The 288,358-nt window shown below is 45.2% G+C and overlaps 3 protein-coding genes, 1 long non-coding RNA gene and 1 other non-coding gene across 8 annotated transcripts in view; 3 read left to right on the top strand and 2 right to left on the bottom strand.

Annotated features, from left to right (window-relative positions):
* Nucleotides 1-18,360: 18,360 nt before the first annotated feature.
* Nucleotides 18,361-47,975, bottom strand: LOC137538138 (uncharacterized). The gene is made up of 3 exons (XR_011024690.1): nt 47,852-47,975; nt 27,375-27,443; nt 18,361-18,473 (listed from the first exon to the last, which is right to left on the bottom strand). It is a non-coding gene; the product is annotated as an uncharacterized lncRNA (long non-coding RNA).
* Nucleotides 47,976-48,243: 268 nt separating this feature from the next.
* ZCCHC14 (zinc finger CCHC-type containing 14) lies at nt 48,244-161,111 on the top strand. Of its 2 annotated transcripts, XM_068261091.1 has the most exons (15): nt 48,244-48,350; nt 61,337-62,015; nt 79,353-79,476; nt 108,429-108,502; nt 116,419-116,490; nt 116,977-117,083; nt 120,346-120,437; nt 121,455-121,509; nt 123,953-124,214; nt 140,478-140,528; nt 142,030-142,121; nt 151,233-151,357; nt 153,766-153,909; nt 153,984-155,366; nt 160,784-161,111. In XM_068261091.1, the coding sequence occupies exons 2-15, from the start codon at nt 61,467-61,469 to the stop codon at nt 160,837-160,839; spliced, it is 3,186 nt and encodes a 1,061-aa protein (XP_068117192.1). In that variant the 5' UTR covers nt 48,244-48,350; nt 61,337-61,466; the 3' UTR covers nt 160,840-161,111. The 2 variants fall into 2 exon arrangements, with proteins under 2 accessions (XP_068117192.1, XP_068117193.1); XM_068261092.1 differs by lacking the exon at nt 140,478-140,528.
* Nucleotides 161,112-174,304: 13,193 nt separating this feature from the next.
* Nucleotides 174,305-218,190, bottom strand: MAP1LC3B (microtubule associated protein 1 light chain 3 beta). Its single transcript, XM_068261093.1, has 4 exons — nt 218,057-218,190; nt 186,566-186,621; nt 183,000-183,106; nt 174,305-178,076 (listed from the first exon to the last, which is right to left on the bottom strand). Exons 1-4 carry the CDS (start codon nt 218,094-218,096, stop codon nt 177,905-177,907), a joined length of 375 nt encoding a protein of 124 aa, XP_068117194.1. The 5' UTR covers nt 218,097-218,190; the 3' UTR covers nt 174,305-177,904.
* Nucleotides 218,191-246,264: 28,074 nt separating this feature from the next.
* On the top strand, nt 246,265-246,337 carry TRNAM-CAU (transfer RNA methionine (anticodon CAU)). Its single transcript has one exon. It is a non-coding gene; the product is annotated as a tRNA-Met (tRNA).
* A 465-nt stretch (nt 246,338-246,802) lies between these two features.
* The window catches only part of FBXO31 (F-box protein 31), an 85,182-nt gene continuing 43,626 nt past the window's right edge, over nt 246,803-288,358 (top strand). The window contains exons 1-3 of one of the 3 annotated variants that reach the window (XM_068261528.1): nt 246,803-247,067; nt 280,584-280,655; nt 282,487-282,573. In XM_068261528.1, coding sequence (XP_068117629.1) covers nt 246,815-247,067; nt 280,584-280,655; nt 282,487-282,573 — 412 coding nt within the window. In that variant the 5' untranslated portion in view covers nt 246,803-246,814. Of the gene's footprint in view, nt 247,068-262,086; nt 262,150-280,583; nt 280,656-282,486; nt 282,574-288,358 lie in introns of those variants that run through there. The other 2 variants (XM_068261530.1, XM_068261529.1) reach the window with 2 other exon arrangements.

The following is a 288,358-nucleotide window of genomic DNA, read 5'->3' on the forward strand; positions in this document are numbered from 1 at the left end:
TTCCCATCTTACTCTGTCAAATGCTTTCTCGGCGTCCGTGGAGAGGAAAAACCCCTCCACGGAACGCCGAGAGAGCCAGCTATGGATCCCTATTGCTTTTGTTGTGTTGTCCCTCCCCTCCCTTCCCGGGACAAATCCCACCTGGTCTGGGTGTATAATATTGGGCAACAGTGGCGAAATCCTGTTAGCCAGGATCTTTGCAAAAAATTTTGCGTCATTGTTTAGGAGAGATATAGGGCGATAGCTTGCACATGAGGTGGGGTCTTTACCCTCTTTATGAATAATGGTGATATGGGCTTCTAAAAATTGTTTGGAAGGGGTGGAGCTAGAGGTTATTCCGTTCATAGCTTTAACAAAGAAAGGAGCCAGTTCCTTTGCAAAAGCCTTGTAATAGGCTGTGATAAGGCCATCTGGGCCAGGGCTTTTACCTAGCTTGAGGTGTTTTACAGTCTGTAGGAATTCAGATATGCTTATGGGTAGTTCCAGGTCATCTATAGCTGATTTGTCTAGGGTTCTTAGGCCCCACTTTTCTAGATATTTAAGTATTTTATCCTTTCTAATTGTTTGCTCTTGTGGTGTGGTAGGTGAAGGCTGTAGGTTGTAAAGCTCCATATAGTATTGTCGAAATGTTTCTGCGATTTCCTGATTTGTATGATGCATCACACCTTTTTGGTCTTTTACCGCTGTTATTTGCTGTCTGGCCCTTCTTTTTTTAAGTCTTCTTGCAAGCTGTGTTCCTATCCTATTGCTCCATTCATAGAATGAGGCCTCTGAGTATAACAAGATGCTTTTTGCCTTTCTTTCAAGTAGTGCTTTTAGTTCTGATCTGAGAGAGGACAGTGCTTCCAAGGTTTTTGATTCCATAGAGTGTTTATGGACAGATTCGAGGGCTGCTATTTTTTGTGTAAGGGATTCCAGCTGGAAAAGGTGTTCCTTTTTTTTCCTTGCCCCTATTTTAATCAGTTCCCCCCGGATTACGGGTTTGTGGGCCTCCCAAACAGTCAGAGGTGAAGTTTCCCCAGTAGCATTAAATCTGAAGTAGTCAACTAAGGACTTTTTGATCATTTCCATAGTTTCTAAGTCTTTGAGTAGTTCTGGGTTGAGCCTCCAGTTAAACTGTCTGTCCCTATGTAGGGGGAAAGTTAGGGCAACATACACCATGGCATGATCTGAGAAGCCCATGGTTCCAATTCCAGCGTCCCGAACATAATGCAGATCTGGTTGTGAGATCAGGACATGATCTATGCGTGAGTACTTTTTATGTGGATTAGAGTAATATGTAAAATCCTTGTCTCTTGGGTTCAAGATTCTCCATACATCCATTAAGTTTAAGTCTTTGAATAGGCTTTTGATTTTTTTTAAGACACCGGAATGGAACCACAGACCTCCCATTAGATGTATCAAGTGAAGGGTTCAAGGGGATGTTGCTGTCTGCTCCCCAGATTATCATGCCTTTTGCGAAAGACAGGAGTTGTGAAACCACTTTGGCTAAAAAAACAGTCTGCTTCTCATTAGGGGTATAAACTGCCACTAGAGTAATGTCCCTATTGTCAAGTTTACCTAATAGAAAGATAAATCGTCTCTCTGGGTCTATTTGGGATTTGGTGATCTCAATCTCACATCCCTTGTGAAGTAGAATAGTTACTCCCTTGGTCTTTCCTGTCGGTGAGACCGCGTGATAGCTCCTGGTAAAGTTTCTGTCTCTGAGATGGGGGATGTGGTTTTTGGAGAAATGAGTCTCCTGGAGCATTGCAATGCTTACTTTCTCTTTTTGTAATAATTGCAGGAGCGCAGTTCTGCGTTCTGGGGTGTTTAGTCCCCTGACATTGTAAGACACGACCTTCCAGGAACCAGCACGCGGCATAGTTAGACTACCAAGGGGCGAGTAGTTACCTTCAAAGGTGTTTTGTATAGGGTTGATCCTTGGGAGCAATCCCGTTAGTAAGCTGACATATGCCAAAAATCTAACAGTCCACTCAGTTACTGTCATCTGAGCTGACTATCAATTCTCTATAGTCGTGATAGTCTGCTAGTGTATAATATACGGTTAGGTGAAGAATCTACTATGTAGATTACTTAAAGTGATACCGTAGGTAAGCTCAGCAATTATGTAATAATTGCTGTGTGGGGGTGGTATTCTAGGGCCAAGCGGCAGAGACGGCCGGTGAACAGAAAGAGAGAAAAAAAAAACCTCAATCTCAAACAGCCACCGTCTCCCCCCTCCCCCAACCTCTTAATTCTATATTTTGAAGCTAAATTAAAGATAAACTCCAACAACTGGCGTGAGCCAGGAACTATTAAACTAATATAATAGAAAGAACTCTTATAGGTCCTGAGTGTGTGTGCCCTGTATCGAGGGTATCATTTACTTTTCACTATATTATAGGGTGTCTTCAAGGTTGTCCCATTGCAAGTGTATGTGTATATACGCAAAAAACATTAGGTGTGGAACTTGCTTATGACCTGTAGGGGGAAATGGCTAGGTTAAAACAGCAGGTAGTGATATATAGATCATGCCAAATTAAACACTTCAATTTTTCTAGATGATGAATTCTAGGGCTTCTCATATACATAGATGCGTACATGGCAGTGAAAAACAGTACCCAGTTCCTTTGCTTTCACTCTGTACCTATAGAGGGAGGGTCTGTCAGCTGGGCCCTTGTTCGGTGCTGCGGTCATCTCACCATTCTCCGGATACCACTCAGGCAATCGGATTTTCGGAAGGCCTAGAATCTTGCAGAAGTGCGGCGTATCAGCAGGAGTACGAAGCATGGCGTTAATTGTGCCTTTGGTGGCGTGTAGGCAGAAGAGGAATCTCCACCTGTATATAATGCTTCTGTCTCGGAGCACTTGCAAGAGAGGTTTCAGTGCTCTTCTATTTTGGAGAGTAATAATGGACAGGTCCTGGAAGAGTTTTATATCTGCGTCATTAAATTTGATGCCGTCCTGCTCTCTCGCCCTTTTCATAACTTCTTCTTTGAGGGAGAAGCTTGCGAAGCAGCAAATAACGTCTCTCGGTGGGTCCTCCTCATTTCGTCTTGGTCTTAATGCTCTGTGAGCTCTTTCTAGGTCAATCTGTGCGTCTTTGGGTCTTTCCAGCAGCTCATTGAAAATTGCAGTGATGGCGGACCTGATTTGGTCATTCGCTACCGTTTCTGGCAGGCCTCTAACTCTTATGTTGTTGCGCCTACCTCGATTGTCCAGATCTTCCAGTCTGTGCTGGAAGTCTAGCATCTTTGAGTCCTGGTACGCTGCACGGTCCTGGATCTTACTGACCTGCTTTTTAGTTTCTTGCCCTTCCTGCTCCACCACCGAGAGACGTCTGTTGATCTGCGTAGCTTCTTCTCGTAAGTCCGCAATGGCGGCTGAGAGGGTGTCTTTGATATCAGAGGCAATAGCTTTTAGGAGTTCTGTCGTAGGCATATTATTTAAGCGATCTAGTACCCCAGTGTCTGTGGGCGGAGGTGACGATCGTGATGCACTCTGGACGGGCGCGCCGGCCTTAGGGGACGCCGGCGCCATATTGCCGCTGGTAGGCCCGTGTCCGCCTTTTTGCGTGCGGAATATCTCTGGGATGTGTTTTGGAGTTGATGCCTCCGGGTCCCCGGTGGTCCTGGGGTCCGGCTGGCTCTTTTTGGTGGCTTTGTTAGAGTTCATCTTGGTTTGCGGCTAGGGGAAGGAGCGGGTCAGCAGCGGAGCACTCTCCTCACGCAGCCATCTTCAAGCGGCGCCAAGCCACGCCCCCGTCTCTAATACTTTTAACCACAGCCCCTGAATAAGCATGCAGATCAGATGCTCTGACTGAAGTCAGAATGGATTAGCTGCATGCTTGTTTCAGGTGTGTGATTCAGCCACTCCTGCAGCCAAAGTGATCAGCAGGACTGACAAGCAACTGGTATTGTTTAAAAGGAAACATCCAGATCCCGCTCAGTTAAGCTGTCATTTAAGGATCCAGCAAGATGGATCCTTAACGACCCCCGACCACGATCTGTGGCCGTTGCAGATTTGAAGACCCTTGTAAGTGGCCATAGGACTATAACTTCATTTTCACGTCAATTCAGGACCCCCCATACCATACAATGGTACAGAGATGCTATGATAATGCAGGTAATTCCAGAGGACATTCAGCTAGCAGGCAGAGTGATGCAATGTAGAGCTGGGCCGATCCAAACGCTCTTCCCTCTGAGTTTGAATGATTCAATTCTGCAAGACTGAATGATTTGCATTGCACTGACCATCTTTTGTGTATGAGAATCTCGGGTCAGCCTGAATGCAAACTAAAAACAGCTAAGAGACACAGAGCACTTCATAAAAATGAAATATTCACTTACCTGGGGCTTCCTCCAGCCCACCATAGGCCGCAAGGTCCCCCGGCGTCCTCCCGGCTTCTCTCCCGGTCCTTGCCTGGCGGCTCCATTAGCAGACTACTTTGTCCTGAAGTCGTCCGGTCTGCTTCCCTCTTCCTGATGAGCGTACTCATGCCGGCCAGCGTGAGAGTCCTGCGCATGCGCGATTCGATATTAGAGAAGCCAGGAGGAAGCCGGGGGGGTCCTTGCGGCCTACGGTGGACTGGAGGAAGCCCCAGGTAAGTTTCATTTTTACGAAGTGCTTGGTGTCCCTTGAATGTCAGATGTTAAAGGGGGCTGTGAGATCCAAAAATAAAACATTCCCAAAATATATTTACTGCTCCAAAAATATATGTAAACCTGCTTTTTTCCCTCCAAAAATGGGTTCCTATATGTCCCCCATGGTTTTTCTTTTTACCTGGTCTGGGTGCCTTTGTTAACTGCAGGGTCTGTGCAGAGCCAGTGTGATTGTGTAAAGTTTTATTTTTTAGCTACAGTAATGCTGGGCATACACGGCTCGTTTCTTCTTATCAATTGAGCCGCTGAAGGCTCGATTGATAATTTCCGACAGCTCTGATTGCCCTTCCGGATTGATTTCATGCTCGATCCCGGCGGGCAGAACAATAGAAAAAACGAAGCGCTGATTGGAAAGCCGCAGCAGGGACAACCGGGAATCGATCTGCACGCATGGACGAGCGGTGACGCGCCAGCATCCAGCCGCTGGCTCGATACCGGCGCACTATCTAGCCGTGTATGCCCAGCATAACAAACTTATTGCAGCATGCAAAAAACAAGACTCCCTATATCTGATAAGATAAGGACACTATGACTAGAAGGTAAATGAATGCTCCCCTCTCTTTTGAAGAGTTTACAGGATGATGAAAGCCTGTTTGTTGCTGTGGGAGGGGCAGTAAGGTGTGGGGAGTGAAAATTAACACTGAGCTGTGTTGAAAAAAAAAAAAAGGCAGAAGTGATGTCACTTTTGGCATCACAGAGAAGCAGTAAAGATGGAGACCAGCAGAATATGTTTTTTTTATTTTTATATTACATTTCTCCTAAACCTAACACATGTTGTGAACACATTTTTTATTAGATTTTTTTCAGTTCTTATGAAGTATCATCTACCTTTAAACTGAAGTTGAACTGTAGTCCAAGATCCTTGTACACTATCCAATACTTTTCACCATATGTATTTGTTCTTATACCCTCCCCATTCACTAGGATTGTATTTCATGTCAGCATAGGCGGTGTAGGCAACCATGATTAAGTGATGTCAGCCTGTCCCAAGCAACAAGCATCTCCAGTCCAGGTCTCAAGGATTTACCAACATGCTGGAAAATGTCTACAACCAAGCATCAAAAGCCAGAGTACATGTGCACTTTATTATATGCATTCACAAAATGTTATGTAAAGTGATTGAATAAAGAGGTCTTGTAAATAAAATAAAAAAAATACTGTATTTAAAAAACAATAATAACCTGCTTCACCAGTTTATAGATCCAGAACGTCCCGATTGTTGCGAGGGCGTGAAAGGGGGAGGAGGGAGTGACTGCTTTGTGGGCTGAAGCCACGTCTTCCTGCTCACTAAAGGTGGCCCCATGGCCTGTGGCCGATCAATCATTTACGCCCGCCGCAGTAATCAATAAAAAACAATCGGTTGTGCTCGATACTGGCCGAATTCCCGCTAACCAATTTGATCAGATTAATGGAATTTATGTTTTTCAGATCAATCTCGTCAATCTGATTAGATTGGTTAGAGGGAATTCACCCATTAATAAGCATGCCCGATTGATTCTGATCAATTACTGCAGTGATAGGCAATGATCAATCGGTCACAGGATCGTATCAATAATGGCCACCTTAAAGGACTTTCGAGGCGAATAGGGTAAGGATCTGTTTCCACTAGCGCGGAAACTGGAGTTTCCCCACAGGCAAATCGTGCGGGGAAACTCTGCCATAGGAAGTAATAGCGCTGCTTGCCGAATCGCTTGCACTAGCGATTTGCTTGGCATTTCCATCCGAAGTTGTGCGGGAGAATGTGAATCCCATAGCTGTGCATGGCATGGCTGATTTGATTCGTCTGCGTACCCGCAGACCCGGAAGTGTCGCCGTGCGTCTCGCAGACGCGTGCGGCACAAGTGGAAACAGGCCCTAAAAGAGATTTTACTCACCTGGGACTTCTTCCAACCCATAGCAGTCATCTCATGTCCTCTGCATTGTCCCGCTGGCCGCCCCTGAACATCATGACTACGCCAGCGGGTCGGGTCTTCTGTGACTGCATTCTTTCCTTTCGCATCTACGTCATCTGGCGCGTACTGTCTCTGTGCACAAGTACTGAGCAGGCGCAGTACGTGGCAGATGATGTGCACGTGAGGGAAAGGAATGCCCGCGCAGGCGCAGATGACACAACCGCTAGCGTGGTGGCGATGTTCCTGGGAGGCCATCGTGGACAACGCGGAGGACAGGGGCTGCGGCGAGGACACGAGATGGCTGCTATGGGCTGCAAAAAGCCCCAGGTGAGTAAAATCTCTTTTCCTCTATTCGCCTCGGAAGTCCTTTAAGACTGCATACACACATCCAATTTCGATTTGGCCACTCACTGTTCAATTTTACATCCTGCTTGTAGTATTAGGGCCAACAGATTTTAAATACAATGAAAAAGATTGTGTAGGTAAAATCTCATACCACATGGAGGTGGTAAAATCGGTCAATGATTGTTCAATCAAAATTGGATGTGTTTACCAGACTTAAGGGTACTTTTACATTGTATTCGTTATGTTCTGTCGCAGCGGACAATATAATTGCATCCCAACGTGATGCTATTATATCGCAATGGTATAGTTGTGGCGTAGCATACTTCTACAAATTGTTTGCTTCATTATATGCCTAGCATTGCACTGGTAATGTGTGATGCGGCTTTTCAACACCACTGCGATTCTATTTACCAGGATGCGCAATGTATACAGTGTGAAAGTACCCAATAGCCTATCAGACATCATCTACCATTGAGTAGTGATGGTCATGTGTAGGAGATTCCATTTAGTAACTTTAGTGACTCTGGGTCACTATGAGCTATCTGGGTATCCCTTTGAGGAATTGAGTGAATGAAATTCAGCTAGAAGTCATGTTTTGTTCAGGCTTCCAGTAGAAGCTGCAACAGTGACACCTACAGGCTATTAATCAAACTGAAATGCTAGAATACAGTACAGAATTATGGATTCCAAAATTGCAATAGTCAATTAGATTTTAGGCAACAATACTGGGCAAAACTACCTTGTCCTGAGTCAATCCCGAGGACTCCATATCAACAGTAAAAAAAACAAAACCTATAAATAAAAAACACCTACAGTATAAGTAAGAAAAGTACAACTTGCTACACAGAGGAAAGAGGAAATACGACTGGCACCAGGTCTTTTTATGGAACACATCAAGTTTGGAATCTTTTGATTAATTACCTGAAAACTAACTAATAATAAAGTTTACAAATATATTTTGCTATTGTAAGTGCACTGCAAAAGAGTAGAATATTGGTCAGATTTCTTTTGGGGGTCTGCTGGTGGCAACGGTGGGGGTCCGGATGACGTAGGAAGCTTCTGCAGGATCCAGAGGCTTCACTTTACTATGTGGGTTTTTTGTGTAAGTTTCAGCTACAAAGATGTGGTATAAATCGGTGAAGATTATATGATGTGTCGACACCTTTATGGGAGTAATGAACCAATAAGACAGAGTGAGGATAATTCTGGATATCTTAAAGGGAAGGTTCAGGGAGGGGATTCAAAAAATAAAAATAAATTTCCACTTACCTGAGGCTTCCTCCAGCCCGTGGCAGGCAGGAGGTGCCCTCGCCGCCGCTCCACAGGCTCCCGGTGGTCTCCGGTGCCCGACCCGACCTGGCCAGGCCGGCTGCCAGGTCGGGCTCTTCTGCGCTCCATTTCCTGGGACTTCTGCGTCCCACGACGGCGCGCTGACGTCATCGGACGTCCGCCGGGCTGTACTGCGCATGCGCAGTAGTTCTGCGCATGCGCAGTACAGCCCGGCGGACGTCCGATGACGTCAGCGCGCCGTCGTGGGACGCAGAAGTCCCAGGAAATGGAGCGCAGAAGAGCCCGACCTGGCAGCCGGCCTGGCCAGGTCGGGTCGGGCACCGGAGACCACCGGGAGCCTGCGGAGCGGCGGCGAGGGCACCTCCTGCCTGCCACGGGCTGGAGGAAGCCCCAGGTAAGTGGAAATTTATTTTTATTTTTTGAATCCCCTCCCTGAACCTTCCCTTTAAAGAGAACCCGAGGTGGGTTTGAAGAATATTATCTGCATACAGAGGCTGGATCTGCCTATACAGCCCAGCCTCTGTTGCTATCCCAAACCCCCCTAAGGTCCCCCTGCACTCTGCAATCCCTCATAAATCACAGCCACGCTGCTGACAAACAGCTTGTCAGAGCTGGCTGTGTTTATCTCTATAGTGTCAGTCTGCTGCTCTCCCCGCCTCCTGCAGAACTCCAGTCCCCACCTGCATCCCTTCCCTCCCTGCAGATTGGAGGGAAGGGACGGGGGCAGGGACCGGAGCTATGCAGGAGGCGGGGGAGCAGCTGAGACTGACACTACAGATGTAAACACAGCCTCACAGCACGGCTGTGATTTATGAGGGATTGAAGAGTGCAGGGGGACCTTAGTGGGGTTTGGGATAGCAACAGAGGCTGGGCTGTATAGGCAGATCCAGCCTCTGTATGCAGATAACATTCTTTAAACACACCTCGGGTTCTCTTTAAAGGACTTACAAGGTGAAATGTCTAAAAAAAAAAAAAGTTTAGTAACTCTGTTTATTTAGTATCCGCTCCCTCCGTTTACTTGCGCCAGGTCCCCCACACTGATCCAGACCCCCGGTTGGCTACCGACCACACCGCCCTTCATTCCACATCTAAAATGGCCACTGGAGCTTGCCGCAGCTGCGCAGTCCGCATAGACGCGAGTGCGGCTGCACAGTTCTAGTGCTCCTCCCGCCGCGTCCTCGCTACAGGCTGACTCCTGTGCGTGGATCGGGGGTGGGGGTGGAGAGGCCCTAGAGCTGTGCAGCCGCACTCACATCTATGCGCGGCAAGCTCCGGCAGCCATTTTAGATGTGGAATGAGAGCCCAACCCGGGCAGTGGGGTCGGTAGCCAACCGGAGGTCTGATCAGAGTGAGGGACCTGCCGCAAGTAAACGGAGGGCACGGATGCCGTCCTCCGTGGATACTAAATAAACACAGTCACTGAATTTTTTTTTTAAACATTTCACCTCATAAGTCCTTTAATGCCAAGCTGTTGCCATGGTTTTCAGCAAGTTTCCTAAAAAAAGTTGTAGCAGTTGCAGATGAAGCTAAATGATCATATTGTGTATGGTGACAATAATTATTATATAAAGTGGAATAATCCCTTAACCACTTGTGCCTGCACTCTCCTCTGTCCATAACTGCAGCCAGTATCGTGCAGCTGCATGTACCAATTCCCGGGCTGAGTATGAGCCCTGGTCGCTAGAACAAGGTAGAGGTATGCTTCCTGCTGCATTGGGAGAAGGGTTAAAGTCCATTACAAAATCTTAGTGGTCCTGGTTTCCCCGTGACTTCACTTGGTACTCTGTTGAACTCTTATTTACAAGTCCAACCTAGATTACCATGCCAGTTGAAGCCTGACACAGCTGTTGGCCAGTGAAATTCAGTTAAATTAGTACAGTGCTATAAGATTAGAAGGCTACAGGTGGACTGTACACTAGCAGCTCTTTGTGTGAGCTTGTTTTTCAGAGATGTAGAGTAATGATTTATATGTTCATTCACTCAGCAGAAACAATGCAATGCAGGCAGTGGCATCGGGGTCACCATTGCAGCCATAGTGGGGCCCGTACCCACGGGGGGCCCTGGAGTGAGTGGCTAATATGGGGGTCCACAGCAGGACTCGTGGAGACTCATGGTGGCCTGTCACAAGAGCCCTCAGTGGCTGACCGCACTTAGCCTTCTAAACGGTGCCAGCGCACAGATCGTGCGAACTCTGGTCGCAGTCAATGCGCAGGAACCGTTAAGAATTAGCCGCAGACAACTCAGAAGGGAGCCTGTGAGACACGGGTAATTACAACGTCACCTACTGGTTCAGAGTAAACTGCCACCACCGCGGTTACTATGGGACCGTGGGGCCCACTAACTGACTGACTAATCCTGCGAATAAAACGGTTAAACACACGATATTCTGTCTAGCCAACAACAAACAAACAGTAGCGTATCTTCAGAGACCCGGGATCATTTCTGTGTGTGCTGATAAGCAGGGTAGCGAAACAGTGAATGACTTGGGGAAAGTCGTTTATTCACGCAATATAAATAATTAATATATACAGACAATTATGAAAAACCAACAATTATTAAAGCAGTAATAGCCAGTATGAAAAATAAAAGAAGGGAGAAAAATACTTAGTTCCTGGAAAGATGTCCTTATTGTGGGAAGAATCATAAAGTCCTTGGTTTCAAAGTCCAGAGTTCAGAGTTCAGACCAGGTGGATACCAGCATATCCTCAAGCTGGCATCTGATGAGTGCAAGATGGTTCAGTGTGGAGGACACTGAGTTTGGCTCCTCTGCCATTCTTATGCCCCTGATTCAGTAGGAGGAAGTGAGGGCGGGCCCACACACCCCCTTAGAACATGAGATGAGTCCTGCCCTTGTCCTGGAGACCAGAAATCATGCCTTAACCATATATGGGCTCTATCTCACAGAACCGTACAGGTCAGGGCAGATTTACTAATATTTTCAGGTCTGCCTCGATGTACCCAGCAGTCTGATACCAAACATGAGGGGTGGGACCCCTGTGGTACCATTAGGGCACTGTTGAACTGCCTAACGGGCAGTCTTTACCTCAGAAGGTTCTGAAATGTTCTCAGAACCAACGCCAGGCAGGGCCCTACCTGCTCTGTTAGTTTGGAGGGTCTGCCAGCCTGGCAACACAGAAAATATGATACATATAGCAGTTTATGGAATATGAGAGACCCCTGGGATTTATACCAGGTCATTCCCAGGCAAAGGTTCTTTGAAGTTGGCAGCAGCAAGCCACATGTCGGCTCCCTGCTGGGAAAAGGAGTCGGAGTGTCTGAGTTTCCTCACTCTAAATTGGTTCTGTCATGGTGTTTGTCACCTTATACCTGATGGATGGGCCATCAGCACAGCTTGAAGCCAGGGACTCTCTGGGCCCAGGTTCATTAGCATATCAAAAGGGCCAACCAGCATTTAGGCTGGGGCTCTCTCTCTGCTGAGAAAAGACTGCAGCTGCCCCTACACACTCAACCCGGATTGTATCGATTTGAAGCGCAATCGATGCAGGAATCGAGTGCGATCGTTCTTTTCTTCACGGGCGGTTCCAGGACGCGCCTGCGTCCCCGCAATCGTCCGTGACAGCCCTCCCCCTTGTCCGTGGCTTAGCCACTCATCCGCAAGATGTGTGGCGGCGCCGCTAACCTGGCTGACGGGCCTCGAGTTGCCGGTACGGCGGGAAAACCTATTGGAGCCTGTGGCTCGGTTCCCCTGGACCGGTCGCGGTCTGCTACCCGCAGGGTTGACCCAACATGGACCGTTCTGGACAGGGCGTTTGCGCCACTGCAGTCGGACGTGGTGTCTGCCGAGACTGCTGACAACGGGCAGTGGGTTGGTTAGGTCAACAGCCAGCCCACGCAGGGTTCCCCTGCTGAGTGGCTGTGGACCTAAGGGAACCCCGCGGGAATCCCTGGACCTTCCCAGCTCCTGACAGACGGCACATGCCCTGCAGTAGTTGGCTACATCCTTGTTCATCCGGGGCCAATAAAACTGTTTCCGAATACCGGCGAGTGTCTTGCGGACACCCGAGTGCCCTGTCAGAGGATTACCATGTGCGGATTTCAGCACATGTCCCCTGAACGCACTCGGGACCACAAGCCACTTGGGATCCGCGTGGGATCTACCTGTAGGGGGCTGTACAGACTCACTGTACAGTCTCCCACCTTCCCAGTACACCTTGAAAGCGGCCCCGTCTGCGAGGGGCTCAGCGGCTTGCTGCCTGAGCACCTCCAGGCTTGGGTCACTTTGTAGTGCGGCTGAGAATATGGCGCTGTCAGTTTCAGCCAACTGGCTCATGTCACACGAGGCCAGCGGCTGAAAGGTCTCATCCCTGCGGTCAGAGGAGGGGGAGGAGGCCGGAACCCCCTCCACCTGTTCTGAGCTCGGGTTCTGAGCAGTGCAGCTGCGCGGTACTGCTAGCACAGGTACACTGTCAGAATGGCACAGACGGGCATTACTCAAATCATCATTGCATGCAGTAATGACATTGACAGGTATAGACATTTTTTCATTACAGACAGGTTGTACAAGAAACTCAGGTACAGTTACAGCATCATCACAACAGACAGCCTGTACATCAAACTCAGGTGCCTTTGAAGCAGGCACTATTGAACCTGGTACCCTTGAACTGGGCACATTCAACCCACCTCCCCCTGGTGCTCCCCCAAGTGTATAAAGTACCTGGTGGTGGGTGGAGAGTCCATCTCCTTCCGTGAGCGACAAGGCGGTCGTGGCAGGTTCATAGTAGGACACAAGCTTGCCCAAATCAGTCCCCAGCAACACAGGGACTGGGAGATCCTTCATAACCCCAACAACCCTTTCGTGGACCCCTCCCACTCCCCAATCCAGCTTCACTCTTGCGTGGGCTATGTGGAAAAGGGTGCCCTCTACTCCAGTAAGGGCAAGGGATCGGCTGGAGCTGATGCTCTCCTTTGGCACAAGATGTGAGTGAACTAACGTGATGTCAGCTCCGGTGTCTCGAAATCCGGTGACAACTTTGCCGTTCACTCTAACAAGTTGCTGCTGGTCGGTTCGGTCGCGGATTTCCTGTCCGCGTGCAAACAGGACAAAATCTGATGATCCAGGCTGTGGTTCGCTGGCGGGTTGCCTCTGCTGTGGGTGAGGTGCAGGTGATGCAGATGATCCAGGTGCTGGTGGTGTCTGTCTCCGCTCCGGACAGTCGAATTTCATGTGTCCGGGCTGGCGGCAGTAGTGACAGGTGACCTCTCCAGGCGCTGCAGGCCTGGGTGCAGCAGCTGCGCTGGGTGGCCTCTGTGGCGGACGGCTCACAGGGGCAGGAGGGTCTGCCGAGGTATTGGGCTGACCTCCTCTCCAGCTGGATGGGACAGTTCTGCGGGTATCAGCCACCCGGGTAGTTGCAAAAGTCTCAGCAAGGTCTGCAGCGACAGTGGCTGAAGCCGGCCTGCGTTCTAACACAAACTGTCGTACATCAGCAGGGCAAATGTTCAGAAATTGTTCGAGGACTATCAAGTCCTCCAGGACGCCATAAGACCCTTTGGTGAGGCCTAGCGTCCACTGGCGGAGTGTGGTGAGCAAGCTGCTGGCCACATCTCGGTACGAATCAGAAGACTTTTTCTGCCAGGCCCTAAACTTTTTCCGATAGGCTTCTGGCGTCAGCTGGTACTTAGTAATGATAGCGTCTTTTATAGCAGCATAATCATTATCCTTCTCCGCAGGCAATTCTGCGAAGGCATCAAGCGCTTTGTAGCGCAGCAAAGGTGTCAGATGTCTGGCCCACTGGTCTTGGGACAGACGATACTGACGGCATGCTTTTTCAAAAGACCGCAAAAACAAGTCAATGTCTGTGTCTTTTTCAATATTAGCAAACTTAAATTTTGCACTTACGGGTGCTGCAGCTCCTTCAGCAGGGAGGCTGGGCGGTGAACTCCGGCTGGCCTGTTGAACCTTTGCCATGTTGAGCTCATGCGGTCGTTGGCGCTCCCGCTCAGCGGCATCCCTCTCCGCGTGGCGTTCTGCAGCAGCGGCCTCCCTCTCTGCGTGGCGTTCTGCAGCAGCAGCAGCATTGCGTTCCGCAGATTGGCGCTCCTCACGCATGTACTGCAGGTACTTGTCCAGGTCAGTGTCCATCAGCTTTTGTAATGCCTGCTGCATTAGCGGATCAGTACAAACGGACAGTCCAGTACTGGCCGGTTCCAGGCGAGTACTTTCAGAAACTCTGGGATTGGGGTCCACACTGACATTCTCCTGCGTAACTGTTGCAGCAGGGCCCGCAGGATGCTCAACCTCCGTATGCGCAGAATCTTCAGTCTCCGGTTCCCCTTGACTTGGGTCAGATGGGCTGGTATCCACTTCAGCGGACACCCCCGGCTCCCGCAGTTGCTGGGTATCCCATTGAAACAATTCCGTTACCAGGTCCCGTTGTGTCTTGCGGCCGACATCAATGCCTCTCTCTTGGCAAAGATTTTGCAGGTCCGCCAGGCACATTTTCTTGTAGTTCCCGGACATTTCCATGCCAAATAAAATAAAACTTTTGGGGAGGGGTACTGGCTACACAGTCTCTCTGTATATATAAAAAATATATTGCCTTCCAGCTACACCAACGAATTAGTTCGTTTCTCGATAGCGCTAGCGCTATCGTAGATACTTTCAGCACAACACAGGTCTCACCGCTGCCTACCACTGTCACAAGAGCCCTTGTGGCTGACCGCACTTAGCCTTCTAAACGATGCCAGCGCACAGATCGTGCGAACTCTGGTCGCCGTCAATGCGCAGGAACCGTTAAGAATTAGCCGCAGACAACTCAGAAGGGAGCCTGTGAGACACGGGTAATTACAACGTCACCTACTGGTTCAGAGTAAACTGCCACCACCGCGGTTACTATGGGACCGTGGGGCCCACTAACTGACTGACTAATCCTGCGAATAAAACGGTTAAACACACGATATTCTGTCTAGCCAACAACAAACAAACAGTAGCGTATCTTCAGAGACCCGGGATCATTTCTGTGTGTGCTGATAAGCAGGGTAGCGAAACAGTGAATGACTTGGGGAAAGTCGTTTATTCACGCAATATAAATAATTAATATATACAGACAATTATGAAAAACCAACAATTATTAAAGCAGTAATAGCCAGTATGAAAAATAAAAGAAGGGAGAAAAATACTTAGTTCCTGGAAAGATGTCCTTATTGTGGGAAGAATCATAAAGTCCTTGGTTTCAAAGTCCAGAGTTCAGAGTTCAGACCAGGTGGATACCAGCATATCCTCAAGCTGGCATCTGATGAGTGCAAGATGGTTCAGTGTGGAGGACACTGAGTTTGGCTCCTCTGCCATTCTTATGCCCCTGATTCAGTAGGAGGAAGTGAGGGCGGGCCCACACACCCCCTTAGAACATGAGATGAGTCCTGCCCTTGTCCTGGAGACCAGAAATCATGCCTTAACCATATATGGGCTCTATCTCACAGAACCGTACAGGTCAGGGCAGATTTACTAATATTTTCAGGTCTGCCTCGATGTACCCAGCAGTCTGATACCAAACATGAGGGGTGGGACCCCTGTGGTACCATTAGGGCACTGTTGAACTGCCTAACGGGCAGTCTTTACCTCAGAAGGTTCTGAAATGTTCTCAGAACCAACGCCAGGCAGGGCCCTACCTGCTCTGTTAGTTTGGAGGGTCTGCCAGCCTGGCAACACAGAAAATATGATACATATAGCAGTTTATGGCATATGAGAGACCCCTGGGATTTATACCAGGTCATTCCCAGGCAAAGGTTCTTTGAAGTTGGCAGCAGCAAGCCACATGTCGGCTCCCTGCTGGGAAAAGGAGTCGGAGTGTCTGAGTTTCCTCACTCTAAATTGGTTCTGTCATGGTGTTTGTCACCTTATACCTGATGGATGGGCCATCAGCACAGCTTGAAGCCAGGGACTCTCTGGGCCCAGGTTCATTAGCATATCAAAAGGGCCAACCAGCATTTAGGCTGGGGCTCTCTCTCTGCTGAGAAAAGACTGCAGCTGCCCCTACACACTCAACCCGGATTGTATCGATTTGAAGCGCAATCGATGCAGGAATCGAGTGCGATCGTTCTTTTCTTCACGGGCGGTTCCAGGACGCGCCTGCGTCCCCGCAATCGTCCGTGACATGGCCCCCCTGAAGTGCAGATTAGCAGCATAAGATAAGGGACTCCACCAGCCATCTACGGTCATTAGGCATTCCCCCTCTCCATGACTGCAGCGCCCTGTCCCGTCACATAATGAAAGAGGACATGCTAATCATAGAGATGGAGATGCCTGGAGAAGGTATGGAGCATGGAGAGAGGCGAGAGAAGTGAATGAGGTACCTATACTTGGGGAAGCTATTTCTGGCTTCCTATATGGGTGCCCCGGTAGATACCTATACTGAGGAGTGACCTATATTAGGAGGAGGGGTGCTACTTCTGGCTACTTATACTGGGGGGGGGGGGGGCTATATCTGAATATCTATATTGAGGTGCTCCTCTGGCTACCTATACTGAGGGGGGCTACCTCTGACTACCTTCATGAGGAGGGGTACCTATACTGGGGGGGCCTCTGGCTGCATACCTATTCTCAGTTGTTGGCCATTATAGCTTTAAAATAATACATGCTACCATAATTAAAACCCACACGTTTTATTTGCCCATTTGTCCCGGTTATTACACCATTTAAATTATGTCCGTCACAATGAATGGTGCCAATATTTTATTTAAAAATAACGGTGCATTTTCTCAGTTTTGAATCCATTACTATTTACAAGCTTATAATGTAAAAAATATTAGTAATAAACCCTCTTGACATGCACATTAAAAAAGTTCAGATCCTTAGTATTTATGTTTCTTTTTTTTTAAATTGTAATTATTATTTTTTTTTAGTTAATCTTAGGTATTTTTTGGGTGTGGGAGGTAAACAGTTAATTTTAAATCTAATGTATTGTTTTGTGTGAAAACAAATGTATGTACATGCAGTTTTACTGTTTGGCCACAAATATATAATATATAAATATTTTGTTTTTTTTTTGTTCAGAAAGACTGCGGCTTCTCATAAGAAGCTGTCGGTCTTTCTACCGGGGACTTAGATCAATGAATGAGAACTTTGTTCCCATTAATTGTTCTCTGGGCTAACGGGGGGTGGCACTGGAGTGCGCGGGAGCGTGCAGCAGCCTTTTGGACATGACAGTAACATCCAAAAGGCTAAAATGGCTAATTTCTCATTTCTAGCTCCGCCCCTGATCATGGGAGTTATTTCTTGCTCACATAAAGCTGAATAAATACAAATACTTTCTGTTTTAAGAAGGCTAATTTAAATTTTAGCATTTTCATACCATAAATAAGAGGAGTTACTTAAAATGTTGTGACAAATTATTTTTTTTTTTATTTATGAGTACAGAGATCTTTAAAATAAAACATACAAAAATCCAAACATACAAAAAACCAACTCTTCTTGAATGACAGGTTCTTCCTACCTTAGTTATGAATAAAGATAGAATGGTTATGATAATTGTAATTTAAAAAAAATTTGGCTTGCATTGGCCGGGAATCGAACCCGGGCCTCCCGCGTGGCAGGCGAGATTCTACCACTGAACCACCAATGCTAGAGCTGAGAACTTAAATTCCCCCAACTCTGAAATCCTGCAACAAAGGCCTCTGTCTCTGGCTGTTCCGTCTCAGGTTACACAGTTCAACAGTACAGGAAGTTACTGCTTTCCAACTTTTCGTCACACTATTTAAATAGCTTCCAGTTCTACAAGAATATATCAGGCATCGGAATTCACAATTTAGTTTTAAGTTTTCAGTACATACCAAACTTTATTTATGGTTTGTATAACCAACAAAACAGACAAAGTTATAGATATTGGGAAATCATATCATATGTAATGTGAAAATAATATATATGGAAAAGTGATAAAGTGTGTGTGTGTGTGTGTGTGTGTGTGTGTGTGTGTGTGTGTGTGTGTGTGTGTGTGTGTGTGTGTGTGTGTGTGTGTGTGTGTGTGTGTGTGTGTGTGTGTGTGTGTGTGTGTGTGTGTGTGTGTGTGTGTGTGTGTGTGTGTGTGTGTGTGTGTGTGTGTGTGTGTGTGTGTGTGTGTGTGTGTGTGTGTGTGTGTTAATTGCAATGCTAAACAGTGAATGATGAAGGCAGGAGATACTGATAGATGTACAGAGATGTCACAGCCACCTGTAGGTAGCAATGTGGTGTTCAGTGGTAACTGTAATGCTAAACGGAGAATGATGATGGCAGGAGATATTGATAGATGTACAGAGATGTTACACCCACCTTTAGGTAGCAATGTGGTGTTCAGTGGTAACTGTAATGCTAAACAGAGAATAATGGCAGGAGATATTAATAAGTAAATAATAACAATACATGTACAGAGGTGTTACATTTGAAATATCCAAATTAAAAAAGGTCTTCATATTTGTATTTATATTTAAAAAATCAAAAAGATCAAAAGTTGATTATTGAGTGAAATGATTTTCAATCCATCCAACTTTTTCATCATACACTTTTTTTTTTATGAAACTGAGGGAATCTGGAAAACACGTGTGTATACCTCAAACAACTTCCTTAGGACTTTCAAATAAAAAATTGCATTGGTTTCATCAAATCCAAAAATAAAATGTAAAACATTGTAACCTGTGTGGCCACCTTTAGGAACATTCTGGGAGACCAGGTACTTTTTGTACTGGCTTTGGAACTCTCCGTAGCCAAACATTCCACAGAGCTGCACCTGACAGGACTGTTATAAATTGTGTGACCTGTGATATATTACAGAATGTAATTTTACAATGGGCAAACACAAACTCATTTAAAAAATGAATATTGTAAAAAAAAATAAACAATTGTATTTAATATACAATTATTATATATGTTACAGTTCCCATTTAACAGAATAATCTGCAGAATGTAGGGACATGCCAGTCACAAGGAGAAGGCATGAAGCAACGTTCAGACGATCACTAAAAGGGACGGTCGCAAAATCAATCAATACAGAATTTGAATATGCCTCAGTCAAACCTTGATCAGCGTTCTGCAGATCTTATGAGGTCACACATGGGTTAATTGCCAAAACATATCAATATGTATCTTCTAGGACACAGCAATGCCCTGCCAATCTTCAGAGAGGATCCAATCAGGGATCTAATCTCATTTTCCTACCAGAAAAATAAGGTTTAATGAGGAAGCATACGAGTCGTAGCAATTGAGATGTGTTGGAACGCTTGGAATAGACTGTAGTATACATACAGCCAGTAGAGTCATGCCTCATCGTAAAACAGAGCAGGTGGGTCACCTAGTGGACGCAGGTAGGTACTGCATCCCACAGCTTCGGTTCAGAACACGTGTTCTTGCTTGTGACCAGAGTGGAAATCTTTGGTCATTAATCTGATGGAATGCTTATTCAAAAATTCCAGCCAGAAGACGGAATCTCAGAGAATTTAGGAGACGGACGCTTTCAGTACTAAGTGGATAATTTGCAACATAATCATATAGAAAGACTGTGCAGAAGATGTGACAATGGCATCAGTCGAATGCATTATGGACTCCCCACCCGGAAATAGCAAGAAAAAAATTGAAATAAAATAAGAGAACAACTCTTAAATAAATCAAAGGACTAAGAAAACAGCGCTCTCCAGCTATCATGATCTGCTATGCTGATACAGACTCTTGTAGTGTCTCTCTCTACATCATCTGGGGGATATTACTGTTATTAATATGTATTTATATAGCACTGACATCTTCAGCAGCACTTTAAAGAGTACATCGTCATGTCACTGACTGTCATCAGAGGAGCTCACAACCCTACCATAGTCATTGTCTAATGTCCTGCCATGTTATTATTATGTATTTTTATAGCACTGACATCTTCTGCAGCAGTTTACAGAGTACACGGTCATGTCACTGGCTCTCCTCAGAGAAGCTCAAAATCTAATCCTACCATAGTCATAGTCTAATGTCCTGCCATATTATTATGTATTTTTAAAGCGCTGACATCAGGGGCGTTTCTAGGTTCCTGGGAGATCCGTGGCACCCCCGGGCATCAAGAGAGAATGATTGTGCGGCGCGAGTAGCTTGTTCATGCCGTGGAAAGTGGGCGTGGTCATAGGTGGAGTAAAATGTACATGAACATAGGAGTGGCGTAACTTAAATATATTCAATAGGCAGTATTTCACATAAATAAGCCCCTCACCTGGCTTCTGTCTTGTCTTCGGCTGGCTGGCCTGTGTGCTATACTTGGCTGGCGGTTATGCTGGGCTTGCTGGTGGTGATGCTATGCTGTGCTGGCCTGGTGATGCTGTGCTGGCATTGCTGGCAGTGATGTTGTGCCGGCCTGGCTGACGGTGATGCTATGCCAGCTTGGCTGGCGGTGCTGTTGAGCCGGCCTGGCTTTGCTAGGTGACTTGCTGCGGGCATTTTGGGGGGCTTTGCTGGGCTGGGGGCTTTACTAGGTTTTGCTTGGCTGTACGCTTTGCTGGGCTGGGACCAGGAGGCTTTGCTAGCCTGGGGGTTTGCTTTGCTAGGGGCTGTGCTTTGCTGGGCTGGGGCCCTGATGCTTTGCTTGGCTGTAGATAGGTAGGTGCCCCCAGTATAGGTTAGATAGGTAGGTTCCTCCAGTATAGATTAGATAGGTAGGTTCCCCCAGTATACATTAGATAGGTAGGTTCCCCCAGTATAGATTAGATAGGTAGGTGCTTCCAGTATAGGTTAGATAGGTAGGTTCCTGCAATATAGGTTAGATAGGTAGGTGCCCCCAGTATAGGTTAGATAGGTAGGTGCCTACAGTGTAAGTTAGATAGGTAGGTTCCCCCCATAGGTAGATGCCCCCAGTATAGGTTAGATAGGTAGCTTCCTGCAATATAGGTTAGATAGGTAGGTGCCCCCAGTATAGGTTAGATAGGTAGGAGCCTCCAGTGTAGGTTAGATAGGTAGGTTCCCCCATAGGTAGGTTCCCCCAGTATAGGTTAGATAGGTAGGTGCCCCGAGTAAGGAGCTGGGCGGGGGAGTGGGCATAGTGTCGTTAAAAACTCCCCTTCCCATCCCCGCAGACACAGCCTCCATTTTCTTCCTACTTCCTGTCCTGGTGTCTCTCGCATTGGTAATAGCACCCCCTGTGATGACATTGGTCACGTCATCACAGGGGGCGCTGTAACCAAGGCGACGGACGCCAGGACAGGAAGTAGGAAGAAGATGGAAGCTGTGCTTGCGGGGATCGGAAGGTGAGTTTTTAACTACAATATGCCCGCTCCCTTGCTGCTCGGCACAGTGCCCCCTCCTGCCGCTTAGTCTGATCCGGGGCACCATGGCAACAGGTTCGGGGGCAGTGTCCCGGATCAAAGCCCCTAGCCACACCACTGACTAACATCTTCTGTAGAACTTTACAGTGTACAATACATAGTTTTTTGCTGAGATAGTCGATCTGGTAACAGCGTGCGCTGGCTGGCAACAGCGTGCAATATTGCAACCGACAAAACGTGACAGAATGGACCCCCTGGTTGCTGTCAGCCCAAATGTTCATTTGCCCCCACCCACATGTATTAAAGTATCTCACACACGCGCCACGAGCTAAATGTGGAAGTCACATGGGACAAGTATGAGGAAGTAGCAGCTGGACACTCAGTGGCCAGAAAGGGGATATATATATATATATATATGCACCAGGTGGGGGGCACATGAAGATTTGGGGGGGGGACAACGGCGGAGGTGGCGGATGGAGGCAGGGCCGGCCCTAGACTTTTTGCCACCTGAGGCAAATTTAGAAAAAATTGCCGCTCCCCCCCCCCCCCAGCGTTCGCTTCACTGACGTCACTTCCTGCAACGCCGCCCACTGTATTGTAAGTGGACGGCGTTGCAGGAAGTGACGTCAGTGGAGCGCACGCTGGAAAAGGTGAGTCCTCCCCGCCCGTGCCTCTTACTATTGGCTGCTTCCTAACAATTTACAGCTGGAGGGGAGCGCAGATCGGGGGACCCAGGCGAGGCAGGGGGGATTCCGACCCCCCTCCCCACCGCTAGGCCCAATACCCCCGTCCTGCCCGCTACCCCTCCGGCTCGGCGGCCGGCGCCCCGCACCCACAGACGGGCGGGTGCCGCCCCTAGAAGTGTGCCGCCTGAGGCAAAAGTTTCACCCCGCCTCATGAGCGGGCCGGCCCTGGATGGGGGCCACAATGAAGATTCCCAAGAGATTTCATCAAGAAATTGATAGGTAATCAGCCTGCGGTGTATGGGCAGCCAACAGATCTCTCTCTGATCAGATTCAATCAGAAAGAGATCTGTCTCTTGGTTGATCTGCCCATTGGAGATACCATTTAACTTATATGTATGTTTTTTTTGGGATGTGGAAAGCAATTCATATTTTACTGGCAAAGAAACTTCCAGTGTGCTCATCGGGTTGAATATTTCAGTAACATCTTCAAAGATTTCTTTTTTTAAAAAGGTGGCCATTTTCCATAGTCCTATAGCAGTTACTACAAGACTGCAAAAAATGGCCACTGGAGTCCACATTCACAGACATATTGCTATATTGTGTATACTGAGTTGACGGAGTATACACTATGAAAAATATGACCACGAATGTGGACTCCAGTGGCTGATTTTTGGTAGTCCCATGGTAATTACTATGGGAGCGCAGTGACACACACCTGGGGCTGTTGGTCGAGGCACACAGGTTGGAAATCCCAGCTCTATAGGATCATTAACTCAAAACTGTCACAATGTAAAGAGTACGTCCAGTGAAAAAGCCTACAGTGCTGTCCTAATGCTGCAAGGATCGGCAGTTTTCAGGGTTGATAAGTCCTCCGCTTGCTAATTCATCAATGTCAGAAATTCCGCCCCCCTCCTCAGCAAAGCCGCCATGGCATTTTTTCCCCAAAATCTTCGAAAGCTCTGGCCACCGTCACCTGCGGTGTCATGGCCGTGGCCTAGTTGGTGGCTGCCAAGCTGGGGCCGAATCGCTGCAACGCAGGTAATGGCCAGAACTTTGGAAGGCTTGGGAAAAAATGACTTGCGACTGTCTTGCCAAAGGAGGGGGTGGAGCTTCACCTGTCTAATGAGTGCGCCAGTGGGTGAGTTATTGACCCTGAGACCCCCTGATCTTGGCAGCATTAAGAGAAAGCTTGACATGATGGACTCTGTCTTTTTCAGTAGAAGTATTCTTTAAATCTAAGCTGATTTGACCCAATCACAGATCACTCATTTGTTTATACTGTTCCATATATGGCCACCATGGATCCAGAATCTGGCCATTTCATTCTGACGCATGCAGCTCTCACTGGCTGTTGTGAACTGAAATGATGCCCTCAGCTGGTTTAGCAGAACGAGGTTCTGGGTGTGCAGAAGAATGTGAATGTGAATCAGATAGTGGTCCTTAATGACAGACAATAGCTACTGGAACGTTCAGCTTCTCACTGGAGATAATTACATCGAATTACTTCTAATCCCAGAAAAGAGCAGCAAAATCTCCTTGTCTCTAAAAGAGAGCAAAATCTCTACTGTCATTTGTTTGACGATTTGAATGCTCCCAGGGAATGTAATAAATGGGTAATTAATATTGCTGTGTAGATACAGGAAGACTGAATCCTTCCATCAGGCCATGCATGGAACCCCTCATTAGGGTAAGGAGGAGGAGATAGACACACAAGGTTGCCTCATATTCTCATCTGGGGCTCAGACACAGGCTTTAACATACAGTATGTACACAAAACAGTGGCTGGGGAAGCTTTGGGTTCTTGGTGGGGGGAGTTTGGGGGGAAGGGGTGGGGATTTTTTTTTTTTGCAAGCAAGTATTTTGTACTAATATCCTCTTATGATTTTTCAAGGGTTATACATCTCAGTTTGTCGTTCATTCATTGTATTATGACAACCACTTTTGCTTGTAACTCTGTTGGGTGAAAATGTTTTCCAAAATCTCTGCATAAAACATTAAAAAAATGTACACAAGTGTAAAGAGGCACTTAAAGTGACACTGAAGCGGAAAAAAAAATATGATATAGTGAATTGGTTGTGTACTATGAATAATTACTAGAAGATTAGCAGCAAAGAAAATATTCTCATACTTTTATTTTCAGGTATATAGTGTTTTTTCTAACATTGCATCATTCTCTAATATGTGCAGATTACACAACACTCAGCATTCAAAATGATTCTTTCAGAGCAGTCTGTGAAGTAATGACCTCTCCTCTAGCAGAGAAAAAGTAAACAGTTCACTTACAGTTGAGATAATAAAAGTCAGATAACAGCCCTCTCCATGACTAACTTAGTCGGAGAGCTTAATGGCTTGTTTGCATATTGATAACAACTGGAGTTTCTCAACTCTTCCTGTACTGGAAACAATTAGACTGATGTATCTGATCTTAATGTTTTATTTCTTAGCTGTACTACACATACAAATCATAATATCATAATTTTTTTTTCGCTTCAGTGTCTCTTTAAGTGACATATAGCCAAATGCAGTAAATTATTTTTTTACTTAGTTTAATGTGAACCGAGCACCATAGCACCCCGGGAATCTCAATAGCACATTAAAAATGCAACAACAATATGTCTCATTACTAAAAAAAACCTTCCATTTTACTTTTTTTAACATTTAAAAGTTTTGTTTATTTAAAAGAAGTTTTATTAAGGGGCCCATACACCTAACGATTTTCCCGCCGATATATGGCCGATTCGATCACAGTGATCGAATCGGCTGTGAAATCGCCGCGCACACCGCTGACAGAACGATCGATTTTCGTCCGAAATCGATCGTTCCCGTCGATCCGTCCGTGCGTAAGATTTTTCTCGATCGCCGGCAGGTCGTGAGTGCATCGATAGCGGCGTTCGAATGCCCGACGACCGACGCAATACAGCAGGTATACATTACCTGTTCCGGCCGGCGCGAGTCCCCTGGTCCCGGCTGTCTTCTTTCCGTGCTGGGTTCCGGACCGGCTGCAGCTACACAGAACTTCCTGTGGAGTCCGGAGCAGAGAAGAAGACAGCCGGGACCAGAGGACTCGCGCCGGCCGGAACAGGTAATGTATGCAGGGGTTAGCAGCGGCAGCTCCACAGATTGTGATCGGTTTCAGACTGAAATCGATTCACAATCTATTTGCAGTAAAGGTGGCCATACGATCCCTCTCTGATCAGATTCGATCATAGAGGGATCTATCTGTTGGTCGAATCTGATGGCAAATCGACCAGTGTATGGCCACCTTTAGCCTACTTTTGTGGCCTGAAGGATCGCAGAAATTTCAGACAGTTAAGGACTAATGTATTTGTTTTATTGCGCACATTAGCAGAGAGTAAACGATACCTTTCATCAACAAAAGGGGGTTGGTAATTAGGACAACTGCTTCAAAGAGTTTACTGAAGTCATAGATACTATCTTCACACCTTCCCTATGGATAAATAAGGGCAGCTAGAAGGGGAGGGGGAAACATGGCAATTTCTACAACTATTAAAAACCAAGAGAAATTTCAGGGAAGAAAGGGAGCTTAGTTCCCTTTAAAAATCAGAAACACTTTAAGTATACCTGACCTGAAACGAAGTGAACACACAGGCAGCAGTGGTGGCACACTGGGGCCAGGGCCCAAGCACTACCTAATAATTATAAAGAAATAGAGTTGTGGTCACAAGGGTTACCTAATACTATAAGGGGAGGAGCTTGTAGGAGAAGGGAGGAGGTGGGAGGTCTTGGAGGAAGAGGTAGAAGGTGAGTGTGGACAAAGGCTACATAATACTGATATCTGTGTGGGGGGAGGCAATGGAGAAAGGCTGCGTAATACTGATGCTTAAGGGTAGAAGATGGTCAAGATAGCCCCTGATAAGCCATGAAAAGCATGCAGGCAACATGAGGACTGACCGCCTATGTTCTTTAGGAGCTTGTTCTTTTTTTTATTTACAGCATGTGAGTGCAAAACCTTCTTTTAAACCTTTTATTAAAGATTCATGCACTATCAGCGCTTTTATTGCATTTAAAAGGGGATCCGAGATGAAAAACTAACTATAACAAGTAACTTGTCTATATATCTTATCTAATGTTTAGACAGAAAATGATTATTTCTTCCTGTGATACAATGACAGCAGCCATGTTGTTTGTAAACATTACACAGAGGCAGGCTTATCTGTATCTTGATCACTAAGCCTGTGAAAAAACCTAATCCCCCCTCCTCCCTTCTGCCTCTGAAATCGATGGCTAGTAACACCTCCTCCTCCTCTTGCCCAGACTGAGCTCCCATGAGCCCTTGCTACTGCCAAGGCTCTCTGAAAACCTGTGGGCGTGGTTTATTTAGTTTATAGGGAATTAGAGTATTAAAACAAAAACAAAAAAGTATTTGGCTTGAAGAATGCCCTATAAACAATAGGAAAGGAACACAATTATGCAATGAGTAAAAGTTCACCTCGGATCCACTTTAAGTATTATGAAACTTAGCATGCTACAAGGAGGTGGTACAGCAGAAGGAAATGGCAGCGCTTCCAAACAGACGCTGCACCTGAAATTGACTACCTGCACAAGTATGCAGAGCTCGACTAACGGGCAGGTTACACACCTTGCATTCAAAACAGGTACAGTAAAGGGGGCGTTAGCTTCAGCATAAGTTGTGCACAAATTATCCCTAATAGACTCTCCTACGGCGGTGACGTGCCCCAACAGGAGAGAAACTAACCACTAATCTAGCAGTTTCTCTCCTGTTGGGGCACGTCACCGCCGTAGGAGAGTCTATTAGGGATAATTTGTGCACAACTTATGCTGAAGCTAACGCCCCCTTTACTGTACCTGTTTTGAATGCAAGGTGTGTAACCTGCCCGTTAGTCGAGCTCTGCATACTTGTGCAGGTAGTCAATTTCAGGTGCAGCGTCTGTTTGGAAGCGCTGTCATTTCCTTCTGCTGTACAAAATTTAAGTATACTTCAGGCTAGCTGCCTCCAGGGGTGTCAGCTTGCATTCAAATTTTAGAATTTAGATTAGTGTTAGCACATAATTTGCATCTGATTTGTATTCAAGGTGTGTATTTAGCCCCAAGGGGCTGGGCATATCTCTGGAGCTTTCACTTCACTTGCACCCTGTGAGCGCTGCCCATTGCTTGCTGTCTTTTGTACAAGGAGGTGGTATTTACTGAACTTAGTGCAAATAGTATGTGTAAAAACACTGTAATATGCATGTGTAATAAAGCACTTTAACAGTAGGAATGCACCTTTACAAGTAAATTTATCTTATTAAAATTATTAAGGCAAAAAAAATACTTACATTACCGCTTTCTCTTGCCATGATGCGATGCATTCCACACATTTTTGTCAAAATAATTTTTCTGCAGGCCTAGAATGTAAAACTGTGTCAATTCTTCAAAACTTACTGAAAAAACTACCATACTATACTACTATAGATGATCAATTTCTTATAACCACGTACGGTAAAACAGATCGTATGAAACCTCCACTTCTGTTAGGCCCTCTTCCTCTTTAAATCACGACGGCAAAGACACTGTGGTCAAAAGTAATTGACAAACGCATTTGGTGCATGCATTATGGTGTGATTTTTCACGCGATATTTGTCACCTATGGTGCAATTTCCTGAAGATAAGGGGCGCAGACTCATGCAACATAAGGAAATCTCAAGAAAACCGCATAGTGCTGCACATGGTAAGCGACTTGAGTGCATTCCCATAAACTTAAAGAGGAACTTCAGCCTAAACAAACATACTATCATTAAGTTACATTAGTTATGTTAATTAAAATAGATCGGTAATATAATCACTGTTTTAAAAGAACAGGCAAATGTTTGATTTCATGAAGGCAGCCATCTTTTTGGTTGAAAGGAGGTGACAGGGAGCATGAGACACAGTTCCAACTGTCCTGTGTGTTGATCACCCCTCCCAGTTGCTAGGCAACGTGAACAACAACATAGGAAATCCCATCATGCTTTGCACAGCATCAGGGAAAAAAGCCTGGGCAGTTTTCTTTGATGGGTGGAACTTAGCTAAAAATGCAGTTAAAATGATGCTTTGGTAAGAAAAACAAAGTTCTGATGCTGTGAAACTGTTAAAGAAACACCAAGCCTTTTCAGTGCTGCTGAGTAGATTTTTAGTCCGGAGGTTCACTTTAAAGCTAAACGCAAACACAAGAGAACGGCATGCACTACGTTTGCATTTAGTTTGTTAGTATGTTTGCATAAATCCGCATCAAATCGCCACAGTGGCAACGTAGCACCGCAGTCACATTCATAATCACTGTGCCCCTGCGACTTGCGCAGTGCAGTAAAATTGTGTCCAATCCTACTTTACAATTGGAACATGGCCAGTGGAAGACAGCTCTCAAGTTCCCATTATCGGTACAATATTTTCCTCAGAAGCAATCATTAGATCAGATTTGCGGGATCATAAGTAATGCAAAGATAATTATAGATTGAGCCCATAAACAGGTTGAATATGGCACTTCAGATTCAATCCTACAATACAACAATTCATTCAACAATATTCTGTATTCCAATCGACCATAGAACCACTTCATGTTGATTTCCTCCACATAATGCATGTTTTTCTGTACAATGCGATCATAAAATCTGATGGAATAATCGCATCTGAGGAAAATATTGTACTGTTAATGTGCAGCTTAATAATTTCACCTATAAATATAAGATGCAAACAATGTTCCCCCATCGTACTTTACTTTTATGGTACTTTGCGTTTTGTTCTGTGTTTAGGAGCTCACCAGACGTAAAAGTCCTGGTTTTGTGTGGGAGACAGTTTTCTTGCGCACAGCCGCCATCCTGTCCAGTACCATCATTATGGAACACAGAAGGCTCTCACTAATGAGCCTCGTTTAACCTGAAATGGTCAATAACAGAGGACAATAATCTGTATTTAGATGCCTTGCATCTTCTAATTCAAGAAAGATGAATGTGTCATTATGTACAGATAAGGGAACCTGTCACTGTGTGGAGGGGATTAATGCTCCTTAAAGCTATCTACACACTGCAAGATAAAATTGAACGACAGTTCTGCGATTAAATTCAGATGTTGACAGCAGAAGACTGCAACCAAAATGTCAATGAATTGTTAAAGGATACCTGAAGTGACGTGTGACATGATGAGATAGGCATGAGTATGTACAATATGTAATAACTATGCTGTGTTCTGTTTCTTTCTCTGCCTGAAAGAGTTAAATATCCGGCATGCAAGTCACTGACTCAGTCCTGACTCAGACAGGAAGTGACTACATTGTGACCCTCACTGATAAGAAATTCCAACAACAAAAAAACACACTTTCCTAGCAGAAAATGGCTTCTGAGAGCAGGAAAGAGATAAAAAGGGTCATTTCCTATCGGTGAGGGTCACACTGTAGTCACTGCCTGTCTGAGTCAGGACTGAGTCAGCTACTTGCATACCTGATATTTAACTCTTTCAGGCAGAGAAAGGAAAAAAGGAACACAGCATAGTTATTTGTGTCGTAGGCACTGTACATACCCATGTCTATCTTATCATGTCACATGTCACTTCGGGTATCCTTTAACCAATAGGACTGCTAAAAGGAACCTGAGGTGTGAGACCTATGAAAGCTGCCATTTTTATTTCTCTTTAAACAATACCAGGACAGCCAGGCAATCAGCATTATTTAGAAGGAAATAAACATGTCAGCCTCCATATCCCTCTCACTTTGGGTTCCCTTTAGGCTAGTTACACACCAAGACGTTGCGTTAGGTGCTACGTTAAAGGGACACTTAAGTCAAACAAAAAAAAAATGAGTTTTACTCACCTAGGGCTTCCAATAGCCCCCTGCAGCTGTCCGGTGCCCTCGCCGTCTCCCTCCAATCCTCCTGGCCCCGCTGGCAGCCACTTCCTGTTTCGGTGACAGGAGCTGACAGGCTGGGGAAGCGAGTGATTCTTCACGTTCCCAGACACATTAGCACCCTCTATGCTGCTATATGGTATATGATATATGCTATAGCAGCATAGATGGCGCTATTGTGGCCAGGAACGCGAAGAATCACTCGCGTCCCCAGCCTGTCCGCTCCTGTTACCGAAACAGGAAGTGGCTGCCGGGGGGGCCAGGAGGATCAGAGGGAGACGGCGAGGGCACCGGACAGCTACAGGGGGCTATTGGAAGTCCCAGGTGAGTAAAACTCATTTTTTGTTTGACTTAAGTGTCCCTTTAAGGTCGCATAACGTGCACCTAACGCAAGGCCTGGTGCACTTCGATGTGGACGTCAGAGTGAGCCGCGTTGTGCAGCTCACTCTGGCGTCCGTGATGTCGTGATGCGTACTCTTGGACGCATGCGGCATCACGTGGTCCCGCCGGCCAATCGCCGCATAGAACGCCCGCACCAGGAAGTAAACACTGTACGGCACAACATGCAGTGAATATTAATTAGCCATGTGCCTGGCCGCTCTCCCCAACCTGACTGAGCATGTACAAACAGTCTAACGCGGCTTAAGCCGCTGTAACGCCGTAGCATGCTGCACCTTCGGGAGAACGTGCAGCGTTACATGTAACTCAACGTGGGCTGTGTGAACAGCCCACTTGTGTTACATTGCTGTGCGTTGGGGGAGCGTTACAGGCTGCATTAACGTGCGCCTGTAACGTCTTAGTGTGTAAGCAGCCTAAAGCAATGCTGGAGGTAGGGGGCGAGGTGCCATAAACTTCACAGGCATGATTTAAAAATCGTTCACAGCTCTGCACACACTGTTGGTGACAAACGATTATCTGCTGAAGTCATGATGGTCATTCGGAATTCTGGAGCACCAATGTGCAAGACAGCATTTGTGCTTTGAATTGACATCAGAGGCTAGGTGCACACATAGCAGAAACGCTAGCGTTGCGGAAATTTTTTTTGCCACTAATGGAAGTCTTTGGGCCGCAGGTAAAATGCATATAAAAACCGCATATGCGTTTTCAAACCTGCACTTTTAAAAATGCAGGTTTTGTTGCATAATGAAAGTCAATGGGGACGCACTGGTTTGCATTTTTATATGCGGTTTTCCCCAAAATATTTTTTTATGCTGTAATACTGCTTCCTGTTGTCTTCCTAGTGATTTGCATAGATAGGAATATAAAAACGCAATATCGCAATGAATATGCGAAACGCAAACGCATTAAAACGCACGCAAAGCGCATTAAAGAAGGCATCGCAAATGCACCAAAAATGCACACAACATTAATAACATAAAACGCTGCCTTTCACGTTATGTTATGTGTTCACCCTGCCTGAAACATGAGTCGTTCATTGATCGTCCCTACCAGCAATTTTTCTCCCCATGTGACCCCGCCCTTACATGCAGGGGCATAACTGCTAAAATGATAGCATGGGGCCCCCTTGGTCCCCAAACCCCATGCAGGTGATGGTGATTTAAAGGTGGCAAATGGCAGCAGAGAGCGTTCTGCTGTTAAGCAGCATCTGGAAGCAGGAAAAAAAATTACACATGCTCCTGCACATGGTTTTTGTGAGCGAATAGGGAAGTTTTTTGTTAATTGGTCGCACTTGCGGTTAGGGAGGGTAGGGAGGAGGGCCCTCCAAAGCCTCTGGGCCCCCCTGTAACGGAAGGGGCCGCAGGTGTAATTGTTACGCCCATGCTTACATTCTGGTTTGCTTGGAGCAGGACACACAGATGCAGAACACCAGCCCCTGGGCACATAATCCACAGATGTCAGATCTGGCTGCAGCATGTGTATTTTCACAAATCAGCGGATTACACTAAATGAGGATTTTCTCCAATCCCATTTGGGCTGATTTAAAGTAGCTCTCTGCAATCCTGGCTGATCTTCCAGATACAGCCGCGTATGGAGAATAGCCGGCAATATCGGTGGGGCTGGTTCTGCTGCACCCCTAAAGAATGTTTATTCAGAGGCAGCTCTAAGCACCAGCTTCTCTCCACTCCTCTTCTCTCCCTTATTCACCTTTGTTTCCCCCCTTCCCCTAGTGCTGGCTGTCTTCTTGTCATAAAGGAAAGCTAAATAAAAGTGCTTTTCTTCCCTATCTCTGCATAGTATAATGGTTAAGGGCTCTGCCTCTGGCACAGGCAACCTGGGAGGAAATCTCAGCTCTTCCTGCTCAATAAGCCAGCAACTATTCAATAGGAGACCTTGGGCAAGATTCCCTAACACTGCTACTGCCTACCGAACGTGTCTCAGGGCCCTTTTCCACTAGCAGTCGCTAGCATTCACGCTGAACGCTAGCAATTGCTGAATCGCAAAAGTGCAGGAAACCTCCGGCGATTGCGTTCATGATTTTGCTATGCACTGTACCGCGGCGTGATCGCGTTTGACAAAAAAACGAATCGCGGTAGTGGAACTTGCCTACCGCGATTCCCATGTTAATATGCAAACCGTAGCGATTTAAAAAATCACTAGCGGTTTGTGATTTTGCTATTCAGCATCGCAAACGCCGCTAATGGAAAAGGGCCCTTAGTGGCTGCAGCTCAAGCGCTTTGAGTCCGCCAGGAGAAAAGCACAATATAAATGTTCCTTGTCACTCTCTACTTTGCCTTCCTTCATCTTACCCTCACAATTTAATCACCCCAATCTTGTTATTAGTAACCCTAGCCTATAGCTGTCAATATATTGATTCATTTTTACAGACAGATTATTTGACTATGATCTAATCTGTTGATTATCAACCACCCACATCAATCATAATTTACGATCAATCCGTGGCAAACATGTTTCAAAATTACAATCAAGCAGTACAGTTTTCAATTGGACAGTGGTATAGTGGCAGTAGTATCGCCGGCCTGTAGTATTGCACCGAAACACTGCTGCAATACGATTATTTTCTGGTGAAATGCTACCACATTACGATTATTTTTATGGGGGGGGGGGGTTGTTGGTTTGAGGTTAGGGGGGTGTGCATAGGTTTCCTCGCCTGGAGTGACAAAATAGCTAGAAGCGCCCCTGTGTTTATTAAAGTGGACAGTTTCCAAGGTTGTATGCACACCTGTGCTCTCACAACCTGCACAAGCTATATAGTTTAAATTTCAGGGCTGTGGAGTCGGAGTCACGGAGTCGGAGCAATTTTGGGTGCTTGAATTTAAACTGTAATTAAAATAAAAAATATGATAAAATGTTCTATTTCTCAGATAATAGTCATCATAAATAATTTATACATACAGTAATAGCTGTGCTTAGTCCACAAAAATGAAATAAACCAATCAAAATTAGTTACTTGTGCTGCTTCAATAAAGCAGTCACCGTATTTTTAAAGTCAGATATACACATCTGATTGTGACTGTATATATGATGTGTACACAGGAATCTCTTATATATACTAAATAACATCTACGCTGTAAGTATAAAGTCTGATGTGTAGCCATGTCACCAAGAGATGGTCAATGAGATGGAAATAATTCTGCGTTGATTCTGATTTATGCAAATGAAATCTGCTCATGAAATCAAATAATTTGATATGTTGTTAACATTTGGTTTGGTGACTACGAATTAAATGGTACCTGAGAAGGATGAAAAGAAAAGTTTTATACATACCTGGGGCTTCTTCCAGCCCCCTTCAGGCTTATCAGTCCCTCGCTGTCCACCTCCATCACCTGGATCTTCTGCTATGAGTCCTGGTAATTCAGCCAGTCAGGGCAGTCCGGCCGCATGCCGCTTCCACAGTCAGAAGCGTTCTGCATCTGCGCAATAGTGCTGCGCAGGTGTAGTACGCTCCCGGCGGCGGAGTGTGTGCATGCGCACTACGCCAGACTGGCTCAAGTACCTGCACTCATAGTCATAGCAGAAGATCCAGGTGGCGGAGGAGGACAGCGAGGGACTGATTAGCCTGAAGGGGGCTGGAGGAAGCCCCAGTTATGTATAAAACTTTAATTTCATCTGTCTCAGGTTTACTTTGTTACACAGAATCTTGTTCTCACTCACCCCACCTGCAGTATAACAAACCTCATGTGCCGCTTTGTCAGTATCCCTCCCCCCCCCCCCCCATTGTATAGTAACACAACATGTTGCTAGCCTCAGCTGTACTCACGCTAGATTTTCAGCAGAGTCTGTTGGCCCTGTACTGTTGCCTGAGGGATTGAGTCTGGAGTCCTGCTGGCCAACTTGACACGTACGTGTACAAGTCTTAAAGCAAACTGAAAGCTTCCCTGTCATCCTCCACAGACCCCCTTCCATTGCTGGGGACCCCCAAAGTGTGGCATGGACCTGATATGGCCTGGCTTTTGCATTAGAGGGCTGAGCGGGATGGAGCTAGCGCACATGCGTGGGGAGTAGACAAGGAGACTTTTGGGAGTCTCATCCTTGGAACGGGGAGCCTGGTTTCAGCGCCCGGCGATGAGCGCTGTGCGTCGAAACCACCTACTTTGTTGAAGCAGGTCATTAGCACTGATGCCATGTTACATGCCCTATGCAAGGGTAATGTGGGGATCTGGCGAACGCCCAACCCCGAATTACATATCCCTACGAATTGCTACAATTCAGAGGGGGTATTTAACGACACCGAGGATTTGAGCGGTAGCATGAAGAGCCATCATCTGGCTCACCCTGCGCCCAGCTCAACGGCAGCAGGACAATACATAGGTGAGTAACTCCCGCCACCCTTGCTTAAAGAGGAACTCCAGTGAAAATAATGTAATTAAAAAAAGTGCTTCATTTTTACAATAATTATGTACAAATGAATTAGTTAGTGTTTGCCCATTGTAAAATCTTTCCTCTCCCCCGATTTACATTCTGACATTTATCACATGGTGACATTTTTACTGCTGGCAGATGATGTCAGTGGAAGGAGATGCTGATTGCTTTTTTGGCAGTTGGAAACAGCTGTAAACAGCTGTTATTTCCCACAATGCAATAAGGCTCCCACTGTGTGATGCCAGAACCATGGTCCTGACATCACACTGTGGGAGGGGTTTCACCACAATATCAGCCCTACAGAGCCCCCTGATGATCAATTTGTGAAAAGGAAAAGATTTCTCATGGTAAAGGGGGCATCAGCTACTGATTGGAATTAACTCAAAATTCTTGATTACGGTTTCTCTTTAAAATATGCTTTGAAGTGTTACTAAAAATAGCATTTTTGCTACAAACTGAATTATGGAGTGAGACTGAGTGATGGATTACTTTCTCACCTCCTGTTGTGTTAAAACGTAAAACCTGTTTCTGTCAAGCATCCGTTTTCAGTGTAAAGATAAGTGTTGCATCCTTGCAGCTGCAATGCAAATAACCTGCTACTCCTATAAACCAGTAAGCTGGTAATTGGGCACCTAAGCTGTGATTTGGGTGGCCGGTGCTGCTAGTAGCTGATTGGGTACTACAAAGAAATCGGTTGTAGCTGATCATGGACCATCAGCTACAACTATTGGTCGCTTGGGTGCCGGAGTTATGGGGTTTTATGCCGGGAATACACAATTCATTTTTGAGGTGATTAGATGGTTAGATAGATCATTTCCAACATGTCCGCTCTCCCGTTTGAACCTTTTGCCGCTCAAATCCTGATAGAAGAAAATGGAAAAAGATAAGAAAAACGAGCGGAAGATAAGAGAATCGAGCGGAGAATCGATTGAGCAGAGAATCGAGCAGAAAAAACGAACCGTGTAAGCCCACTATTAGACACTTACTGGGGGGGGGGGGGGGGGGTCTACTGGGGGGAGGGGCTACAGTTAGGCATTAGGTGGCAGGGAGGTTTAGGCACTAGAAGGGAGGCGTCAAGTGAGAATGTGTCCCGGGTACTACAGAGTAAAATATCGATAATGTAAATTACCGATATTTTACTACTAGTGGCATCACCCAGCACCCAAATTATGCAGGGGCGCCGCATTATGTATTCCGGAACAATAGCCAGTATTTAGATCGATACAGCCAGTATTTAGAATGATATTTTCCAGCCTGTCCAATCTGCTTCTGATTGAGAAAGAGATTGATTTCGAAATGGAATCAGTCGCTGGCAATAAGTAGGCTGTAACATTTTTTTGCCCAATCCAATCTTTTTCTTGATGGGAAATAGTATCTGAATCAAAAATTGCATGGTGTGTACCCACCATTAGGGCTCAAACCCACTTGGTTTTTGCTAGCCTTTTAAAAATGTTTTCCTATTCACTTGAATTATAATCACTGTATAATTGCAGCAAAATCCCAGCGACTTGTCAAAACCACAGCAAAATCGTCTTAAACAATTTTACCACAATTTTGCTGCAATTTTCATTCAAGCAAATGGACGAGCATTTTCAAAATGCTGACAAAAAACTCTGCAAGTGCGTATGAGTCCTCAGGGTGCAGTCACACTCCATTTATTGCATTGCAGAATAATTCTGCATGTGCACTCACTGCTAATACAATTCTATGGGCCTGTTTATAGTACTTACATTTGTAAGGGATCTTGGCTCTGGCCACAGCGCTCCATGCCCCTCTAGATCCTCCTGGTCTCTGCCTCTGGCCACAGCGCTCTATGCCCCTCTACATCCTTCTGGTCGCCGCCTCTGGGCTGAGCTCCACGCCCTTCTACATCCCCCTGGTCGCCGCCTCAGGCCAAAGTGTTCCACGCCCCTCTACATCCTCCTAGTCGCCGCCTCTGGCCACAGCGCTCCACGCCCCTCTAGATCCTTCTGGTCTCCGCCTCTGGCCCCAGCGCTTCGCACCCCTCTGCATACTCCTGGTCGCTGCCTCTGGCCACAGTGCGCCACGCCCCTTTACATCCTGATGGTCTCTGCCTCTGGCCACAGTGCTCCGCACCCCTCTGCATCCTCCTGGTCTCTGCCTCTGGCCACAGCGCTCCACACCCCTCTGCATCCTCCTGGTCTCTGCCTCTGGCCACAGCACTCCTCACCCCTCTACATCCTCCTGGTCTCTGCCCCTGGCCACAGCACTCCTCACCCATCTACTTCCTCCTGGTCGCTGCCTCTGGCCACAGCACTCCACACCCTCCTGGTCTCTGTCTCTGGTCACAGTGCTCCACGCCCCTCTGCATCCTCCTAGTTGCTGCCTCTGGCCACAGAGCTCCACACCCCTCTACAGCTTACTGGTCGCCGCCTCTGGCCACAGCGCTCCACGCCCCTCTACATCCTCCTGGTCGCCGCCTCTGGCCACAGCGCTCCACGCCCCTCTACATCCTCCTGGTCGCCGCCTCTGGACACAGCGCTCCACGCCACTCTACATCCTCCTGGTCGCTGCCTCTGACCACAGCGCTCCACGCCACTCTACATCCTCCTGGTCGCCGCCTCTGGCCACAGCGCTCCATGCCCCTCTAGATCCTCCTGGTCGCTGCCCCTGGCCACAGCGCTCCATGCCCCTCTAGATCCTCCTGGTCGCTGCCTCTGGCCACAGCGCTCCACGCCACTCTACTTCCTCCTGATCACTGCTTCTGGCCACAGCGCTCCATGCCCCTCTACACCCTCCTGGTCGCTGACTCTGGCCACAGTGCTCCACACCCCTCTACACCCTTCTGGTCGCTCCCTCTGGCCACAGTGCTCCACAGCCCTCTACACCCTCCTCGCCGTCACCTCTGGGCACAGTGCTCCACACCCCTCTACATTCCCCTGATCGCTGCCTCTGGGTACAGTGCTCCACACCCCTCTACATCTTTCTGGTTGCGCAGGGAGCGCCCATAGGTCCCTTCAAGGAAAACTAGCACCAAAATTCCTGGGGCTAGGCTATCTTTTGAAAGACAAAAAACATTTAAACGGTTTACATTACATGTTGATGCTGGATATTTTAAATCAGGATACTACCATTTAAGGTGCCCATATATCAGGCAATGTATGGGCAGATCATTCAGGAGCCACATCTCTCTGTGATCAAATGTAATCAGAGAGAGATATGTTGCTTGCCCATACACAACAGATAGATTTCTGAAAGATTTCAGAATTAAATTTTATCAGGAATTGGCCTTGTGATGCCCCTTGCCTAGCTGTCCCTAAATGTTAAATATCCCCTTCCCTCATGCTCTGTAAATACTTACCCATCCGCTGGTGTGAGTCCTGGCCACCAGCACCGCTGTTACCGCGATTGCCTGTACCATATGGCGCTGTGTGGGGTCACACACATGCGCCTGGTGCTACAGTACAAGGTACAGCAGTAACAGGGATGTTGGCGGAGGAGACTGGAAGTCACCCCAGTGGATAGGTGAGAATCCAAAGAGCACAGGCGGGGACAACATGTAACACTGGGGTGTGGGACAGTAGCCAGGGGTCCACCGTATATGTCAGTTTTTCAGGATATCTCAAGATTTTCAAACTTGTCCGGTTGCTGTTTTCGACCAATTTTGACTCAAAATTTATCGCAACTTTGAGTGAACATGTTGCCACACCGATTTTCATCCAGTTCAATTAAATTATTGAATGGTATGGTCAATTGGCCCACAACCTTGCCTGATGTACGGACCAGGGCTGTGGAGTCAGAGTCGAGGAGTCGGAGCAATTTTTGGGTAACTGGAGTCGGAGTTATGACAAAATGCACTGACTCTGACTCCTAATGAATTTAAACTGTAATTAAAATAGAAAACATGATAAAATGTTCTATTTCTCAGATAATAGTCATCATAAATAATTTATATATACAGTAATAGCTGTGCTTAGTCCACAAAAATGAAATAAACCAATCAGAAAATAGTTACTTGTGCTGCTTCAATAAAGCAGTCCCCATATTTTTAAAGTCAGATATACATATATGATTGTGACTACATATGATGTGTACACAGGAATCTCATTATATATATATATATATATATATAAATATACATATGAGATTCCTGTGTACACATCATATGTATATATATATACTAAATAACATCTATGTTGTAAGAATAAAGCCTGATATGTAGCTGTGTCACTAATAGAGATAGTCAATGATATAGAAATAATTCTGTGTGGATGCTGGTTTATGCAAATGTATGCACTCCCTTTGCTCATGAAGCAAAAAACAAGAATTCCAGGTGTCTACAAAAAAAAAAGGCTTCCTTTATTCAAAAATTCCTAGAGTATGATATGATGGTACCAGCTCCTGACGTCAGCAAGGGTGTCGGGCAGCATCACCAGTTCAGCGCGCTGTGTAGCTATCATTTGTGCCAGCCTTCTGCTTAACATAGCATGAGGAAACAGCCCATAGCCGAGAATATCTACAGCCTGCATACCCATGTGGCATATGTGACTGTTGCACACTAAAGTGAGTCTGTATTGCAAAGCGGTAGACTTGTGCAAATAAATTGGAAGTGATCAGAGGATGGCCATCCGGGAACTTTTTTCTATGCATAGTTAGCACTGCTGCTCTCTATTGTGGCCACATAGATGTGTGATGGTGTGACTGACTGTGTGGATGCTTGGAACATCAGCTGATGTCATATCACGTCGTGATTTCACTTAGTTTTAAGGGGGGATAAGAGGGATTTTTATGGTTGTCATACTCAAGGAATTTTTGAATAAAGGAAGTCTTTTTTGTAGACACCTGGAATTCTTGTTTTTTGCTCAGTGTGCGGTTGTTCCCTAGGTGGCTCCCCCACACTGTGGGGTACTTAGACTTGACTATTGGTCACAGCACTCCTCATTTGATGGCATAGTGTCCTTTGCTCATGAAATAAAATAATTTGATAGGTTGTTAAAATTTGGTTTGATGACTACGAATTAAAGGGTACCTGAGACGGATGAAAAGAAAAGTTTAATACATACCTGGCGCTTCCTCCAGCCCCCTTCAGGCTAATCAGTCCCTCGCTGCATATGCACTCCCCACAGAGCTGCAGAGAATCCACTGAGGGCTCGTTTCCACTATCGCGAATCTGCATGCGTCCAACGCATGCAGATTCGCACATGTAATGCAAGTGAATGGACCTGTTTCCACTGTAGCGTTTGCGTGGTGCGTTTTTATGAGCGGTGAAAAAACGCACAAAAGAGCCAACGAATTCGCCTGCTAGTGGAATGCATGCGAATCGCTGCTAATGTATTTAATAGGGAAATCGCATGCGTTTTTTTACGCATTATTTTACGCGATTACGCATGCGATTCCGCATAGGAACCAATGTAAATTAACACAGGCAGTGACATGGTTAAAAACGCACATAGCCTAACCTATGCGAAATCGCATGCGTATTCGCGTAAAATAACGCGTAAAAAACGCACCTGCATGCGATTTCTTCTGCGGTGGAATCCAGGCGATTCCGCACCGCTACAGCGGAAACGAGCCCTTAGAAAGTTGTGCACATTGAACACAGAGGTGTTGTCTATCACCCATAAACCTGGTTCAGATTGTACATGAAGAATGTGTAATAGAGGAAGAATAGGCTCATTCCCCTGCAGAGCACTTGCACATCACTCTTACATATACCCACAGTTACATTGCCTAGGGCCTGATAGATGTTCTTTGTTCCTGTCTGTACCTTCTACGAGTCCTCTTACCAAGGACTAGTTTTAGTCCATGAATAAAGGTGCGTACACACGCACAACAGCAGCCAACAACGGGTTCGTCGGCACCTTCCGCTGGGCGGGTTTTCAGCAGACTGTAGTGCGTGTGTACGCACTGTCGGCGGACTGATAAGGCTGTTCCTGAACGATCCGCCCGGCCGACAGTGCGTACACACGCACTACAGTCTGCTGAAAACCCGCCCAGCGGGAGGTGCCGACGGACCCGTCGTTGGATGCTGTCGTGCGTGTACGCACCTTAAAAGTATTAAAGGCAGAAGATCCGCCTGATATCCAGGTAACTGGTATTGTTTAAAAGGGAATAAATATGGCAGCCTCCATATCCCTCTCACTTCAGTTGTCTTTTAAAATTCTTAAGCGTTGGCAGTTAAGAGGCGAATTTCATGTTACATACTTTCAATCAAGGTTGTAATATGCAAATTAGAGGAGTCGGTGTCGAGGAATTCTAACCTGAAGAGATGGAGTTGGTGGATTTTTGTACCGACTCCACAGCCCTGGTATGGACACCCATATCTCCCAACATTTTGAAATAAGTAAGAAGGACACATTAAGATACACCCTGAGACAAATGAGGAAGACAGAGGTTAAAGAGACACTGAAGCGAAAAAAAAATGATGATATTATGATTTATATGTGTAGTACAGCTAAGAAATAAAACATTAAGATCAGATACATCAGTCTAATTGTTTCCAGTACAGGAAGAGTTAAGAAACTCCAGTTGTTATCTCTATGTAAACAAGCCATTTAAGGTAGCCATACACTGATCGATTTGCCATTAGATCGACCAGCTGACAGATCCCTATCTGATCGAATCTGATCAGAGAGGGATCGTATGGCTGCCTTTACTGCAAACAGATTGTGAATCGATTTCAGCCTAAAACCGATCACAATCTGTGGAGCCGCCGCTGCCGCCTGTCCCCCCTCCCGCGCATACATTACCTGACGCTGGCTCCCGGGCATCTTCTCCGCGCTGCACCCGCTCCATCCCGGCGCTTCCTGTGTCACTCCGTGACCAGGAAGTTCAAATAGAGCGCCCTCTATTTGAACTTCCTGGTCATTGCAGTGACAGGAAGCGCCGGGATGGAGCGGGTGCAGCGCGGAGAAGATGCGGAGAAGATGCCCGGGAGCCAGCGTCAGGTAATGTATACCTGATCGGATCGGCCACCGCTAGCGACGCGCTCCCTACCCGCGGGCGATCGACGGTAATTTCCCGCACGTCGCGATCGACGGACCGATCCGATTTCGGGAGGAAATCGGATCGGCGGGTGCGTTTAGCGTGAACGAATGGCAGCAGATTCGATCCCAGGATCGAATCTGCTGTCGAAACGGCCGCGAATCGGGCCAGTGTATGGCCACCTTAACTCTCCGACTAAATTAGTCGTGGAGAGGGCTGTTATCTGACTTTTATTATCTCAACTGTAATTGAACTGTTTACTTTTTCTCTGGCAGAGGAGAGTTCATTACTTCACAGACTGCTCTGAAACAGGAAAATTGATACTCACCTTGTAATTTTCCTTTCCTGGTGCATCTCCATGTCGGCATACTGATGGGTTAGCTCCGCCCCTCTAACCCCTATAGGACCAATTAAAACTCTATATATATATATATATATATATATGGTCCCTACCCCTTCCACCGCATTCTTGTAAATAGCACTCAGACACGATGGACAAGGGTGGGACGTATGCCGACATGGAGATGCACCAGGAAAGGAAAATTACAAGGTGAGTATCAATTTTCCTGTTTCCCTGGTGCCTCCATGTCGGCATACTGATGGGATATGTATAGCAATGAGAGACCAATCGGGTGGGTACTGCTTAACAATTTATTTATGAGACGCAGATAATACGCTCTTTCCGAAACCGACAGATGTCAGCAATGCGGGGTTCACTCTATAATGATTTATAAAGGTATTGGGCGATGCCCAATTCGCTGCTTTGCATATATTCATCAAGGAAACTCCCGCCGATGCCGCCCAGGAAGAGGATATGCTCCTTGTCGAATGAGCTGAGGTATATGAAGGTGCTTCTGACCCTCTGGCTCTATATGCTTCCTTAATGAGACGGACTATCCAAGCCGCTATTGTTCTCGTCGTCACCTCTTTACCTTTCCTGGGTCCTGCTGGATTAACAAATAAGTGTTCCGAGTTCCTGAATGTACTTGTCACTTGCAGATATTGTCTCAGCCATCTAGCGATATCTAGAGGATGACCTTGCGGATAATTCTCGTCCACCGGAAAGGTTGGCAGTGTCCATTCTTGGTTTAGATGCTTCACTGACACCACTTTCGGCAAAAAGTGAGTCATTGGCCTCAATACCACTCTGTCCTGGAAGAAGGTTAAGAAAGGATCTTTGCAACCTAGCGCTCTAATCTCTGATACTCTTCTCCCTGATGATATTGCGATCAGAAACACCATTTTCCACGTCATATTCCAGATTGCACAATTCTCCGGAGGTTCAAATACCTCTGATGACAGGTATTCGAGCACTAAAGGCAGATCCCAACTTGGGCAGATCTTCTGGAATGGTGGTCTCATTTTCATTATGGCTTGAAAGTACTGTTGTACCGATCTCTGATTTGCCAACTGTGAACCGACCAATGCTGAAATGGCTGATACTTGAACTCTAAGTGTTCTTACCGTCAGACCAATATCGAATCCAGTTTGTAGGAACTCCAAGACATGTGGTACTGATGGTATCAAGTACTCCACCTTTTTCTGTAATGAAAAGTCTATGAACTTTTTCCATACTCTGTAATATGTGGCATTTGTGGAAGATTTTCTTGCTTTCAATAAGGTTTCCGTGACTGCTTCTGAGAAGCCTGCTTTCCTCAAGTTTTCCCTTTCAATCTCCAGGCAGTCAATGCCATTCTTTGTAGATGCTGATGCCTCAACTCCCCCTGGGACAGTAAATCTGGTATCAGAGGCAGCTTCCAATGTGGCTCTACTGACATTCTGAGAAGTAGAGGGAACCACGGCCTCTTCGGCCAGTACGGTGTAATCACTATTGCCTCTATCTCCTCTTGTTGCAGTCTGTTCAAGAACCTCAATATAAGTGGAGTTGGAGGAAAAGCATAGATCATTCTCACATTCCATGATTGTGTTAAGGCATCTACTCCCTCTGTCTTCCTGGATGGGAACCTGGAGAAGAATCTCGGTAACTGGCAGTTCCGCTCTGAGGCAAACAAGTCCATCTGTGGGAGTCCCCATCTCTGGACTAGCTTCTCGAAGATCTCCTTCTTCAACATCCACTCGTTGTTCTTTATAAGATTCCTGGACAGGAAATCTGCCCTTGAATTCTGGGTCCCTGGTATGTATATTGCCTTCAATGCTATCAGATTTCTCTCTGCCCAACACATCAATGGATATACTTCTCTCATCAGGGACTTGCTCCTTGTTCCTCCTTGCTTCTGCACATAGGCCACTGCTGCCTTGTTGTCCATCTGTAAGCATACAGCTTTCCCCTTCAACTGGTTGGCAAAGGCTTGTGTTGCCATAAACGTTCCCCTGAACTCCAGAATGTTGGACACCACATTCTTCTGAGGGCAATTTCACAGGCCCTGAGCCCATTTCTCCTCGCAATGTGCTCCCCAGCCCATCCTGCTGGCATCTGAAGTAACTGTGATCCAGCAGTATGGAGACAATTGATTGGCAGTACTCAGATTGTGTTGTTCTGTCCACCATAGTAGTGACCTTCTGACTTGTACTGGTACTTTGATGATTTGTGTCAATGACAGATGATTCCATTGTTCCAACAGTACACTCTGGAGAGGCCTCATGTGCCATCTGCTCCATTTTACCATTGCTATGGCTGATGACATCATCCCCAGTACATGTAGACACATTCTTGCTGATATCAGTCTTTGCTGGGACATCCAGCTTGTCTTTCGGATTATGTCCCGCACTTTTTCTTCCGGCAGGGACACAGTATCTTGCTCTGTGTTGAACACTGCTCCTAGATACGTTAGGACTCGGGTCGGCTCGAACTGACTTTTTTTGTGATTGATGACCCACCCCAGACTGGAAAGGAATTTTATCACCTTCTCTGAGTCTGTCAATAATTCTTCTCTGGACTTTGCCATAACCAGTATGTCGTCCAGGTAGTGATGGACCCTCACCCCTTGTGTCCTTAACTCTGCTACTGCAGAAATTAGGACCTTTGTAAAGGTTGGTGGTGAGGTGGAAAGTCCGAATGGCAGAGAAGAGAATTGTAGATGCGTGTCCCTTATGGAGAACCTCAGGAACCTCTGGAATTGTTGATAAATGGGTATGTGGAAGTAGGCGTCTTGGAGATGTATGGACATTAACCAATCGCCTGGAGATACTGCCAGTATTATGGACTGTAAAGACTCCATCTTGAATCTGGGTACAACTATTGAACGGTTCAGATATTTTAGGTCTATCACTGGTCTGTAGCCTCCTGATTTTTTCATGACCAGAAAAAGAGGCGAGTACACTCCTTTGAATCTTTCCGAAGTCGGTACTGTCTCTACCACTCCTTGAGTTATCAATGATTGAACATACTGTTGTAGGATCTGTCTTTTCCCTGTAATTGCTGGAATTCTTGTAGGTATTCATCTGTCTTTCGGAATCTGTCGAAAGGTCCATTTGTGCCCCTTGTTGATAACCGAGATGACCCATGGATCTTGAATCTCCTTCACCCAGACATTGCTGAACGCTCTTAATCTTGATCCAACCTTCAATATCTGGGTGGGCGTACCTTCAAAAAGGCTGCTTTTGTTGTCCTCCAGGTTTTGTTGATGTCTTCAGAGACCTTGCCAGATTTGCCTGTGTACTTCTCCAATTTTTTCTAAAAGATCTTCCTGGTTTGTAGCTCCTTGCTTCAGAAAATTTATTTGCTGTCTGCCTTTTTGGATTAGTATAATTTTTTCTGGTAGGCCTGTCTTGTGGCAGCAAGCCAGACTTTCCTCCGGTCACTCTAGTGATGGCCTTGTCCATCTCTTTCCCAAACAACGATGACCCGTCAAACGGTATCTTGACCCAGCTTTGTTTCGAACTTATGTCTGCGTTCCAGTGCTTCAGCCATAAGGCCCTTTTAGCTGTAACTGAGCTTAGCATTACTCTAGAGGCTGCTCTGAGTGTATCCATTGCCGCTTCACTGACGAAATCAGCTGTCAACTTTATACCGTCCAAGGCTGATATTATCTCCGCCCTATCCACGCCTTTTGATATAGCTTCTTCTATATTAGCTATCCATACAGCTAATGCTCTTCCCACTGAAGTCAAGGCGATGGCAGGCTTGCAGATCTGTCCTGTTGTTAGATATATCTTCTTTAAGTCATTATCTATTCTTCTATCTAATACGTCTTGAAATGTTACCGTATTCTCCATTGGCAGTGTAACGTGTTTCATCAGTCTAGACAGGGATGCATCTACTGTCGGCGGGGATGATAGAAAAGGGGCTTCCTCTGTTTTCACCGGATACATCTTTGTAAACTTATTGTGTAGAGATGTCTTGTTTTCTACCTTCTCCCATTCTTCCAATACTATGTTCTTTATTTCCTTCATTTAGGGAAAAGAGCACTGCTTTTTTGATAAGTGTGAATAATACTCTTTATTGTGAGCTTGTTCCTCTGGTGGATCCTTCCAGTCTAGAGCCTCCTTAACGGCTGCCACAAAGGGCGTTGTAAGAGCAAAATTGAAAAGTCCTGAAGAGAGTTCCTCATCTGACGCTTCTGGCTCTACCTGCTTATCTGGCACTGGCATGTCAGCTTGTGACGTACTTGGCACGTTCGAGAGGGTAGATACCTCCTCTCTCACCACTCTCCTGATTACTTCTATCAGATCTTCGGTTTTCGTCTCATTCTCTTTTGCTAGATGTCCTAGACATGAAGAGCATAATGTTTTTCCTCGCATAACCCTATTTGGGCATGCCCAGCATTGCCCCTTGTCCGGCATTGAACGTTTCCTTGGTGATCTTGATCTGGATCTAGACCTGGAACGTCTTGATGATCCATAATACTGTTTATTGTATGATGAAGATCTTTGATATGGTCTTGATTGACGATTCTGAGATGATCTTCCACTTCTGTGCACAGATGGTGTTCGAGGGCTATTAGCACCTCTTTGACCAGGTGGGATCGCATAAGAGCTGTAAGATATAATTTATATATGTATAAGCTCAATGCCCCAGAAAGCTTTTTTTTTTTTTTTTTTTCAAATAAATTTCTTACCCAGAGGGACTATCCTGTCCGCCAGCCTCAGCAGAGCCGTCCACTGCAAGATACAGAAAAAAAAAATTATTGTCATATAGATGAAAAGCCATCTAAGCTCCAGGCAGTCAGCTCCAGAGGTCTTTACTCACATCCTGAGAATCCAGAAGCTTCTCCTTCCTCAATATCAACCATGGCAGCTTTCACAGCCTCACACAACACAGCAGCAGCAACCACAGCCTACGAAGAGCAGCCCTGGACTGAACATCTCAGCCCTGTTTAAATAGGCCGCCCCTCCGCCGTCCTACTGCGTGCTGGCGTCATTTAAGGGATTCTTCCCTTAACCAAGATGGCCGCCTGCCTTCCGACCCCCAAATGACTACTTCCGGGAGGCCGCGCATGCGCATCCGCCACTTCCGCCTGCCGGCGAATCTCCGACAGCATCCGCGCTTACCTCTCTGAGCCCGCCGAGCTGCCCCACGGAAAGTACAGGAGATGCAATGGACGACTCTTCCAGCATTTAGCTGCCACCGCGCTGGCTCCCTCTCCTACAATCATGCAGGTGACCAGGGTAAATATAGGAGCGCATTTAGCTGCCCCGCAGTACAGGAAAGCTTAAACCTGAACTGCCCTGTATAAAGCAAAGGAAAGAAAGATTTAAAAAAAAAATAATAGACTGACAGAAAGCCAGAAAATAGCAAAAGGGTCCTATAGTGTCTGAGGACAAGCGAAAGAATGCGGTGGAAGGGGTAGGGACCATATATATATAGAGTTTTAATTGGTCCTATAGGGGTTAGAGGGGCGGAGCTAACCCATCAGTATGCCGACATGGAGGCACCAGGGAAAGACTCATTTTGAATGCTGAGTGTTGTGTAATCTGCACATAATATAGAATGATGCAATGTTAGAAAAAACACTATATACCTGAAAATAAAAAGGTGAGAATATTTTCTTTGCTGCTAATCTTCTAGTAATTGTTCATAGTACACAACCAATTCACTATATCATATTTTTTTTTCGCTTCAGTGTCTCTTTAAGTACTGTTCCTCTGAAGAGGGGACAACTGGGAGCTATGGCCATCGTTATCTGCTAAAGCTATTCACCTGTGCTACGTACGTCCAGTACAGCTGAATTCCGAATCTCCTTACCCTATCAGCTCCTCCTCCTAATCTGCAACCTGAGGGAGACAAACGGTGACAGGTCCTCTTTAACTTACCGTATACTATGATTTTCCAAAAGAGCTGTACTGCGTATCTCCGTAACCTATCAATTCCTTCTCCTTTTGCTGCTGCTGCATATCTGCTACCTGAAGAGGTAACCTGTGACAGGTCCTCTTACCAGTCACCTTCCCAGCCCCGCCTCGCTTCTGCCCCGCCTCGCCTACCTCTACTTCAGCCCTGCGTCACGTGCACAGCCAGTGCGCGCCCATTCGCTCCTCCCACCATTTCGTCACTCGGGAAGGCGTTGACTGCCACGCCTCCTCTCCGGTGATGATTGACAGTTGAACGGCAGCGCTGGCGGAAGGACGAGTGACAGATTGCACCGGCCAATGGAAGAGGCGGTTCGCAAACGCGGGGCGGGGCGTTCACGCTGCTCGGCCAATGGCGGGGGCCGCAGGGTAGCAGGGCGGGACGTGGTGTCAGAGAGAGGCGTTCGTTGGTAACGGTTCCTGAGAGAGGAGAGAGCGGAGAGGAGAAGCGGAGAGCTTGGAGCGGGTGTGTGAGAAGGGGATGCTGTTGTTTGGGGTGGAGGGGGGAGGAGCAGAAGTCCCAGCATGGCCTGAAGCAGAGCATGCTGGGAGGGAGCCGGTGTTGGGTCCCTCCTGTAGGGCCACTGAGGTGACACGTGACCAAAAATGGCCCCCCTGACCTCTCAGCACTGTGTGTTCCTGCTGCTGTGTCTGTGGTCAGTGGTGGGTGGCTGGCAGAGCCCTCAAATTACCATATACATGGTGCCTGCCAGTCATCCTGACCAGAGGGGGGCGTTATGGGAGACTTTAGGGGGCTGTTAGATTTTGTGCATGTTGTTTGTTTGCCCCATGAGCACTGCAGGTCATAGGACCTGTCAGAGTGGACTTCTAGAGACCTGAGTCAGGTCAGGAGTTACTGGTTTCCAGCAGGTATTGGACCACTCTACCCTAACTTGGTCTCAAGCTCTGTACACACGCTAGACCGCAATTTGAAAATGAACGATAAACAACGGGTTGGCCGATGAGCACTGCAGGTCATAGATCCTGTAATAGTGGGCTCCTCGAGACCTGAGTCAGGTCAGGTACTTGTGGTGTCTAGCTGGCATTGGAGCATGCTGCACTAACTTGACCTAAAGCTCTGTACGCATGCTAGACCATGGTTGTTGGGAACGTATGTTAAACAACGGGTCAGTCCAGAATCAAAGTGTCCCAATAATGATGAAAGACAGCTGTTCTCGTCTATGTAGACCAATCCATCCTGGTGGGTAGGTTTGGACGATGATTGCTGTTGGTCCTTTGTGGTGATGCCAAACATTGACAAAAATGCTAATTGGTGGCAAATTTAGTAATTCTTATTTTTAATGTCCGACATGGGCAGACCGTCGTGCTGTCGTGGAATTCAAATGTGCGCTGGCATTGTTTGCTCATTTTGATAACTGCGGTCTAGCATGCATAAGGAGCTGGTGTCTATTATCTCTCTAAGCACTATCTTTCCCCTAAACCTCCTGGTTAGGGCAAAACCATTTGGTGCTTATCCTTCACACCAAAGGTCTTTTTCCTGCCCTGACCCTGCCTGGTGCTTAACCCTAACATACTTGGTTGTTGCTTAATCTAATCAATGCTGACTCCAGGAACCACTGCCTGGTATCCTAACTCTTTCTCTGAATCCCAATGTAGCTTTACCCATTTCCTACTCCATACCTCCTATCAGACACTTCCTGGTGCCTAATTGTAGCCCGCCATAACCATTGCCTACCCCATTCGTGTGTGTGTGTGTGTGTGTGTGTGTGCGCGTGCGCGTATGAAAAGTATTATTACACATAAAGTTGAAGGTAACCTGATGTGAGAGGTATATGGAGGCTGCCATATTTTTTCCCTGTTAAACAGTGCCAGTTTCCTGGCTGTCCTGCCGATCTTTCTGGCATCAGCAGTGTCTGAGTCGCGCACCAGAAACCAGCATGCAACTAATCTTTTTACACATCGCAGTGTTCTCTCCAAGCTCTTTTAGCCGGGTGCTCCACCCGGCTAGATTTGGTGACCACCCGGCTGTCATCGGCTCACCTCCTCACCACCTCCTATGCTGTAAGTAGAGTTGCCCTGCATTTTCATCTCGCCCCACCCGGCTAATTTTTCCTGCCACCCGGCTACTATTTCATGCCACCCGGCTGGAAAATAATTCTGGGGAGAACACTGCATCAGTCAGAGCACTTGATCTGCATGTGTATTAAAGGACGGTAGTATGTAAGGACTGGCCCATAGGGTTTCATTACGCTAGTGCTTTTAAAAAAGCGATAGCGTTTGAGCGTTTTGCCTAAATCGTGGCAAAACGCTGTAGTTTGAATGGGGCCTTAGAGGCAGAGACTCAGCATGACAGCCTGGCAACTGGTATTTTCAAATTAAATAAATGTCAGCTTCCATATCCCTCACTTTTCAGGTTCCCTTTAAATTAAGATATTGCTGTGCCTTTCGCTCATCTGTCATCTCTAGTATTTTACTTCAGAAGTTGTTGAAAAAATATTACTGTGAAGTGACTCATGATTTGTCAATACTTTGCACTCGGCGTATACTGATAAGAGAGGCACAGGGTTAATATGTCGTGCATACAACGACAAACAATGTTGCAGGGAAAACTAGAAGCAGTGGAGAAGCTGTGCATGAAATGCACAGGTCAGCACACACCGCAGCTAGTTTACTATTCTTGCATACAATGAGCATATAGCAAATAGCTGTACCCACATGAAGACATACTAGTACTATAAAACTGGAGCAAAATCAAACCTGGAGGTGTGTTGCATTATGGATCAGGGCCCCATTTTTATGGAAACCTGAGAAAAAGAATACACAAGGATTATACTTACCTGCGGTTTCCTCCAGCCCCTGTAGTCTGTCTGCTTGATCGCCATTTTCCCCACTGTGCAGTCCACAATCCAGCCGGGTTGCGGGCCATTGTTAGCATGTGGAGTCCAAGATCTAGCCGGGTTGCGAGTAACTGTGCATGCACCTCCCGATCGCTCTGCCGTATCTGTTAGCATTATACGCAAACAGTTATGGTCTTGGTGAACTGCGCATTTGCAGAATGCCCCCTTCCACAGGAGTGCAGTTGGAGGCTGCACACGGCCTGGATAGCACATGCCCAGTGGCCCACGACTGGGCCAGTTGGGGAATTTAACAGGCCATGCTGCGGAAGAATGGAGGGGATCAAGAGGACGGCAATTAAGCAGATGGACTACAAAGGGGTGGAAGAAGCCCCAGGTAAGTTTGAAACCTTGTGTACTCTTTATCTCGGGTACACACATTTTAACCCCCCTGGAGGTTTGCAAAAAATCCGCCAGGGGGCAGCAAATCTTTTTTTTTTAATTTTTTTTTTTTTTTTTTTTTTTTTCATGTAGCGAGACAAAGTCTCGCTACATGATAGCCGCTGCTCAGCGGCATCCCCCCAGCCCCTCCGATCGCCTCCGGCGATCGGAGATCAGGAGATCCCGTTCAAAGAACGGGATCTCCTGGAGGGCTTCCCCCGTCGCCATGGCGACGGGCGGGATGACGTCATCGACGTCGTGACGTCAGAGGGGACTCCGATCTGCCCCATAGCGCTGCCTGGCACTGATTGGCCAGGCAGCGCACGGGGTCTGGGGGGGGGGGGGGGGCGGCCGCGGCGAGAGGAATTGCGGCGGATCGGCGGGTAGCGGCGGCGATCAGATGCTACACGCAGCTAGCAAAGTGCTAGCTGCGTGTAGCAAAAAAAAAATTATGCAAATCGGCCCAGCGGGGCCTGAGCGGTGCCTCCCGGCGGCATAGCCCGTGCTCAGCACGGGCTTACCGCCAGGGAGGTTAAAGTGAACCAGAGACGAAGCACCCTCATGTATTTTACCATATATATCAGTGGGAACATTGGAGAAAACACCTTTCCTGCTCTCTGCTTCATCCTTCGCTGCTCAGCCTGCTTGTTCACTTTTAAAGGAAACCTGAGATTAAAAAAGCACAAGCATTTAGGCCCAGTGCACACCAAAAACCTCTAGCAGATCCACAAAACGCTAGAGGTTTTTGAAGCAGATTTCAGAGCGATTCTAGGCATGTTTAAAGATGTTTTCTAAACATGCCTTGCGTTTTTTTTGGAGCGTTTTTGTGTAGCAGATTACAAATATTGTTACAGTAAAGCTGTTACTGAACAGCTTCTGTAACAAAATGCCTGGAAAACCGCTCTGATCTGGCGTTTTTCAGAGCAGTTTTCCACTTTCATATAAGTTAACAAACGCCTCACAAATCTAAAAAATGCTGCAGCCCCCAAGTTTGCCTTTGTGTAAAAAACGAGCCGCTCTGGTGTGCACCATCCCATTCACTTTCATTAGCCAAGGGTTCTCCCCCCCCCCAAAGCCCCCCCCCCCCCCCGCCCCCCTGCAAGCGTTTTAAAAAACACTTCAGAACTTCTCTGGTGCGCACCAGCCCTTATACTTACATGGGGATTTTTCCAGTCCCCGTAGGCCATAGGCTCCCTCACCATCCTACCAGGCTGCTCTATTCTTCAGCAGTGGAGTCTGTGACCAGCCCAGTTGCACTCCATTGTGCATTCCCAGGGTCACGTTTCCCCCAGTTGGCTGATGGTGTAATGGTTAAGGGCTCTGCCTCTGACACTGGAGACCAGGGTTCGAATCTCGTCTCTGCCTGTTCAGTAAGCCAGCACTAATTCAGTAGGAGACCTTTGGCAAGTCTCCCTTACACTGCTACTGCCAATAGAGCGCGCCCTAGTGGCTGCTGCTCTGCTCTGGCGCTTTGAGTCCGCAAGGAGAAAAGCGCAATATAAATGTTATTTGTCTTGTCTTGTATATCTGCGCAAGCTCAGTTACAGTCTTTGCGAAGCAGTCCTGGTGTGCAGTGGAGTGTGACTGGGCCAGTCGGGAGAACGGCGATCAAGCAGGTGGCTTACAGGGTTCTGGAGGAAACCCCAGATAAGTATAAAGCCTTATCTCAGGTACACGAATCTCCCTATTTGTTTTAATACACACAATTTCTCTAAATTTTGAAGCAGGTGTAGACAAATTATTGAATTCAGGACCCAGTAGGAATTTTGTTTTTGGATCCTGGTAACAGCGGTTTGGAAAACTCTGAATTTCAGTGCTGCCATCTTTTGCACGAAATGTTGTTTTAGCAGCTTGCTCTTCACTTAAAGGGAGGAAGCCAGTAGCAGCTTTATATAGATTGTATATGCAGGTGATGGGAAATGCTGGTGGGTAATGCAGACTTGTTAGAATTTCATTTTGGTGCGCCTCTGGCTATTCACTCGCCGTGCCTTCCAAGTTCAGGCATGCCTCCATCCTGTCTGCGAGTCTCAGGAGGGTACTGATGGATCAACCTTGCATCGGAAGCTATGCATGGCGAGCAGAGAAGCTCCTGCCACTTATGTAGGGTCCGCTGTTACCCTCTGTTCCTATTTATGAAGATTTCATTCTCATATAGAAGCATTAACCCTTTGCACACTTGCATGCAAATGCTCAAACAAATGCATTCACAGATTCAAAGATGACAGTGGTGCCTGGATGAGTGAATCTGTGAATGCATTTGTTTGAACATTTTGCATGCAAGTGTGCAAAGGGTTAATGTTTTTTTTGTTTTTTTTTTCTATTGTTCTGGCCACACCCCCTTAAGCACCTCCCTTTCCTTAATAACTTATTTAAATGTCCTTACTAGAGGCGATGTGCCTGGATATATGTGTTTTATTCTCATATAGAAGGAAATATTGTGCTCACACCATGTTTATGTGCTTTTATTGGTCTGTTAATGTACTTTCTTACCTGACCAATAAGTGCTGAAATGTTAAGGTTGAACTTGCATGGAAAGTTGTAAATGAGCCATTAGTCTGAACAAACTCCTTTCATTTACCCAAATTGAACGAAACAAAACAATTTACTGTAAAGGTGGCATTGATCGATTGGCCAATTTTCTTTACAATAAAAATTATCGTTTGTATAAGAAATTGAAAAGTAGGGAACAGTTTTTTTCTTGATCCAAAAAATAATTTCACTTTTTCACTTTTTTTTTTTTTTCCCCAAGAAAAAACTGATCGGATTTGTTGAAGAAAAATCAGATAGAAAAATATAAAAACTGAAAGTATTATTGGATTGTTTGATATATTTGGAAAAATCGATGAAGTGTATGGTATATTGGTTCGAATTTTTTTTTTTTCCCTGATTATTCAATCAAACAGAAAGATCGATCGATCAGATTTCTCTGCTTGAAAAATTAAAACCCTTGAAAACTGAATTGTGTGTGTGTGTGTGTGTGTGTGTGTGTGTGTGTGTGTGTGTGTGTGTGTGTGTGTGTGTGTGTATTGTCATTTTAACATTGTGTTTTTGTAATAGGTTAGATATTAGATTTGATAAAAATATTGCACTTAACAAAAACCTACAGTGGATAATAGTTAATGTCTTAGTAACTGCTGGTTTTTATTGGCTCAATTTTTAATTTGTATGTCATTTGTAAGAGGCTCGAAAATGTTGATGTGATTAGTCATTACTACTGCAGGGTCATTTTTAAATTTATTGTATTTGTAAAGCGCCAACATATTACATAGCGCTGGACGTTAGAGGACCACTATGGCGAAAAAGTAAATGGGAGACAACCAACAGGTTTTGGACCAGCCCATCTCCTCATGGGGGACTCTCTGTTTTCAATAGCATTTCATGAACAGCAGTTGCTAAGTCTTACCGCTAAAATAGTGTGCAAGTGAGTAAGGGCATGATTCCACTACATGCAGATTGGATGCAGAAAAACTGACTCCAATGAATGCCTATAGGCCTGTTTCCACTAAACCCGATTTTTATTATGCAGATTTTCCCATAGGCATTCATTGGAGTTTTTCTGCGTGTAGTGGAAACAGGCCCTAATGAGGCTGTCTGGAGTCTTACTATTTTGGCAGTTACAGGGTCACTTAAGCCACCTGAAAAAAATGAGTTTTACTCACCTGGGGCTTCCAGCAGCCCCCTGCAGCTGTATCATGCCCACACAGACTCCATCAGATGCTCCTGGCCCCACCGGCAGCCACCTCCGGTTTCGGCAACAGGAGCCGACAGGCCGGGAACGCGAGTGATTCTTCGCATTCCTGGCCGTAATAGTGCCCTTTATGCTGCTAGCAGCATAGATGGCGCTATTGAGGCTGGGAACATGAATAATCACTCGTGTTCCCGGCCTGTCGGCTCCTGTCGCCGAAACCGGAAGTGGCTGACAGCAGGGCCAGGAGTATCGGAGCGAGTCTACGTGGGCACATTACAGCTGCAGGGGGCTGCTGGAAGCCCCAGGTGAGTAAAACTCATTTTTTTCAGGTGGCTTAGTGTCCCTTTAACCACTTCAGCCTACAGAGTCGAAAATCGTATGCATCCGAGCAACGTTTGCCTCCCATTTATTCGCCAGTAACGTTATTGCTACTTATCACAATTAATTGATCTATATCTTGTTTTTTCCGCCACTAATTAGGCTTTCTTTGGGTAGTACATTTTGCTAAGAATTATTTTTTTCTAAATCCATTTTAACAGGAAGATTAAGAAAGAAATGAAAAAAAATTCATTTCTCAGTTTTTGGCCATTATAGTTTGAAATTAATATACGCTACCGTATTTAAAACTCGTATTTTATTTGCCCACCTGTCCTGGTTATTACACCGTTTAAATGATGTCCCTATCACAATTTATGGCACCCATATTTTATTTAGAAATAAAGGTGCATTTTTTTCAATTTGCGTCCATCACTACTTATAAGCTTATAATTTAAAATAATATAATAACATACTCTCTTGTTCAAACCCTTGGGTAACTATGTTGTTTTTGGGGGGTTTTTATTGTATTTTTTTTTTCTTAATAAAAAATGTACAGTGGCTTGCAAACGTGTTCGGCCCCCTTGAAGTTTTCCATGTTTTGTCACATTACTGCCACAAACATGAATCAATTTTTTTTGAATTCCATGTGAAAGACCAATACAAAGTGGTGTACATGTGAGAAGTGGAACGAAAATCATACATGATTCCAAACATTTTTTTACAAATCAATAACTGCAAAGTGGGGTGTGCGTAATTATTCATGCCAAGTTCATTCAATAGTTCACTGATCCATAGAATGGGTGTACAGTTATGGAGGTGCGTGAACAGGTAGGAGACACAAGGAGGACCCTGCCTGAATGCTTACAATCTAGAGGGAGTGGTAGGGACATGAAAGGTAGGGGACCAGAGTTCAGCTGCGGGTTTAAACCTGGAGGGTAAAAAAAAAAAAGTACATATCTGAGGCAGGGGTCACTTGAAGGATTTCAAGGTTTTTCTGTTGCTGCATTTGTGTGTTTTCCAATCAACTTGTTTGCGTTTTTTTCAATTTGTGGGTTTTTGATGTGATTTTTAACTACCTAATGACTGTGTCCCGCCAATGGGCGTGACCGCGGCGGCAGCCCCAGGACCGCCTAACGCCAATTGGTGTCAAGTCCTGGGGCCGGCTACTGCAGGAGATCGCGCGTGCATCTCCGCTTGTAGGGCGGAGCTCCGCACAGCCTTCAGTCTCCCAGCGGCGATTGTCGCTCAGAGACTTAGACGGTGAAACCGCCGTCTGATAACTGTGTACAGCGCTACGATCTGCAGCAGCCTGCACGCGGCTGTCCCCTTGGGACACTAGAGAGCACTTGTCTCTCCTAGGCAGAAGCCTATGACAGCTGACCGCCAGGATTGGCTGGCTGGGGGAAGGGAGGGGTTTGACAAAAAAATAGATACATAGTAAAAAAAAATAACAAAATAAAGACACATATTTACCACTTCGCATCCAGACCTTGTTTTGTACTTATTGACCAGAGCAGTTTTGACAGTTTAGCTATGTCCCTATTTAATCAGAAATAACTTTATCCCTACTTATGACACAGAAATGAAATATATATTGTTTTTTTTCAAGACAAACTAGGCTTTCATTGTATGCCATTTTTTCCATCAAACTATTTTGTTTTCTATGAATTTTAATGGGAAAACAAAGAAAAAAATAGAAAAAACATGTATTTTTCAGTTTTACCAATTCCAGTTTAAAAATAAAAAGTGCTACTGTAGATAAAAAACACAAATTTTGTTTACATATTCTTACTGCTTATCACAAAACTTAGATTATGTTCCTGTCACAATTTATGGTGAAGATATTTGATTCTGAAATAATGCCACAGAGTGTATTTTTCACTATGAAATGAGAAAATACAAGTATTTTTAATAGTAAAAATCAATCTCATTAGCTCAGGAAACTTATATTCCCATTCACCAATTAGTGCTGCATCAGATAGTGCCAGAAATGTGCACAGGAGCGAGCCCAATCCTGCACTGCTTCTGCTACAAGACGTATATCTACTGACCTGTGGCTTAGATGAAGTCTCAGAGGACGTATATCTACTGACCTGTGGACGAAGTGGTTAAAAAAAATACAAAAGGGGGCCGATCAGACCCCACCAACAGAGAGCTGAGGAGAAAGGGGGGGGGGGCGGAGAAGGGGGGGGGATCACTTGTGTGCTGAGTTGTGCAGCACTGCAGCGAGGCCTTAAAGCTGCAGTGGCCAATTTCCACAAAAATGGCCTGGTCTTTAGGGGGGTTTAGCACTGTGGTCCTCAAGTGATTAATGTGTTTTCGGAATGGAAAAAACAATCCACAGAGGCTGTCTGCAGGAGTTCATCTACCCGCCCACCAACAAACAGTCTTTCTCTGGCCGCCATAGAGGACACAGTTTTTCAACTGCCAATTAAAGGCTCCAGAGCGCATGCATGCGCTGGTCGCAGTGTTTGGCACTGCGGAGGTAGCCTCTCACACATCCCTGCTGCCGCGCCACCGTGGTGGGGGAGCACAGAGTTCAAAATGCCAATGCTGAAAATGTTACAAATGCTGGCGGCCCCTGCCACAGTTGGCATCTTTTACTCTTGACGCCAAGAGTGGAAGATGGCTGACATATTTATTTAATACCAGTTTCCTGGCAGCCCTGCTGATCTGTTTGGCTGAAATATTGTCTGAATAACACCAGAAGCAAGCATGCTGCTAATCTTGTCAGATATGATAATAATGGCAGAAAGATCTGATCTACTGCTTGCTTGTTCAGGGTCTATGGCTGAAAGTGTTAGAGGCAGATGATCAACAGGATAGCCAGGCAACTGGTATTGCTTAAAAAGAAATAAATATGACAGCCTCCGTATCACTTTCACCTCAGAACTCCTTAAAGGGTGCATAGATACATCCAATTTTACCACTCGCAATGCAGCACAAGACCTTACCTATACACTCTGTCAGTAGTAGTCACATCTGTTGGCCCTCATGCTACATAAAAGTGGTGAAAACTGCACCCTAAATAAGTTAATCTGCTTTTGGACTGTGGAGTAAAGTTGGCCATACACATAGTTTTCCACCCAATGTTCCAAAATGATTGATTCCTCTCTGATTGGAATAGATCCCTTTTCTACATGCAGCACATCATCTTTTACCAGATTTCAGCTGGAAATCTATTGAAAATTGATTGACCCCCAGTATTGCACTGTGAAGTGCACTACTGCTATGGGCCGTGGATCGGATTCTGCTCATGCTCCCCCAACCTAGATTCTCTGTAGTATACTTTTTCAAAAAATTTGGTCACAATCGATGATGATTGGATATTTTGGGGCACTCGATTCTCATTAGATTCAATCACAGTGCTCAAAATCTGCAGGGCATTTAATAGGAAAATAGATGTATATGGGCACCTTAACCCACTCTGATAAGCAGTTAGTGGTTGTAAAACTTTGTGTGACTAAGGGTGCCCACGCATTGCTGTTTTCGTCATCAATATCCTGTCAATTCAATCATAATGATCGAAACTGGCAAATATCGATGCCACAGCATGGCCTCCTGTTCAATTGTCTTGATTGATTTCCAGGTGAAATCGGTTGTAAGAATCAATGGCATGCTGCAAAATCTCAGTTGCAAGGGCTCGGTCAGATGCACGGCGGCAACAGCCTTCTATTTCCTGATGACCAATGGACCAGCCGGTCTCCCCTAAAGTGCATGTGGACCAGCCAGTCTCCCCCAAAGTGCATGTACACAGCTTCGCTTCTGTGCTGAAATCTATTGAAAATTGGTGTGCTGTGTGTGAGCAACCAACCTTGTCATGTACATAAAATCTTACTATCTCTTCACATTAGCACAGGATATTGGAAATATCTGTATTCGGTGTGCTGTCTTGTTTAAGAAGAAAAAAATCTTGTGCACTGCAAAGTGTAGTTCTCCTGCATTACACGTGTAAACATGGGCAGCACATTCTTATAGGGGTCTTTACAAAAGAGGCTGCTCTACACACATTGCAGGTCTGGCTAGAGTAATGTGGTGTTCTACACTTACCGTATATAGGAATGAGCTTACCCATTTAATCTGCTTTTCACATGATAAATAATGTATAGGAATGTGACATTGAATTAAGGAGAGCAGGAATCCAGTGATACAGAACGAGGCTTATTGAGAGAGAGAGAGAGAGAGAGGGTTGTAAGGTGTTCTCAAATCATTCATTTAGGATATATTTAATACTGCAAATTAAGTTTTTATATTGAAAGGACCACTATCGCGAAAAAAGTAGTTTTTCTTTTTCAACAGCATTTCCTGAACAGCAGTTGCAAAGTCTAATGCTGGGAATACACAATGAGATTTTTCCATAGATTTACTGTCCAATCGATTTTTCCAATCGTATTTCCAATTGTTTTTTTCTAATCGATTTCTATTCACTTTTATGAGAAATCGATCAGAAAAAGGATCGGACCTGATGGAAATTATCTATCTATCTGCCAAAAAAAATCTCATGGTGTACTCCCAGCATTACTGACAAAATAGTGTGCAAGTGAGTAAGGAGGCTGGCTGGTATCTTCCGATTTTGGAAGTTAATCTGCTGTTCAGGAAAAGCTGTTGAAAACAGAGAAAGCCCTGAGAATCCCCTATGAGGAGATGGACTGGCCCAAAACCTGTCAGTTCTGTCAGATTTTAACTGCCTACCTTTTTCATGATAGTGGTCCTTTAACTATGAATGGGGTGAAATTGCTTGCTTTTTGCAAAGCTTTGTTGAAAACCATGTTAGTTTGATAACCAGCTAAAATGGCCCAGGACAGGTTTATAAGCGTGCATGGAAAAACTGAGCTTTTTTGGTTGCATTTGAACATTACCAATGGTAGAGAGTGCCATAGAGGTTTAGAGGGGGAGTTCTAGAGGTGAGGAGAGGCACATGAGGAATCCTGCGAGAGTGGGAAGAGGTAACAAGGATAGATGAGAGGATGGTATCTGGGGATAAGTAAAGCGATGTATGGAGGCATTGGAGAGGGCTTTGTAGGTAAGACCTTTGTTTGATGGACAACCAGTAGAGGGAGTGACAGGTGATTTTTGCAGTCATGGAGGCTGCCATTGCTAACACATATCTTTAGTAGTAGAATGGCTGTAATGAAGATGGCCTGCCCATAAACATTTTTTGGGATGAGACTCAATTGTTCCTGGCAGGTGGTTTAGAAAGTTATTTACCCAGGCAAATGTCAATCTGTACAGAGTTTTATTGGCGGTAGCCTCCCATATTTCTGTCATGACACGTTTTATTTTAAACTTCAATTTAAAGGGGAACTGAAGAGAGGTATATGGAGGCTGTCCTGTTTATTTCCTTTTAATCCATACCAGTTGCCTGGCAGCCCTGCTGGTCTATTTCTCTGCAGTAGTATCTGATTAAAACCAGAAACAAGCATGCAGCTAGTCTTGTCAGATCAGACTTATAAGTCTGAACCACTGAAACACCTGATCTGCTGCATGCTTGTTCAGGGGCTATGGCTAATAGTATTAGAGGCAGAGGATCAGCAGGGCTGCCAGGCAACTGGTATTGTCTAAAAGGAAATAAACATGACAGCCTCCATATACCTCTCTCTTCAGTTCCCCTTTAAGTTTAGTGTTACTCACTTGTGGTGTTCTTGCTGGCATTTAGGCTTCGTTAACACTGGCACAAAAAAATGTTCGGTTTAGAGGAACGATACTGAGCGGATCCCATGCAAAGCAATAGGACTTGCATCTGTCTGTTCCTACAGGTGAAACACAACTTTTGTTTGGACGGTGTCCATTCTCTCACATTGATTTGCAATAGACCAGTGGGAATCGTCCCTTTCCAGGTAGGATTCTCATTGGTTCACGGAGTAGCAGGCCAATGTAAATCCTCCCTGGTGCTCATGGAGGGTTCCCATTTGTCTTTTTCTAACCAATGGGAGCCTGATGGGGCTCTGGGATTTGTATACTGGCTTTGTTCAATGCGGAGGAACACAAACGTGATGCCGGCTGATAACGGCGTGAAAACAGGATGTAAATACAGAGTGAAAGACTGATGCTAAACATAATACTGATCCATTTTAACAGAAATCAGTTTTTCATCTGATACGGTGTGAGCGGGGCCTTAATCCATTGATGACGGGTGGGTGTCACCATGTATTGTGATATGCTATGTGGTTTGCTCGCACATACATTTTAATGTGCTGTTTTCCTATGCAGGTATGATTTCCAGATCCTGGTGGGACAGGATGCAGCAGCGACAGTGTCTTCAGTGCTGACCCACTCCCCAGCACTCATCACTACCCCCTTGGGGGCAGCTTAGGTTGGAGGGCGTGTGCCCCTGGGCACCATGGTGGAGAAGGCTCGCTGCCCTGTGCAGAGTGACACCGTGTACCGCTGGTTTTCCGAGCTGAGCTCCTGGCAGCGGATTGAGTTCCTGTGCGGCCTGTTGGACCTGTGTCTGCCGCTGGAGCTGCGCTTCTTGGGATCCTGCCTGGAAGATCTTGCACGGAAGGACTACCACTCTTTGCGGGACTCAGAAATCAAAGCCAACAACCCCGCCGACCTGGGAACACTCACCAACCTGACGGATGAAGTGGTGCGCAGCAAACTGCTGGTGTCCCTGGCCCTCCTGTCTTCCGATAACCGGGGGGCAGCCGGAGTTCTGTGCCGGACCCTCACCCACATAGACTCCATTATCAACAATCTGGGCCTGCAGCTGAATGATGGCCGGACTGGAGATGAGTTCCTGCTGCTCTTCACCATGGCCACAAACCATCCGGCCTTCAGCTTCCACCAGAAACAGCTGCTCAGGAAGGAGCTGGTACACCTCCAGGGCAGGCAAGCGGCCTCTGGGCAGGCTGTGCCCACTGCCACCGGCATCAAAGGCTGCTCCAAGGTAAGGCTCTGAGGGCTAGACACTGTATGCTTCTCTGGCCTGTTCCATCCCCTTCAACTGTCACCAACATATCTAAATAACATTGTCTAATGCAGTGTCACTGATTTTGTTAAAGTGGACCTAAACTCAGAACTTCTCTCTGCTCTAAAAGATACACAACAGCATACTAACCTTTAGGGCTCGTTTCCACTATCGCGAATCTGCATGCGTCCAACGCATGCAGATTCGCACATGTAATGCAAGTGGATGGGCCTGTTTCCACTGTAGCGTTGTTGAGGTGCGTTTTTTTCAGCGGTAAAAAAACGCACAAAAGAGCCAACGAATTCGCCTGCGAGTGGAATGCATGCGAATCGCCGCTAATGTATTTAATAGGAAATTCGCATGCGGCTATGGTATGCGAATTTTCATGCGAATTCGCATGCGAATTCGCATAGGTACCAATGTAATTCAAACAGGCAGTGACATGGTTAATTTCGCATATACCCTCACCTATGCGAATTCGCATGCGAATTCGCGGCAAAAACGCGCAAAAATTCGCATCCGCATGCTAATTCATGGAATTTCAACAGCGGTGGAATCCAGGCGATTCTGCACCGCAATAGTGGAAACGAGCCCTGAAACAAAAAACATGTATTTGTTACAGCTTATACAAATCCTAAAATACATTTGCACACTTTCTACTTCCTGATTCATGGAAGCAGACATACAGTGGAGGAAATAATTATTTGACCCCTCACTGATTTTGTAAGTTTGTCCAATGACAAAGAAATGAAAAGTCTCAGAACAGTATCATTTCATACCATTGACACCTCACGAGGTGAGATCTTGCGTGGAGCCCCAGAGCGAGGTCGATTGATGGTCATTTTGTGCTCCTTGGTCTTTCCCATGTTGGAGAGTTTGGAGTCTGCTTGCTTGATTGATTCTGTGGACAGGTGTCTTTTATACAGGTGACTAGTTAAGACAGGTGTCCTTAATGAGGGTGACTAATTGAGTAGAAGCGTCTAACCACTCTGTGGGAGCCAGAACTCTTAATGGTTGGTAGGGGTTCAAAAACTTATTTCACTCAATGAAATGCAAATCAGTTGCTATCTTTTATTTAAGGTTATTTTTTCGATTTTCCTTTTTGATGTGCTATCTGCCACTGTTAAAATAAACCTACCATTGAAATGATACTGTTCTAAAACTTTTCATTTCTTTGTCATTGGACAAACTTACAAAATCAGTGAGGGGTCAAATAATTATTTCCTCCACTGTATTGTTTACAGTCTATGCTTTCAAATGGGCTTATCTGCAATAGGCATTCAGGTGACACGGGAGGATCAAATTACAACTTGTGATACTCTCTAAATACATTCAGGGTCCATTTATATACGTTTTCCTTCTGTCCTGTGTAAGAGTTCAAGTCCACTTTAAAATGGACCTCCAGTGTAAAATGAGTGTCAAGGAATTACCATAGCTGCAATTTCCTTTACTCACCACCTCTGCCCATGCTACACTATATAAGGCCCCATTGTGGAATAATGCCATGGAGTTTTTTTTTTTTTTTTTTTTCTGGATGCTGGGTTGCCTCATCCACAGCCCCGCCTCCTGTTCTGTGGCCGGCCCCCAGCACTAAGGCCACAGCGTAATCGCACAACATTCATCTTTGAGGAGAGAGGCAAACCCGCAGCACAATATTTTCCCTCTCCTCAAAGACCAATGTTGCACAATAAGCTGCGTCCAAAAAGCTGGGAGCGGGCTACAGAGCTGGAAGCTGGGCTTTGGATGGGGTAGCCCATGCTCCATAAAACAAAGGCCAAAGGAGTGCCCATTTTTCTGTACGGCTAAGTGGTCTCACTCACTTTTTCCTACAATGAAGCATCTGCTGTATGGCAGCAGAGTGGCGCAGCGGAAGTGTGCTGGGCCCTTAACCCAGAGGTTGATGGATCGAAACCATCCTCTGCTAGGTGTACTTTGTTTTTTACACTTTGCTTTACCACATGGGCCAATCGGCGGCCATAGCCCCTTAAGAGAAAGTGTCATTAGGGCCTTGCTGTAACATAGATTGTAGTGTAACTATTTCAACCAATATACCCTTCTTAAACATGAAGATTGTATACAAATGTAAGCAGAGTGGTGCAGTGGAAGTGTGCTGGGCCCATAACCTAAAAGTTGATGGATCGAAACCATCCTCTGCTAGGCATGATTTCATTTTTGCACCTTGCTTTATCGCATGGGCAAAACTGTTTCCATAGCTCTGTAAGAGAAAGTGTAATAAGGGCCCTGCCGTAACATAGATATTACAGTACCCCGCCCGGGTGCCAAATGTCAGCGCTGGTGTCTCGGCCAGGAGCAGTGCTGTGCCGTGCAGTGTGGGATTGGGGAATGCTCGGCCTGAGTGAAGAAGCGGCGACTCTCCCCACCCCGCTCAACTTCACTGGCTTTGGGTTCTCTCAGATGCTGGAGCACCAGCCAGCCACCTGATCCACGCTGTCTCTTCTCTGTGATGCCACACATACTACTTCCTGTTTTGGTGTGTGCAGCATCAGAAGCACCGGCCCTGCATTCTCTCATCTCGCTCCACCCAGCTGCCCGGCTACTATTTTATGCTATCCGGCTGGACAAAAATGTATGGGGAGAACACTGTACTCCCTCTGTATGATTCACTTGTGAGGCCACATTGGGAGTAAGGGATACAGTTTTGGCCACCAGACTATAGAAATGACATTGAACTAGAATGGGTACGAAGATGGGCAACTAAATTACCGGTAATCAGAGGGATGGAACAACCCAAGAACAAACTGGACTTATTTAGCTTGGAAAAAAGGTGACTTGAGGTGACCTGATTAACATGAATAAATGCATCAGAAAGCAATACAAAAGCTTGGCAGATGAGCTTTTTGTCCCTAGAGTTGTACAACGGACAAGGGGACATGATCTGTGTACGGAGGGGATCCTTCACAGTGAGAGTACCCCCAAAAGTATGTAAGGGGGGGGGGGGAGTCTTGTAGTCCGAATGTACGTTATTCCGACTACATAGTACTCACTGCAATGGATGTTTTATTCATTGATTTACCTTACTGCGCTGCACCTAACACTATTCCAGTTCTCGCACCCACAATATGTTTCAAGATAAACCGCTGAGAGCAGGTGCCAGAGAGGATGCATAATGCAGAGATGTACATGGCCAATTATAGCCTGTTCTCAGTTGGCAGCCAATAGGATGGGATGAGGATCGGCGAGAGCTGGCCAATTGCAGCCTGTGCATTTTCAATTGGCAGCCAATAGGATGAGCCGCGGGTGGTGAGAGCCGGCTGAGCGCGTGAGATTTTGTAAAAGCTGCATGCCATGTGCAGGGAAGGCTAGGCTCAATGCTTTCTGCACGCACGTGAGCTCTTCTACACGCTCACCATTGCCGTCGGGAAATCAGAAAGCTGTGGTGTCCTGGGCACAGGCGGCTCTCGCTGTGAACATCAGTGCTGCCCGCGGCTTGCAGGATTTCTCTGCTTTCGGTGATATCGAGGAGAGCTTATAGAGTGGAGATAAGGCCCCGTTTACACTTAATCAGTTGCTCTGTTATAACTGAAAGAACAACTGATTTCCAAAGTAATGTCCATGTTTTCCTATGGCACTTTTCACACTTAAAGGGGCACTACAGCGAAAAACTGTAAAATTTAAAATATGTGCAAACATATACAAATAAGAAGTACAGTTTTTCCAGAGTAAAATGAGCCATAAATTACTTTTCTCCTATGTTGCTGTCACTTACAGTAAGTAGTAGAAATCTGACAGAAGTGACAGGTTTTAGACTAGTCCATATCTTCATGGGGGATTTTCAGCAAGGCTTTTATTCTTTATAAAGATATTCCCCAAAAAGGATTTAAACAATGATGCTGGCCAGCTTCCCTGCTCGCTGCATAGTTTTATGGCAGTTGGACAGAGCAACTGCCATTCACTAAGTGCTTTTGAAAATAAATACATCCCTGAGAATCCCCTATAAAGAGATGGACTAGTTCAAAACCTGTCACTTCTGTCAGATATCTACTACCTACTGTAAGTGACAGCAACATAGGAGAAAAGTAATTCATGGCTAATTTTACTCTGGAAAAAAATGTACTTCTTATTTGTATATGTTTGCACATATTTTACATTTTACAGTTTTTCGCTGTAGTGCCCCTTTAAGTGTGAAAGGTGCCATAGGAAAACATGGACATTTACTTTGGAAATCAGTTGTTCTTTCAGTTATAACAGAGCAACTGATTAAGTGTAAACGGGGCCTTATCTCCACTTAAATTTTACAGTTTTTCACTGTAGTGCCCCGTTAATGCGTTTTTAACTGAAATCTTTTGCACAATGCACTGCTATGGAGAAGCAAAAAAAGGCGTACTAAATGATTAAGTGTAAACAGGGCCTTAGAGTGCTAATTAGTAGGTACATGTTTCAGGCAACGGGTTGTTCCATAGACAAACCATACAGAGAGCAAAACCTGCAGTTACACAAAGGTATATCTATCACAATAGATGTTGTGCGTGATAGTGCTCCTGTGTTTCCATATGGAATAGAATTGTCTGTTCGCATCTAGTGGTATACTCAGATGTGGAAGGGCAAGCCTTGCACTGTTCTATTGTATACCAAGGCTTAAGACCACTACCCTAGTATTTTGTTGGCCTCGTACTTCAGAATGATTTGCAAAATGTAGCTTTGATAGTGTCAGCTTGGGGAGAAACATTCAGTCTAGCTTTGGAATGTTATAACTGTGATGTCTTTTCAAGCCCAAGTCTGCCCCCTTGTGGCTCTGCTTTTTTGCTATGTATCCTCTTAGCAGGAAATAAGAGCCAGGAGGGGGTGGGCTTGGGCTTGAAAAGACATCACAGAAGACTGACTCAGCTATAGCATTCCGGGGCAAAGCTAGACTGAATGCTCAGTCAGGGATTCTTATCAGAGCTGATAACAGGCAGGTTTAGCAGAGAACTATGAAACAAAGATGTTTACTTTCATGTTCCCATAGATATATTTGGTAAAATACATAAGGGTGCTTTCTCTGGTTCTCTTTAAAGAGTGCTTGGATGCTTTCCTTGAATTGAAGGGCATCCATGGCTACAATTGCTGGGTAATTCCTGGGATTTATCTGGCTGCCATCTGGAGTCGGTAAGGGATAATTGGCCCAGCCCTTGTAAGGTTTTTGTGCCTTCCCCTGGATCAACTCGGATATGTGCGGATTCAGGAAGGGTTTTTTTTTTTTCCCCAAGCAGACTAACTATATAACTGGAAGGTTAAAAAGGTCCGATCTTGATTTCAACACAGTTATGGATAGAGACAGTAAGCTTGTGCATATCGGAGCTACATATTGCTCCTTAAGCTATGTACACACATGCGACAACAATCGTTCATTGTGAACGACGAACGTACTTTTAATTGACGAAAGAACGACCTAAGTAAAGTTAGCTTTTAAAGGTGTGTAATGATCTGATCGTTAGAACGAACGTTGCATCACGTAAAGCAACTATTGCGCTTACGCATAAAAATGAAAAGTTCCATGGAGAAATAGTGAAATGCGCATGTCAAGCCTAGTACGAACGACAGTTTCTAACGATGTACTACTTTTGCAAACGATCGTCGTTGGAAAAAATCCGCCAAGATAGATCGTTCGTTTTTAACGATCTAGCTCATCCGTCGTTAGACTTAATGGTCGTTGGCTGCTTTTTTTTTTTTAAACGATCGTCGTTTAAAATGATCGGGGAACGATTGTTTCAAACGACTATAGTCGCATGTGTGTACGTCATACGGTAGCTAAAAAGTTTTTCTCACAGGAGCAAAAATTTAAAGGTCCAAGTCAACACCCCAGAGGTGGTCCAAGCAATTAAAAATGCAAACTTGCAAACCATTTGAAGATGCAGAATAAAAAAAAAAAATTGTGCACAGAAAATACAAAAAGTGCTCGATCAAGAATAGGTGAAGAAATGTATAATGCATCCGGAAAGTGTTCAGAGCACATCATTTTTTTTTTTTTATGTTACAACCTTATTCCAAAATAGATTAAATTATTTTTTTTCTCAATTTCACACAACACCCCATAATGACCGTGTCACAAAAGTTTACTTGGAAATCACGCGTACATAAGTATTCACAGCCTTTGCCATGAAGTTCAAAAAGGAGCTCAGGTGAAGTCAGTTTCCCCTGATCATCAGAATCCAGAATCATTTATTTCGCCAAGTACAACGGGGGTTGTACCCGGAATTATTTTTGGCACATACAGGGTCGGCGATGGTATAGTAACAGCATGATAGTATAAGAAAAAGTAGTTACAGCAATAGCAGAGATATACAAGCGATCAACATCATCATATACATTACGCATAGCACGTTGCACAATACATTAATACGGTGGAGGAGGCCCCGTGGGGTCCGTCTGAGTGCTATGTCGAGCTGAGCAGCCACAATCTGCGCTCACTACTCTGCAGCAATTACAGACACCCCACTGCATGTCCTGCAAAGTGCAGATGGAGAGAGAGAAGATAGAAAAAGAAGGAGCTATAGGAGAGAGTCCTGACCATGTTTGCAAAAATGTAGCCATAGGCTTGCGGCCTGGTCCAGTGTGGATGGTAGGAAGCTGTGCTTCTTGCGCCTGTGGCCGTGCTGTAGTGCAGAGCTTCCAGGGAGGGAGGGCTGCGATGGCCTTGCAGCATACATTGGTGGCCTGAGATTAGGAGTCTGAGTTCTAGGCTTGTGTTGGCTCTGATGAAATCGGAGCAAATGCGTAGCAAAGATTCCAGTTTGGGAGCTTAGGATGCCTGACTCCCCAGCACAGGCTGTCCAGCAGCAGCAGCATGGTGAAGCAGCTGTAGCACACGGTGAACGGCTCCCCTTTCAGGCTTCGGAGGCCTGGGTACAGATGCCTGTGCGGATGGAGGGCATCGGGTGGAGTGTTTTGGACAGGCTGGAGGCTATTGTCTGGAAGGCAGTTGGATTGACCAGGCAGGCGGACGGCTCACATACCTTGGCAGCAGAGTGGAGGAGCAACATGCAGTGCAGTGGTGATGACGGCTCGATCATCTCCGGAGCCGCCGCCGCCAGAGTACTGTCCCCACGTGGTTCTGTAGAGAGCGGAGGAGCGGCCAGAGTGGTAGCAGTGGCAATGGCTCGACTTCCTCAGAGCCTCTGATCCGGAGCTCCTGTGTCCCCACGCGACGACGCAGAGAATGGAGGATCGAGGAAGAGCAGCCAGGGGGGTAGCGGTGGTATGGCCACAACCTCCTTATAGCTGCTGCTGGAGCCCGGATTGCGTCCACGTGGTGTGCCGGGCACACTCCTCATGCCGGTAGCTGTAGCCGGCCACTACAAGCATCGCCGTCCATCCAGATTTGCTGTACGTTCGGATTCCGCCAGGGAAGCCAAGAGGCGTCCCCAGATGCAATCTGGCCAGAGGTCCAGAGGGGAAAAGGTAGGGAAAAAAAAGGGTTACCAGCCAGAGCCCCTGCGGCCGTGGCTACCTATCCGGCGCCATCTTGTAGCTGTAGATCATCATTGACAGGTTTCTGCAGCTAAATTGGAATCCACCTGTGGTAAATTCAGTTGATTGGGCATGATTTGGAAAGGCACAATCATGTCTATAGAAGGTCCCCCAGTTGACAGTTCATGTCAGAGTACAAAAGGATTGTCTATAGACCTCCTGAGACAGGATTGTCTTTGGGCACAAATCTGGGGAAGATTACAGAAAACTTTCTGCTGCTTTGAAGGTCCCAATGAGCACAGTGGCCTCCAAAATCTGTAAGTGGAAGAAGTTCAAAACCACCAGGACTCTTCCTAGAGTTTGCCGGCCAGCTAAACTGAGCGATTGGGGGAGAAGGGCCTTAGTCAGGGAGGTGACCAAGAACATGATGGTCACTCTGTCAGGGCTCTAGAGGTCCTCTGTGGAGAGAGGGGAACCTTACAGATGGTCAGTCATCTCTGCAGCAACCCATCAATCAGACTTGTATGATACAGTGGCTAGACTGAAGCCACTCATTTAGTAAAAGGCACATGGCAGCTAACCTGGAGTTTGCCAAAAGGCACCTGAAGGACTCGGACCACGAGAAACAAAATGCCACGAGAAACTATTTGCTGCAAATGCCAGGTGTCACATTTGGAGAAATACAGGTACTGCTCATCACCAGGCCAATATCATCCCTACAGTAAAGCATGGTGGTGGCAGCATCATGCTGTGGGGATTTTTTTCAGGGGCAGGAACTGGGAGACTAGTCAGGATAAAGGGAAAGATGACTGCAGCAATGCACAGACTTTCTGGGTGAAAACCGCTTATACTCAGACCGGGGCGAATATTCATCTTTCAGCAATTCAAAGGAGTGGCTTCAGGACAACTCTGAATGTCCTTAAGTGGCCTAGCTGGATCCCAGACTGGAATTCGATTTTAAAATCTCTGGAGAGATCCAAAAATGGCTGTGCACCAAAATTTCCCATCCAACCTGATGGAGCTTGAGAGATGCTGCAAAGAGGAATGGGTGAAACTGGACAAGGATAGGTGTGCTAAGCTAATAGCATCATATTCAAATAGACTTGAGGCTGTAATTACCAGAGCTGTGGAGTCGGTACAAAAACTCCGACTCCTCAGTTTATGAAATCACGACTCCAACTCCGGATACCCAAAATGGCTACGACTCTGACTCCAACTCCTTAGTCTAATACTTCACAGGGCTGTGATTTTTGTACAAAAATCATCCGACCTCCGACTCCTAAGTTTATGAAATCAACGACTCCAACTCCGGGTGCCCAAAATTGCTCCGACTCAGACTCCACAGCCCTGGTAATTACTGCCAAAGGTGCCATCAACAAATTATTGAGAAAAGGCTGTGAATACTTATGTACATGTGATTTCTCAGTGGTTTTTATTTTAATAAATTTGCCAAAACCTCAAACTTTTTTTCACGTAGTCTTTGGGGGTTTGTGTGTAGAGATTCTGAGGGAAAAAATGAATTAATCCATTTTGGAATAAGGCTGTAACATAACAAAATTTGTAAAAAGTGATGCCTGTGAATACTTTCTGGATGCACTGTAGCAATATATGAAAAATTGAAAAGCGCAGCAAATGCAAATAAAGGGTGGCAGGGGAGAGAGAGAAACTAGAGCCAATCCCAACATGAGATTATAAATAGTCTCTTATCTGTAAAATGCACTATATATTTTTTTCCCTATGTTGCTGTCACAGTAGGTAGGGAAAATATGTCTGGTTTTGGTATTGTCCATCTTCTGGTTCATGCATTTGTATCCTCCCGCCTAGACTACTGCAACGCCCTGTTCATCGGATCTACAGATAAGGCTCTGCGCCCCTTACAGCTAGTACAGAATGCTGCAGCCAGACTCCTAGCCAATGCCCCCCGCAGCTCACACATCACCCCAGTACTGCAAACTCTTCCCTGGTTGCCAGTAAAATGGACAATCAATTTTAAGATCTGTCTGCTGACATTCAAGGCTCTACACCACATGGGACCCAAATACATAGCGGATCTATTGGAACTTTATGCCCCTCCACGCACCCCCCGCTCTGCCAACAAGATGAAGCTGGTTATTCCCAGGATACACTTAACATTTGGTGCTCGGGCCTTTTCCTATGCAGCCCCTACTCTATGGAACTCACTTCCACAATCAGTACGAGAGGCTCCTTCTCTGGACAGCTTTAAAAAAAAGGCTAAAAACTCATCTCTTTTCCCTAGCCTTTGAGACTGCATAATGCAGGGTCACAGCGCTTTGAGTCCCCAGGGAGAAAAGAGCTATATAAATATTATTGTTATTGTTCTCATGTGGCATTCTCAGGTATTTCTTTATTTGCAAATGCACTTGCTGAATGACTGTTGGTCAGCCAAACTGCCAGAAAAGTGTGCAGCAATTAGGGAGGTTGGCTAGCATGTTTGTGTAGACCCTTTCCACCACCATTTTAACTTCTACCAGACCGCTGTGCATATTAAAACTTCCAGTTTGCTTCTGTTAATGGAAACCAGGCATTTTAAAACATCGCCCACCATTGCCACTGTGCACACGCGCTCCTGCCAAAACTGATTTGATTGGCTAATGGGAGCATGTGTTTCCTGAGACAATCAAAAGTGCCTCTAGTGGGAAGATCATGGCTTCAAAGAGAAGCCAATGGTATTTCCTGTAACAATCAGGCCTGTGTGCTTTGAGCTGTGTTCAGAGCACACATAATAGTGTGTGTGTGTGTAGGGACATCAGTGGTAAATAAAAAATACACATTTTACACTATAAATTAAAAACAACCCTCCTCCCTGCCCCCCCATAGCCCATTACCAAAATAAAACACTTGTACACACACACACAAAAAAACAGCAAAAAAATCTTAGTTATGTTACGGACTCTGCTTTTTACTATGTATGTCATGAGGGTGTAGTGGTTTGCAAAAGTATTCGGCCCCCTTGAAGTTTTCCACATTTGGTCATATTACTGCTACAAACATGAATCCATTTTATTGGAATTCCACATGAAAGACCAATACAAAGTGGTGTACACGTGAAAAGTGGAACGAAAATCATACATGATTCCAAACCTTTTTTTAAAAATAAAATAACTGCAAAGTGGGGTGTTTGTTTCAGCCCCCTGAGTCAATACTTTGTAGAGCCAACTTTTGCTGCAATTACAGCTGCCAGTCTTTTAGGCTACTTACACACCAAGACGTTGCGTTTTAGGGGACGTTATGGTCTCATAACATGCCCCTAACGCAACGTATGGTGGTGTTGAAGTTGGACGTCAGATTGAGCTGCGTTATGCAGCTCTCAAAGCAGCCGCTCCAGGTTAGTGATAGGAAGTCCGGATCTTTTTAAGGATTCGGATCATTTGAATCGGATCATTGAAAAGATCCGGATCTTTGAACCAAATCATTTGAATCATTTTACTAGGGAAGCAGACTGGGTGAAATTACTAGCAGGACAGGACTTTCCCTGCACTGTACATTCTGTATGTTCCTGTTTCTTCCAGGCAGACATCCACTGTGAACCGAATCTTTCATTGTGATGATCCGGATGATTCGACTCACAAAAAAGATCCGGATCAAATGAACGATTCGTTCATGATCCGGACAACACTACAGTCCTTTCACGAGTCTCTGCAGTGCAGTGAATATTAATTAGCCATGTGGCTGGCTGCCGAGGAGGAGGGGAGACCTCCTCCAACATTACTGAGCATGTGCAAGCAGTATAACGCTGCTTAGCCCAGTATAACGTACAGCATGCAGCACATTGTTTAAACGTGCTGCGTTACAATGTAACGCAACGTGGGCACTGTGAGCAGCACAATTGATTTTACAGTGCTGTGAGTTAGGCTGCGTTACTGGCCTTGGGGTATGTCTCTACCAGCTTTGCACATCTAGAGACTGAAATACTTGCCCATTCTTCTTTGAGACTGAAATACTTGCCCATTCTTCTCTGCAAAACAGCTCCAGCTCAGTCAGATTAGATGGACACCGTTTGTAAACAGCAGTTTTCAGATCTTGCCACAGATTCTAGATTGGATTTAGATCTGGACTTTGACTGGGCCATTCTAACACATGGATATGTTTTGTTTTAAACCATTCCATTGTTGCCCTGGCTTTATGTTTAGGGTCATTGTCCTGCTGGAAGGTGAACCTCCGCCCCAGTCTCAAGTCTTTTGCAGACTCCAAGAGGTTTTCTTCCAAGATTGCCCTGTATTTGGCTCCATCCATCTTCCCATCAACTCTGACCAGCTTCCCTGTCCCTGCTGAAGAGATGCACCCCCAGAGCATGATGCTGCCACCACCATATTTGACAGTGGGGATGGTGTGTTCAGAGTGATGTGCAGTGTTAGTTTTTCGCCGCACATAGCTTTTTGCATTTTGTCCAAAAAGTTCTATTTTGGTCTCATCTGACCAGAGCACCTTCTTCCACATGTTTGCTGTGTCCCCCACATGGATTGTGGCAAACTGCAAATGGGACTTCTTATGCTTTTCTGTTAACAATGGCTTTCTTCTTGCCACTCTTCCATAAAGGCCAACTTTGTGCAGTGCACAACTAATAGTTGTCCTATGGACAGAGTCTCCCACCTGAGCTGTAGATCTCTGCAGCTCGTCCAGAGTCACCGTGGGCCTCTTGACTGCATTTCTGATCAGCGCTCTCCTTGTTCGGCCTGTGAGTTTAGGTGGACGGCCTTGTCTTGGTAGGTTTAGGGCCTGTACACGCTGCGCTTGCGCTGCGTTTTTAAAAACGCATGCGTTTTTAAAATCGCAAGGTCTTTTGAAAAATAATGAAAATCGTGATGACTTGTACACACTGGTGCGATGCGTTTTTAGAAAAAAGCAATCGCAGTGCCTGCTGCGCTTTTTTAAGCGCAGCGCATGAAAAACGCATTAAAACGCATGCGCTTGCATTTTTGCCTGCGTTTTTCAGAAGTCAGTATCCCAGAAGACTCTGCAATCTCCTGATTCCTGTTGAAATGTAAACTAGAACAAAAACAAAGGATTCTTTAGCCAATCAGCAATTACAAGAAAAACGCAAACGCACAAAAAACGCAGGCAAAAGCGCATGCGTTTTTAAAACTACATGCACTTTAAAAACGCACGCGCTTGCGATTTTGCTTGCGTTTTTCAGTGTGTACAGGCTTTGTGCCATACTCCTTCCATTTCTGAATGATCGCTTGAACAGTGCTCCGTGGGATGTTCAAGGCTTTGGAAATCTCTTTGTAGCCTAAGCCTGCTTTAAATTTCTCAATAACTTTATCCCTGACCTGTCTGGTGTGTTCTTCAGACTTCATGGTATTAATGCTCCCAATATTCTCTTAGACAACCTCTGAGGCAGTCACAGAGCAGCTGTATTTGTACTGACGTTAGATTACACACAGGCACACTCTATTTAGTCATTAGCACTCATCAGGCAATGTCTATGGGCAACTGACCGCACTCAGACCAAAGGGGGCTGAATAATTACGCACACCCCACTTTGCTGTTATTTGTAAAAAAATGTTTGGAATGATGTATGATTTTCGATCCACTTCTCACGTGTACACCACTTTGTATTGGTCTTTTACGTGGAATTCCAATAAAATTGATTCATGTTTGTGGCAGTAATATGACAAAATGTGGAAAACTTCAAGGGGGGCGAATACTTTTGCAAACCACTGTATTACTGTTGTTCTGGCAAATAAGCGCTTGTAATTATTGATCGGGTACAAAAAGACCCCAGAAAAAAGAAAAAATACACCTTTTATTTCAAAATAATAAATTGTTGCATACATTTTTAGGAACGTTATTTAAATGTTGTAATAACCTGGAAAAATGGGAAAATAAAACTTGGTTTTCATTTACAGTAGCATTTTTTTTATTTTCAAACTATATGGGATAGAATTAGCGAAGTGGATCGCTGACAGGTGAAAATTGCTCTGGTCTGTCAGGTTAGTGGTAAAGTGGTTAAAATAATAACGATAATACAGAGAATCCCCCATGAGGAGATAAACTAATCCCAAAATCCGTCAGATATGTCAGAAATAGGGAAGTATTTGACATTGCAGAGAACATTTCTGTCTACAAATGAAGTATCTAGGGAGTTCAGTAAGAAGCTGCTATCTGCATAAATAGGCCTATCTAGATGCTAATATGTATTAGTGTACTATAGACAGCAATGTCAGTCATGAGCCAGGCTCCCTTTAGTATAAAGCAGGTTGACATTTGTGTGGCCCTTGAAAGTAAAATTGTAACTACTGTACCGGTTTCAGGTCTCGCGGACAGCTCAGCTGCTGCCATTTATTATGGGTGGACGTTAGTGTGCACCCAGCGTGCCAGCCGGTTTGATTGGCACAGTGTGTGGTCTGTGGTGTAGCCCACATGACCTTGGTGAATGAAGAGGCTGTAATCACTCAGAGCAGCAGAACGCTTAAAGCAAAATGTCAGTCATTTGGCAGCGAGGCTTAGTTTACTATACATAGCTTTCACTCTGCGCCAAACAGGTAATGAGTGACCAGAAATCCTTATTTCTGCTCGTCCATTCACAGGATGTGACTGCATGAGGTGAGATATGAAGACCGCCATATTTATTTCCCTTTAAACTATTCACATTGCCTGTCTGTCCTGATGATCCTCTGCCTTTACAACATTCATTTATAGATTATTTAGTCAGTGTTTGCCCATTATAAAATCTTTCTTCACCCTGATGATTTACGTTCTGAAGTTTCACAGGTGGAAGCATCTTTAGTCCTGTCAGGTACAAGGCTGCAGAGTGGTAGTCATGAAACAAATGCACCAACTCTGATTCCTAATACAGTAAAAAAAAAACATTATCCAGAACTTGGTTAACCAGACGTCTCAAGCATCCAGAAAAAAACATTCTGGCCTTGCAGAATGCATAACTCTACTTTTACACTTTATACAGTAATAAACCTCTGTTTATTACTGTTACATTGTTACAGTGAGTTAAGTCTGCCCTTTGTCTTAATTTGTTTTAATGAGTGTATTTCAACATTAATACAGAGTTTATGGTAAGTACACTGTGGGGCACAGTACTGTTTTTTAGTTAGGCATATTTTTAACATTGACTCTTAAGCAGCCAGAAACTACACTTTGTTGTTATTATTATTATTATTTAGTATTTATATAGTGCCGACAGCTTATGCAGCGCTGTACAGAGTATATGTTGTTTTCTCACTTAACTGTCCCTCAGAGGGGCTCACAATCCAATCCCTACAATAGTCTTACATATATCTCGTGTAGTGCATTTATCCTAGTCTAGGACCAATTTAGGGGTAAGTCAATTAACTTACCTGTATGTTTTTGGATGGGGCAGGATACCTGAGTGTCCGGAGGAAACCCACACAGACACGGGGAGAACATACAAACTCCTTGCAGATGTTGACCTGGCTGGGATTTGAACCCGGGGACTCAGCGTTGCATGCAAGAGCGCTAACCACTACACCACCGTGCTGCCCACTTATCCAGTATCAGCCAATCCCCGTTGGTGGCGGTTAATGGGAGTTTTACTGTAAATTTAAACTGTAATTGAAAGAAAAAATATAAAATGTACTAGTTCTCAGATAAAAGATGCTTGTTCTGCTGCAATTATAGTCACTGTATTTTTAAATAGGATATATCTATCTGATTGTGACTGTATACCTTGTGTACACAGGAATCTTTTATATGTATAATCAAATATCTGCTGTGAGAATAAAGCCTGAGGAGTAGGGTTGATGAGGTATACCGGTATGACTGTATACCGCGGTTTGATTGTGCATGGTAAGCATACCATGCACAATCTCATTTTACCGGTTGTTGGGGGCGGGGTGACGTAGCGGCGGGCGCACGAACAGCGGCAGGGATAAGTAAATACTCACTTGCCGGCAGCCAGGTCCTCCGCTGTTCTAGCTTCATTCTACTTCCTGTTCTTGTCCTATTTCCCTGAAACCGCACCCCCTGGGTGCTATTACAAGGAGATGATGCAAGAACAGGAAGAAGAATGAAGCCAGTACAGGGTGGAGGGACCTGGCTGCCGGAAAATGAATATTTACTTATCTATATGCTGCGGCCACCTACTACTGGCTACACCTGTCCCTGGCTACCTATGCTGCGGCCACCTACTACTGGCTACACCTATCCCTGGCTACCTATGCTGTGGCCACCTACTACTGGCTACACCTATCCCTGGTTACTTATGCTGCAGCCACCTACCACTGGCTACACCTATCCCTGGCTACCTATGCTAATGAAAGCAGCTGTTGCCTCGGGAGACGGGGGTTAACTTATGTGTTCCATTCGCATCACAAGTCGCATTCCATGACACTCCCACGCTTCCTCCTTCAAGCCGAAAGAGCGGTAGTGACCAGGGCTGTGGAGTTGGTACAAAAATCATCCGACTCCTCAGTTTATGAAACCTCCGACTCCAGGTACTCAAAATGGCTTTGACTCTGACTCCTTAGTCTAATACTTACCAGGGCTGTGGATTTGGTGCAAAAATCATCCGTCTCCAACCTCCGACTCCTTAGTTTATGAAACCACCGACTAACTCCGACTCCAGGTACCCAAAATTGCTCCAACTCCTTGACTCCAACTTTAACTCAGACTCCACAGCCCTGGTAGTGACGTGCAACGCATAGGAAGTACACATCAGTGTTCTCCCCAGAATATTTTTCCAGCCGGGTGCCATGAAAGTGTCCGGGGTGTAGTGAGATGGTAAAATACAGGGCCTTTGCTTCCATAGGGGCAAACTGGGTAATTGCCAAGGGCCCCATAGCCAGCTGAGGCTGTAAAGCCTCATACCTTCTGCTAGGAGAGGTCAATTTAAAAGTTCCGCAACTATGCTTGCAGCACAGCAAAAGAGGGGGGGATAAGGAGGAAAGCCGATGACAGCTCATTAGGTGCTCACCAAAATTAGCCGGGTGGTGCACCCGTGTAAAAGGGCCTCGGGAGAACACTGCGTTGCGTTCCACGTCACTACCCTGCTTCCTCCTGGCTTGGAGGAAGTGTGGGAGTGTCATGGAATGCAACTTATGATGCGAATGGAACATATAGGACGCATGGGTATGTTGACCCCCCGTCTCCCGAGGCAACAGCTGCTTCAGTTAACATTTTGAATCACAGTAGCTACAAGTCTAGTAGTTACTCGGAAGAGCATGTCTGGCATTCATATATCATTTTAAAATGTATTTTAGTACATTACAAAAGAATACTAATATATATGAGCTATAATTTGTTCAAACAAGTGCATTTAATTGTTAATTTAACACATGTAACTATTGTCATTTCCTGTACCATTGTACATGATTAGCAAAATCCCTTTCAATTAATCAATACATTTGAAATGTTAATAAATTAGGGCTGGTGAATACTATTGCATTATACAGTAGTAGTATACTCTGCATATGCACTGAATGTAAGTTACGTTGTCTGAGTGCCTATTATTTTTTTCTTTTTTTTTTTACTGAAGCAAAAATAAACATAATGAATTGTATGTGTAGTATGGATGATATATAGAATGTTAGTAGCAAAGAAAAGTCTCATTTTTATTTTCAGTTTTATAGCCTTATTTTAAAATTGCATAAGACTGCTGCTTTTTAAGCTGAAAAAGAAGCCAGAGTAATGACCCTGTGAACTTTTCTGCACTAAAAACCTTCTCACCTTTCCCTGACAGATAACAGGCTTTTAGCTTCGGTTTACTTTTCAGGAAACCAGACTGAATTTGACAAGCTGTCTGATAAGCTCTTTTGCATAGATAACACACACTTTTTTTTACCACTTTCTTAGCAGGTTTCACTTACATGTGTATTGGTTTATTTCATCAAGCCACATGTCCCTTCATGTATGCTTTAACTGTTATGCAGTTATATAGATTAATGTCGACTATGTTGCTTTGTCTCTTTACAGCTGACTCCACGAGTGGAACCCCTTGTAAGCAGCTCGGTTAACAGCTTAGCAAATGCACTACATACATCAGCACATTCCATAGAAGATTCATTACCTAAGAGGCCTTCCGGAAAGCACTCCAGAGGTGAGAGGAGAATACGATGCACAGGGCACATCCGTCCTATTTTTTGCAAACAGAGGCCAACTGCCAGCGCCGACAGAGAGCCACATGATTGGGCCGGTTCACACGTGAGCGGCTGCATTCCGTCCATTTTGCATCCGCTTGCAACATTGTCTGGTTGTCTGCCCGTCCGCCTCTGCGCGTTGTTCACGTCTGCCCGTACACATCGCTGCTCCGCTGCCGCTCATTCTGTCCATATTCAGCCCGGAGGCCAGCAGGAGCATGGGGCTCTCCATAGGCTGCATTTGGCCAATTCTCCCTAGCAACAGAGAATTTTCATTGGTCCACCATGATCCAATGAGAATTCTCCCTGTTGCTGAGGATTTTGATTGGTCTTTTACAGCCCAATAGAGATCCCCATGCTTATGCCGGCCACCGGGCTGGGAAGGAGGGACTGAGCAGTGGCCATCGGCGGGACACGTGAGTATTTCATCATGGCGGCGATCAAAACTGGCCAGGCGGATGCGGCGACTAGCTTAGTGAGAAAGCAGTGTTCGTTCTCATAGGCTTTTATTGCATACATTTTCCCTTCTGGTTTGTGAAAATGTGCCAAGTTCGGACTCTGCGTTGCGCTTAGTGCAACGCACCAAGCGGATCCTATTTTTAACATTAGGATCTGCTTCCTGCGCTAAGCAGAGCTTAAAATAACGCCCCACAGATACTTCTTTTTTTTTAAAGCAAGTGTGATACTACCCTTACTCCGAGTCAGGAGCCACTGGGGTTGCAGCCCAGGAAGGCAGTCTCTGATTGGCTGATGCGACATTCTGTTGCTGACTGAAACAAAAATTCTATTATGTATATATGAAAAGGGATGAACATGTCCCAAGAGTCATTGCTTTCTAGAAATTATGCCTGGTACTTCTGAGTCTTCCACTTAGTGTACCTAAGATGAAGGGAGCAAAAGGATTTTTACTTACCTGGGGCCTCTTCCACCCCCCTGTAGTCTGTCGGCTCCATTGTGCCGCTGTCAGCCCTGGTGAAGTCCACAACTCAGCTCAGTCACAGACTACTGTGCATTGTGCGGTTCCGGCCATGCACCTCTGCAATTGCCTTTCCCTAGCCGGGGGGGGGGGAGGGGATCTGCACATGCGCAGCTTCTAAGATTTGTTACTGCGCTTGCACAGAATGCTCCCGCACAGAGGGAGACGGCATGTGGCCTGGAATAACGCAGTGGCTTGCAACCCAGCTGAATCACAGACTTCACAGCAGAACAGTGTATTGGACAGGGAGGGCAGTGAGGGAGCTGACAGACTATAGGGGAGTGGAAAAAGCCCCGGGTAAGTAAGAATCCTTGTTTCCTTCGTCCCAGGTTTACTTTAAAGTCCAAATAAATTTGGCTGGCCCTGTTTATGGCAATTCCACAGAAGTAACCCTGGCTCATTATTGTAACCAATGGAGGCATCTTTTCTGATAAACGTGTTTGTTGGCGCTCTCTAGCCTGAGATTGTGTTATTAAAGGGCCATTATCACAAAAAATCGTAAAATTTAAAATACCTGTAAACATATACAAATTAGAAGTACGTTTCTTCCACATGAGCCGTAAATTACTTTGCTCCCATCTTGCTGTCACTTACAGTAGGTAGTAGAAATCTGACATTACCAACATGTTTTGGTCTAGTCTGACTCGTCATGGGGGATTCTCAGCATGCCTTTTTTATAAAGACTCCCCTTGAAAAGGATTTATATAAATATGCTGTCCAGCCTCCCTGCTGGATAAACACTTTGTTTTCAAAAAAAAAAAAGAAAACCCTGAGAATCCCCCATGAGGAGATGGGCTAGTCCAAAAACCTGTTGGTTCTGTCAGATTTTTTTTTTTTTTACTTCTTTTGCATTAATGCCATACCTGAAATGCTGCATCCCTGCGACTGAACTCTCAATTAAAACCCCCGAAATCCCCCGGGGGAAGAGTTGGTGCTCCTTCCGGGTAAAGACAGAGCTTTGGGCAGTATAGTATACTCACGTCAATCTGCGTGGATCTCCGCCCGCCCTTTTCAGTCTTCTTTCACAGAGAGGGGCAGTGAGGCGGCGATCAACGCAGATTGATTGGACTGGAGGTAGAGCTACAGCCCAAAGCTCTGCCTACCCCGGGCAGCAAAATCCACGACTTGGAAAGTCATAGATTTTTGCCCCGTATTTCGGGGGGTTTAATTGAGTTCAACTGCAGGGATGCGGCATTTCAGGTATGGCATTAATACTAAAGAAGACTGTTAAGTAAAAAGGGTTTTGTTTTTTTCTGAGGTCTCAGGCTCTCTTATTAAAGCTGGCCATTATTCCATTTTATTATATAACCCTTTTCCGATCCTGCCACATCCGTATTGTACAATACCTACCTGAGCTAGGTATCTGAATTCCATTCAGTCTGTTGGTCCTCTTATCAGATAGCTGTGGTAAGATTGTACCAGAATTGCACAGTCATGTTATATAACGTATGACCACCTCAATGGGCTGATACCATCGATTGATCTATCAAGTAATAATTTCCATCATATCCAATCTGCTTCAGATGGAGTAAGGGATCGATTTTGATGTCCGTACTGCACAATATCAATCCCTTTTTTCGATCAGAAGCAAATCGGACATGCCGGAAATAATCAATTGATCCATCGATCTGATGACATTGATCAGGGCTGTCCAACTCCAGGCTTGGAGGGCCATATCCATGCCAGTGTTTAGGATGGACAGAGAAAAGGAGAAATGTATTCTACTTTATGGACCAAACCATTCCTGATTCCGTCCCATCAATCAATTTGAGCTGTGCCAAAAATATGTGAGGACCTCGGCCTTGAAGGACTGGAATTGGACAGCCCTGATGTTGATAGAATCTGCTAAAATCTTTATCCTCTCTTAAAAAGCAGTTTGATAATATACTACAGGTAGTCCCCGACTTACGAACGACCTGCCGATAGGAACGGCATGAATTCTGTGTTTCTGTGGGAACAAATCAAAAAATGTTTTTTCCAAAATGGCTTTTAAACTTGTATAAGCAGGTGCAGAGGGCAGATGTGACACAGTAGGGGGACACTGGAGGCACAGAAGAGGTACAGGGGACAAAGATGGTACAGTGTTCTGACTTAAAGAGGAACTCCAGTGAAAATAATGTAATTAAAAAAAAGTGCTTCATTTGTACAATAATTATGTATAAATGATTTAGTCAGTGTTTGCCCATTGTAAAATCTTTTAAATCCCTGATTTACATTCTGACATTTATTACATGGTGACATTTTTACTGTTGGCAGGTGATGTAGCTGCTGCATGCTTTTTTGGCAGTTGGAAACAGCTGTAAACGGCTATTTCCCACAATGCAATAAGGTTCACAGACAGGAAACTGCCAGGAGTACCACGGTCCTCAGTTTCTTGTGGGAGGGGTTTCACCACAATATCAGTCATACAGCGCCCTCTGATGGTCGGTTTGTGAAAAGGAATAGATTTTTCATGTAAAAGGGGGTATCAGCTACTGATTGGGATAAAGTTTAATTCTTGGTCGTATTTTCTCTTTAAAGATGTGGGTTTCTGAAATCAATATTAGGACACAGAGGCTGGTGATAGTATGCAGAATGTGCCTCTGTGTCCTAATATTGATATCCTTATAGTGTGCCTCCAGCCCCGTGCTCTGCTGTCCCCCAATATAAAAACCGCCAGTCTAGCCACACAGATTGTTGCTAGTCGGCTGTTTACATTCAGGCTGTCACAATTCTTGGCCAAAGCAGTCCTGATCGTTTGCTACAGCCGAGTTCAACCCAGCTTGTGTATGTTTTGCAATTGTCCAGCGTGGCTTATTGTTGCCGGTTATCCGGGTAATCCATCATCATCATTCTGAATAATTATGACAAGATCAGCACTATTCCTATGTGGCTTTGTGTAGACTTGTTTTTGTGTACTGCCTCATGAGCTGTCGTAAGATAAGGCGATTACACTTTTATCTGGTTTGTGTTGTACTTTGTGCTGTGCTGCTGAGGCTCGGAAATCTCAGCTGTTTTTATTTGGGAGTTTTATTAGAAGAGATCTCCTCAGTGGCTCAGAACCCATCCACCAGTATCAAGCAGAGACTGAGCTGATATTCAGAAAGATATTGTTGCGCAGTTTGGCATATTTAGGGATAGTCACTGGGATAGTTTCTATGTGGCGTTTGAGTTTGAATATAAACTTATAAAGTCGTAAGTTGTGGATAGAAAATTCAGTAGTTTATGGTCCACACACACGCTAGATAAAAATTGTCACACAAACTTCACTCAAACCACATTTCCTAACAAAAACAAGTAGTAGTTTAAATCAGGGGTCCGCAACCACCGGGCCGTGGCCCACTGCCGGTCCGTTGGCAGTTTTCTACCGGGCCACGGCGTGTCTGACCTCTCGCCCCCTACCCCCCGCGGCCGCCGCTCCTGTTACCTTACGAGCGGGCGGCCGCTTCCTTTCTTATATTCCCCAGCCGCTCTTCTCTTATTAGCATCCGGTATTACAGTATCGCGTCTTGCGGCTGCTGTAAGGAGGGAAGGAAGCAGGGCAGCGGTTCCCATGGTAACGGCGATGCATATCGCCGCTACAGGAAGCCGCTGCCGCGCTTCCTACCCTTCCTTACAGCAGCCGCAATACGCGATGCTGTAATACCGGATTCTAATAAGAGGAGAGCGGCTGGGGAATATAAGGAAGGAAGCGGCCGCCCGATCATAAGGTAACAGGAGCGGCAGCCGCGGGGGGGGCACTACCAACCCACCCACTCGCCCATACTAGGGCGCTATGCTGGGGCACTATACTAGCCATGCTGGGGCACTATACTAGCCATACTGGGGCACTATAATACTGGGGCACTATACTAGCCATACTGGGGCACTATACTAGCCATACTGGGGCACTATACTAGCCATACTGGGGCACTATACTAGCCATACTGGGGCACTATACTAGCCATACTGGGGCACTATACTAGCCATACTGGGGCACTATACTAGCCATACTGGGGCACTATACTAGCCATACTGGGGCACTATACTAGCCATACTGGGGCACTATACTAGCCATACTGGGGCACTATACTGGGGCACTATACTTGCTATACTGGGCGCTATACTGGGGCACTATACTTGCTATACTGGGCGCTATACTGGGCACTATACTTGCTATACTGGGCACTATACTTGCTATACTGGGCACTATACTTGCTATACTGGGCACTATACTTGCTATACTGGGCACTATACTAGCCATACTAGGACAACTAAACTCACCCCCCCCCTCCCCCACCCCCGGTCCCCAGAGAAAAATCTGGTCAGAAAGTGGTGCCCGGGCCGGAAAAGGTTGGGAACCCCTGGTTTACATGACGTTCACACACACAGATATTACAAATGATTGTCATTAGAAAACTGCGTACGTCAATGTAAATGACATTTCGCTCGACATGCACACATGCTCTGGAACAATTTAGTTTGAACAACGGCTGACTGCACAATATCTGCCTAATAGTCGTCTGAGTATATATTTCAGTTGGATCAGGCAGAATACCAGATATTGGTCAAACTTGTCATTTAGCTATGTTTATAATTGTTGTGAAATCTGACGTTTGTTTGAGGATTCAAATCACTTTTATCTAACGTGTACAAAGCTTACATGCTTCCCATTTATAATCCTATAATAATCTTAACATTTGTATAGCGCTTTTGTCCTGTTGGACTCAAAATGCTCAAGAGCTGCAGCCACTAAGGACGCACTCAAGGGGCCACCCTGCAGTGTTAGGGAGTCTTGCCTTAAACTCCTTATTGATTAGGTCCTGACCCTAGCCAGGATTCGTACCCTGGTCTCCCATGTCAAAGGTGGTGCGCTTAACCAGTACACCATTTATCATCTGGATGTGTTATTAGAATTGGAACCAAAACCTTTTTTTTTTCTTTTTTTTTTTACATCTAATTTTTACTGAGAGAAGTCTCTATCTCTCGCTTTCTGTTGTGAAGATGTGTCCATATTTCTGTTTTTTGTGGTGTCAGCAGTGACTTGAAGTAAGAGAATTTCTCCGAATGGGAACGCAGACCGCAATATAAAATTTTTCTATCATCGTCCCCACAAGAGATTTTACCCCAAACTTGAATAACTGAGCTACTTACCGGTAGTTGTGGGTATTAATGAGAACCTGTACTGAGTAAAATTATTTAAAATAAACACACGAGGTAACTTCAAATGAACATTACATAGTTACCTTGCCATCAGTTCCTCTCAGAAGCTCACCATTTTCTTCTGACAATAATCCTTTCCAGTTCTGACATTTTGTCAGAACTGAAATATATCAGTTGCTGTCAGTTATACATCAGTTGCTGTCAGTTACAGCTGAGAGGAGAACTGATATGTCCATGTTTCCCTATGGCTCAAGTGGGCGATGTTACAGTTTAACAGTGTGCTGACCAGGAAGCTGTTATGGGGTAATAGCCATTTTCAAAATGGAGGACGGAGAATTCCATTGATCACAGTGGAAAAACAGGACACAGGAGAGGAAAAATAGATTGAGGAGTAGACTACACAGGAGGTAAGTATGACTTGTGTATGTTTATTTTGACTTTTAATGTTCAGTTCAGGTTTTCTTTAAATACTTTTAAACCGACAGAGGTTTCAACACTTCCGTACTCTGTCCAAGGCTAAATAAAAAGTTTTGCACGGAGCTCCACCTTAAAGAGGCCCTGTAATGACATATAGTAGAATGCAATAAATTATTCAAAATACTCACTTTTACCGTAATCATCCTGATTTCGGCATCAGAAACACTTCCTATATCTATATATTGACATGTAACCCCACCTTGCCAGTGATGTCGCAGCCTAGGCTGTTTAGCTACGCAAAATTTTCCCCCCCAGAGCATTCTGGGAGACCAAACATTATTTTCACTGGCTTCTGAACACTCAGACGCTGCCCTTGAAAGGACTAAAGATATCGCCACCCGTGATGAATTTCAGAATGTAAATCCCTTAATGAATTGACATTTCACAAAATGTTCAGTGAAATCAGCTGTTTTCTGCTTTACCTCATGCAGTAATGCTTAGTGAATTAAAGCCTATAGCTACAATGATCGCGTCATCAGTGGGCTAAATTCAAGCAACCCCAAGCCATATCAGTTGTTGAAATTTATCTTAGAATATTGCATTTTCCTTGTTTGTGTTGTGCTTTGGTTGAAGTGTTGATCGTAACATTATTTCTGCAGTTGAGAACACCGTAGATCATGGAACGCACCTAAACACACTCTCAGGCTGCTTTATTTGCATTCTGTGTTAGTCTGTGCCTCTCAGATTTACAAGCCCTACTCCATAGATCCAAATTAATCCATGCCATGCACTGATGATCAAACAATCCGAAACAGTCTGTATGCATGTTGGATTATTATGGCTCTGTACAAATTAACAAGCTGACACATCATTGCATTCCAGCGGTTCTGGAGGTGTGTTTAGCTTCTAAGGGTACAATGGTTAATTTGCATATATTCAGCAGTGTTGCTCTGGGAGACATCTCAAGTTCACTCCAACCTGAATTATCACTGTCCACTATATGATTTCTGTGAATTTTATAAAGGAAAAGTAGAGAATCCTATTCTAGACAGTTTCTATATTTACTGTGGCGATTTTGAAGTCATTTGTGATGTAATATCTTAGTCTCCTCTGCCTGATTTGCCCGCCCTTCACTATAGAAAGTGCATTGTTTCAGCCTGAGAAATTTTGGCCAATCAGAGAGGAATAGAGGTGTGGGAGGGGAAAACAGGAGGGAAAGACGCTTCAGCCAATCAGGCTGCATTAGTTAAGTCTGAGGGGAAGTAGGGAAGCAAAAAAGACAACCCAGCATGCCCTGCAACTTCTCTTTTGTGTACCAAATTTTCTGTGTACCACATAAGAGTCATGTAAACTGGGGAATAATTTATCATCAAGAAAAGTAATAGTGCTTTTAACTTTTGGATTGCCTGATTAGCATCCATATTACTTGTTTACCAGATAAAAATAATTGATTTTTTGCTTTTATTCCCGACAGTTACTCTTTATGCTGGGTACACACTATGAGATTTTCTGGTCGATTTACTGTCAGATCGATTATCTCCAACATGTTCGATTTGCTTTCCGATCGTTTTCCGAGCATTTTCCGATTGATTTCCTATTTAAGTGCACGGAAATCGATCGGAAAATGCTAGGAAATTGATCGAAAAGCAAATCGGATATGTTGGAAATAATCGATATGACAGTAAATCGACCAGAAAATCTCATAGTGTGTACCCAGCATTAAAGATAACAAGGTTGTCCTTGCAGCTGCAGTTCAAACAATCCATCTCTGGTTCTCTCCAGACTGGCTTAAATATGTGAGAATGTTTAAAGCAAACCTGAGCTCAAAAATAAAAGTCGAAATAAACATACACAGGTCATACTTTACCTCCTGTGTAATCTGCTTATCAATCTTTCTCCTCTCCTGCGTCCTGTTTGTCCACTGTGATCAATGGGATTCTCTGTCTTTTAATGGGACTCCGAGCTCTGAATAAAAACAAAATTGGTACTCACCTGGGGCTTTCTGCAGCCCACCGTAGGTCGGGAGGTCCCACGGCGTCCATCCGGTTCTTCTCCCAGGGCCTGGTCAGAAATGGCTGCCCGGTGGCGCTCGGAGTCCTTTAAAAATGGCTGTGCCCCTGTAACAGCTTCTGGATCAGCACTCCGTTGACCAGTAATATTTCCCACTTGAGACCAGGGCTGTGGAGTCGGAGAAATTTTGGGTACCTGGAGTCGGTAGTTTCATAAACTCAGGAGTCGGAGTTGGAATCGGATGATTTTTGTACTGACTCCACAGCACTGCTTGAGCAACTGATATATAACTGACAACAACTGATATGGTGGAAAAGGGCCCTACGATTCTCAGCTTCCGGAGAGATAAGTCTTACAGAATCTTATCAGAACTAGGAGGTATTGTAGTAAGAAGGAAATGGTGACCACCTAAGAGGAACTGACAGCGAGGTAAGTATGTAATATTCATTTGTAGGTACATCAAGGGCTTGATTCACTAAGACAAATAGCATGCCTTATCAAAGTTAATACGCCTTATCAGCGTAGTATAGCGTGTGCTACGAACCCCAAGGGGCTCATGGCAGGACGAGTGTAGTGCCAATTAGCAGGCATACGTTTGTAGCGCTTGCTATGCTACTCTGATAAGGCGTGTTAACTTTGATATGGCATTCTATTTGTCTTAGTGAATTAAGCTCCAAGTGTTTATCTTAAATAATTTTACTTGGTGGCGGTTCTATTTTATATTTTGCAGCTGGTAACGTACTAAGGGGAAAGTAAAAAGGTATAATAAATCTTTTATGAAGTTAGCATTTAAACAAACATTTTGGGCATCGAAAATTTACAGATATCTGTTAAAAAAACATTTTAAAAAAGCAAAACAGTTCCTTTAAGAAAAAATATAGCGAGAAAGGGTTAATAAGTTTATCAGTGTGAAAAGCCTTGTGGATTACTTTGGGATAGATTGCTAGAGCTGTCATCTGATCTCAGTAGTTTGGTGTGTTATGGCAGATTACAAGCCAAGGCATGCTGGACCAACAGCTGCTGCCTGTGTGCTGCTCTCCGAATCCACAATCCACCCGTCTCCCATCCCCCACACCTGAATCCTCGCATGTTCCCCTTACATGGAAACCTTCCTCACATCTCCCCTTCCTCCTGCGTTTTATGTGTCTTCCTCTACATACTGCTGTGAATAATTTGCTTTTTAGCTTTTGTCCATTTTAGAGCAGTTAAATACTTTCCATTATAAATCTGCTGGAGAGCCGGGAAAGCGAGACTGTGAACTTGTACCTGAATTCCTAGAAAAAGAAACATTGGATTGGATTGGATGGTGTAAATGTTGTCCTTTGTTGTGTCTCACAAGCAGAAAATTGTCTGTTTGTAAAATGCTGATGGAGAATTAGTTATAAATAATAAATACTGAGACATAGAAGCAAGCACCCAAAACAATGAATTACAGCCCAACCTTTTCATGTTGGTTTTGGATAGATTTGAGAAGTGATAACCTGTCGGGTCCTTCCTGTTGTCAGAGTCCTCTGCGTCAGGCATAATGCTGGGTACACACAATGGCCTCGATTCATAAAGCATTCCCGCATGCGGAAATGCTGAAAACAGATGACTTTACCGACAATTACGCAAAATGTGTATTCATAAAGGCTGTTTCCGCATGAAAAGCCGACATTCGCGAGCAGAGCGATAAATCACCGCCTTGTGCGGTGATTGTGTTAATAAAAGTAACATAATGCCCATTCATAAAAATTACTGCAAGTGGTATGCGGCCGAGGATTACCGCTACCTGGGGATGTAGCGATAACCATGCGGAATACGTGCAAGTGAATGGGACAGACCTCCCAAGCAGCAGCACAGAGAGCAGCGCACGGAGGGACTCCGGCAGCTTCCTACGTTTCCGCATGCCTTCCGCCCACGTACCGCCAGCCTGGAGCGGGAGATCTCCGCTCTGTTATCGCAACTGACAAAATTTTATAAATGACCTCCCAGAAGTGTGAAATACCGTGCGCTGAGTTTTCCCGCACGGATTTCATTAACCGCACACACTTTTATGAATTGAGGCCAATGCGTTTTTTTCATTCGATTTTCAGTCCGATCGATTTCCGCTTCTATTTTCCGATCGATTTCTGATTCAATTCTGATATCTTTTCTTATCCATTTCCATTCACTTCTATGTGAAATCGATCAGAAAAGCGATCGAAAATAAGATCGGACATGTCGGAAATTATTTATCGAACCATCTATCTAACACAAAATTGTATGGTGTGTACCTAGCATAAGACGGAACACATAAGGGTGTTTCTTCATCCCTCCCCCAGGATTCTGGGTACTCTGTAGCACTTCATTCCCATTTGCGCTCATGTTTTCTGTGCAAACAGGAACGAGCTCTAACGACGTGCATTTCCCCAAGGAGGGTCATTGGCTTCAATGGCCAGTGAAGCTGTGTGCATCGAGAAAATGGGTCCATTTCCTCTAGGAAAAACAATTGCATGCAAAATTGTGCTGCAATACGCTGCAAGACCATGCTTCCTTCTCTTTACACGGTTTACACTACTTGCCATTGCGCCGCTGTCTGTAGGAGCGCATAATACACCAAAAATCATGCAGCTGATTCGGGGAAAAACAAACATACACATAAGCCAATTACTGGTCAATTTTATCACATCATCGTAGTATAAGAGCTAACTTACACAGCCTGTTCATAGTATTCAAAATCTGTTGCCCCTCATACTACATGGAGGTGGTAATATTGGCCAATCAAAATTGGATGAGTGTATGTACCCTTTACCCCTTCCTGCAAAATGGACATTTATAAACTAATTAGTGCAAAATTCTGCCAAAATGCATGTGCGCAGCAGGAGCACCCACACCCAATTTAATGCTTAAAGGGACTCAGAGCTTGTTTAAATAAAAAGATTTATACATACCTGAGGCTTCCTCCGGCCCCATACGCTCCAATCGCTTCCACTCCACTGTCCTCCGTCTTCTGCAGCACCGAAACCAGGTCCCCGCACTTCCGTCAGTCGGCTCCAGTCTTCACAGAAGTGTGCTTCTCTTACGTCAGACTGGCTCCGATTGACAGAAGTGCGGGGACCCTGTACCGGTGCTGCAGAAGACTGAGGACGGTGGCGTGGGAGCGATCGGAGCGTATGGGGCCGGAGGAAGCCTCAGGTATATATAAATCTTTTTATTTATATGAGCTCTGGTACACTTTAAATGCATGGCGTGAAGTGGTCCAATGACCTCTTGAGTCAAAAAGCTATGAAGCCTGCCATCTTGATTTGCTGTTATTTAAAGAGTCTGAAGCGAGAATAAATCGTGCTTCAGACCTCATAGATAGCAGGGGCATGTGTGCCCCTGCTAAAACGCCGCTATCCTGTGGCTTAATGGGGGTCCCTTCACCCCCAAATCCCCTCGGTGCAACCGGGGATCTCTTCCTGGTTGGGGCAGGGCTAACCGCCGCAGCCCTGCCCCACGCGCGTCTGTCAGCGCGTATCTCCTCCTCTCCCCCGCCCCTCTCAGTCTTCCTTCACTGAGAGGGGCGGGGGAGAGGCGGCGATGCACCGCTGATAGACCCGACTGGAGGCAGGGCTGCAGCCGTTAGCCCTGCCTCAAGGAACGACCAAATTTGCGACCAAGGTTTGCGGGGGTGGGTTTGGGGGTGAAGGGACCCCCGTTAAGTCGCGGGATAGCGGCGTTTTAGCAGGGGCACACATGCCCCTGCTAACTATGAGCTCTGAAGCGAGATTTATTCTTGCTTCAGAGTCGGTTTAAGAAAAAAACAAACTTCTTCCTCTTTCCTTCTTTGCAAAGTAAATTAAAAAAATAAATAGTTTTTATTTGCCGTTTTTTTTTTTTTTATATTGTGCAGTCTCCCAAACGGGAAGTGTAGAACTGATAACACTTATTATTATTGATTTATAAAGCGCCAACATATTCCGTGGCACTGTACAAAGTAAGAAACGAACATGGGGTGCATAATAATACAGACAATATTGTACACCAATATACAAGGTACATAATTAGTGACAAAATACAAAAATGATACAAAATACAGAATTGGTAATGACAGTGATAAAAGTAACCTGATAAATAAAATGTGTAATTTTCAAGACACAAAAAGGGGAGAGAGCCCTGCCCTTGCGAGCTTACAATCTAAAGGGAATAGGGGGGAAACAAGAGGACAGGTTGTATACAACAAATACTGTATATACAGGGAGTGCAGAATTATTAGGCAAGTTGTATTTTTGAGGAATAATTTTATTATTGAACAAAAACCATGTTCTCCATGAACCCAAAAAACTCATTAATATCAAAGCTGAATATTTTTGAAAGTAGTTTTTAGGGCTGGTGCACACCGGGCGGCTTTTTGGGCGTTTTCAGATCCGCTTGCGGCTGCGGATCTGCTTGGTCAATGTATCTCAATGGGGTGGTGCACACCAGAGCGGGAGGCGTTTTGCGGAAACGAAAAATGCCTGGGTGAGGCATTTTTTGGATTTCGGATGCGTTTCTGCCTCAATGTTAAGTATAGGAAAAACGCAAACCGCTCTGAAAAACGGCACTTCAGAGCGGTTTTGCAGGCGTTTTTGTTACAGAAGCTGTTCAGTAACAGCTTTACTGTAACAATATATGAAATCTACTATACTGAAAACCGCAGCAGCAATCCGCAAAACGCTAGCAAAACGCCATAGAAAAATAAAAAAAAGCGTTTCAAAATCTGCTAGCGTTTTGCGGATCTGCTTGCGGTTTTTGGTGTGCACCAGCCCTTAGTTTGTTTTTAGTTTTAGCTATTTTAGGGGGATATCTGTGTGTGCAGGTGACTATTATTGTGCATAATTATTAGGCAACTTAACAAAAACAAATATATACCCATTTCAATTATTTATTTTTACCAGTGAAACCAATATAACATCTCAACATTCACAAATATACATTTCTGACATTCAAAAACAAATCAGTGACCAATGTAGCCACCTTTCTTTGCAAGGACACTCAAAAGCCTGCCATCCATGGATTCTGTCAGTGTTTTGATCTGTTCACCATCAACATTGCGTGCAGCAGCAACCACAGCCTCCCAGACACTGTTCAGAGAGGTGTACTGGTTTCCCTCCTTGTAAATCTCACAGGTTCTCAATGGGGTTCAGATCTGGTGAACAAGGAGGTCATGTCATTAGTTTTTCTTCTTTTATACCCTTTCTTGCCAGCCACGCTGTGGAGTACTTGGACGCGTGTGATGGAGCATTGTCCTGCATGAAAATCATGTTTTTCTTGAAGGATGCAGACTTTTTCCTGTACCACTGCTTGAAGAAGGTGTCTTCCAGAAACTGGCAGTAGGACTGGGAGTTGAGCTTGACTCCATCCTCGACCCGAAAAGGCCTCACAAGCTCATCTTTGATGATACCAGCCCAAACCAGTACTCCACCTCCACCTTGCTGGCGTCTGAGTCAGACTGGAGCTCTCTGCCCTTTACCAATCCAGCCACGGGCCCATCCATCTGGCCCATCAAGACTCACTCTCATTTCATCAGTCCATAAAACCTTAGAAAAATCAGTCTTGAGATCTTTCTTGGCCCAGTCTTGACGTTTCAGCTTGTGTGTCTTGTTCAGTGGTGGTCGTCTTTCAGCCTTTCTTACCTTGGCCATGTCTCTGAGTATTGCACACCTTGTGCTTTTGGACACTCCAGTGATGTTGCAGCTCTGAAATATGGTCAAACTGGTGGCAAGTGGCATCTTGGCAGCTGCACGCTTGACTTTTCTCAGTTCATGGGCAGTTATTTTGCGCCTTGGTTTTTCCGCCTTGGTTTTTCCACACGCTTCTTGCGACCCTGTTGACTATTTTGAATGAAACGCTTGATTGTTCGATGATCACTCTTCAGAAGCTTTGCAATTTTAAGAGTGCTGCATCCCTTTGCAAGATATCTCACTATTTTTTACTTTTTGAAACCTGTCAAGTCCTTCTTTTGACCCATTTTGCCAAAGGAAAGGAAGTTGTCTAATAATTATGCACACCTGATATAGGGTGTTGATGTCATTAGACCACACCCCTTCTCATTACAGAGATGCACATCACCTAATGCTTAATTGGTAGTAGGCTTTCGAGCCTATACAGCTTGGAGTAAGACAACATGCATAAAGAGGATGAGGTGGTCAAAATACTCATTTGCCTAATAATTCTGCACTCCCTGTAGAGGCAATGTGTTTTAGGATACCTAAGAGTGCAATTTGGTCTTAGGACAAAGGGAAGTGGCCTAAGGTAGTGTATATGCTTGTAAGAAACAAATTAGTTTTTAGGCCCCATTCACACCTGACAGCGCAAAACGTTCTGTGGGAGTGATTTTTCCGCGATTAACCAGTTCACCCCCAAATGATTTTTACCCTAACGGCGCAGAGCACTTTTCACCTGTCAGTGAAGGACCCTTTTCTTCCCTAATAACTTTATTACTACTTATCACAACAAAATTATCTCTATCTTGTTTTTTTTCACCACCAATTAGACTTTCTGTGGGAAGTACATTTTGCTAAGAATTTTTTTATTCTAAATCCGTTTTAACGGTAAAAATAAGAAAATAATAGAAAAAATTCATTATTTCTCAGTTTTTGGACATTCTAGTTTTATAATTAAATAATCTCCTATGGTTAAAACCGACACATTGTTTGCCCAGTTGTCCCGATTATTAAACCGTTTAAATTATGTCCCTATCACAATGGATGGCGACAATATATTATGTGGAAATATAGGTGTTCTTTTTCTGTTTTGTTTTTTTCCGTCCGGTCCATAACTACAAGCCCCTTTGTAGTAAAGTTATAGTAATATTCCCTCATAAATATAAAAGCTAAGTCCCTTAAATAACTATGTATGTTTTTTTTTTACTGACTGTTTTTTACAAGTTTTTTTTTTGGGGGGGGGGGGGGCTTTGGAAGTGTCAGTTAATAATTTTATTAATATTGTGTATGTGTATTTATGTGCCTGTATGTGTAATTTTACCTTTTAGCCACAAGATGGCGCTAGTGAACTCTCGTGTTTAGGAAGTGTTCACTTTTTTTTTTTTTTTTTTTTTACATTTTACTACACTGTATTTTACTAAACTGAATGGAGGTGGCCGCTGATTGCGGTCACGTCCATTCACTCCAGGCATTGTGATTGGGTAGAGGACCACTCGGTCCTCTACCCCAATCACGGAACACAGATACCCGGCGGTGAAAGGCGGCGCGCACACGTGCGAAGCGGCGGCGTGAGCGAGCAACTTATTAAACCGTCCTGTTGCCGTTAATAAGCTCAAACAGGACGTGTTTAATAAGTCAGTTTGCCGTTAATAGGTTAACGCAGAAAAATAACTGGACACTGCATCTATTTTTCTGCGATTAGCACTTCTATAGCACTAAACGCGGTCGCCGGGAAATCGCCTGAAAATGGTGGAGGCTACACGTTTGCGTTTGTGTTTTGCATTAATTGCCAGCGATTACTGCAAATCGTCCAAGTGAGAACAAGCCCATAGGGTATTATTGCGCTAGCTCTTTAAAATGCGCTATCGCTTGAGAGTTTTGCCGAAGTCGTCGGCAAAATGATCTAGTGTGAATTGGCCCTTAAGAGAGCATTTAAAGGTATCAAAGGTTGGCGAGTGACGGATGTGTTGGGGGGAGGGCATTCCAGAGAAGCGGTGAAGTAAGTGCAAAATCTTGTGAACATGAATATGAGGAGGTAATTCTAGAGGACGACAACAGAAGATTTGCAGATCTGAGATTACGATTGGGTTGGTATATGGAAATTAGTAAGGATATGCATCGGGGAGAGATTGTGGGGAGCTTTGTAGGTTAGGGTTAAGATTTTGAACTGGATCCTCTGGTTAATTGGCAGCCAGTGAAGAGCTTGACAGAGAGGGGCAGCAGAGGAAGATCGAGAAGAAAGATGAATGAGACGAGCAGCTGAGTTCAGTACCGACTGGAGAGGGGTCAGTCTGTTAGAAGGTAGTCCACAAAGTAGTATGTTACAGTAGTCCAGGCGAGATATTATAAGAGCATGTATTAACATTTTAGTTGTCTTGAGTGAGAAAAGGTCGGATGCGAGAGTTGAGTTGGAGATGACAGGAGCTGGCTAGGGAGTGAACATGAGGCATAAACAAGAGAGATGAGTTGAATATTACCCCCAAGCACTATATTCAAACAACATAATTCTGCCTGTGTCTGTACTGTAAAACTTCCAGACTCCAGAATGTTGTGATGCATGCGTTAGCCATTCCTGGGCATCGGACTAGATGAAGGCCTCAACTTTCCGGCCTTGGCACTAAACCCCAAGTTTTTCAGCGGACATCTTCCAGAGGCCCTAATGCAGCCTAGAGTATTTGCTGTTCCTCAGCCCAGTGCTTTACCAGCCCAATGCCAGAGAATAGCCAGGACATGGCTTCAATTCAGTGACATCTGAGCTTTCTTGTGTAGTGCCTAGACATGCAAAGGCACCCTGTGAAATCTGTTTTAAGTGTCGCTTGTATGATTTATGTGACTTGGCATGGGAGAAGCATAATATTCTTAAGCTTGGATGGAGTGAGAGGTTTCACACTACACCTTAGTGTCTGCTCCTTTTCAGCCATCCTGAGAAACTGAAGCGAGAAGTATATGGAGGCTGCCATATTTTATTTCCTTTTAAACAATACCAGTTGCCTGACTGTCCTGCTGATCTCTTTTGGCTACAGTAGTGTCTGAAGCAAACACCTGAAACAAGCTTGCAGCTAATCCAGTCACACTTCAGTCAGAAACATCTGATCTGCATGCTTGTTCAGGATCTATGGCCAAAGGCTCATAGACATACCAACAATCTGTCTAACTATATTCCAAGTCTGTTGGAGGATAAATTGGGTGTGTGTACGCCTGGCAAACAGCTAGATGACCAACTGATAACAGGTTGTTTGCCAGATCCAACCGGTGGATCAATCTGACCAACTATCATGCAGGTTGGACTGTGTGTACAAGTCTTTTGAACAACTTTGTTGTTTTTTGAATGTGGACATGTCGGGCAGTTTATTTAGCTTGCACGCATAGAATTTAAGCGAGTTGGTTGGTGTGTGTACGTACTTGTCAGGTAAACAACTACTTGTTTGGTCATGTTGTGCGGTTGGTTGTGCGTTAAGTTGGATGTGTGCATGAGCTGAGGCAAAGGATCAGCAGGGCAGCCAGGCAATGTGCATTATTTAAAAGTAAATATGTCCGCCTCCATATACCTATCTCTTCAGGTTTCCTTTAAAATAAATGGAGTGCCTTGCTCTGAAGAGTATCCAGCTCTGGATTACTGTTAGTAATCATCATGTGAACTTCACTTAAAGGAGTTATCAGGCAAATCCTGATGCTTTACTCACCTGGGGCTTTCTCCAGCCCCTAGCAGCCGATGGTCCCACGCTGACCGCTCCGCTCTGCGCCGCCGTCCCGGCCTCCGTGCTCTGTGCTTAAGCCGACCCAGAGGTCGTCCACACTGCGCCTGTGCGAACCGCCGCTGTCAATCAAGCCCACGTTGTATGCGGCTTACTGCACAGGCGCAGTGCGGACGACCTCTGGGTCGGCGTCCGCACGGAGACCGGGACAGTGGTGCAGAGTGGAGCGGTCGGTGTGGGACAGTCTGCTGCTAGGGACTGGAGAAAGCCCCAGGTGAGTAAAGCTTTTTTTGGAGGATTTGCCTGATAACTCCTTTAAGGACAACTATCAAACTTAACTAAAATTTTAAATGCCACGTATATTTTCTGTAATTACTAGCAAATGGCAATACAAAGGCTTTTTTTTTTTTTTTTTTTAACCTTTTCATGTTTTATACGAAGAAAATATGACATTTACAGAGAACAGTTTTCACTGTGGGCATTGCAATGGAGGACTGTGCCCAGCACATCCAGAATACAGAAACCATCTTCACTGGCTCTATTACTGTGACTGGAATCTGTTCAGAATGATAGGAAGCAGAAATATAGCTTCAAATGTGTGTAAAAACATTATCAGCTGAAGCTCTGTGTACCTGTCTGCCATGCAGTGTAAAGTAAACAGTTTACAGCCAGGTTACAGTGCAGCTCTGCCCACACACACACCACACACACACACTCACACACACACACTCACACACACTCACACTCACTCACTCACACACACACACTCACTCACTCACTCACACACACACACTTACTTCTCCGATGCCGACACAAATTGTTACAAAACAGCTGGTGAACACAGCTTTTACTTTTCACACAGGCTGTACTGAGAGACCCCTGAAAAGCATTTTATTGTTGCTGGCTAAATACAGTATATAGGTATGTGGGGTTTACAGAAAAAAACGTTTTCTTTGATAGTTGTTCTTTAAAAAGGTACTGTAGTGAAATACTTTAGTCAGTGTTTGCTTGTTCTAAACCAGGATTTACATCCTGAAAGTTAGCACAGGTGGTGACATCATTTAGTCCTGTCAGGTGAAGCTCTGCGGAATGTTTTTTGAGAATTTTGAAGCCAGCAAAAATACCTGGTCTCCCAGAATGCTCTGGGAGGAGAATTCTGCATAGCTAGAAGTGGCCAAGGTTAAGCATCACTCATAAGGAAACTTTTCTGATGCTGAAACCAGGAAACTTACAGTAAAAGTTTGTATCCTGAATAACTTACTGCATTCTACTATATGTCACTACAGGGCCTCTTAATGATCTTCATTCAGATACTGAACAGATGATTTGAGGAGACTGTGTGAAGACCGTTGTTGGTACATTATTTTTTGGTTAACCCCTCTATCGTATGGATGTTCAGCATCTGAAAATAAATCCTCAGACCTGGCCAAACCTCCTCCAGGCTGAGATAAGATGTCAGTCGCAATGTACACCTCGATACAGTCAGTATTTATTGTTAATTATCACGTGCCTTGCCTCTGTATGGCCGCTGTCGCCTTGCATTTATTGGAGTTCATTCTAAGCGCTGGGATTTTTTCCCGATGAGCAATTTTCCTAAGAATGAAACACAAAAGCCAGCCCTTAATACTGAGCGGAGCGCTGCTTTCCCACATCTGCTGGGAGCTGCTTATTTTACTTGTTCATGTGGCTTCCTCTCTGGGAGTTTTTCACTTATTTGTCCAGGATTACGCTGAATCGGCATTTGTTGAATTAGCCGTGTTCTGCGCGGTTTGTTTTTCCAGGCCGCAGAAGCCCAACGGTGCAATCTAAACAGGAAACCTAGCGTGGAGATTTACTGAGCTGGTTTATTGTGGTGCCTGCTATACTGAAGGGGGGTGCTGCTTTCATGCAAGGCCCAAGCCTGGCACTAACAGCCCTTCTCCAGACTAATCCTGGCGCTCAGCTGCAGCCAATGAGACCATCTGAGACCAGTTTCGTGCCACACCTTCACCAGTCCCCTGACTTCTGCATCACCTTGTGTAAAACGGTATCAGATGAGAAAGCACTTATTAAAGGCTGCCTAAAGGGTTATTGATGTTTTAGTCAAACCTGTAGAGAAAAAAAAATGCTTATAATTGCTTTGCTCTCATTCTGTAAAGAATCCACCGCACGCACCCACTACACCATCACACACCCCGTCACCGCGCACCCTCTCCGTCCTTCCACTGTGTGTGCATTAGGGGACGGTGGTAATATGAATGTGCAGCACTGCGTCCACACTGTGCATATTAAGACTGCCTTTTACATATACTGTATCGATTAGCATTTGCCTCCTGCTGTGGTTCTGATCCACTCAAGTGTCCCACTGCCCCTCTGCCCCGCATGAGCAGTTTGAAAAGACTTAAACCACAGGCGCACAATCAAGGAGGCACAACTTGTAGATCTTTCGGAGGTGGCAGCGGCACACTGGAGTGGATCCGGACCACTGTGAGAACTTCTTGCCCTTGCCTCATGTATCACCTGAACAATCCAAAAGACATAAAAGAAATATATATATATTAACAGTTTCTAGGACGCAGTTAACCAGCAATGGTGTTAAAGGACAACTGACCTCGGAGGGATATGGAGGATGACGTATTTGTTTTAAACAATACCAGTTGCCTGGCCATCCTACTGGTCTCTGACATCAGTAGTGTCTGAATCACACACCTGAAACAAGCATGCAGCTAATCAAATCACACTTCAATCAGAGCACCTGATCTGCATGCTTGTTTAGCGGCTAGGGCTAAAAGTATTAGAGGCAGAGGATAAGCAGAACAGCCAGGCAATGTGCATTGTTTGACATGGCAGCTTCCATATCCCACTCACTTCAGGTGTCCTGTACAGTCATCAGTCAACTTCCCTACCTGACTGAAGCTAATTGGCACGCTAGAAGAATTTTTCATTCATTGCTGGTATAGAGTAATAATTAATTGTCCAGGGGTTGTAGTCTGAGCAATGCCCACGTATGCCTCTGCCTGTATGGTGGGAGCTGCAGCTTGTTGTGTATGGAGGGTCATCAGTCCAGGCTGAACTGCAGAGGAACAGCTGGATGGCAGATACAAGATGAAAGCTGTTCCCCTAAGGTGTAATGAGAGTTGTGTCTTTATGGAGACTACCGGTCACGTGTCCCATGTGTCCCTATCCGTACATTGCTGGGGTCCAGCTGTGAGTGAGGCCTGCATGGTGGCTCAGGCTGGGGGGATTTCCTTGTGTTCCAGGTCTAGACGGCGTTGGAGCAGTCACATCTGGCTGCTGATGAGTCATGGTTGGCCATGCTCACATGGAAATGTTTATAACCTGTGTACACTGTACAGAAAGCATGTGCAGCAACAAAGGACTGGACTTTCAGCAGATCTCGCTGATTTACAGCAGTATTTCTTGTACTAGCAGTGACCTGTATGAAACATACCATGGGGGCCTTCATCTTTCCAATCTAATGTGTTTAAATGACTATGGATGGTGTTTGGGGAGTTAAAGAGGAACTGTACTGAAAATAATGTAATGAATAAAATTGCATATTTTTGCACTATTCATTTATAAATGATTGTCAGTGTTTGCCCATTGTAAAATGTTTCCTCTCCCTGATTTACATTCAGAATGTTATCACAGATGGCGACATCTTTAGTCCTGCCAGGTGATCTCTGCAGAATATTTACTCAGTTTTGGGAGGAGAATTCTGCATAACTTAAAGAGGACCTGAAGTGAGGGGTATATGGAGGCTGTCATATTTATATCTTTTTAAGCAACACTAATTGCTTGGCAGTCCCGCTGATCCTCTGCCTCTAATACTTTTAGCCATTGTCAGCTTGTCAATAGATCAGCAGGGTTGCCAAGCAACTGTTATTGGAAATAAATATGGCAGCCTCCATATACTTTTCACTTCAGGTTCTCTTTAACAGCCTGGGCTAAACCTCACTGGGAGGGCGGGGCTACACACCAATATACAGCAATATATAGATATAAGAAGTGTTTCTGATGCTGAAACCAGGAAAATTACCATAAATGGATATCCTGAATAATTTACTGCATTTTACTATGTCACTACATGGCCTTTTTAAAGGGAACCAGAGATGAACCTAGATGGAAAAATGAAAAATATTTTATACATACCTGGGGCTTCCTCCAGCCCCATACACTCTGATCGATCCCACGCCGCCATCCTCCGCTGCCTGGATCTATGAGAACTGGCTCCCGTCACTGACGTCATCGGAGCCAGCTACGCAGGAGAAGTGCGCCCTCTCCGTATTTGCCCAGCGGCTGCTGCAGAGATATGCAAACAGCGCACTTCCCTTACGCTCAGACTGGCTCCTGGGGCTTCCTCCAGCCCCATACACTCTGATCGATCCCACGCCGCCATCCTCCGATGCCCGCATATACGAGAATCGGGTCCCGTCACTGACGTCATCGGAGCCAGCTACGCAGGAGAAGTGCGCCCTCTCCGTATTTCTCCAGCGGCTGCTGCAGAGATATGCAAACAGCGCACTTCCCTTACGCTCAGACTGGCTCCGACTGACTGCAGAGCGGGGTCCCGGTTCTCGTAGCTGCGGGCAGAGGAGGATGGCGACGTGGGATCGGTCAGAGCTTATGGGGCTGGAGGAAGCCCCAGGTATGTATAGAATCTTTGTTTTTCATCTATGGTTCCCTTTAAGGTAACCAAAGAAATGAGTCTGAAGGGCTTGTTGCCATTTGCAATGCAGAGCCGTGCGGCATATGACTCCCTGAGGGGCGACGCTTACGATCCCATCCGTTATACTGAGTGGGATCGCGTGTGCAATCGCCCAGAAGTGCAGGCAACCATGAGTTGCGATACAGTGGTGAATCACAGCTCATGTATGGAAGCAACAGACAGTGCAGTCTATGTTGTCCCTGCATTCAGTTTTCATAAGCGTGGATGAAAGCACGCCATATGGAAACAAGCCCTAAAGCTACGTACACACATGCGACAACGACCGTTCGTTGTCCACGACGAACAAACTTTTAACTGATGAAAAAACGACCTAAGTAAAGTTAGTTTTAAAAGGATCAGATCGTTAGAACGAACGTTACATCACTTAAAAGTAACTATTGCGCCTGCGCATAAAAATGAAAAGTTCCATGGAGAAATAGTGAAATGCGCATGTCAAGCCTAGTACGAACGATCGTTTCCAACAATGTACTACTTTTGCAAACGATCGTCGTTGGGAAAAATCCGCCAAGCTAGATCGTTCGTTTTGAACGATCTAGCTCGTCCGTCGTTAGACTTCATGGTCGTTGGCTGCTTTTTTTCAAACGATCGTCGTTTGAAATGATCGGGGAACGATCGTTTCAAACGACTATAGTCGCATGTGTGTACGCACCTTTAGTCTGCACATGGCAGGTCAGTGAGCACCTATAGCCAACCTTCCATCCTCAGACTAGCCCAAAGACTGCTGAGTCATGTGTGTTGGTTGTGTTTCCACCGCTAATTAAACAGCCTCCCCCCCCCCCCCCCTTCTTCCCATTATATTGTAATATTTTGTTACATCTTTTTATATGAATGTTGATGTTGTAACCTCACTTCCTCTCTCCTCACTCATGGCTTTATTTCTCGTCCCTCTCTTGAGATATTTCTCCTTCTGCCCCAGCCCCTCACACCTTTCTCTCCACCGCACCTTTCTCTCCGTCGCATTTTTTGCACTTTGTCCCTGTGGCAATTCTCTATCTCAGCCTGTAGCTATAGAAGTCTATGTGCTGACCAGTCCCTCTAACAATGGTATTTTTGGTAAGTCTTATTCTCCCCACCTGCCTAAATAGTGGTTACGTGGACAGTAACCCAGATTTGTGAGTATAACCTTACAACTACCTTCTCACGCTACATAATCCAGTACATACTACACTAAACCGGGCTCTCTGTGTCCCCCTCCATTATCAGTCCCCTGACAAGACACTATTAAAAATGAATTGACATTGCGGGGTTTACTCATAGATAACCAAAGAACTTTATAAAATGTGTTCTGCCGCAGAGCTCCTATGAGCTATGATTTCTGAACTACAATGTGGTACAGTAAATCTACTGGCGTTCAGCTAGGGATGTTGAGTCTTAACACTCTGCCTTCCAGTGAGGGGAGTTCTGCACTTACTCCCCAGAGTCTGGATATGTAAACAGTCCTACAGACACGAGAGTGTTCTCTCCCCTCTTTGACCCCTGAAGATAACATGCCTGATGCTCTCCCAGCTGTTCTGCCATCACCCCCTGTGTACATTCCTCATGAATGATTGATGTGTAGGGACAGGCCTGCAGTGTGGATTACGAAGCCGTCCCATTGGTCTGCAAGTGCCAAACTTACCCCTGAGCCCACCTTACCAGACTTTTTCTGCTGCACTGAGTAGCTTGCTTTTGTTTGTTTTTTTTTACTTTCAGAAAAACTTTATTGAAATTCCATGTGCACACAGGAAAAAGAGCAAAAGTATGAAGAGCAGCGGGGTGGTGTAGTGAGCGCTCTCTCCTTGCAGCGCTGGTTCCTCAGGTATAATCCCAGCCAGGGCCTTGCAAGGAGTTTGTATGTTCTCCCTGTGTCTGTGTGGGTTCCCTCCGAGCACTTGTGTTTCCTCCTACATCCCAAGAACATACAGATAAGTTAATTGGCTTCCCCCTAAATTGGCTCTAGACTATAATGCATACCGGTACACTACACGATACATACAGAGACATATGGTAGGATTAGATTGTGAGCTCCACGGAAGACAGTCAGTGACATGACTATATACTCTGTACTGCACTGCAGAAGATGTAGGAGCTATATAAATAATAATATACATATGGATGCACAAAGTAACCAATAGTGGGGGAGTAGGAGTCTACTTAGAAACCATTTTGCCCATACAATCATTCAGGAATATAAATGTAAACAAAACTTATTGTAGGGCAGGATGAGAATTATTCCTAAACAGAAGTTTGCCTTCTTCAAACAGAAGGTATTTACAATTTTTCAAGTTGGAGAGAGTAAATTATTTCTTGTTTCTGTAACTATGATAAACAATGCGCAAAATAAAAAAAAAAAGATTCATTTGATGGGGCAGATAATATAAAAAAATGTAGTAGTCATGAGACCTAAATGATCTTTATAAGTCAATAATAATAATAATAGATTAATGTGAATTCACATCCAAAACATTACATGCAAATCGCATGCTTGTAGTGGAAGAGTACCTTAACCACTTCCCTACCCTGGTCATTTTCACAGTTCAGCTCAGCTCTGATTACTTTGGCAATAACTTTCAGTAATTATCACTACTAAATGATCTATACATGTTTTCAGGACAAATTAGGATTTTTGTGGCTGATATTTGTTGTTAGTAATTACCTTGATTTTCTATGCATTTTAAAAGGAAAAAAGTGCAAAAATACACAATTTATCCACTTTCATACATTGTAGCTTGAATGTAAACAGTTCTATTGTACATTAAACGCACACAATTTATTGGTCTATCCCTCCTTTTTAAACAATTCATTTGTTTTGCTAATGTATTAGATGTAACAAGTAATGTATACAATCTCAAGAAATATCCCTTTAACTGGCGCTCTCTGTCCAAAAAGTCACAATGTGTCCACAACACAAGGTCACCCTCTGAGACGTATCTACACCTTTAAAAAGAAAACAGACAATAGGGACATATCATAGTGCAGGGGTTTCTATTGTCACTTGACACCTCTGTGCTCCCACACACCGCACACTTGTTGCACCACTAGTGCCAGCAATCTCTGTCACCCAGGGATAGGGTATATTGCACCCCCCTTTTGGGTCCCCGCTCACCAGATAGTCTCTTTACAACTGCGTATCTCTCAACGACGTAGCATCTGATGTATAGACCTCATAAAGATAAAAACCTTATCATGTGTAAAATTGTTTAATATGAAGCTTCTCGCTTAAAAACCATATATGCGTACATTAAAATCCTCTTTAAATCAAGCCCATAACATAGTCACCGTGGCCTCCGGGAACTGTTCCGGTCTCGGCTGCGTGTGCTCTTACTTCCCTGTTCAGCGCGTCTCTCTAGGCTCCGCCCTACCGGTTTCGTCATCCGTAATGACTCATCAGGGGCTAGGGAGCATGCGCTGAAATCTAGTGTTATATGGCTGGAAACTATCCAGCTTACCCCGCCCTCCTCCCTCCCATTGGCTAAAATCCCTTCCATTCATTATAGCCGAGTCCTGAACTCTTCCCCGAGTTTACATGTTACAAATTTACATTTCCATACCCCCGCCGAGCATATGATGTCTTCTTAAGAAAGGAATTGTACCCATCATTACAGTACTATGCAGAAACATTCATTAATTGTCACCGTGCGGCGCCCGCTCCTCAGGTCGCTACTGCGCATGCGCCAAATTCCGACGTTCTACCGTACTATCTATACTCTAGGGTTCTTACCGTCCCGTCTATATTAGCGTCGCCTTTTACTTAAAAACGCCTTGTATCCAATCACTATTGTGTATCTATTTCACTCTTACTCCACATTTTGCAAAATCATTCACGTATTTCCGTCTCTTCATCATAGGTCTAAAATTTAGGACCTTAGATCTGTATATTTTTGCATAGTAGTGTTATTTTCCTAATACCATCTTTGGACATAACCTTTATTCAATCGTGCATACATTATAGTGTATATTCAATTTATGTGCCACCTACCACCCTTAAACGACCAAATGTCAATATAACACCTTATCCATATATCAACCTTACTAAAACTCTTATAACATGATAACTAGTGCAAAATCCAAATACCTATTGGTTATCACAATCTGATAATACTAGTGCATTTATACTATACTGTATATGCTCCTCCAATATTGCAATATTGGAGGAGTATATACAGTATAGTATAAATGCACTAGTATTATCAGATTGTGATAACCAATAGGTATTTGGATTTTGCACTAGTTATCATGTTATAAGAGTTTTAGTAAGGTTGATATATGGATAAGGTGTTATATTGACATTTGGTCGTTTAAGGGTGGTAGGTGGCACATAAATTGAATATACACTATAATGTATGCACGATTGAATAAAGGTTATGTCCAAAGATGGTATTAGGAAAATAACACTACTATGCAAAAATATACAGATCTAAGGTCCTAAATTTTAGACCTATGATGAAGAGACGGAAATACGTGAATGATTTTGCAAAATGTGGAGTAAGAGTGAAATAGATACACAATAGTGATTGGATACAAGGCGTTTTTAAGTAAAAGGCGACGCTAATATAGACGGGACGGTAAGAACCCTAGAGTATAGATAGTACGGTAGAACGTCGGAATTTGGCGCATGCGCAGTAGCGACCTGAGGAGCGGGCGCCGCACGGTGACAATTAATGAATGTTTCTGCATAGTACTGTAATGATGGGTACAATTCCTTTCTTAAGAAGACATCATATGCTCGGCGGGGGTATGGAAATGTAAATTTGTAACATGTAAACTCGGGGAAGAGTTCAGGACTCGGCTATAATGAATGGAAGGGATTTTAGCCAATGGGAGGGAGGAGGGCGGGGTAAGCTGGATAGTTTCCAGCCATATAACACTAGATTTCAGCGCATGCTCCCTAGCCCCTGATGAGTCATTACGGATGACGAAACCGGTAGGGCGGAGCCTAGAGAGACGCGCTGAACAGGGAAGTAAGAGCACACGCAGCCGAGACCGGAACAGTTCCCGGAGGCCACGGTGACTATGTTATGGGCTTGATTTAAAGAGGATTTTAATGTACGCATATATGGTTTTTAAGCGAGAAGCTTCATATTAAACAATTTTACACATGATAAGGTTTTTATCTTTATGAGGTCTATACATCAGATGCTACGTCGTTGAGAGATACGCAGTTGTAAAGAGACTATCTGGTGAGCGGGGACCCAAAAGGGGGGTGCAATATACCCTATCCCTGGGTGACAGAGATTGCTGGCACTAGTGGTGCAACAAGTGTGCGGTGTGTGGGAGCACAGAGGTGTCAAGTGACAATAGAAACCCCTGCACTATGATATGTCCCTATTGTCTGTTTTCTTTTTAAAGGTGTAGATACGTCTCAGAGGGTGACCTTGTGTTGTGGACACATTGTGACTTTTTGGACAGAGAGCGCCAGTTAAAGGGATATTTCTTGGAATTGTGACCAAAGGAGGTTGAGATACTGGAGCGCACCACCTAATAAGCTTTGCATTGGAGACCTCAGGTGTGATCAGATTGTTGTGATCAGACGGTTGTTTAAAATTTCTTTGATTGAGATCCACAAGCGCGGCTTACAAATCTAGTTGTTGCAGAATGTATACAATCCGCTACTGTCTGCTCCTGGAATATGTATTTTACACTTGTTTACTAAGCACGGTGGCGTAGTGGTTAGCGCTCTTGCCTTGCAGTGCTGGGTCCCTGGTTCGAATTCCAGCCAGGTCAACATCTGCAAGGAGCGTGTATGTTCTCCCTGTGTCTGTGTGGGTTTCCTCAGGGCACTCCGGTTTCCTCCCACATCCCAAAAACCTACAGATAAGTTAATTGGCTTCCCCCTAAATTGGCCCTAGACTGTGTGATACATACACTACACAACACATGCATAGACCTAGGACTGTGGTAGGGATTAGATTGTAAGCTCCTCTGAGGGACAGTTAGTGACAAGACTATATTCTCTGTACAGCGCTGCGTAAGATGTCGGCGCTATATAAATACTAAATAATAATAATAAGTAACTCTACCATTGAATTACCTGGGAGGAGGGGAGATGGGTTTGCTGTCATTATTTTAGAACTCTGTAGTGATGTTATCAGGTCAGAGATAAACCGTGTTATCTAAGATTTTGTAGGTAGGAGAGTGCAGACACTTATTTTAACATCATAGGGACAGGAAGTGGTTAAAAGATGGACTATGCTTGAGCCAGTCCGTGGTAATATGAATTTTGGTGGATGTCAGGACCCTAAAGAGTAATTTATTATCTAGAACGGTTAGGTTATCCACAGGTTTGTTCAGTGGAACTGTCGCAGCATGTTTTTTTTTTTACTTAGAAAGTATTGACGGTTTTGTTTTTTTTCTCTAGTGAATGCTGAAAAGATTGAATTGAAAGTATTGCCGCATAAGAAGAAGGAGAAGAATGCAGACTGCTGTTTTGAGGTATACAATCCACACATATAGCTATCCACCTTCTTAGTGGTTCTGGATATGAGCTGCCTACAGCTGCTATAGGCCACACTAGCAGCTCTGGATGTGTGCCTGGCTTTCAGAGGCATATAGATAGAGGCTCACTTAAAGCTGTATTCTTGCAAATGGCTTTCTGTTTTAAGAACACAAAATTATATTCGGCGTTATTTTATGCTGTAGAGGAAAAAGCTGCTGCCACTCTACATTTGTTTGTTTGTACATTCATTTTTGACATGAAATCCATTAAGTATTTTTGAATTCAGCAAGAATATTATTTGGTATTTATAACTTTTTTTTTTTTTATCCTCCGATATTATATATTACTATATAATACCTCTGTAGTTTTAATACAAAAAAATCACTACTGCCTGAATCTTAGAGAGAACCCAAATTGGATGGTATGGGGTTATTTATGCTTACCTGGGGCTTCCTCCAGCCTCATTAGATGCATAGGGTCCCTTCCTGACCGCTCCATTCTTTTAAAATCCCTCGGTAATCTGGCTGGCCAGGCTTTTCTGCGCTTGCTCGGCCACGTGCGCTTGAGCCGGGTCCCAGTTAAACTATGTACGCATCCGAATCACTTAGCTGTGCCATGCACAACTATAGGCATGCCATGCAGAATAGCACTGCGAAAGAATAGGCAGCGTTTCCCCGCCGAACTCGTCTGAGGGGAAACGCTGGAGATTTAGGCCGTATTCAGCCCTTGTGCTTCTTCCCCTTAGTCTTTCAGTCAAGGGCGTAACTAGAAATCACTGCCCCCCCCCCCCCCACCCTGCAAAACTTTGGCTACCTGCCCCCCCCCACCCCTCGCTTTCGGAACAGGTAAACTGAGAACCAATGTCATTCAATTGGCTAGTGCAAACTTGAATGTGTTTTTCCCCATTCAGATAAAAACAGCACTGGGAGCATTTTCTCTATGAATTACATTAGCTTCAGTGATAAAACGTGCATGTTTTCACACATACAGACACACATGATGCGCAGAACACTCACTCTGTCCACCCGTGATGAAACTCAACTGGCACTGTACACAAGGCCCTGCTGAACACTGAATAAGGACTGTCTACAAATCTTTTTCTGCAAAATTTTGCATGATTCCTTATCAGTGGCTAAGCAGATGCAGTCATTAGAACAATTGTGCAGAGAGCAGAAAGTTTTTTTTTTTTTTCCTCCATGCCCTTAGTTGTCAGTCTCTCTGGAAAGGACAACGCGAAAAATAAACTTCTCCCTCCACGGGGCCCCCTGCGGCTGCATCCCATTCAGGGTCTATTGTTATGCCCCTGCTTTCAGTTTGTATTTGAGAAAAAGGGAAAAAGCAGGTTTTATCTGCAGGTCCAAACACTGGATATATATATTTAAAAAAAAAAAAGTATTCAGCCAGTGTTGCACTGTTCTATTCAGTGCAATGATATGATCCTTCGATCTTCCGCTGCTCCCCGACCAAACATCAAGAGATTGATATCTTCCATGTAATGCAATCAAGCAATTTGAGCTGTTTTGTCCAAAAATTGACCGGGCCACCTGTGGCATCGATTTTCTCGCAGATCTGATCACCGTGTTTGAATCTGCCGGATATCAACAAGAAAAATCTAGAAGTGTAGAGCCACCTTTTTAACCACTTCCCGACCGCCTAACGCACAGCGGCGGCCGGGAAGTGTACCCTGCAAGGACCAGCTCACCCACAGAGGCGGCGGTCCTTGTAAGGGCATGGGCGGAGCGATCGTGTCATCCGTCATCTGTCCCTCCCTGTAATAACCCACTGATCACCTGTCAATCACCCATCAATCACCCCCTGTCACTGCCACCCATCAATCAGCCCCTAACCTGCCCCTTGCGGGCAATCTGATCACCCACCCACACCAATAGATCGCCCGCAGATCTGACATCAGATCACCTCCCAAGTGCAGTGTTTACATCTGTTCTCTCCTCCAAACACCCACTAATTACCCATCAATCACCCCCTGTCACTGCTACCCATCAGATTAGACCCCTATCTGCCCCTAGGGCACTCAATCACCCGCCCATACCCTCAGAATGCCCTCAGACCCCAGCCCTGATCACCTCGCCAGTGCATTGCTTGCATCTATTCCCCCCTCTAATCACACCTTGAGATAACCATCAATCACCTCCTGTCACCCCCTAGCACACCTACCCATCAGATCAGGCCCTAATTTGCCCCGTGTGGGCTCCTGATCACTCGGCCAAACCCTCAGATCCCCCTCAGACCCCCTTCCGATCACCTCCCCAGTGCATTCATTGCATCTATTTTCCCCTCATACCACCCCCTGAGACACCCATCAATCACCTCCTGTCACCCCCTAGCACTCCTATCCATCAGATCAGGCCCAATACAATCTGTCATCTAAAAGGCCACCCTGCTTATGACCGGTTCCACGAAATTCGGCCCCTCATAGACCACCTGTCATCAAAATTTTCAGATGCTTATACCCCTGAACAGTCATTTTGAGACATTTGGTTTCCAGACTACTCACGGTTTTGGGCCCGTAAAATGTCAGGGCGGTATAGGAACCCCACAAGTGACCCCATTTTAGAAAAAAAGACACCCCAAGGTATTCTGTTAGGTGTATGACGAGTTCATAGAAGATTTTATTTTTTGTCAAAAGTTAGCGGAAATTGATTTTTATTAGGTTTTTTCACAAAGTGTCATTTTTCACTAACTTGTGACAAAAAATAAAATCTTCTATGAACTCGCCATACTCCTAACGGAATACCTTGGGGTGTCTTCTTTCTAAAATGGGGTCATTAGTGGGGTTCCTATACTGCCCTGGCATTTTAGGGGCCCTAAACCGTGAGGAGTAGTCTTGAAACAAAAATGACCTGTGAAATCCTAAAGGTACTCATTGGACTTTGGGCCCCTTAGCGCAGTTAGGGTGCAAAAAAGTGCCACACATGTGGTATCGCCGTACTCGGGAGAAGTAGTAAAAAACATTTTTGGGGTGTATTTTTACACATACCCATGCTGGGTGGGAGAAAGATCTCTGTAAATGGACAATTGTGTGTAAAAAAAAAATCAAGATTGTCATTTACAGAGATTTTTCTCCCACCCAGCATGGGTATGTGTAAAAATACACCCCAAAACACATTATACTACTTCTCCTGAGTACGGCGATACCACATGTGTGGCACTTTTTTGCACCCTAACTGTGCTAAGGGGCCCAAAGTCCAATGAGTACCTTTAGGATTTCACAGGTCATTTTGCGGCATTTGATTTCCAGACTACTCCTCATGGTTTAGGGCCCCTAAAATGCCAGGGCAGTATAGGAACCCCACAAATGACCCCATTTTAGAAAGAAGACACCCCAAGGTATTCTGTTAGGACTATGGTGAGTTCATAGAAGATTTTATTTTTTGTCACAAGTTAGCGGAAAGTGACACTTTGTGAAAAAAAACAATACCAAATCAATTTCCGCTAACTTGTGACAAAAAATAAAATCTTCTATGAACTCACCATACTCCTAACGGAATACCTTGGGGTGTCTTCTTTCTAAAATGGGGTCATTTGCAGGGTTCCTATACTGCCCTGGCATTTTAGGGGCCCTAAACCGTGAGGAGTAGTCTGGAAATCAAATTCCGCAAAATGACCTGTGAAATCCTAAAGGTACTCATTGGACTTTGGGCCCCTTAGCACAGTTAGGGTGCAAAAAAGTGCCACACATGTGGTATTGCCGTACTCGGGAGAAGTAGTACAATGTGTTTTGGGGTGTATTTTTACACATACCCATGCTGGGTGGGAGAAATCTCTCTGTAAATGGACAATTGTGTGTAAAAAAAAATCAAGATTGTCATTTACAGAGATATTTCTCCCACCCAGCATGGGTATGTGTAAAAATACACCTCAAAACGCATTGTACTACTTCTCCTGAGTACGGCAATACCACATGTGTGGCACTTTTTTGCAGCCTAACTGCGCTAAGGGGTCCAAAGTCCAATGAGCACCTTTAGGCTTTACAGGGGTGCTTACAATTAGGCACCCCCCAAAATGCTAGGACAGTAAACACGCCCCACAAATGACCCCATTTTGGAAAGTAGACACTTCAAGGTATTCAGAGAGGGGCATGGTGAGTCCGTGGCAGATTTCATTTTTTTTTGTCGCAAGTTAGAAGAAATGGAAACTTTTTTATTTTATTTTTTTTGTCACAAAGTGTCATTTTCCGCTTACTTGTGACAAAAAATATCTTCTATGAACTCACTATGCCTCTCAGTGAATACTTTGGGATGTCTTCTTTCCAAAATGGGGTCATTTGGGGGGTATTTATACTATCCTGGAATTCTAGCCCCTCATGAAACATGACAGAGGGTCAGAAAAGTCATAGATGCTTGAAAATGGGAAAATTCACTTTTTGCACCATAGTTTGTAAACGCTATAACTTTTACCCAACCAATAAATATACACTGGGTTTTTTTTAATCAAAAACATGTTTGTCCACATTTTCCGCGCTGCATGTATACAGAAATTTTACTTTATTTGAAAAATGTCAGCACAGAAAGTTAAAAAAATCATTTTTTTGCCAAAATTCATGTCTTTTTTGATAATTATAATAAAAAGTAAAAATCGCAGCAGCCATCAAATAGCACCAAAAGAAAGCTTTATTAGTGACAAGAAAAGGAGCCAAAATTCATTTAGGTGGTAGGTTGTATGAGCGAGCAATAAACCGTGAAAGCCGCAGTGGTCTGAATGGAAAAAAAGTGGCCGGTCCTTAAAGAGACTCCGTAACAAAAATTGCATCCTGTTTTTTATCATCCTACAAGTTCCAAAAGCTATTCTAATGTGTTCTGGCTTACTGCAGCACGTTCTACTATCACCATCTCTGTAATAAATCAACTTATCTCTCTCTTGTCAGACTTGTCAGGCTGTGTCTGGAAGGCTGCCAAGTTCTTCAGTGTTGTGGTTCTGTGATGCATCTCCCTCCTCCAGGCCCCTCTCTGCACACTGCCTGTGTATTATTTAGATTAGTGCAGCTTCTCTCTGCTCTATTATCTTTTACAAGCTGGATAAATCGTCCTCTGAACTGGCTGGGCTTTCACATACTGAAGAATTACATACAGGCACAGCTGTCTGCACTCTGCAGGAAGAAACAGCCTGACACTTCAGTGGAAGATAGCTGCAGAGGGAAAGAAGCACACAAATGATCTCTTGAGATTAAAAAGGAAGGCTGTATACAGCCTGCTTGTGTATGGATGTATTTTCTATGTGTGGACATGCTGTACATCAACCTACTTCCTGTTTTGGTTGCCATTTTGTTTGTTTATAAACAAACTTTTTAAAACTGTTTTTAACCACTTTTAATGCGGCGGGGAGCGGCGAAATTGTGACAGAGGGTAATAGGAGATGTCCCCTAACGCACTGGTATGTTTACTTTTGTGCGATTTTAACAATACAGATTCTCTTTAAGGGGGGTAAAGCCCACGGTCCTCAAGTGGTTAATCTTTTCCAATATTGTCAATTTCAAGGCTCTTCTAGGCTTACTGTAAGCTGTGGTAAAATGATGCCTACTTGATCTGCGAGAATAAAAGCGATGATTTGCATTAATCCAGCCATAGTCCTGAACTATGGTATTAGTATCATGATTTTCACATTTGGTAATAACTGGAAATAATCCACTGTTAAGAGAAGGCATTGTTGTCTCTTATATAGCAAAATGGGATCCTTGTATGAGATTGTGGCCTTTTGTGTTCTGTTTAAACTTTTCTTCTGAGATCATTTGTCTATAACACAGGAGAGTCAAACCCCCATGCTGAACCGTATGCCCAACACAGACTCCTCTCCTCAGCGTGTGAGTTTTCCTGGTAATAAAAGATGGAAGGGCTCTCAGGCCAGAAACCCACTAGGAGTGATTTCTAATCGCTCATAATTTGAAAATGCTCTTGCTAATGCAATGCTATGGGGGGGATTTTTATAAAATTACATCGCTCAAGTGGGATCAAACCAATAGCATTACATTAGCCAGAGTTTTCAAATCACAAAGTGCTCAGAAAATCGCTCCTAGTGGGTTTCTGGCCTTACTCTGGTTTCACTGGAAATAGGAGAAATTAATACTTTCCTTTCCCTACTTACCAAAATCTAAGTTAGGCCAGTGTTCTAAATTTATAGTGAAATTCTACTATTGAGAAAAATGCAAAGTTTAAGCTTAGTTTGCTCTGTATTTTGCAACGATTAATGGCACGGATTACCAGTAATTTCATCCTGTTTATTCTATGGCCTCAATTCACTAAGCTTTATCAAGCGTTTGATAATTTACTTCAAGGGTAAAATCTTATTTTGAATTCACTTAAGTGTTCTAAATTAATTGAACATTTTATCGATAAAACATTTGATAAATATATAACACCTTAGTGAATTCAAAATTAGATTTTACCTGTGAGGTACATTATCAAAAGTTTGATAAAGTGTTTGATAAAGCTTAGTGAATTGAGGCCATTCTGTCAGTCTACAAATTAATTTAAAAAAGACACTGAATCCAAGACACAGAATCCCAGTGACATACTTCCTGCCCAACAGGGAGTATGTCATTAGCCAGGGGCAGGCCTATGCGTCGCCACGCAGTAGGTTCATATGAAGCCTAATTTCTGCATCCCAAAATCTAAGAGTAAAATCAGCCGCAAAGGACATCCTAAACTGAGAGGTTTATGGAGGCTGCCATATGTATTTCCTTTTAAACCATACCAGTTGCCTTTCATCCTGCTGATCACTCTGGAGCAGTAGTGTCTGAATCACACACCTAAAACATTTATGCGGAAAATACAGTCCCACTTCAGTCAGAAACAGCTGATCTGCATGCTTGTTCAGGGTATATGGCTAAAAGGATGAGAGGCAGAGCATCAGCACAACAGCTAGACATTGTGTATTTTTTAAAAAATAAATGTCAGCCTCCATATCTCTCTCAGTTCAGGTGTCCTTTAAGGTAAAATGTAGGGGCTAAATGGGGTATAGCCAATCAAGCAGCAATATCAGTTAACCCTTTGAACATTCTCTAGCAAATACTGCAGACTAGCGAGTAGAGGTCTTAGTTTGCATTAAAAAAAGCATGGTTTTGCGTAGTCACAAGGGCCACGTAGAGGCTCCCTTGAATTTGAATGTGTCCGAATTTTGGCCCTATAACTTGCATAATGCAACATGCAAGCACACCGTGCATCAACCAATCAAAAGATTGGGAGCAAATATCCTATTTCCACTTGCATGTGCTGCAATCTGTGGAATTGCTGTCAATACTACATGCACTTGTCACTGTAGGTAATCTGTGATTGTTTTAATTGCATTATACAACATATTTAATCCACAGTCATTTGAAAAACTGAAACAAAGCTGAAGGGAAAGAAGGAATATGGATGTTGCTGTTGTCTTAGAACAATGATTTGCTGTCTGGCTGTTATGTTGATCCTTAGCCTTTAAAGGGGTGGGTGGAACTTCTTCTCTTTGGCCCTAACCATATATCCATGTGGAGTGTGCTATGTTTCGCCCAGAAATGTCTGCAGCAACTGGCAGTTCAAAGATTCTGCCTGTGGCTCGTGCTCCTGGCCGGCACAATACATGCTGGGAGATGTAGTCTGTAGATGTATGTACAGAGACTACATCTGTCGGCAAGTGGCGCTTTGAACTGCCGGTTGTTATAGACCGTTCCCAGGGAACATGGTGCTCTCCAAATGGAGGGGGGGGGTTCTAGAAAAAAAATGTATCCTAGCCTGTGTGCCCACTGCACTTCTTGCATGGCTGACTCAGAGCAAGTCCGCAGGTTAGGTGTTTTCACTCTTTTTTTTCTTTACAGTTTACACTAGGTATACTATGATCTGAACAAAAGCGACATTTCATAGGCGCTTTCTTTCTACCAGTCCTGTAATTTGTGTTTTTTTTTTCTTCTTCTATCCCGAAGGTGTTTTGGTCTGATTCCTCAGCGTCGTTGGTCACCAAATCTTCAGCAGAAATTTCTGAGCTTGTATCGAAGGTAATGGTTTAATAATCACATTAACGTATTCTGCTAGACGCGTATGTTTATATTCCGGTAATAATGAACTTGTGGCTATCCAACAACAATAACAAAACATTTGTAAAGTACTTTTCATCCATAAGACCCAAAGAACATAATCTTATTTCAGATCAGAACATAATGCTGTGTTACAGGGGAAAAAGTTGTGAGATCATAACTTCCAGACTAAACAGGTGTCTTTTTAGTTTGTTTTTTTAAATGCTTCCAGGGAAGTGTGGCAAGGCATTTTGAAAGGTAGGGGCAGCATGACAGAAGGCTCTGGCGCCAAAAGTTTTCAGTTGGACTCTGGGGGTGGTCAAGTTATTAGATCCTGTTGATCTGTCATGGGAGGGGTGGCGCCATTATAGCAAATCCAGACTGTCATGGTGCATGCTGAGTAGTTCTGCCACAACTGAAGAAGTACATGTTGACTTTGTACTAAGTGCCACTCATCTCTTTTTGCAGCTCTCCCATCTGTATTCAGAAGATTTGGAAAAATGCATTCCTTACCGTGGAGGCATGGACTCCTATTCCATGGACAGGAACCAAATGGATCTGGATGTAGATCTCCGGTATGAGCTTTCACATCACACCACTGGCTGTCTTAACTTTTCTGACATTTCCCTGCAGCCTCTGTAAAGAAGGATTACAAAGCAGATCCTACAGAGGCTTCCCACGCCATCCTGCAGAACACCGCTTCTTGGCAGGACGCACTGAAAGCTCGTAGCCATGCTCCCGTATGTGAACCAGAGCGGCCGCAATGCACAGGACGGCTGAGCAGTAGTAGGGAGCTGCTTGGCAGAAAAAGCCGAGCCGGTTTGGCTCCATGCTACTGTTCTGTTGTGGCTGTCCCCTTGTCAATGAAGTTCAGGGTCCCAGCGCTGAGACGGCGAGGTGCAGGAGACAGGTACCCTTTAAAATAAATGTATTCAATTTTAAACCTCATTCCCTCTCTCACTTATTATCTGCATTGAAAGATCTCTTAAAACTGCTTTCTGCCCCAGAAAGGTTTTGAGCTAAGATTAAAGCCGAACTGAAGATTGACCCTAAAACAAAGAATTTCACTTACCTAGGCCGATCCTCATTGATCCTCCGTTCTCCTGCCGTCGTACAGCTCCGTTACCGCCGACTTTTAAGTCAACGACATCTGTGCCTTTGTAGTGCTGGCCATGTGTATCCTTCTTTAAGTTCCCGTCCCAATAGAATCCTGCACAATAGGCACATGACTCTGTCCGCCTCCTATCGCATATTTATATTACGATAGGAGGGGGACAGCAGCAGATTGGAGCATGGATCGCATGACCATGCAATGGCAGGCAAAACAGTATGTTAACCCCCGCCTAACGCCGATCGGCATCGGGAGGGTGGCAGCCCCAGGACCGCCTAACGCCGAAAGGCGTCAAGTCCTGGGGCGGGGTTTTGCAGGAGATCTCACACGCCGATGCGCACGCATCTCCGCTTGAATTGGTCTCCCAGTGGCGCTCGCCGCTAGGAGACTGTTAAACGGTGAAATCGCCGTCTATTTACATTGTACAGCACTGCGATCTACGGCAGCGCTGTACTAGGGACAGCGGTGTCACTCGGCTGTCCCTTAGAGCGGCTCAAGAGCGATCGGCTCTTATAGGCTGATGCTGATCACTGTGATTGGCTGGTGGAGGCAGGAAAAAATAAATACAAAAATACACAAATTTATTTTAAAAAAACAAAAACACACACATAAAAAAAAATAAACACTGCAGCAGCAATCTGAGCCCACCAACTCTGTTGGTGGACAGAAAAGGGGGAGGGGGATTCATATGTGTGGTAAGTTGTATGGCCCTGCAGCGAGCTCATAAAAGACACCCGAAGCAAAAATAAACTAATGAAATAAACAATTGTATCTATCTTCCTTCTCCTAAAAATGACTTATTAAGATATTCCACAGTTTTATTTTATGTTTAAATCTACTTTTTACGTTTTAACTGTTTTTTATTGTTTTTGCTCAATGACACATTCATTGAAGTATGCCAGAGCTATTGACCCTTTTTTATCTCTGTCCTGCTCTTAGAAGGCATTTTCTGCTTGGAAAGAGTTTTATAGTTTGAATTTCTTATCAGTGAGGGTCACACTGTAGTCACTTCCTGTCTGAGTCAGGACTGAGTCAGCCACTTACATACCTGATATTTAACTCTTTCAGGCAGAGAAAGAAAAAAGGAACACAGCATAGCTATTTGTGTGCTAGGCACTGTACATACACATGTCTATCTCATCATGTCACACGTCACTTCGGGTATCCCTTAACCATTTACCGCCATCCTAACGTATTAAAACGTCATGCTTACCTCTATTAACGGCAACATGACGTTTTAATATGTCGCGCATTCCCGCCACTGCTACCGCCATGTCCGCGCCGCTGTTTCCGTCGGGATCCCGTGCTGGGTGATTGGGGAAGAAGACCGAACGGTCCACTACCCAATCGCAGTGCCTGGAGTGAATGGACGTGACCGCGAACAGCGGCTACGTCCATTCACATAAACAGGAAATGTAACAATTAATAAAGTGTGTAAAAAAAAAAAAAAAGTGAACACTTCCTATAACGAGTGTTCACTAGCGCCATCTGGTGGACAAAAAGTATATTACATCTACAAAGTACATACACGTCATTAATAAAATTACACTTCCAACCCTCCCCCCCCCCCCCCCCCCCCCCCCAAAAAAAAAACACTTGTAAAAAAAAAAAAGCTTAAAAAAAAAAGTTGCCTTAGGGCCCTTTCACACTAGAGGGCTTTTTCGGCGTTTTAACGCCACGGCCAAAGTGAGCGTTTTCCAAGGTAAAATGAAAGTCCATAGACTTTCATTTTACCCTTTCACATCTAACGCCGCGTTTTGGAGCGTTGCGTTTCAACGCTCCCAGCCGCTTTTTCTGGGCCTACCGCGGCGTTTCTTATTACAATTGATAGTGATGTATTGGCGTTAAAACGCCTTCAAAACGCCTGCAGCCAAAACGCAGCGTTTTAGCCTTTTACCGCTGCCTGTAGTGTGAAAGAGCCCTTAGGGACTCAGCTTTTTTTAATCTATATTTTATGGGGGGAAATTAATTTTAATTTATTACATAGGGGCTTGTAATTTATGGCCAGAACAAAAAAAAAAACAGAACAGAAAAATAACACTTACATAGTTACATAGTTATTTTGGTTGAAAAAAGACATACGTCCATCGAGTTCAACCAGTATTTCAAAATAATATACTGTCGCCGTACATTGTGATAGGGACATAATTTAAACGGTTTAATAATCGGGAAAACTGGGCAAATAAAACGTGTTTGTTTTATCCACAGGAGAATGTTTAATTTTAAAACTATAATGGCTTAAAACTGAGAAATAATAATTTTTTTTCTTTTTTTTTCTGTTTTTCTCATTAAAACTCATTTAGAATAAAAAAATTCTTAGCAAATTGTACTATCCACAGAAAGCCTAATTGGTGGCGAAAAAAACGAGGTATAGATCATTTTCTTGTGATAAGTAGTAATAAGGCTATTAGGGAATAAAAGGGAGGAGCACTGACAATTGAAAATTGCTCTGGTCCGTTAGGATAAAAACCCTTGGGGGTGAACTGGTTAAAGCTGCAGAGCCCTAAATTGTAAAAAATAGCCGGGTCATTAGGGGAGTGTAAACCTATGGTCCTGAAGTGGTTAAAAGGCACATAAAGTGAAACTAATGTAGCCAGTTGCCAGTTTAGCTTACCTGGGCCTTCATATAGGAATGAGGGAAATGGGCAACCCTTCAGTTATATTCCTAGAGCTGAGCCTTTTTCCAGAAGATATAGGTTAAATGAACACTGTGTTCTGCTTTGCAGGTGCCTGTTGTCCCTACCTCCTCACATACTAAAGAGTGACCTTATCAAGAAATTCTTCAATAGTCTAAACTACCAGTCTCATCAAAGCTTGAGTGAGTGTCTTAAAGCTGAGAACTTTCATGTTTGTCTGCTTTCCATAACCCTCTTCAGGGTGGCTGTGTCTGCATTTTTTTTTCACTAGAATTGATATTTGTCTTCTGCCCATAATTTTAGCGACCTTAAAGGGAACCTTAACTCCCAAAAAAACATGGGTTTCACTTACCTGGGGCATCTACCAGCCCCCTGCAGCCATCCTGTGCCCTCGCAACCACTCATGGCTCCTCCGGTCCCCCGCTGCCAGCTTTCTGCACCAGTGGTAATGCGTAAAAATGTATGCATGGTGGCCAGCCGACTCCCCGTCGGCAAAAATGAAACTAGCTGGCAGCGGGGGTGACTGCAAGGGCACAGGATGGCTGCAGGGGGCTGGTAGATGCCCCAGGTAAGTGAAACTCATGTTTTGAGTTAAGGTTCCCTTTAAATACAGATACCCACCTATGTAGAGGGAAGCCTTCCCAATGCTCGGTCCACCACTGCCCACCTGCACCTTCATGACTCCTCGGAAGGCTTTGGAAGCACTAGTGTCCCCAGGTGCTTCTGAAGACTGGTGCACCTGTACTGCCCAAGCCAGAACTTGCGCCTGAGCAGTACAGATCTAGCTCGTTTTCGGAAGTACTTAAGGATGCAAGTATCTTCCGAGGCCTTCCAAAGGCTTATTCGACCAGTTGGTTGAATAAACTTCAATGAGGAGGACAACGGTGGACTGAGGCCATGGCTCTGAGATCCAGGGCCTTCCTTCTCCATAGGCGAGTAGCTTACTTCATGCAACAACCATCACTGTCTTCAGCTCCTTATTTTCTCTTTCTGACACCAACCCCTGCCTTTTCCCATACATTCCATCATGGCACCTTCCTCTCTATTCGTGGCTTCTATTTATGTGGCCATTCCCATCATAACTTCATCTCTGGATCTTCTTCTTCATTTTTACCTTCATGGCTCAGTGTTCACTATACTTTTTTCCATGATCGTGGTGAGCGTACAAGACCAGCTGACTTGTTTGTGTTTGTATACAGGTCCCAGCACCCCATCCCATGTTAAAGTGACCACCACATTGAGCCCCCCTGTACGGTATGTAAACCCCAAATGATGGAAAGTAATTAACGTAGTCTCTAAAGGATTCATTAAAAGGTCTTGTTTGTGCAATAAAAGATATTTAGGATTCACAGATGTTTCCAGTCTAACCTTTCTTTGAAGATTGCACAATCCAGCAACCCAACCAAAGTTCAGAAAAAACAAGCTGTGCATCCTCAGTGTTTGGGGCCTGCACTTTGTGTAAGCACAACTTGTCTGTGTTCAATGGATGCTATTGAAGGACTTGTAATCTGCAGATCGGTGTTGGATTGTGCATTCTTCAATAAGGTTGGAATTGGAAACGGTGGCAACTTCCAGATAACTTTTATTTCACGGCTAGAGCATTGTTGTTTTGTGTTTGTTTTTCTTTAAACTACGCACCCAAAGCAGTTTTCACGGTTAAGTGAACTTGGTTTCATCAGCAAGCTCCTCCTCCTGGGCAATGGTTACATCCTTGTTAGCTTAAATGTTAATTTTTTATTATCCTCTAAGTATCCTTAAAACTAGTAGACTTAGAGGATACCTGAACTGAGAGGGATATGAGGGCTGCCATATTTATTTCTTAATAAACCATTTCATTTTGCCTGCAGTCCTGCGGATCACAAGCCTGAAACAAGCATGCAACTTAAAGGAACTCCGAGCTCAAATTAAAAACGAAATCTGTACTCATCTGGGGCTTTCTGCAGCCCAGTGTAGGTCAGGAGGTCCCACGGCGTCCATCTGGCTCTTCTTCCAGGGCCTGACCAGAAATGGCTCCCCGGCAACACTGGGCCCAAGTGTCGGGCTCCTTCTTCCTGAAAAGTCACGTCTGTTGTCACCACGTCGGCCGCCTCGTGTCATCACGGCGGCCGGCGTAGCAGTACGGCGCATGCGCGATTAAATCGCGCATGCGCCGTACTGTCACACGTGATGACGCGAGGTGGCCGGCGTGGTGACGATAGACGTGATGTTTCAGGAAGAAGGAGGCCGACACCTCGCGCCCAGTGTCGCTGGGGAGCCATTTCCGGCCAGGCCCTGGGAGAAAAGCCACATGGACGCTGTGGGACCTCCCGACCTACACTGGGCTGCAGAAAGGCCCCAGTTGAGTACCAATTTCGTTTTTATTTTGAGCTCTGAGTCCCTTTAAAGTGGACCCAAATTAAGAAATACAGGATTTCAGAAATAAAATCTATTTTCTAACTTATAATAATATATATCAGCCTTTTTTCAGCTGCATGATGACAAATATAAAATATTTTACATTTATTGCCGGGACAGAATCCGGGAGACACCGGCTGCTACTGATTGTCACAGGGGAGGTGATATCGGCTTGTGTGAGATTTCACATAGACGACGCCCCTGTGAGGCAGGGTAGCTGATGGCAAACACACCCATGATCTAAAACCTCCTACTAAGCTCAGAAGTAAGAAGTAAGAATAACCCTAGTTATGAAAAAGAGAAGGGTGAAAAGCATGCACTGAAATGCTTATTATTATTGCCTCTGACACAGGAGACCAGGGTTCGAATCTCGGCTCTGCCTGTTCAGTAAGCCAGCACCTATTCAGTAGGAGACCTTAGGCAAGTTTCCCTAACACTGCTACTGCCTATAGAGCGCGCCCTAGTGGCTGCAGCTCTGGCGCTTTGAGTCCGCCAGGAGAAAAGCGCGATATAAATGTTATTTGTCTTGTCTTATAGGCTTGAAGGAGTGTTTATTTATCTTTGTTTGTGTCAGAGTGGTGCAACTAAATATTTTGAATAAAAAAAAAATGTTTGGTTTGGGTACGCTTTAAGTCCGACTATATTTCCCTTTAAGCAACTGGTATTATTTAAAAGAAAATAATTATGGCAGCCTCCATTTCCCTCTCAGTTCAGGTGTCCTTTAAAGTGTACCGGAGAGGTCAGTGTAAACAGATTTTTATTTTTTTTTACCAACCCGGGGCTTGCTCCAGCCCCATAGGCATGGATGCGTCCCTCGCAGTCCTTCGTTTAGCGGCAATCAACCCCGGTATCTGGCTCAGTGATGATAGCTGCAGTGACGTCAGCCCGGTATCTGGCTCAGTGACGCCTTCTGCGCAGAAGACCATAGCTGACGTCCCTGAATCAGACTGGAGTCGACCGAGCCAGATACCGGTTCTGATTGCGGACGAACGAAAGCATTTAGGAGGACGGCGAGGGACTCGTCCATGCTTATGTGGCTGGAGGATGCCCCGGGTAAGTATCAAATCTTTTTACATTGACCTCTCTGGTTTTCTTTTAAGTATACGGCTATACAAAAGTTGTTTGAAACTTCCAACAGATTTTGCAGTATCAAACAGCAGTCTGATGTGGTATGTGTGGTTTTTTCTTTTTATGCTCTTCATGAAATCAGTTTAACTTTTTTTTTCAGTGTATATATTGTATGTCTGCATTTTTTGGCTGTGTAAAACAATGACTGAGTGCATTCATGTGTCATCCCACGCAGGCCTATATGCGGTGTCGCTAGTATCCAGTCTTCCCAAGGCAGTATTGCGTTACACCACGGTGTAGCCACCATGAGTATGACACCATGTTCCAGCTCCTCCACAGTGACATACCGACCACAGGTGGAGACCTCTCCCTCTATGTCCATCACTCCCAGCGTGCCAAGTCCTCAGACTCAAGAACAGCAGGACATACTGGAGTGGCTACGCAAGCTGCGCCTGCACAAATACTACGCAGTATTCAGCCAGTTGTCCATGAAGAAGGTAATGATGACAGACGTTTGGGTTCTGCCATGGTAGACCAGAGAATGCAGATGAAAGTTTACCCCTAAAATGAAAGAGATTGTGAGCTAAGCCCATGGTGGGTTAGATTACCTTCTGCTGATACGCCTCATGCTACTTGTTCTCTTTGAGGTCCCTCCCTTTCTTATGCTTTTCAATATTCATTTGGCACCTCAGTCTAATATTCTCCTGGAAGCTCAACTGGCGGTGAACGAGAACTTGTGAGTCAAAGGACAGCTGAAGTGAGAAAAATATGGAGGCTGCTATATTTATTTCCTTTTAATCAATACCAGTTGCCTGGCAGTCCTGCTGATCTATGTGGCTAAAGTAGTGTCTGGATCATACACCTGAAACAAGCATGCAGCTAATCTTGTCAGAGCTGACCATAATGCCAGAAACACCTGATCTGCTGCATGCTTGTTCAGGGTCTATGGCTAAAAGTATTAGAGGCAGAGGGTCAGCAGGACAGCCAGGCAACTAGTATGGTTTAGACAGATTAAACAAATTGATTGGGGTCACACAACCTTCTAAAGTATTCCAAAAATGTATCTTTATTATTTGCATAGCTACAACCCCCCCCCCCCCCCCCCCATAAATACCCATAATATCAATACATAAATCCCAAACAATTTAAAAACACCAATTGCGGAGCATACACAGCTATATGCATGTAAGCTATCTATGGTGATGCTTGTATATTAGGTATAGCTTATCCTGGCCAGGAAATATACTATGCCACCATCACATTCATCTGTGCATACTCCCTCCTTTCACACTTGTGCCACAAGCTAGTCAGAATGTTGGGGGGCCCCCTGTATCAAAACAATGGTTTCAGATTAGCTGTAGATCCAGCAGGATGCACTCCATTTGTTATGCACAGTACATTTGGCCGCCGCATATAGCCTGGCAGCATTGGTTGGTCTCACCCCTCCACTCGTCTGCTACTGGTCCACGGTGTGTCCCGGGTTAAAATTCAATGGCCACTCAGTCCTGCTCTGCTCGCGCTGGGGTCAGCAGACGGCCTCCTCACAGTGCTGTGTTCCGGCGAGATGCAAGACGCCAGACGCCTGGATACCATCAAGCACGTGTGAGAGGGATTGCTACGTCACACGCATCCGCGTTAGCTCCGCCCACCGACACGTTTCATGTCCTCATTGGACGTTTCATCAGGGTGTGTCCATGCCTATTCCTATCCCGTCCTTTGTATCCATCTTGACTCCACCCATTATCTCCGTTGTCATGCCAGTCACATTATCCTATACGGAGATTCGTCCTGGGAGGAGTTTTGTGTGAACAACAACTACTTCATATGCATGTTGTACAATGGCTCGCATCCACATCTTTTGTTACATACAATAGTAAAGTTTATATTGGAAGAGTCGGGCTTACGGCAGAGTTATTTTCCTATTCAGGCCAAGCCGAGTCACAGGCAAACATACTAATAATGGTATTTAGATTATTCCGTATCCTTACCAATACTATTCCTTATATATGCAGTCACATTTTCAACTTAGAGTTCAGATATATTTGGACAATGCCTCCACTTTTCCGCCATTCCACAATGGCATCCATATGAAATCATAATTGATTTATTCATATTCATTTATGCACATAAGGCACACTTAAAGGCACAATCCATATTTGTGGCACAGTTCATGCACTGCGGATCCACACACAACTCATGCTTTGCCCTTATATTTAATCCATTCCTGAGATTCAAACACTGAAAAACTACTAGGATCCCACTCAGGGGGCATAACATTAGCTATACCTGTTTATTCTGAGAAAGGGGGATAGGTCCAATTCTGCATTGAGTCCACCCGGGGTCACACTACCGAGTTTAAAGATCCTCATGGCTTCCTTGCAGTAAAGGACCTCATCAAAATCACCCCTTCTCCCAGAGATTTTCAGATTATAAATTCCCCTAACTGAGGTCCCCCTCAAGCTATTCTGATGATGAACCCTATAATGATCATAGATTATACCTGTAGCCTTTCCACTTGTAATCTTACAAAAGTGCTCCAACACTCTCTCTTTTAGTGCTCTTTTAGTTTTGCCAATGTATTTTAGGCCGCAAGGGCATTGTATCATGTATACTACTTTTTTTGTATCACAGTTTATAAAGGACCTGATAGTATATTCCTTTTCTCCCCTGCAGTCAAAAAATGCATTGGTACGGTCCACATAGGGACACATTTTGCATTTAGAGCACTTAAACATCCCTGTAGGTTTTCTCTGGTCAAGCCATGTAGAAGGATTTTTCTGTAGTTCACTATGTACCAAGACCGCCTTGCTGTTAGAAGTGGTCTTGGCCCTACAATTCTTGCCACTTCTCTATTGGAAGTCAGAATAGGCCAAAACGTATTTAAAAGTTCCCGTAAGTGTCCCCAATGGGCTCCAAAGCCGGTTATAAGGCGCATATGTCCCTCCCCCTCCGCCCTTCGCGGCATCCCTCCGAGGGCCAGCAATTCTTGCCGGTCCTGGTTCCATGCCCTTTTCAATGCTTTACGCAGTACCGAGTGTGTATATCCACGTTCTCGGAATCTCTGATACATCATCCGGGCCTCCTGTCTGAAGTCATCTTCTCTACCGCAGTTCCTCCTAAGCCGGAGGAACTGTCCATATGGAATTCCCTTCTTTAGTGACTGTGGATGATGACTTCCTGCATGCAATACCGTATTGCCTGCTGTAGTTTTACGAAAGGACATTGTGACCACCCTCTGTCCCTCAATTTTCAGCATGAGATCCAAAAAAGGTATCTCCATACCAAAAGAGAAGGTCAAACGGATATTTTTATCATTGATATTGTTTGGACACAAATTGTTCCAATTCAGTTTTGGTACCCTTCCAGACCATTAAGACGTCTATAAATCTGATCCAGAGGGCGACGTGTGCACCATACTCTGGGCTAGAGAAAACTTGTTCCCTCTCCCAGAGTCCCAAATGCAAACATGCATAGGCTGGTGCACACAACGCCCCCATCGACGTTCCACGTAGTTGCTGATAATAGCATCCATCAAAGATAAAGCAATTCCGCAGTTTTAATAGAATTTGCCTACTGAACCCCAATTATACCTTGTGGAAATGTGTGCAATGGCTTATACAATAGGGGATGAACTAGATGGTGAGATAGCTGCCAGCTTCTCTACTACAAATATGGATAACAATGATGACATAAATGAATTGAAAGAACTATTTTTCATACATAAGGGGCTACTTATTAAACAGTTGAAACGAAAATGGAATGCCTCACTTCTGGAATCATATGTTAAGGCTGGAGTTATTCCTGATGGGATTCTTAAAAGAATTATTCCTGCTGGTAATTTACTAACACCTCGATTCGTGGAAAAATGGAAAGAAAAATCATTAGAACGAGGACTAGAAATATTAAAAATGATGGCAGATGAGAGAGAACAATTACAGGAAATTACTAGTGAAGTTATGGAGAGTGTAGCAGAATTGAATACGTTTAGTGAACATGCTGAATTTAATTCCTTTAATGACAATTTAAGAAAACAAATCGAAAGAATTCAGGCTACGATCAAAAAACAAAAACTTTTGTTTTCAGAAAGAGTTTCAGAAAAATTTAGCAAGATGGGACTCGGATGAGGCCCTCAGGGCCCTTTCCCACTAGCAATCGCTAGCGTTCACGCTGAACGCTAGCGATTGCTGAATCGCAATTACCGGCGATTCCCTGACGTTCGCGGCCCCGATTTTGCTATGCTATGCACTGAATAACAAAATCGCGGCAAATATCGCTCCGCTTCGCGTTCCTGGCAAAAACGAATCGCGGTAGTGGAAATTACCTACCACGATTCCTATGTTAAAAAGCAAACCGTAGCGATTGTAAAATCGCTAGCGGTTTGCGTTTTTGCGATTCAGCCAGCGCTGGTGGAAAAGGGCCCTCAATCCTATCAATCGTATTGAGCAAAAGAAAGCGAAAAGGAATGATAGGCGGGGGTCAGCAGGACTAGATAGTCTAGAACCTTCCAGCATAGACACAGATGTATCTGGTAGTAGTCGTAAATCAGTCACTTTTTTAGAAGAGAATACCCCCAACAGAGGAAGAGGCAGAGGCAGAAAAGGCAGGGGAAGAGGCCGAGGCAGGGGGAGGGACAGAAGGGAATGAATGGACAGGAAAAGGAGGAAATCCCAGGCAGAATAACGCGCAGTGGGAGCCAGAAGAAATAAAAATTACGGAACGAGGAATTGGTAATGAAGCCAGCAGGAATGTCATTAATTTGTCAAAATTTAATCTGAATGAAACAGATATCTCATTACTTGAGAAGGGGCTCTCTTTCTCCCCTATGGTATCAGGGGATATATTTGAAATATATAAGGACATCTATTTGTTCTTGAGGAAGGTAACATTGAAGCTAACGTTTGGTGAGAATAACCAGGCGAACGCTGATGCGCCTTATAACCGGCTTTGGAGCCCATTGGGGACATTTACGGGAACTTTTAAATACGTTTTGGCCTATTCTGACTTCCGATAGAGAAGTGGCAAGAATTGTAGGGCCAAGACCACTTCTAACAGCAAGGCGGTCTTGTTACATAGTGAACTACAGAAAAATCCTTCTACATGGCTTGACCAGAGAAAACCTACAGGGATGTTTAAGTGCTCTAAATGCAAAATGTGTCCCTATGTGGACCGTACCAATGCATTTTTGACTGCAGGGGAGAAAAGGAATATACTATCAGGTCCTTTATAAACTGTGATACAAAAAAGTAGTATACATGATACAATGCCCTTGCGGCCTAAAATACATTGGCAAAACTAAAAGAGAGAGTGTTGGAGCACTTTTGTAAGTTTACAAGTGGAAAGGCTACAGGTATAATCTATGATCATTATAGGGATCATCATCAGAATAGCTTGAGGGGGACCTCAGTTAGGGGAATTTATAATCTGAAAATCTCTGGGAGAAGGGGTGATTTTGATGAGGTCCTTTACTGCAAGGAAGCCATGAGGATCTTTAAACTCGGTAGTGTGACCCCGGGTGGACTCAATGCAGAATTGGACCTATCCCCCTTTCTCAGAATAAACAGGTATAGCTAATGTTATGCCCCCTGAGTGGGATCCTAGTAGTTTTTCAGTGTTTGAATCTCAGGAATGGATTAAATATAAGGGCAAAGCATGAGTTGTGTGTGGATCCGCAGTGCATGAACTGTGCCACAAATATGGATTGTGCCTTTAAGTGTGCCTTATGTGCATAAATGAATATGAATAAATCAATTATGATTTCATATGGATGCCATTGTGGAATGGCGGAAAAGTGGAGGAATTGTCCAAATATATCTGAACTCTAAGTTGAAAATGTGACTGCATATATAAGGAATAGTATTGGTAAGGATACGGAATAATCTAAATACCATTATTAGTATGTTTGCCTGTGACTCGGCTTGGCCTGAATAGGAAAATAACTCTGCCGTAAGCCCGACTCTTCCAATATAAACTTTACTATTGTATGTAACAAAAGATGTGGATGCGAGCCATTGTACAACATGCATATGAAGTAGTTGTAGAAAAACACTCGGAAACACCGCTCACACAGAAACGGACAGTGCTGGAACCAGGATGGCCAAGTCCTTAAAACAACAATGAAGAAGAGGAGAAGGTCCGCACGTTGTCCTAAAAAGAGTCCTTTATTATGGACGTATCCAATTCAGTAAACACAGTCACCCATCTCCAGCTGACATGTTTCGGACCAGATGGTCCTTAATCATAGCTGAAGTACATATGACACAGGAAGAGCCTATATACCCTCCTCCTGTGGGGGAGGCGGCCCTGAAACCAGGGATAGCCTTCTAATCCACAAAAAGAGGGGATATTAACAATAATAGGCATATTAAAATTAATAAAAAACAACTCAAACAGTGATATGATACAAATAGTAAAATGAGGGAGAACGATAGAAGCGGGCTCAGGTGCAAAATTAGGTAATAAGGGCCAAATCCCACCGGGAATTTAAACCACTAGGGGATCTCGTACCCAACCTATAGATCCATAAAGCCTCCCGGCTTTTTAATTGTTTGGTAATATCCCCACCCCTGGTGCTTTGAGAAATCCTTTCCAGGCCGTGGTAGGAAAAGGAAGACATGTCGCCATGATGGACTTGGCGAAAATGTTTCGCCACATTCGAAATATTGGTACTCAACCAACCTGGACCACAGTAGTGTTCAGCCATTCTCGCACGTAAAGATCTAGTGGTACATCCTACATATTGGATGGCGCACTCGCTACAATTGACCAAATATATGACGTATCGAGTGCCACAATTGATAAACTGTTTGATAGGAAACCTATGGCCATTCGCAGCGGAAATCGCTTCCTGGGTTCGGGTATGGACATTGCAATAGTGACATGTCCTCAAACCACACCTATATGAGCCCGTCACATCAAGCCAGGTACGGTTCGCAGACCCAGAATTAAATAAACTTGGAGATAGTGATCGGGCCAGAGTGGGAGCACGCCTGCTCGCAAAGCGCACCCCCTGCTTTATGACATTACGCAAATCCTCATCCCCCTCCAGAATCGGGAGGTATTTTTTGAGGATTGAAACGATTTCATTGTATTCAACACTGTAAGTTGTCACAAAGGTAGGTTTAGGGGACTTGACCCCAGTATAATCTCTATTGTCTAAAAGTTGGTTCCTATCCCTAGACAATGCCCGGGCTTTACCCCTCTTAATCATCGGTTCTGGGTAGCCCCTCTCCCGCAGCCTGGCTTCAACTTTCCCAAATTCCTCCTCGAGCCAAGCAGCCTCCGAACAATTGCGGCGGGCTCTAATAAACTCCCCAACAGGGACCCCGCGGATAGTATGTGTCGGATGACAGCTGGTGGCTCGAAGGGTAGTATTGCCACTGCTGGGTTTACGGTAGGTCTTAGAGAGTATCGTCCCCCTAATTGAATCACCAACCAGGGTGACATCCAAATAATCAATGGAATCTTTACGCCAGTTGAAAGTGAACTGTAGATTAAGGGTATTGCAATTGAAGTAGTTCAACAACAAAGGGATATCCTCAGGTGCCCCTTTCCAGATGACCAAGAGGTCGTCGATGTACCTCCCATACCACGCAACATCCCCCAGAAGGCGGCTCTCACCCCCAAAGACGTGGCACTCCTCCCACCATCCCATGTAGAGATTGGCTAAGGACGGGGAAAATTTGGCCCCCATGGAGGCGCCACATCTCTGGAGGTAGAAACCGCCATCAAACATGAAATAGTTGCGGGTCAGGAGGTACTCGACGGTCATACAAATAAAAGTCTGAAGGTCCTCAGGATACGTAGAGTATCTAGTGAGGTGATACTTAATGGCTCTAATGGCATGATGGTGGGGTATACATGAGTAGAGGGCCTTAACATCGATAGTGATCCAATGGTATTGTGCCTTCCAGACAAAGCCCCCCAGGCTCGAGAGAAGATGCTTAGTGTCTCTAATGAAACCCGGAAGACGTCTCACCAAAGGCTGAAGTAAAGAATCAACCCATTCGCTCAGGCGCTCCCCCAGAGACCCGATGCCGGCCACAATGGGCCTGCCTTCCGGGGGAACGCCTGGCTTGTGGATCTTGGGGAGGTGGTGAAAAACCGGAGTCACTGGACAAGTGACACCTAGGTAGTCCACCATCTTCTGATCCAGAACACCCAAGCTAAGACCAAAGGATAACAAATCCATGAGCTCCTTCTGGAACAGGGTCCTGGGATCCCCTCTAAGTCTCTGGTATACGGCGGGATCACTTAGCTGTCTCAGTGCCTCGGCTCTATAACTGTCGCTATCGAGGACGACAACCGCCCCCCCCTTGTCAGCACTGCGAATAACAATATTAGCATTATTCTTGAGGTCCTGGAGGGCCTGCCGTTCCCGGTGCGACAGATTAGAGCCGCAGAAGTTCCGACTACTTTCCAGCTCAACTAGATCCCTCTCCACCAACTCCTGAAAGGTCTCAACATGATGGGTCCTACTCATTAGTGGGTAGAAGTCAGGGTTACGGGTCCGGACCGGCTTAACATCATCAAGGGAGACTAACCCAGTACTTTCAGACGCCAGATGATCCAAAGCCCATCTAGCATCTGTTTCCTTAAAGCCTCCAATATCAGCAACGCCAGTCCTTATCCCCTGTTCACCCATTCTCACCGTATTAGAATCGGAAAAGTGTTTCTGCAATAAAAGGTTTCGCACGAACCTATTCACATCCACAATAGTGTTGAACACATCCATGTGATTGGTCGGTGCGAAAGAAAGGCCTCTACCCAAAATCCGTGTCTCCACTTCTGAAAGCTCATGGTGAGAGAGGTTAACCACACTACATGTATCACCCGCCACCTGTCTAGTTCTACCCCTTTTGTGCTTCAAACCCGCCCGTCTGGTCTTCCTCCTCCCCTCCTTCTGTTTTTCTTGCGACCCTTCCTCTGTCCCCTGTAATACGTGGCCTGGCCTTGGGCGTTTTTTGATGAGGCAAAAATAGCCGCAGCCTGCAAGGAGCGGCTTTCACTAGAACGATCAGAGGCATCCGAAAATTCTGACGCCTCTGGTGAACTAAAGCTCACTCGTCTTGGCTGCTGCCTATGGGGTCGACGTAGAATTGGTCTCGGTGGTTTAGGGGATCTTGCCATAGATTCCCACCTACCCCACTCATAAACAACATTGGATCTATAATCCTGCACATCTCTCAGGTATTTTGATCTTTTAGTTTCCGTAATGATAGATTCTAATTTAACAATGTTGTCCTGCATTCTTTTATTAAGAACATCAAACTGATCCAAGTCTCTAAACCTTGAAATATTCGATTTCAGATCTGTAATTTTCAACTTAAGATCAATGAGCTTGTTTTCCTCATAGGAGATTATTAACCTCATCAGGGCCAACGAACAGTCCGTCAAAATGACATTCCACTCCACTGTAAATTGATCAGAATATACTGTGGTCGGCACTTTTTTAATACGTAAACCCCTGGGTACAATTTTCTCAGCAACATATTGCTTCAGGGTGGTTAAATCCCACCACACCTTTGTTTCCTTTTCAACAAGAGACTCCAACTGCGAGAAGGAAGATCTCAAACCTATCTCAGGCTCCACCTCGCCCACATATGGTTTCCTGGAGAAAACGGCCGCAAATTTCTGGCATCTATCAGAATCATAGGCCAGATCACCCAGGCCTATCAAATGTCTATCCCCCCGAACAACCCCATCGTCCTGCTGCCGGACAGTCTCAGTAGTAGCCTGGGGGATGTGGGTAAGGCTGGTGGCCCTCTGTATGTGATCACTAATTTCCTCACTCGTGGGCCACTGCCAGGTGGATTCTTGCTGAGAGGTCCCTTCATCTATAGACACAGCCTGGCCAAAAGCAGCTTGGGACACGGGCAACAGACCCTGTGAGTCAAACAGCTGTAAATCCTGTTCAAAGATATTGCCAGGCACATTAGTGGCATGTGGATTAGGGATATCAGTGTGAGCAGATGTAGAAGGGCAGTCATTGACATTAAAGGGTGCAGATGTAGGAGAGCAGGCAATAACATGAGAAGGTGTTGGTATTACCTGCTGGGCGCCCGCTGTTTCATGTTTCCAATCCTTGAGCAGGCCCTCCATCAGCCGCTTGCAGTGAGGACGAGACTGCAAGCACACCTCCTCAGCAACCCGACCTCCTTCTTGCTCTCCCTTCGATTGCTTAGGTCTGGCCGCAAATGATGACATCACAAAGGTCGCATCCCGTGGTCGTACTGCAGGACCAAGTGAATGGCGTCTGCCCGGCTCTGCAGGACCTTGGATGCGGAAACCGGCCTGTTCCAGGGCATGAATATGCGGAGCGACGTCGGCATCAGCCAAGAGTTGAAGCCGCATACCATCCCCAGCACCACTCGCTCCAGTCGCCCGCGGAGGATTTTGATCGACTGCACAGGCATCTCCTAAGGTAGGAACCGGCTCATGAAGATTTGTCATGGCTGTTGACACAGTATCCCGGGGCATGGTGGTGGAGGGCGGACGTGCAGATGATGGGTCTGGGCCGCCTGTATGTTTGTTTTTGGCCAGCAGATTCTTGTTGTCCATAGTGATTGGTGAAGGTTTAGGGGCTTTAAAATAAAGTTCCAACTTGGACTTGGAAGCATGATTAATGCCCTCCTGCGCACCAGAATTGCTCCGAAGAGCCCGCTGCTCCCTCTGTGCCATAAAATCAAAAGATGCGTGAAATGTGGTCGTCTGTGTCAACGTTTGATTGGACTCACTGGGAGCTGGAGTATAGAAGCCCACTATTGTAGAAAAACACTCGTTCTCCCTCATTTTACTATTTGTATCATATCACTGTTTGAGTTGTTTTTTATTAATTTTAATATGCCTATTGTTAATATCCCCTCTTTTTGTGGATTAGAAGGCTATCCCTGGTTTCAGGGCCGCCTCCCCCACAGGAGGAGGGTATATAGGCTCTTCCTGTGTCATATGTACTTCAGCTATGATTAAGGACCATCTGGTCCGAAACATGTCAGCTGGAGATGGGTGACTGTGTTTACTGAATTGGATACGTCCATAATAAAGGACTCTTTTTAGGACAACGTGCGGACCTTCTCCTCTTCTTCATATGAAGTAGTTGTTGTTCACACAACACTCCTCCCAGGACGAATCTCCATATAGGATAATGTGACTGGCATGACAACGGAGATAATGGGTGGAGTCAAGATGGATACAAAGGACGGGATAGGAATAGGCATGGACACACCCTGATGAAACGTCCAATGAGGACATGAAACGTGTCGGTGGGCGGAGCTAACGCGGATGCGTGTGACGTAGCAATCCCTCTCACACGTGCTTGATGGTATCCAGGCGTCTGGCGTCTTGCATCTCGCCGGAACACAGCACTGTGAGGAGGCCGTCTGCTGACCCCAGCGCGAGCAGAGCAGGACTGAGTGGCCATTGAATTTTAACCCGGGACACACCGTGGACCAGTAGCAGACGAGTGGAGGGGTGAGACCAACCAATGCTGCCAGGCTATATGCGGCGGCCAAATGTACTGAGCATAACAAATGGAGTGCATCCTGCTGGATCTACAGCTAATCTGAAACCATTGTTTTGATACAGGGGGCCCCCCAACATTCTGACTAGCTTGTGGCACAAGTGTGAAAGGAGGGAGTATGCGCGGATGAATGTGATGGTGGCATAGTATATTTCCTGGCCAGGATAAGCTATACCTAATATACAAGCATCACCATAGATAGCTTACATGCATATAGCTGTGTATGCTCCGCAATTGGTGTTTTTAAATTGTTTGGGATTTATGTATTGATATTATGGGTATTTATGGGGGGGGGGGGGGGGTTGTAGCTATGCAAATAATAAAGATACATTTTTGGAATACTTAGAAGGTTGTGTGACCCCAATCAATTTGTTTAATCTGTCTATGCATTTATATGGGTTTAGCCTTCCCCCTTATCTTTGCCTGGGGTTAGTAACCAGATTGCAACTACAATATAGCTACATTCATTTGTATAACTAGTATGGTTTGTAAGGAAATAAATATGGCAGCCTCCAATGAAGCACTTGTTGACGGGAAAGAAAAAAAAAATGCACAATTACTTTCTATCACTGGGCATGTGGGGTGTCCGAACTTGTGCATGCCTGTCCTATCAGCAGTCTGGTACCATTGATGCAGCCACTGATGTTGAGGATTCATGGAGAGCCATGACATTGTTTTCATAAGGTGACTGATGTTTGTAGCTATATACGGTAAATACGGTCTTATTGTCACTTAATGCAATTGTCTGGTATTTTGGCAGCCTATTAGCATTGAGAGCTATACACACACTCTGTTAATCTTCTAGTGAAGGGGTGTGTTTTGCTTTATGGAGAGGGAAGGGACACCGATATCACAGAGTGACATCACTCTGCAGGTAGTTCCCTCAGCTACAGTGTATGTAGGCAAGAGCATCTGTCCCACTAGATGGCTAGAAGGTGGGGTCCCTTTAGTATGCACATAGCATAAGTGTGTGAATGGGTAGTCACAACCATGTGATCACATCTCATCTCTTCCTGTTAGCCTACACAGGAAGCAGAAGGGACCTTGATCACACGAGTGTGACTGGCCACTGGGAAAGGACAGCTTAATTACATGTTTACATGTATGTTCCCAAAGGGAAGCTGTCAGTCACAGTGGGTAGGCGTGGATTATTGCGAGTGATTGGCCAACACTCCCTTCCCAGTACCTGCGTGGCTGGATAGTGATCTGGTTAAGAGCACCGTCTCTGACATAGGAGACCAGGGTTTGAACCTTGGCTTTTCCTAATCAGTAAGGAGACCTTGGGCAAGACCCACTAACACTGCAGGGTGGCCTATTGTGTGCGCTTCTAGTGGCTAAGCTCTCAAGCTCTCAAAAAATGTACATTTTATGCATTTCTATACAAGATAATGTCAGAATTATTATTATTAATACATAACTATGTCCCTCATGTGGGTGCTGCTCTGTTTGCCGAATAGCTTCTGCCTATTATGAAGATCCACTGAAGAATTGTTTTACCAATGTCCCCTGTTCAAAATTCACACATTCAGGTCTCCTCAGAAGACTTCGGAAGGCTTTGGACACTCGCAGTACATCATGCTTAAAGAGGAGCTGTTGTGAAGATCTTAAAATTTTAAACACATACAAAGAAGTAATTTCTTCCTGAGTAAAATGAGCCATAAATTACTTTTCTCCTATATTGCTGTCACTAACAGTAGGTAGATGAAATCTGACATTACCAACAGATTTTGGACTAGCCCATCTTCTCATAAGGGGGTTTTAAGCGTTTTCTTTATTTTCAAAAGCACTTAGTGAATGGCAGTTGCTCCGTCCAACTGCCAAAATAGTGTGCAGTGAGCAGGGAGGCTGGCCAGCATCTTTGTATAAATATTTTTCAGGGGATGTCTTGATCTTGTCTTGAAGAATAAAGGCAATGCTGAGAATCCCCTATGGAGAGATGGACTAGCCCAAAATCTTTCGATAATGTCAGATTTCTACTACCTACTGTAAGTGACAGCAACATAGGAGAAAAGCAATTTATGGCTCATTTTACTCTGGAAGAAATGTACTTCTTATTTGTATGTCATTTAAACTTTAAGATTTTCGTGACAGTTTCTCTTTAAAGGATACCCGAACGGACATGTGACATGAGATAGACATGTTTATGTACAGTGCCTAGCACACAATAACTATGCGGTTTTCCTTTTTTTCCTTTCTCTGTCTGAAAGAGTTAAATATCAGTTATGTAAGTGGCTGACTCAGTCCTGACTCAGACAGGAAGTGACTACAGTGTGACCCTCACTGATAAGAAATTCCAACTATAAAACCCTTTCCTAGCAGAAAATGGCTTCTGAGAGCAAGAAAGAGATAAAGGGAAATTTCTTATCAGTGAGGGTCACACTGTAGTCACTTCCTGTCTGAGTCAGGACTGAGTCAGCCACTTGCATACCTGATATTTAACTCTTTCAGACAGAGAAAGGAAAAAAGAAACACAGCATAGTTATTTGTGTGCTGGGCACTGTACATACACATGCCTATCTTATTATGTCACATTTCAGTTTGGGTATCCTTTAAGTCCAGATCTGCCCATATTCAGAAGTACTAGGGGACATGAGTACTTCTGAAGGCTGCCAGCCGACGAGGGCCAAAGATATATTCAACCTGCTGGTTGAATAGTTTCACCTGAGGGACAAAATTGGACTGAGGAGATCCAGAGGCTTCCCTCTCTCTGAGATGGGGCCACAGCATAAAAACATACATACCTGGGGCCTCCTCCAGCCCCCTCCAGCTTGATCGCACCCACACCATCTAGGCCTGAACAATTTTAGGAAAAAATTGAACTGAGCGATTTCTGTCTAGAATTGCGATTTCAATTCACGATTTCCTTCAAATCAAGCTTTGTTCCCCCTCTTTGCCTGTTTTTTCCCCCTCTGTCCACCTGTCTATTTGTACCCCTTTGCCTCTTTATTCCTCCTCTGGGTTACTTTTGCCCCCTTTGTGTCTCTGCGCCCGCTCTGTTTCTCTGTCTCTCTCTGTGCCCCCTTTGTCTCCTGTGTCACCTCTGTCCCCCGAGCTGCACAAGTTCTGGACATGGCTTCCAGCATGAGTCCAGCGATGCACGTCTATCCACTTCACCTCCTGTAGGCTCTAATGCACGGAATACTTCCTGTATGTCATGTGACATATAGGAACCCGGAGTTTTGCCAAGCACTAGCTGGCAGACAGTGATAGAGGACAGACAATGTTTCGACTTGTGCAGAACGTATATCGAACATTGCGGGCCACACGCGCCGAGACTTTGGGGAAGTTTGAAGCCACTTCTGAAAACTTCCCCATGTGGAAATTACGTGATTGCGATAATTGCCGCTTTGACGATTCCTAAATTGTGATCTTGGTGATCGCGATTTCGATTTAAATTCAATTTATCTTTCAGGCCTGACACCGTCCTCTTCTGACTTACCATTCTTCCACAATTGGCCCTGAAAAGTCCTCCGGTCTGAGGCCAACTGCGCATGCGTTTTGCCGTTAATCACAAAACGCCCGCAATCGGTGGCAATCACAGCAATGAGATCACTGCCATAGGGTCACAATTGCACAAGCAGGAATCACCAGCTAATCGCCCAAGTGTGAATAGGCCCTAAAGGGGTTAAGCCTCAGAGTTTACTGAATGAGGCAGAGCTCCTGTAGTCTGTTCACAGCTGCTGATAAGAACTAATAAGAATAAAGATTTTTTTTGAGTGTTGTGCAAGAGTTCAGCTCTGCTTGTACTCTGGTACGAGGCAAATCGCCCAGCAGAGTAGAGACGTGTTTTGGTGGGGAGAGGGGTTTGGAGTATAATTCCCACACAAAAGTTTTCTAAGTGCTACTGAGATTATGCCGCTGTCATTCTGGGAAACCAGAACATATAATTTAAACCGTCTAAGCACTTTAAAGCATAACTGTACTTGCAATCAGGGTCGGACAGGGCCGGCGGGAGCTCGGGATTTTGCCCGGTAGGCCTCCCTTTTAGTGGCCCCCAGGGGCCCGAGCATTGCAGGAGGGAGCACAGCACAGGAAGGAGGAGCAGAGGCGGGCACAGAGCAGTGGGGAGGGGGGCAGTCTTCACCCCCATCTCTCCCCCTCCCTCACCTGGGCCCCCCCCCCTTTGCTGCTCCCCCCTCCAGGCTAGAATGTGCAGCGCCAGCGAGCGGGCAACAACTAACAACTTACTACTTTCTACTTCCTGCATCCCGCTCGGCCTGCCGCTGCTCTGGTCTGGTCTTCTTGCTTGTCCAATCTCATGATGGCAGTATCACCCAGCAAAGCACCCAGCCCTCCCCAGCCAGAACTGGCTACCTAATACTGATATATATGGGCACATGGCTACTTAATTCTGTTTTCTGGGGAACATGGCTGCTTAATTTATGTATACCTGGCCCATTTGGCTACTAAATTATTTTATTTTGACGCACCTGGCTATTTATTTTGTTCATTGTAAGGCACCTGGCTACTTAATTATTTTATGGAGGTGTGTGACTAATATTTTTACTACTTGATTATTTTATTTTAAGTTTATCTGGTCAGAGCCACTCTGTCAATAGCACCGCTACTTATTTTGTGAATTTTTTGTTATTTTGTGTATTTTTGGGTCTGCCAATGACCCATCATGACCACTCATGTTCCAGTGCATGGTGACACACACTCTTTGCTTGCTGCGCGCGCCGCATGTGTCTGTCTCCCCGGACTAGCCTCAGAAGTGCTCACAATCTATTCCCTACTATAATCTAATGTCCTACCAAATGATGTATTTATATAGTGCTAATTTTCTGGAGTACATGCGTATGTGAGCTCAAAATGTGGGGACGATCCCGTGCCGTGGGGGGTGAAACTTTCCTGGTGGGCCCTTGGTGTCCCAGTCCGACCCTGCAATAAGTACCGCTATCTGCTTAACCCTCAGTGCATTAATAAAAACTACCATAAACTGGACCTCCTACTTAGGACAACCACTGCAACCTGGCGTACACCCAGCAGATCCTTGTCATCACCACAAGGTGTCACACTTTGCTAGTAGCTTTTTCATATCGCTACTTCAAAAATAGCTTTATTGGCATGACCAAGGTACATACAGGCATAACTGCACCTACCGATTCTTGACGTTTGTTAGCTGTTAATGGGAATAGTGCGATTAGTGTATAATATGGTTTGCAATAGATTTAGTTTATTCCTGGTAAGAATGAACAGTGCATGTTATCTTGCTAGATCTGATGCAGGTCTCCTTTGTTCGCAGACTCTGTCTTGCACAGCTACATTTTACAGTGGAGATAAGCTTATTATTCAGGTATCAGGTTTCTGCCTCTTTTCCTCTAGTGTACCCCAGCTGTATGATCAATCGTATTGTTGGTTATTCTCGTGTCTTTACAGAAGTCCTCAGTCTATCCTAGGAAGACGCAGAGTAGCGCTGCTCCCTCACTACTTACACACTCTTTCCCTCACTCCCTCCCCTGTCCTTATGCAGACCCTCAGTCTATCCTAGGAAGGTGCAGAGCAGCACCACTCCCTCCTCCTCTCTCTCTCTACCCCCCCCCCCCCCCATCCTTCTGCAGTTCCTCAATCTGTTCTAGATAGACACAGAGCAGCATCGCTCCCTCATTACTCTCTCTCTCTTCTCTCCCCCCCCCCCCCCCATATCCTTCTGCAGTTCCTCAGTCTGTTCTAGGAAGACACAGAGCAGCATCGCTCCCTCACTACTCTCTCTCCCCCATCCTTCTGCAGTTCCTCAGTCTATCCTAGGAACATGCATAGCAGTGCTGCTCCCTCACTACTTTCTCTCTCTACCTCTCGTCCTGCAGTTCCTCAGTCTATTCAAGGAAAACCTAGTGCAGCACCCCTCTCTCTCCCTCTCTCCTACAGCTCCTCAGTCTATCCTAGGAAGACATAGAGCAGCACCGCTCCCTCACTGCTTTCTGTAGTTCCTTAGTCTTTCGTACGAGAATACAGAGCAGCACCGCTCCCTCATTACTCACTTTCTCCCATCCCTCTGCAGTTCCTCAGCCTATCCAAGGAAGATGTAGAGCGCTGCTCCCTTACTACTATCTCTCCCGTCTTTCTGCAGTTCTTCAGTCTGTCCTAGGAAGCCATAGAGCAGCACCGCTCCCTCACTACTCTCTCTCCTGTCCTGCAGTTCCTCAGTCTGTCCTAAGAAGAGCAGCACCGCTCCCTCACTACTCTCTCCCATCCTGCTGTTCCTCAGTCTGTCGTAGGAAGGCGTAGAGCAGCACCGCTCCCTCGCGCCTCTCTCTACCGTCTTTCTGCAGTTCTTCAGTCTATCCTAGGAAGATTTAGAGCAGCACCACTCCCTCACTACACTTTCTCCCGTCCTGTAGTTCCTCAGTCTGTTCCAGGAACCGTAGAGCAGCATCCCTCCCGTCCTTCTCTCTCTCCTGTCCTTCTCTCTCTCCCGTCCTTCTCTCTCTCCCGTCCTTCTCTCTCTCCCGTCCTTCTCTCTCTCCCGTCCTTCTCTCTCCCCCGTCCTTCTGCAGTTCTTCAGTCTGTTCTAGGAAGATGTTGAGCAGCACCACTCCCTCACTACACTTTCTCCCGTCCTTCTGCAGTTTCTCAGTCTGTCCTAGGAAGATGTAAAGCAGCACCGCTCCCTCACGACACACACTCTCTCAAACCCCCCCCCCCCATCCTTCTGCAGTTCCTCAGTCTGTCCTAGTAAGACATAGAGCAACACCTCCCTCACTACACTCTCCTGTCCTGCAGTTTTTGAGTCTATTCTAGGATGATGTGGAGCAGCCTCGCTTGCTCACTACTCTCTCTCTCTTGTACTTTTTCAGTTCCTGAGTCTGACCGAGGAAGACCTCAACAAGTTTGAGTCCCTGACTATGGGTGCAAAGAAGAAGCTGAAGACTCAGCTAGAGCTAGAGAAGTGAGTATTGGTGAGAATCAAATAAGTGTCCCCTATTTAATTGCAGTTCATTTTCAAACCTGTTTGTTTCTCTCACTTATGATCTTCTTTGAAAGATCACTTCAAGTAAAGCTGGTGCGAGCTATACAGAAAAAAAAAAGTCAGCCACTCGCCTATGGAGAGAGATGCGAAACTTCAAGACTTTCTCAAGAGCTGCCTCCACTCTCTAGAACTCCCTTCCACCACTCCTCTATCCTTCAACGCCTTCAAATAAGCCTTCAAAATTCACCTCTTTAAGATCAATGCCATATTATTATTGATTTATAAAGCACCAACATATTCCATGGCACTGTACAAAGTAAGAAACAAGCATGGGATACAAAATACAGAGTTGGTACAAAATACAGAATCAGTAAAGAATCAGTGACAGAATTAATAAATGTGTAACAAAATCCCAAACACATAAAGGTAAGAGAGCCCTGCCCTTGCAAGCGTACAATCTAAAGGAATGGTGGGAGACCAGATGTGGGGTAGTATACAATATTCATACCTAGAGGTAGTGCATTTTAGGTTATCTGGTAGGAAGTACAACTTGGTCAAAAGGTGAACAGGCCTAAAGTAGAGCGTATGCTTGATGGAAAAAGTGAGTTTTGAGGGCACGTTTAAAGATATGAAAGGTAGGGGAGTGACGGATGTGTTGTGGAGGAGTGAAGCTTGTGCGAACACGTGCAAAATCTTGTATACGTGAATGTGAGGAGATGATTCTAGAGGAGGACAATGAAAGGTCATGTGCAGATCTGAGATTGTGATTGGGTTGGTATCTGGAAACTAGTGAGGAGGTGTTCACAGGAGAGAGATTGTAGAGAGCTTTGTAAGTTAAGCTCAACACACACCATACAATCTTGGTTGTACAGATTTACCAAATCTATGTAGTATAAGGGCTAACAGATTGAAAATACCTTGAATGATTGATTGGATAAGCTCTTATACTACATGAAAGTGGTAAGATTGAACAACCTAGATTGTATGGTGTGTGTTGAGCCTTAGAGTTAGGAGTTTGAACCGGATCCTCTGGTTTATTGGTAGCCAATGAAGAGCTTGGCAGAGACGAGCAGCAGAGGAAGAGCGAGAAGAGAGATGAAAGACCATCAGCCAAGTTCAGTACAGATTCGAGTGTTGCCTGTCTGTTAGCTGGTAGTCCAAAAAGTAGTGTTACAATAATCCACACGAGATATTGTAAGAGCATGTTATTAACATTTTAGTTGTGTCCTGAGAGAGAAAAGGTTGGATGCGAGATATGTTTTTGAGCTGGAGATGACAGGGGCTGGTTAGGGAGTGAATGTGAGAAATAAGAGCGAGAGAGAGAGAGAGGAGTCAAATATTACCCCTAAGCAGCGTGCTTTGGGAACTAACTTTATGAACGTGATAACATTTATTGTTATATCAGGCAGACAAGGAGATGTTGGAAAAATGAGTAGTTCTGTTTTACTCATATTAAGTTTTAAGAAACAAAAAGTCATGGAGGATATAGCAGACAAGCAGTCAGGAACATTTGTGTGGAGGGAGTTAAGGTCTGGGGCCCGAGAGGTACATTTGTATATCGTCCGCATATAAGTGTTATTGAAACCAAAATGAGTTGATTAAGTTGCCAAGACTGTGCATGTAGATGGGAAAAGAGGAGGGGGCCAAGGACAGAGTCTTGAGGTACCCCCACAGATAAGGGATGGGGAGATGAGATCTGATCTGAGTAAAAGACTGTGAAAGACATTCCAGAGATATAGGAAGAAATCCAGGAGAGAGCAAAGCCCTTTATACCTATGGATAAAAGAATCTGCAGGAGTAAGGTGTGGTCAACAGTATCAAATGCTGATGACAGAGTGAGAAGGAGGAGTATGGAATAATGGCTTTTAGTTTTAGCAATAAGATGATCATTGGCCACTTTAGTAAGGCCTATTTTTGTGGAGTGGTTAGAGCGAAAGCCAGACTGGAACTGATCAAGCAGGGAGTTAGCAGATAAATAATGGCTTAGTTCAGCATGTACCATATATAGCGTTCCAGTAATTTGGATGCGAATGGGAGAAGTGACACAGGCCCGTAGTTAGCAAGTTCGGTGGGATCTACAGATGTTTTGTTTTTCTTAAGTAGTGGTGCTACAACAGCCTTTTTGAGTGAGGATGGAAAGATGCCATTGGAGAGGGATAAGTTGAATTGCGGTGTTAGTACAGGGATGAAGAATGCGGATAGCGGCAGAATGAAATGGGAGGGAATAGGATCCAAGGAGCACGTGGTAAGATGAGATTTGGAGACTAGAGAGGAGAGAGAATTTTCGGAGAGCGGAGAGAAAGTGGATAGAGAGCAGTCAAGAAGTGAGGTGTGGATGGAGTTAGATGGTCGTATATGCCATAGGTCGCTCTGATGAGCACCTATTATGCAACCCATACCTAGTGTGTCCCAACCCCCCTCCCTTTAGATTGTAAGCCCCCCCCCCCAGTGTATTCAACATGATTGTGTGTCCCCCCTCTCTTTAGTTGCCTTTCCTGCAGACTGACTTGGACCTGAATCCTAGTCTTAAACTCTGTTGCATGATCCTGTGCCTTGCTGTCTGCCTCCCTATTTATCTTTTGCTCAGTGCTGTGTATTTTGTTGGTGCTTAACAAATACAATAAATAATAGTGCCATAGAGCCTTTCCGGTCCTCCTCCCGTGTCCTCAGTCCACCGCTCCCCCCATCCCCCCCCTTTTGAAAGTCCGTGCAATCGGGACGCTTCGGAAGACTTTGAAAGCACTTGCGTCCCTAAGTGCTTTACTTACTGCACATGCACAAGCCGGGACTCACACAAGTGTAGTTCAAATCTTCTCCTTTTCAGAAGTGCTCAGGGACGCAAGTTCTCCTGAAGGCCTCTCGTGGAGGGCTGAATACTTACTCTGCCTGCTTGTCGAATAATTTTACTGGGGGACAACAGTGGAACAAGGAGACAGAGAGAGGATTGGGAATGCTCAGTGGGATCCAGAACCTTCCCTCTCCATAGCGGAGTATCTGACTTTTTTGCACAGGTCGTTTCAGGTTTACTTTAAAGCCCATTTCCAGTAATGTTTCTGTCTATACGCTCCTTTCATGATACTACCCCAAGCGGTGCTGTCTTCAGCTTTGGGTTCACATAACCCAGCATACAGCTGGACAGCCATGGAGATAAAGTAACCATGGCTACATCGGCTCCAATCAGTGCTGTCCTGATTTCTTCCCTCCCTGTAATGGACATCATTTGTACTCTTGGCTCAGGTGTTTTAAAACATGATGTCCATTACACAGTCAGAACAAGAAGTTACTGGTACAATTTATTATAAGTTTATTGGCCTAACTTAAACACCCCTTGCAGCTTGCATGCTGCCTCCATTGGAACATTACCTGTAATCAACATTATTAGACAATAATGGTCATCCTGAGGCTGTGGTCACATGATTGGAGTTAACACTGATTGACCTTTGATCATGCCTGGAGTGCCAGAGCTGTGAGCTGAATTGTTGCTTCGCTGAAAGAGCTGCCTGTAGGAAAGCAGTGCTCAGTAAATGATTGTGCCTGTGGGGTATTTGCTTCAGGAACATTAAAAGGACCCCGGGGTGTGAGATCGATGGAAGCTGCCATATTTATTTCCATTTAAACAATATCAGTTTCCTGGCAGCCCTGTACATTGTATTCATTCATTGCATTGTACATTGAGAATAAAGGCATCTTATCTGATCTGCTAATCTTTCTGGTTAGTAGGGTCTGAAGGTAGCCATAGATCTAGCGATTCTGATTGTCAACAAAGTGATCAACTATATTGGAGAATAGACTTCAGTATGGTTGATTGAAAGTCGATCAACTAGTGACCCACACACCATAAGCAATATCCTATGCAATTCACCTTCAGTAATCAATCTGACCAATGTTGTCTCTATGCTCTGAATGCAAAAATCGATTCAGTCGATCGGATGATACATAAGCAGTAGCTGGTTCCTGTGCAATAGACTGATATCTTGCATCCAGTTCGATCAACTAAGCTGGTCGATTCAATAAGATATCAGCCACTTTTCATCGATTGGGCATACTGGAACAATCGATTCTCTCTAGATTCAATAAAATGATCAAATCGAATAATCGATCGTACAGCAAAATCGCTCGTTGTATGGGCACCTTAAATCACACACCTGAAACAAGCATGCTGCTAATCTTGTGAGATTTGTCATGACACCTGATCTGCATGCCTGTTCAGAGGCTAAGGCTTAAAGCATTGGAGGCAGAGAGGATCAGCAGGACAGCCAGGCAATGTGCATTATTTAAAAGGAAACAAACATGTCACCCTCCATATCCCTCGGGGGTTCCCTTTAAAGTGTACCTGAGATGATGATTAAAAAAAATTATACATACCTGTGGCTTCATCCAGCCCCCTTCAGGATAATCGGTCCCTCGCCATCCTCCTCCGCTGTTTCAGTCTTCCACTATGGGTCCCAGTAAATCGGCCAACCGCCACAGTCCAGCCATGCGCACTCCGGCCGGGAGCATTCTATGCCTGCACAGTAGTACGTGGGGTGGGGGGGGGGGGCGTGTGGCTGAGCCATGCATGTGCACTACACCCCAATTGACTCAATTTCCAGGTCCTATAGCGGAAGATCCAGATGGTGGAGGAGGACAGCGAGAAACCGATTAGCCTGAAGGGGGCTGGAGGAAGCCCCCAGATATGTATGTATGTATGTATGTGTATATATATACAGGACAGCCAGGCAGTGTGCATTATTTAAATTTAATTTCAACTGCCCGCCTCCCTGCTCAACGTACACTTTTTTTTTTTGGCAGTTGGACGGAGCAACTGCCATTCACTAAATGCTTTTAAAAATAAAGAAAACCCTGAGAACCCCTCATGAGTAGATGGGCTAGTCCAAAATCTGTAGGTAATGTCAGATTTCTACTACTTGCTGTAAGTGACAGCAACATAGGAGAAAAGTAATGTATGGCTCATTTTACTCTGGAAGAAACCTACTTCTTATTTGTAAATGTTTACATGTATTTTAATTTTAAGATTTTTGTAACAGAGGTCCTTTAAAGCGGTATGAAACCCAGCATTTCTTCTTTGCTCTAAAAAGATTTACAGCATATTCTATACTGCCACCATATTTTTTATTTTACTAGAACAGCAGTTAACTAGTTAAACACAGGACTTAAGCCCCATCTACACGATATGATTCTTATTGCGATTCGATTACGATTCTATCTATGATCCGATTAAATCCGACATGTCCGATCGGGATTCGATTTAACTTGATTTGCCATTGTTTTGCAATAGCAAATCAAATTGATTCGAATCCCAATCGGACATGTTGGATTTAATCGGATCGTAAATAGAATAGTAATCGAATCGCAAAAAGAATCATTGTGTAGATTGGGCTTTACAAGCCCCCTGCAGGGAAAGCTGGACACATCTGAGCTGGAGATAACCTCTTGTGTTTAGTTAATTGTATCAAGTGAGAAATGTAAACATTCTCTGGCAATTCAGACACTCCAGAACACAGGCATATAATCAGAAAGTATTTCTGGGTACAATACAATATGAATACACCCGTTATAAATAAAATGCAATGTCAGCTCTCAGAGCAAAAAAATTGTACTTTGAGAACTTGTAATTTCTAAATGAATAATAATTCTTATGCACAAAAGCAAATATGATGGAATGGGATATAAAAAGTAGGAAAACATGTTTTTATTGAATATTATGTCAGAGTTTTATACCGCTTTAAGTTGTGTTTGAGAGGTTCATCTGCCAAGCAGTGACATGCTCCGGCACTTGGCACAGATTCAGGCCTGGGACCCACTTGTAGCATTTTTTTTTCCAGCATTTGCATTTTGAAAAACGCTCTCTCATCCACTTGAAAAACACTTGCGGCAATTTTGCAGAGATTCTCATTCAAGGGAATGAGAGAACATTTTTCAAAATACATTTGCTGGCCAAATCACTGGCAAAAATGCTGCAAGTGGGTCCCAGGACTCCTAAGGTGCTCCAGCAATCCTTGCTCATTTTGTCTTCAAACACAAGAGATTGGCAAGTGCTTAAATGACCTGCAGGGTGTAAATCCTGTCAGCAAATACAGTGGTGTGAAAAACTGTTTGCCCCCTTCCTGATTTCTTATTCTTTTGCATGTTTGTCACACTTAAATGTTTCTGCTCATCAAAAACTGTCAACTATTAGTCAAAGATAAAATGCAGTTTGAAATGATGGTTTTTATTATTTAGTGAGAAAAAAAACTCAAAACCGACATGGCCCTGTGTGAAAAAGAAATTGCCCCCTGAACCTAATAACTGGTTGGGCCACCCTTAGCAGCAATAACTGCAATCAAGCGTTTGCGATAACTTGCAACAAGTCTTTTACAGCACTCTGGAGGAATTTTGGCCCACTCATCTTTGCAGAATTGTTGTAATTCAGCTTTATTTGAGGGTTTTCTAGCATGAACCGCCTTTTTAAGGTCATGCCACAACATCTCAATAGGATTCAGGTCAGGACTTTGACTAGGTCACCCCAAAGTCTTTTTGTTTTTCTTCAGCCATTCAGAGGTGGATTTGCTGGTGTGTTTTGGGTCATTGTCCTGCTGCAGCACCCAAGATCGCTTCAGCTTGAGATGACGAACAGATGGCTGGACATTCTCCTTCAGGATTTTTTGGTAGACAGTAGAATTCATGGTTCCATCTATCACAGCAAGCCTTCCAGGTCCTGAAGCAGCAAAACAACCCCAGACGATCACACTACCACCACCATATTTTACTGTTGGTATGATGTTATTTTGCTGAAATGCTGTTACTTCTACGCCAGATGTAACGGGACACGCACCTTCCAAAAAGTTCAACTTTTGTCTCGTCGGTCCACAAGGTATTTTTCCAAAGGTCTTGGCAATCATTGAGATGTTTTTTAGCAAAATTGAGACAAGCCTTAATGTTCTTTTTGCTTAAAAGTGGTTTGCGCCTTGGATATCTGCCATGCAGGCCGTTTTTGCCCAGTCTCTTTCTTATGGTGGAGTCGTGAACACTGACCTTAATTGAGGCAAGTAGGGCCTGCAGTTTTTTAAATGTTATCCTGGGGTCTTTTGTGGCCTCTCGGATGAGTTTTCTCTGCACTCTTTGGGTATTTTGGTCGGCCGGCCACTCCTGGGAAGGTTCATCACTGTTCCATGTTTTTGCCATTTGTGGATAATGGCTCTCACTGTGGTTCGCTGGAGTCCCAAAGCTTTAGAAATGGCTTAATAACCTTTACCAGACTGATAGATCTCAATTTACTTTTGTTCTCATTTGTTCCTGAGTTTCTTTGGATCTTGGCATGATGTCTAGCTTTTGAGGTGCTTTTGGTCTACTTCTCTGCGTCAGATAGCTCCTATTTAAGTGATTTCTTGATTGAAACAGGTGTGGCAGTAATCAGGCCTGGAGGTGACTACAGAAATTGAACTCAGGTGTGATAAACCACAGTTAAGTTATTTTTTAACAAGGGGGGCAATCACTTTTTCACACAGGGCCATGTAGTGGAGTTTTTGGAGATTTGGAGTTTTTTTTCTCACTAAATACTAAAAACCGTCATTTAAAACTGCATTTTGTGTTCAATTATGTTATTTTTGACTAATAGTTAACGGTTTTTGATGAGCAGAAACATTTAAGTGTGACAAACATGCAAAAGAATAAGAAATCAGGAAGGGGGCAAATAGTTTTTCACACCACTGTATAAAGGCACAGCAAGTGCACCTGCAGTACCAGATCCAGCAAGGGGTGAACCAATTACACTATTCCCTCTATCCTATTATTATTATTTATTGTGAGAGCCAACATATTACACAGCGCTGGACAATGAGTACATACAATGACACAAAGGATGACAGACATAACAAGGTTATACAACACAGGAGAAAGCTATACAAGGCAAACTGGGTACAGAATACATGGTCATGTGATTTTGGTCTGGTTAGGTAGGCTCAGTAATACAAGTACAAAGATGTCATAGGAAAAGAGCACACAATCATGTAGAATACACTAGGGAAGGGAGGACCCTGCAAAAGGCTTACAATCCTGAGAGGAGCGGAGATGGACACACTAGGCATTGCTATCCTACAAAGCGTTTCACATAATAATGCAATTAGGTGTTTAGCAGGGACATCGCGGGCAGCCGGTCCCTGCCCCCTCCTAACCACTGACTGCTATATGACTTGGGAGCTACAGTACCTCCGGGATGCTCGGGGTGGGATCAGCCCCTCAAATGCCCTCAGCACCCTGGTAACCATTCACAACTACTCCTCAAACACAAAGAATAGCAAGTGCTAGCACCTTGAGTAATGTAGCTCTCAAGTCACATAGTGGTTAGGAGGGGTCATGAGAAAGGCTATCCACGCTTCCCCTGCTAAGCTCGTAACGGAAGTCTTTCTAGGATGGAGGAGATAGTGTAGTCGGTTCAGCTATTTTTTGATCTGGTACTGCAAAATTTGGCCCATGTTACTGTGCCTGTATAATAGCTGACAGGCTTTACACTGCAGACCATTTAAAAGCTAGGTGCTGCCTAGGAGTGGGCTCTTTCTTTGAATTTATTGGGAGTAGTTGTGGTTGGTTTCCCAGGTGGCTAGGGCACGTGGGACGCTGCCTGCGCTGCTCCCAGCCACCTGGGGTGTACCTTGCGGGTGGTGGTCCTAGGCAGTGTGAGCACTTGGGACCGCGCCTGAACTGCTCACACCCATTTGGAAACATTTTGTCTCAAGTAAGAAAGCCTGGTCTCCTGCACTCCTCTGATCCCAGCTTCCTCTTCCTTCAATTGGAATTTGTGAAGCTTGCTCGCTGCCTCATTAGTTTGACTGTCTTTGCCTCCAGTAGAGCAGAGTGAGATTCCAGTGACACGACTATCATGCACCCACTTTCTTGTATTGGACAGCTGGTGGGTGTTGTTACCATGGCGTGGAAGGCAGCCAGCCTCCCAGAAAGAGCAGGAGGCAGCCTAAATGCAGTATTTCTCCTTGCTACCACTAGTTTTCTGCTGTCCGTTGGATGGAGATATGTCCATTTATTCCTAGACTTTGTGGTGGGGTGAAATGGGTTTTAATGTTCTCTTTTTTTTTTTTTATTCTGTTTCCTCTACAGAGAGAAGTCTGAGAAAAAGTGTCTGAACCCAACTCCATGTACCTTCATCAGCAGTGGGGTTGCCAGGGTCCCCCCCACTAGTCATGTGGGTCCAGTACAAAGCATCCACTGTAACCATTCTACAGGTGAGTTCCTGAGATGGCTGCTCGCTATAGCACTTCATTGCTTTGTCATAACTGGTAAGAGACTTTTAAAAAGTTAGCGACTCTCTAAAAGGATGGAGCGGAGCCACGTCACGCCGGGCTAAGTACTTACTGCGCACCACGCGGGAAAAGCGGCTCACGCTGACCTGCTACTTATATGCACAATTGCTCCACACGGTAAAACGCCGTAGATGCGGAGACCTGGCGGTTTAAAAGACTGGGCCGCCAGCCAACACACTGCCGTCAATGAGGGTATAAGCCTACAAACACAGCTCTCAGCAAAATAGCCTGGCTTTCTATGAGAACGCTATCACAGGACTTTGGTGAGATACAAAAGCTTTATTTTATACTGCTGGTTGTATTGGAATGGCGATGTGACAGCTATATGTGGAACTTTGAAACCAACTTAGAGCGCTATATGCGACCAAGATGTCGGTAATGTTTTGTTTGATCCAGAAACTATCTTGTTCATGCTTATGCAGTTATATTTGAAAAGAGGCTCTGCAGTCTTGTATGAAACTTTTAATCTACTATGAGGAGATGATCTAGTGCTGCTTGATATTGCTGTTCACTTTGCGGAGATGATGTTGAAGTGAATTGAAGTATAATATAGCTTATTATGCGACTACTTGGATGCATTTGAGTGTTGGACTATGAACTACCCAGCATATACTTTGGAAGCGATGTTGAGATATTGCTACTTAGAGACGCTATTAACCATACCCCACATGTCATTGCAACTTGGATGTGCTTGTATCAGCGTTAGTATAGCCTACCAACTCCACTAATATAGTGACTGTCCATTAACCAAACAACCTAGGTGGTACCATCAGTCCTATAAGCTAGCATATTTGTTCCTAACTAGCTTGTGTGTGGTATGCGTGCTTGGTGTACTTGATATGGTGAGCTGGCCAGCAATGTGTCTCTTGTGGCTCCGCCACTTGCTCCTGTTTTTATTTTATTATTCACGTTTTATATCAAAGTATTTACTAATTTTGCATATACACGTGATACCATTTTTTTTATTCATTTTGTGCTATCTATCATTTGGTTGTGTATGGGAGGGCAGTGGCAATAAATAATTTATAGAATCACTGTGGGATAAGCAATTTCCTCACTGTGATCTATCACGAAGGCCTGCAAGCATACAGATCCAAAAGGTTTGAAACCTTAATTATAGGACTCTCTAAAAGGATAGTTACTTATTCGCCTAAGAGGGAAGGCTTTGAATTACTTCCCAGTCCTCTCTGCATTCACTTGTTCCACCGCTGGGCTGCCTGTTCCGTATTCTGAAGTCACCCAGTCTCTGCCTGCACTCACTTCCTCCTGAAGCCACGCTCCTAGGAGCAGTGCCAACTGCATGTTTTGGCTCATGCAGAGCGAGCTTCACCTGGCATCCACGTTCTATATGATCCTGCGTGTCAGCGTTATCCTAACACACTGCTCTGCATAGCTATCCATGGACTGCCTTCTCTAACCTCATATGCTATCAGTGATGTATGACAGATGCTGATATATGGCAACCATGTCCTTCTGCACTAGTCTCTCAGCACAATAGGACTTGGGTATCTATGGCCATAAATCCTACTGAGGCCCCTGGGACACAGTGGGGGGGCTGCTACAGGACCACTGCTGCCTGGCCGACTCTGTGCACATGGCGCCTGTAGGCTCGAGCCTACAGTGCCTAGTCCAAGATCTGGCCCTGACCATTATTTCTGAAGTTTTCCTTGTGATTATTTCCAAAAACTGTAGTTTAAAGTGTACCCTAAGCAAACCTTGGGTACAAAAACACATACCCTAAGAGGGAAGCCTCTGGATCCTATAGAGCAGCAGTAGGGAACCTTGGTTCTCCAGCTGTAATAAAACTGCTAGTCTCAGCATGCATTAGCCTTTATTAATCATGACTGTGCCTGTCAGACTCCTGCAATGCATTGTGGGACTTGTAGTTCCTTAACAGCTGGAGAGCCAAGGTTCCCTACCCCTGCTATAGAGGCTTCCCACGCCATCCTCTGGTCCCCGATTGTCAAGCACAGCCTCTTGAAGTATTGCAACACTAGTTTGCCTGATAGGAACATCGGGGCCACGCTCCTGGCCGTACTGCGCCTCCTTGAGTACGGCTGTGCCTGCGCAGTATCCAGGAGCCGCTCATGCACAAGCAGCTCAGTGCTACTGTGCTGTTTATAGGGGTCAGCACAGCTGCGCTCATGCCAGAAGACTAGCATAGCCCCAATGTTCTGGAGGGCCCAAGCAGTGGCAGAGGGCTGGAGCACAAGCGTGTAAAGCCTCTGGAGGATCCATACACTTCCCTCTCCTTAGGTAAGTATTTCAGCCAAGGTTTTCCTTGCGTTTGCTTTAATATTGTTTACGTGTTGTTTTGGGTTTTCTTACAGAACTGTCTGTAGACGTAGAGCCTTCAGCCTCTCAGATACCACAAGAAGGTAGCTCTTCGTCTGAGTACTCTAGCTCTCCTTCCAGTCCGATGGGACTCCAGGCAAGAGAAGAGAGCTCAGACAGTGCAGAGGAAATGGACAGACGTAAGTATTACCTCCTCTCTTCATTACAATGAGGTAGCCCTGTATTCAGACGTCTAACTGGACTTTCTCTCCAGGCCTCGACAAGCATCTGGAGAGTGCTGAAAAAGAGAAGTCCATCTTGTTGGTTAATCACTTCACATCGAGCTCTGTTCGGCCAACAGCTCAGGTTCTTCCTGTTCAGAATGATGCCAGTCTTTCAAGCCATCACTCACTGCCCCTCCAAATTATTACTGGGGCCTCTTCCCACATGCCTCCTTTCCATCTCCTGAACACGCTACAAAAGGCAGACCGAGGTGATATGAAGCTCATCCACTCTCCTCCACACCCCCTCCTGTCTTCGGAAGATCGGGGTAAGCCCTCACCAAGAAGCGCCATTAAAGTAGAGAAGAATTTTGGGGGCATGCTGCTTGATATAAAGTCCCCATCTGGCCCTTTACAGTCTGGACAGGTCCTCTCCATAATTTCTGACAATGGCACGATGCCTCAGGTTGCCTACGGCATCCGGGCCAAAGCTTGCAGCTCCATATCAGGAGACAGAGGTATCAAGCAGAATCCGCAGTCGGCACTGATGGTAGAAGGCACCTCACCATCAACTCTGGCCTCTGCACCAGTCTTCCATGGGGCCCGTACACCAGTGACGCTTCTAGTATCGTCCTCTGATTCTGGGCAAATGTCTTGCACCAGTGTTTCACCTGCAATAATCAAGCCCAGAAGTGTTCTCTTTTCACCCAATACCAAAGTTGCCTTCTCTACGATGAGTGGCGCACCTGTAGCTCAGATGACTGGCAACTTCTGTGCAAACAGCAACGCCTCTTTAAGCAGTTCCACCTCTACGTCACACAGTAATGTAGCCAGCTCTACCAGTTTACCTATGCCCAACTCAAGCCCAGCATCTTCCTCTGAGAACAGCTTGTACAGCAGCGGAGGAAACTCTACGAACATGAACTTACAAGCTGCCGGACAGGCTCCCAGCCACCATCATTTGCACCATCAGCAACCGCAGCAGCAGCCCCAGACAGGGTGCACTGTCTGCAGCTCCTGTGGGTGCAGCTGCGGAACCAGTGATGTAGCTGTTAATTACGGTAACTATTTTCAGCATCACTTTTCAACACCCACCATGTTTCCTTTCTCCCTGATGCCATTCAACCCCATGTGCAATAACGGGTACATCAACACCCAGCAATACAGCAACAGTTCCACCTTCCCCGTCATGCATACCCCATACAACAACAGCCTGAGCCCTGAATCTATGCTGACAGGACAACCCAACTTTGCAGTGCCTCCTATGCAGAACTTTATCACCGGCACAGCGGGGGTGTACCAGCCTCAGGGAATGATGGGATCCATCAATGGGGCGGCTCACAAGAAGAATGTCAATGTTTCTTGTTACAACTGCGGGGTTAGCGGCCACCGAGCTCCAGATTGCAAGCAGCCGCCGATGGATTTTAATCAGCAAGGTAATGACTTTTTTTTTTCTTTTTTTTTTTTTTTTTAATGGAAATTAAGTTGTACCTTTATTTCTATGGGTGGGTCAGTTTCTACAGCCCTGGCCAAGAGCAACAAATATACAGTTTCTTGTAGAGTAGTGAAGAGTTAGAACTTTTCACATAATACAAAATTGGTCTATTTTCGAAAACTGTTTTATTTACATTATAGCAAAAACTACTCTTGCAACACGTTTTGCAGGACACACAAGCTTCCTCAGGCAAATTGGGGGAGTATCTGCGACCAAAGGTCCGTGAGCGTAGCACCTCCATGAGTCCTACAAAACGTGTCACAAATGGAGTGTTTTTGTCTAAATAAAACAATTTTTGGAAATAGACCAATTGTGTCTTCCTACCTGGAGGTAAGCTTACCACTACCTCCCTTTTTAAAGTCGATGGGAATCTGTACTTGCCTAAGGAGAGGGATACTTACCTAAGGAGAGGGAAGGCTCTAGGTCCTATAGAGCCTTACAGCTCCTCACTCGGTCCCCATTCCAGTGCTGGCTCCCCGGTAGCAGTATTCAACTAATTTGGTCAAATACTGTTCTCTCTTTGGGAGATCGAGTGCTCCTGAAGATGGGCTGCTCCATACTGTGCGAGCTCCTTCTCTTGCGCACTTGTGCGTGCACAGTATGGAGCCTCCTGTCTTCGGGAGGACTCCACTTCCGAAGTCCCCATGGGGGAGCCAGCGCTTAACGGAGGGGAGCAGGAAGGCTCTATAGGACCTAGAGGCTTCCCTCTCCTTAGGTAAGTATCTGGCTTTTTTTTTTGTACTGCTTTCCATTGACTTTAAATTGTATTTGGAGAGTTTTAAAGGAATAGTTTCAAAATGCAACCCCTTTTACCAGTCCAATCATCTGCTCCACCTTCTGCACCTCTGCCTGGTTGCTGACTCACCAGAAACTACCCCTCCCTCCCTCTCTCTACCTGGCCAGTCACTCTCTGACCTCACCGTCTGTAACGGCTTTCAGGGCCCATTCACACTTGTCAGTCGCAATTTTGTGCAGGTGATTTTACCGCGATTAGCGCGGTAAAATCACTGTACTCGTGATTTAGAGCGATTGCGATCAGCGCTCTTATAAGCATTGTATCGCGACCGCTCAAGAATTGAGAGAAAATGCTGCAGGTAACACGTTTTGCGATTGGCGTTAATCACGAACGGCCCGTGATCGGTGGCAATCGTGGCAGTGAGATCACTGCCATAGGGTTACAATTGCACTAGCGCTTTAAAAAGTGCTAGTACTTCGGTGATTAGCGGGAATCACTTGCTAATCGCTCTAGTGTGAATGGGCCCTTACTGCTTTGACTGAACAGCGCATCTCTTCACTAATCTCTAAAGCTCATCTCTCAAAGGCTCAACACACACCATACAATCTTGGTTGTTCAATCTTACCACTTTCATGTAGTATAAGAGCTTATCCAATCAATCATTCAAGGTATTTTCACTCTGTTGGCCCTTATACTACATAGATTTGGTAAATCTGTACAACCAAGATTGTATGGTGTGTGTTGAGCTTAACTGTGTTCTGGACCCATCCTCCAAGTCTTCCTCTTCCTTTATCCCTGCTCTCTAACCACTATTTTGAACCTCTCCCTCTCAACTGGCATTTTCCTTCTTCATGAAGGGCTGGTTCACACGAACGCTTGACGGCGTTTACCGCCAAGTGTTTGGGACTCGTCGGCTAAACGCTCCCATGGAAGCATTTAGCATTGCGTGGTTACCAGCGATTACCGTTGATTTGCGCAAATGCGGTGTTTCGATCCCGATTTTCCCCGTCGTTTCAGGTGACCCTAGAAGCCGCATGTGGCATCCAGGGTCGCCTAGCCGTAGTGGCTTCATGCCCTCTTGCGGGGGACAAAAACCGACGATCGCGACGGGAAGATAACGATCGATGTACCGCCGCCCTCTGACGAGACGTTACAGGACGACCCGGCTTCCGGCCGCCCGAACGCCGCCTGCCGTCTATGTGAACCAGCCCTTAAAGGAGTTATCAGGGAAAATAACTAAAATGAGCTTTACTCACCTGGGGCTTTCTCGAGCCCCTTGCAGCCGACTGTCCCACGCCGACCGCTCCGCTCCCTGCCGCTGTCCCAGCCTCCTTGCTCAGTATTCAGGCCGACCGCAGGGTCGGTCTTACTGCGCTGTCAATCATAGCCACGTGGGGCGTGGCGAACTGCGCAGGCAGCGGCGATTGACAGCGGCGCTTCGCGCAGCCGCAGTAGAGCCAACCCCCGCGGTCGGCCTGAATACCGAGCTCGGAGACTGGGACAGTCGGCTGCAAGGGGCTGGAGAAAGCTCCAAGTGAGTAAAGCTCATTTTAGCGATTTTTCCTGATAACTCCATTAAACAAGCAATCATAACGCCACGAATAAAAAAAAAAAAACTTTTTCGACCCTACAGCCCTCCCTAATTATCATCCAGTCTCACTTCTTCCTTTTGTTTCCAAACTGCTGGTATGACAGTTAAGAACTATCTGACTTCCTGTCTACTAACTCCTTGTAACCCTCTGCAGTCTGGCTTCCAATATCGCCATTCCACTGAAACAGTCCTCCCCAAAGTTCCAAATGACTGCCTAATTGCATATTCCAAAGGCCAATTTCTTTAATACACCTTGACCTTTCCTCTGCCTTTGACACTGTCGATCACTCTCTGCTTCTCCAGACACTTTCGTCACTGGGTATTAAGGGTCTAGCACAGCGCTGGGCAAAGCACGGCCCGCGCTGTGCAGCAAAGTGCGCTTCAACTCCGGACTGCCGACAGGTGGCCAGATTCCTCTCATTCCCCCACTCCATCGCTGCAAAGTCGCAGGCGGTAAGGGGGAAACGTGAAACTCGCCTGATTGCCGAATCCAGCGTGTCGTCTCCATGGCAAAAGGGCATCATATGACGCAACGTCCCAGCATCGTGTCATGTGATGCCTTGTTGCCATAAGATGCTGCTCTGGATTCAGCGATCAGGTGAGTTTCAAGTCGTTCCCCCCCCCCCCCCCCCTTCCTTACCCCGCCCGCTTGCGACTCTGCAGGGAAGGAGAGAGGAGGTGGAGACTTTCAGGAATATGGCCCGGGTCACAAAGTTTGCCCAGCACTGGTCTATCACATTCTTGGATTAGCTCCTAACTGTCTGGACAAGGCTCAGTTCTAAGACCTTTTCCCCATCTTTAAACATAGCCTGGGATAATTAATACCCTCTTCTGCTTTCCAGTATCACCTCTACGATGATGACACTCAAGTCTCTCTACGCTCTTGACTGCTCTATGCTATTATCTGGAGTCCCTGACTATCTGTCTGCTGTTTCTTCAGTCATGTCATCCCGTTTCCTCAAACTTAACAGGAACAACACAGAGATTGTGATATTTCCTCCATCTCTCTTTGTTCCCCCACCTATAGTTATAATTAATATAGAAAATACCCCAATAACCTCAACTTCTAAAGTTTGCTGTCTGGGGTTCACTCTGGAGTTCTCATTTCAACCACATATTAACACATGAACAACCTCCTGCTACTTCCATCCCAAAAATATCTCCAGAATTCATCCCTTCCTTACACAAGTCTACTAAAATGCTTGTACATGGTCTAATCCGGTCACGTCTTAAAGAGAACCTGTACTGAGTAAAAATATTTAAAATAAACACATGAGGTAACTTCAAATGAACATTACAGAGTTACCTTGCCATCAGTTCCTCTCAGAAGCTCACCATTTTCTTCTGACAATAATCCCATCCAGTTCTGACAATATTTTGTCAGATCTGAAATATATCAGTTGCTGTCAGTAAAATATCAGTTGCTGTCAGTTATAGCTGAGAGGAAAACGGATGTACCAGGTAATGTCCATGTTTCCCTATGGCTCAAGTGGGTGATGTTACAGTTTAACTGTGTGCTGACCAGAAAGCTGTTATGGGGTAATGGCTATTTTCAAAATGGAGGACGGAAAATTCCCTTGATCATAGTGAACAAATAGGACGCAGGACAGGAGAAAGACACTGAGGAGTAGACTACATGGAAGGTAAGTATGACTTGTGTATGCTTATTTTGACTTTTATTTTCAGTACAGGTTTTCTTTAAATACTGTAATACCCTACTCTGTGGCCTACCAAAAAACAGACTAGCACCTCTCCAGTCCCTACTGAACTCTGCTGCTCATCTCATCCATCTCTCCTCCTGCTCCTCTGAGGCCACCCCTTTTTGCCAATCCTTCATTGGCTGCCAACCACCCAAAGAATCCAGTTTAAACTGCTAACACTATCATACAAAGCTCTACATAGGCTATCCCCTCAATACATTTCCTCCCAGTAGACCATCTTGTTGTCCAGCTTGGTCAGCTCCTCTCACCCTTGCATCCAGTACTTCTCACGAGTGTCGCCTCTCCTGTGGAACTCTCTCCCACAGCTGATCAGTCATGCGCTAAGCCTGGAAACCTTCAAATGTACCCTTAAAGAGAATCTGTATTGTTAAAATCGCACAAAAGTAAACATACCAGTGTGTTAGGGGACATCTCCTATTACCCTCTGTCACAATTTCACCGCTCCCCGCCGCATTAAAAGTAGTCAAAAACAGTTTTTAAAAGTTTGTTTATAAACAAACAAAATGGCCACCAAAACAGGAAGTAGGTTGATGTACAGCATGTCCACACATAGAAAATACATCCATACACAAGCAGGCTGTATACAGCCTTACTTCTGAATCTCAAGAGATCACTTGTGTGTGTTTACCTTCTGTCCCCAGCTTCTCTCATGCACTGAACATTACAGGCTCCCTGCAGACAGCTCTGCCTATGTCGTTAATTCCTCAGTATGTGACAGACCAGCTCCTTTCACAGTCTCCAGAGGAGGATTTTTATCCAGCTCTCTTCTATCACTGATAAGATAGCAGAGAAGCTGCTGGCTTATGTAAATAAAACACACACTGGAGTGTGCATAGAGGAACAGTTCAACACTGAAGAACTTGGCAGCCTTCCAGACACAGGCCGACAAGTCTGACAGGGGAAAGATACATTGATTTATTACAGAGATGGTTATAGTAGAAAGAGCTGCAGTGAGCCAGAACAGATTAGAATAGGTTTAGGAACTTGTAGGATGGTAGAAAAAACGTTGTAATTTTTGTTAGAGTCACTTTAAGGCTCACCTATTCAAACAAGCTTATAATTTGCTATCGCTACAATTTTAAACTTACTGCCTCATCAGCTAACCCCTTTGTCTACTCCCCCTGTGTTTTAACTCATTTTGGAATATTGGGAGGAAATCTAGAAGTGTATGGCCAGCTTTAGAGCTAGGAGGCCTTCTGATCTTACGTTGCCTATAACACAGATCTAATCATAATTTGAAGTGGTGTTGAGCTTTTATCTGCCTCTTAATTCATTCAGATCTTTGTTTTTTTTCCCCGTCTTATTTGCAGGTACTTTCCGTCTTAAGTACGCTCCACCGTCAGATGGCTTGGACTCTGCGGACTAACCCTCCCGACACTGCTTAAAATACAATGCGATCAGCCGTCTCATCTTGCATCTGAGAGGCAACCCTCGCATTTAAAAGGTGCTTTACTTTTACCCAAACTTAAGTGACATTTCTTCATGGACTTTTTCTGAATTGCCAAATTCCTCTTTAAGGATGTGGTGTCGTTTTTTTCACATCGCTTTGAACCGTAGCCTGGGCAATCCTCAGGTTCCACAAACTACACGGTAGGGGAGATAGTTTTACTGATAATAAACAGAATTCTTTCTTCTCCATCGATCTCTAAAAATGTTGTTTTAGGGCAGCTACAGTAACAGTCAAGTTAAGACAAATGGGTAAGTTACAGAAAAAAGTGTGTTCTTCAACTGCATTGCCGCGCACCGTGCGCTATAGATCTCGCTGGGAATTAATCACTGGGATTCTTTTACGGATTGCACTAGGGAAGAATGTACAATATATATCTTCTTATTTTCTGAAAGTTGTGGAGAGTTTAAGAAATTTGCTACAACAACAAAAAAAGTGACGATTCCACATTTTGTCAAAACTCTCCGTCAGCCTCCTGCATCAGAACGGTAACACTTTGAGGATATTTGCACTTTAAAGAACTTTTATTATAATTTGTTTTTTGGGGGGGGGGAATCCGTGTTACAGAGTTGGGGATCTTCTTCAGCAGGCTACATTTCCAAAAGAAATGCTTCTGCTAGGAAGATTGCAGAACACCATCTTAAATGGATACAGAGGCCTCCGCACGCCACTAAGTAAAACAAAAAGGCAAGCCTATCACAGTATTATTTGGTAAAAGACTGAACAACAAAAAGGGCTGCCGCTTCTCTAGAAGAAACCCTAAAATACACTAAAAGCTTAACACTAAAATCCAATGATGGATGGGGGTTCCTCTTTTCGCACGTCTTCGACATTTCAAGAATGCTCCTTCGCCCTCTTGGAGGTGCAGGAATTTATTTTTAAAATGCTTTTCATCCTTAAGATGGTGACAACAGATGAACAAATAGATTTTTAGGTTGTACGCTAAGAATCCATTTTTCCAAATCCGCATATCCAGACAATGTACAAGGCATCTTGGGCCTACTGAAAGGGCAAAAAGACATTGTGAACACTACGCATACCTTAACGCTCGCGCCTTGATTGTTTTACGGGGGAAGAAAGAGGGGAACAGGGCTTCAAACGCTGTCTCTGAACTCCTGCGGAAACCAAAGATAACCCAAAAGGAAGGAGGTCAAGCCAACCAATTTTTCAATTTCACAGATCAAGGCTTTTGACCAAGATGGGATGGTTTTAAGATTTTTTTTTTCTTTTTTTTATTGGTTTGTTTTTATTTTCTGTTGAGATCTATGTAAGGTGTATCGACGTGAGAACCAAACAGTATTTTTGTTTTAGTTCCTGCTATGCAACAAGATGGACAATGAGATGCACATTGCATGCAGCTTCTGCCAGTCAAAATTAGCCGGAAGTGAATGTGATTGACCCACTTCCAACCTGTTAATAATTTCCATGCTTGCCAGAATTACTGGCATCTCATTGGCCATCTGTAAACCAGAATGCAATGTATGATTTGAGATCTGGGATATTTGTTAAGCAGGGCACTAACCATACAAGCCTGATAGTACAATCTTATATAGTGTAAGGGCCAATCTATTGAGAATAATCTGATCAGGTTGTTAAGAATAAACTTAAGCTGGCCACTAGCGGTCCAATTTCTAGCGAAAAATCGTTCGAGCGATCAGAAATTCTGATCGGATTGGTTGTAAATAATCTCCATTGGTGGACACAATCGATTATGAACGAGTGAAAAAAATGTCGCCCGAATGAATTTTCGTCGAACGAAAATTTGGATTTTCTTGGTGGTCGTGATAGATAGGAAGCAATGATTGGTTAGTTGATGGTGTAGTGAACGATTCTTCGTCCGATCAGAATTTCTGATCGCTCGAACGATTTTTCGCTAGAAATTGGACCGTTAGTGGCCAGCTTTAGACTGTATGGGGGCAGATTGTCTCAGCCATGAGTTGCACAGACCATTTAAAGGGAATGCATAGTATTTTTGTTAAGTAGCACACTGTAATTATTGTGTTCAGTGCTAAGACATACTTATAAAAAAAAAATATATATATTAGAACCGTTTGTAATAGTGCAAATAATTCCAACCCCAGAACTTTTAAATAATTTAAAATAATTTTCTATTAAATATGTAAAAAACTGTGCATGAACTGTTAAAGATTAAGCCCCCTTTACAATGAAGGAAAAAAGGGTGAGATACTCACCTATGTAAGGGAGAAGGCTCTGGTTCCCATAGAGCTTTCCTTGTCTTGCCTCCGCCCTTTCGCTACACCACTGTCCCCTTAATGCAAAATGATTCAGGTCAAATTCATCTTCAGCCTTCGAGTCCCTGAGTACTTTTGAAGATGAGCGGATCTGCACTGCACTTGTGTGAGTAGGAGCATGTGCAGTACGGATGCATCCGTCTTCGGGAGCACTTGGCGACACAAGCAGTACTTCTGAGGAATCTCGAAGGCAGCAAATTTGAACAGGGGAATGAGGGGGCAGAGAGGGGACCGGGTGGGGGGTGGCTTTACGAGATCCAGAGCCTTCCCTCTACGTAGGTGAGTAACTATTTTTGTAGGTCGCTTCCAGCTTGCTTTAAAGAGGAACTGTAACAAAGAAACAGCCCCTTGGGGTACTTTCCTTGGAAGGGGGAAGCCTCAGACTCCTAATGAGGCTACCCCCATCCTCCTAAGCCTGAGGGATCCAGCACTGGCAGCCCTCGAAAAAATAAGCCAACAAGCTTGTCGGCTGTGGCACAGGCACAGTAGCGACTGCAATTTTTACCTTCCCCGCCCCAGTTGCAGGCGCAGTTGCGGCTTTCCGATGGGCTCTGACGAAAATAACCAAGCCCAATCTTGTCCACTCTACTGTGCTGGCGACTCACATTTGTGCAGTAGAGAGGACCCCAGTCAGGCTCGGCTATTTCCGCCGGAGCCCATCGGAAAGCCGCGCCTGCACTGGAGCAGGGAAGGTAAATATTTTCCTTGCCGCTGTTCAGGGGCTGCCAGCACTGGATCCCTGAGGATGAAGAGGACGGGGAAGTCTCATTAGGATCCAAATGCTTCCCCCTCTAGAGGTAAGTACCCCCAGTGGAAGTTTTCTTTATTACCGATTTACTTTAAGTCTGCCCTAACAGCGACATCTGCTCCCCCTAGCCATAGTCTGTTGAACAGTGGTGGGTCACTGAAGTTGAATAAAATTTTGCATATAGACCCGGCTATATGGCTAACCTTATCCACCTTATATGATCACTGGCTGGTTTGTACACTCTCACAGACACTGTTTGGCAGTATGGCGGAAAGAGGAAGCCATGAATGAGTGGTGTGGAGCAGTGCTGGGGCTATAGTGGTACAGCTTGTCTTAAAGTGCAGCTGAATTTTGGGGACCCTTTGCTTAGCTACAATAGACATTGTTACTGAGGCAATGAGGCTCCATACACTACAAAGTAGATTTAATATTTTCCTAAAAAAAATAATCTAAAACATAAGTAAATAACACCAAAATATTACAAAATCACTGTGCATTTCCTTCAAGTGAACCTGTCAAATTTTTGTACACCGATACCTTTGCTTAAGTGCAACTACCAAAGTACTTTGTGTTTTTCTATTTTATTTTTTAAAGTCCATTTTTCCTCTTGTGACCCATAACACCAGGCCTACCGAATGGAGACTTTGTGACCTGAGGTCTGTGTCATTGTGTGGTCCGCACACCCCGAGGAGCACGACCTCTGCCTGTAACTCTATTCACTTTGGTTTGAGGACAGTGCGACAAAACAGGACAGAGGTGTCATGACCTCTAATCAGTATGGGGCTTCCGAGGTGCACAGCTGTTTCTGAGTGCCTTGTTTAAAGGCTAAGTTTATGGGCTTTTTTTTCCCCCTAGTTGCATTTAATTTAGCTGTGTATTAATGCCTAGAGTTTTAATTAAATAAAATAAATGGTGTAGGATTTAGTTGGTGCTGTTTTTATTCCTCTGCTCAGTTTCCCTCTCCCTTATGGATTCCAGTCAGAACAGTGAGGTGGTAGCAGGCTGGATGGGATCACTGGTTTCCTCCCACAAAGGCCACACCTTTTACTAGCTGACAGCAAGGTGTGGCTTCAGCAGAGAGAGTAGTAATCCCTTTCTGTGTTATAACCAGGCTACTGTGGGGAGGGAGGGAATAGGTAGGAGGAAGTGATTTGAATAGAAGTTTGTAGTGAGGATTCCAGCACCAGTCAACTTTTGCACCAGGTAATTCGGGTTTTTTTCCTTTTAATTGCAAAGACGTTTTAGTAACATTTTTTTTTTTTTTTAAAGTACATTGCTAAATGTGCTTTAAGCAGCAGTATCCGGTTACAAATATTCCCAAGTATGACCTGACTAAAAACATGACTAAGACTATAAATCTTACGTTGGGGTCTTTGTCATTTGTAAAATAGGTTGTGAATGGTATGTCTGTACTTATAGACCCTGTATAGTAAGCAATACATCGCTTACACTTTTGATTTGCAGGGTACAGAGTCGTTCTCCTTTCTCATACCAGAACTGACATGCGTAGATCCAATAAGAGACTCCAAGCCTTAATGTATATTAGACGCCATGCACATCACAGCATTATTATACTCCTTTTTTTGCCCAACATTTAACAAAAAACAACTGTATTCAGTGTTTTTCATTTATTTTTTGATGTTTACCTTTTTGTATTTTTGGCCTAGCTCTGTTCTTGGAGCCAAACCTTTTTCTAACAGAATATTTTAAGCTTGAAATGAATCGGACAGTAGGAATATTATATGTACTGGTATGTATTTTGTTTTAATACGTCAACTGTTTGCTGGTATTTTCTTCCAATTTGATGTTTTTAAGGCCAGTGTGGTTAAAAAAAAAAAGTGCAGGATTGTTTTAATGATTATACTGGCCAATGTGGGTTTTTTATTCATGTCCTGTTTGTTTTTTATTTGTTCTATGCTGCCTAAAAATAACACAGGAGAGAGGGAAGGTGATCCGTGCTTAGAACATTTTAGGATATATTTTTAGCCTTTTATGATAGGTGTGTATGTTTCAAGGTGATGTTTTTTTTGTTGTTTGTTTTTTTTCTAACTTTTGAGTGCAATTATTTTTTTTTATCTTAAAAAAAACAAAAACTATTTGAATGTTATGATCTATAGTTACCCACCTAGCACATTTTTTTTAAAGAAGAAAACTTGCACCTTTAATCTTAACACCTTTTCTCTTCTTGCCTGGAATACACCTTTCCAATATAAATGTATTGTATGCAATTTTCACAGTGAACTTGTAACCATGGTGCCAAGATAACCTTATGGTACCTCTCGTTCTGGTGGTAATCCTCAAATTGACATTGAGTTTGTGAATCTGAGCAAAGCCACTTCCTGTGTTCAGCCACACCCAGTTTTACAATCAAGGGTGGGGCGTGACTGTGGGCAGGAAGGGGTGTGACTGGACCACACCACACCACACCACACCACACTACACTACACACAGACGGATCCATTTGGTAAAAGGACCCATGAGAGTGTAGTAGGGCTCTTTTTTAGAGCATAGACAGGGTGGTAAAGCGGTCTAGTACTCAGTTAAGTTGTAGTGTCAGATTGCAAGTACTGAGAACCGACAAGTTTGCTTTAACCCTATCACAACCCATGTAGTGGTTGGTGCTGAGAGAGCCTGTACTGTGTGCTGAGTAGTGTCAGAATTCTGCATTTAGAAAGCTAAATTATGCTGAATCTTAAGCACCCAGCTGCTGGGTGGGGTCATGGGGGGAGGTTTCTCATGCCGCGTATCACATGATTCCGATGCTTCCTCTTTTTGGCTCGGAAGGAGGAAGTATTGAAACCAGGTGACTCTGTCCACTTGCTTGGGTGCTTGCACTGGGGTTTTCTCTGTTATGGATAAACAGTATTGTGTGACCTTTCCATTCAGCTGGACACTGCAAGGCAACACAAATATCCAGAGATCTGCTGCCCTTCTATGACCTGTTATGACTCTTAATTTCTTCCCACCCAGAGGTGACTAAATATAAAATGGAAATTAGGATCCAGTCTGTGCAATTCTGGGGTGTATAGGAAATGTTGAGGGGCCAGATGCTTTGGCAATAGTTAGATGAATGTTAGGACTCGGCATTGATTTTGTAAGAATTGGTTGCTTGGCGATTGCTATTTGTCCAGTAATTGCACTTACTGTAAGCGTCTTTCCTGCCTAGCTATAAACTCTTCTCTGTGGCTGCCATGCCATGATCCTCACGGCCTTTAACCCTACAACTCACTCAAACCACTGCGCCTAAACCTAACACTTTCTCTACCAAATACTCTGACCTTTCACCTGAGCCTCACCCTTATGACCCATTGTTAGCCTCAACCTAATATTGACACCTAGTCCTAACTGTAATGTCAGCCATTCAATAAGACAACGTTTAGATTCAAGATTTGGTTGGCTAACACAACTGGTTCAAAAGTGTAAGCTTTCCATCTTCCTTTGACACCCAGATAAACCACAGCCATGGCTTTATTTTTTTAACAAATCAAATCCACGGCTTTCTTTACTTGGTGCTCAGAAGTGGACTTGAGGATTCCCACTGGTAAGGCAGCATTGCATGGGAACACATTGTGCCGTTACAGGTTCACTTTAAGACATCAGTGGCTGATTATGCCCTTGAATGGGTATGAAATAGTTTTTAAAGCCCATGTGTAGTGGATTGTATTCATTCTTCCCATAGCACCTTGCTTGTAAAATGTAGTGGCCCTTTAATCTGGTGAGTGTGTGGATGAGGTGCCAATAGAAAATCCATAGAGGACAAAACATGTACTATACCGTTCCTTTATTTCTACTGCAATAGTCTACGTAAAACCTCCAAATTAGCTTTGAGTGGAGCCCAGGGGGCTTCTCCACAAAACCTTTCCAGTGGACTTGTGATCATTGGCCAAGTCCTCCATGTAGTGTGAGAGTTTACCTGCACAGTCTCTTCAGTGTATTCAGTGTGTCGGCTCTCATACTACATGGAAGTGGTAAATGTGGTCAATGATTGGATGTGTGCAGCAGGCTTGATGAGTCCTTGTGTGCCAGCTGTCACTTCAGCAATATGGAGAATGTATAGAAAAACTTGCCTATTTGCAGCTGCAGCAAATGGGCCTAGATTCTCACCACGGGGTTCCCAATAGCAGACCGCCTTCATCAAATCATACAAATTCCATGTTATGGGGTGTCCTTTAGGAAGACGCCTATCCCAATAAACCAGGCAAAAAGTGTAGTCTCAAACTATGCCTCCATGTCAGACCTCCAGTGAGGCCTGTGCTATTTCTAAATGCCTTTTACGGGGCAGCTTGCTGTGAGAATGGGTCTTCAGACCTATAGGAATGTGTAAAATGTTTTAGCACTAAAAATAAAACATTTTCCTTTTTGTGTTTAAAAACATTATAAAAACCTTACAATTCACCAAGTCCCCAAATGTAATAAGTTATCTCCTGTCTAACAACTAGGACCGATTTGGTATCTATGGAGGTTCTCTTTACAATGTAGCAGCAAAACCTCTTCAACTTCCAAAACTTTTTACTCCAGGCAGCAGGGGGAGCTCTAAATAAATCTTTTTCATTTTGCAATACTTTCATGATGAAGAGACAATTGAGTTTGGGTTTTTGAAAAATAAAACTACAAAATAAAACAAAACTGTAAAAAAAAAAAAAATCCCATTAGCTTTTTTTTTTTTTAAATGGTTGGTACCTCTGTTTCTCGTCACACGTTAGCTTCTGTTGGCTGCATTTCTACCTTTCTACATTAAAATTAGGCAAATAAGTGCTTTGGTTGCTCCTGCATAAGGCATTTCATGTAAAGGCTGGACTTTAAAAAAAAAAAAAAAAATACAAATTTTGACCACTTTTTGTTTTAACATTTTCCACTTTCCCTTATATTCTTCAGTTAAACTCTTTAATATGTAGTCTATAGTACATAATCTACAATTTGCTTCTAACTGCCAATTGTAACTCTTCTCTCTGTATTGTTTTGAGAACTAAGCACATGCCTTTTACAGCAAAGAATCTGATGTATTACGGTATGCCGGGCTACAGAACAGCGTCTGAATGGCCCTTGGTATCTTAACACTATAATCTGCTTTAGTTTGAGCCATTTTACTTGAGGCGCAGCCATCACTGGCGCTATGAGAGACTGCCTCCTCCCCGAACAGCAAGCGCCTGCTGCTCCAGCGACCGGCCCATTATAAAGTAATTCAGTTACAGTATTATACCTAATGTGCATGTGAAATGTATTTCTGTACATATTTAACCAGCTCCTTCTGAACTGTACATGGTCAAGTATTGGATAACTGAATTTTTTTAATGGTTTATTATACTTTAAGAGATGAAAATTGTACATTTTTAGAAACGACGTTTTTATCAAAGTAAATTTTAATGTACTGAAGATAAAATATGGTTTATACAAAAATGCACAAAAAAATCAAATAAAAGTAAACTGTTTTTTAAACAGCGTTTGGGTGCTTTTGTAAAGTACAGTCTTCAGCTGCGCTCAGACTGGAGCTCGTCACGTTCTGTGGAGATGAGATGGCTGAGTATAGTGAGTGAGTGAGAGAGAGAGAAAGCATTTAATATACTCAGCAGGTCCCAACTGTCACAGGAAATCTTATAAAGTTGTTGCATTGTGCTGTAGCCATTTTGCCTTACTCTCAAGGCTGCCAATACAGTGAGTGATCTAGAAGCGTATTTTATTAAAAACAAAAATGTTAGCTATGTAGGGGATTAGAGTCTGGATCCCATAGAGCCTTCCCGGTCCTCTCTCCTTGCCCCCAGTCCACCACTGTCAACCCCCCCCCCCCCCTTTTTTTGAAGTTATCCAAACTGGTCAAACAAAGCCCAATACACACGCTCAACAGTGGTCTTTTAGCACAACTCTAACAAGTAAAAAGAAAAAAAAAATGTTGCCTGCTATTATTCACAGAGCTGATAAGATGTCAATCTAACAGTTGGATAGACGTCTTATCAGTTGTGTGAACAATAGCAAGCAACTTTTGTTGGGTTGTTCAACTTATTTCACAACAAAAGTTGTTTGAGAATTGTGCTGCATAAAAGACCGCTGTAGAGCGTGTGTATTGGGCTTAACCTCCCTAGCGTTCTGGACGAGCTAGGCTAGTCCAGAGACGGCGGAGGCCACCACTCAGGCCCTGCTGGGCTGATTTGAATATTTTTTTTTTTAAACACGCACCTAGCACTTTGTTAGCTGCGTGTTTCTCTGATCCGCCGCGTACTAGGGCCCCCCCAGACCCAGTGCGCAGCCTGGCCAATCAGTGCCAGGCAGCGCTGAGGGGTGGATTGGGACTCCCTATGACGTCACAACGTCGATTATGTCATTCCGTTCGTCGCCATGGCGACGTGGAAAGCCCTGAAGGAAATCTCGTTCAGAACGGGATTTCCTGACTGGCATAGGCGGCGATCGGAAGGGTGGGTGGGAATTGGCAGGGAGGGGGGTATCCTGTTGCTAGCGCTAGGCTAGCTACATAATTTAAAAAAAAAAAAAATTAGGTATAAAAAAATCACGCGCAGTCCTCCGGCTGCGCAGAATCAGAACGCCCAGCAGGTTAAAGAGCAAATGTTGTGAATCTTAAAATTGAAAATGCATACAAATAAGTAAATTTCTCCCACAGTAAAATGAGCCATAAATTACTTTTCTCCTATGTTGCCGTCACTTACAGTAAGTAGTAGAAATCTGACATTACCGACAGATTTTGGACTAGTCGATCTTCTCATAAGGGAGTTCTCAGTGTTTTCTTTATTTTTAAAAGCACTTAGAGACACTGAAGCGAGAATAATTCACGCTTCAGAGCTCATACTTAGCAGTACACGTGTGCCCCTGCTAAACGGCGCTATCCCGCAGCTAAACGGGGGTCCCTTGTCCCCCAAATCCCCCCCCCCCCCCCCCCCCCCGCAAAATCAACGACCAAATTGGTCGTAGATTTTGCTGCTCCTAGAGGCAGGGCTAACTGCTGCAACCCTGCCTCCAGTTGCGTCTATCAGCGGTGCATCGCCTCCTCTCCCCCGCCCCTCTCAGCGAAGGAAGACAGAGGGGCGGGTGAGAGGCGGAGACGCGCATGGGGCAGGGCTGCGGCGGTTAGCCCTGCCTCAATCAGGAAGAGATCCTCGGCTGCACGGAGGGGATTTCGGGGGGTAAGGGACCCCCGTTTAGCTGCGCGATAGCGGCGTTTTACCAGGGGCACTGTGCCACCAACTGCATGTCTGACCAAAAATCGGTTGTATTCTCGATCGCGCATGCTGCAAGATGTTGGGCCGACTTGTTTGAGCGGGTGCATGGCAGGAACGGCGTGCAATTTCATTAAGAAAGTATACATTACCTGTCTGACCCGCACTTGTCTCTCTACTGCTCCATGTGCGCTCCACTGTCTATACACTCACGCCCCACGTGGTTTCCTAGTAAGGGGCACTCATGAAGTCACACGCGCACCCCTTACTAGGAAACCGTGTGGGGCATGCGTGTATGCAGAGGAGATATCCCAGAGGCAGTGGGGGACAAGCTGAGGCTGGAGAGGTAATGTATACATTACACAAGGGACATTCTTCATTAGGGGAGCAGTGGCGGATGCGGCTCACAAAGTAGATTCCAAATCTATTTCAGCATGAAATTGATCGGGAATTGACTTGTGGTGTATGGGCAGCTGACAGATCTCTTATTTGTCTCTTGGTCGAATCTGCCCATCAACGCTAGATGTATGGCTCCCTTAAATCTGCCAGAAAATCTCATGGTGGCCACCTGATTTGACTATCAGATCACTATGATCAAAATCCTATTACTCCCATACGTTACACATTTTTAGTAAAATGCTGAAATCAAAGTGATGTGCAATGCATGGCCATGATGGATCCCTTTGATCACATGATGACGGGAGAACGTTTGCCAATATATGGCCAGCTTTACTCAATTTTTCTTTTCTGCTTGACTGCTTGACTATTACTGGTGTTAAGGTAGCCATACATCTAGCGATGATGGACAGTCAACTAAGACAAATCTCTCTCATCGAATCTTATAAGAAATGTCAGCTGCCCATACACCACAGGTAGATTCCCGATCAATTTCATGTTGAAATCAATCTGCAATCTGCCTTGTGTGCTGGCCTCAATACTGTGTCTAGCTTACTTAATATGTGCCCTACCCCCCAGTGTAAAGGTATACATTACCTTTCCGTGGCCCCTGCAAGCTTCCAGGATTCCTCCGCTCTGCATATACATACACCCCACGTGGTTTCTTAATAGGTAACCACGGGCGCACGTGTATGTAGAGACAGACTGAATCCCAGAAACCAGCGAGGGACAAGCAGAGACCATGGAGAGGTAATGTATACATTTACACCTGTCGGGGGGGGGGGGGGGGGGGGGGGAATTAGCATCGCAGGTTTCATCGCGCTAGTTGATCGTAAGGAAATTGCACGCTGTACGCACCCCATCGAACAACATCTTGCAGCATGCACGATTGAGAATGCGCCCAATGTTCGTCCTGAAATTGGTCGCATTGTCAGGCATGCACTTGGCGGCACTGATTTCATCCAATTTGATTATTATAATCGAATTAAATGGTTGATTGGCCGCCCTTAGACTCCTTACATCTTTTGCACAAACCATCACCTCATATGGCGTCTCGATGCTGGCCATGTCATTGTGTTGGCATTTCCCATGATGCATTCTGAGAGAGGGAGTGGAAAGCAGATGCCTTCCTTCTGTGTGCAAATTGAGAACATGGCCACCAATTCCTCTGGTTTTCACTTATGGTAGAGTGCATGACACCAAATGTCACCCTTCTACACTGGAGCCTGGTATGCGCAGTGTTGAAGTGCGATTGGGTGAATTTGAACACGTGTGGTCTTTAAAGTATTGAAGGAGTTCTGGTGAGGTAGAGTGCCAGACAATTAAGGTGGTCAATAAAATGCAACTAGATGAGTGGATGTATAAACCAAGGGAAACCCTGCTCTAGTCCACCGACCTTCACTGCAGTGCTTGACCTGGGCAGCAAGTCCAGAATCAGACAAAAAGGAAAAATAGTCCGCACTTGTCAGTAAAGTGTAGATCTTTATTATGGACGTATCCAAGAATAACTACGGCAGGCTTTACATAGCTGACATGTTTCGGACTGTCAGTCCTTATTCATAGCTGGATAAGTCAATAATTATTTACACTTTACTGACAAGTGCGGACCATTTTTCCTTTTAGATGAGAGGATATTGAATTATGTAGCACCAAAATGTTCTAAATTGAATGAAGCTAATGTGGAATTCGATTAGTCTGTTTTGCATAACTCTGGATCAGGATGATAACATTTATCGGCTAAATTGAAAGAAAGTAAGGTTTTGCCTACTAAACCTTCTTCAGATTCCTGTATACTGAGGTAGAGTCTTTAGAAGGTTTATTAGATGAAAGCTTACACTTTCCTTTAAGTTAGCCAATAAATGGTATTGTCCTGATTAGGCAGGTTTTACCTTACTCTAGATTCAAGTGATTTTAGCTAGTCTGTCCTCTGCATGGTTTGTACTATTCAAACATACCAGTGAAGCCCGTCACCACAATAACCAATGTATGACTAAATATTAAAAAAAAGCTTTATTTATACAGGAAAAACCAGTAAAAGAACAAAAGCTATTACAAGAATGAAGAAAAACAAAAGTTCTTTATACTGAACGTAAATTCAAGCAGTATTATCTAGAATTCTTCAGAAAGTAAGAAAAGGTTAAATAAAAAATAACACATGCAGGTGAATATCTTTCAATAAAACTGAAATGATCTTGTGCACAACACAGAAAACATAAAATGTATTGCTAAATTCTGTATTCGTTCCTATAATAGTCATTCTTAGTTATGAAGATAATATGGACCTCAGATACCCAGAATTATGAGCAAAGCTAATACTTAAGAAAATGCAGCCAATCAACTCAGTAGAAAGTTACAGTAGTTCTGTTGCAATAGGTCCTGGGGCCTCCTGTAAAACCATAGATTACTGTCCCTCCCTACATTCTATTCAACTGATGGGGTGGATGTAGGTAATGCTATTAAAATGTCCACCTACCACACTTTAGCCTAACAGATAGTGAAATCTCCTTACAAATTACACAACTAATCAACCCTACTGACTAGAAATAATCTATGAGATGCAAACATTTCAGTGTTCATGCAGGATTATGTAAAGGTGTATGCAAATGTGTGCAACTTGAAAATGGACCAATCACGTTCCACCCGGGTTTAAACTGATTTGTACATTTTCAAGCTGCATAAATTTGCATACAAGATTACATAAGCGTTTGGCAGGCACACAGATTGGCTGTCTGCAGGATGGATGTCACAAGATGGAATTGTGCAATGTATAAAGATACGCAGCGTGCTTAAAGCAAATAAATGCAATGAACGGACACCAGAAGGAAAATGCTTGGCACCATTTATTGCCATCAATTGTAAGTGAAAACAGTCATAGCAAACATCAATATATCCATGGAAGATAATACTTTTCATGGTAGGTAAGTAGGGTATCTGGTACAGCAGTGGGCGCCGCTGGGTGCTCTGCTTGATGAGCGTTTCACTTTAAGCAAGCTTCTGAGGCTCTAAAGTGCACAAATGTGCTGGATACATGCTAGTTTAAAAAGCGCCTCTGTAAGGAGGAACTTCTAGTGGGTAGTGATATGTCCCGCCTCTTCCTCTCCACATATATTGCTTAGCAAGCTTGACAGTGGTTGGATTCACAGTCACATCAGTGTACGACTCGGATGGCCAATAACAAGCTGGCAGCTGCACTAGTTGGAGCTGCCCAAATTGGGAGTGGCTTATATGGGAAGAAATCCTTAGTGGTCAGGCTTAGTTAAATTAGCCAATAGCAACAGTGCACTGTTTCCTTCTCCTGGTATCCAAATGTACATAATCCTACATGAACTCGGAAATAATTGCATCTCATTGATCATCCCTACTTCTGACCAGCAATCAATTTGAGGGAAAGTCCATCACAGGTCATGTCGATAAGTCGTTGACAACTGCACAGTATAGCAAGTGTACAGTGGACCAATATTTAACATATCCGATTGCTCAACACCTAATTGAAAACCCAGTTATCAGAATTGTCTGCAGTAAAATTTATATCTGAGTGATGGACAATTCGACATGTCAGAAGTAGACATCAGCCTTTGTGAACGGCAAACCTGGCAGTGACCTATCCATGTCTTTGTGAAGGCCCTCGGTATCCCAAGTATGGCTTTTCGACCCCAGAAAATAAGGAGTTTGCAAAGACACTATTACTAGTAGAAGGGGAAAATTCACTTGTATTAGCAACAAAATCTTTTGTGTCTGCAAACTACCCCACCTACAGTACCTCTCATTACATGTTTGTTAATATGGATGCAAACAAGTCCGAGGTGACGCACAATTACACAATTGTATTTGGTTTAAAAAAAAAGGATCAATGAATGCAGCCAATTGGAGATTAGTTCAGTCCATCTCAAAGCTAAAAACATTAGCATGATTCTGCATCAACTCCACATTATTTGCATTTGGTTGATCAGACCCATTTACTATCCCCTATTATCCTATAAATCTCTATTACTCCTATAAGATTTGTAATTGCTATAATCCCAAAATGTATGGTACTATAAACTGACTTGGAGGTTCTTGTATCCCGCAGAGGATGTCTATCATGTCTCAAATCTTGGACCTAGAAACATTGAGGTGTCCAGTAAGATCTACCTTTGTTATAAACCACCCGAGTCAGTTCAAGGCTTGCCTCAATTAGGGTTTTGATCTTAACTATGGCTGTACAACTTTTGGCAAACGTTTGTTTATAATGCCCACAGTCGTCTCTCAAAGTATCCATGCAGACCAGAACTATGGAATCCAGTCTCAAATGAGATTTGCTAGGTTATATCCAGCAAATGTATAAGCCAAAAGGTAAAATCTGCCAAAAAACCATGAACATTAGTCCTTTATCGGGCATCAGCAGAAAGTCCACTGGCAGGACTTCTCTATATTCCAGCAAACACAGTATTTATCACTTTATAAATACAGCCAACCTTACAGGTTCAGTATTTAAAAGTACCACCATCATGAAAAAGTTGTAAGATTATAAACACATACATACAAGATGTACATTTCCTAAAATACAGTATAAATGACTTTATTCCTATAGTGCGGTCATTTACAGTAAGCAGTAGAAACCCGACAGGTTTTGGACTAGTCCTTCTCCTTATGGGGAGTTCTCAGCATTTCCTTTATTCTTTACAAGAGCACCACCTTTAAAAAGGATCTCTAGATAAATCCAGCCTATCAACTCATTTTCACACATTCTGGCAGTTGAACTGAGCAACTGCCGTTCAGTAAGTGCTTTTTGTAAGAAACGAAAGCCTTGAGAATCCCTTATGAGGAGATGGGCTAGACCAAAACCTGTCAGATAAGTACCTGATGTAAGTGACAGCAACATAAGGAAAAAATACATTTATATTGCATTTTATTCTGGATCAAATGTTCATTTTATATATGAAATTTAGGTCTTAATTTTTTGCTATAGTGGTCTTTTGGTGGGAAGAACCAATCATGGTGGATTTTCATTTTGATGGGGGTACATTTGTTCGAAAAAAAATTCAGGACAGTTTTTCAATCCAGACCTAATAGTACAGCTTGTAGATAACAAGCATCAACCTAAATTTGTTAGGTGCAGGGATGGATGCAGTAAGAGGAAGGGGGTGGGTATCAGACTAGTGGGCGGGCTCACAGCAGTTTATGTACACAGCATACAGACTGCTCGTACCAGGGTAGTGTGTAGAAGCAAAATAAGCAAAGTGTATTTGTAGTCTCAGAAATAAAACTGCAGCTTTCAATAAAGCTGGGTTAAAATCCAGCAGCCTACTGCATCTGATTGTTTAAATTCGATCCAGTCGCTGTTGTCTAAAAAAGTCCAGCCTGTGTAGTTGCTGAAAAAGCAGGTCTGAACACCATCCCCCAACTCTAGATTCACAGGAATAGCATGCGTTTGTACGTGCAGCTCACAAGTCTGGGAGTGGTGACAGAGGGCTGCAAGGATGTCCCCAGTGAGCATTATCTGATGGAGTTTTGGAAACGGTAGCACAGGCCATGCAACCGATATTTTGAAGTCTGCAATATTTATTTTTCCACATATGCCATTTAACCCATGCAGTAAAGAAAAGGTGAACTGCACCCCGACAACTGCTTAAAAAATTATCAATCTATTAAAAAAAGCATTATTGATCAGGGAGGATTAGAATTTGTTTAGAAGTTCAAATACCCTTTAATAATAGTGAAACTGTCTCTAAAATTCGCAGTCACCAAACCCTCACCCCTTTCGTTCCAAAATCTGTCCCTCTTACATTTTTTTGGTAAACCCATAAACAAGAGCATCATTTTTGTTAAGAACCTGATTCTTATCTGGCTTTACAAACCAGTTATTTATGGATCTGAAGTACAGAATCTCAGCTCCTCTAACAATCCTTAGACAAAGTAACGGCACCAAACATTCCTTCCAACATTAACGTGAATATAGAAGATTACATGCTGCGTAAATGCCATGTGAATTCATAGTGGACCTATGGACCTTGCAATGGACCCAACTTATGGAGTGCTACCAAATTTTCAGGTCATTTGACGTTAAACATCCCTCCAGCCATTGCAAAACTTGGGAATTCTCTAAACTTTTTGTCAAAGGAATTCCCTCTATACCATCACTGCAACACCCATAAATTTCATGAAGGTTTTTTTTTTTTCAGAATAGGACTTCAATGATGGCTTCACACACGAACTATAAATCAAAATGGATATGGCTTTTGCATATATTTTTTTCCCCTTTTAATTTTAAGCAAATTAAGATCCATTTTTTAAAATACATAATTTTATGGGTAGCACAAATACGCACATATAGAGATCTAAGTGAAGGAGAGATGCTTATTCAATGCGGTTCTCCCTGTGAGATTTAGAAGGAAAACAGTTTTAAAAAATAAAACTTAAAACCAAGATTTCAGCCGTGGGTCAATTTATGCATATTCCATGCCAAATGTCTCCTGTGATGCGTAGACCATATAGAGAAAGCCGTCCTCATCCTTTTCTCGCTCGTAGACGTCGGAGATTGGCGTGCATACGCTCACCATGCTGTTACCGTTCACTAGGAGAAAGAAGGCTTGGTTGGCGTTCAGTTGTAGACGTCTCCTGCCAGGAAAAAGGGCAGAAAGTTCCATCTTAATTAGCCAAAATACTGAGAGAGTTGTCAAAAAAAGAGCAAGTTTTTTTCCCTCATAGTATAACATTTTCTGGCCCCTTAAAAAGGTATTTAACTCCTAAAATAGCTTCTAAGCTATACACACATGCAACCATGGCATCACCAGGTCAGCATCTGTCACAGAGGGGATCCGGGGACACCTGAGCTGCGGCGAGGTACACATAGCCTTTTAGGGGCTAGAGCAGTGGTCCTCAAACTAATGCTGGGAATACACGGTTCGTTTTTGCCTTCGTTTAAACCTTCGTTTCGATTGTGCCTTTTGTCCTTTTCGATCCCGAAATAATCGGTCATACGGTTAATATCACCACCCACGGTTTCGTTTTTTTTTTCGATTCTGATGGTTTCGTTTTTCCAATGATCGAAGGCTGCAAAGAAACGAAAATCCCTTTTTACAGGGACGGACTAGCATAAACGAATATATAATCGATCTGAACAGCCATCAAGCCTACCAATGGCTCGATTAGATGGATAAAGAGAGATAATATCAAACATGTTCGATCACTAGTCGTTCGTTTTTGGGGTCTATTAATCGAAACTATAATGAGATTATGACTATTTTCACATACGTTTTCAACACTCGATTCGTTTACCGAACGAATCGAAGGTTTAAACGAAGGCAAAAACGAACCGTGTATTCCCAGCATTAGGCCCGCAGGCTGAATGTGGCCCCGAGGCTTTTTTACCGGCCCCCCCACACAGAAAATGTATTACTTATAGATGCGGTCAGCTACAGCTTTAAATATTGGTTGTCCGCATATAGAATAGCAGTGCTGGCACCACCCATCCACATGAAAGCCAGAAAGCAGTAATTCGCTGGTTTCCAATCAAATTCCACATCAGGTGACACTGCTGTCCAATTGGACTGCAGGTTGTCACCTGGGTATGCTTCACTTCACCACAAAGCCTTCTACATCATTTTATGTATACTCAGGCAACCCCAGCAGTCTGAAGTATGTTGACCCGGCCCTCGACCCAAAACGTTTGGGGACACCTGGGCTAGAGAAAGCTCCAGGTAAGTGGATCTGTTTTTAGGGGGGGTGGGGTTGTTTTTGCTATTTTAACCTCGGACCTTCCCTTTAAACCACTTCCTTACCAGTAGTCTCTGGACCCTTAAAGAGGAGCCATAAAATTACCTTTCTCCCATGTTGCTGTCACTTACAGTAGGTAGTAAAAATTGGACGGAGCAACTGCCATTCACTGCATGCTTTTACAAATAAAGAAAACCCACCTATAAAGAAGATGGGCTAGTCCAAAATCTGTTAGGGCTCGTTTCCACCATAGCGAATCCGCATGCGGCGCCGACATGCGGATTCGCTTGGTACATTGAAGTGGCCGGGGCTGTTTCCATATGTGCGGCGTGCGGGAGCGATTTGGCGGCGGGCCAAATCTGCACGACGGGACCCACAGAAATCGCCTGCGTCGGGAATCCATGCGAATCGCCGCTAATGTATTTAATAGGAAAAACGCATGCGTTTTTTACATGCGTTTTTACCCGCGATTCACGTGCGATTTCGCACCTTTTTCAATGTTATTTTGCCCTGGCAGAGTCATGGTTAATTTCGCATGGCACCCTGCCACGCGAAATCGCGGGTAAAAACGCATGCGGAAACGCATCCACATGCGTTTTTACAAGCATCGGGATGCCGGCGAAATCGCGTCGCAACAGTGGAAACGGGCCCTTAGTAATGTCACATTTCTACTACATACTGTAAGTGACAGCAACATAGGAGAAAAGTAATTTATGGCTCATTTTAATCAGGGAGAAACGCACTTCTTATTTGTATGCGTATTAAATTGTAATATTAAGGACCAGAGACTTTTTGGTATGAAAACGGGGCTCACCAACCTCATCGCACGGACCTCTCTCTCTCACTCTTCGCAGTAGCCCACTCCCTCGGCAGTACCGGCGTGAGCGTACGGCACAGTAATTGAAATCTACACCCTGGCAGGGATAACCGATCCCAAACATGGCGTAGATTTCAATTACAAAAGGTCTGGAAGGGGTTAACCTCCCTAGCAATATTGACGGTTATACACGTCAATACAAAACATGCTGTGAACACTTGACGTGCATACATGTCAATACTCTCTCTCTCAAAGGTTATAATAAATTAAATCACTTTTTGCACAGAAATCCTGGGGAAATTGAACGCCAGGGAGGTTAAAGCAAATCTGAAGCGAAAATAAACTTATAAGATAGTAAATTGTATGTGCAGTGCAGCAATAGAACCTTAGAATCAAAGAAAAGAGTGATAGCTGGTGCACACCATGAGATTTTCTGAGCGTTTTTATAACTGCTAGCACTTTGAAAAGCGCTTGGCTAATGTATTTAAATGGGATGGAACACACCAGAGCAATGGAATTTTCTCCCAAACGCAAGTCCTACTGATTTCTGAGGCGAATCAGCCACAATGTTGTATTGGAAAGTGGAAAATCGCTCTGAAAAGTGCTAGATCAGAGCAATTTTCCAAGCTGTTCAGTCACAGCTCTACTGTAACAAAAAATGCTACACAAAAACCCTCCTAAAATCACAAGGCAGGATTAGAAAATCGCTAGGCACATGCCTAGAATCGCCTAAGAAAATCACTTCAAAAAGCACTGAGCGTTTGCGATTACGATAGCGCTTTTTGGTGTGCACTGGCCCTAATCGTTTTCTGTGCAGGAAGAGTTGAAAAAAACAAAAACATAAAAAAAACTACAAAAACACTAATAAAAATAAAAATATGGGACCCCTTACTTTGCTACTAACGTTCCAATCATCATTCATACTACGCATTATTATGGCTCTGTACAAATTAACAAGCTGACATCATTGCATTCCAGCGGTTCTGGAGGTGTGTTTAGCTTCTAAGGGTTCAATGGTTAATTTGCATATATTCAGCAGTGTTGCACTGAGAGACATCTCAAGCTCACTCCAACCTGAATTATCGCAAATGCTTTCTGTTTTAAGAAAGCAAACTTTTGTTTTTCTTAACATCTTAGTAAGGGGGCTTTTAGGACCATTGTAGTTCCTTACACACTCCAATGAGTTCTGGGTCACCATGAGCTTGCTGGTTAGTCTATACTACAGGATCTTCTCAAAAAATTTGCATATTGTGATAAAGTTCATTATTTTCTGTAATGTACTGATAAACAGACTTTCATATATTTTAGATTCAAATACACACAACCGAAGTAGTTCAAGTATTTTATTGTTTTAATATTGATGATTTTGGCATACAGCTCATGAAAACCCAAATTTCCTATATCAAAAAATTAGCATATTTCATCCGACCAATAAAAGAAAAGTGTTTTTAAAACAAAAGAAGTCAACCTTCAAATAATTATGTTCAGTTATGCACTCAACACTTGGCTGGGAATCCTTTTGCAGAAATGACTGCTTGAATGTGGCGTGGCATGGAGGCAATCAGCCTGTGGCACTGCTCAGGTGTTATGGAGGCCCAGGATGCTTCGATAGCGGCCTAAAGCTCATCCAGAGTGTTGGGTCTTGCGTCTCTCAACCTTCTCTTCACAATATCCCACATATTCTCTATGGGGTTCAGGTCAGGAGAGTTGGCAGGCCAATTGAGCACAGTAATACCATGGTCAGTAAACCATTTACCAGTGGTTTTGGCACTGTGAGCAGGTGCCAGGTCGTGCTGAAAAATGAAATCTTCATCTCCATAAAGCTTTTCAGCAGATGGAAGCATGAAGTGCTCCAAAATCTCCTGATAGCTAGCTGCATTGACCCTGCCCTTGATAAAACACAGTGGACCAACACCAGCAGCTGACATGGCAACCCAGACCATCACTGACTGTGGGTACTTGACACTGGACTTCAGGCATTTTGGCATTTCCCTCTCCCCAGTCTTCCTCCAGACTCTGGCACCTTGATTTCTGAATGACATGTAAAAGTTGCTTTCATCCGAAAAAAGTACTTTGGACCACTGAGCAACAGTTCAGTGCTGCTTCTCTGTAGCCCAGGTCAGGCGCTTCTGCCGCTGTTTCTGGTCAAAAGTGGGTTCATGCTTCCATCTGCTGAAAAGCTTTATGGAGATGAAGATTTCATTCTTCAGCACGACCTGGCACCTGCTCACAGTGCCAAAACCACTGGTAAATGGTTTACTGACCATGGTATTACTGTGCTCAATTGGCCTGCCAACTCTCCTGACCTGAACCCCATAGAGAATCTGTGGGATATTGTGAAGAGAAAGTTGAGAGACGCAAGACCCGACACTCTGGATGAGCTTAAGGCCGCTATCGAAGCATCCTGGGCCTCCATAACACCTGAGCAGTGCCACAGGTTGATTGCCTCCATGCCACGCCGCATTGAAGCAGTCATTTCTGCAAAAGGATTCCCAACCAAGTATTGAGTGCATAACTGAACATAATTATTTGAAGGTTGACTTCTTTTGTTTTAAAAACACTTTTCTTTTATTGGTCGGATGAAATATGCAAATTTTTTGAGATAGGAAATTTGGGTTTTCATGAGCTGTATGCCAAAATCATCAATATTAAAACAATAAAAGGCTTGAACTACTTCAGTTGTGTGTATTTGAATCTAAAATATATGAAAGTCTAATGTTTATCAGTACATTACAGAAAATAATGAACTTTATCACAATATGCAAATTTTTTGAGAAGATCCTGTACACATACAATGGTTTTTTTTCATGGTTTTTTTTCCGCTTCAGGTTTGCTTTAAGGTAACCTAAGAGTGAATCAGATAAAACCGTAACCACAAAGTAAATGTAAACTACATAGAGACCAAACGGTGAACTGAATGCTCATTTCATGTGTCATATATGTAGTTGGAAAACCTCATGCAATCGTTTTAATGACCGTAAAGACTATCAATCCATTTTTTCACATACCGGATGATTTTGATGAGCTCGCTCATATTGACGTGGTCAGGGACCAGGAATTTGGTTTTGTCCAGAACTGGCAGCTGCTTCTCCCCCTTGTACCTCTCAATTATAACCTGAGACCCAACAACAAAAACAGGAAAATTAGTGAACAATGGAAAGATAGAAGACGTGTAGCTGTGTGTGTGTGACAGAATCTGTCCCGAAGTCAGCCTAGCTTCACTGCTGCTTATACCATACATCGATCTTATTTTACCTAACTTAGGGCTGGGACTCACTATGGGCACTTTGTGGCCCAAGGGTTTCTAAATCGCGCAAGTGCCACAATTTTCTGGAGCAACTGCAGCATTTTGCAATCGCAACCCTGCTAGTGGGACCACCCCCACAGGGAACCCCTGGTGATCAGCAAGTGCTGCCAAATCGGTCTTAAAGGGGCCCAGCCCTCACAGAAACATCCAACTGAGGCCGGTTTTCCATGGGAGGCTGAAAAGTGTGGTTTTTTTCGGGCAGTCCAGCCTCACACCTGCCAACCACATGCACCATTCGGCTGCAATTACATGAGCGACATTCTCATGGACATTCTCGTGGCTTCAAATAATTTCTTAGTAGGGCTAGTACTATATGTGTATATGTTTATATAATTGTCACTTCAGGTAGGCTTTAGGGCTCTTTTATACTACATACGTAAAAATCGCAAATGGGAATTGCGATTCACAGTGGTATACTCCCAAAACTAAAATTACTCTTAGTTACATAAAACAACGTTTGAAAGCATTCCCAAGCATTCTCCATGTATGAAAACCTGTACTTTCACTGCAGGTAGCAGTGCAGAGAGCAGGACATGCTAGCATATCTCTGTCTCCTCCACACACTCTGCCTCTGTTTTGATCCTGCTCCCTCCTTCCTCCCTCCCTCTGCTGAACAGGTACTTAGCACTGGAAACAGCTGAGTCACTTCAGCAGAAAAAGGGGGTGGAGTGAAGGCACTTGCCTCAGAGAGCTTCTGACAGCAATGATTACATTTGCCATTAGCCAGAGATAAGGCCATTTCGAACTGCTCTCTGCAGTGAAAGTTACATGAGTGTCAGATTGCTTTTAAAATGTTCTTTTATATAATTTAAGAGTGACATTTTAGTTGTGAGATTATAATCCCACTTTTAATTAAAATATAACTTGCATGATTTCTTATGCTGATCAACGGTCTTTCCTAAATAACTGACTCAGACTAAGAGCAAGATATTCTGACTCCTCTGCCTGCTTACTTTGGGTGGGTTATTCTAACACTACTCAAGACAAAATTAGCAGAGTGACAGCCTTGTAATAAGAGTGGGTGGCCGCATGTATGTTCCCAGTACATCAAACATCCTTAAATACAATTAACCAAAAAAAAAAAAAACACTTGGCTGGAAAATTGCTTTTATGCAAATCAGACTGAACTCCATAGACTGCATACTTGCTTCAAAAATAAATTCCAGTTTTTTCACAACTTGGTGTGATTGTTCTTTTCTGCATTGCATAATTCTCCATGTGATTTATTAAAGGCTGCAAGAGGAAGTTAAACAGCAGCCCAATCTCCCTCTGACTGTAGTATGACCCGGGGGGGGGGGGGGGGGGGGGGAACTATCGCGAACATCTGAAAATTTGAAATATTTGTAAACATATATAGCTTAAAAGTGCATTTCTCCCAGAGTACAATGAACCATACATTACTTTTCTTCTATGTTGCTGTCACTTACAATAAGTAGTAGAAATCTGACAGAACAGACAGGTTTTGGACTAGCCCATCTCCTCATGGGGGGTTCTCGGGGATTTCTTTAATTTCAAAAGCACTTAGTGAATGGCAGTTGCTCCATCCAACTTCCAAAAACAAATATGTGCAGTGAGCAGGGAGGCTGGCCAGCATATACATTTTTTTCAGGGAGTATCTTTATAAAAAAAGGTCATGATGAGAATCCCCTATGGTACAGGAACTAGCCCAAAACCTGTTGATCGTGTCAGATTTTTACTTACTGTAAGTGGTAGCAACATAGGAGAAAAGTAATTTATGGCTCATTTTACGCTTCTCTTATTTGTATGTGATTGTATATGTTTTCAATTTTAAGATTTTTGTGACAAGTATGCAGGTTGTAACAGAATATCAGGTGCAGGGCCATTCTAGATTTAAGGGGGGGGGGGGGGGGGGGGGAAGAGCCTTGGGCAACAAAAACCTGAGGTGAGGGGGAGGTGGAGGCTGCCATATTTACACACCTGAAACAAGCATGCAGCTAATCCAAATCAGATTTCAGTCAGAATCTTTTGATCTGCTGCATGCTTGTTCAGGGTCTATGGCTAAAAATATTAGAGGCAAAATATCAGCAGGAAATAAATATGGAAGCCTCCATATCCCTCTCACCTCAGGTGTGCTTTAATATAAAGCCCCCCTGAACCCCTCCTATTAGCTTAATGGGGGGGGGGGGGGGAGGAGAAACTGGTTGGGCCCTACAGCAGTCGCTGAGGCCCTTGGCAATTGCCCTGTTGCCCCTATGGAAGCGCCAGCCCTCTTCAGTAATGCAAATGTATTGTAAGTGAGTGATTTAGACAGCGTTATACTGGGTACACACCATGCGTAATGCTGGGGATACACGGTACGTTTCTGCACCGTGTATCGGCCAGCTAATATGCAGCTGGCCCGATCAAGCCGCTCGACCCGCTCCCGCTCGATCCCCGCCGGCGGACAATGGCAGGGAATCGAGCGCTGATAAGGAAGCACTAGCGGTGATTGATCCGCGCGGACGAGCGTGGAAGCGGCGGGAGTCGATCCGGCGGCTAATCGGCTGCTGGATCGACTCGTGCATTCTAGGCATTAGACTAGGTTTTAGATTTTGGTCTGTTTCATCCTCCTGCTTTAAAGAAAACCGGTAACAGAACAAAGTGCCCCTGGGGTGTACTTGCCTCGGGAGGGGGAAGCCTATAGTCTAGATCCTATCGAGGTTTCCACCGCCATCCTCCATCCCAAGGTCTCACTGGGCCCCTCCGAATGGCGGCTTGCGCAGTAGAGCGGACCCAACTGGGATCGGCAATTTACGTCTGATCCCGAGCCGAGAGCCACTACTGCGCTGGAGCCAGGGAACAGCTTGACAAATTGTCAGCTGTGGCTTCGGAGGGGCCCAGCGAGACCACCGGAGGACGGCGGTGGAAACCACGATAGAATACAGAGGCTTCCCCCTCCCGAGGCAAGTACCCCCCAGGGGCCCATTTTTTTTTATTACAGTATATTTAAAGGAAACCTTTTTACTCATTGGTTTGATCCCCAGTCAAATAACACTTCATAGAAGGAGGAAACTTGAACGTATGTAAAGAAACAAAATAATAAATGCACAAGATACCAGCGGAGGGTTCCAGATATACAAGCCTTTCCAGAATTAGTTTCTCCATATAGATCCACATAGTATTGCATTACATAGCATATGACTGAGTAACAGAACGCTATGTGGATGGATAAAGGCCCAAAGCAAAGAGAAATCCACAATAAGCATATATCTGGTTGTTACGCCTCCTCCAACAGCAGAAAAGTTCAGTGACACAACAGCCACTTACCGGGATTTTGCTGGGGTGTTGCTCTCGGATGAGTCGAACATCCTCCACTCTTTGCTCTACAGATAAAAGAAAGAGAAAGATCAGGGGAACAGCTCACATTTATCTACGGCCTGGGCTTAGCATCAAAAGGCTTACAATCAAGAAATTTAAAAAAACATCTTGAAATGTAGGACTTGTTTATAGCACCATCTACTGGTCGGACTGATCAGCTTTGTAAGCTCTTGAATGGCTCTCCTTTGTGTCAGTGTAGTAAAGATAAGATGTCTGCATAGGGAACAATAGCAGCGATTATCAGACACCAACATACTTGTAGCGTGAGAATCAGAGCGACGATATCACAGTAATGTCAGGCAGGATAGCGATGACTCCATGTAAACAATGTCCTGAATGCAGCAAACTTGTTATGCACCTCACCTCATTGACAACAATGTGTACATTAAAGCGAACCCAAGGTGAGTGATATGGAGGCTGCCATATTGGTTTCCTTTTAAATAATACTAGTTGCTTGGCAGCCCTACTGGTCTATTTGACTGCAGCAGTATCTGAATAACACCAGAAAATGGAAATAAGTATGGCAGCCCTCTCAGCTCAGTTGTCTTTTGAAGTGTACTTGTCGGGCATAAAATCAAAAATTATTTATTTTTATCTGGTAACAAGTAATAAGGATGCTAACCAGGCAATCCAAAAGTTAAAATCACTATTACTTTTCTTGTTGATAAATGATCATTCCCCAGTTTACCTGATTCTTATTTGGTACGCACAAAGGAAGTTGCAGGGCATGCTGGGTTGTCCTTTTTTTGCTTCTCTACTTTCCCCTCAGACTTAACTTATGCAGCCTGATTGGCTGAAGCCGCTTTCCCTCCCATTTTCCCCTCCCACACTTGACGTAAGATAAGTGCGCTTTTTACGCACCTCTCCAGCAGCTGCCGGAGAGATACGTAGAGGGCGCACTTCTTTTGTGCAGACTGGCCAAAGTGACAGGACCCGGTACCAAAGAGGGAGAAGACAGAGGACGGCGGCGTGGGAGCAATCCGTGTGCATGGGGCTTGAGGAAGCGCCAGGTATGTATAAAACGGTTAGAGCTGCTCAGCTCTTGTACACTTTGAGGAGGAGGCTGCTGCCGCTGATATAGGAAGTGTTCAGAGACTTGAGCCTTGTTTGCAAAACTTAAGCTACGTACACACATACGACAACGATCGTTGTGAACAACGAACGATCTTTTAATTGACGAAAGAACGTTCTAGCTTTTAAAGGTGTGCAACGATCTGATTGTTTGTTAACGAACGATCCAGAACATCACATACTGTTCCTGGAAGTTACATCATAGCAAGTTCCACCCGTATGTAACAAACGGTTCAAAACGTACGTTACACTTTAAAACTAACGTTACGTATATGACATAACTAAATTTCTATTTCATACTCTCGGTATGTAGTAGAGCATCTAGATAATATAGTGTTGACAAAACATACTAAAATACACTTTGTCCTGTTAAAATAAAAATTATGGTATAATCATGTAGTATACAAACGCGTCACTGGGCACAATCATAGAACGAACGTTACATCGCGAGGGGAAAATTTAGTGTGCTGTGACTATAAAATGAAGTGCGAATGTCTTGCCTGCTACGAACAGCCGTTTAACGATGTACTACTTTTGCCAACGATCGTCGCTTAAAAAAATCCGCCAGGACAGATCTTTCATTTTTAACGATCTAGGTCGTCCATCATTTGACTTAATGATCGTTGGCTGTTTTTTTTAAACGATCGGGGAACGATTGTTTCAAGCGACTATAGTCGCATGTGTGTACACACCTTTAGGTAAAAGTAGTTAGAAATGTCCACACAGATAAATATAGTACAAAAAAAATGTAGCTAAATAAAGAGGAGCGGCCAACTGGGTGTGCTGACCGATACAACTGGAAGATCTATTCAGATGATTGCAAAATCAAAAATCTTTGGGGGGGGGGGGGGGGGGGGGAATGTAAAAAAAAAAAATGGACATGTGGATAAAAGTTTAGTCCCTTTAGCAAACTGACATCGTTCGATTTTTTTTTTTTATCTTGCAGTTGATGTTAGAGTCACGATTGTGAGTCCCATAAGCTTTATCCTCATTACGAGATCTCTACTGAGAAATATCAATGCCTGATCTACCTTAAATTGTTGAATGTATAGCCTGCAAAACTGGTAAGGTGCTAATACATCTAGGGATGTATGGGAAACAAATCTCTGATCAGACAGATCTGTTGGATGCCCATACACCACAGGTCAATTCCTAATCGATTTTAACAAGAAATCTTTTGGGAACCGGCCTCCTGACACTGCTTGGCAGCTAAGTCGCTATAACCCCCTTCCTCCCACCCCTAATTAATTAGTCCTAAATATATTTTCAGGCAAGTCTCCCAATGTCAAGCTCTGAGCATTTAGGCTAGCTGTGCTTTTCATGCTGTGATGGCAGACTGAGTGCAGCAGAGAGCACAGCAGGGTCACTGCCCCGCCCCCTCGTGAAAGGTTACTTGCCAGTCATACGACATTCAAACTGTGCTCCATCAAGAATGATCTGCTCCTTTACAAAATCCATTTAGAAATGTGGGGCTGACTTAGAACAAATGACAGCAGTCACAGATGTCCATAACCATTAGAACAGTCTTTCTCAAAAGGTTTACCCCTGGAGGAACCCTGCAAATAACTTTTGAATCCCAAGGAACTCCTGCATTTATTTTGCAGGTGGCATGGTCTTTAAAAATAGGTGTGGCTGTTTATTTTCACTACCCCCATTACAGTGTCACTAATACGGTCTCCTTATCGTAGTGCTTTATTGATGTGCTCATTATTATTCTAACCCCCCCCCCCCCATTATATTATAATGTGCTCTAAATAATATACTTCCCCCATAATAGGGGAAACCACCAGGGAACCCGTGCAGAGTACTCAAGAAACCCTGGTTGAGAAATCCTGAATTAGAAGATCATTTTCCATACAGTAGCAATAACATCGCTTCAGAAAAGGTCACATGACACAATCACCCAGTGTGAGATCGTCTCAACCTCTGTGTAACCACTGTCAGAATGGAGTGTTTGCTGCAAGTCTCTGGATTAGACCAGGTTATGGAAATGAGTAAATTACAGTCTCATGGTAACGCCACACCAAGTACAACAGCAAACTACCATGCTTGAAAAGAAGTGCAAAGCACACCTGAAGTCAGAGGGATATGGCGGCTGCCATGTTTATTTTCTTTTAAAATAGTACCAGTTTCCTGGTATTGTTCAACAGGCGGCTGAAATATCAACAGGAAGCTGACTCTTTGGCAGCAGTAGTGTCACACACGTGGAACAAGCATGCAGCTAGTCCAAACAGACTTCAGTCAGAGCACCTGCATGCTTGTTCAGGGGCTACAGCTAAAAGTATTAGAGGCAGATAATTAGCAGGGCAGCCAGGCAATGTGCTTTCTTTATAATTAAATGAATATGTCAGCCTCCATGTCCCTCTCACTTTAGTTGTCCTTTAACATTCTTCTATTGAAAAAAGGTTTAGGTGGGACAAATCAATATTTACTACAATTTTATAATAAAAGTGATCTTTCCCTTTAAAACTAAACTTGAACTGAAAAATTATTTCTACTACAAAGATTAGCAGATTTTCCGTCACCACATGACAAGGCCTACATGCTGCGATTTTTCTGCGTTCTTGTGTTGCTAGCATCCAGTGAAGAGCGGAATCACAAATCGGAATTGCAATTTAGTGAGCCGTGTAAAAGAAGCCCGATACTGGATTTTACTCCATTGAAAAGGGAAATTGCTGAATACAGAACATGTATGGTTTTATGCACTTCCTAGTGTGCTCCCAGCCTCCAAGCACCTTATCTGTTGCATGCTTGTTCAGGGGCTATGGCTAAGAGCAGGGCCGGATTTACCATAAGGCATTGTAGGCACGTGCCTACAGGTGCTTGATGATGGTAAGGCGGCTTACTCCCCCCTCCCTGATCTCCCCTCTCCCTATGCAGAATCCTGAGCAGAGTATAAATGACAGCTTACTCACCAAACTCTCGGCATTCCACTGATGAGATCTTCCTTCAGTCAGGGACACCTCTAGCTACTTAATACTGAGGTTTCTCTAGCTTCCTATTATTTGGGGGCAGGGCAGAGCCTGGGCGGGTGCAAGGCACCCAGGCGCCTGCCTCTGAGAGGCGCCGCCCGGCCGCCGCTCTCCCCCTGTGGCCGCCGCTCTCCCCGTGGCCGAAGCTTGCTCGCTCCCTCTAGCCGCCGGCGCCGCTGCGTCAGACCTCGATCAGGCGGACGGGCGCTAGGACCTAGCATGCCGCACTGATATGCGGAAGTGACATCACTTCCGCATATAGAGCGGGTGCGTCCAGCGCCCTCTTACTGGTCGGGTCACCCGCTGATTGAGGTCTGAAGCTGCGGCAAGGTGAGGGGGGGGAGCGGCGGCAGTGGCTAGAGGGGAGGGGAGCGCTCCTGTCACTAACTACCTAAACGGGGACCCTATACCCCCTGGCTACCTATGCTGGGCACATATACCCCCTGGCTACCTATGCTGGGCACATATACCCCCTGGCTACCTATGCTGGGCACATATACCCCCTGGCTACCTATGCTGGGCACATATACCCCCTGGCTACCTATGCTGGGCACATATACCCCTGCCTTCATATGCTGGGACATATACACCTGCCTACATATACTGGGGACATATCCCCCTGCCTACATATACTGGGCACATATATCCCTGGCTATATATTCTGGGGACACTGGCTGTTTGTCATTATGTGCATTTACTGGTGAAAATCTGTCTCTTGTTATGTGCATTTACTGGTGAAAAGCTGTCTCTTGTTATGTGCATTTACTGGTGAAAAGCGGTCTCTTGTTATGTGCATTTACTGGTGAAAAGCGGTCTCTTGTTATGTGCATTTACTGGTGAAAAGCGGTCTCTTGTTATGTGCATTTACTGGTGAAAAGCGGTCTCTTGTTATGTGCATTTACTGGTGAAAAGCGGTCTCTTGTTATGTGCATTTACTGGTGAAAAGTGGTCTCTTGTTATGTGCATTTACTGGTGAAAAGCGGTCTCTTGTTATGTGCATTTACTGGTGAAAAGCGGTCTCTTGTTATGTGCATTTACTGGTGAAAAGCGGTCTCTTGTTATGTGCATTTACTGGTGAAAAGCGGTCTCTTGTTATGTGCATTTACTGGTGAAAATCGGTCTCTTGTTATGTGCATTTACTGGTGAAAATCTGTCTCTTGTTATGTGCATTTACTGGTGAAAAGCGGTCTCTTGTTATGTGCATTTACTGGTGAAAAGCGGTCTCTTGTTATGTGCATTTACTGGTAAAAAGCGGTCTCTTGTTATGTGCATTTACTGGTGAAAAGCGGTCTCTTGTTATGTGCATTTACTGGTGAAAAGCGGTCTCTTGTTATGTGCATTTACTGGTGAAAAGCGGTCTCTTGTTATGTGCATTTACTGGTGAAAAGCGGTCTCTTGTTATGTGCATTTACTGGTGAAAAGCGGTCTCTTGTTATGTGCATTTACTGGTGAAAAGCGGTCTCTTGTTATGTGCATTTACTGGTGAAAAGCGGTCTCTTGTTATGTGCATTTACTGGTGAAAAGCGGTCTCTTGTTATGTGCATTTACTGGTGAAAAGCGGTCTCTTGTTATGTGCATTTACTGGTGAAAAGCGGTCTCTTGTTATGTGCATTTACTGGTGAAAAGCGGTCTCTTGTTATGTGCATTTACTGGTGAAAAGCGGTCTCTTGTTATGTGCATTTACTGGTGAAAAGCGGTCTCTTGTTATGTGCATTTACTGGTGAAAAGCGGTCTCTTATGTGCATTTACTGGTGAAAAGCTGTCTCTTGTGTGCATTTACTGGTGAAAAGCGGTCTCTTGTTATGTGCATTTACTGGTGAAAAGCGGTCTCTTGTTATGTGCATTTACTGGTGAAAATCTGTCTCTTGTTATGTGCATTTACTGGTGAAAAGCGGTCTCTTGTTATGTGCATTTACTGGTGAAAAGCGGTCTCTTGTTATGTGCATTTACTGGTGAAAAGCGGTCTCTTGTTATGTGCATTTACTGGTGAAAAGCGGTCTCTTGTTATGTGCATTTACTGGTGAAAAGCGGTCTCTTGTTATGTGCATTTACTGGTGAAAAGCGGTCTCTTGTTATGTGCATTTACATGGGGAAAAGCGGTCTCTTGTTATGTGCATTTACATGGGGAAAAGCTGTCTCTTATGTGCATTTAGTGGGGAAATTTTGTCAGTAAAAATCTTTTGTCAGTAAATTTTTAGGTATTTGTCAGTAAAAAATAACGTGAAAGGGTGGCAACACTGGCAGGCTGCGTGGCACAACGGGAAAGATACAGGCAGCCCACCTTGGGCTTGGCAGGGGGGGAGGAGCCGACGTCAGCGAGCGAGAGTAGGGTGGCCGCAGGCAGCCATAAATACGCAGTGTGTGACTGCGTCGCACTCGCAGAGCCTCTCAGCCTAAGTCAGTCCAGAGACTAACAGACTCGCAGGAAGCCAAAGCCAGCCAGGAGCAAGCCCATGGAAGAGGGGTAGGAATGGGGTATCACATGCATGCGTAAAGAGGTGGAAGGTGTGGGTGTGATTAGGCAGGACATGGGTGTGGTTATGTGGTTGGGCGCGGTTAATTTAACCACTCCCATAGGCGCCAGAGAAAATCTTGCACCCAGGTGCCAGGCACCCCAGGCTCACCCCTGTTTGGGGGGCACTTATAGCTACTTAGGATAGATCTGTCCATCTAGTACTAAAGGGCATCTGTAGCTACCTATGACAGGCATTGATGTAAGGGAGAAGCGACAGCCGGGCCAGCCAGCACACTTGCGGTGCGGTTTTGCGGGGGTTGGTAGGTTCATGGAGGGTGAAATCTAAGGTGCCAGAACATTTGTGCCTATAGGCTCCTGCGAGGTAAATCCAGCCTGCTTAAGAGTATTAGAGGCAGGGAATTAGGACAGCCTGACATTGTATATTGTTTATAAAACATATCAGTCTTCGTATCCCTCTCACTTCAAATTCCTTTAAGCTGGGATTTCAGCACAGCAGTCCTCACAGGAGCGGCCGATGGTCATACAGCCTGACTGAAGTCTGGACAGGATGGGGTTTCCGGTTTGGATTACCGTCTGCAGACAGGCAGAGTCTTAATTGCTGTAAATATGTATTGTTGGCCTGCATTACTTCATCCAGTCCACAGCAGCAGAATATTCGCCACTTCCTGCGGCCTGTTAGGAGTCCCCGGAGATCTATGACATCTTCCATCAAAGCATTAGAGGAAGGCACATGCTCCCTTAATGGAAGAGCAGCAATCTGCTGCTGGAACCGGAGACCATCCCCCCATCCCAACTAACAGCAACTAGCAACGCTGAACAAACCCTCTACCGACCAATCAGCTTGCTCATAGAGGACCAGGCGGATATTAAAGAGTACCTGTAGGGGAAATGTGGCCAATACAGATACTCACCTCAGTAGGATGAAGCCTCTGGATAACACAGAGGATTCCTCCGCCCCCCTCGACCTCGCCGTGCTTGCACCGGGACCCTTATCCGGTTCCACAAGGGCTTGCTGAATAAGTTCACACAGCCGTACTGCACAGGCACAAAAAGGCTTGCACCAGTGCAGAAGCATGAAACCACGTGTGCAGCTTTTTCCATATTGCAGAAGTGGCTCTGTGCTGCGCTGTTAGCGTGCTGCACGCATACACTGACAATGGGATAAAATGTATCATAGATTGTTTTATTTGAATGATGCCAAGCCACAGAAGTGAACCTGAGCCAGTAGCATAGCTTAGGAGCTCTGGGCCCCAGTGCGAGTTTTACAATGGCCCCTTTTTAAGCTCTATATGTAACAATTGGTATGGAGTACCAAAACCTGCCTAGGACAGCTGCAGTGTCAGAGAGGTGTGAGCAGGGGAGGGGACAGCTGCAGTGTCAGAGAGGTGTAAGCAGGGGAGGGGCCAGCTGCAGTGTCAGAGAGGTGTAAGCAGGGGAGGGGCCCGCTGCAGTGTCAGAGAGGTGTAAGCAGGGGAGGGGACCGCTGCAGTGTCAGAGGTCTAAGCAGGGGAGGGGACAGCTGCAGTGTCAGAGAGTTATAAGCAGGGGAGGGGACAGCTGCAGTATCAGAGAGGTATAAGCAGGGGAGGGACAGCTGCATTATCAGAGATATAAGCAGGGAAGGGGAAAGCTGCATTGTCAGAGAGGTATGAGCAGGGGAGGGGACAGCTGCAGTGTCAGAGAGGTGTAAGCAGGAAAGGGGAAAGCTGCAGTGTCAGAGAGGTGTAAGCAGGGCAGGGGAAAGCTGCAGTGTCAGAGAGGTGTAAGCAGGGGAGGGGGCAGCATGCTAAATCTATATAGTGATGTATATTGGTATGTTTAGCCATGCAGGCTTCTGCTCACAGAGCATTCTGGGAGACCAGGTATTTTTTTAATTGGCTTCAGAACTCTCAATGAACAAACATTCCACAGAGCTGCACCCGACAGGACTAAAGGATGTTGCCAGCGGTGATAAATTTCAGAATGTAAATCAGTGCGAGGAGAGATTTTACAAATTGTCAAAAAATTACTAAATCATTTATAAAATGAAGATTGTGTGTGGAAAAAAAAAAAACAAAAGAAAAAAAAAACCTTTTATTACATTTTGCCATTTTCCCCACAGTTCCTCTTTAAGCATACCTCCAAATCTGAACTTCATTTTCCATACACTTTTGTCCCTTATTTCAGAGTCACTTGAAGGCCTGGCCTTCCATGTGATGAATGTCAGTTACCTCAACGATAAACCTGAACATATGGCGCACCCTCTTCCTGGTCTCTGGCCAGCCCCCGCCCCATAACCCTTATTATCCTATCCTGCCATTATAGAATTAGCCGCATCATCATCGAGGGTCATATTATTGTGTGATAATCGCTGCAGAGTATGATTGCCGGACGTCTCCTGAACACTCTGTTCTTTGTCTTCTACAGAAAACACATCATTTTCCCTAAACACAACAGCGCTGCTAAACACAACGTGCCTGTGACCCGCGAGAAGGAAAGGTCGCTGTTCTCCTCAGTGAAACGAACGTAGTGAGATATCGGGCCAACAGGCATTGCCATACCAGCCAGGAACATTTCTATGCCCCACGACACACCCCAAGAGCCAGTGCCCACTAGAAATAGCAAATGCGTTTACCAAATGGCTTTTTTCTAGAGATTTTAGCAGCGTTTTCTGGTGATTCTAAAGCACTTTTTAAATGTAATACTAGCCATTTGATTGCAATTTCCTATTTTATTTATTTATTTTTGTTCTGGGTACTAAAATTGCTGCAAAATCACTTTGTACAAGCGACTGAAGAGCAATTTTGCAGTGGCCCTACACGTTGCATTTAAGTCCTAGGAAAAAGATGGATATACCACTACACTCAGGCAGTAGACAGAGCTGGACCTAGGCAGCCTGGGTCAGTAGACAAAATATGTGAAAGGAGAAGGTCCGCTTCAATGTCTCCAAGATTTATTAGGGACTTATCCCAAAACAGCAGGACATACACAGAGCTCAGTGTATGTCCTGCTGTTTTGGGATAAGTCCCTAATAAATCTTGGAGACATTGAAGTGGACCTTCTCCTTTCACGCATTTGAGTCCTATTGCTCCAAAATTGTTGCAGGACCGCAATTGCGATTTGGGGAAATCACATTGGCTCCTGTGGCATTACCCCATTTTCTTTCATTAGCCTAGCGCTTTCTTGACTGGAACAGCTTCCGTGTGTCCAAGGCCTTAGGCAGGAACCACACTAGAAGCGCTTTTGTGAGTGCTTGCATTTGATTAGTGCTTGCTAAAAAAAAAAAAAAGTCGCTCCCATTCACTCTCACCGTGATCACAGCGATTTTTACTGCGATTTTAATGAAAGTGAATAGGACCAATTTTTTAACAAGCACTCAGCAAGCACTAATCAAATACAAGCGCTCATGAAAGCGCTTAGTGTGGATCCGGCCATCTACACTTCTGAGTTCATAAAAATGCAGGTTGGAAACACATTATTTGGTTTGGGGGAAAAAAAATCTTTTTTTCTTGGGTTAGGGAAAATTCAAGCAAATTTCTTAATGTGATAAACATTCAGATGAAAAATGAATTTTGGTTTAATAAGTACTGAAGGATTTTTTTCAGGCTTCCAGGACTCAATGATGGGGAAAAAACGTTCTTCATTTCAAAAAGGAAATTATAGAATGAATTCTCTTGATTTAACAAAAATGAAAGGACAAAGAAAAAACAAAATATATGAAGGCCCTATAGGCAAACAAGTTTTAATGCTCTCTTTTACACCCCTGTTAACGCCTAAGTCCTGATGTACTAAAGTGGTGCGATCATCCAGTTTCTGTTGGACGATCACACCCCAAGGGGCTAAGCAAGTCGCACTGCATGTTATAGCCATGTTGCCTGGTAAGGAAAGGATCGCCATAATTGGCTGGGGGCATCTGCGCAGGTGTGAGCAGCTATCTGTATGTCACACATCACATGCTCTTATTGGCCAATTGCAGGCCTAGGATGCAATGTGTAACTGGTCTGCCTCTGCTGGGTGATGTCAAAGTTGAAGAGAGTCTGAAGCCAAATGTAAATACTTGTTTTTTCCTGCTATTTGTAATAAGCAATATGTGCAGAGCTGAAACGCCACATTACAGCGGCAGAATGAGGGCTTTATACCCCCCAAATCCCCAGGGCAAAAATCGAGGAGAGCTTCCTGGTGGAGGCAGAGCTTTGCGCTGAAGCTCTGCCTCTACTAAAGTCAATCTCCGCCTCTCCCCGCCCCTCTCTGTCTTCTTTTACAGAGAGGGACGGGGAGAGGCGGAGATCCGTGCGGATATTGACTTCAGTAGAGGCAGAGCTACAGCGCTAAGCTCTGCCTCCCTGGGCAGCAAAATCCACAACCTGGAAAGTCATGGATTTTTGCCCCAGGATTTGGGGGGATATGAAGCCCTCGTTCTGCTGCTGTAATGCAGCATTTCAGCACTGCACATATTGCTTAATGCAAATAGCAGGAAAAAAACAAGTATTTAAATTGGCTTTAGAGTATCTAACTCTTTGGGGGCTGGTATATAACAGTCAACCATGGGCTACAGAGCTCACTTCTAACATCCTTATACTTCCTGTATCATTGTACATAGGCTGTATTGGTAACGTAACAGAGACTGCTCTTAAAGGAGTTATCAGGGCGGGGGGGGGGGGGGGGGAAATGAATAAAATAAGTGCTACTTATTTTATTCATGACGTCCCGGTCCCCGTCGATGACGTCAGGCTGGCCTGACATCGCCGGGGACCGGGAGCGAGCTGCGGCGAACGGCTGCAGGGAAAGCTGCGGCGAGGGACATGCTGGGAGCTTGGGGCTGGAGGAAGCCCCCGGTAAGTAGCACTTATTTTATTAATTTTCCCGGATAACTCCTTTAAGATGAACCTTTTAAGCGATTTTCTGAGCACTTTTGCAGAGCAGTTGAGATTTTCACCTCCTGACGTTAGTCAGGAAGTGAACTCTTTCACCGGGAAAAGAATAAATACAATGCATTTATTCTTAAATGCGCTCAGGAAATCGCATTACAAAGCGCTTTGCAATTTCCCTATATCTTCCATTGAGCCAAGACGCACAGAAAATGGTACATGTGGCTGGATGGTGTCATGGTTAAGGGCTCTGCCTCTGACACAGGAGACCTGGGTTCGAATCTCGGCTCTGCCTGTTCAGTAAGCCAGCACCTATTCAGTAGGAGACCTTTGGCAAGTCTCCCTAACACTGCTACTGCCTATAGAGCGCACCCTAGTGGCTGCTGCTCTGGCGCTTTGAGTCCGCCAGGAGAAAAGCGCGATATAAATGTTATTTGTCTTGTCTTGTATACATGTAGCGAGTTTGCGATTTTACTAAAATCGAATGCTCACACATGAACAGCCTCATAGTAAAATCATTGCACATGCGCTTTTAGGGCGATTTTAAAAATTGCCAGCGCTTACAAAAACACACAAACGCTCACTGTGAACGAGCCCCTAAAGGACAACTGTAGCAAGAGCTAAGTGGAGGTTGCCATATGTATTTCCTGGCTGTCCTGCTGATCCTCTCCCTCTACTTTCAGCTATAGTTCCTGAACAAGCATATGGATCAGGGGTTTCTGACTTGCCTGAGACTTGCAGACGTAACCAATTACCCTTTAGAACAATAACACTTGTTCAATCCATCACAGGTTAAACCTGGCGTGTTGGGGCAAACAGATCATCTGCAAATGTAATTTGAAGTCCGCAAGAAAAAAAAAATCAACTTGTATGGCCAGAGATCTTCTTGCATGAACAGAAAGTAAAGTGTAGATACATTCAGGGATATGGAGCTATTCTGTTTGGCTGTAGCCTGTGGTCTGAAGAGAAACAAAACTGCACCCAACACACAGAAAGGGGGCTCCTTTCACAGCCAAACTTAGATGACAGTTTAACTCATCCCCGACCACGTAGCAATACGCAGCAGGGGCGGTCACCATGACGGGCAGCTTGATCTGGGTTCACTGTATTCCAGGCTGGCTGCTGCGCTGGCAGTTTAGGGTCTGTACTGCCAAGCTGTGAAGGGGGTTAGCACAAGTAAACATACACAAGCTGGGCACTCTGCCAACACCCAAGACCAAAATACATTTCCCTGGATGTGACTGAAATCATATGACCGCCAGGGCCCCAGAACCTGAGTATAAACAGAAGTGTCTCAATTCAGATCAGCTCAGCTGTTTATACAAGTTTCCATTGAGGCTGTGTAACCGCTACAGCGGAAAACAAACAGTTGTCCGTTTTACCGCATCAGAAAACTGATCATGAACAGGCCCCATTTATAAAATGTGATCTGTTCACACTCGTCAATCTGCAACAGATCTGTTGGATCCATTGCGGTATGCAGACTGTGCGGTCCATGATTTTTCCAGGTGGGTGGAGGGGTTTCCCATATAAGCTATGGTGAAAACATCTGCCCAAGCCTCCAACCGGACCACTGTCCGCTCCGGCCGGCCATTCCAGGCCTGGCTCAAGTGTACCCAGCTTTAGGCTACATTCACACTGGGGTGTTGTAGTGCATTGCGGCGTTCAATATCATCGCATTGGTGCATTCACATCGGCGCAGGAGATAGCAGAACGCAAGGAATGTTGAGCTGTTATGTTTCATTGACTGTCTACATCGTAAAATGTGCATAATGCAAGATACGACTCTCCCTATCCGTCGTGATCCTGTATTTTTACAGGTCACCTAAAGCACCAGTGTGAACCTAGCCTTACACAGAGCATGTGAGAGGAACCAATACTGACAAAAACGGAGGCCATCAATGCCAAATTCTTCTAAAAACACAAGATTATCCAGTCTTTAAGGATGAGACGCGAGATGGTATGCAATCAACAGGTTCATTATCTTTATGTAGGACATGTTCTGCAGCACTTTATAGACTACATAGTCATGTCACTGGCTGTCCTCAGAGAAGCTCACAATCTAATCCTACCATATCCATAGTCTAATGTACTGCCATATTATGATTATGTACTTATATAGCACTGACATCTTCTGCAGCACTTTACAGAGTACATACTGGTAGTCATGTCACTGGCTGTCCTCATGGGAGCTCACAATCTAATCCTGCCATAGTCCAATGTCCTACCTTCTTCTTCTTCTTATTATTATTATTATTATTATTATTATTATGTATTTACATAGCACTGAAATCTTCTGCAGCACTTTACATAGTTATGTCACTGACTGTCCTCAGAAGAGCTCACAATCTAATCCCTACCACAATCCTAGTTTAACATCCTACCATATTATTATGTATTTAGCTCTGACATTTTCTGTAGCACTTTAAAGAGTACAGTCATGTCACTGACTGTCCTCAGAGGAGCTCATAATCTTATCCCTGCTGTAGTTCTTGGCTAGTGTCCCTACCATATTCTAAAGTCACATACACAGCAAATTTGTCAAAACTTAGACTGAAGCATAGTCAGTGGAAAAGGGCGCCAAGGGTAGTTTTTGGGGAAACCATAAACTTATTAGTATGTTTTTACATCAAACAGTACAAAGCTAGTGGCTACAGCGATGCAAATCATATAAAAACTCAAGCTCTCTCTAGGTGCCCATTGATGGTACGATTTCATTGAACGATTGTAGTTTTGATCACATTATTGAGATTGTATGAAAACAGAAGCTGATGGGCCCAATCCACCATCACATTATCAATCAAAATGGTCGATTGGCAAGCCTAGAGCCAGGACAAGATCCTCCAGCACCCAAGGCTGAGACCTCAAAGTGCGCCCCTCCATCCCTCCCATCCCAACTGTCACACACTTTTGCTATTAAACTAAGGCGCTCTGGGCCCCCAACACCTTAAAGCGGACCCAAACCAAACTTTTTTTTATTCAAAATTTAGTTGCACCACTCTGACACATACAAAGATAAACACTCCTTCAAGCCTATGAGCATTTCAGTGCATGCTTTTCAAACTTCTCTTTTCAAAACTAGGGTTATACAGGTGGCAGCCATTAGCAATTCCTCCTTCGCCGGACACCACCTACTCCACCAGTTTGCTGGATTCTGTCCCGGCAATATGAAAAGGGAGAGGTTTCTCCAATAAATGTAAAATATTTTATATTTGTCATCATGCAGCTGAAAAAAAAAAAAAAAAGGCTGGTATTTATTATAATTTAGAAAAAAGATTTTATTTTTGAAATCTTGTATTTTAAATTTGGGTCCACTTTAATCTCTAGTTATATGGCTTGCTTTCACTGCCATGTTTCCCCTTTTCTTATTTCTCTCTGCTTCAAACCCAATAGAGGAATGATAGCTGAGTGAGTTGTGTGCCCCGTCCTACTCTGCGCCCTGAGGCTGGAGCCTCTCTCGCCTCTGCCTCGGCCTGGCCAAGCCCAATTTTTATTCTTTTAAGATACAATTGTAACTGGTTTAGACATGATCACAAGTTAATGCTGAGGATCAATTAAGTTTTCTTTTGATCTTAAATTTTCTCAAAAAGTAGTTTGCTGAAAAAAAAAAAAAAAATTAATGGGCACCCATATCTGATTTAAGACTGAGTGGTGCAAGTCAGCATGGCGATGGACATTCGATATCTGCTTATGTGGCAGGACTTTAGTTCCGAGTGCAGTCTGGGTACTAGGAGTGCATTTTGCAGCATCTCAGAACTAAGCAAGCCTGCCAGCATTCTGCATTCCATGTTCCAGGCTCGCCCTGCTGATGGCATATGAGGACAAAAGGCCATTTAGGGGGGAGCCAGGCAGCAGACTTGTACCAGCTTTATGCATCAGCCAAAGCTAAATCCGCCTCCATTTTCCCCCACAAGTGACCTAGAATGGCTAGCTGTGTGCACAACAGTGCAAGGCCAGTCTCCAAAGTATTTGCATTGATTACATACCTTAAACCCCGAAATATACACAGGATAAATAATGTGTATTTATCCAACCTGTAACCAGGAGGGGGGGGAGCTAGAGTACATACTTTCCCACATAGAGGGCAGGTCTGGATGGCCCCAGAGGATTCTTGCGTCCTCGCCCCCACCACAGCCGTGCTGTCCGGGATCTTCTTCTGGCTTGCAGCAGTGTGCTCCTTTGTGTAGGAGCGCAGCTGTACTGTCCATGCACGAGTATGCCCTTTAAAAGGACTTTTTTTTTTTTCCCCAAAATTCTGGTCAGGTGATCTGTCCCTAGCTTTTCAAAATCTAGAGCCTGGTACACAAATCCAAATGATTGGCCAATTTTACCACCTCCATGTAGTAGGTGGGCCAACAGGTTTTGGATACTATGAGCAGATTGTGTAAGTAAGCTCTCATACTACATGGTAGTGGTGAAATTGCTCAATCATTGGCTAAAGGAGGCCATGCACAGATTTTTACAGGAAGATATGAACAGGGCTGTGGAGTCGGTACAAAAATCTTCCGAATCCTCAGTTAATGAAACCACCAACTCCGACTCCGGGTACCCAAAATGGCCCCGACTCCTTAGTCTAATACTTACCAGGGCTGTGGATTTTGTACAAAAATCATCCGACTCCTCACTTTATAAAAATCACTGACTCCAACACCGGGTACCCAAAATTGCTCCGACTTCAAAGCCCTGGATATGAACACTATGAGCGAATCTGCCAGTTGTATGTGACGCATCGACCATAATTTCGATTCGCGGGAAAAATGTATTAAAATTATGGAAAATTCCGTGGAGGGGAGTGGCCGTAGATTGACAGCCCATAGGACACTGCGGCTCGATAGATTTCTTGCCGACTATCCCTTTCCATATGGGGTCCATTTGGGTACGTCTGGGTGGAGGAAGTGTCTACAAACTAACATCTTCCCAAGCGGTTTTGTAATCGGATAAAAAGTATTTAATGGCGCTCAGGTGAGCGGTAGTGATGATCAATGAGATGCAAATATTTCCGAGTTCATGCAGAATTATGTACATTTATATGCAAATATATGTAGCTTGAAAATGAACCAATCAATTTAAACCGGGTGGATCCATTTTTTACAGCTTCATATATTTGCATAAAAATTTTTTACATAATTCTGCATGAACTCGGAAATATTTGCATCTCATTGATTATTCCTAGTGATCGCTCAGAAGCTGCAGGTAGACTGTTGGCCAGTCAGTTCCAGCCAGCTAGAGCATAGTTTCTCAACCTGTGGTACGCGTACCCCAGGGGGTACTTCTGAGTGTTCCAGGGGGTACTCGGGCTTGATATACTTAACCAATAATAACAAATTTAGAGTTTAGAAAATGATAAATCGTATTTAAACAACACCAAATTAGTATTTTAGCTAATTAAAAGCAATAGTCAATGCTTGGAAATGGTTTAAAACCAATTATAAATGTACTACGATTAAATATATATTTGTCAAGGGGTACTTGTGATAATGTTTACTATGCTAGGGGGTACTTCGTGAGTATATGGTTTGAAAAGGGGTACATACCAATAAAATGTTGAGAAACACTGAGTTAGAGTACAAAGTCTGTTGTGTGTTTCCACAATTATGTTGTGCTGATATTTCACACCTTGGACTGTGTGGCCTTCAGTTATAGAGCTACCTCATCGGTGCACGTCTTTAAAGTGAACCCGAGGCGAGTGTGATATGGAGGCTGCCATATTTATTTCCTTTTAGACAACATCAGTTGCCTGGCAACCCTGCTGATCTATCTGGCTGCAGTAGTATCTGAATAACACCAGAAACAAGCATGCAGCTAATCTTGTCAGATCTGACAATGTCAAACCCCTGATCTGCTGCATGCTTGTTCAGGGTCTATGGCTAAAAGTATTCGAGGCAGAGGATCAGTAGGAAAGCCAGACAACTAGTATTGCTTAAATAGAAATAAATATGGCAACCTCCATATAGCTCTCACCTTGGATTAACTTTTAAAGGGGCATTCTGCTCCCCTGTTCATACTACAGCTCTGTCAGCAATTGTGTCAGCACAGCCTGTAACACAGATAACCAATAGCTAGCTATACTGTTCCATTTCTGGAAACAAAAGTAGAATTAAGAGAATGATTTCAATAAGGAAAAAAATCCAAAACTTCCATTACGAGTGACATAATATCACACAACCTCACTGCTGTTCTCCTGAAGCATCATGGCTAAAAGACCATCATGGGAACGGGGCCCAACCCTGCTCACCGCGGGAAAGGGGCCCAACACTGCTCACCGCGGGAAAGGGGCCCAACACTGCTCACCGCGGGAAAGGGGCCCAACACTGCTCACCGCGGGAAAGGGGCCCAACACTGCTCACCGCGGGTAAGGGGCCCAACACTGCTCACCGCGGGTAAGGGGCCCAACACTGCTCACCGCGGGAAAGGGGCCCAACATTGCAAGAATGGGACCCAACACCACTCACTGTGAGAAGAACTGAGACTACTCTCTTATCTTGAGAGAGTTTTCACGTCTTCCCTTTGCCAAATCATGATCGCAAAACACAAGCAAGACAATGAAAAGATCGTATACAAAATTCAACAGAAATCAGAACAAAATCTCTCACTCAAAAAAACCCACGCTCAAAAAAGTCTGAGCGACTTCCTGAGTGGCAGCGGGCCTAACACAAGAAAGCCCAGGAAAACCTAACCAATGCAAGAAAACCATAAAAAGCCAGACTAGAATTTGCTAAAAAATAAATAAATAAATCAGCCTGATGACCTAGGAGACAAAAAACACCCGTCTACAGATTTCTAAATAAATAAATTTACAGAAAAGAACATAACACCAACAGTGAATTATGGTGGAGACTTGATTATGTTTTCAGGCTGCTTTGCGCATCTGCCATGGGTGTCAGAAAACTGACTCCTGTCACAGGATAAAACACCCAAAACACAACTAAAAAGTAAGCAAGAATAGTCAAAACGTAAACACTGGACCACTCTAATTAGTTTTCCTGCATTTTACAAGCTCATGGAATACTACTCAAAGTATTATTTCTGGCATTGAACCCACCATGTTCTATTGCTTTTGTAAAGGCTGATAAGCTGCTTTCCTTAAAACACTTGTTTGTCATCTCCAGACTTTAAAAAAATAAATTAATAATAATAATAATAGGCAGCTGGCTAGAGAAAGTTTAAAGGGAACTTGAAGTGAGCGGTTTATGGAGGCTGCAATATTTATCTCCTTTTAAACAATACCAGTTGCCTGCCATCCCTGCTGATCAATTTGGCTGCAGTAGTGTCTGACACACACTTGAAACAAGCATGCAGCTAATCCAGTCCCACTTCAGTAAGAGCACCTGACCGGTATGCTTGTTCAAGGCCTATGGGTAAACGTGTTGGGCTGTGTTCCCACTTGAGCTGGGAATGGACATTTTTCCATCCCTTCGACGGTGAACGGCTCCTATTTTATAAATCGGAGCCGTTCATACTTGTCGCACTGCAATGAATCTGCAGAACTTCTGTTGCAACAGAGCGCACTTCTGTGCAATATGCGATAATCCCGGGCGAGTGGATGCATTACCTCATATAGCCTATGGGGGTTTCATATCTGCCCGGGCCCCAGCCAGACCACAGGCTCCCGCTGGCCGCAGGTGGTCTGGCACAAGTGGGAACACAGCCGCAGAGGTAGAGGATCAGCAGGACAGCCAGGCAATGTGCGTTGTTTAAAATGAAATAGGTTGGCCTCTTTTTCTCACTTCAGGTTCCCTTTAAAGGGGAACTGAAGAGAGGAGGTATATGTAGGCTGTCATGTTTATTTCCTTTTAATCAATACCAGTTGCCTGGCAGCCCTGCTGGTCTATTTATCTGCAGTAGTATCTGAATAAAACCAGAAACAAGCATGCAGCTAGTCTTGTCAGATCTGACTTTAAAGTCTGAACCACTGAAACACCTGATCTGCTGCATGCTTGTTCAGGGGCTATGGCTAATAGTATTAAAGGCAGAGGATCAGCAGGACTGCCAGGCAACTGGTATTGCTTAAAAGGAAATAAACATGGCAGCCTCCATATACCTTTCTCTTCAGTTCCCTTTCAGAGTAAAGTCATTGTAAGAGGAGGACATTGTAACACTGACTGCAGAGATTCTGCTATACATTAGGTCAGAGTGAGAAGGATATTTCTCATTATGTGACATTTTTCCCTACTGGCAGCCTCCAGAAACGCCAGCAACGGTTGCACAATCTTTCTCAGGCATATAGGAATTAGACGGGTATTCTCGGCCCAAAGAGAAAGTAAAATAAAAGGAGTAATAAGTAGAGTAATTGCTGGAATCTCAGGCGGGCTGTACAGGGAGTGTAAGCAATGCATTGTGTGCAGCACAGGCCCCTCCCCTAGCAGTCTGCAGTGTCTGATGCTCAAAGATGATTTCATCCCTTCTCTCCTCTCAGCTGCCTTTCCAGAGGATTAGCCTGGACCAAAAGGATGCTGCATATAACTGTATCAACAGCTGTAAGCATTTTACAGAGTACATAGTCATGTCAGTGATTGTCCTCAGAAGACATCACAATCTAACCCCCTACCATAGTCAGTCTAAAGTCCTGCCATATTATTACACCCCTCAGCATGCACGGCCACAACCCACACATCCACGACAGACACGTACCCATACACAACCACTGCCTAAAGCCCGCCCACAAGCCACAGACACAATGGACACGGCACAAAAGGGATAGTGGAATTGTTATATAGCATCTTCTGCAGCACTTTACAGATTAGATAGTCACATCACTGACTTTCCTCAGATGAGCATACAATCTAATCCTGCCATAGTCATAGTCTACTGTCCTATCATATTATTATGGATTTATATAGCATCTTCTACAGCACTAGATAGAGTACATAGCCATGTTACTGACTGTCCTCAGAGGAGCACACAATCTAATCCCCAGCATAGTCATAGTCTAATGTCCTACCATATTATTATGTTATATTTATAAAGCAGTGACATCTTCTACAGCACCTTACAGAGTACACAGTCATGTCACTGACTGTGCTCAGAGGCACTCACCATCTAATCCTACCATAGACATAATCTAATGAATAATAATAATAATAATAATAAGTATTTATAAAGCACTGCCAGCCTCTTCAGCACATTACAGAGTACATAGTTGGGTCACTAACTGTCCTCAGAGGAGCTCACAATCTCATCCCTACCATAGTATAGGCCCCTTTTACATGGAAAGCAAATGGTGGTGAACCGGACTCGATCCCTGAGCAACAGTGCTGGTCCAAGGCTTTATGCTGGGCATACACACTGCTCGTTTTTGCCGCTAGATTCTCCCGATCAATCGTTTCGCCGCTCGATTCCGCAGTCAATTCTCTTATCTTCCATCATTCACTTAAATCCGGAATCGAGCGGCGAAACGATCGGGTGTACTGCCTGCCTGTCTTTTGCTTGTTTTCTTTGTTAACGTCTTAATGTCAATTCTGTCTTTGCTCTAGTGAACCACAACCAATTCCGGGCACGACTTCGGTCGCACTTGGCGAAATAAAGATTCCGATTCAGAATCTGAGATCGGACATGTCGGAAATTATCTATTGAGCCATCTTAATGGCTCAAAAACGAGCAGTGTACTGTACTCCCAGCATTACAGACATCGTGTTAGCCTCCATGCCAGCAAAGTGTTCTGTTGCAATGCAAGCGGGGCATAGAAGCAACGCATAAGCAGCGTCACACAGCAGGTGGGGTGAGTATACAGGCAATGCCCTTGGCCAGCGCTTGGTGAAATCAAACCCCCATATGGATTATTCGCCAATACGTTGGGAGGCATCGTGGGCCGCTATACACATGCTAGATTCTCAGCAGAGGCAGTCGTCATCGATTACCTCAACTAAATTTAGTCTAGCATCCATACAAAGCTTAAAGGGGTTGGATGATAGTGTACTGGCACAGGAGACCTGGGTTCAAATCTCGGCTCTATGCACAACACCTATTCAGTGAGGAGACCTTGGCCAAGACTGCCTTACACTGCTACTTTCTACTGAGTGGGCTCTAGTGGCTGCAGCTATGGTGCTTTGCGGAGAAGAGCACAATATAAATATTCTGTGTCTAGCCTAAAGCACACCTGAAGTGAGAATATGGAATTTCCTTTTAAAACAAATACCAATTGCCTGGCTGCTGATCTTTATGGCATCAGTAGTGTCTGAATCACACAGCTGAAACATGCAATACAGCTAATCTTGTCAGAAACAGCTGATCTGCATGCTTGTTCAGGGTCTATGGCTAAAAGTATTAGGGCCCGTTTCCACTATTGCGAATTTGCATGCATTTTCTGCATGCAGATTCGCATGACAATACAACAGAATCTCCATGCAGGGCTGTGCAGAAAAAAATGCTGCACAGCAGAGCCATCAGAATTTGCACACCGCACGCATGGTGTGCGATTTGCATGTAAGGTAATGAATAGGAAATTTGCCTGCATTTTCACCATGCTGTTTACCAAGTGAATTCACGTGCGTTTTTTGTGTAAACTTCAAAGAAAAAAAAAAAAAACAAACACACACACACAGACACTGACATGGTTAAAAATGCATATTTGGAAAAATATGCGAATTCGCCATGATTATGCATCAAAATTCACATAAATGCACATGCGAATTTGTATGCGCGGTTTCCACAACAATTTTGCAATGTACTAGTGGAAACGTAGCCTTAGAGGAAGAGGATAAACAGAACAGCCAGGCAATGTACATTAGTTAAAATACTTTGGGGTTCCCTTTAAGACTTCATACACATGCCAGTGTTCTCCACAGAATTTTTTTCCAGCCGGGTGGCATGGAAAGCAGCTGGATGGGGGGAGCACAGGGTCGGCACAACTTTGCTTATAGCATAGGAGGTTGAGGAGGTGAGCTGATGACAGCAGGGTGCTCACCAAAATTAGCTGGGTGGAGCATCCGGCTGAAAGAGCCTGGGGAGAACACTGCATGCTAGGTTGTCCTCAACGAAGGCCCTTGTATGACGGCCCCCAATGCGGCAACGAGGGATCTGGCCCATCTTCTGAGAGTGTAGGCAGAGGCCATTATTACCCCTCCCACCCTGTGGAACACTGTACAGACCTCCATTTGTCAGTCCCACCACCCCAGGGCCACCCAGCAACAGACAACGTTGCTAGCCGGAAGACTAATGAAGCATCCATACAGCACTCAACCCATAACTGACGCCCGAGGAATCAAGTCCCGAACCCTGCGGCCGACAGTCCGTGTGTACCAGGCTTCAGTCCTTGTAGCAGAGTCAGCATGAGAGGATTATTGAGGAGATTTCTAGTTATAGTAGATAAAACTGTGTAAAGCAACAGTCTGCTTTAAAAAAGGAAAACTAAAGAGGGAAGTATATCGAGGCTGCCATCTTTATTTCCTTCAAAGCAATGCTAATTGCCTGTCCTGCTGAACCTCTGCCTCTAATGCATATAACCATAGCCGCTGAAGAAGCATGCAACTGATGCTCTGACTGAAGTGTGACTCGATTAGCCGCATGCATGTTTCTGGTGCGATTCAGACACTACTGCAGCCAGAGAGACCAGCAGAACTGCCAGGCAACTGGTATTGTTTAAAAGGAAATACATATGGCAGCCTTTATATACAACATTCACTTTAGGTCCCCTTTAAAAGCTGTTCTGCATACTAGCCCAAGGAGATTTGGGTGCAGGAATTTTGGCTATAGTGGTGCACAGTGTGAGTAACTTCGGCACAGTCAGAAGAAGGAGCTGAAGTTACTTTTAAAGCACGCTGGAAGCCTAATTACATCCCCCACTAAGCACAGGGACCTAGAGGGGGAATAGTATTTAACACCACCAGGAATTTGTGCAGCAGGATAAGCCATATACCGGCTGTATCCTGCCCCCAAGTCTCCCGGTGGCAAGATCACACAGACGCCATTGATCAGGCAGGTCTGCAGGTTGAGATGGTCAAAGAGATGCAAATAATTCGAAGTTGATACAGGGTTATGCAAATTATACATGCGAATGTATGCAGCTTGAGGGCTTAAACCAACTAGAAGCCTTTTCTAAGAGCTACTGATTTGAAAAGGCTCTTGCTAATGCAATGCAGGATTTTTATATAATCACATCACCAGGTGAGTAGCAATAGCCATGGCAACTCCTAGAGGACCCTGGAGAAGAGGGGGTCCAGATGGAACTTGAGGTGTTCACTTTTAACTTTGCTTTGTTGCTCCACCTTCTCACTGCTCATGGACTATACACAGTGTGCATTGCATGAGAATGTAAATTAACCAGTCAACGCATATTCATAGGGTAGGGTCAGGTAGCTTTGCTCAAAAGTCCTAGATATGATGGCCCCATAAAAATGTTGCCATTAGGTCTAGCTACGCCACTGCACATCGCTCAAGTGGGATCACACCTATAGCATTACATTAGCAAGAGTTTTTTCAAATCACAAAGTGATCCTAGTGGGTTCCAGGCCTGAAAATGGACCACTCGAATTTTACCTTGGCCGGATTACACTGGTGCATTCTCAAGATGCATACAGAATTTGCATAATCCTGCATCAACTCAGAATTATTTCTATCTCAATGGCAATCCTCACTTGTAGGCAACTTTATGGAAGAAGAAACAGCTGTATGTAGAAGGGAATTAAATAAACAAACAGTCAGGCCTTGTTCACATTGCCTTCCGATCGCATGGGCGTTTTTTGAAGTAATTTTTTTTTTTTGTGATTCCCGGCGTTGGGTGGACGGTGCGTTTTAGTTAAAAGCGCTTTTCAAAGCCCTTTTCCAGAGCATTTTTTTAATTCACTCCCTGACGCAAGTCAGGAAGCGAGCTCTCTGACCTGGAAAAGAATAAATAAAATATATTCTTAAAAACGTGAATGCAATCACTGCACAAAGTGATTTTGTGAGCGCTGTGCACTTTCCCTATACCTCCCATTATCGTAAAATCGCCCAAAAATGGTCCATGCACGCCCCCAATCTGAACGAGCGGGGAAAGCATGTTGTATGCGCTTTAAGGCCCCATTCACACTTAGAAACGCAAAATGCCAGAGATTTTTTCCGTCGTTTTGAAGGAGTGATTTTTCCACGTTTTCACGCGGAAAAAAATCACTTAACACTGCGGCGATTTTGCAACGATCGCGTTTAGCGCATCTATAGCACTGAAACGTGATCACGTTTGCGTTTCCCGTTTTTGGATGATTTGCGGCGATTAGCGCAAATCACCCAAGTAAGAACGGGCCCATAGGGTTTCATTACGCTAGCGCTTTTACAAAGAAAAAAAAAAAAAAGATTTTTTTTTCCAAAACCGCCTTTAGACTCGGGACTAAGGGCGTTTTGCCGTAATTTCGGCAAAACGCCCTTAATCCCGAGCCTAAGGGCGGTTTTGAAAATACATACAAATTTTTTTTAAAAAGCGCCTCTAGTGTGAAGGAGCCCTCGGGGTGAATGTGAAATCCGTTTCTCTGACTTTCAGCTTGGCAACTTTCAAAAACTATACTGTCCCATTTACAGGTGCATTTCAAACCCTAGCAGCAGCTTCTTTTAGGCCTCTTTCCCACTAGGATGTTGCGTTTTAGGGGACGTTATAGGTCGCATACCGTGCCCCTAACGCAACACCTGATAGTGTTGGGTGAGGACGCTACCTAGAGCTGCGTTATGCAGCTCTTGGTGCGCCTTTTGTGTCCTATGCGCTGCGGAGACCACGTGATCGGAGCACTCCGCATCACGTGGTCCCGCCAGCCAATCAGCGGACGCTCCAGAAGTAAACACTGCAGTGCAGTGAATATTAAGTAGCCATGTGGCTAGCTACAATAGCGGACTCTCCCTGCCACATCTCCTCAACGGAGCATGTGCACACAGTCTAACACGGCTAAAACCGCGTAGAACGCATAGCATGCTGCACTTTATTTGAACATGTAGCGTTACAATGTGGGCACTGTTAACAGCCCATTCATTTTACATTACTGTGAGTTGGGCTGCGTTACAGGCTGCACTAACGTGCGCCTGTAACATCTTACTGTGAAAGCAGCCTTAAGGTGCGTACACACATGCTACTATAGTCGTTTAAATCTATCGTTCCCGGATCCTTTCAAACGACGATAGTTTGAAAAAAAGCAGCCAACGACCATGAAGTCTAACGACGGACGAGCTAGATCGTTCAAAACGAATGATCTAGCTTGACGGATTTTTCCCAACGACGATCGTTTGCAAAAGTAGCACATCGTTGGAAACGATCGTTCGTACTAGGCTTGACATGCGCGTTTCACTATTTCTCCATGGAACTTTTCATTTTTATGCGCAGGCGCAATAGTTACTTTTACGTGATGTAACGTTCGTTCTAACGATCTGATCGTTACACACCTTTTAAAACTAACTTTACTTAGGTCGTTCTTTCATCAATTAAAAGTTTGTTCGTCGTTGACAACGAACGATCGTTGTCACATGTGTGTACGTAGCTTTAGACCTGTTCTGTATACTGTATACTCTCACACACAGGATAACTAACTGCCCAACATTTCACTCCACGCCTTCTCTGGAACAATGTTTGAGCAACTTCTACACACCAGCCAACTGCACGATATCTGCCCAATAGTCATCTGAAGTGATTCGCCAGTTAGATCGGGCAGAATACTCGATATGTTTTAGGCTCAGTTTCAACTAGCCGCCATGCGTCCTGCGAGAGGCGCAGTGGCACTTTCTTGTGCGAGGACACAGACGAATCCTGGAAGGATTCGCTGCCTCCCGCGTGGAAAAATGCTGCTAAGGTAAGCTATTCGGACTGCGGCAGCATTATCCCCTATGGCAGAGTTTCCCCATGCAATTTGCTTGCGGGGAAACTGCAAATTCAGCCAGATTTCTGCAGAAGTGGAAACAGGCCTTTACAATGAATGTTGTCCAGAACAGCAAAATCTGTCATCCAGATGTTTCTAACAACTTTTATCTAGCATGTATACAAGGCAGTACAGATGCCCAACAGGATCGGGATCTGATCCCACAGGCAACATCACTGGTCCAAGGCTGTACATACAGGTAGTCTCCCTAGAGGCCGATTACACGTCCTGACGCAATGCGGGGCGGGCGGTGGGCAGGGCGATATAACAAAGCTACCCTTCTGATGGATCGCAGGCTGTGCGGAGGCTGCTGTACACACATCGGACAGCAGATCAGCAGTAGTGGTTACCTGATGCCTCAGCCAACATTAATCCGGCGTGTGTAAGCATCTTTAATGTCCGTACACACGGGTAACAAGTCGCCAAAAAAAAGACGAGAAACATTGAGACTTTATCCGGTGACATCGTTAGAAAGAATTATTTCCGCACAGACACTGAAAACAACCAACACATTTAAAGGACACCCGAAGCGAAAATAAACGACTGTATCTATCTTCCTTCTGAAAATTACTTTTTAAGATATTCCATGGTTTTATTTTATGTTTGAATCTACTTTTTAAGTTTTAACTGTTTTATTGTTTTTGCTCAATGACCCATTCATTGAAGTATGCCGAGCTACAATCTATGAACTTTTGACCATTTTAATGTTGACCCATATAAATGTTCTGTGTTTGTATCTCTTTCCTGCTCTCAGAAGCCATTTTCTGCTAGGAAAGTGTTTTATAGTTGGACTTATCAGTAAGGGTCACACTGTAGTCACTTCCCGTCTGAGTCAGGACTGAGTCAGCCACTTACATAACTGATATTTAAAGGATACCCGAAGTGACGTGTGACATGATGAGATAGACATGGGTATGTACAGTGCCAAGCACACTAATAACTATGCTGTGTTCCTTTTTTTCCTTTCTCTGCCTGAAAGTTTAATATTAGTTATGGAAGTGGCTGACTCAGTCCTGACTACAGTGTGACCCTCACTGATAAGAAATTACAGCTATAAAACTCTTTCCTAGCAGAAAATGGCTGCTGAGAGTAGGAAAGAGATAAAAAGGGTCAATAGGTCATAGATTTTAGCTCTGGCATACTTCAATGAATGTGTCATTGAGCAAAAACAATGAAACAGTTAAAACTTAAAAAGTAAATTTAAACAAAATAAAGCCGTGGAATATCTTAAAAAGTCATATTTAGGAGAAGAAAGATAGATACAATCATTTATTTTATTAGTTTATTTTCGCTTCGGGTGTCCTTTAACTCTTTCAGGCAGAGAAAGAAAAAAAAAGGAACATAGCACAGTTATATGTGTGCTAGGCACTGTACATACACATGTCTATCTCATCATGTCACATGTCGGGTATCCTTTAAATACGGTGTGTGGAAGCAGCATTATGAGCATTCTGTAGAACATTGTCGTTCAAACTACATTGTACACGTGGCCGACTGCACGATATCTGTCCAACAGTCGTCTGAGTTTATCATGTGGATGGATCAGGCAGAATGCCTGATGTCGGTCACTCATCGTCGTTTGTCTACATTTTTGCACACGATTGTCGTCCAATAAGGTGAAATCTCGTTTGTCAAAAGTTTCAAACGACTTAGGGCTGGTTCACATGGGCGTCTGCCACACGTTTACCGTCGGCGTTAAACGCACCCATTCAAGTTAATGGGAGCGTTTGTACCTGGCTTTCTGGGATTGGCGTTCCTGACTTTCCATGGTCTTCAAGGCGACCCTGGACACTACGAGTAGCATCCTGGAGCGATTGACCGCCATGGCGCATGTCCCCCTATGGGGAAGAAAAATGCCTAACGCAACTGAAAGCACTGAAATCCCAAACGTAAAACCGCCGAACACCGGGCAGACGTCCGTGTGCACCAGCCCTAAAATATAGTGTGTATACAAGGCTTAAAGCTGCGTACACATGCCTGATCTTTACAAACGACGGGTAGTCAGACTCGCCCCCTGGGGCAGCCGTTCTGCTGACAGTTTCCCGGCTGTCTGTCGGCAGGCTGATAAGGCTGGTTTTGACTGATCCGCTCAGTGGATCGGTCAAAACCAGCCGTATCAGCCTGCCAACAGACTGTACACACCGGGAAACTGTCGACAGAACAGCCAACCCGCGGGTGGGTCTGACACCCGTCGTTTGTACAGATCAGGCATGTGTACGCACCATAAGACTGAAAGTGAAAATAAACATTGTATGCAGGCATGTATTGCACAACTTTCCCTTGATGCAAATACAAACACTACAGGGTTCCTTTGTTAGAAAGAAGATATTGACAAACCCACCACAGTAGGCCTTTGCATATAGGCGATTGGGGGGGGGGGGGGGGGGGGTGGTTAGGATTAGATGTACGGAGGGACATTACATACCAATATGTCACACCGACCTGTTCATATCTCTAAATATTATCAGTCCACAACACCCCTTTATCTATTGTCAGCAAGGAATAAGAGGTTCAAAGAATGCCCAGTTTACATAGAACAGGAAGCTCAAGGTATATGGAAGCTGCCATGTTTATTTTCTTTTAGGCTTTGTTCACATCTAAAAATCGCAATCGCTGACGCCAGCGTTTTGTGATTTTGTGCTCGATTATTTTTAGCGCCTCCTGGCACTTACCTGCGTATTGCAATTTTTTGTAAAGAGCTTTTCTAAGCGCTTTTGCATGGTGATTTTTTTACTTCCTGACGTAGGTCAGGAAGTGAACTCTTTGACCTGGAAAATAATAAATACAATGTATTTATTCTTAAAAGCGCTGGGGTAATCGCAATTATCCATCGGATGTCAGGTTGAATTGATGATTTCTGAGAGGTCCAATCATTTTTCTGATCAATTTTCCAATCACTTCTGTACAAAATCAGATCGGACCAGTCAGAAAATGATTGATTCCACCCAAAATCTAACAGGAAATTGCATGGTTTGTACCAGGTGTTATACTTTTAGCCACAGACCCTGAGGGCTGGAACCCACTAGAGCGATTTTTTGAGAGTTTAGGGAGCGCTTTGAATCGCTAGCGCTTTCCATAAACGCCCTGCCAATGTAAATAAATGTAACAAATTCCACAGTAGCGATTGCGATTAGCAGCATTTTGAAAGCGTTTGCGCTTCAATGTAATGTACTGAAGCGCTGGCAAAACGCTCATGAATCGCTACACATAGCGATTTGAGTGCGATTGCAACCTGTAAATAAAATTATGATACATTAAAAGGACCAATCAGAATTAAAATCACTAATCGCTACACAATCGCTGGCAAAAAGCTTACACTTTCTAAAATCGATCCTAAAAGCGCCGGAAAACGCTCATGAAATCGCTTACAAATCAATTATTGAATTAGCAGGAAATAAATATGGCAGCTTTCATATCCCTCTTACCTCGGGTTCCTTCTGCCCAGCACAAAAAAAAAACAAAAACAAAAAAAAAAAAAAAAAAAAAACTTGTGTTGCCCCATTCATGCCAGCATAGACAAGAGCACCTGTAGGCGGCCATAGTTGAATAAAGTTTAATAACAATGCATCACCTGGTAAGTCCTGCATGCTTGCCGCCCCCCCCCTGGAGCACCTTCAGCCCACAGTTCCATGCAGATGAATGGCAGTGTTTGTAATGGCCCACATCATCGCTTGACTGAGGGTAGGAACACACTAGGCAGAATCGCATATGCGGTTTCCACTAGATGCTATGGAAAACGCATATGCGATTCTGCCTAGTGTACCTACCCATACAGTTGTGTTTATAGCGAAAAAAAACAAAACAAAAACCCTGCACAATACATAACGTCTAAGGACCTGAACACACTTCTGTGCATTTTTCAGCAACACTTCAATGATACACAATGCTGAAAAATGCACAGAAGCGTGCAAATGTACTCAGGCTCCGAGGTCAGCATTACCCATGGCGAGTTCTACCAAGCCCCAGGCCAGCGCAGGTGGCGTATTCACCGCCTTCAGCCTCTAGTGGAAGATCGACTTTAAACGCCAGGTTAATAATGCACAAAATGAAAACACAAATGCTGGCTGTGTTGTAAACGGGGCCTCGAGAAAGGCCTCAATTCCCTAACCTTAACTCCTGTCTTTAATAACTCTTCTGAGCTGTTTTACAGTTATCACCATGGTGATATAATTGTGATAACTGTAAAACAGCTCAGAAGAGTTATTAAAGACAGGAGTTAAGGTTAGTGAATTGAGGCCATAGTCAGTTTATCTGGTGGAGGATTGAAGTTACGATTAATTAACCCTTTCTGATGGCAAAAAAAAAGTCACCTGGGAGGTTGTCAGGAACAGGCCCGAGTTCAAACTTACAGCCGCGTCAAAAATAGGTTAATTTGTAAAGCGTTAAAAAAAAAAAAGTAAAAGACATCAAGACAATATTTACTCCAGAGAGTCCTAATGTTATCAGCCACAGTACAAAGGGTGCTTAACTCTTTCAGCAACCTCCTAACACACACACACACCACACACAAAAATACAATTAAAAAAATCTGTGAGGACTACAGATGGAAGATCAGGGGTACACACGATACAATTTTCAGACAGATTTACTGTCATAGCGATTTCTTTACAATAGTTCCGATCTGATTTCCAAGCAATTTTCCGTTCACCCCTATGGAAAATTGATCGGAAATCAGATCGGACATGTTGGAAATAATCAATCTGACAGTAAATTTGATTGGATGTGCCTAGCACTGTTGCCCATGTACAGAAAAAACCTTTACCCCCTTGTGTGTCTGGCCACCCCCTCTCTGACATGTGATCCTGTATAGAGACACAGATAGTAACTCAATATAGCTAGAATGTATCTTCCGCCAGCCTGCAGGTGATATGGGGGGTGGCACACAATGTCAACCATATACACAAGACGGGCTTATCAACAACCCTTCCAGGATCCTCCTTATTTATTCCCAACGTCATAGGTTATCCTATAGACAAATAACATTAACACCAAGCACCCCAAAGTTAAAGGGGCTTCCCCTAAAGAGTAGGAAGTGAGACGGTTATTTGTGTATCACCCCAAAGCTGCGGGACAGGGATAGCAGCCAGGAGAGGGGGGGGGGGGGGGCAGGTCCCGCAGATCAGGGGGTCCCCGGCTGGGAGGGGGTGGAGGTCGAACGGATCAGGGAGTCCCGGCTGGGAGGGAAGGGGGGGGGGAGGTGACAGATCCCGCAGATCAGAGGGCCCCCGGCTAGGAAGGTTGGGGCCCCCACATGCTGTGACACTCACCTAGAGTCCTCCTCTGCTTGAAGCTCTTGTCGGAAGGCATCCTCTCCTCTCTGCGCTGCTCCTGCCTGCTGTCTGCAGAACTGCCCCGGCCATGCACAGCAAAACACTGCCCGTGACGTCACCCCTGCGTCATTGCTCCGCCCCCCAGAGCATGGGAGGAGCCAGCCGACGAGAGGTGGGGCTGCCTGATCACATTGCTGCAAGCTGGTTCTCGGGCTGGCCGATTACATTGCTGCAAGCTGGTTTGGGGGATGGCCGATCATATTGCTGAAAGCTGGTTCTGGGGCTAGCCGATCACAGTGCTGCAAGCTGGTTCTGCAGCTTGCTGATCTCAATGTTGCAGGCTGGTCCTGGGGCTGACTGATCACATTGCTGCAGACTGGTTCTTGGGCTGGCTGCTCACATTGCTCCTAGCTAGTTGCGGGTTGGCTGATCAAATTGCTGCAGTGCAAGCTGGTTACGGGGCTAGCTGATTACATTGCTGCAGGGGCGTTTCTAGGGTCCTTGGAGATCGGGGGCACCTGTGGGCACCAGGTGGGGAGGCAAAAAAATGGGCGTGGTCATGAGGTGAGTGGGCGTGGCCATGGGTGGGGCCAAATGTACATGAACTTAGCAGCGGTGTAAGATACAGATAACTGGCCTGCCCATCGAAATATTGGATGGAGCCCCCTGTCCTTTATTTAGATAATTTACAATCAGTATAGGCATAGATCAAAGATGTATATGCACATACAATTTTGATTGGTCAATCACTGACCCCCAATTTTACCACCCTCGTGCAGTAAGTGGGCCAACAGACAAAGAATTTTATGAACAGAGCTAAAATTGGCTAATCAAAATTGTATGTGTGTACCAGGCTTTAAGGCTAATACTGTACATACTGAAAGTAGCAGGGATCAGCATACAATACAGCTGGTTTACAATCAGTAAAGGCACAGAGTAACACCTTACACTGTACACACTGGAGGTAAATTAGCACACAGTGCAGGCACTAGAGAACAGCGTATACTGTACATACTGTAGGCAGCAGAATTCAGCACACTGCAGCTAGCGTGCCAAAAATATGAGGATCACGTTGTGCGGCGTGCTTATCGCGCCGCACCGAAAAATGGGTGGGCCATGGACCAGACTATAGGTGTGGTAACGGGTGGAGACAAATTTACATGAACCTAGCAATGGTGGGACATTAGATTAGGACAGTGGTGGCGAACCTTTTGGAGGCCGAGTGCCCAAACTGCAAGCCAAAAGTCACTTATCTATCGCAAAGTGACAACAGCAATTTAAACTAAATACTGTACAAACGTTTTAACTCATACATGAACATTATGGAAAATCCAAGTTGAAAATAAACTATGAAGATAAAGAATTTCATCCATCCTACTCCTGAAAAACGTATTCAATTTTTTGGAACCTCCCAGTTTTATTTTCTGTTTTAAAAAGCTAAAAAAAAGTAGGTTTAATGCTATTGTCTCATATGATAAGGATTCAGCTTTTCCCATAGTCTCGCAGTTAGCAATCATGTGACCCCCAACAAGACAAATTCAGCAATCATGAGGCCCCCGACAAGACTAATTCAGCAATCGTGTGGGCCCCGACATGACAAATTCAGCAATCGTGAGGCCCTTGACATGACAAATTCAGCAATCGTGAGGCCCCCGACATGACAGATTCAGCAATGGTGAGGCCCCCAACATGACAAATTCAGCAATGGTGAGGCCCCCAACAAATCATGAGGCCCCCAACAAGACAAATTCAGCAATCATGAGGCCTCCAACAAATCATGAGGCCCCCAACAAGACAAATTCAGCAGTCATGAGGCCTCCAACAAATCATGAGGCCCCCAACAAGACAAATTCAGCAATCTTCAGGCCCCCAACAAATCATAAGGCTCCCAACAAGACAAATTCAGCAGTCATGAGGCACATAAATAGACAGCATTTCATATAAATAGGCAGAATGCCCCCTTAATATGGTAGCCCCCCAAGTTAGGTAGTGAGTGACAGGGACCCCCAGGTTAGCTAGTGAGTGACAGGCGCCTCCAGTTAGGTAGTGAGTGACAGGGACCCCGATAGTGAGTGACAGGGAGCCCCTTTAGGTAGTGAGTGAGTGACAGGGAGCCCCTTTAGGTAGTGAGTGAGTGACAGGGAGCCCCTTTAGGTAGTGAGTGAGTGACAGGGAGCCCCTTTAGGTAGTGAGTGAGTGACAGGGAGGCCCTTTAGGTAGTGAGTGAGCGACAGGGAGCCCCTTTAGGCAGTTAGTGAGTGCCAGGGAGCCCCTTTAGGCAGTGAGTGAGTGCCGGGGAGCCCCTTCAGGCAGTGAGTGGGTGCCAGGGAGCCCCTTTAGGCAGTGAGTGAGTGAGAGGGAGCCCCTTTAGGTAGTGAGTGAGTGACAGGGAGGCCCTTTAGGTAGTGAGTGAGTGACAGGGAGGCCCTTTAGGTAGTGAGTGAGTAACAGGGAGGCCCTTTAGGTAGTGAGTGAGTGACAGGGAGGCCCTTTAGGTAGTGAGTGAGCGACAGGGAGCCCCTTTAGGCAGTGAGTGAGTGCCAGGGAGCCCCTTTAGGCAGTGAGTGAGTGCCAGGGAGCCCCTTTAGGTAGTGAGTGAGTGCCAGGGAGCCCCCGCCGCCGCCGCTCCCCCCTTACCTCGCACTCGCAGACCTCAGGATCAGCGGCGAACCGACCAATACGAGCGGGCGCCGGACGCACCCGCTCTATATGCGGAAGTGATGTCACTTCCGCATATCAGTGCGGGCGCTGGGTCCTAGCGCCCGCACGATTGGTCGCCACCTGATCGAGGTCTGAGTGACGCGGCGGCGGCTGAAGGGAGCCGCAGACAGAGGGGGCGAGCAGCGGCCGGGCGGCGCCTGTCAGCGACAGGCGCCTGGGTGCAAAGCACCCGCCCAGGTGCGGCCCTGCGGGCACCCCTGGGCAAGAGATCCGTGGCACCCCAGGACAGATTGGGGGCACGTGCCCCCCCAAAACGGGGCTAGCGACGCCCCTGCATTGCTGCAAGCCTGGTTCACGGGCTGTTTGGTCACATTTTTATAAGCTGGGGCTGGGTGATTAGATTGCAGCAAGCTGGTTCTGGGGCTGATCGATCACATTGCTAAAAGCAGGATGTGGAGCTACAAGTGGGAAAAGAACAAGACACACTTTGGTAGAAAGAAAACAAACGGGTATTTTAAAATCTAAAAAAACTCGAGGTGAGAGTGATATGGAGGCTGCCATATATTATTTCCTTCTAAGCAATAGCAGTTGCCTGGTAGCGGTGCTGATGTATTTGGCTGCAGTAGTGTTGGAATAAAACCAGAAACAAACATGCAGCTAATTTTGTCAGATCTGACAATATTGTCAGAAACGCCTGATCTGCTGCATGCTTGTTCAGTGGTCTATGGCTAAAAGCATTAGATGCAGCAGGGTAGCCAGGCAACTAGTATTGCTTAAAAGGAAATAAATATGGCAGCCTCCATATCACTCACTTTAAAGTTCAGAATCACGTTATATAAATGCGATCATGGCACTAACTAATGGAGCAGAATGTTTCAGTGATCATGTGTGATGATACAGCAGGTGATGAGGCTGTACTCATCATCATGTTATAATGTCAGCACATGTCAGCTTGTACATGGCATGTTTACTTCCTGTGTGCTAGGATGACTGGGTGACATCACCTCTACATGTCACATAACCCGCATGCCTTGTTACCTGAGTGACAGCTCAGCCATATAACTGGCATTATGTAACCTCTGTGGGACAGGACTAGGAATGGTACCTCTGACAGCTGTATGTCACCACGCCTGATATACAGGATTGCCTACAGGTTTACAAGCCTTGTCTTTGGAACTTACAGACCTCCGATAAAATTCCAGGGACAGCTTAGGGCTACAATGATGAATGGTGAAGTCTTAGGCCCGGTTCATATAGTGAAAACAGGACTGATCAATGATTGATCGGATCCGTTTTTACTCAGCAATACATACCTAATCTTCCATAGCAGCCGGCGGTAGAGGCTTCCTCTTCTTCCGCTGTGACTACGCAGCGCGTCATGTGACTAGTCACATGGCGCGTCATGTAGTCACATGATGCGGAAGAAGACGGAAACCTCTACCACCGGCTGCTACAGAAGATTAGGTATGTATAAACCCTCACCCACCCACATGGCTGCTGCATCCTCCCCTCACCCTTCCGTCCCTAGATTCGTGTCGGCCCATGCCCCCATCATCCGTGGAACGGTCCGTTTCTTCACTAGTGTGAAGAAACTTTCCGTTTTACATTGCCCCAATGCTGCTGTATTTTTTTCCGGATCCGTTCCGCTAAGCAGAACGGTCCAAAAAATTAGGGCCTGCAGCAATTTTTAGGTCCGGGGACTGGAACGTACGGAACGTATTTGTACCAAAAGACGCATGTGAATGGATCCATAGGTTAACATTGGATCCTTTCACATCCGTTCCGTTTGTACAGTATACGTTCCAGAAAAAAACGCTAATGTGAACCGGGCCTTCAGGTCATGCATCATGTGACTTGACGGCCGATCGACCATCCGATTTTATTATTATAATCAAATTGGATACAAATCGCTGCAGCCAAGTTCATGCCTGATCAGCGATGCAACTAATTGTGGGCTGAAATTGTTCACATTAATTGTGTGGATATGCTGCAAGATGTCGGGCCATCGTCAGTCGGGTGCATAGCGGTAACGGTGAGCAATATTGGGACTAGCAAGGAACACAACGAAAGCCCTGAAAACCATCCATTGCAAGATCCCTTGTAATTAATGTATCTGGATGACTTCATTTATCTTCATTTGGTTCTTATCATTGCTGAACGAGTTAGCCTTAAATTTATCACCTGAGTTAGGCAAAAAATATCTAAAGCTCGCCATGCAAACATTGATTTTGACCACCCAAATGGGCCCCACCAGCTAGCCATCGTGCCCCCTTTGTGCCCTTCCAAAAAATTTGAAGCTGGAGCCGCCACTGGCAGGCAACAGATCTCTCTCTGATCAGAGAGAGATCTGTCTCTTGGACGATCTGCCCATACATCGTCCATAGGCAAACGCAGGGGAGGGATTACAGCTGCCCAGAATCCCCCCTCAGACCAGGGTCTGTGCAGTGTCTGGGGACAGGCACAAGTTGAGACACCAGGATATCTGCAGGTATCCTGCAGCTCACAGTACTGCCCCCTTCTCTTTCCATTCTACAGTTGACTTTGGATGGAGCAGCAGGCGGTGTACAGAGCATGGAGCAGCAGTGTGTGTACAGAGTATGGAGTAGCTCTGGGGAACTTAACAGAGTCAGGTATGAGCACAGCCCTGTGCCCTGCAGTGTGAATGATTCACTATCCTCTTCATTACTAACGTTGGCTGTCCTCATTATTATCTGTATCCAAACTGCTGCCGATTGATTCCATTGTCAAGTGTGAGCAGATCGGACCATTAGGAAATAATTGGATTGGAAATTGCATTATGTGTACCCAGCATGATGTCCTACCATATTATTATACTGTATTGTGCGTGGCTGAGGGAGACCTTTCAGGAATTCCCCCCTTGAAAATCCTAGGTTTGCCCCTGTGTCTGATGTATGGGCGCCTTTATACACACCTTAGATTGTTATTATCCAACGCAGACATTTGGGGACACCTATGCTGAAAGTTTGGTGTGTGTACCATGATCCCCGACTGTCCCACATAGGTCTTTAAACCACACTGGTCAACACTACAAAAAAAACTCATAAAGGGGACGACTCTTGCTTCACTGAGGATCCCTGCTTATTATGCCCAATGTGTCGCAATATCTTCACATTACACCATAGATGCAATGATATAACTATGGGGCTCTCACAATGATTGCAGTGCCGTGTGGTGTGCTGGGTTGCATTAGAATAACACACTGCATGCAGTGCATTTACAAAGTAACGTGCATGTTTATAGTGGCTTTGAGGCTGAAAGCACACTCTTGCTATCCGCACTGTTTGAACAGCCAGATAAAGTGTTTTGTTTCTGTTTACTTTTCAGGAGCGCACAGGCTGAATTCCACTGCTGTTTGACTGCCTCATTTGCAGACATGAAATATTGGTCTATTAACCCTTGAAATTAAAAAATACATACATAAAAAGTAAACATGGGCAAGATCTAAGTAGACTTGGTACAATATGTACTCGCGTTTACTTCATAATGCCACATCAGTTCACGTATGCTTTAAGCTTGGAACAGATTTAGACTTTTATAGTCTTTATTGACTGTTCCTGATCTTTTCAGGCTGGTTTCACACTAGAAACCAGCATCAGCGTTGGGGTGCGTCACGCCCGACGCATCGCACCGTTCAAAACAGGCCTTCCGGCCAAGCAGAAAGTGACGCACGTAATATGCGCTTGCCGTCACTTCCTGCTTCGGGTATGCAGAGGTGCATGGAAGCGTATTGTTAAAATACGCTTCCGCGCATGTGCACTGCAACGTCGCATCGGTAATTTTTCCAACTGCATGTGTCGCCATACACTAACATGACTTTCAGGCCGACATAGATCGCTGCAACTTGACGTAGTGCCGCAGCGTTAACATAGTTCTTAACCTGTGTCAGGGATGCAGCAAAATTGTCACTTCCGTCATGTCGCGCCATACCGTGGAAGTATAAAAGTCTCCATAGAGATTCAGGCGCAGTGGCCGGCGACAGGCTCAGTCGGCGAAAGATAAACTGATTTGCGGCGGGGGACCGGAGGATCGTTGAATACTGGCACAGGGCAACTGCAGGGGACCGGTGGAAGCCCCAAGTAAGTAAAACTGCCTTTGTTTCTCAGGTTTGCTTTAAGGCTGGCTTCATACTGAAAATTGTCAGCAGCAGTGTGGTACGCGGTAATCTCCGTCTGGCAGCTGGCCAAGCAGGAAGTGAGACTCACTTCCTGTGGCTGATGTGATCACGTGCGCAGAAACATAATTGCAAAAAATAAGCTTCTACGCATGCATGACATGTACAACTTGCAGCGGGTTGTCACACTGACACGACTCGCCATAGACTTACATGACTTCCGGTCCACCGCACGTCGACGCAGCACCGCGCGGTAACGTGGATCTGTCCAAGTGTCGGGGATGCGGGAAAACATGACTTGCGTTGCATCGCCCCGTATCACGTCAGTGTGAAAGTCTCTATAGACTTTCATTGCCCTGCAGTGGGTGCAGTAAAATTACCGCAGTGTGAAAGGCCCAAAGGCCCCCTTGATCCATCTCAGATTTAACTCCGTGTAGGCATTGGTGTTTTTAGCATTGCACTGATTTTCAATGAGGCGGCTGAAATAAGGAGTTAAATCCCTGGATTCTGTGTAAAGCCTTGTCCTAAAGCGGAATATCTGAATCTTGGCCAATCCAGCCCAGTCTGTGCAATCCCTCCGGTAGCAAAAGATTTAATCCTCTGAGCTAAAATTAGTCCCAGAAATCAGCGGCCGCAGATCTGGGTTTGAATAGCCTCATTTGCATGTTAATTATCTCCGTAGGATATTTCCCTCCGTATGGCGGCTGTATGACAGAGGAGTGACTCTGTACAGTCTATAGAAAGAACTACACATCATATTTACTAGAAGGAATAGCAAAGCCAGAGGCGCACGTGTTGTGTATGTGATTCATGTGTCTGGATTGCTCTACATCCAACAACAATGACATCATGTATCCTCTGGCAAATGTCATAACATCAACTGGCAGATATTACAGGTTGTGAATCCAGAGGAAGATATGGTACAACTGCAGCAAACCTGGAGTGAGGGCTGGTTCACACTATGAGCTATGGGTTACCCCTCTCAAGCCCACTATGGTTCACAAGCCCGCTGTCTGGGTGTCACCCTGGACTCCGCACTCTCCTTCACTCCCCACATCCAAAACCTCACAAAGTCCTGCAACTTCCACCTCCGTAACATCTGCAAGATCTGCCCTTTCCTGACCTCTGCCACCACCAAACTCCTCATCCATGCCCACATAATTTCCTGCCTTGACTACTGCAATGCCCTTCTGTCTGGTCTCCCTATGACCCGAATAGCCCCGCTGCAGTCCATCATGAATGCAGCAGCCAGAATTATCCACTCCTCCACCACGGCAGCTCCCCTCTGTGAATCCCTCCACTGGTTTCCTGTCCAGAATCAGATTCAAGATACTGTGTCTGACCTACTACAGTATAAATCTGTCCACAAAACCTGTCCAACCTACATTTCCGATCTTACTCAGAGGTACACACCTAGCTGCTCACTCCGTTTCACCAATGAACTTCGCCTGACCGCCCCCCGCATCACCCAGTCCCATGCACGCCTCCAGGACTTCTCAAGAGCTGCTTCAACACTATGGAACTTCCTTCCTCCACCCAGTAGGGCAGCCCCTTCCTTCAACATCTTCAAAAAGGCCCTCAAAACTCACCTTTTCACTCTGGCCTACCACCCCTCACAAGTGCTGTAAACCCGCAGCTGAACTCTGGTCCCCTACCTTTCGTGTCCTTACCTCTCCCTCTAGATTGTAAGCCTTCGGGCAGGATTCTCCTCCTTTTGTGTCCTACCTGATCATGCACCTCCATTGCTGTGCACCCATGCTATGCATTTGAGTGAACTCAACTTGCCTAATCTCCATGCTCCCATCCAGTGACTGACTAAGCATTACCTTGTACTCATACTGTGCTGTGTGATCTGGTTTTTCTTGTATTCCTGTATTGTCGTATTGCTGTATGTTACCCCTAAATATTGTCTGTAACCTAAACTAATGTCCAGCACTACGTAATATGTTGGCACTTTATAAATACAATAAATAAATAAATAATTAGCGTTTTGAGTTATCGCAAACGGTTCTAAAAGCACTGTAAAAGCGATTGTGTAATGAAATCCTATGCAGTTGTGTAGCTAAGGAGCTATGGGCCCCGGTGCAAATCTTAAAATAACAATTGATATTGCGCACCAAAACTAATCAAGGACAACCACAGTGTCAGAGGTGCAAGAAGTGGATGGGGAACAGTGTATTAATGATCATTACCATTCAAAGCATCTATAGAAGTGAATATTATCAGCACAGGACCAATAAAGAGCTAATACTGTGGTTGAGGGATATCCCCTCGGGGACTCTCTGGTCCAAGTGCCCCTATGCAGTTGCAACCTCTGAAACCTCTATTGCTATGCCACTGATCCTATGTGAGTGTTATCACAAGAGCGATGAGTTTTGTTTTCCAATCACAGACGCGGATCCTGTACCATTTTCTGGACGATTGCGCTTCAATGCAGGTATAGAAGAAATCGCGATTCGCGAATCGCTTTAAAAGCACTTGATTTTGTGTTTTTTAGGCAAATTTGCATTAAAAGACATTCAGTTCCGGAGAGTGCACTTCCTGTTTGAATGCACACACAAAATAGCAAATCGAAAAACAAAAACACAAACAAAACTGCGCTTAGAAAATCAATCTCAGGCCCTCTGCACACTGCAAATCCGATTTGTGATTCCAATTTTTCCTGGATGCTATTAAAACAAAAAGAAAAACGCAGCATGCAGTACCAATTAAAAATCGTAATTGCATGTTAAAATCGATTAAAAAATGCAAATCAGAATCGCATGTAGGGGGCAAGAGGCCTAAGTGCCTGTGATTAATGAGATGCTGGTGGTCATTGATAAAATTGAAAGTGAAGCATTCCCACATTACTCAGTGTAATACATGTATGCAGTTCACGGTAAGGAGGAGGAATAAGGGGGGGACGAACGGACATCTAGTAGCCAAATAGTAAAATTATACCAACATACATCCCAACAAATATATATAAAATTCCCCATTAATGAACCCCTTACCTCCCCTCCCATAGCTGCCAAACTAAAACACTTGTTGTTGTGACATTAAAAAAAAACAAAAAACATAAATAGTTGCCTTAGGGACTCAACTTTTCTTTAATATGTATATCATAAGGGCATATTACTGTTATTTTTTGCAAATAAGGGCTTGTAATTAGTGACGGACGCAAAAATAATACACCTTTATTTTCAAATAAAATATTGACGCCATACATTGTGATAGAGACATAAACAGTGTAACAACCGGGACAAATGCGCCCCACTGTGGTAATGCCTGGTAAAGTATAGGCACCCCCAGTATAAGTAACGTAGTATAGTCACAATGCACAGTGTTTCCCTGTGTTTAGCCAAAATATATAATGTGGCAGCGATTAGGTAACCAGATACCTCCCCCCCCCCCCCTTTAACACAGAGAGCCAGATGACCCCCCTCCCCCATTAATAGTATAGGTAGCTAGATAATCCCCCATTTAGGATAGGTAGCCAACACGATCCCCAATTACAGTATATATAGCCAGATCTCCCTTTAGTATATAGCCAGTGTATATAGCCTGATCCCCCTTTAGTATGTAGCCAGTGTATATAGTCAGATCCCCCGTGTATAGCCAGTGTATATATTCAGTTCCCCCTGTATATAGCCAGTGTATATAGCCGATGTTTGTATATAGCCAGTCAGATCCCCCTGTACATAGCCAGCGTATATAGCCCCTCCCCCCCCCATATAACCAGTGTATATAGTCAGATCCCCCTGTATATAGGCATTGTATATAGTCAGATCCCACCTGTATATAGGCAGTGTATATAGTCAGATCCCCCTGTATATAGGCAGTGTATATAGTCAGATCCTCCTGAATATAGGCAGTGTATATAGTCAGGTCCCCCTGTATATAGGCAGTGTATATAGTCAGATCCCACCTGTATATAGGCAGTGTATATAGTTAGATCCCCCTGTATATAGGCAGTGTATATAGTCAGATCCCCCCTGTATATAGGCAGTGTATATAGTCAGATCCCACCTGTATATAGGTAGTGTATATAGTCAGATCCCCCTGTATATAGGCAGTGTATACAGTCAGGTTCCCCTGTATATAGGCAGTGTATATAGTCAGATCCCACCTGTATATAGGCAGTGTATATAGTCAGATCCTCCTGTACATAGGCAGTGTATATAGTCAGATCCCCCTGTATATAGGCACTGTATATAGTCAGATCCCCCCTGTATATAGGCAGTGTCTATAGTCAGATCCCACCTGTATATAGGCAGTGTATATAGTCAGACCCCCCTGTATACAGGCTATGTATATAGTCAGATGCCCCTGTATACAGGCTGTGTATATAGTCAGATCCCCCCTGTATATAGGCAGTGTATATAGTCAGATCTCCCCTGTATACAAGCTGTGTATATAGTCAGTCAGATCCCCCCTGTATAAAGGCAGTGTATATAGTCAAATCCCCCTGTATATAGGCAGTGTATATAGTCAGATCCCCCTGTGTATAGGCAGTGTATATAGTCAGATCCCCCCTGTATATAGGCAGTGTATATAGTCAGACCCCCCTGTATACAGGCTATGTATATAGTCAGATGCCCCTGTATACAGGCTGTGTATATAGTCAGATCCCCCCTGTATATAGGCAGTGTATATAGTCAGATCTCCCCTGTATACAAGCTGTGTATATAGTCAGTCAGATCCCCCCTGTATAAAGGCAGTGTATATAGTCAAATCCCCCTGTATATAGGCAGTGTATATAGTCAGATCCCCCCTGTATACAAGCTGTGTATATAGTCAGATCCCCCTATATACAGGCAGTGTATATAGTCAGATCCCCCTGTATACAGGCAGTTTATATAGTCAGATCCCCCCTGTATATAGGTAGGGAATATAGTCAGATCCCCCCTGTATATAATAGGCAGTGTATATAGTCAGATCCCCCCTGTATATAGGCAGTGTATATAGTCAGATCCCCTTGGATATAGGCAGTGCATATAGTCAGATCCCCCCTATATACAGGCAGTTTATATAGGCAGATACCCCTGTATATAGGCAGTTTATATAGTCAGATCCTCCCTGTATACAGGCAGTGTATATAGTCAGATCCTCCTGTATATAGGCAGTTTATGTAGTCAGACACCCCCCCCCCCCCCCCCCCGTGTACAGGCAGTGTATATAGTCAGATCCCCCTGTACATAGGCAGTGTATATAGTCAGATCCCAGTCCCACTGTATATAGGCAGTGTATATAGTCAGATCCCCCTGTATACAGGCAGTATATATAGTCAGATCTCCCTGTCTATAGGCAGTGTATATAGTCACATCCCCCCTGTATATAGGCAGTGTATATAGTCAGATCCCCCTATATACAGGCAGTGTATATAGTCAGATCCCCCCTGTATACATGTTGTAATGATCTGCTCTGCTGCCTGCACAGGCAGACTGCTTTTTGACCATTTTGTAGGTCTGAGTGCTGCAGGTCCCTGGAAAGGAGACCTGTCTTCACTCTGCAACTTGCTGAGCTGCTGCTTTGGTGAGGAATTTGCTTAAACTTGGCATGCAAATTGCTTAGCTGCTTCCTTTGATGGCTTGCAGTATAAATACCATTTCCTCCCAGAATCCCTTGCTGGACATGATGGTTTGTTCCTGCTAACTTACCTGGAGTCTCAGCCTTTGCTAATTGTTTGCTAAGATTATTTTAGAGTAATTCCTTGGGACTGCACTAGCATTCCTTCTAGCGTAGTCAGGTTTTATTATCTGTATTGCCTTGTACTGTCTATCTGTTGCGATTGTCTTGTCGCCATCGGCGGTCGACAGGAAATCGTTCTGTCTGTTGGGATCGCATTCGCCCTAGCGGTAGTGGTGGTGGTTCCTTCTGTACTCTGTCTTAGGGGTGCAAGCCAGAGCAGCGGTTGCTACTGGTTGCGCCATCTGTCTGTCTGTCTGTCTGGATAGCATCCGCCCTAGCGGTAGTGGCGGTGGTTCCTTCTGTACTCTGTCTGGGAGTGTAGGCCAGAGCTGCGGTTGCTACTGGTTACGCCTTCTGTCTGTCTTGTCTGGAACGAACGCTTGCTGTAGGCTCGGTGAGGTAACCGTTTAGCAAGCGTTCGCGTTCTCTATTCATTTTCGTGTTACATTGGTTAGTTAGGGTTGGCGTGTTTTGTCTCTGTTGCGCTTTTCATGCGGAGACCACGCCATTAGCGTGCTTTGTCGCTGTTGCGCTTTTCGTGCGGCGACCGCGCTTAGCGAGTGCGTTTGTTATTTTCCTTGGCGTTCTGATCATTGTTATTTGCTGTGTCTTTCTTGCTACACTTGTGCTCTGTCTTACTCGGTCTTGTGTCACTGTTGGCAATCGCCACTCTTGCGATTGCGTACCCACTTGGTTTCCGCTGTTGTGTGTTCACCGTCGCCGGGTGGCGACTAGATTGATGGACACACATACATTCTGTCTCTGTGCTCACTTTCTCTCTACAGGTGCATTGCACCAAAGCTGGGTTTTGTCGTTTTATACGCTTGTGGAGGACTTCCGCAGTGTCAGCGCACATCTTGTGCGCTGACCACAGAGATAATTCCATAATCGTTACACATGCAGTTTATATAGTCAGATCCCCCCCTTAATATAGGCAGGGAATATAGTCAGATCCCCCCTGTATATAGGCTGTGTATATAGTCAGATCCCCTTGGATATAGGCAGTGCATATAGTCAGATCCCTCCTGTATACAGGCAGTGTATATAGGCAGATCCCCCTGTATATAGGCAGTTTATATAGTCAGATCCTCCTGTATACAGGCAGTGTATATAGTCAGATCCCCCTGTACATAGGCAGTGTATATAGTCAGATTCCAGTCCCACTGTATATAGGCAGTTTATATACAGATCCTCTTGTATATAGGCAGTTTATATAGTCAGATCCTCCTGTATACAGGCAGTGTATATAGTCAGATCCCCCTGTATACAGGCTGTGTATATAGTCAGATCCCCCCTGTATATGGGCAGTATATATAGTCGGGTCCCCCTGTATATAGGCAGTTTATATAGTCAGATCCCCCTGTATACAGGCTGTGTATATAGTCAGATCCCCCCTGTATATAGGCAGTATATATAGTTGGGTCCCCCTGTATATAGGCAGTTTATATAGACAGATCCCCCCTGTATACAGGCAGTGTATATAGTCAGATCCTTCTGTATATAGGCAGTTTATATAGTCAGATCCCCCCTGTATACAGGCAGTATATATAGTCGGGTCCCCCTGTATACAGGCAGTTTATATAGTCAGATCCCCCTGTATACAGGCTGTGTATATAGTCAGATCCCCCCTGTATATAGGCAGTATATATAGTCAGATCCCCCCTGTATACAGGCAGTGTATATAGTATGATCCCCCTGTACATAGGCAGTGTATATAGACAGATCCCACTGTATATAAACAGTGTATATAGTCAGGTTGACACCCCCACTGCACACTGAGACCCGGAGCGAGACGCACCTTGCACCACTCCGATTTGGGTGCCACTGTCCTGAGGCTTCCCCTGATGCCTTCCTCCTCGCATCCCCAGTGCTGAGACCCCCGCAAGCATGTCAATGATGGCTTATTAATGAAGCTTGTACACCCTGAGCAGGCACAGAAAGCTCAAGCCTGCTCACTAGCCTGGAGCCAAATGGGCTTGTTTTTTTCCGCCGAACCCGAGCGGTGGCTCCGTGCTACTGTGCAGGTGCGAGCTGTCTAAGCCTGCACAGTACAGGCAAACTCTGTGGAACTTTGGGGGTCTGAGCACTTGAACAGAGGGAGGAGGAGAAAGAGGTAAGTATCCACATTTTTGCATTTACGTTCTTCCAGGATAGCTTTAACGCTCTGTACAGACACTATACTGTTGGAAGGCGTAAGAATTGTTGGTAACAGTTTTAACCGCTATCAGCAATCAGATGATCTGAACACCATTGATCTGAGGTCTCTGAAGTATGACACACCAGGCATGCATTGAAGGGGATCCGGGGACTCAGTGGTGGAGGAGGGGGCTGTCCGACTTGAGCAGGTAAAGGAGCGGTAGCCGGGAGGAAGTGTGGCAGGCAGAGGCATAGCTATAGGTGGGCAAGGCGGAACATACAGTGGGTTGCAAAAGTATTCGGCCCCCTTGAAGTTTTCCACATTTTGTCATATTAATGCCACAAACATGAATCAATTTTATTGGAATTCCACATGAAAGACAAACACAAAGTGGTGTACACATAAGAAGTGGAACGAAAATCATACATGATTCCAAACATTTTTTACAAATCAATAACTGCAAAGTGGTGTGTGCATAATTATTCGGCCCCCTTTGATCTGAGTGCAGTCAGTTGCCTATAGACATTGCCTGATGAGTGCTAATGACTAAATATAGTGCACCTGTGTGTAATCTAATGTCAGTACAAATACAGCTGCTCTGTGAGGGCCTCAAAGGTTGTCTAAGAGAATATTGGGAGCAACAACACCGTGAAGTCCAAAGAACACGCAAGACAGGTCAGGGATCAAGTTATTGAGAAATTTAAAGCAGGCTTAGGCTACAAAAAGATTTCCAAAGCCTTGAACATCCCACAGAGCACTGTTCAAGCGATCATTCATAAATGGAAGGAGTATGGCACAACTGTAAACCTACCAAGACAAGGCCATCCACCTAAACTCACAGGCCGAACAAGGAGAGCGCTGATCAGGAATGCAGTCAAGAGGCCTGCAGACTCTGGAAGAGCTGCAGAGATCTACAGCTCAGGTGGGAGACTCTGTCCATAGGACAACTCATGCACTGTACAAAGTTGGCCTTTATGGAAGAGTGGCAAGAAGAAAGGCATTGTTAACAGAAAGCATAAGAAGTCCTGTTTGCAGTTTGCCACAAGCCATGTGGGGGACACAGCAAACATGTGGAAGAAGGTGCTCTGGTCAGATGAGACCAAAATGGAACTTTTTGGCCAAAATGCAAAACGCTATGTGTGGCGGAAAACTAACACTGCACATCACTCTGAATACACCATCCCCACTGTGAAATATGGTGGTGGCAGCATCATGCTTGGGGGGTGCATCTCTTTAGCAGGGACAGGGAAGCTGGTCAGAGTTGATGGGAAGATGGATGGAGCCAAACACAGGGCAAACTTGGAAGAAAACCTCTTGGAGACTGCAAAAGACTTGAGACTGGGGCGGAGGTTCACCTTCCAGCAGGACAATGACCCTAAACATAAAGCCAGGGCAACAATGGAATAGTTTAAAACAAAACATATCCATGTGTTACAATGGCCCAGTCAAAGTCCAGATCTAAATCCAATCGAGAATCTGTGGCAAGATCTGAAAACTGCTGTTCACAAACGCTGTCCATCTAATCTGACTGAGCTGGAGCTGTTTTGCAAAGAAGAATGGGCAAGGATTTCAGTCTCTAGATGTGCAAAGCTGGTAGAGACATACCCTAAAAGACTGGCAGCTTTAATTGCAGCAAAAGGTGGTTCTACAAATTATTTACTCAGGGGGCCGAATAATTACGCACACCCCACTTTGCAGTTATTTATTTGTAAAAAATGTTTGGAATGATGTAGGATTTTCGTTTCACTTCTCACATGTACACCACTTTGTATTGGTCTTTCAAGTGGAATTCCAATAAAATTGATGCATGTTTGTGGCAGTAATGTGACAAAATGTGGAAAACTTCAAGGGGGCCGAATACTTTTGCAACCCACTGTATGCATAGCGCTTTTCTCCCTGGGGACTCAAAGCGCTGTGACCCTGCATTATGCAGTCTCAAAGGCTAGGGAAAAGAGGTGAGTTTTTAGCCTTTTTTTAAAGCTGTCCAGAGAAGGAGCCTCTTGTACTGATTGTGGAAGTGAGTTCCATAGATTAGGAGCTGCATAGGAAAAGGCCCGAGCACCAAATGTTAAGTGTATCCTGGGAATAACCAGCTTCATCTTGTTGGCAGAGCGGAGGGTGCGTGGAGGGGCATAAAGTTCCAATAGATCTGCTATGGGGCATAAAGTTCCAATAGATCCGCTATGTATTTGGGTCCCATGTGGTTTAGAGCCTTGAATGTCAGCAGGCAGATCTTAAAATAGATTCTCCATTTAGAAAAAGTGGGGCACATCTGGCTATCTAAATGGAGCACATCTTGGTATATAAAGGGTAAAGGGGGACAAATCTGCCTATCTGGAGGGGGGCACATTTGGCAATTTAAATGAGGGAAAAGGGGCACATATAGCTATCTATAGGGGGAAAGGGGCACATGTGGCTATCTAAACAGCATTTGTACATTTGACTCCACCCATGACCACATTATGAAGCATGGCCATGCCCCTTTTGTCCACAGGAAGGGGGGGGGGGCAGGCAGGATGACGCCCCTTGGAAGACGACGCTTGACGCATGTGAGCTCCCCCCCCCCAATACATAGCAGATTCTTTGCTTCTGGATCCATAAAGTTGTGTAATGCATGGATATTCCTGGGAACAATGCCAGTGACTGTGCTGCCAACTGAATGAATGAATCCGCTAATTGACTAATTAGGTATCCCCAAACCTAACAATGTAGGATAAAAAAAAAACAATGGAAAGATATTTTAAAAAGTGCCTAGATTATCTAATTTATTCCTCCATTCATAAATAAGATTATCTGGGATAGAAGACAGTGAATTTATAAACAATTGCGAATACAACAAATCTGCTAATTGATTTACTGGTTGGAAGTAACAACTCATATAGGCTGGAAACACACTTGCCAGTGCAGAAAGGCCCAGTGCACACCAAAAACCTCTAGCAGATCTGCAAAACGTTAAAGGTTTTTGAAGCAGATTTCAGAGCGATTTTAGGCATGTTAAGGGCCCATTCACACTTGCTGATCGCAAAACGCTAGCAATTTTGCTAGCATTTTGCTCTGGCATTTTTTGGCGATTAACGCCAAAAAATCACCATTCACACCTGGCGATTTTTTAGCGATCGCGTTTTGCACTTCTATAGCACTAAAACGCGATCGCCGGGAAATTGCCTGAAAATGGTGCAGGCTACACGTTTGCGTTCAGCGTTATTGGGCGTTTTAACGCAAATAGCCCAAATGAGAATGGGCCCATAGACTTTTATTACCCTAGCGCTCTGAAAAGCGCTAGCGTTTGAGCGTTTTGCCAAAACCTTGCCTTAGAGAGGTTTTCTACACATGCCTAGCGTTTTATGGAGAGTTTTTGTGTAGCAGATTTCATATATTGTTACAGTAAAGCTGTCACTGAACAGCTACTGTAACAAAAAGCCTGGAAAACCGCTCTGATCTAGCGTTTTTCAGAGCGGTTTTCCACTTTCCTATACTTTAACATTGAGGCAGAAACGCCTCTGAAATCTAAAGAAATGCTGCAGACCCTGAGTTTGCGTTTCTGGAAAAAACGCCCCGCTCTGGTGTGCACCATCCCATTCACTTTCATTAGCCAAGTGGTTTTCCCCCTGCAAGTGTTTTAACCTCTTGAGGACTGCAGGGCTAAACCCCCCTAGTGACCAGGACATTTTTAGTAAAAAAGGCAACTGCAGCTTTAAGGCCAAGCTGCAGGGCCGCACAACATAGCACACCCCCCTTTTCTCCCCACCAACAGAGCTCTCTGTTGGTGGGGTCTGATCGCTCCCCCCATGTTTATTTTTTTAAATAAATATTGTTGTTTGTGTTTTTTAAAAAAACAAACCTGTTCCTTTAAACCCCCTCCCTCCCCCCAGCCAGCCAGCCAGCCAGCCAGCCAGCCAATCATGGCGATCAGCTCTCATAGGCTTCACCCTATGAGAGCCGATAGCTCTCTTGTCCCCCAGGGGGACAGCCGTGTCACACGGCTGTCCCCAGTGCAGCGCTGCTGCTGATCGCAGCGCTGCACCATATAAATAGACGGTGATCACCCCGTCTAACAGTATTCCGAGCAGCAATAGCCGCTTGGAGACTGAAGGCGGGGCGGAGCTCCGCCCCCCAAGCAAGAGATGCGCGCGCAGCCTACGCGCGATCTCCTGCAAAACAGAGCCCCAGGACTTTGCGCCAATTGGCATTAGGCGGTCCTGGGGCTGCCACCGTGGCCACGCCCATCGGCGTGACGCGGTCGGCAAGAGGTTAAAAAACGCTTCAGAACCGCTCTGGTGTGCATGAGCCCAAAAACGTGTGTTTTCTGCCATGTGAGTTTTCTGTCATGCGGTTTGTGTTTTTAGATTTGCGCTTTTGTTTGCTTTGTGTTTATCATATGGTTGTGTTTTTAATAATCTCCCTTCTCAACAAGGGGAAAAATAGAGTATCAGATGAGGTGTTTACAAAAATGCATGCAAATTACATGGGCCGCAAAAGTTTCCAATTTTTTTTTTTTTTTTTTTTGCTTTATTGATTTGATTTTTTTGGGGGAATATTTTTTATCTGGCTTTTTCAATTTTTTTTTGCATTTTTTTAAATCCATTTACATTTTTCCCAGTGCACTTCAGCAATCCAGTTTGGTGTCACCAAGTGCATGCCCAACCGACAATGCGACCAATATCGGTATGGAAAATGGTCGCATTGTCGATTGCACATTCTGCAAGATGTTGGGACGACTTGCTCGATCGAGTGCGCGCTGGGAACAGCGAGCAATTTTGTGACGTTCGACAAACACGGCGAAACCCCAGACGCTGCCCCCCCCAATGATAAATGCCCCCCCCATTGGTGCCCTGTGCGACGATCGACAAACACGGCGAAACCCCTGATCCCCCCCCCCCAAATGATAAATGTCGTCATCGTCCCCCCCCCCCCCGGTGCCCTGTGCAAGGTATACATTACCTGTACTCGGCCTTCGCTTGTCCATCCGTTGGCTCCGGACACGCTGTTTGCTCCATACACACGCTCTCCACGTGGTTTACTAGTAAGGGACGCAAGTGTGGGACGTCTGACGTCATATACACACGCCCTTACTAGGAAACCACGTGGGGCGCACTTGTATGCAGAGGAGGAATCCCGGAAGCCAGGACAGCCAGGACAAGCGGAGGCCACAGACAGGTAATGTATACCTTGCACTGGGCACCATGGGGGGGGGTGACACATTTATTATCAAGGGACAGTGCCGGGGCAGCGAGGTGGACAGATGTGGTGTCACAAGGCCCATTCCGGATCAATTTCATGCTGAAATTGATCGGGAATCTGCCTGCGGTGTATGGACAGCTGACACATCTCTCTCTTATCAGATTCGATTAGAGAGAGATTTGTGTCTTAGTCGAATCTGCCCATCATCACTAGATGTATGGCTACCTTAACATTGCAATACAACCAATGGACTTGGTGTGAAAGAGCCTGAATGTGAATTGTAACTTCCCACCAAGATCAATTACTGGATTAGTTGTATTCACAATTGTTTGTAAATTTGCTTTCTACTAATCCCAGCTATATTTATTTGTGAATGGAGGATTGAATTAAGGTGTGTACACACCTTTGATGGATGTTGCCCTTAGGGGATCAGGACCTGATTCCCTTGGGCGACATTGCTGGGCACGGACGCAAGTCAGCTGTGTAGGCGACGATGCGCTACGTTACTAGACAGGGAGGGGCGACAGAGCAGCGTGTTGTGTGATGTCATACAGCGGGCGAGGTAGTGGCATAGACAACAGGATCGGCCGTAGCAGGGGCTGAGTTGATCCGCCGGGTGGATTGCTTGTGGGTTGGGGGTCGCGAGCCATTGCATACCTGATAACTGACTGAGGCAGTTGCTATCAGCCGCCTCAGCCGACTATAGTCAAGCGTGTGTATGAGCCATTAGATTGTGTAAGCTCTTTTTGAGTATCTTTCCATAATTAATACATTTATTCTTATCTTGCTATTTTTTGTAAACAATGTCATAAAAGGAAATAATAAAAGAATAAATAAAACAACAATGTCCTCCCTACAGTACTAAGCAAGCTGTAAAAACCCACCTTCCTGAACCCTCACATACCCCAGTTGATCCAGGTGGAGGTGAAAAAGCTTACAAGGCCTGGGCCAATTAGGCATATTATGGCCTGGTTCACATTGGTCTAAAAAACGTCTGGTTTAGCGGATCACAATGAACGAGAACAGATGTGAACAGATCTAATGTTAACCAATGGATCCATTCACATTGGTCTGTTTTAAGGGATCTGTTTGGCATGTTTCGCTGAATGGACCGCAAGTTTGGGTCTGCTGTGACTTTTCCGGATGCATCGCATTGACCGCATTAACGGAATGGTGGGAAGGGTGGGTCATGGATGGAAAACTGAGCCTTTAAAAAAAATTGTCATTCAGACATTTTTAATGGCTCTCTCTGCTGCCCCTAAACTCACAGGCGGCGTTAAATACTATTCCCCCTCCGAGTTGTCGCAACTCGGAGGGAGATGTAATTCGGGGTCTGGCAGCTGCAAGAGCCCTGAATTACTGCTATGCGGGGTGCACATCATAGCACTGCTGCTATGACGGCGGCCAGCTTCGGTGCTCGGCTCTCAGAGCCGTGCGCCGAGATTAACTGATTCACCCCTGTATAGGTTAGTCAGGTATAGTTGCCCCCAGTATAGGTAGCCAGTATAGTTGCCCCCAGCATAGGTAGCCAATATTGTTGCCCCTGTAAAGGTAGCCAGCTTAGTTGCCCCAGTATAGGTAGCTAGTATAGTTGCCCCAATATAGCAATATAGGTAGTATAATTGCCCCAGTATAGGAAGCTAGTACAGTTGCCCCAATTATAGCAATATAGGTAGTATAATTGCCCCAGTATAGGTAACTAGTATAGTTGCGCCAGTATAGTTAGCCAGTATTGTTGCCCCCAGTCTAGGTCAGCCAGTATAGGTAGCTAGTATAGTTGCCCAAAGTACAGGTAGCATAGTTGCCCCAGTAGAGGTAGCTAGTATAGTTGCCCAAAGTACAGGTAGCATAGTTGCCCCAGTAGAGGTAGCTAGTATAGTTGCCCCCAGTATAGGTTAGCCAGGTAGATGACTCCGGTATAGATTAGCCAGGAACGTGGCCAGCCTGCTCCCCCGTCCTCGCGACCGCTGCTCGTCTTACCTTCTGAGCCGGCGGCCGCTTCCTCCAGGATAGTCCCAGCCCCCTCGCCCCAAGGCAAAGGAGTCAGGGACTATCCTATAGGAAGCAGCCGCCAGCTCAGAAAGTAAGCCGAGTGGCAGCCGGGGGGAGGGCAGGATGCTGCTCCAGCGTCCATATGAAAGTTTCACCTGCTGTCATGGGCGGCCTGCCCCTACCGCAAAATGCCTAACTTTAACAAGCACCCCCCCTCCCCTTACGACTAACCCTTACCGTCCACCCAGACACCCTCCCCTCCCCTCCCCCCGTGCAATCCCTTCCGATTAGCTGCTATATATCCATCATGGTAGTAGTGCATTTTGCAACATAGTGCTATAGACAAATAAGGTAATTTGCCCACTATTTGTCGTTACTGTCAGGTCTGCCGTGTTCTGTATTTTATTGGGTGTCCAAACTTTTTGCATGGATGCATATCTATATCCTCGTATCTCATCCACCACATAGCCGCTAATCTGTTACCAACCTTTCACGTTCTTTTTTTACTGACAAATACCTAAAAATTTACTGACAAAAGATTGTTTTTACTGACAAAGCCGACAAATGGGCATGGTCACGCAACAGAATGTGGGTGTGATCATGGGTGGGGCCAAATATACATGATTTTAGTAGTGCTGTAAAAGCTCTGCCGGGGAAGTTTGAGCTCTGACATAGTGTTTCCCCCCCCCCCCCTTATCCCCAAATTCATGTAATCTTACAGCATTTCACCAAAAATCCACGTAAAAATACAGATAATATGGCAGTGGTTCCCTAAAAATAGATGTAATCTGGCAGCAGCGATTCCCCCAACATACACATAATCTGGCAGTAGTTCCCATCTGACAGCACAGCAGTGGTCCCCCAAAAATAGGTAGCCCCGGGTCTATAGGTGTCCCCAGAATAGGTGGCCAGCGGTATAGATGTCCTCAGAACAGGTAGCCAGGGGTAGAGATGTCCCCAGAACAGGTAGCCAGGGGTATATGTGCCCAGTATATGTAGGCAGGGGTATATGTCCCCAGTATATGTAGCCAGGGGTATATGTGCCCAGTATATGTAGCCAGGAGTATATGTGCCCAGTATATGTAGCCAGGGCTATATGTGCCCAGTATATGTAGCCAGGGGTATATCTGCCCAGTATATGTAGTCAGGGGTATATGTGCCCAGTATATGTAGCCACTAGCCAGGGGTATATGTGCCCAGTATATGTAGCCAGGGATATATGTGCCCAGTATATGTAGCCAGGGGTATATGTGCCAAGTATATGTAGGCAGGGGTATATGTCCCCAGTATATGTAGCCAGAGGTATATGTGGCCAGTATATGTAGCCAGGGGTATGTGTCCCCAGTATACGTAGCCAGAGGTATATGTGCCCAGTATATGTAGTCAGGGGTATATGTGCCCAGTATATGTAGGCAGGGGTATATGTCCCCAGTATTTGTAGCCAGAGGTATATGTGCCCAGTATATGTAGCCAGGGGTATATGTGCCCAGTATATGTAGCCAGGGGTATATGTGCCCAGTATATGTAGCCAGGGGTATATGTGCTCAGTATATGTAGTCAGGGGTATATGTGCCCAGAATATGTAGCCAGGGGTATATGTCCCCAGAATATGTAGCCAGGGGTATATGTCCCCAGTATATGTAGCCAGGGGTATATGTGTCCAGTATATGTAGTCAAGGGTATATGTCCCCAGTATATGTAGGCAGGGGTATATGTGCCCATTATATGTAGCCAGAGGTATATGTCCCCAGTATATGTAGGCAGGGGTATATGTCCCCAGTATATGTAGGCAGGGGTATATGTCCCCAGTATATGTAGGCAGGGGTATATGTGCCCAGTGTGTGTAGTCAGGGGTATATGTGCCCAGTATATGTAGGCAGGGGTATATGTGCCCAGTATATGTAGCCAGAGGTATATGTCCCCAGTATATGTAGGCAGGGGTATATGTGCCCAGATAGAAACCAAGATGGCGCCACCAACGGCTGCCTCGGCACATGGCTCTTGAAATTTTTCCCTTTTTTGTTATTTTGTAGCTGTAGAAATTAGCTTAACTTGTAGTTTTAGTAGCTGTGCAACTGCAGAAACCAGGGGACTGACTTACTGCTCTCTGTTACCTCCTTCCTCCGGTATCTGGACCCTACAGCAGAGTGGGGTCCAGCGCTCCCAGCTGTGCCACATCCCGACCGAGGGTATCCACACAGATGTCCGCGGCTCTCCTCGGTTGCAGTCCTCACTCCTCCTCCAGATCCGATCTTCCGCTGGGTTGCTGGAGCTGTTGCTGGACCCTTCACCGCCAGGTGAGCGTTACTGCGTGTCCCTTCCACGGCTCTCCACTGCCGACAGCTCCCACGTGCTCACCATGTGGGAGGCCCCGGCCATCTGATGTCGGCTCCCTCCGTCCGACGCTTCTGTCGCCAGTGTGACTGGGACCTCCATCACCGCTAGGAGAGGAACACTGACTGCACCTTCCCCAGCTTCCACTGCCGTAAGCACCAGCGAGCTCACCACGTGGGTGGTCCCTGCCATCTGAAGTCAGCTCCTTCCTCAGTGGCTGCTGCTGCCCCAGAGAAACATCCGCATGCCAGTAACAGACCCAGCTGAGCGTTCCCCACCACCCACGGGAAGATTGCACTTTGCGGCTCCTTCCCGCTATGTGCCCCCACTCTGCCGGCTCCTACGTTGAACGACCTGCTGCTTTCTCCTGTTCGCCTCGGCCAGGCCTACACTGCCGTCTCCATCTGCTCCAAGGAGGGGCCCCACATCCGCACCAGGGACTTAAAGGGCCCTCGCCGCCACCTGCCTGCCGCATCGTGGGCTTAACACATCGTGGGCTTAAAGGGCCGTCCTCCAGCCATCACGACTGGGCTCCTGGGTTAAAGGGCCCTCATCTGGACAGGATTGTAGCGACCCGGGGTAGCCCTTTGCCGGCTCCTTTCTTCACATCAAGGGGACTCCCAGAACCTGCCTATTGTGCTGCTGGCTGCTCTCCCCTCAGGACCTATAAGGTACTCTGCTGCTTCACTTTTCTATCTTGCATATGGTGACCGTTGCCTACCTACTGCCCTCTCTGTCACCTTGCCAGCCTGCTGCTCTCTCTGCCACCTTGCCTCTGCGAGGGCGACTATTGCCTGCCTGCTGCCCTTTGTCTGAGCCCACGCCGATGCTACACTGTGTACCACTGGAGTTTGCCCCCCCCCATCAGTATGGCTGCCCATTACCCCTTTCACCACTTCTCATGCCACGTACTGCCTACACCAGGATGCAGCTCACCCTCTGGGAATCCTGCAGCTCTTCCCTCCCTGACAGTGGTCTCCTCTACAACTCTGTTTGGAGCCACATCCAAAAAATCACTAGCTGTAACTCACCAGTCCATTCAGGCCAGCGGCAGAGGGGCTGCCGTGTGGGGGCCCTTGTGAGGTTGAGGAAAAGGGGTCTGCGCTCACCCATTCCTTTGGCCCTTCTGGCAAATGTACGCTCCCTCCCTAACAAGTTGGACGAACTTCGCCTTCTCACTAACAAGAGGGAGCGCGGCAATAACACCCCTGTCATCTGCTTCACAGAAACGTGGCTGCAAGAGGACATCCCAGACAATGCCCTTCTCCTCCCGGGCTTCAACATTACACGTGTGGACCGTGATCCCACCCTCTCGGGGAAAAAGAGAGGTGGAGGATCCTGTTTCTATGTCAGCTCCACATGGAGCCCAAGCGCCATTACTAGCCAAAAAGTGCACCCCCAACCTCGAACTACTACTCCTCAATTGCAAGCCCTCATACTCGCCCAGAGAGTTCACCTCCTACGTCCTTGCAGGCGTGTACATTCCACCTGACGCCGATGTCAAAACTGCTCAGCGTGACCTCAGCGACACCATCATGCAGTGGGAGACGTCCCTTCCAGACTCTCTGTTTATCATTATGGGTGATTTCACCAAAGCCAACCTCCGGCATGAGCTCCCCCGCTACCACCAGCACGTGGTCTGCCCCACCAGGAATGCTAGCACTCTGGACCACTGTTATACACCTCTAAAGGACGCCTACAAGGTGGTCTTATGGGCTGCTCTCGGTTCCTCTGACCACTGCCTCATCCATCTGGTTCCTACCTACAGAAGGCGCTTGGAGTCAGTGAAACCTGTCCTGAAGTCCACCAAAGTGTGGTCTAACGAAGCTAAGCTCCAACTCCAGGCATGCTTTGACTGCACGGACTGGAATCACCCAACCTTGATGAGTGGGCCGATACTGTCTCATCCTATATCAGCTTCTGTGAGGAATCATGTGTGCCCACCAAGTCCTTTAAGATTTACCCTAACGACAAACCGTGGTTCTCGAACAAGTTGCGCCAACTGCGGAAGCGCAAGGAAGCCGCGCATAAGTCCGGCTCCCTGGAGGACTTCAGGACGGCAAGGAACTCCCTCAACAGGGAACTGCGTGCTGCAAAACGGACATATGCTGAAAGGATTCAGAATAATCTCAGCTCAAACGACCCTCGGGCGGTCTGGAAGGGTCTGAAGGCTGCCACCAGCTATAAGCCTCCTCCCCAACAGGCTACTCCTTGCTCCGACCTAGCAGAGGAACTCAGTAGCTTTTATTGCAGGTTTGAGGTTCCGGCTACCTCTGAGGGGCAGTCAACTCCTTCTGCCCCCTCCTCTACCCCTAAGAGCATTGAATCTAGCTCAAGCACATGCCCTGCCCCGACAGTACCCGAGGCCGATGTTCTGCACCTCCTGTCTGCCTTGAATGCCAGGAAAGCATCTGGCCCTGATTACGTGTCACCTGCATGTCTGAAGTCCTGCTCACGTCAGCTGGCCCCTGTCCTCACCTCTATCTTTGCCAGAAGATTATTGGAAAACCTCTTCCCCCTCTAGATCTCATCTACAGCACTAGATTGCGTAATAGAGCAATGAAAATTGTGGGCAACCCCTCTCACCCTGGTCACAGTCTCTTCAGTCAACTCAAACTGGGCCGGAGGTTCCGGTCCATCCATGCTAAGACTACTAGGCGTACGAACACTTTTTCCCCACGGCCGTCAGACTCTTGAACTCTGCCCACTCCACCAATCCCCCCCTGTAGCCACCTGCATACTAATATCTGACATCGGCTGCGTTCGCTCTGTTTACTGCCGTGCTTTTGTTCGTACTAGAATTTATCTTCTGTCTCACGGTGCTGCACCTGCTAGACCCGCAATGCTCTACTTCAATTGTTGTATTACTCCAGTTCTGTTGTATTACTCCTGTTTTTCTGTTGCACTACTCTTGTTATTGTTGCATTCTCTTGTCTGTTGTATTGCTCTTTCTGCCCCAATCAATGTGCCAAATCCAATTCCAGGCATGGCCCCAATCATGCTTGGCGAAATAAACGAATTCTGATTCAGTATATGTAGGCAGGTGTATATGTGCCCAGTATATGTAGGCATGGGTATATGTGCCCAGTATATGTAGTCAGGGGTATACGTGCCCAGTATATGTAGTCAGGGGTATACGTGCCCAGTATATGTAGGCAGGGGTATACGTGCCCAGTATATGTAGTCAGGGGTATATGTGCCCAGTATATGTAGGCAGAGGTATATGTCCCCAATATATGTAGCAAGAGGTATATGTCCCCAGTATATGTAGGCAGGGGCATATGTCCCCAGAATAGGTAGCCAGGTGTCCCCCCCAGCAGGAGGGGAGCAGCGCAGAGAAGAGAGAGAGCTCTGAGGACAGCGGGGAAGGAGGGCTATCTCCCCCCTCCTTCCCTCACCTTGGTGCTCTCCCTCCCTCTCCCCTCCAGAAGTAAGTGTTGTGCGGTGGCTTACAGCGGGCGGAACTTACCTCCGTCTCGTTGCAGGCGCGGGATGGATTTGCCGCTAGTCTGGTCCAGACCAGAGCAGCGGCACCAGAACTTCCGGCACTTAGAGCGAGACGGTGGTAAGTTCCGCCCCGCTGCCAGCCACTGCACAAAACTTTGTTCTGGAGGGGAGAGTGAGGGAGGGAAATCCCTAAGGTGAGGGAAGGGGAGGGGGGGGAGATGTCCGCCCTTCCCCACCGCTGATCCCACAGCTCTACCTCTTCTCTGCGCTACTCCCCTCCTGCTCGGCCGCCCTTACGGACACTGCTGAATTCCTTACGGAATTCACAGGCAGCTAAATTTGTAACAAAATTTACAGTATGACCGTAAATTTACGGGCGGTTGGCAACACTGGTGGTGGCTATTAATATGGGCATCGATTGTGGCCCCAAAACCTGCTGTGCCAAAATAACCTGAATTGTGTATGGAAATATGTAGCAGAACACAGCCTAGTACAGAATGTGTAAAATTCATAGAAATAGCCCTAATAATATGAGAGAGATAATAATGCTCAACAGTGGAAACAATACCCTCACAAGCAGAAGCAGTGATGACTGTGCTGGAACTACTAGTTTGCAGAGCCTCATTTCTGCTGGAATAACTAGCTTGCAGAGCCTCGTTAGCGCAGTAGGTAGCGCGTCAGTCTCATAATCTGAAGGTCGTGAGTTCGATCCTCACACGGGGCACATTATTTTTGTATCACGCCGTTCATTCAGTATATTTTTCTCCAGTAATAGTGCTGCGTTTCGTTACTTTGTTACTCTAATTTATCTGCACATTTTGTACCACGCTTGGAACGTTCCATTCAGAACAAAGCTGTGGGCGGAGCCCTCACTTGGCGACGTTATGGCGGTGGGCGGGGCGCCGAGCGATCAGGAAGAGCAGCTCTGCTGTTGTTGGGCGGGGCGATAGCTGTCAAAAAGGCTACGGTGTTTTTAGTAGTGAAGGGGCGTTCCCGCAGCAGTATGGGCGTAGACGCTCGTGTGTACGTAGAAAGAGGGCGGGGCAGCAGTCAGGCACGCCTCCTTGCAGCATTGGTGCGGTGGAGTAGGCGGGGCTCGGACGTCGCGGCAGCGCCAATGCGCAGGGTGACGGGCGTGCCCCGGTGGGAGGGGCGTGGCCGCGGTGGGCGGGTCCCGCTGTCAGGCAGGCAGGCTCCAGGCATGGCGGTGTGCGCCCGGCTGTGCGGGGTGGGTCAAGCCGGAGGATGCCGGCGGAGGGCCCCGGTGGAGGAGGAGGAAGAGGAGGTGAGGGGGGAGGAGGCCCCGCGCTCTCTGCTGCAGCTGCCTCCGGAGATCCTGGTAGAGATCTTCTCCTGTCTTCCCGGGACGCAGCTGCCGCTCCTGGCTCTGGTCTGCCGCAAATTCCGACACATCCTCTCCACCGACACCATCTGGAGGAGGCGCTGCAAAACCGGTGAGGGGGGAAGGGGCGGGGCTGTATCCAGGGGGCGTGCCCTGTCAGGTGTATCCAGGGGGCGTGTAATGTGAGAAGTACCTGTATCCAGGGGTGTGTCCCGTGGGACAGTATGGGTATCCAGTAGGCGTGTCCTGTGGGGGGAGAATGTGTTTCCTTCCAATATCCATGTCAGCACACTACGGGTTAATCCCGCCCCCCCTAACACCTCCAGGACATGTCTATATAAATCTTGAGCCCTCCCCTAGTCGGTGCTTTTTTTTCCTGTCCTCCTCCAGGACTGTCAGTTTTTGCTATTTTTTCCTTTTTCTTTTTTAGTTTTTGTGGAATTATTTTTGTGTCCTACCTGCTGCTTTCTTGGCAGCCACCACGCTGAGCCTTGAGCGTGAAGCCCCGCTGTTTTACCTTAAAAAGGTATAAGCGGTGGTCCCCCTCTTTTTGCTGGTCTTTCTGGGGGCATCCTGTTTGTGAGGCCGCATACGCTGTAAAACGGCGTACTTCTGATTGGGCAGCATCACGCACTGTATGCGCATCAGCCTGGGACGCATTGTAACTTCCGGGAGGAAGTGACGTCACGGCTGGGAAGTCATAGCCGACACGGAAGCCTTCAAGACTCGGCGTGCGGGACGCTGCAGCGCTGTTCTCGCAGAGGGAGCAGCAGGAGAGTGCGCTCTCAGATTCGGTGCGTCCAGGACACCACCGCTAATCGTAGCAACAAGTAGGTGGGACAGTGCAATGCCTGTAGCAGACTGCACGGGTCAATGTCGTTACTTGAGTTTTGAATGCCAAACTTATGTATTATTGTAGGTGCTGCTCCAAGGGGGCTGCAGTGGTCAGTGAACCTGCACAAGCTACAGAAAAAGCTTCAAAGCTTTACAACTACCTTAATTAAGGTACAACTGCTGACTTTAATGCTATGCATGCAATATATGTATATTCTCTTAAAGAGACAAAGCAGATTATTTTTATATCTTCACATAGGTTCTACTCTCACCTATGGAAGGAAGCAGTATGGCCTCCTCTGCCCATAAAACAGACCAGCCACATGAAGATAGGTAGGACACGAAGAGAATGTTTTTGTATTTTTGCAGTGCTTATAATTCAAGGCTAGAAGACATAGGAATCTTTTTCCTTATACATGTTTTTTTTTTCTCTCTCTTCCTCTCTCTCTTTTTCTCCTCTATGCTCTCCCTCTGCAGTGTCTCCCAACCAGAAGAAAACCCTTCAAAGGAGGATGCTGCATCAGGATCGAGTAAATCTCGATCAATCAGAGGCGCTCAAAACCCCGCTCAACCTCAGAGCAGAAGTAAAACATGCTGGGCTTGCGGAAAAAAATGCATGCCAGGAAAACTAGTTTGCACTGAATGCTTCTACTCGATTCCTGTAGAAGAGGAACCTAGGGAGGATCTAACTGCCATAGTAAAGGAAATTGTTCAGAAGTCACTAGCTGAACACTCCAATGCATGTAGACCGGCAAGATCAAATAAGGATGGGGAGACATCAGAAGACCCCGACCAAGCGGATGAAGAGGACAATCTACCAGTAGGATTTGAATTTTCACTGGTCGCACCATTTGTCAGATCTGTTAGGCAGGCCCTAGAATGGGAGGAAGAAGAAGAACCTCCGGCAAAAAAACGTTTTTTTCCGCACCTCAAAAGAAAACCAGTGATGTTTCCACTAATGGAGGAAATAACTGAATTGGTGCAGGATGAGTGGTCTAAACCGGAGAGAAAGGTGTCCATGTCTAACCGATTCTCAAAGTTATACCCAGTTGATGGCAACATAATACAACAGCTTAGTTCCCCTCCGACAGTGGACGCCTCAGTGATGCGTTTAGCCAAACACGTGACGCTACCTCTAGAAGACGCGGTATCTTTTCGCGAGCCGCTAGAAAGGAAGGTAGACATGGACTTGAGAAAGGCGTATTCTACCATGGGTACACTGTGCAAACCCGCCATTGCCTTGACCTCTGTATCCCGAGCATTGAGGGTCTGGACGGACAATTTGGAGGGTGCGATTAAGGCAAACGTTGACCGAGAAACGCTAGTAAAAGCATTAGAAGAGTTCAGGTTAACTTCAGACTTTGTAAGTGAAGCGTCCATAGACATCATTAGATGCGCGGCGAAGGCAATTCTACACACCATCACTGCTAAGCGAGCAATGTGGCTGAGGCCGTGGTCAGCAGACACCAATTCAAAAACGTCATGGTGCAAAATTCCGTATGATGGAACGAACCTGTTCGGAGCTAAAATGGACACGGCTATAGCAAGAGTGACCGGAGGCAAGTCTGGATTACTGCCCCAGGACAGACGTCCAAAGAGGACCAGACAAAATGATAGAAGATCTTTTCAAAGGGCAGGAGATTATAGGACTTCAAGATCGAACCAGTCCTTTCGTAAGAACTGGCGAGGAACGCAGTCCAGTCTGTCAAGGTTTAATAAACAGAAAGCTTCAACTTCCACTTCACAACCAACAAAAACCTTCTGAAACTTTCCCTGCCCACCTAGAGCCGGTAGGGGGACGGCTCCAGAAATTTGTACAGCTGTGGGCACAGGAGATAAAGGACCCTTGGGTCATAAACACATTGCGCTGGGGACATTGTTGGAACTTCGACACAGAACCTCACCTACCATACTTCAAGGCCACGGCCATTCCAAAATCCCCTCAAAAGTTGGAAATCCTTCACTCTTATGTTCAAGAACTATTGGAAAAGGGCGCAATAATGGAGGTGCCGGAGATGGAAAGGTTTCAGGGACTCTATTCCCCCCTATTTTTCGTGGCAAAAAAGACAGGTCAACTCAGACCAGTACTGGACCTACGTTTCTTGAACGACCACATAGCTCAAGAAAAATTCAAGATGGAATCACTCCAGACGATAATTCCAACAATTCAACTACAGGACTGGATGTTGTCAGTAGATTTGGCCGATGCCTATCTACATATACCAATAAGACACTCGTTCCAGAAGTACCTCCGCTTCTCGGTGGGGCATGTTCACTACCAGTTCAAGGTGCTACCCTTTGGGATATGCACAGCCCCGAGGACGTTCACAAAGGTGCTGATCACAGTTATTGCATCCCTAAGATGTCAAGGGTTGCATGTTCATCACTATCTGGACGATATATTGCTAATAGCCTCTTCAGAAAACATCCTGACCCAGCACAGGAAGATCCTCCTAGAGACTCTACAGAAATTCGGCTGGATCATAAACTGGCAGAAGAGCAAGCTTCAACCAGTACAGAGACTTTTATTCTTGGGAGCAATATTGGATACAAAGGACAACATGGTCAGCTTACCTCCGGAAAAAGCAGACTCTATTATTCGCAAGGTCACCGAGATGGAAAAAAGAACGAGAATCTCAGCAAGGGAGTGCTTGGCACTACTAGGAATGTGTACGGCCACAATCCCAATGGTCAGATGGGCGAAGTGGAACATCAGAGTAATCCAAAGCTCTTTTCTCGACCAATGGAACGGGAAAAACTACGATCAGGAGATCAGGATTTTGAGCCAGATGAGGGAAGAATTTCGCTGGTGGAAAGACACCGGAAACCTCTTCAATCATCATCACATAGTGGTGGAGAGCCCGGCTGTGATAACGACAGACGCCAGTCAATGGGGCTGGGGGGCACATCTGAACAAGGACTTTGCACAGGGCAGATGGAGCCTACCGGTAGCAGGCGTCTCGTCGAATGTACTAGAGATGAGAGCTGTGTGGGAAGCTCTGCAATACTTTGCAACGGAAGTCAGAAACAGGAGGGTACTCTTGAGAATAGACAACACTACAGTAGTTGCCTACATACAGAACCAAGGGGGCACGAAGAGTCATACTCTACTACAGGAACTAGAGCCGATCATGACATGGGCACAAGGCAATGTAACATCCCTCCACGCGGTGCATGTTCCAGGAATACAAAACACTGTAGCGGATTCACTGAGCAGACATTGGATCGACCACAAGGAGTGGAGCCTGAAGAAGGAAATTTTTATGATGATATGCGACAACTGGGGGACGCCCCAGGTAGACCTAATGGCGACGCCAAGCAACACGAAATGCGCCCAGTTTGTTTCGAGGTACAAGTACCCGCAGGCGGTGGAGTGGGATGCGCTATCGATCCCATGGAATTTCGAACTTGTGTATATATTCCCTCCGACACCGATGATTCATCGAACGCTGAAGAAGATAGAACAAGAACAAACAATGACCATTGCTATTATACCTTACTGGCCTCGCAGGCCCTGGTTCCCCCTGCTGCAGAAGCTGTCTGTACAACCACCAATGCACCTGCCTTGCCCGGAGGACCTCCTGTCCCAGAACGGAATCTTGCATCCGCACCCAGAGCTGTTAAGCCTGACGGCATGGAAGCTGAGAGGGAAAAGCTGATCGCACTAGGTTGCTCAAAGGAGGTTACAGATACCCTCCTCAAGGCACGAAAAGCAACTACCAATATTACCTATTATAGAACATGGAGCAAGTTTGTGGAATTCTTGGATCAAGAGGAAACTACGTTAGAACAAGTTACCGTTACAACCATACTGGAGTTCCTGCAAAGAGGCGTTAACATAGGATTGAGTCTTAGTACAATTAAGACACAGATATCGGCAATATCCGCAATAACACACAAGAGATGGGCAGTTGAACCGTTAGTGGTTCAGTTCATTCAAGCAGTGACCAAGATCCGGCCACCCAAAAGAAACTGGTACCCCCAGTGGGACTTACCTTTAGTCCTTAAAGCAGTCTCAAAGGGGCCGTTTGAACCTACTGCAAACTGTACGTTGACTAATCTAACTCTGAAAGTAGTTTTCCTTACTGCGATAACATCAGCTGGAGGAGAAGAATATCTGAGTTACAGGCTCTAGGATGCGACCATCCGTATATTCAATTCTTTCCGGATAGAGTATCCCTCAGGCCAATAGATCAGTTCATCCCCAAGGTCGCGACGAGCTACCATTTTAATCAAGAGTGGAGTCTTCCATCTTTTCATGACCCAGCAGAAGAAGATCCTAATGCATGGAATCTACCACACTTGCTCAAGATATATATAGACAGAACCAATGACATTCGCAAATCCAGGAGATTATTTCTTATCCCAGAAGGATACAGGAGAGGGGAGTCGGCCACGACCAAAACAATAGGGTCATGGTTGGTGAGAACTATAAAGATGGCATACACCATAATGGGCAAGGAACCACCAAATGAAGTTTCGGCACATTCAACCAGATCGATTTCAGCATCTTGGGCGGCTTTCAATAAAGTTTCACCGGAGACGATATGTAAAGCTGCTAATTGGGCCTCGGTGAACACGTTTATCACGCACTACAAGGTGGACCCAGGAGCGTTGTCCACTATGCAGTTTGGAAAGGAAGTGTTGTCTACAGTAAAGTTAACTGTGACTTAATTTATCGTGTAAAGACTTATGGAGATGTACATTAAAATTCAGTAATAATCATATGCTGTCTCCCTCCCTTTTTTCACTGTTGAAGTATATTTAAATCCCGTAGTGTGCTGACATGGATATTGGAAGGAAAACGGAAAATTGTATACTTACCCGACGGTAATTTTCCTTTCCTTTCGATATCCATGTCAGCATACGGAGTTCCCACCCAGCATGTCAGTAGATATGTTGGGACTATCAAAAAAAGCACCGACTAGGGGAGGGCTCAAGATTTATATAGACATGTCCTGGAGGTGTTAGGGGGGGCGGGATTAACCCGTAGTGTGCTGACATGGATATCGAAAGGAAAGGAAAATTACCGTCGGGTAAGTATACAATTTTCCGTTATCCAGGGGATGTGTCCTATGGGGGAGAATGTGTATCTATGGGAGTGTCCTGTAGGGAGAATGTGTATCTAAGGGGTGTGTCCTGTGCAGAGTATGTGTAACCAAGGGGTGTGTCCTGTGGGGGAGACTGTATCCAGGGGGTGTGTCCTGTGGGGGGGAAATGTGTATTCAAGGGGTGTGTCCTGTGGGGATTACGGTATGTGTGTCCAGGGGGTGTGTCCTGTGGGGAGAGTATGTGTCTGTAGGGGGTGTGTACTAAATGTAGTGTGTATCCAGGTGTGTCCTGAATGGGACATGTTTGGGTGGGGGTCTTTGTACTAGTCTAGTTGAGAGGCCCATGGCCACTCACCGCGATTTGACCACTAGCCCTACTTTGTAAGGAGTAGTGGACCCAGTGGGAAACACTATCCACACCGCCAACCAAATAGTAAAGTTGCTCGTGAGCAAGGTTCCTGGTCAGAGCTGGGACAAGGTCCTCCAGCACCCAAGGCTGCGGCTCCAAAGTGTGCCCCTCCATCCCTCCCACCTTAGCCGTCACACACTGATTTCTTTGCTATCAAACATCTTTATTGAAAGTGAAGAGAAACCGTTACAGACTGATTTCTATTGGACAAAGCGGTGTCCCAGGGCCTCCAACACCTAATCTCTAGTTATCTGGCTTGCAGTCATTGTCATGTATCCCGTTTTATTTCTCTGCTTCAAACACAATAGGGGAATGATAGCTGAGTTGTGCGCTCTGAGGCTGGAGCCTCACTTGCCTCGGCCTGGCTCTGTTCTTGGTTCACAATTTTTGCTTTGGTCTTTCCCGCCGGTTCCACTATTTGTTTAAAATTAGTGGTTGCGACCAAATTGCAGTGAGTGGCCATCGGTCTTTGATGTTTCCCACTGGGTCCCCTCAACTAGACTAGTGCCGGGGTCTGTGGTTTAGGGTATATATGTGCTTCCTCCATTGTGTGTTTATGTGCAGGGTGTGTTTCCCGTATGGTATATGTTCATTGCGGGTGTGGTCAGTGGGGCATGCAAGTATATGCACTGCGCTGTTCCCTGGAGTAAGTGTCTATGGCATGAAGTGTATCTATTTGTACAACGGGAGACATTGCAGCGCTTTCATACAGAGGCTGTACCCAATGATTTATCTGCATGGATGTGCAGAGCTCCAGAAACTGGACAACATTACACAACTAGCACTCAAACTGGTATAACCAAGGAGGGTGTTAGCTTCAGTAAATAATTTGTGCACAGATTATTCCCTATTGGACTTTCCCACCGATGACGGACCCTCACGGGGAAGACCTAACACTAGTCTAACATTAAAAACATATTTTTTCCTTGTGCTGCTGATCATAAATGGTATACACATTTCATCAAGCAGGCAAATGACAGCGCTCAAGGCTGTACCTGAAATGAAAACCAACAGAGGCATGCAGAGCCCCTCTGGGGCTAAATACATGCCTTGAATGTAAAACAGATGCAATTATGTACTAATTCTAATCTAAAAGATTTTGAATGAAGCAATGAATGCAGCTAGCCATGGGTATATTTACGTTCAATTTGTACAGCGGGAGACATGGCAGCGCTTTCATACAGAGCCTGTACCCAAATTATTTATCTGCATGGATGTGCCCCAGAGGGGCTCTGCAGCGTACATATGAAATCGGCGCCGGGAGACTTGGGCGCAGGATACAGCCAGTATATAGCTGATCCTGCTTCTGCACAAGTCCGAGCCGTATTAATTTCTATTCCCCCTCCAGGCCGCCGTGGATAGTGGGGGAATGGAATAATTCGGCTTCCAGCGATTGCTGGAGGCCGAATTATTGTGTTTTTTAAGCAACTTCAGCTCTGTCTTCTGACGGAGCCGACGTTACTCACTGAGCGTCGCTATAGACTGATTCCCAATACAGTCTATGACGGCGCTGGCTGCGCCCAAATCTAGCTGAAAAGCACTGCTCCGGCTCTGCATGCCTCTGTTGGTTTTCATTTCAGGTGCAGCCTTGAGCGCTGTCATTTGACTGCCTGCTTGATGAAATGTGTATACCATTTATGATCAGCAGCGCAAGGAAAAATTATGTTTTTACTGTTAGACTAGTGTTAGGTCTTCCCCATGAGGGTCCAATAGGGAATAATCTGCACAAATTATTTACTAAAGCTAACACCCTCCTTTGTTATACCAGTTTGAGTACTAGTTGTGTAATGTTGTCCAGTTTCTGGAGCTCTGCACATCCATGCAGATAAATCATCCAGGTACAGCCTCTGTATGAAAGAGCTGCCATGTCTCCCGCTGTACAAATTGAACGTAAATATACCCATGGCTAGCTGCATTCATTGCTTCATTCAAAATCTTTTAGATTAGAATTAGTACATAATTGCATCTGTTTTGAATTCAAGGCCTTTATTTAGCCCCAGAGGGGCTCTGCATGCCTCTGTTGGTTTTCATTTCAGGTGCAGCCTTGAGCGCTGTCATTTGTCTGCCTGCATGATGTGTATCTACAAAAGATAGTTTAAATAGGCGCCGCCATAGACTGTAATGTAAATTACAGCTATAGCGGCGTTCAGAGAATAGTTTGGGCTCTGGCAAAAGATGGAGCCCAAATTGCAAAAAAACAAACAAACACAGTGCAATTTGTCCCATAGCAATTGCTGGCAGCCAAATTGCATGTTACCCCCTGAGTCCATGGCTGCTGGAGGGGGAATAGTAATTAATGCCACTGGGGAATATTTATTGAAACATCTTTATTGAAAGTGAAGAGAAACCGTTACAGACTGATTTCTATTGGACAAAGAGGTGTCCCAGGGCCTTCAACACCTAATCTCTAGTTATCTGGCTTGCAGTCATTGTCATGTATCCCGTTTTATTTCTCTGCTTCAAACACAATAGGGGAATAATAGCTGAATTGTGCGCTCTGAGGCTGGAGCCTCACTTGCCTCGGCCTGGCTCTGTTCTTGGTTCACAATTTTTGCTTTGGTCTTTCCCGCCGGTTCCACTATTTGTTTAAAATTAGTGGTTGCGACCAAATTGCAGTGAGTGGCCATCGGTCTTTGATGTTTCCCACTGGGTCCCCTCAACTAGACTAGTGCCGGGGTCTGTGGTTTAGGGTATATATGTGCTTCCTCCATTGTGTGTTTATGTGCAGGGTGTGTTTCCTGTATGGTATATGTTCATTGGGGGTGTGGTCAGTGGGGCATGCAAGTATATGCACTGCGCTGTTCCCTGGAGTAAGTGTCTATGGCATGAAGTGTATCTATTTGTACAACGGGAGACATTGCAGCGCTTTCATACAGAGGCTGTACCCAATGATTTATCTGCATGGATGTGCAGAGCTCCAGAAACTGGACAACATTACACAACTAGCACTCAAACTGGTATAACAAAGGAGGGTGTTAGCTTCAGTAAATAATTTGTGCACAGATTATTCCCTATTGGACTTTCCCACCGATGACGGACCCTCACGGGGAAGACCTAACACTAGTCTAACATTAAAAACATATTTTTTCCTTGTGCTGCTGATCATACATGGTATACACATTTCATCAAGCAGGCAAATGACAGCGCTCAAGGCTGTACCTGAAATGAAAACCAACAGAGGCATGCAGAGCCCCTCTGGGGCTAAATACATGCCTTGAATGTAAAACAGATGCAATTATGTACTAATTCTAATCTAAAAGATTTTGAATGAAGCAATGAATGCAGCTAGCCATGGGTATATTTACGTTCAATTTGTACAGCGGGAGACATGGCAGCGCTTTCATACAGAGCCTGTACCCAAATGATTTATCTGCATGGATGTGCCCCAGAGGGGCTCTGCAGCGTACATATGAAATCGGCGCCGGGAGACTTGGGCGCAGGATACAGCCAGTATATAGCTGATCCTGCTTCTGCACAAGTCCGAGCCGTATTAATTTCTATTCCCCCTCCAGGCCGCCGTGGATAGTGGGGGAATGGAATAATTCGGCTTCCAGCGAATTGCTGGAGGCCGAATTATTGTGTTTTTTAAGCAACTTCAGCTCCGTCTTCTGACGGAGCCGACGTTACTCACTGAGCGTCGCTATAGACTGATTCCCATTACAGTCTATGACGGCGCTGGCTGCGCCCAAATCTAGCAGCGCTGAAAAGCACTGCTCCGGCTCTGCATGCCTCTGTTGGTTTTCATTTCAGGTGCAGCCTTGAGCGCTGTCATTTGACTGCCGGCTTGATGAAATGTGTATACCATTTATGATCAGCAGCGCAAGGAAAAATTATGTTTTTACTGTTAGACTAGTGTTAGGTCTTCCCCATGAGGGTCCAATAGGGAATAATCTGCACAATTTATTTACTAAAGCTAACACCCTCCTTTGTTATACCAGTTTGAGTACTAGTTGTGTAATGTTGTCCAGTTTCTGGAGCTCTGCACATCCATGCAGATAAATCATCCAGGTACAGCCTCTGTATGAAAGAGCTGCCATGTCTCCCGCTGTACAAATTGAACGTAAATATACCTGTGGCTAGCTGCATTCATTGCTTCATTCAAAATCTTTTAGATTAGAATTAGTACATAATTGCATCTGTTTTGAATTCAAGGCCTTTATTTAGCCCCAGAGGGGCTCTGCATGCCTCTGTTGGTTTTCATTTCAGGTGCAGCCTTGAGCGCTGTCATTTGTCTGCCTGCATGAGGTGTATCTACAAAAGATAGTTTAAATAGGCGCCGCCATAGACTGTAATGTAAATTACAGCTATAGCGGCGTTCAGAGAATAGTTTGGGCTCTGGCAAAAGATGGAGCCCAAATTGCAAAAAAAAACAAACAAACACAGTGCAATTTGTCCCATAGCAATTGCTGGCAGCCAAATTGCATGTTACCCCCTGAGTCCATGGCTGCTGGAGGGGGAATAGTAATTAATGCCACTGGGGAATATTTTTCACTAGGACGGCAAGCCGTGTTATGCCCTTTATGCATGTGTGCATATCTACATCCTCGTGTCCTGCTGTGATATATATATATATATATATATATAGAGAGAGAGAGAGAGAGAGAGAGAGAGAGAGAGAGTTTGTTTGTTTGTTAGGCAGGGGTCTAGTTTTTGTTTACCACGTGAGAGTCCCATTGCTGTCAGCTGTCTGTAGGCTAACACTGCAGAAACTTTGGGCGTTTGCCAAGAATCATGTGTGACCCCTGCCTAAATCTGAGAATGCATCCTCTGTGGAGCAGCACTGAGGAATAGACGTGTTTTAGGGCTGGATCCCACTACAGATGCTTTGCGACATCGCAGAAGTGCCGCGATTTCACAGAGATTCCCGGAGTGATCTTGATTTGGCCGGACCACAGACATCCATAGAGATTGGCTGTCATCTTCTCAGAAAGCTCAGTCTGTGTCCCACCCACTTTCTGTTTGAACATCACTATGATGTTGTGCCATGCTGCAGCCCCTCCCACAGAGCTCAGTGTTATAGAAAACCTGAGGTGAATAAAATGAAAAATATTTATACTTACCTGGGGCTTCCTCCAGCCCCCTTCACGCCGTGGGCTCCCTCGCCATCCCCCCAGGGTGCTCTAATCCTCCACTGGCCAGCCTGGTAAATTTGTCCAGTGGCCCTTAGTCACTCATGCACGGCCACGTGCACTCACATAGCCGGGAGCATTCTGCGCCTACGCGGAAGTTTTGCACAGACACAGAATGCTTCCGCAATGCAGGCATGGCCAGGCCACGCAATGCGCAACTGGACAAATTTACCAGGGCAGCCAGTGGAGGATCAGAGCATCCTGGGAGGGTGGCGAGGGAGCCCATGGCATGAAGGGCGTTGGAGGTAACACCAGGTAAGTACAGTGTGATGCGAAAGTTTGGGCAACCTTGTTAATCGTCATGATTTTCCTGTATAAATCGTTGGTTGTTATAAAAAATGTCAGTTAAATATATTATATAGGAGATACACACAGTGATATTTGAGAAGTGAAATGAAGGTGTTTAAATAAATTGTTTAAATAAAATTTATTGATTCCAAAACCTTTGGAACTCAAATTGGCTAGGTACGCTCAGTGACCCCTGACCTACATACACAGGTGAATCCAATTATGAGAAAGAGTATTTAAAGAGACACTGAAGCGAAAAAAATATATATGATATAATGAATTGGTTGTGTACTATGAATAACTACTAGAAGATTAGCAGCAAAAATATTCTCATATTTTTATTTTCAGGTATATAGTGTGTTTTCTAACATTGCATCATTCTCTAATATGTGCAGATTACACAACACTCTGCATTCAAAATCTTTCAGAGCAGTCTGTAAACTAATGACCTCTCCTCTGGCAGATAAAAAGAAAACAGTTCACTTACAGTTGAGATAATAAAAGTCAGAAGACAGCCCTCTCCACCACTTTGAAAGTCGTAGAGATTAATGGCTTTTTTGCATAGAGATAACAACTGGAGTTTCTTAACTCTTCCTGTACTGGAAACAATTACACTGATGTATCTGATCTTAACCACTTGCCGACCGCGCACTCATAACGCGCGTCAGCAAAGTGGCAGCTGCAGGACCAGGCCTAATTAATCAGGAAGCAGCTGCAGGCTAATTAATCAGGAAGCAGCCGCTCGCGCATTTCATGGCGGGGGTCTCCGTGAGTGTGCAGGCGCAGTAGTTCTGCGCCTGCGCAGTCCGCTCCGGCCCACGTGGCGGTGATTGACAGCGCCGCTCGTGCAGGCGCAGTACAGAGCGACCTGGAGGTCGCACTGACGTCATCGCCGGGGACCGGGACGGACCTGCAGCGATCGGCTGAAGGCAGAGCTGCGGCGAGGGACGTCCTGGGAGCTTGGAGCTGGAGGAAGCCCCCGGTAAGTAGCACTCATTTTCCTCAATATCCCCTGATGACTCCTTTAAGCATATTTGGACAAGCCACCTTGATTTTGGAATAAGGCACTGTTGACTGATGAAACTAAAATGGAGTTATTTGGGCATAACAAGGGGCGTTATGGGGGGAAAAGAACTGAGCATTCCAAGAAAAACACCTGCTACCTACAGTAAAATATGGTGGTGGTTCCATCATGCTGTGGGGCTGAGTGGCCAGTGCAGGGACTGGGAATCTTGTCAAAGTTGAGAAACGCATGGATTCCACTCAGTATCAGCAGATTCTGGAGACCAATGTCCAGGAATCAGTGACAAATCTGAAGCTGCGTCGGTGCTGGATTTTTCAACAGGACAATGACCCTAAACATTGCTCAAAATCCACTAAGGCATTCATGTAGAGGAGCAAGTTCAACGTTCTGGAATGGCCATCTCAGTCCCCAGACCTGAATATAATTGAAAATCGGTGGTGTGAGTTAAAGAGAGCTGTCCATACTTGGAAGCCATCAAACCTGAATGAACTAGAGATGTTTTGTAAAGAGGAATCGTCCAAAATACCTTCAACCAGAATCCAGACTCTCATTGAAACCTACAGGAAGCGTTTAGAGGCTGTAATTTCTGCAAAAGGAGTATCCGCTAAATATTGATTTCATTTCTTTTTCGTGGTACCCAAATGTATGTACCTGCCTAATTTTGTTTAAACAGTTATTGCACACTTTCTGTAAATCCAATAAACTTCATTTCACTTCTCAAATATCACTGTGTGTGTGCGTCGTATATGATATATTTAACTGACATTTTTTTATCGTAGCAACCAACGATTTATACAGGAAAATCATGACAATTAACAAGGTTGCCCAAACTTTCACATCCCACTGTATATGTTTTTCATTTTGCCTCAGCAGTAGAGTATCGTACCGTGTTAAAGGAGAACTGAAGTGAGAGCGATATCGAGGCTGCCATATTTATTTCCTTTTTAGCAATACCGTTGCCTGGCAGCCCTGCTGATGTATTTTGCTGCAGTAGTGTCTGAATCACACCAGAATCAAGTATTCAGCTAATCTTGTCAGATCTGACAATAATTTCAGCAACACCTGATCTGCTGCATGCTTGTTCAGGGTCTATGGCTAAAAGTAGGATAGCCAGGAAACTGTTATTGTGTACCCAAGGTGACATGATGAAATAAACATGTGTATGTACAGTATTACAAATATTAATAACCAGGCTGTTTTACTTTTTTGTTTTACTGCCTGAAATAGTTAATTTTTAAGGATGGAAGTGACAGCTTCTGTCTTGTCAGGAATATAGTGAACATCACTGATAAGCAAATTACAGCCATAAAAGTTTTCCCGGCAGAATACATTTTTCTACATATCTGAGAGCAGAGGGAGAGAGAAAAAGGACAATATAATTCATGTTTTTTCATTTAGGAACACTTAATAGACTGCAACTAAGCAGAGGCAACAAAACATTCAATCTACTTTCTAAATGTTTAAATATAAAATAAAATCCTGGAATGTCTAAAGTCATTTTTAGGAGTAGGAGGATAAATACAATTGTTTATCTCATCCGTTTATTTTTACCTCGGGTTCACTTTAAAAGGAAATAAATACGGCAGGCTCCATATTACTCTCACTTCAGTTGTCCTTTAACCATCAGTAAAAGCAAGAAGTTTTGAATCAGGATGATACCATTTTAGCTAATAAATGGTATCATCCTGATTCAAAACGTCTTGCTTATTTTGTCTCAGGTACACATTAAAGGATACCACAACTGAAATGTGACATAATGAGATAGACATGTGTATGTATAGTGCCTAGGACACAGATAACTATACTGTGTTCCTTTTTTTCTTTCTCTGCCTGAAAGAGTTAAATATCAGGTATTTAAGTGGCTGACTCAGTCCTGACTCAGACAGGAAGTGACTACAGTGTGACCCTCACTGATAAGAAATTACCCTTTTTTTACCTCTTTCTTGCTCTCAGAAGCCATTTTCTGCTAGGAAAGTGTTTTATAGTTGGAATTTCTTATCAGTGAGGGTCACACTGTAGTCACTTCCTGTCTGAGTCAGGACTGAGTCAGCCACTTACATACCTGATATTTAACTCTTTCAGGCAGAGAAAGAAAAAAAGGAACACAGCATAGTTATCTGTGTGCTAGGCACTGTACATACACGTCTATCTCATTATGTCACATTTCAGTTGTGGTATCCTTTAAGGCTTAAAGCACACCTGAAGTGTGCTAAAACATTAAATGTAAAAACTTGGGCTAGAGCACCCATTAGGGCCGGTTCAGACGAGCTTCCAGGAGCGTGAGGTTTAGCAGTTGCTATATGCATCTCTACAAATGAGCAGAAAAGCGTTTGGCATCGGTTTCCGTCGATCGGTAAACACATTGTGTTTCGATCCCCACAGGGGGACACAGAACTACCATGCTTTCCCAATTAAAGGAGATGACTGGATCGAGCATGGCGTTGCAATGATAAAAGACGGTACGACGATTAAAAATCGCTGTACAGGTAGTCCCCGGTTAACGAACGAGATAGGGACTGTAGGTTCGTTCTTAACCTGAATTTGTTCTTAAGTCAGAACATTGTGCCATCTCTGCCCCCTGTACCTCCTCTGTGCCCCCTGTGCTTCCAGTGTCCTCCTCTGTGTCACCTCTGTGTCACCTCTGTCCCATGTACCTCCTCTGTGTCCCCCTGTGCTTCCAGTGTCCTCCTCTGTGTCACCTCTGTCCCCTGTACCTCCTCTGTGTGTCCCCCTGTGCTTCCAGTGTCCTCCTCTGTGTCACCTCTGTCCCCTGTACCTCCTCTGTGTCCCCCTGTGCTTCCTGTGTCCTCCACTGTGCCATATCTGCCCTCTGTACCTCCTCTGTGTCCCCCTGTGCTTCCTGTGTCCTCCTCTGTGTCACCTCTGTCCCCTGTACCTCCTCTGTGTCCCCCTGTGCTTCCTGTGTCCTCCTCTGTGCCATCTCTGCCCCCTGTACCTCCTCTGTGTCCCCCTGTGCTTCCTGTGTCCTCCTCTGTGTCACCTCTGCCCTCTGTACCTCCTCTGTGTCCCCCTGTGCTTCCTGTATCCTCCTCTGTGCCATCTCTGCCCCCTGTACCTCCTCTGTGTCCCTCTGTGCTTCCTGTGTCCTCCTCTGTGTCACCTCTGCCCCCTGTACCTCCTCTGTGTCCCCCTGTGCTTCCAGTGTCCTCCTCTGTGTCACCTCTGTCCCCTGTACCTCCTCTGTGTCCCCCTGTGCTTCCAGTGTCCTCCTCTGTGTCACCTCTGTCCCCTGTACCTCCTCTGTGTCCCCCTGTGCTTCCTGTGTCCTCCTCTGTGTCACCTCTACCCCCTGTACCTCCTCTGTGTCCCCCTGTGCTTCCAGTGTCCTCTGTGTCACCTCTGTCCCCTGTACCTCCTCTGTGTCCCCCTGTGCCTCCAGTGTCCTCCTCTGTGTCACCTCTGACCTCTGTACCTGCTTAAACAAGTTTAAAAAACATTTTATCTTTGAATTTTTTTAATCGATTTTCTCAAAAACGTCAAGGACAATGAAAAATTTTTTTTTTTACTTGTTCCCATGTAAACACAGAATCCATGCCGTTCGTATCGGCAGATCGTTCGTAAGTCGGGGATTACCTGTACATTGAAATGAAGCACTAAGATTAACTTCAATGCCTGTGTGAATTGACCTACCTCACCATCCTCTTGCTGCTAATTGTCTTTAGGGCATATTATTCACAGTGGGACGTTGCGTTTTAATGTGACGCAGTTTAATGCAAGCATTGAGTTACCACAACGCAACATTTTTCAACGCGACCTTAACCGTTGCATTGTGAACGGTCCATACGATTAGCATTGCAGTGCGGTAAGCTGCGTTATAAGACTTTATAACGCAGCTCAGCAATGTGGCACTGTGAATGCGACCTCGGGGTCCCTCCAGTACCCCGTTTCAGCACTATTTCCCTGGCAAGCCAGAAGAATATGAAAAGAATGGGGAACAGGGTAGACTCTGAAGACAACCAACAGCATGAGAGGTGTACGCATCAGGTTAGGCCCCTTTCACACGGGTAGCTGAGCTGTGCGTTTGCCAAGCAGTTTAGCCTCCTGTCTGCCTCCCCGACAGACTCAACATGTTGCGTTCCTCCGCCAACCAGTAATGCCACTCACTCCGTGGGGTGGGGGTCTCTGCCGGTCCCATAACAGTGCAGCTGATTCTCTGCCTCTAATTCTTTTAGCCATACATCCTGAACAAACATATGCAGATCAGGTGTTTCTGACAATATTGTCAGATGTGACAAGATTAGATGCATGCTTGTTTCTGGTGTGATTCAGACACTACTGCAGCCAAATAGATAAGCAGGGCTGCCAGGCAACTGATATCGTTTAAAAGGAAATAAATTTAAGGTATCATGTCCTTCACATTGTAGGATCAGACTGTAACTATGGTAGGGATTAGATTGTAAGCTCCTCTGAGGACAGTCACTGACATGACTATGTACTCTGTAAAGTGCTGCAGAGGATGTCAGTGCTATATAAATTAATAATAACAGTATGGTAGGACATTAGACTATGATAGGATTTTACTGTGAGCTACTCGGGGGACAGTCAATGACATGTCTATGGGATCTGTAAAGTGCTGCAGAAAATGTTGGTGCTATATAATCGCATAATCCTACTATGTTAGGACATTAGACTATGACTATGGCAAGGATTAGATTGTGAGCTCCTCTGAGGATATTCATTGACATAATTATGTACTCTGTAAAGTGCTGCAGAAGATGTCAGGAGTTGAAAAGTCGGAGCACTTTTTGGGTACCGGGGTTGGGGTTTTTTCATAAACTGAGGAGTTGGAGTCAGATGATTTTTGTACCGACTTCACATCCCTTATAAAAACATAAAAAGAATAATATAGTAAGACATTATTAGACTATATAGTAGGAATCAGATTGTGAGCTCCTCTGAGGACAATCAGTGACATGACTGGTTTTCCCCCCAAAATAACAACCAACGTACCCTAGAATTAGTATTTTATTTTTTGCCTTGTTAGGAGGTACTGTACTTTTGATCTGTATGAAAAGTATATCATTTAACTGCTAACGTCCTCCCAAACGACAATGACGTATCCCTTTTTTGGTAAAAACATGCAAAAGAGAGAGCGCTCTGAGTGACAAATTATTTATTATTTATTTATTTGTTGTATTTATAAAGCGCCAACATATTACGCAGCGCTGGACATTAATTTAGGTAAACAAATAAATAATAATAAATAAGAGCATCCACCCTGCCAAGAACAGGTCTCACCTGTTCAGAAATGGCTGCTCGTAGGACACAGCCTCTGATAGCGTTTGTCCCTTTAGGGGCCAGGGACCAGGCTCACGATCCAGCTCCAGGCGGGGAATCCGGAGGGCCACCAGGGAGTCACGTTCTGCTCGTAGGACACAGCCTCTGATAGCGTTTGTCCCTTTAGGGGCCAGGGACCAGGCTCATGATCCAGCTCCAGGCGGGGAATCCGGAGGGCCACCAGGGAGTCACGTCCTCAGTTTGGACACTTCCAGGGAGGCTGTAGGCAGGCCAAACGTTAGATCCTGGCGCACGCTCACCTTGCGAGACCAAACGGGAGTGAGCGGTGTCTATGCGATGTCAGTAGCGTACTGAGTAGTATTGTGCGGCTAGCAGATATAACCGCTGGCTTGCCGCAAATAAAATAGAGAGTGGTGAGGTAGTAAAGTATAAAAGGGGGGCTTATTTATTAGTAAAAACAACGCGTTTCTCAGAGAAAACGTTCTCTGTTTCATCAGGCTAATAAAGAACGTTTTCTCTGAGAAACGCGCTGTTTTTACTAATAAGCCCACCACTCTCTATTTTATTTGCGGCAAGCCAGCGGTTATATCTGCTAGCCGCACAATACTACTCAGTACGCTACTGACATCGCATAGACGCCGCTCACTCCCGTTTGGTCTCGCAAGGTGAGCGTGCGCCAGGATCTAACGTTTGGCCTGCCTACAGCCTCCCTGGAAGTGTCCAAACTGAGACCGTGACTCCCTGGTGGCCCTCCGGATTCCCCGCCTGGAGCTGGATCGTGAGCCTGGTCCCTGGCCCCTAAAGGGACAAACGCTATCAGAGGCTGTGTCCTACAAGCAGAACGTGACTCCCTGGTGGCCCTCCGGATTCCCCGCCTGGAGCTGGATCGTGAGCCTGGTCCCTGGCCCCTAAAGGGACAAACGCTATCAGAGGCTGTGTCCTACGAGCAGCCATTTCTGAACAGGTGAGACCTGTCCTTGGCAGGGTGGATGCTCTTATTTATTTGTCACTCAGAGCGCTCTCTCTTTTGCATGTTTTTACTTTCTCTAGTGGATACTGAGAGCTGCCTAAGGAGGATTGCCAGATTGCACCAACAGGGAACTGTCTACATTCCCGATTTCCATTGCATCCCTTTTTTGGGGCTGACTTAAGACGCACCCTCGTTATTCAACTTCTTAGTATCGGAATAGCCTACACTATTCATGTCCGTTATTATTGTGATCCATACTCTTTGGGGTTTATAATTTGCTATTATTATTGATATGCAATTAATATTGCCTGAGATATATTTATAGAAGCAGAACGAGCATAATTGTGAGCTTTGTGGTCTTTGGCATCAATAATTTGTATTGAAATTAAACAACTCTGATTGGCTGTTTGTGGCTCCACCCCTTTTCTGAATTTGAACCCCAGTCGCCCAATAACCAACTGTAACCGGTTTGAGTCTTGTGCCATTAACAGTGCAAGAATGGCAGCAATTAAATATTCCCCTTGAAAATTAATAGGTGAATTTTGATTGGATTTTGTAGGCTTCACCCACTTTGCTGAGTATTAATCTCATTCACCAAGTGACCAACTGTGCAAAGTTTGAGAACCCTACCATAAACAGTGTAAGATTGGCTGCAGTTTACATTTTCCCAGTGAAATTTGTATTTGTCTCCGCCCACTGACGACCCGGCATTGCTCGGGTATGTATTTGGCTGGTGTTTGCTGCGCCCACTTTTCTAACCCTAACACACAATTACTCAATGACCAAGTTTGTGAGCTTTGCGGTCTTTGGCATCAATAATTTGTATTGAAATTAAACAAATCTGATTGGCTATCTGTGGCTCCACACTAGGGCTGCATGATTTTAGGAAAAAATTGAAATTGCGATTTTTCTCTCAAAAACTGTGATTTAGATTTTTTCGCGATTTTCTTCAAATCGAGCTTTAGCAATAAATTCACAATGCCCCCAGTATAGTTTAGCCAGCTATAGGTGCCCCAGTAAAGGTTAGCTAACTATAGGTGCCCCAGTATAGGTAAGCCAGCTATAGGTGTTGCAGTGCAGGTTAGCCTGTTTAGGTCCCGCAGTATAGGTGTGTCAGTGCAGGTTAGCCTGTTTAGGTCCCGCAGTACAGGTTAGCCAGTGTAGGTGCCGCAGTACAGGTTAGCCATCCTGATCCCCTTTAGTGTAACCAGATTCCCACCCCCCCTCCCCCCACACATACACACTCGCACACACCTTTAGTGTATATAGGCAGATCCCCCTTTAGTGTATATTGCCAGATACCCCCTTTAATGTATATATAGCCAGACACCCCCCCCCCCCTCTTAGTGTATATAGGCAGATTCTTCCCCCTCCCTTTAGTGTATATAGCCAGATCACCCCTTTAGTGTACATAGGCAGTCCCCCCCCCTTAATGTATATTACTAGATCCCCCTTTAGTATAGGCAGATCCCCCACTTTAGCTTATATTGCCATATCTCCCCTTTAGTATAGGCAGACACACTTCCCCACTTCCCTTTAGTGTATATAGGCAGTTCCCCCCCCTTCCCCCACTTAATGTATATAGCCTGATCCCCCTCTTTAGCATATATAGCCAGATCCCCCCTTTAGTATAGGCAGATACACCCCCCCCCCCCACACACACACACTCTTTTAGTGTATATAGGCAGATCCTCCTCGCGATGGTACCTGCTTCTCTCCCGGCCCCCTTCTCCAGCAAGTTCTGATCCCATTCGGCTTTACCGCATTAGATTGCCACGCGGTGAGCTGCGGTGAACAGGCAGCGAGTGTTTCCTGGTAACGGTGGGCGCCAGGAAGTGATGTCACACTTCCTGGTTCAGGCCCCGCAATACTGGGCAACACTCGCTGCTTGTTCACCACCGCTCACCGCACGGCAGTCTAATGCGGTGAAGCCGAATGGGATAAGAACTTGCTGGAGAAGGGGGCCAGGAGAGAAGAAGGGGGCCGGGAGAGGAGTAGGTACCAGTGGCTGCAAAAATCACCGCAAAACCGACACTTTGAGGATCTGAAGATCGTCAAGCCCCTGATTGCATTTTTCGGTTTTAAACCGAAAATCGTTCAGCCCTACTCCACCCCTTTTCTGAATTTGAACCCCAGTCGCCCAATGACCAACTGTACCAGGTTTGAGTCTTGTGCCATTAACCGTGCAAGAATAGCAGCAATTAAATATTCCCCTTGAAAATCAATAGGTGAATTTTGATTGGCTTTTGTAGGCACCACCCACTTTTCTGAATATTATTACCAGTTTGAGAACCCTACCATTAAAGGGAAGTTCCGACCGAGCAACATTACAAATAAAAAATCCACTTACCTTGGGTTTTCTCCAGCCCCCTGCATCCGTCCTGTGCCCTCACTGCAGCTCTGGTGGCTCCCGGTCCCCTCCGGTCGGCTTCTCCTGCGCTCCAGCATGCAGCTCACTGGTGCCACTGACGTCATCAGGACTACTGCACAGGCGCAGAACTACTGCGCCTGCGCAGTACAGTCCAGATGATGTTAGTGCAACTGTGAGAGCTGCTTGCGCAGGCTCAGTCGGCATCTTGCGCCGGAGGGGACCCCGGACCACCAGCGTGGAGCGCAGCTGCGGCGTGAGCACAGGACGACTGGCAGGGGCTGGAGGAAGCCCCAGGTAAGTGGATTTTTTTATTTTCAGCATGCTCGGATGTGTCCTTCAAGCTCTAGGCAACCGCATCACGCCGATGGGCGTGAACGCAGCACCAGCCCCAGGACCGCCTAACGGCAATCGGCATAAGGTCCTGGGGGCGTGTTTTTCAGGAGATCGTGCACGCCAATGCACACGCATCGCATCCCTGGCTTGAATGACGGAGCTCCGCTCCGACATCAGTCTCCCAGCGGTGATCACTGCTAGGAGACTGTTAGATGGCGAAATCGCCGTCTATTTACTGTGTACAGCGCTGCGATCTACGGCACTCGGCTGTCCCCTGGGAAGGCAAGACAGCGATCCGATGTCATAGGCTGAAGCCTATGACAGCCGGTTGCGCTGATTGGCTGGCGGGGGAGGGAGCGACGGAGGGGGGTTAAAAAAAAATTATTCAAAAGATAGAGGAATAAATATTTGTAAAAAAATAAATAAATAAAATAAAAAACATGCTAGCAGGGATCATAGCCCACCAACAGAGAGCTTTGTTGCTGGGCAGAAAGGGCAGAAAAGGGAGGGGAAATCACTTGTGTGCTGAGTTGTACGGCCCTGCAGCAAGGCCTTAAAGCTGCAGTGGCCTATTTTGCAAAAAATGGCCTGGTCTTTAGGAGGTTTAAAGAGACTCCGTAACAAAAATTGCATCCTGTTTTTTATCATCCTACAAGTTCCAAAAGCTATTCTAATGTGTTCTAGCTTACTGCAGCATTTTCTACTATCACAGTCTCTGTAATAAATCAATGTATCTTTCCCCTGTCAGACTTGTCAGCCTGTGTCTGGAAGGCTGCCAAGTTCTTCAGTGTTGTGGTTCTGCTATGAACTCCCCCTTCCAGTTCCCTCTCTGCACACTGCCTGTGTATTATTTAGATTAGAGCAGCTTCTCTCTTCTCTCTTATCTTTTACAAGCTGGATAAATCTTCCTCTGAGCTGGCTGGGCTTTCACATACTGAGGAATTACAGACAAGGGCAAAGCTGTTTGCAGGAAGAAAAGAGCAGCCTGAAACTTCAGTGCATGAGTGCAGAAGGGGGAAAGAAACACACAAATGATCTCTTGAGATTCAAAAGGAAGGGTGTATACAGCCTGCTTGTGTATGGATGTATTTTCTATGTGTGGACATACTGTACATCAACCTACTTCCTGTTTTGGTGGCCATTTTGTTTGTTTATAAACAAACTCTTTAAAACTGTTTTTAACCACTTTTAATGCGGCGAGGAGCGGCGAAATTGTGACAGAGGGTAATAGGAGATGGCCCCTAACGCATTGGTATGTTTACTTTTGTGCGATTTTAACAATACAGATTCTCTTTAAGCCTGTGTGATTAACCACTTGCCGACCGCGCACTCATAACGCGCGTCTGGCAAAGTGGCAGCTGCAGGACCAGCGACGCAGATCTGCGTCGCCGGCTGCAGGCTAATTAATCAGGAAACAGCCGCTCGCGCGAGTGGCTGCTTCCTGTCAATTCACGGCGGGGGGCTCCGTGAATAGCCTGCGGGCCGCCGATCGCGGCTCGCAGGCTAAATGTAAACACAATCGGAAATAATCCGCTATGTTTACATTTGCACAACGCTGCTAACAGTAGCAGCGTTGTACTAGATCAGCGATCCCCGGCCAATCAGCGGCCGGGGATCGCTGTCACATGACAGGCAGGAGCCTGTTAGAGGCTGCACAGGACAGATCCGTTCCTGTGCAGCCTCCGATCTCCGGGGAAGGTAAGGGAGGAGAGGGGGAATCCTGCGGTGGAGGGGGCTTTGAGGTGCGCCCCCCCCCCCCCCCGCCAGCCACACACAGGCAGGAGCGATCAGACCCCCCCAGCACATCATCCCCCTAGTGGGGAAAAAAGGGGGGCGATCTGGTCGCTCTGCCTGGTGTTTGATCTGTGCTGGGGGCTGTAGAGCCCACCCAGCACAGATCAGCGAAATCAGCGCTGGTCCTTAAGGGGGGGGGGGGGGGGGTAAAGGCTGGGTCATCAAGTGGTTAACAGTGTAAGAATGGCTGCAGTTTACATTTTCCCAGTGAAATTTGTATTTTTCTCTGCCCACTTTTTGGTTATGGGGATAAATAGCATCCTATACGTTATTCCAGGTCATGTATTATGTTTGTGGCAAATTTCATTCAAATCCGTTCAGCTATTGTTGCCTGATTGCGTACCCAACATCCGAACTTTCGCATTTATAATATTAGTGAGATCATATAACAGGGAATAGTAAAAATCAATTGAAAACAGAAATGCGGCCCTCAGGACCTCCTCACACAGCAGTAATAGAGTATACGCTACACCCACCAAGGAAAATGTGCACGGTTGTGACCAGTACACTGTCAGACATATGATAACCGTGTTTGGTTGGTGTATGTCAGCTATAAATACTTCAAATCACTAGCAGCATCACTGAACAAATGTTAATATTATGTTCATTAGTCTATACATCCATTAATCAATATAATTTAGTTGTGTCACAATGGTCAAAGCCCATAATAAAGTGCCAGGTGCATAAATGTTTCACTCAAGCAATTGAGGGTGCTATTAAAGAGAATCTGTATTTAAAAAATATGCCCCTTGGGGGTACTTACCTTGGGAGGGGGAATCCTCTGGATTCTATCGAGGCTTCCCCCGTTCTCCTCTGTCCGCGGTGGTCTCGTTGCAGGTCCAGGAACGAGCATGTAAATATTTACCTTTCTGGCTCCAGCGCAGACGCAGTTGCTGCTCTGGTCACGGAAATAGATGGAAGTAGCCGATCCCAGTCGGGTCCGCTCTGCTGCGCAGGCGTAAGACGCCTGCACCTGCGCAGGAGAGCGGACCAAAATGGAATCATCTATTTCTGTGCTGGGAGCCGCAACAGCGCCACCCGCTGGAGCCAGGGAAGGTAAATATATCAAGCATTGCGGTACGCTTTGGGGGAGCCAGCGCTGGATTGCCAGCAGCTACAGGGATGTGGGAAGCCTCATTGGGACCCTGAGGCTTCCCCCTGCCGAAGTGCTCCCCAGGGGATGTATTTTTTTATTACAGAGTCTCTTTAAAGTGAATGGTTACCGATTTAAAAATAAAAAAGTGAGATACTCACCTAACGAGAGGGAAGGCTCGGTCCTAATGAGACTTCCCTCTCCTCTTCTGGTCCCGCTCAGGATCCCCCGTAGCAGTATTCGACCAGTTTGGTAAAATACTGCCACTTCCGCCGCCAAAGGGAGGTTTCGGAAGTCTTCGGGAGCCCTCGGACTCCCGAAGACGGGCCGCTACATACTGCGCGAGCGCCCTCTACGACGCACTCGCGTGGGTCTATGACGCACTCGCGCGTGCGCAGTATGGAGTGGCCCGTCTTCGGGAGCCCGAGTGCTCCCGAAGACTTCCGAAGTCCCCCGCGGCGGGGGATTTGAACGGAGGATCCTGAGGGCACCGGGAGAGGAGAGGGAAGGCTCATTAGGACCAAGCCTTCCCTCTCCTTAGGTGAGTATCTGACTTTTTTATTTTTAAATCGGTAACCATTCACTTTAAGCAATCGAGCGATTAAGGTGCTAGTGCTAAAGTGCATATAATATATTGATCAAATATCAAGAAAAATAACCCAGATAATATAGTGCAACCAGGTGTACAGGAGAGCTAATGCTGGGCATACACGGCTCGATTTTGCCACTCGATTCTCCCGCTTGATTCCGCAGGCGATTCTCTTATCTTCTGCTCATTTTTTCTTATCTTTTTGCATTGTCTTCAATGCGGAATCGAGCGGCAAAGTGATCGTGCGGGAGATCGTACATGTCGGAAATTATATTTCGAGCCATCTTAATGGATCAGAATCGAGCCCAGCATTAAACAGAGATCTGAAATGGAAAAGAAATCAAGAGCAGTGCTGCTTACCCAAAGTGTTTAGTAGATGCAGAGGGATATGGTCCTCCACTGCCCAACTATTTTCGAGTGAATCTACGTTAGGGGCTTTTGCATGAGATGTAGACCTGTCCTATATTTGGGATTGAATTTTCCACCCATGAGTAGGGGCTCGTTTCCAAATAGTGCACTTTCAGCCATGCTTATGGAAACACGATCACGGGGACATCCGAGAGTGCATAGACTGCATTATCTGCTGTTTCCATACATGCGCTGTGATTCACCACTGACTTGTAGCGCATGGTTGCCTGCATTTCGGGGCTATTGCGCCTGTGATTATTATTATTATTATTATTTCAAATGGGATTATAACAAATTATTATAACAAATGGGATCGCAAGCTCCCGCCAACAAAGTGAGTTTCTTTGTTTTCTTTTTTATTTTATACTGTGGCTACTGTTTTCAAAATTATTACTTATAATATTTTTTGTATACTTTATTTATATTACATTTAATAAAATTAGTTAATGTCATATTTAAAGCTACATACCTGATTTGAGTACCGCAGAACGAATCCTAGCCTTTCCGAAGACTCGCCTGGAGTATTGTATTGTTTCGGTAATAGATTGTAAACTTCTTCTTAGCTCGCACTAGCTAGCGAGTTCCTCTTTTCCCGATGAAAGAGGTGGTGGCAGCCTTGTACCTGAAATATTGTGTAGTAGCTGCATGCTTTTTTTAAAGCTAGCGCTTTAGAAAGTGTCAATAGGCCCTTCAAGTAAATGTAAAGTAGCACCCAAATAAAACACCTTTGATACTCATCTATGGGGAGGGAAGGCTCTGCATCTCCTCGATTCTTCCCAGTCCTTCATACGCATTCCATCACTGTCCCCAATTTTCTCAGCATTCTGGACTTCTCCGTAATGTTTGGAAGCACTCGCGCCCCCAGAAAGCCCTGGCAAGCCCGGAGAGAGGACCGGATAGGCTCTAGGGCAGGGGTCTCAAACTCAATTTACCTGGGGGCCGCAGGAGGCAAAGTCAGGATGAGGCTGGGCCGCATAAGGAATATCACAATCGCGGCGCATCGCTGCCTCTGCCCGCCCATCTCACTCTTCCTTCACAGAGAGGGGCGGGGAGAGGTGGCGGTCCGTGCAGCGATTGACGTCAGGAGTGGCAGAGCTGAAGCTGAAAGCTCTGCCCCTTCCAGGAAATGCCAGCAGATTGCCCCCCGGGTGATTTGGGGGCTCTGCAGCCCTCGTTTAGCGGCGGGGATGCTGCGGATTACTTGGGAGCACTGAAGCGAACTATAAGGAAGCTTTTGCCAGCGAGGGCCAAAAATATTGTATTGAGGGCCGCAAATGGCCCGCGGGCCGCGAGTTTGAGATCCCTGCTCTAGGGGTTCCAGAGCCCTCCCTCTCCATAGGTGAGTATCTCATTTTTTGTACCACTTCAGATCTACTTTAACCGGCTCAGCTGCTTGAAGGAGCATAGAAACACACGTGACCCGTGAGTGGAGACACATGACCAGGAAAACACGTACGGCTTTGGGGGCCGCCGACAGATTTGCATGAGAAGGACATAGAGTGAACCTGGTGTATGCTGAGCTGTGTAAGAGCCAGGAATCATGTGATGCGCTGTTATGTAACAATGATAATCACTATCGCTTGTTCCTTATGGTCATACCACAAAGTGCAGACACGAGGCCGGGGAGATCAAGTGGCAGCACTACTGGAAAATATAATCTGCCTTGCCTGTGCAGCGAGCCTCCTCCCAGGCAGGGGAGCTACACCTGATGTTTAAAGTTGGGTTCACACTGTTTTGGATGAAAAACTGATCTGTCTTCCATTTGAATGCATCAGTTTTTCATCCAGCTTTTGCTTTGCCACCCGCCTGGTACCTCCAGTATCAGGCTCCAATTGGTTTGTTAAAGTCCTCCATGAGCACTATGGGGGATTTATATTGATCCCCTACTAGATGAACCAATGAGAATCGTCCCTGGGAAGGAAGGATCCCAATTGGTCTATTGCAAACCAAATGTATCCTGATGCTTCTGACAGTCCTTTCAGACCAGTATACCGGAGTTTCTTCTGTGCAGTGGAGCGAGTAGCTGTGGACGACCTGAATGGACAGCGGCAGGTGAGTAAAATGTGCGAAATGTACAACGGCCTAGGTCTAGCATTGATTCCATCGGCCGGCGTTGCCATTCGCTTTGTCCAGCCGATACGGAAAATTCCCCTCAGAGCCTAAAGTTGCATTCTGCTTATCGGAACGGATTGAACGGATCTGTTCCGAATGGACTGATGTGAATGAATCCTGTTGCTTTACATAGAATCTGTTCCACAAAACAGAACATTTTTATTGCCATTGTGAATGGAGCCTAAAGGTGGCCACACATGATACAATAAAAATTCTGATTATACAGCAATTCTACAGTAGGATGCAAAAGTTTGGGCAACCTTGTTAATCATCATGATTTTCCTGTATAAATCGTTGGTTGTTACAATAAAAAATGTCAGTTAAATATATCATATAGGAGACACACACAGTGATATTTGAGAAGTGAAATTAAGTTTGTTGGATTTATAGAAAGTGTGCAATAATCGTTTAAACAAAATTAGGCAAGTGCATACATTTGGACACTGTTGTCCTTTTATTGATTCCAAAACCTTTAGATTGGCTTGGTAAGCTCAGTGACCCCTGACCTACATAGACAGGTGAATCCAATTATGAGAAAGATTATTTAAGGGGGTCAGTTGTAAGTTTCCTTCCTCTTTTAATTTTCATATGGGTCTCAAAACAACTCTCAAATGACCTGAAGCCAAAGATTGTTCACCATCATGGTTTAGGGGAAGGATACAGAAAGCTGTCTCAGAGATTTCAGCTGTCTGTTTCCACAGTTAGGAACATATTGAGGAAATGGAAGACCACAGGCTCAATTCAAGTTAAGATTTGAAGTGGCAGACCAACCTTGAGGTATTCTTAAGCACATTTGGACAAGCCAGCTTCATTTTGGAATAAGTTGCTGTGGACTGATGAAACTAAAATTGAGTTATTTGGGCATAGCAAGGGGCGTTATGCATGGAGGAAAAATAACACAGCATTCCAAGAAAAACCCCTGTACCTAAAGTACAGTAATTGGTGGTGGTTCCATCATGCTGTGAATCTGTGTGGCCAGTGCAGGGACTGGGAATCTTGTCAAAGTTGAGGGACGCATGGATTCCACTCAGTATCAACAGATTCTGGAGACCAATGTCCAGGAATTGGTGACAAAGCTGATGCTGCTCCGCGGCTGGATCTCTCAACAAGACAATGACCCTAAACACTGCTCAAAATCCACTAAGGCGTTCATGCAGAAGAATAAGTACAAAGTTCTATAATGGCCATCTCAGTCCCCAGACTTGAATATCATTAAAAATCTGTGGAGTGAGTTAAAGAGAGCTGCCCATGCTCAGAAGCCATCAAACCTGAATGAACTAGAGATGTTTTGTAAAGAGGAATGGTCCAAAATACCTTCAGAATCTAGACTCATTGGAACCTACAGGAAGCGTTTAGAGGCTGTAATTTCTGCAAAAGGAGGGTCTACTAAATATTGATTTCATTTCTTTTTTTGTGGTGACCAAATTTATGCACCTGCCTAATTTTATTAAAACAATTATTGCGCACGTTCTGTAAATCCAATAAACTTCATGTCACTTCTCAAATATCACTGTGTGTGTCTCCCATATGATATATTTATCTGACATTTTTTATCGCACCAACCAACGATTTATAAAGGAAAATCATGACGATTAACAAGGTTGCCCAAACTTTCGCATCCCACTGTATACAAATGATCGTTTCTACAGAAAAATCAAAACTTTTTTTTTTTCTTTTTCGAGTAAAAATTCTGATCGGATTTCATTTTATTTTTTCGATTTTTCTCAATTGGGAGTGGTGGAAATGTCTGATCAATTTTTTGCAAGATTGTATGGTGTGTGGTAGATTGACAATTTCGCAATTTGTAGACGACGCAGGCAATTTTTTTTAGTTGTCAGTCATTTTTTTCATAATTGTGGAAAAATGTTACCTACATCTGTGATCCATTGGTCAGATTTTTCAAATGCTACACTCAGTCAGAAAAATTAATTGTAAATCTTCAATTGAAAAGAAACGTAAAAAAATAGTATGTTGTGTGGTCACCTTTAGGACCCTTTCACACTGGGGCGGTGCGGTGCGTCGAATTGCCACACTGCGACCGCACTCCATTGCTAACCTATGGGGTCATTCATATTACCTGCGTCGCGGTGCGGTCTGCCGGAAGTCCTTGAAATGCCGCTGGTCCAGAACTAAGTTACTGAGCGGCTTCTGCGGTGATCTGCGTTGGCCCGGAAGTTTTGTTAGTCTATGGCGACTTTAAGGGATTTTAAACCGTTTTCCGATGCGACGTCTGCTGTCACACCGCCAGTTTGCAGTCTGAAAGAGGCCTCAAGATTTTTTACTTTGATTCGACCAATCCATACAATTTTTTAGTTGATCGGAAGTTTTGCAGAAATTGTTCAGTTTAACACCACACACGTGTGTTTGAGATTGCTGCAATTTAGGGGGAAAAGTTCATAAATGTTGAAAAAGTTGGTTGGTTAGAAAACCTTTTCAGCATGGCAACCTTTCACACAATAATAAACTTTAGATAATTTTGTATTTTTATAGAACTACATTTATCACCAGACTCCATCTCTGTACATCTATCAATATCTCATGCATGGGCACAGCAGTGATGTGGGGTTGGCAGGGAGCGTATGGGCGCAGCAGAGATGTGGCATTGGCGCGCAGTGTATGGGAGCAGCAATGATTTGGTGTTGGTGGGGAGTGTATGGGTACAGCACTGATGTGGTGTTAGAGGGTTGTGTATGGGCACAACAGCCATGTGGTGTTGGCAGGGAGTGTATGGACATAGCAGCGATGTGACGTTGGCGGGGAGTGTATGGACATAGCAGCGATGTGGCGTTGGCGGGGAGTGTATGGACATTCTGATTCTGATAGCAGCGATGTGGCGTTGGCGAGGAGTGGATGGGCACAGCAGCCATATGGTGTTGTCGGGGAGTGTATGGGCACAGTAGTGATATGAGGAGTGTAAGGGCACAGCAGCGTTGTGGTATTGGCAGGCAGTGTATGAGCACAGCAGTGATGTTGCGTTGGGGGTGTTGGACACAACAGCAATGTGGCGTTGGTGGGGAGTGTATGGGTACAGCAGCCATATGGTGAGTGTATGGGCACAGCAGAGATGTGGCGTCTGCATTGAGGGTATGGTCAGAGCAGCTATGTGGCATTGGTGGGGAGTGTATGGTCAGAGCAGCGGTTATGGTCAGAGCAGCGATGTGGCATTGGCAGTGAGTGTATGGGCACAGCACACAGCAGCGATGTGGCGTTGGCAAGGAGTGTATGGGCACAGCAGCCATGTGGTGTTGGCAGGGAGTGTATGGGCACAGCAGCGATGTAGTGTTGGCAGAGAGTGTATGGGCTCAGCACACAGCAGCGATGTGGCATTGGCAGGGAGGGCATGGGTACAGCAGCAATGTGGCGCTGGCAGGGTGGGTATGGGCACAGCAGTGATGTGGAGTTGGCAGGGAGTGTATGGGCACAGCAGCGATGTGGCGTTGGCAGGGAGTGTATGGGCACAGCAGCGATGTTGCATTGTAGTGGTGTGTATTGGCTTGGCACAGCAGCGATGTGGGGTTGACAGGAAGTGTATGGGCACAGCAGCGATGTTGCATTGTAGGGGTGTGTATTGGCACAACATCGATGTGGGGTTGTGGGGGAGTGTATGGGCACAGCAGCGGTTTGTCGTCGGAAGGGTGGGTATTGGCACAGCAGCGATTTGGCAGTGGTGGGGTTGGTATGGGCACAGCAGGCTGCCCAGGCTTTGGAGTGAATTGGAGGACATATCCAAGGCTGCGGCTCCATTACTACTTGGCACGCTCTGTCCTCTTTTCTTCCAGTAATTGCGATTTCTGTAATTGGGAATTTCTGCCAGTCTTTTGATGATGAAATGATGGCTTCTCATAATAAGACAGGGAACTCTTATCCATGCAGCGCTCTTGCAGACCGCTGAGCCTAATTACAGAGGATTAAAGTCAGCTGGCGAGAAATGGCGTGTAATGCTGCCGCTGCTTATGTCATCAGAGTGGGAGAGGGCGATTTCTCTGCTTCACCACAAGATATCGCAGATCCATAATGAGAAACTCCGGCTCATGGCTAAAAATACCACTTGGCACAGCAAGCCATGATACCAGCGTTGTTTTTATCCTGTTTTTTTTTCCGTATCCCTCTTTTGCTTCATGCACAGCGCTGAGAACGATCTAGTGTGTGTACAGGGCTGTAGCGGAAGGAGCAGAGTCCTCCAGCAGCACAGAGTATATCAGGAGAGGAGAGTTAGATAAAGGAGCAGAGTCCTCCAGCAGCACAGAGTATGTCAGGAGCGGAGGGTTAGAGGAAGGAGCAGAGTCCTCCAGCAGCACAGAGTATATCAGGAGAGGAGAGTTAGATAGAGGAAGGAGCAGAGTCCTCCAGCAGCACAGAGTATATCAGTAGAGGAGGGTTAGATAGAGGAAGGAGCAGAGTCCTTCAGCAGCACAGAGTATATCAGGAGAGGAGAGTTAGATAGAGGAAGGAGCAGAGTCCTTCAGCAGCACAGAGTATATCAGGAGAGGAGAGTTAGATAGAGGAAGCAGCAGAGTCCTCCAGCAACACAGAGTATATCAGGAGAGATGAGTTAGATAGAGGAAGGAGCAGAGTCCTCCAGCAACACAGAAAATATCAGGAGAGTAGAGTTAGATGAAGGAGAAGTGTTAGATAGAGGAAGAAGAAGAGTCATCGAGCAGCACAGACTATATCAGGAGAGGAGAGTTAGATAATGGAGCAGAGTCCTCCAGCAACACAGAGTATATCAGGAGAGGAGAGTTAGATAATGGAGCAGAGTCCTCCAGCAACACAGAGTATATCAGGAGAGGAGAGTTATGCTGAATACACACGTTGAGATTTCCCGTTCGATTCCCGGGATCGAACGGATCGAATCGATTATTTCCAACATGCTCGATTCGGATTTCGATCGTTTCTGCCGTCGATTTGCATGTTAAGTATGCCAAATTGACGGCAGAAACGATCGAAATCCGAATCGAGCATGTTGGAAATAATCGATTCGATCCGTTCGATCCCGGGAATCGAACGGGAAATCTCAACGTGTGTATTCAGCATTAGATAGAGGAAGGAGCAGAGTCCTCCAGCAGCACAGAGTATATCAGGAGAGGAGAGTTAGATAGAGGAAGGAGCAGAGTCCTCCAGCAACACAGAGTATATCAGGAGAGGAGAGTTAGAGGAAGGAGCAGAGTCCTCCAGCAGCACAGAGTATATCAGGAGAGGAGAGTTAGATAGAGGAAGGAGCAGAGTCCTTCAGCAGCACAGAGTATATCAGGAGAGGAGAGTTAGATAGAGGAAGCAGCAGAGTCCTCCAGCAACACAGAGTATATCAGGAGAGGAGAGTTAGATAGAGGAAGCAGCAGAGTCCTCCAGCAACACAGAGTATATCAGGAGAGGAGAGTTAGATAGAGGAAGCAGCAGAGTCCTCCAGCAACACAGAGTATATCAGGAGAGGAGAGTTGGATAGAGGAAGCAGCAGAGTCCTCCAGCAACACAGAAAATATCAGGAGAGTAGAGTTAGATGAAGGAGAAGTGTCCTCCAGCAGCACTGAGTATATCAGGAGAGGAGAGTTAGAGGAAGGAGAAGAGTCCTCCAGCAGCACAGAGTATATCAGGAGCGGAGTGTTGATAAAGGAAGGAGCAGAGTCCTCCGGCAACAAAGAGTACCGTATATCAGGGAGGAGAGTTAGATGAGTTAGATGTCAGAAACACCTGATCTGCTGCATGCTTGTTCAGGGGGTATGGCTGAAAGTATTAGAGGCAGAGGATCAGCAGGGCAGCCAGGCAACTGGTATTTTCTTAAAAGGAAATAAATATGACTGCCTCCTTATAACTCTCACTTCAGAACTGCTAAAATCATTTTTCTATGTAAATTTGTGAGCCGTTGCTTGTTGAGTTTGCATAACCAGTTCTCACATCTTGTGCATAGAGTTGTTTGCTGTCGCTTGAACAATAACGTCTTGTTTTGGTGGTTGTTGTTTTTTGCAGAGTACGGTGTGCATGAAAACCTGCGCAAGCTGGAGGTCACCGGAGTCTCCTGCAGGGAGGTCTATGTGAAACGTAAGTGTGGATTCTCACCTCTGCTTATAATTCAGGACCATTACTTGAACAAGTATGTAAAGTGGACCTGTCATGCGGTGCCATTTTGTGGGGTCTGTATTCATTTAAATGGAGGTTATCAGTTTTCTAGGAATGAGCCATGTTAAAGGGAACCCGAGTTGAGAGGGATATGGAGGCTGACCTGTTTATTTCCTTTTATATAAAGCACATTGCCTGGCTGTCCTGCTGATCCTCTGCCTCTAATACTTAGCCATAGCCCCTGAACAAGCATGCAGATCAGGTTCTCTGACTGTGTGACTGGATTAGCTGCATGTGTGTTTCGGGTGTGTGATTCAGACACTACTGCAGCCCAAAAAAACCCCAGCAGGACAGCCAGGCAACTGGTATTGTTTAAAAGGAAACAAATATGGTAGCCTCCATAGGTCTCACACCTGGGGTTCTTTTTAAGGAGATGCACAACACTCTGTGCCTCCTTCCCAGAGTACTGATAACAGGAAGGAAACCTGAACTGAGAGGAATATGGAGGCTGCCATATTTTTTTCCTTGTAAAAACTGCTTCCCGTCTGGCTGTCTTGGCTTCAGTAGTGACTCTCCAGGAGCTGCACACCTGAAACCAGCATGGAACTCCTGATCTGCATACTGGTGCCAGGGTCGCTGAATCACAGAACATTAGAGGCAGAGGATAAGTACAACAGCAAGGCATACCTTTCATAATGGAGTTAGCATTGGCACCTCATCTATTTATCTCAGTTGCGGAATCCTTTAGTGTTAGTGTACTTATACTTAAAGAGGAACTCCAGTGAACATAATATAATAAATATCGCTGAAAGCCGAACTGAGCAGCAGCGGGGGACTGAAGAATGTTTAGTACTGGCGCAGGCACAGGGTGACTGCAATGGACCGGTAAAAGCCCCAGGTAAGTGAACTTTTTTAATCACTTAAAGAGAAACCGTAACCAAGAATTGAACTTGTTGCATTGTGGGAAATAACAGCTGTTTACAATTGCCAAAAAAGCAAGCAGTATCTCCTTCCACTGACATCACCTGTCAGCAGTAAAAAATGTCACCATGTGATAAATGTCAAAATGTAAATCAGGGAGAGGAAAGCTTTTACAATGGGCAAACACTGACTAAATCATTTATACATAATTATTGTAAAAATGAAGCACTTTTTTATTACATTACTTTCACTGGAGTTCCTCTTTAAAGGAAATCTGTAACGTCAAAACGTCCCCTGGGGGGTACTCACCTCGGGTGGGGGAAGCCTCAGGATCCTAATGAGGCTTCCCACGCCGTCCTCCGTCCCTCGGGGGTCTCGCTGCAGCCCTCCGTACAGCGGTGATGTCAATATTTACCTTCCCGGCTCCTGCGCAGGCGCTCTGACGGCTGTCGGCTCCGAAGTAGGCGGAAATACCCAATCGCCGTCGGGTCTGCTCTACTGCGCAGGCGCAAGTCTCCGGCGCCTGCGCAGTAGAGCGGACCCGACTGAGATCGGGTATTTCCATCTACTTCGGAGCCGAAAGCAGCTACAGCGCCCCCGCTGGAGCCTGCATAGGTAAATATTGAATTCACAGTCGGGTCTGTCGACGGCTGTTCGGAGGGCTGCAGCGAGACCCCCGTGGGACAGAGCACGGCGTGGGAAGCCTCATTAGGATCCGGAGGCTTCCCTCACCCGAGGTGAGTACCCCCCAGGGGCGTTTTTTGATGTTACAGTGTCTCTTTAAGTATAAGTAAAGCATTTTAACTATTGGCTACTCCCACAAAATGGCTGCCGCTAATAAATCTGTACATGACCCCATCCTATGGAGTAATCTGACGCTGTATCTGTTCAGGTATAAACCCACGGGTGAAATCGGGGCGATTTATGAAAATCCTTCCTGACTATGAAAACATGGAGTACAGGGATGTGTACGCCCACCGTACGTATTCGATTGTGTGGGCGTGGTGATGGCTGCATGATGAAATGTCGCCCGTATTAATCCTTACCCTGCCAGTGGCTGTATAGCAAATGCTAAGCTTATTTTGAAACCTTAACAAGATTTTATGTTTCATCTACACTCTTGATGTGTTTTTATCTCCAGCGTGCTTCTGTGTTGCAGCAAATAATCAGCCTCTAGTAGACGCTGTCAGCCGAGTCACTGTATACACCCACAAGCTCCTCTCCTTCCTGCTTTGGACCACAACCTCACTCGATGGCTGCTGCAAAACTTAAAGGCTGGTACACACCTTCAAATTTACTTCAGACTCCGATCAAGAAAAAGATCGATATCCAGTTCTGACATTGATTGGATATAGAAGAACGCTAGAATACACACTTTTTTTTCCCCCTCAATTCTGATCAGGTTTCTGATATTAAACTGAATGGATAGGGATCGAAAAAAATATATACCGGTACGCTTAACGATAGCCAGTATTTCGATGGATTATTTTCAGCATGACCGATTGAAAAGAGGATGGATTTGGGGCTTGGGATCAGTCAGCGGCAATTGGTAGGCTGTATATTTTTTTGTCTGTTCTGATCTTTTTCTCGATCGGACTTTTAAGGTGCGTACACACGCACTACGGCCGCCAATGACGGGTCCGTCAGACCCTCCCGCTGGTCGGACTTTCAGGCGACAGTAGCGCTGTCGCCTGAAAGTCCGCCCATCGGGAGGGTCTGACTGACCCGTCGGCGGCGGCCGTAGTGCGTGTGTACGCACCTATAGAATCTGAAGGAAAATTGCATGGTGTGTACTAGCCTGGTGTCCATTAATGGTACAATATTTTCCTCAGATGAGATCTTTTCATCAGGCAGGATCAAATGCAATCAGGAGGTCATTTTCAATTGTCCCCACAAAAGGTGCGATTTTACACATGATCTTGAAATAGATGTGTTCCTATGTGCTTGATTGTATGTGATCAGAGTCACAAGTTTCTTTTTATTACATATGTATGGCAGGAAATAATGTCAGAAATGATCGTATGGTTTGTGGTACTTGAGAATACTATGGTAAAGTGTAGTACTACCATGTGTCTGTGGCGGATTTTGAGAACAAGCACTTGATTGGTTGCTGTGGCAGTTGGCACTGTATTTTCTTTTTGTTGGTTAGGGTTAGGTATTGGTGGGGGAACTGGTTTTGGTTAGGTTGTGTTCCCACTAGAGTTGAGAGTGGATCCCTGACAAGCGCATGCATCCCACCATATAGCCTATGGTGGAAATGCATCTGTCCCGGGCTCCAGCAAGACCACAGCGGACCATCGGAGCGAACACTACATTGTCCACTCCTGCTGGCCGAGCCTGATCCAGTGCAAGTGGGAACGCAGTCTTTGGCATCGGTGGGGGTGGAGCTTTGGTTTAGGCATCATTGGGAGTAGGGGGTGATTTAGGATTAAGCTTCTGGGGGGGGGGGATCTTTAGGGGTAGGGGGATTGGCTAGGATTCGGCGTAATGGTTAGGGTTAGGCATCAGACGGGTAAAGTGGTTGTTTAGGGTTAGGCATCAGTAGAGGGCAGCATCCTGTGAGAATAGGTAAAGGTTTAGCAAAATATCCACTGCCCAATATTAGACTATCGATAATTTTACCGATGTTCTACTTATGGCTATTTCCGGTGCCCATATTTCTGCGGCGCCCTCTTTTGCTTGTCCGCACCCAGTAATGGCTTTCTAACCTCTGCTGCATGGAACAGATTAGTAGGAATGCTGTTCACATCTAACCTATTACAACAAGACGTAAGATGTATCGTTGCATGCCTGCAGTGTGTTGTCATTGGGAAAGCAAACCTGTCATGCTGCAAAACATGACAAACACCTTGGTCTATATTTACAAAGGCATCTACAAACACCTCCAATAGAGATATTATAGCTAATCTAGGAAACCTGCACTAGGAAACACCTGTTAAGTGGTAAAATATTGCAGCTTCTCATATACAAACATAGTGGAGGCTTTTGCAGACTACAAAGCTAGGCATGCATTATGCAATGTATGTTTCAGCTTCTTTTTATCTTCTTTTATAATTTTCATATTCAGTAGTGATGCATTGTGGGAGAGCACAGTCGCTCACTTAAAGCTGAATTATCGCAAATACCTTCTGTTTTAAGAAGGCATATTACACTGAGCATTGGCTTTTTAGTAGGAGCACTTTTCGGTCCCCTATAACTTTCCTAGTAGTTTTGGGTCACCCCGAGCTGCTTGGGTATTCTAATCTTCTTTTGTATACTTTAAGTGAATTTGACCTGAACCTCCGGTCAAAAATCGAATACATAAGATGAGGGAAGCCCCTATATCCTTCAGAGGCTTTTTGTATCCTCCTCGCTCCTGTCACCACTGCCTGGGATCTTCTGGAAGACCGGGGCCACGCCCCTCTTCATGCACAAGCGCGGCGCAGCACAGCAGTGATCGCCCGGCCTGGCCCAGGCCTAAACTCCAACACTCAGATTTCGTTCAGGGTCTGCAGGGCGGCGTGTGAGGCTTTTACAGAATCCAGAGACTTCCTTTTTTTCACCAAGGCTCACTTCAGGCAAAGCTAAAGTGAGAGGGATATGGAGGCTGCCATATTTATGTCCCTTCAAACAATGGGCTTGATTCACTGAGGCTGGGTGCACACATAGCATAACATGAAATGCTGCATTTTATGTCATGTTTTATGTCAATGTTGTCTGCGTTTTTGTTAGCGTTTTTTACCGCAGATGCGTTTTTCAAGCATTTTGCATGCGTTCTAGGAAGACAACAGGAAGCGGAAATACATCATAAAACAATTTTTGATTCCAAAAACGCATAGAAAACGCATGTAGAACACATACCATTGCGTTTCCATTGACTTTCATTATGTGCATTTTTGCTGCGTTTTTGAAGATTATGCAACAAAACCAGCATTTTAGAAAACGCACACATCAAAAATGCATAAGTTTTTTTTTCCTGCGGCCCATAGACTTCCATTAGCGGCAAAAACACTGCGTTTTCCGCAACGCTAGCGTTTCTGCTATGTGTGCACCTAGCCTGAGGGTTTTCAGTGGTGATATCATTTCTGGAGATAGTTAGTTACTCATTTGCATATGACTTATCACCGAGGTAAATTCTCTAAGCTGTGCATTTACATTTTACCACCCGCGGGGCTAAAATAACGACCGTTCTTAAAATACACACGCAATTCATAAATTACAGACAGAATGTATAAAATAAAGCATGTATGTCAGTTAATGAATGCTCTGTTATGTGGCGAGTCTAATGGTGCCCATCAAAACGATCGAATGGAGTGAAAATAGAAAATCATTTTTTTCAGATCGAGAAAAAATGATTATTCCGTTTTTTCTAATAAAATCTGATCGGACATGTTGAAAAAATCTGTGTGATTGTGAAATTGTAGAATGTATGGTAGGTTGTATACGAAAAAACTATTATATAAACCAACTTTTTCTTCATATTTTATCGTGTTTCTTGGATTTTCAGGAAAATCGAATGTTTGTGTATGGTGCCTCGAAATAACAAAAACTATTCGACCAAACAAAATAATCGATTGAATTTTTCTGATAAAAAAAAATAAAATAAATATTGTACCGTGTATGGGCACCATAAGCATGTTCTTATTTATCACCATTTCCTACCTGTTCCTATCTTACCTCACCTGTGGAGAGACAGAATAGTTATGTACATCTAGCAATGTATGGGCAGATTTGACCATGAGACAAATCTCTTTCTTATCCAATCTGATAAGAAAGATATCTGTCAGCTGCCCATACACCACATGCCGATTCCCAATTAATTTCATGCTGAAATCGATCTGGAATTGGCCGTGTGCTGCATCCATCACTGTGGCCCCCTAATGGAAATGTGCCCCGTGTAAAGTATTCAATGTGTGACAATGGCTTCAGCTCTCTGTGCAGCAAATATGTCATAAAAGGTAAAAGGTGCCCATACACTGATTGATTTTAACAGTGATCGGATCTGCTGGAGATCGATGCCAGTAGTAATTTCGATCAATCTCCTGCTGAAATCATTCTAAATCATCTATCTTAAGGGCCCAGACACACTATAAGCGCTTTTCTGAGCGCTTTGCGATTGATTTGCGGTTTTTGAAAAAATTCTCCCACTTTCACTTTCATTAAAATCTCGGTAAAAATCATGGAAAAATCGCTGCGATTTTTTGGGTGTGCGCGATCGCGGCGATTTTTACCGCAAGTGAAAGTTGGGAGAAATTTTTAAAAAGTGCTCAGAAATCGCAAAACACTTATAGTGTGGATCCGGCCTAAAGGATGGAAGATTGCGCTTGAAAGGGGTTGGAGCGCAACAGTAGACCTATGGCCCATAGCATCGGCCCCAGAGTTCACTGATGCCACATCCCCAGAACCCCTCTAAGATAATAGTCCTCCCCAAAAGCCAATACTCGCTGCAGCAGAGTGAACACACCAGTCCGCCAGGATGCTCCCTCTGTCCTCCGTCCATCCACATGGCAGGTTTTCCTTCATGAACCGACAGTGTGTTACATGACTGCATACATGCCGGCAAGTCACAGGGGCACTGTAGATGATGGAAACGTAAGCATCCAGATTAAAGGAGAGAGTGTGCTGGCCGGACAGGGGAGTTTCTACAGATCTTTATATAAGTCATGCTGCAGTCTGTTAGAACGCTATTTTCAGTGTGTGGTAAGAGTAGATCCCTCTCTGATCAGATGATCAGATTCTGGTCTGAGAGGGATCCATCTTGTGGGCACGTTGGATGGCCCTCTACTAGTGTATGTTCAGTCTGTATTGAGACTGTGTATCGTTGTCATGGTTGCAAACGGTAGATTAAACTTTCTTTTGGTAATATTTGACTGGCTGCAAGCTTAAAATGGAAAGACTTTTTTTTAATAGCATTAAATTACATAAATATCTACAGATAAGCAAAAAAAAGCTCTCATTTTATACAATTTCTACTGACCTGAAAGCGAAAGAAATTAGGACAAGCAATTTCGGTACCCAAAGCTTGCAGTTAGTTAAAGTTTATTTCCTTTTAAACAATGCAGATTGCCTGGCTGTCCTGCTGATCCTCTGCTTCTTATACAGCAAAGTCCCCGTTATGTGGAATTCAGGCATCTGGAAGTGTCAAATAACCGGCATTCCTGAGGTGGACAACGGAGACAGTACTTTTGTCATTTGCAGAGTTTTTGGCACAGCAAAAGCAACTTAGTGATCCTCCAGGTGTTGTCTTCTACACTTTTGCAGCTTTCAGCACCTTCTCTGTATCCATGCTTGGGTCCCGGAATATCATGTGACTGGAATCAGGGGTTAGTGCTATTGTCAGCGGGTTGCTAAAAAAAATGGCAATCACGCGTATACAGCATGGGGCAGTCCCTACCTGTGCCCGGTGCCTGCTAAAGTGGCATTTCCCTTTTAAGAATGGTCATTGTTTGTGATTAATTTTCAATCACATTTTGATACAGGAGAGCTAGAAGATTTCAGCTGACATGAATCAAATAAGTTTGAATGCAGTGGAACAATTGTTTTACATTGTATAAAGCTGCCCTTACACGCATCACTTCTTCCCGAATGTGGTAAATCAATTGGTCACTCTCTGATCAGAATCTTATCGGATGGGGATTGATTACCACTGCACACAGCACATCGATACCTAATGGATGTGAACAGGAAGTCTACTTAGAATCGATTTTTTCACAGCGTGACACTGTTTGATGCGGTTCAGTGATACGGTTCATCGATCGACCGCTGCTCCTGAGGTGGCAAAAAGG

This window comes from Hyperolius riggenbachi, chromosome 11 (assembly GCF_040937935.1).
Source record: "Hyperolius riggenbachi isolate aHypRig1 chromosome 11, aHypRig1.pri, whole genome shotgun sequence".
NCBI classification, from domain to species: domain Eukaryota; kingdom Metazoa; phylum Chordata; class Amphibia; order Anura; family Hyperoliidae; genus Hyperolius; species Hyperolius riggenbachi.

Coding starts and splice junctions, on each gene's coding strand:
- ZCCHC14 (XM_068261091.1), top strand. CDS start 61,467: ATGGTGGAGAAGGCTCGCTGCCCTGTGCAGAGTGACACCGTGTACCGC. Junction 108,503..116,418: donor ATGCAGACTGCTGTTTTGAG/GTATACAATCCA, acceptor TCTATCCCGAAG/GTGTTTTGGTCTGATTCCTC. Junction 153,910..153,983: donor TGCAGAGGAAATGGACAGAC/GTAAGTATTACC, acceptor CTTTCTCTCCAG/GCCTCGACAAGCATCTGGAG.
- MAP1LC3B (XM_068261093.1), bottom strand. CDS start 218,096: ATGCCTTCCGACAAGAGCTTCAAGCAGAGGAGGACTCTAG. Junction 186,622..218,056: donor CAAGCAGAGGAGGACTCTAG/GTGAGTGTCACA, acceptor TTTTATCTGTAG/AGCAAAGAGTGGAGGATGTT. Junction 183,107..186,565: donor AACACCCCAGCAAAATCCCG/GTAAGTGGCTGT, acceptor GTTGGGTCTCAG/GTTATAATTGAGAGGTACAA.